Source organism: Triturus cristatus, chromosome 10, assembly GCF_964204655.1.
Source record: "Triturus cristatus chromosome 10, aTriCri1.1, whole genome shotgun sequence".
Classification (NCBI taxonomy): Eukaryota; Metazoa; Chordata; class Amphibia; order Caudata; family Salamandridae; genus Triturus; species Triturus cristatus.
The window spans coordinates 387,472,162-387,760,519 of NC_140593.1; the positions used below are offsets into that span (position 1 = coordinate 387,472,162).

At 44.6% G+C, this 288,358-nt stretch overlaps 1 protein-coding gene and 1 long non-coding RNA gene across 3 annotated transcripts; both read left to right on the forward strand.

Moving 5' to 3' along the window:
- The first annotated feature begins 1,870 nt into the window (after positions 1 to 1,870).
- LOC146789492 (uncharacterized) lies at positions 1,871 to 114,412 on the forward strand. 2 transcript variants are annotated; one of them, XR_014969805.1, is made up of 5 exons: positions 1,871 to 1,990; positions 20,365 to 20,452; positions 24,896 to 24,976; positions 87,934 to 88,081; positions 111,365 to 114,412. XR_014969805.1 is itself a non-coding variant. In XM_085630096.1 (4 exons), the coding sequence occupies exons 3-4, from the start codon at positions 24,949 to 24,951 to the stop codon at positions 77,741 to 77,743; spliced, it is 1,227 nt and encodes a 408-aa protein (XP_085486222.1). In that variant the 5' UTR covers positions 1,882 to 1,990; positions 20,365 to 20,452; positions 24,896 to 24,948; the 3' UTR covers positions 77,744 to 77,890. The 2 variants fall into 2 exon arrangements, 1 of the variants encoding a protein (XP_085486222.1); XM_085630096.1 differs by lacking the exons at positions 87,934 to 88,081; positions 111,365 to 114,412 and adding an exon at positions 76,545 to 77,890 and having other exon boundaries at positions 1,882 to 1,990.
- Positions 114,413 to 237,246: 122,834 nt separating this feature from the next.
- Positions 237,247 to 238,807, forward strand: LOC146789493 (uncharacterized). The gene is made up of 2 exons (XR_014969806.1): positions 237,247 to 237,630; positions 238,459 to 238,807. It is a non-coding gene; the product is annotated as an uncharacterized LOC146789493 (long non-coding RNA).
- Positions 238,808 to 288,358: the final 49,551 nt, after the last annotated feature.

Sequence of the window (288,358 nt, forward strand, 5' to 3'; positions counted from 1 at the left end):
TCAAGTCCTTATAACTCCCACAATTCCTTCTGAAAATGTTCTGCATAAGTATCCAGCATATTGGTAACAGCTCCATTTCTACCTATGGAGTTTCCACCACATCACTTAGCCACAAAAAGTGTTGAGAACGGCATGGTTTCAAGATGTTACCTAAACATCCTTGATAATGTCATCCAAGAATTTCAGGCCATCCTACTGAGTACACCTTACCAAATACTGTTTTTCCCCTAAACTCAATTGTAGTTTCAAAAAAAGTTAGCCCTCTGAAATCAATAGTACTACTTAAAATGAAAGTAATTTTAGATCCAGAATCTGTCATCAATGGAACAATCAGTCTCCCAATATTGAAATCTTCAATGGGGTCCTTTGCAATGGGTACGTCTTTTTCATGAACATTTACACATAACACAAGATTGTTCATATTGTCAGATACATTTTGTGCATCCTGGCTATCATTCACAATATTAACCCTAGAAACAAATTTCTATGAGTGGAATACTTTTACAAAATGCCCAATTTTGCCACATTTCATACACTTTTCTTTTTTGGCTGGATACCATTTCAATGACGAAATATGCCCTTTTGACCCACATCTAATACAAATATTTTCAAATGCCACAATTCTTTTTTTTTAAAGTTATGGTCTTGTCCGCAAGAAAATTCCTAGAATATTTACCAACACATATTGGTTCTTCATGAGGATTAGTCAGATCTCTTGCAGATTCTTTAGATTCCTGAATTCTGTTAGCAATTTCAATTGCTTCTTTCAATGACGGATTTTTTAAAGATAAAAGCCTCTCTTGAATTTTCTTGTAGCACCTAGTAACTAACTGATTCCTGATAAGTTGCTCCATAAAATTAAAGAATTCACAGTTAGCTGCCAAAACTCTGAGGGAAGCTACATACATGCCAATTGACTCACCAGCTTTTTGTTCACGAGAAACAAAAGTTAACAGTAAGGTTAGGTGGTTTAAAGAATTGTTTTTCAAGCCTTTCAACTGCTTCTTCTTATTCATCCAATTGGTCATCGGTGTCATCAGAAATTAATACAGGAAGATGTTAAAAAATCTCTTGACCCTCTAATCCTAATGAATGTTCCAAAAGCTAGCGTTTCTAGTTGGGTGTGAATTTAAAACCATCAATGGCCCCTAGATAAACATCAAAGCTCTGAACCAGTCTTTCCAGCGAATAGGAGGTTCCCCTGGAGACTTAAGGGGGAGATGGTGTGGTGCAGTGGCCAGGGCAGCTGACTTCGTAGCACAGGGCTCACGGTTCAATCCCCTGCTCCGGCGGCAGCAATGGCCCCCAGCGCCCTGAGACCCATAAAGGATGAGTAGTTAGCGCTTTACAAATACGGTTTTATTTTATTTATTTATGGGGAGGTGGATTGATGGATTGCATCTTAACATGAAATACACTGCAACCAGAATGTAAGTGGATTGCCACCCACAAAAAGACCACCAAAACAACTGTTGCACACTTGGAAATACAAAGAATTCATATTGTTTCACACTGAGAACAACGAAAAACTTCCTTCAGTGTTTTTAATGTGAAGAAAAAAAATGTGCCTGTCACTGACCGACAGACTTGTATTACTATAGCATTGAGTCAGCACTGAGGCTTTAAATCTTGTAGAAAATGTTCCCCATTTCAAAATGGCCTCTCCCACAAGAATGTTTTATTTCTACAATAGATAGAAGTAGTATTGGGCCTTTCCCCAATCCAAAATTGCTGCCGAAAATAAATGTCCTGTTTCCTGTGTGCGATGAAAATAGCAGTTTCCCTGATAAGCATCTTTTCATGCAACGCTTGTATAAATAAATAATTAACTAAGTGCTGATACGAAAATGCACACACTCCAGCCCAATAAGGAACTACCTTGAGTGTTGCCCTCAGAACTGCAGCGCTGTGACTTACTCGGCCACAGTAATCAACAGAAGTCCAAACCCGCTCGTCGCCAGTCTAGCAATCGGAGAAAATAAAATAAAAGGTACGTGGGTAAGCACTTCAGTTTATTTCACAAGAGCATACATGCCAACCCTCCATATTCAGGCAGGACACTACTGATTTCAAGGCTAGTCTCCGGCCTCCCGATTTCTCATCCGGCAATGCAAGCAGAAACCCAATTCCTCTGCGGGCTTCAGCCAACCGGGACTGGTTGCCCTGCCAGGAATCTGCTCCTGCAGGCCAGTGCACCATGTTTTTGTCACACTCTCTCTGCCTGCCATAACGCATTCTCCATGCTACTGACAGGTAATGAAAAAACACGCATATCTGTATTTCTGATATCCGATCCTGCAGCAGCACACTTGCAAGCCCCAATACATTCTCCTGATTATTGTTTTAAGATCACCCACTTACCCCATTTAAAATGTTGGCATGTATACACAATAGAGATAAATAAAGGTGCAAAAGCTAAACAGATGAGCTGCCTCTTTAAACGACAACCTTCTCTACCAACTGTTGGCTCTCACTCTTCACTCTAGAATCCTCTTGTCCCACATCAGAGGGGCATTGTAGAATGACCAGCGTGAGCCAACAGGGCACAACAATCCGATATTTTATCCAGGTACTTATCTTCATTACACTGCAAAAGCTTATTCTTTAGCTACCACAGTGGGTGCCATATTTACAGTGTAACAACCCTGTACAGGTCAGGTCTGTTGGTGCCATACCATACATGGTGACTGGCTGCGTTTGAAATTAACTATACCATCTACAATAAAGAATTGCAAACTATTCCCAGTGTCTTATTTGTCATCTGGTGTCAATATCTCCTAAGGGCTCTTGGTGAGTGCCACTATTTTATGTTTTACATAGCATATACACTAATCTACATTACATATACACGTATACATATAATATGATTTCCACGTTGGGTTAGCCATAGTTAATGTAGGGCTCAGTTTGAGTAACTCATGTTAAACAAAATGTTCCGTGTTTGCTGTGTATTTTTCCTTTCTCTTGTTTCAGGAACCAAGCTGCTGTAGTTTAAATTAATTAGAATGTTATTCAATATTTTGGTTTCTGTGAGAATTGTTTATCTGCATGCATTCCTTAGGGGGTGGATAATGACGTGCTGGACCTGTGCCGAGGACAGGCCAACATCAATGCATCATCTTGCTAAGAGATATCTCTTGAAGATCATGCAGCAGGAAACATCCAGTGTGCGGGGAGGAGGATGAAACCTTCTTACCAGGGAACATTCAAACCCAAGAAATCCCTTCCTGCTCCATATTTTTAATTAGAAAATTAACTTGTGAAACCCAATGTGGGAAAGAGTCAACAGTAGGGAGGCCTTGGGGACCTCTAGCTAAACAAAACAAACTTTCCTCGAGAGACTGACTTGTGAGAGAACAAAGCTATCAGAGGGAGAGAGAGACTTTTGTCAAGGTGTTAAGAAACAAGGTTTGACACTCTTCTCGAGTTGGTGTGGCCTGGGCCTCTGTTGTACCATGCCAGATCTTGTGCTGCCAGTGTGACTGCCCTGATGATACTCCACTTGTTAATATCCTATGAAGGGTCTACCCAATGAAGAGTGTGGATGTGTTGTTAGAACATGGTAGAGGATACAAGATGCAGAACTTTAGCAGTTTTGTTTCCGGGTTTTAAGGGGAATGGTAGTTAGTAGCAACAAACTGCAAATCTCTAAAGATAAACGGAGTTTCAAGGACTGACTGCCATACACAACATCTGAGCTAATGTTACTTGTGTGGGAGAGTGTAACACTTGTTCCCACCTGCTTCCAGGGGATAAACAGTAGGGGTTTAGGACTAGTCAACATTCCAATATCTAATCCAAAAGAAACCTTACATCATGTTCCGTTCTTTTCTGCTACAATGTCTCTTATTTTGTAATATATGAAATCCAAGAGAAGCATTACTTCAAGTTCCACTCTTTTCTATCACATTGCTTCTTGTTTTGTTATTTGAATCTTGTTGTGATACCCATTCCCCTTCCCAATATGAGTGTGTCTGCGTGGGGTTAAGAAATATATCCTAAGGCTGATTTGTTCCAAGGTACCACTTGACCTAGGCTAGATAAGCATACTCCTGGTCTCCTCAGCAACTTCTTGACCAGACTGCAGCCTATATACAGACCAGGAGTTCCTAAATTCTAATCTAAGTTATGTGGGTCATTTCCAATGTAGTGAAATAATCCTTTCCCTGGATTGTTCACAGAGTGATCTGCTCTGGTATCATCCATATGAGTACATCACTTGTAAGTTGTGGTCCGTCATCCTTCCTCATGTGAATATTATGTATATTAGTCATGGGATCCCTTCTGGGAAGATAGACCTTTATTCTTTCTTTGGGCTGGATGTTTGAGCTTGCGATCACAGAGGAACCATGAGAGTCTGTTATGTCAGGAAGAAATGACTGGTCTTCACACACACACAAGATCGTTTCAGCTTCTCAGATGGTGATGGGTACATTATTTCCTGACTTTGTGTCTTTGCCACTTGATTCAAGCTAGCCTGGCTGAGGAGGGGTGTTACCCCGAAACCGGTCCCAGGATGCTTGTTTCTGGTCCAGGGAAGACCTGGCTTGGCAGTTCCGGCTGGACTGTTCCCATGAGGAACAGGATCAAGACCGATTTGCATATGACTGGGTCTCAACTGGGGTGACGAACTGAGCGAAAGAATGATGATGGATTCAACCCAGATCCAATAGTGACTGGGGGTGAGTGTCTGAAAAGTTTCAGTGCTCCGTCCATCATCTCATTGCATTTGCTGTGTCTTTGTCTATGCCAGATAGGCACGGGAAACTTTGAGTCAAGATTCAGCAGCTTTCTGAAGCGTCTTAGGTAGGGCAAGGAGGCCTGAATCAAAGCTCCTGCAGAGCTCCACCAGTATCAAAGGGAAAGAGAAGGACTGGGGCACATGGTGGAGCTTTGCTCTCTATAGCAACCGGGGGGGAGAGGAAACCAAAGCAGAGGCAACTGCACAGATCTTCTTGCATGGACCCTGAGTTGGATAGTTGGGGAGGGGGCTGTTAAAGAGTTTTCCCCTGTCTGTTCTGGTCTGAACAGGTGCTGACATCGACGTAATCCTTACTAAAGACAAAGTGCAAACGTACTTTAGTTGATTCCCTGCCACAGCCAGAATCAGTTTATTGCCTTTAAACAGTTTTGGATTTTGCACACTGAAAATGTCAGTCCCACAGACCGTTGCACCTCAAAATGACTGTGATTTATATGGATGCTGTCAGATTAAAGTTGTTCTGTAATTATAGGTGATATTGGCCCATACCCAATACTGCCACCACAGCTGACTCCCGTACACATCAGACTGTCCCAGTATGAACCAGACAAGCAGTGAATGCTTTTTGCGATTAAGATATCTAAGTATGTAGGCTGCAGGCACCGTAGATGGGATTCGGCCACTTCTGTAAACGTGACCAATTTTATCTGCTATGTGATTTCCTCCCTGGCACCAATGATGTGCACCACTCATTGATGAGCTGTGAGTATTAGGGAAGATGTTTGGAAGGTAAGAGGGCATGATATTTTTGTACTTCTCTAGTGCTGGACCAGTTAGTGGAACCAAGTAGTTTCCTTCACCTTTCTCAACGTGGGGTTGGACTCCTTTGGAAGGTACTAAGATTTCAGCATCAGAAACAAGAGTGAGAGGCATGCATGGAACTGTCACATGAGCCTTGAATAAAAGTGACTCCGGTATCAGATCATAGAAGGGAAATGAGCACCTGAACCAGAACTGTTGGCTTCACAGAAGAGAATCTTGATGAGCACGGAGACACCACTAGGGATGAGCCTCGGTCAGAAGAGTCCTATTAGTGCAATTTCATAAACAAGGTGATCCCTGTACTGCAGAAAAAGAAAGAGGACTAGGAGGCAATAGCTGTTGTCCAGATGTATATTCATCAGATGCAAATTTACATCTTCGTTCCTTGTGGTGTCGTGCCCCTCATGAAATGATTTAAAATACAGGAAGTTAATAATGAGCGGTAAAGGTCTCTTGAAGTTTGATCTCCAAACTACTTGATAAAGTCTCACGGTTGATTCTCAAAGTCCTCAAAAGGCAAAGCTTTTGACACTTGGAGCAACATCCTGGAAAATTATGAGGTAGTTTGTGTTTAAGAAAAATGCTTGAGATGCCATACATTTATCTTTGTACAATACAAGAGGATCTTAATAGCAATCCTGGATGAGACTAGCAACCACAGTAAAGTGTACAAAAGAGAGGTGCAGAGACTGCAGAATTTTCAACCACTTTCTGGCTTTTCAGCAAATACCAAGGAAGGGTAAAGTACCACAGTCCAGGCGTGAGCCTACTTAAGAAGTGACTACCAAGACAGTGCAAGTAAGCACCAAATATGGCATAATTCTCTGGAGGGTTTTATATCGATAGAAACAAGCCACAGCTACAGCACTACACTTTAAGATCTATATTTTTCACCACTGTAATACGCTGAGGCTGTTCCCCAAGCGCTTGCTCTTGAGACCCTAAGGAGAAGTCTCATAAATTCTCACCACTAGCAACTATCATAACCTCTATTTTTCTCACTCTTAAGTTTGAAGCATACAGTTAGAGAATTTGTCAGAACCTATTCTCAGGTCAATTCTCATATGGCCTCATGAACTGGTAAGGTATGCCAGATGCTCAACATAAAAACTGAAAAGGTTGTGTGCACTGAGGAACTGTGTGGAACACCACAGGAGGGCTGTTTAACCTAGTAGGCCAAAAGGCACACTGTCACTGCGTAGGACTGAGAAGTAAGGAATGACCAAAACCAGCTGAGCACCTTGACATATACCATAGCCTTCTGGAGCTGTTAGTAGGATAACACAATCAACAAAACAGAGGGTTTTAGCAGGGTGAGTGGATCCAGGGGACAGAAAAATTTTGGCCTGAATTAGGTAGGTGAGACATTATCAAGCCGAGGGAGATAGATCGGAAGGAAACTGGAGGGATGAGATTGGCGGCTCAGGTAAAGGAGAATGTTGCTAGGTATTTCAGGTTGGCAGAGCAATATATGAGGTGGGCAAGTGAAGTGGGAGAGCAGCAAAATGTGAATGTTCGAAGGGGTAAATCATTACTAGATTCAAGAACTCGATATTGAACAACATTCATCGCATGGTCCTGAAGAAGGCGGAATTCATACTAGGTTAATCCACCAAAACGTGCATTGGCAGTTTTAAGCACCAACTATTGTTGGCCTACAAACACAGAACTAAACTTGTGTCAGTTTCTCTTTTTGGAAGCACTTCTGCTAGCAGGGCATTTTGATTTTAATTTGAGATGGACTAATCAGACTTTGGGCACGGTTTTTCGTGATGGGGTTATTGCAATGTATTTTACCTATATATATGAAATACCTGTCAACATAATAATTAAAGTATTTTTGCATTGGTCACCTATGATTTATTTCAAGACATTTTTTCATCACAGTGATATTTTGATGATTGAGAGTTAATTAATTTGCACTCGGTTGTAATGATTTGTTCCTGTGGATATAGAAGAGTTCTGCTGTTGTTAGATTATCGGTAGGTACTCCTTTGTCCTGAATCTTTCCCATGCTCTATTTGAATTAGAGAGTTGATATCCAGTATTCAAAGATATATATAGGACAGACAGGTGTGGTGAAAATGAAGGTGGTTTGGTGAAAGGGAAAGATGCGGGGAGAGATATTAGTGGTGGAGATGATGGAGGCTACGGAACCTGGTGCCTTTTGCATTTGAAAAGGGAGAGGTGTAAATGGTTATGGCCTGAGAGACTAGATGGTTCACATAGTGGGATGTGGATATGGGATCAAATATGAAGAAGGGGCTGAGGGAAGGAAAGTGAGGTATTGTACCAGGAAGGGAGCAGGCAAGAATAACCAAGGAAGACACAGGAGGAGGGAGAGAAGGGGTGGAGAAGCAAGATCTAATGGGAGACTGATAGACATGTTTCCTCTGCTACTCTAACTTATTGACCATTAGTTTCACAGGGAGAGTCCACACATGTACAGGAAATGGATATTGTTGCACTCAAGCCCCCTAATTGAAAAATGAAATATTGACCTTATCTATGGATATAAGAGGGAGAAATTAGGAAGCAGCAATCTCTTTATACCACCCTGTGCTCACTGAATTAATGTACACAATTTAAGACATTTATCTGGCATATGCTGTTTCCTATCAAACTGCCACAATATTGCATTTAATTTCTCAAACAGCCCAACTGTTCTTACCTCGATGGTGGCCCATTCCTTTTAAGGAGATTCTGCTGGTAAAGTGGGGTGAGTGTATGTAGCAGTGTTCCCTCAGATCTTACAGGTCTTGGATTTGATAGCCTACTGGGTTCCGAGGATAGCACCAAGCTTCCCTCATTGGAATCTGTTGATTCACTGTGTCACCAAAAAAGTGGGTCTTCAAACAAGTCTGCTGGAGTAGGTATGGAGCATTTCGGCCACTACAACAATCATTAAAATTGAATGGTGGGCTTAAATCTTGTCTGGCTGCTACTCTATTCCAATCTGGCACTTGAGGATTTCTTCCACTCTGCAGAACAAACATAATGGAATGCATACTTGACTCTAGCATACCCAATGGACGACAGATAAAACCTATTGTGCACTGTGTACCACTTTACTGAAACTGTGCATGTTGTAATGTCAGTTGCTGGGAAGTCTGATAGCTATACACCATGATGTGGCAGTCGCATTTAAGACTGTTGGGATGGCACCTGGCAATGGGGTAAATAGTACATTTGTTGTGGAATAGACCTTGCACAATGTGGGTTTTATGTAGTGTGCATTGGTATTACTTGTGTGATATTGTAGGGTATGGTGTGGTGTTGTGGCATTCTGTGGTGTTGTATAGGGCATGATGTTGTGATGTGTCATTCTGAAATGGAGAAATGTGGTTACATGGGTTGTATTACGTGATATCAAGGCCAATAATATCCAGCGTCTAGCACAACCTCATCATAATGTATATACATTTATTATGTGTACATTTACATTGTCTACCTAACCCTATTAACAATTGTATTCACCTGTTATACTTACCTATAATAAACTTGTAATGTGCAGTTCACTCACCTAGTCTTAACCCCGGAGACAACACTGGAGTCGATTCTGGACCTGCTATCCTTCCCAAAGATAAGTCATGCCAAAGTTAGCGATACCCTCTAGCACAAGCTGTCCTCTAGATGGAAGCGGGATTGGGACAAAATAAGAAAAGAGAGACTGACGGTACTGGATTTGCTCAGCAGCTGGGCAACATTGTGCTACAGGAATTGTTGCTTCAGAGACCTTCTGTGTCTGTGAGGTAGATACGCACTGGACCAGAGTCTCTGGTTTGCGATAACGCAATGCACTGGAAATAACAAGAGGAGGCAATTACCATCTGTACACTAGCCGGCCTTCTTATACATTGCTATTGCAACAACTTTAGTAACATTCACTTACATGCTTTTTCTACATGTATGTAGGATAAGCAGGTTCACAAATAGGAATCTTGGTGACACTCGAGGATTAACTCCAAATACTGATTAGAGTCACTGACACTCCAGAGGTAAAACTCAAAACGTGGGATGGAGTTTCTGGCACTCCCACAGTTGCATTCGAAACATGAGTTAAGGTTTCTTGCACTTCCAAGGTTACACTAAAATCATGCATTGGAGTTACTGACGCTCCCAAGGTTTCACTCAAAACATGAGTTGGAGTTTCGGACACTCCCAAGGTTACACTTGAAACATGGGTTGGAGTTAATGGCACTCCAAAGGTTACACTCAAAACATAAGTTGGAGTTAGTGACTCTCCCAAGGTTACACTTGAAACATGGATTGGAGTTACTGGCAATCCTAAAGTATACCAGGAACACAGATTGAAGCATTACACTCCCAAGGTAAAACTAAGCACACATGTTGGAGTATGACACTCTCATGGTATACTAGGAACATGGGTTGGAGTATGACACTCCCAAGGTATACTAGGCACATTGAATGTGGTACTAGGATCACACATTAATCAAACGCTCTAAGAAGAATTCTCTAGGCACTACTGTTCATCAGAGAAACACAGAGTGAAGTCTCTAGTCCATGTATAAACACAGTTCAAAGGCCAAAATTGTGGTAAGTGTCCAGAGCAAGAACAATCAAGGTGAACTGGAGGGAAATCACTAAGAGGAAACTTGTAGACAAGTCAATAGTCTTGAAGGATGCTGATCCTCCAGCTTGCTTACGACTATAAAAGGATAGTGTGCACTAATCTGATATCAATTACTTAGCCTAGTACTTTAACTTGTCCTCAGTTAGAAGAAGGTCCTGAGGTCCTGATTCAGGAAGTATCGAGGAACTAGAGTAGCTGAGTAGGAGGTGGAGACAAAGGGTGTGATGAGGGAACTGGAGCCGAGGGAATCAACGGAAGACCTTGAACTGCAGCCGAGAAGAGCGCTGCCCTGGTCCGGTCGATTTTTCAGGTGAGTGGGTAGGCAGGAAGCTTATTACGCTGAAAGCGTAGGCCACGCAAGGGGCTCTGGTTTGGGTGTGGTTTATATACAAGCTCAGGGTCCAATGGATACAGTGGGATCACATATGGCACGCGGCAATCTGCAAGGTTCTCCAGGACTCCTGAAGGAAACACGTGTTAGTACACTGGCTTAACCGCACAGGAAGAGCAGATGGAAACTGATGGATGGAATCACTTAACAGGAAAGGAATGTTTCATTTTGTCTAAACGTGTGTAAGGGAAAACACTTCAAGACCCCAGCAACAGCTGGAGCAGGGCAAGCCATTGGTTTGCGTGTTCAGGGAATGCTTGCAAGCTCGGGCATAATGGAATCAGGGAGAAAGGGGAAACTGAGGCATGGAATCATAGCGAGCCATAAGACGCCACAGGGTTAATACTACGCAGAGTCAAGGATTAAGGACACCTGTGGTTTGGGAAATACCAGTACACTGAATCAAGGTTAATAGAATTAGTGGACTAGGAGGAACTCATTGCGTGCCATAATGTACCACAGGAGTAACGCGATATGAGCCCTGCGCGCTAGGCCAACTACATAGAGGGCGCATGAGATGGTCGCGACATAATGTAGTGCTATGACAATGTAGTGGGTGCCATATTATTGTCACATGATTTAAGGCATGCAAAACAAATGGGTATACGTGTTACATCTGGTGACATCTGGTGTGTTGTATGAAGCAGTAATGAAAATGATTAATTGCCATCTATATGTTATGGTGTGGTGTACCATGATGTCATACTCTGTGCTGGAATAGTCAGTAGTGCACAGGAAGGTGTGGTGGAGTAGAGTACAGTCTCCTATGGTTTTGTACAGTGTTGAGTTGCTTTCTGTTGTTGTGTGTTGTGATATGGCATGGTGTTGGGATTAGGTTTGGTACGATGGGCTGTGATGTGTTGAATTAGGTTATACTTTAATGTGGTGCAGTATGTGGTGCTATAATCTTTAATGTTAAGTGGTTTGCGATGTGTGAAAATGTGTTGTGTGATGATAAAGTATGGTTTGTGACAATAGTGTGTTCTTTAATGAGAGAGTTTGGGCACTGCTTAATTTGTAAAAGAATGAGTGACGGTGCCCAAAGCTTTGCTCAGAAGCCGCGGCTAGTGCAATTAAATGTTAGTGCAATGCTGCGGAGACTTTATTCCACTGCATACCTCTTTAATCCACTACTAGACACTCCCTGGCCCTATATCTCACTCTTGCAGGTTCTTGCTTTCTCCTTTTAAGGCGTTTTGTCAGTCTTTCTCTTCCTCCGTCTTGTTAGTTTTACTTTCTCTTGCTTTCGGGTAAATGTAGGAAAAATAAGTGCCAGTCCCCAAAAATTGGTGCCAGTGGTTTCCATCGGCTCAAATTATGCATTGATGTGTGGATATGATGGTGTGTGATGAGAGAGTGCGAGCGTCTGATGAACGTTTCGGTATTTTAAACCATTGGGCAACCTTGACCACCCGATTGGCATTGACTCTTTGATTCTAGTAAGTGATATGGGACAGTCAAAAACAACACAGATATACCTACTGCCTAGTCCTCAAATTTTCATGTATCTCTACATTTCATCATTTTGGGGCATGTCAGGCTGACGCCTTGTTTATTTGCTCTATTGCGAGTATGAATTAAGGAAGTTCAATGGAAATTTTAAGGGAAATGGCCATATTAGATCATCACTCTAAACATGGCATCCACGTCCCATCCACTGCCTTTATGTCCAGAGCTACCACTGGATTGTTCCTGAACTAAATACTTTGATGTGGATAAAATACTGCAACTCAGCCTGCTGACACAAAATGCACCACTACTTCTCGCTAGGGTAACACAGCTTAACACAAACTAGGGGGCATATTTAGAAAAAAATGTCAGAGCGCAGAGCTGCGCCAAATTCAGCAGTGCCACACTCCAACATTTTTAAAACGCAGGGTTGCGCCGTATTCACAAGAATACGGCACACTCGTGTTTCCCCTAATGCTGGTGCAAACAAAGCTGCATAGCACCATACCGCCATGTTGCAAGGATGCCTGTGCTGCAGGCGAGAGCATTTATGTGCAAGAAGGGACACCTTCCTGCACATAAACAATCATTCATGGCGATTTGCTCTTTCTATGTGTGCCGCAGATGGAAAGAGCATAAAACAAGGAGAAATTTATAATTTCACCTTGTATCGCTATTCTAAACCCTGGTAACCCATGGCACTGATTTTGACGCTGCCTTAGCCTTGTATATCTGAGGCAGCGTAAAAAAACAATGGGTGTTGTGGTGGAAAACACAGCAACACCCATTGCACTCCCCTTTGCCGAAGAGGATTGTGGCAGAGTGGGCATATTTACAAGGTGACATTAAGCCTTGTTAAGTGACTTGGTGCCACCTTGTGTATATGGGAAATGAAGTGATGCTCCAGTGGCGATAGGGTTGGTACATATGCCCCTAGATCTTCACACTCGAGTTTTGACTTCTGACTCTCTGACCCACACACTGAAATCATGCCATGGTGACATTCTTAATGATCGTACCTTCTCATTCATACAGGAATGTGCTATGAACTGGCTTTTTCTTAAGTACAGATGGCCATCTTGTGACTTGCTGACATCTTTTATAGCGGTCGGTGTTTTTGTGAATTGCTTTTGTCACCTGAATTTACTCTCACAAAAAAACCTGACACCATATAAGATGCTTTCAGGGATTCAACCCCAGATAATAATTATTACAAGGAAATAGCTGATACAAGGAAAATAAACAAACTCCAAAGGTGACCTGCATTATTATTTAGTAGTGTAATATTAACGTCTCTGATGCTGTAAATGCTAGACCTCCAAAGCAACATCGCTTCACTATCCTTTTCAGCACAGCTAGGTTTTCATTCCAACACAAGAAATCATTTTCTTGGTTCTTAGGCTGATACAGGTTAGTCAATCACCTTCTCAATTAACCCTTTACCTACCGAAACTTTAAAGAGAATTAACTACGTCTGACATCAAACGTTTGTTGTCAGAAACTGCTACAGATACAAATGACATGTTAAAATGCTCATTTATAAAACATCTTCGAATCATTTGGTAGTCCAACAAAAGTCCCTGATCATCTGTGCATCTGTTCTATCCCTGCCATTTTATGCCTTAAGGTTTCTTAGATTAAGAGCTCCTCTGGGACACCCCAGCCGTACGCTAAAAAAAGAGAGAACTCACAACTGCCCCCACCCTCTAGTCTCAAGGCGATGGCCCTCCATGGATTCATTCTGGCCAGGCCTTGGCTTGTGGCAGCATTAAGTATTTTTGAGTTGAATAGCTATAAAGAGGAGAGCTGCCTACTGGCATCCCCTTTTAAAATAAGAGTAGTGTGATTTGTGATTAATGGCGTCCCCTCCATGTTTTTATGAATTGGTATGTTTACAAACATTATTATCACAGACATTGGAATGGGTGAATATAGAAGATTGATCACGCGCTCCAGAACAACTGCCCTGATCATTGCAGTTATGCTTAGATGATCGGGAACACCCTTTTATTTGTACAAAAGGTATATATATATGTCAGAGGATGGCTGCTGCCATCAAAGGACAATAGGGAGGGAAAACACAAGCGGCCATATTTATGACCCGGTTTGCATCGCATTTGCACCACGCAACATGGTGCAAGAGCAACGCAAACCTTAAGTCATATTTTTGAAGCCACGCAAAACCACTTTGCGTGGCTCTAAAAATATAGAGGGAGGCAACACAGCGCAAAGCTCTGCTTTGTGTTACTCTTCAAAGTGTAGGCGATCCTTGGGCATTGCGTGGGTATTCCCACACAACTCCCATGGTTTTTGATGCGTTCACAGATTTTCAAGGACTGGTAAACCTGGGAATGCGCCACAGAGTTATGCCTCCCCAAGAAAGGCGAAAGGAGGAGAAATATCTTTATTTCTCCTCGTTTATTCCTCTTTCTATTTGTGCTGCATTCTGCAGCACACAGAAAATGTGTGCTGTATTCTGCAGCACACATAGAAATAGGAAAACACCTCTCATGATTGTTTTTGTGCAGGAAGGCATTCCTGCCCATAAACAATCCTTTCTACAACACAGGCACCACGGTGTAAGGGTACCTGCGTTCGTGCTAGGCTGTCAAAACGGTGCCAGTGCAAGGGGAAAGGACAGGAATGTGCTGTATTGGATAGATACAACGTATTCCTGCCCTTTTCCTGTGATGCAGGACGGCGCAGCAAGGTGACTAGCTGTGCTGCCCTGCGCCACTAAGGAGCAGATTTACAAGGAAATGGTGAAGCGCGGAGCTGCGGCAAATTGTGCAATGCCGGGCTCCACCGTTTCCAAAATGCAGGGATGCACCATATTTACAACAAAACGGCATGCCCCTGTGTTTTCCCTAGTGTTGACACTAAAAATAGCTGCCTGGCCCCAACACAGACACCCTTGCACCATCTGCTTTGCAGGGAATGATTCTTTATGTGCAGGAAGGGTCTTTATGTGCAGGACGGTGTCCCTTCCTGCCCATAAACAATCAATAATGGTGATTTGTTACTTCTATGTGTGCAGCACACATAGAATTATCAAATTGCCATTATTTAATGATTGTTTATATGCAGTAAGGGACACCTACCTGCACATAAACAATCATTAATGCCGTTTTGCGCCTTCTATGAGTGCTGCACAATGCAGCACACATAGAAAAAGCAGAAACTCTCCTTGAATGGCATTCGTTTTTGGCGCTACCTCAGATGTACAGATCCTTGTAATTCTGGGGCAGCGTCAAAAAGCAATAGGTGTTACAGTGGAACAACCTCAGCAACACCCATTGCACGCTCCTTTCATGCAGATACTTGTGTGAAAGAGTACCATATTTACAAAGCGGTGTTAAGCCACAAAAAGTGCTTTATGCCATTTTGTAAACATGGTGCAGGGCATTGCACCACTGGAACGTCAGTAAAAGTGACATTCCGGTGGCGCAGCCCCCTTGTAAATATGCCGCTAAATTCGTAAATATGGCCAAGGTTTCCAAATAAAGCAAGTGCCAAGAGAGTGTATCTGTATTCTAGAAGGAAGCCAAAACCTATCATTTACAGAAGCCCCTCGGAGGGGGAAAACTCGGGACTAACCTGGTTTGTTGGAATTGCAAACTGCAGTAATGCACTGACTCAAACTGGCAGAGGCTGCTGTTCCGGTGCCAAGGTTTGTACATATAAGGCGGAACTCCACCCCACCTTTATGAAAAAAACTTAAACCAACACATTCCTTCTCTTCTTGGTAGTATTTCTTCTCTGGGCTTGCCAGGCTGTGACTGGCATAAGCAACAACTTGCCATAGTATTTCCCGGCCCTGCCCAGGAATGAGCAGAGGGATGATGCATTGTTAGGAGCAGATGCTAAAGTGAGGGTTTTCACATTGTCAGGTTCTGGATGTATGACATCTTTAGAGAAAAAAATGTCCATAGGGTGTGAGCAAATGTTTGTAAAAGTCATATTTTTCCAGTCTTAGACCACTTGAAGGACTTGTCATGTCTGTCCGAGCCTCGGTAAAGACAATATTCATGAACCCGGCTCAGTTCCATAATTCTTGTAAGAAGTTCCCATGTTGTTTTAGCTCCACATGTTGTTTTAGCTCCACATAAGATATTCTGAACTTTTGGCATTCCAGCAGTCGACAAATCTGACAATGGACCACCTTTCATTGTTTGAGTATACAAGAAATTTGCACAGAGTACATGGGGTTTCTTCACCGCAAGATCAGGGCCGGGCTGGGGAACCAAATATAGCCCTGGTAAAAATGCTCATACCAGCCGCCCTGCTCCCTTCGAACCTTTCACAATCACTCTCTTTCCATTCATCCATCTATTCTCTCTCCCCTCTCTAGTCTTGCTCTCTGATCCTTTTTCTCTACCTTCTCCCTCCATCCCTCTCTCTCTCTTGATGCCCCCTGTACCTGCTGCAATTAACTTCAGGGCCCTGAGGGTACCAGGAGCTGCACTAACCAGGCTCCAAAGGCTGCAGCCCACTGGGGAATTGCCCAGTAGATTAAAAGGCCTGTCTCGTCCTGCGCAAGATCAAGCATCAGGACTTGAAGAAGAAAGCTATGCATGCCATGAAGGCCATTAAGTTCCACATCTCGAATATGCAGTGTCACTCCCTGAGGATTTATCAAAACACCCTACCACCACACATATGCAGTATCCAGAATGTATGCTGTCTTGGCTGGGCCTCCATGCATTTCAGGGGAAGACTTTTCTTATCTGAATGTCATTTGAGAATTACTGTTCCCAGAAAATTCCAGCCTGAAACTGAAGACTTCGATGTGTTGTCAGAAGTAAAGTTAATATCCCTGCATCCGCTGTCACATCCAGGACTCTACACATGTTAGTAACTCCCTAAAACAAGCACTGGCATAGCCAATAGGTCTCACCTTTGGGACCTTATAAGTGTTTAGTTATCGAGCACAATATCCTTGGTGCAACAACATCAACTGTTGCATGGCTAAACACTTATAAGGTCCCAAAGGCGAGACCTATTGGCTATGCAAATGCTTGTTTCATGTGCCTCGGGCAGCATCATTCACCCTGCGAGGCTCCTCTTCCTCCACTAGCAACTTGAACTTCAGCATTCCTAACCACTGTGCCCACCAAAAAAATTCCCTCCCACGATTAATCTACTACCCCAACCACCATCTCCCCGACGCCCCATCCAGCCCACCAGCGGTAACAACTAAAACTCCCAGCTAACTGCACTTTATCTTCATGCCTCACACCACCTCTTGCCACCCAGTGCCCCCACCAACTCCTACAGGGCCTAATATCCTGCCTGCTCCCCATAACTCCAACTCCCTGTAAATGCATTTCTTGGAAGACAGCATGGATCCTGGTCAGTTTAGCCTCCATCATCGGCACTAGGCAGAAACCCTCATCATCACTGTGCATGGCGAGCTTGCAGCCCAGGCAAGTCTAAAGCTCAGACTCTCAGGTGCCTCCTTAAGCGCTCACCGCCTTGGGCATGAGATCCCATAGCACGCTCACTGATAGACTTCAGCATGTCACCAACACTGACACGCTCACTGATAGACTTCAGCATGTCACCAACACTGACGGGCACATCCTTAAGTGGCCTTCATCCCTCTAGAGCAAGCACTGCAAGCAGTCAAACTAAGCCACTTTCTCTCCAATTTCTAAAGTGATAATATACAACTCCACATGAAAGTTTGTGGCCCCAGGGACTGTTTTTCTTGAGTCTCCAATAGCCTAGATACCATCAAAGGGTGTGCACAAGAGCAGCCTGAAATTCAATGAGCAAAGAAAATATATTACATCTTCTTACTCAAGCCCTGCCCCATGCAATACTCCCTCACCCACTGACTGCTCCTTCAGCAGCTCTGCCCCTTCGACCCCCATGAAAAGATCCCTGGGGGGCTAGCTTGACCGTACAGGTGCTCTCAGACTGAGTGTCAGGAGGTCAGGAGCCTTTCTTCAACAATTTCCCCAATTGACCAGAACATTCTGAAGCACCGACTCCAACATAAGATACCGGCACTATTCACAGGTACCACTGCAAGCTATACAATACACTGTGCCAAATACTACTGCAATATCAGTTTAACAAACTTCAGAAAGCTGAAAGCCCAACGCCTGCTTTTGGTCCAAGTAAACAAGACACAACATTTCTCTTGATTAAGCTGAGAGTGAAGAACATTCACGGTCCGAATGTCTGCAGATCTGTGCGAGTCCTGGGCTCTTTTTGAAACACAATTCTCACTTACACACCTAACAGTCTTTTGAACGGTGCCAACCACAAGCTGCTCTCCACACCCAAATCTTGCATCAAGTGGGAACAGCAAAAAAGATTCTAGGTGCATGAATCCAGAGACTAGAACAATCAGTCAGACTCGGTCCACAACCTGAGCAGCAGGACTGACTCAGCTGTCTTTAACAAGGGCACGGATCCTTCCTCTTTCAGAGTGTAAGGGATGAATGAAACTACCTCTTAACTACACTGAGTTTCCTTTGCTACGCTACCCGGCTGAGTGACTGTCACTTGTCTTGCACTGAACCATCGCTCATGTACAAGTCAGCGTCTGGCATTCAGGACTGTGCTTGACACATGAATTTAATCTGCAGGCAACAGAAATTAACAAGTGTTCCTGTGTATAATGGTGAGTTGCAGGCTGGTTGGTAATTTGCAAGGTTGGTATCGTAAATGAAAACTGCAGTAGTAAGGCTTGCATAGTGGGGACACGGATGGCACGCTGCAGATCCACCCTTCTCTGCCACCACCAACCGTTTTCCCTCAGAGCCCTTACAAGCCTTTTTGTTATCATTTTCCTTCTTTTTAGATCTCGCCTCACCTGCTACGACATGTTACACAGTAGGCACACTAGATAGATAGCATGTTCGTCAATGCGGCTGGCTTCGATGCGCTGGGTGCCTCATGACGGTGTCAGCTGGGGGGGGTTGCTGTGTTGTTGGAAAACGCAAAGCGCTGCTTATTCTCACAGCTTTGTGCAGTTATCACAGAACAGCGCGAAAGCAGTATGCGGCCCAGGCGAGCTGGTTATTTATAGTAAAGATTGAGGAATTTAGCAATGAGTCAGAGACAGGGAACGAGAGACGCAATACAAAAAAGAACAGGGGGGAGGAGGAGAAAGAGAATGGCGACTGGAGAAGAAGAAGATGGCGGAATGTGATAAGGTAGAATTCCTCGGAGCAGAGAGGAAGTAAAATAGGAGGAGGGGGAAGATGGGATAGGAAGCAGGGGAAGAGATTGGAGTGTGGGGTTAGGAGGGCAGATAAAAGCTGTCTCCCCGAGCTGTGGCCTGTAAGGCTCCACGCGAGTGGTGCGCGCGCGCACCACAGCGAGACATCTGTTTTGCAACAGATGTGGCCCGTGCGGGTAACCGCAAGCAATAGGCCGTGGGCGGAGCAAAGGCGGGACATGCTCCCGTCTTTGTCCAATTGCGTTCTTTCTTAGAAAGACGCACGCAATGCCCAATAGCCTATGACGAAAACAAAACCACACGCACGAGCGTGTGGTGAGCTTTTCAAAGCCCCTTACAAAAGTCTCGCCTGTAGCAGCGCATGCGCGCTGCTACAGGCTCGACCTAAAAATTACCTTTCTCTATAACACCCATGAAGCACTTCCCATCAAATCAAGAGAATTTGGCTGGAATTTGAGGTTAAATTCAGGTTGTCATTATTGTAAAAAAGGCATATAGGGAGTTTCAGATTACAGCAATCTGTATTTTGAAGTCTATGTTTTTGAAAAAGATGTTTTTAAAGTCTAGGGGACAGATTTACAAGTTCTGGCGCATCCCTGCAAATCAGCAGGGATGCGCCAGGAAACATGCAACACGCAATTCCCTCCCTGTGCCACCACAAATGCGTTGCATTTACAATGCGGTGCAAAGTGGCGCAAGGATAGAGCGATGCGTGTCGCATCCTGTGGTGTAAGGGCTGCGCATTGCTGGAGTCGTGTCGCAAGCGCGACGCAGCTCCAGCAATGCTCAGGGGCACCCTATGCCTAACATGCTGCGTCACTCCTTAAGCCTGCTTCAAGCAGGCGTAGGGTTTTGACGTAGCATGGACGTAAAAGTAACGCAGGTTTCACGTGGCGCAGGGCTTTACAACATGACGCATCTCCCTAGACGCGTCACATTGTAAATAAGGCGCAATGTGGCACATGGTTTACGCCGCAGCTGCATCACAGAAGTGACTCAACGGCGGCGTAAATGTGGCACGTGGGGCTTGTAAATCTGCCCCTAGGTTTTCTTTTGGAATCACTGTTGCTGTTATGCTTATGTTGCATTGAATCTTTGAGCTGCTCAAATGACAACAGAATTCAAGACGACGTAAAAAAATGCATTTTAAAGATGCATTGCCTGAATTACTCACCCATCAGCTCTTATTTTTCTCCTTTACAAATCTTTAGCAAACCAGATTACAGCAGACTGTGTCATCAACCAGAAACCTCCTAACTTGCGTCAGAGAAATCCAAAAAGATGGAATTGGTGTAACAGGTGAGATCACAATATGTAACTTCACAGACGTAAAGCAAGCTCCTGATCCCCTGAAATCCGTTTTAAGCAAGCTTCGGACTGTGCTAGTGCAATACTTAACAGTAAACAAATATGTTAGAAGACAGGTGCCATCACAGGTACTGATACTGCAAGAACGTCTTGACTCAACCACTAATAAATAGAAAAGATCTTTAATAGCAAGACCAATCATGGCTTTGCCAGATAATTTAATGATATTCCCATTTTACATATGTCACATTAAAATACCAATAAAAGCCAAACTCGATGAGAATGTGCAGTGTTTGATCTTAGACATGGACAAGATACTGAAAACTTCTGTCAGCAGAAGGTGGCACAGAGGGTGATTGCGATCCTCATGAATGTTAGAGAACTTAATTAACAAGAAGATGCACATAAGCTGCAAGAGTTGATGGATAAAAAAGTTTGCATTGATCTGAACCGTTGGTATTTACTCTGGGCACATTCTATTCCATTCCACCAATTCACAGCTCTTTGCGTCATCACAGTAAGATGCCAGTAACTAGTAGAATTTTTATTAACTGTGACCTAAAATAGAGAGTTTGTCTCAAACTGGAAAATATACCAATAGTTGGACCCCGTATATCGCTTTGTCATATTAAATCATATCACACCACGGTGATGATGCTCAACAAGGCTTAAAAATTGGTGGGGTTGCTCTTGTAAGCAGCACAGGCTGGACTATAATTTTTGGGGGTGGGTCAAGACTGATTTGGAAATGGTTGGTGCACATTTATAATGCCACAAATAACAAAAATAGAAAGGTATACTGCTCAAAGTAACCACCAGTTATTTGGAGTCTTGTCATGTACCATCGATGCAACTGGTCCCGCTTAGAGTACAGAATACGCAACCAATTCTTCAGAAACTAGGACTCCCAATTTCTCATTTTTGTTGTAACGACACAATCTGTATTCCAATGGAATGTTTTTTATCTGTTACACCAAAGTTCCTGGACGGTGAAATTTAAACCGATTTTAAAAGTTGTTGAGTCGTGTCACGCTGGCGCCGATATGACTGGCCCTGTGCGCTTTAATATCCACTAGTTGCCGCATACGTTCCCAGAAAATCACTCCCAATAATGGTGCCTTCTGTGGGATGCACATTTGTTACTTCAATCCAATTTTCCCAGTGGAGATATCACAGGAAGTCTGGGGGTGACCTGTTCCTCTTTCCATTGTGGAAAAGTAGCTACTCTAGCCCTTGACTGAAGTAATTACTTGACCATTTCAAAGTGGAAAGAGATCAGAGATGAGTTTCAGAATGCTCACAAATATTAAGGTTTGTGGGTGTTGCCAAACCTCCAAGACAAAACATGCCTTGGCATCTCCACTTCCTACCTCTGGAGTGCGACTTACTACTGCAGATTTCTCTGCACTCTTGGCGAGAAATCCTGACAATAATTTCATTTGTATCCACAGGGAATCCCTTTGTAGATTCCTGCGAGGCATAAAAAAGGTAATTTTGGTAGTGGGACTGAAATTACCTTTGTAAATAAGGGCAAAAACGTTTTGCCAGGGGAAGCTCATAAAATTTAAAGAGATGGTCAAAAATGCGAGCAGGCCGCATGAGACCAAGGACAAGGCAAGATGCTGTGTTTATAATGATGAGAGAGCAGAGAGGATTGCATTCTCTCTCTGTGCAGTACTGCTTTTAACCCGTTATTTAACCACTCTGATGACTATCGCCTTTTTTGTAGAGTAAATAACATTTACTTACTTTATTAGGGGCATATTATCAAGCACGGCGTTAACATTATCGCCGCTTTAGCGGCAGAAAACTGCTGCTAAAGCGGCGATAATGGGCTTGATAATATGCCGCAGAGAATTCACATAGAAGCCCATGTTGACACCAGAACATGGGCTTCTATGGGAATTCTCAAGGGCATATTATCAAGCCCATTATCGCCGCTTTAGCGGCAGTTTTCTGCCGCTAAAGCGGCGATAATGTTAACGCCGTTTTTTGCTAATATGCCCCTTAGTTGGTTGTTGAAACCTATTTTCAAATACTGGGGTATATCAGCAACAACCGGCGATAATTATCGCTAAGCGCACTTAGCGCTAGTATAATTATCGCCGGCTAGCGTGGATTTTTATCGCTGAGATAGCGTGCTATTAGCAACGCTTATCTCAAAAGCGATAAAAATCCTAGCGCTAACTGCCAAACGTGAGATTATCGCTGGAAACCCAGCGATAATGCCACGAAGTTTGGCGATAGCTTGTGATAGGGCCTCGCATACTTAGCCATGATATCCACCTTCCATAGGATATCATGGCTAAGTCAGTTTCAAAGCAGGCATAAGGAAAGTAGCGATAACAGAGGTTATCGCTATTTTTCTTGTCAATATGCTGCTTTGCGTGAGGCTTGATAATAGGAGAAATGTCGCTTAGCAACATTTCTCCCGTTATCCTAGGGAGGAACGCCCACTTTGCATCTCATTAGAGATGCAAAGATGGGCGTTAGGAATTCAGGCGCTAAGGCAAGGTTTCACGCGATAGCGTGACCTTGTTGATATAGTGATGAAATTATCGCCGCTTTTCGGCCGACAAGTGCCGCAAAAGCGGCGATAATTTTATATCGCCGGCTTGTAGATATGCCCCACTGTTATTTGCTGCTGCCTGGATCTTCAATAAAGGTTCTTTGAATAATACAAACTCTTATGATTTGAGCGGCACAGCACTGGTAGTACAGACCTGTGGCGTGTTCAGCATTGCCCTTGCAGATATTTTCAGATGTTCATCTGCTCTCTGCTGCTTGTTTTTTGGTTTCGTCTACTTCCGATTAGCCATTTCTAAAAATGTTTTTGATGCCAATTACACTGCAATTTCCGTGGGATTTTCTGCAAATACTGGCTATTCTTACCCAAATGTTGTTCTTACGAATAAATCCAGGCGCAAATATTTGTAATAAAAAAGGATGTCATTGGGGTTTTCCCGATTTGAATGCGGGCACTCTTTTATTGCAGCTTAGTTCAAAATTCTTGTTAATATTTTCCTTTGTTACTAACTCTTTTCTTTGTTTTATAGGCGTCACAGGCAGTCTTTAAGAGTAGAGCTCCTAGGCTAATTGCTCGTGTATGAGTTAAACTTTTACATGCTCTCAGCTGCATGCTCAGATGACTGTTACAAGAGGCATGGAATGTGTAAACGCCTTTGAACATCCTGCCCTTTGTACTTTCCTCTCACTTTGTCAGATAAAGGTGTACCCAAAGCGAAGTATTTTCTTGCTTGCCACTGAGCAAGGACGAAAAAATTTAGGTATTTAAACTTCTGACCCATAAAACACAGAAAACGTGTGATTTTATCAATGTTACAGTTGTGTCTTGGGCACAAACTCGAGTCATCATAAATGTACTGCAGAAAGTTTATCCTTTGCGCTTCAAGTTCGTAGCACACTTCTTACATTAAAATTTCTTGGTCTAACACCTAGCAATGAATATTTCAGAGGCGTGGACTATGGGCGACTCTCCTGCAATAGCAAACTAATAACCAACTGTAGTTTGGTTACTTCCTATGCATATCTACTTAACGAGCCTCGCCCTCTTTCACTTCCTTCACACGATTCCTAACTTACTTTTTGAATGTTATGCTTTTATAATGTAAACATATGGGATTTCAAAATGATACTATACCAAGGCCTTCGTTTACAGATTTTTGCACAATTTACAGTAACATTATAAATCTGAAATGTTGTTAATGCTATAGGTAATTATGCAATTGCTAATTACATGCATGCAGAAAAGAACGCAGAAACAGTGTTTCTACATTCTTTGCCACATGCAAAGCTCCAGCGTTTGCACCACCACCCCTTTTTTTGTCTAATGGCCATCGGTGTCCCATCCTGTCATATGATAGTGTGACGTTTGTTATAGCAGCGACACCAAATCCCTTTAAATAGCACAAAAGTTGTAAATGTGTGGTAAACTACTTACAGTATATTTGAAACTACTTTTGCATGGATCTGACCATCTAAATCTGCTATTAAATTTTATAATAGTCTCTTAGGTCCGGATCACAATCTAGTCTTTAATGCAAATTATGCCTACTGGATGGGGTTCGGTATTTAACAGGTGCAAAATTTGCACCAGATTTTTGAGTTTGGGACTTCAGAATGCTTGCCATTTGCTAACTAATTGTCCCAGAAAGTAGGAGCCCAAATGTAAAATGTCAAACTTTGCACGGTCTAGTAGCTCATTCTGTCTTAAAACGAGCAGATTGCTTACCAGTAATCTTCATTACTCCTGGGGAGATCTTCCTTGTCTCATTGCTTATATACAGAGGTATTCAAATCCGAACAACTATCTCATTTTTTAAAATGTATACATTCCCTTTAACTCCTCTCCTAAGGAAGATCTGTAAATGATCCCATATCTTGAAGTAATTAAATCAAACATTTTTTTTCCAGCAAAAGGCAAGATATCTCTGGGAACTGAGAACTGAAGGAACGGGACAAGGAAGATGGCTCCAGGAGTAATGAAGATAACCAGTAAGTAATCCGTTAATTTCCTCTTTACCTTCATTACATACTGAGGAAATCCCAAGCCGGTGCCCATGACCAGAAATTATTTTTTTTCATGACTACTACGTGATACCATGTATGCAAACAAATGTGAGCTTTAAACAGCAAATAACAAACTGGATCCAAAATCTATTTCTCTTTCATCTCCCATTTGGAGAGAATAATGAGGAATACAAGTAGAACAGCCCAGGACGCCCCATTGCAGATAACAACAATAGACACACTCTGAGCCTTTGACCAGGAAGGGGCCACACCTTTTAAGGACATGTCTTGAATGGTTGAAGGAAGGAAAATAAGAGCCTTCTAAAACATAAGCTATTGAAATGATAGATCTTAATTCATATAGTGAAGAACTGGCTATTTAGCAAGGCTTCCTAATAGTCCTTGCCGCTTATCTCCTTTCGAAAATATGACGGAAAAGGCAATGAATGGTATAGTTCAAATAATCCTAAACTACCAATTGATTTAGGTCCACACACAGCTCGGAAAAATAGAAATATTTTTATGTTATTAGAATTTTTGAAAACCACATATAGATAGATAGATAAATAAGCTTTATTCGATTTCCATGTCAGAAAAACATAAAAGCAATATAAGAACAATACCAAACAATTTACATATTCATCATCTCATTATTCAACACAGCTCTTTAAAAACATTTAAAATACGTTCTTCACCCCTTTATACTAGCAAAACTATTGAGCAATTTCTACATTTTACAATACTTTTCAAGAACATTGATAAAATCCATATCGTAAATTCATTTTTAAAAACTGTAATGCTAAGAATGCAGGTCGACATCTTCTAAAACCAAGCTTCTTTAAAAAAGGTAATAACCATTTTTTCCTTTGTACGTTATAAAATTTTCAGAAGCAAACTGCATGAAGTGTCGTTTGTTCTGATCTATCATCTCAGGGACATAATTGCATCACCCTGGTCCAATCATTCGTGCTTGGGAAACTAATTATTCTATGTAAAATCCCCAATCTGAATCTAGTCAACAGTAGTCTATCATAAGTACTATGTACTAAAATGAGATATGGTTGAATACTATAAGTGTTTTTTTTTTGATAAACAAGTTTTTATTATTTTAGGTAGTACAACAGAAGAAACTTTCGGGCCCTTCGAACCACCACCACACAGTAATACAGCATAAAACGCACCGCATTCCCACCCTCCCTCTAAACTCCCCCCCCCCGTCTTCTAAACCGCCCTATCATGGTACGTTGCCCAGCCATTTCCCCCAGACTTTTCGGTATTTCTTGGGGCAACCCCATGCCCGGTAAAGAGTTCGGTCCTGCGCTGCACACCAGTCCACCCCGGCGCCCCACTTGGCCAAGCTAGGCAGTTGCGGCTGCTTCCACGCCGCTGCAATGTCACGTTTGGCCACCATTAAGGCTGTCATGAAAAATAGCTGCTCCGGGCGTGTGCCATCCAGGCCGTCAGTGATGCCCAGTAGGGAGTGTCTAGGATCATGTGGCACCTCCCACCCCAGGACCTCCGTAAGTTCGGACTCTATGCCCCTCCAGTACCCCTCCAGTTCCGTGCAAGACCACACCATGTGAATGAAGTCGGCCGGCTCAGAGCCACAACGGGGGCAGGCCGCGTCAGCGGAGAGGCCCGCGCGGTGTAGGTGAGCCGGTGTGAGATAAGCGTTGTGCAGGTAGTAAATTTGGATAAGCCGCAATTTGGCGGAGGCCGTCATCAAGCGGGGGGCCATAAGGGCATCCCGCCAGTCGGCCTCATCCAGGAGACCCACCCACCCCTCCCATCGTTCCTTAAGGCCCTCCAGGGATGTAGGGGTGCAGTTGATGAGGGAGAGATAGATCCTGGAAATGCCCCCCCTCCCCAAATTACCCATCATGACGTGAGCCTCCGGGGGGCTGTGGTCCGGCAGCCGAACGTCCAGTGGGGGGTAGGTGCGTATGGCATGGCACAGCTGGAGGTATCTATAGAATTGGGAGGAGTGGAGGGAGAAACGCGCCTGCAGCTCCCAATAGGAACACATACGTCCTCCCCGCCAGACGTCCCCCAGCTGGGAAATGCCAAGTAGGTCCCATGATTTAAAGCCCTCCAGCTCCGCAACCTCCCGCAACCATGTCCCATGCCACAAAGGAGTGACGCGGGTCAGCCTCCCAGTCCATCGGGTGTGGCGGAGTGCCGCTCGCCAGGCCAGGAAGATTGCTTTGGTGATATCCGGGCAGGAGGCGGGGATGGAGGCGCCATACAGGCGGTCCTGAATACCGGAGAAACCCAGATCCCCAAGTTCCACCCTGTAGGCCGGATCGGACCATCCCCCCCCAAACCAGTCATGAATGACCAGGAGGCGGGTGGCCAGATAGTAGAGGTAGAGATTGGACATGCCCAAGCCCCCATCAAAGGTGAGCAGGCGGCATATCGATAGAGCCAACCGAGGCCTCCCACCACCCCAAAGAAATCTCGCCGCCATCCCGTCCAGCTCACGAACCCAAGGTCTTGGAAAGGAAAGGGGGGTGTTTTGCAGCACATACAAAAACCGGGGAAGAATCATCATTTTGTAGAGGGCCACCCTCCCCAGCGGATTGAGGGGTAGCTGTTGCCATCTAGCCAAGTCCGCCTTGGCTTTCTTAACCAGGGGGGTCACGTTAAGTGCCCAGCTCAGTTCCGGGAGAAGGAAGACCCAGATGCCCAGATATTTAAAGGACAACCGGCGGAGGGGAATGGTAGCTTGCCAATCGAAACATTCCCGGGAGGGGTGCAAAGGAACCAGGACCGATTTCCGCGAATTTAGAGATAGACCAGACGCCCGGCCAAAGCGGCCCAAGATATATAATGCACGGGGTCCGGAGCGCAGCGGATTTCCAAGATACAGCAGGACGTCGTCCGCGTAGAGGGCGATTTTGTCAGCCTCCAGGCCAGGCCATTCCCAGCCCTGAAGGAGAGGGTCAGTTCTGATCAGGGCAGCAAGGGGCTCCATCGCGAGCGCGAAGAGAAGGGGCGACAGCGGGCATCCCTGCCGCGTCCCCCGGCCGATCCGAAATGGCCTCGACAGTGCTCCGTTGACCAATACCCTGGCACGGGGGCGGGCATAGAGGACCCGTACCATCCCCAAGAACTTAGGGCCGAAACCCATGTGGGTCAGAACATCAAACAGGTAGGCCCACCCCACCGAGTCGAAAGCCTTTACGAAATCAGCAAGCAGGAGGGCGAGGTATGGAGTCAAACGGTGGCGGTGAGCCAGGGCCACGTGGAGGCGGCGAAGACAATGGCGGGTGCCCCGATCGGGCATAAAGCCACATTGATCCGGATGGAACAGGGTCGACAAAAAGGGCCGGAGCCGTTGGGCCAGGACCGCCGCATAGAGCTTCATGTCAGTATTGATAAGAGAGATCGGTCGGTAAGCCGCTCTGTCAGTGGACGGCGGCGTAGACTTAGGCAAAACCACAATCGTGGCCAAGTCGGCTTCCAGGGGGAAGGAGCCCTTCTTAATCACCTCCGCATAGTGATCCCGCAGCCGCGGAACCAGGCTATCCCTATAGGTGGCATAGAATTCTTGGGGGAAGCCGTCGGGTCCCGGGGTCTTCCCAGCGGACGTACGCCCTATCGCTTCCCCAATTTCCTCAAGGGAAATGGGGGCCTCCAGGCTCTCCCATTCACCCGGCCTAAGCTGGGTGAGTCGCACGCCACTAGGCGCGAGCAGAGTGGCCAGAGAAAGATCGGGTGCCCGGGCCTGGTAGAGCTGAGAATAGAACTGGGCGAAAGCTTCCGCTATCGCCACGGAAGAAGACTGGAGCACGCCGTCGGAGTCGGTGATCGCCGGAATGATGCGCGACGTCCTGGGATAGGTGGCCAGGCGATGTAACAGCACGCCGTTCTTATCGCCCCATCCATACACTCTCGCCAGCGAAGATTGCCAGAGAAGCTTGGCCGCCTCGAGGGATCGCTGACGAATCTCCTCGTGAAGGAGCCGCAGCTGCCGGTTCCCAGCTGGGTCGTCGAGCTCAGAGAGAGATTGCTCCAGCCGCAGCGCCCGGGCCTCACAGGCAGTGAGCTGCTGTAGCTGCGTCCGGCGGTGCCGCACCACATGCGCCTTGGCTGCGCCTCTAATGGTCGCCTTGCAGGCCTCCCACAGGGTGCCCGCCGAGGAGACCGAACCCTCATTGGTGCAGTAGTACTGGGTAAGCTCAGTGCCCACCGCCTTGTCTTGGAGGAACCAAGCGTTAAAGCGCCACATCGGCCGAGCCGCGTGAGGCGGAATGCCCAGACCCAGGATGACCGGAGAGTGATCCGAGATCCCCCTGGGGAGGATACGGACATCTTGGATGCCCCCGCAATCGGCGGGGGGGACGAAAATCGCGTCAATACGCGCGTGAGAGTGGTGAGCGGCTGAGGTGTGGGTGTACTGACGAGTGTGAGGATGCCAAATCCTCCAGGCGTCGCATAGGCCCTGGGCCTCGGCCCAACCCGCCAGTTGCCGCGCTCGCGCAGCGCGGGAGTCTGAAATTGGTCCCGACGAATCCAGCTGAGGGGCCGGGACGGCATTAAAGTCCCCTCCAAGCACAACAGTACCCAGCGGGAAGGTCTCCAACAGGGAGGCGGCGTGAGCTAAAGCCTGCGACAGTCCGGAGGGTGGCGCATAGAGCGACAGAAAACTGATCGGCCTACCGTCGAGTGTGCCGCAAATAGCAATCCCCGTTCCATGAGGGTCGTGGGTCGCCTGTGTTAGGACAAAGGGGAGGGAGCGGCGCAGCAGGACGGCCACCCCGCGGGAGCCACGGGAAAACCCAGAGTGCCACACCCGATCGTACCCGTAGCGTGCCAGAAAGGGACATCTCTCACCGAGAAGATGGGTTTCCTGAAGCAAGAGCACATCGACCCCTACGCGCTGGGCATACTTAAGGACTGCAGTGCGCTTGAGCCTATCCAGCAGGCCGTTCACGTTCCAGGACAGGATGCGCAGCTGGGCCTTGGGGGCTAGGTCTTCCATGGAGGCGGTGGACGTGAGTCGCAGCGGGGGCGGAACAGCCAGGGGGGCGCCGGGAGGACACCGAACGTGTGGGCGCGCGGGGAGGGGACAAGGAGCATGCAAGCACCAGGGGGATAACGAATGTCATACTGAAGGGAGCCAGGGAAGGCCGGCTGAGAGCGGGCTCTAGCGGAGCGCGTGTCAGTGTCAGTGTGGAGCCACACAGTGGCGCTCGCAGGCTGCTGCTGTGTGACAGGCCCAGTAAGAAACAAACCCAAACTAAAAAGAACCCCCTCCCTAGGAGGAACAACCAACTAACACCCACCCCCGACCCCCCACCCTACACTTCGAGAACGGAAGCATCTGTCGCCCTAACTTTAACTAACAACTACAAAGCCCCAAGCAGGAGCGCTCGGGTGTAAAGAGCGTGGTGGACCCCTCCTGAAGTACAGATGTAAGTGTTCTGTCCTAGGTTACTACGTAAGAGCGGGAAACCGGTGAGTCCAAGTCTGAGTCTGGTGCCCCCGCAGCGGGACCAGGCCGTCGAACCCCCTGCCAATACAGAGGATGAAGAAAAGTCACATGGCGGGGCTGCGGGAGAGGTCGGAGAGGTCTATGTGCGTGGGGAGGGGGGTCGGAGATGGATCCGGCAGCTGCGATGGGCAGCGTTGAGAACCCCCAGCCACTTGAGAGGACGTCCCGGATGAGGCGGATGAGTCCCTCAGTCTCCTCCCCGACACACTCGCGGATCGTGGCCCAGCCGCCACCACGCCTCGGGGCCGCCGGGATTGCGTGCGCCTCCTGCGTCGTGGCCGCGGGAGCCTGGCAGTGTCCTGGTCCGGAGGTCGCCTAACAGGTGACACCCGCCCGGGCTGGCGCAACGGTCGTTCCTCGGTGAGCCAGGTCCAGGCCGCCCGGGGAGTGTCAAAAAATAGAGTCTTGCCGTGGAAAACAACACGGAGGCGTGCCGGGATTGGAGTTGATAACTGAGGCCCAAGGAGCGCATCTTGTGTTTCACCTCCGTGTAAGAGCGTCGTTGCTCCTGGACCTCCCGGGTGTAATCTGGGAAGACCATGATGGTGTGGTTGTTAAAGGACAAGGGGGCTTGCACCCGCGCTTCCCTCAGAATAGCGTCTCTGTCTCTGAAGTTGAGGATCCGCAAAAGGAAGGGGCGCGGGGTGGCCCCCACCGGAGGCTTGGCTGCCAACGACCGGTGTGCCCTCTCCACCACAAACCAGGTTGACAAGCTGGCCGCCGGCATCCAAGACTTGAACCACTCTTCCAGGAAGTCGTCGGTGCGGCCAGACTCGACCCCCTCCGGAAAGCCCACCAGGCGGAGGTTGTTGCGGCGGGCCCGGTTTTCGGCATCCTCTGCCCGCCGATGCAGCTCCTTGGAATGGGTCGTAAGCTCCCGGACTTGGTCTTGGAGCTGTCGGATGTCATCCTCCACCGTCGAAATCCGCGACTCCGTCTCCGTGATGCGGGCCATGGCATTGCGGAGGTCCTGTCGCAAGAGCGTAAAGTCCACCTTCACCTCCCCAACCATCCCCTCCAGGGACGCGCGGGAGGCGTTGATAGCCTGCAGGATGGCGGCGAGGTCTTTGCTAGGAGTTGATGCCGCCTCTCTGCCCGCACCCGGCGGGTCTGGGTTCGTAAAGCGGTCAATTTTGGTCTGGTGGGACGCGGTCGTCGACTTGGCACCCCTGTCCTTGCCCATGATGGCGCCCGGGATGTGCGCGCTGGTTCCTAGGCTCGGTATGGCGGACCGCCTGCCAGTCGCTCCCTTCCGTCAAGCGACTGGCCGGTGCGGGGCCGGGGACCGGAGGGTCAAGAAGAGAGGAAGAACAAAGGCACTGCTGTCCCCCAGCGGCGAAGACCAGGAGTCCGCTGGAAACGCCGCTGCCCCACTCTGATCCGGGCCGTGCCGCCCTCTCACCTCACCACGGCTGCTCTGGCGCGACCCACTCCCGCAGACACTGTCAGATTAGGCGTAGTCCCTGGTCCGCCACACCGCCGTCCCCCGCGGTGGGCCCGCAGGTTCGCCCGGTTCAGTGGGGCCACCCCGCGATCGCCCCCGGGCCCGAGCGACAGCAGGACCCCTCCGGGGCAAGGACCTGGACGTCACCGCCCGGCCGGCAGCAGAATCAGCCCGGGTGAAACCCGGGGGGGGAAACAGGGCGCCCCCTTCTCGCCGGCGGCAGGGCCCAGCCGGTGGTGTAGGGTGGGGGTGGAGTCCAACGTCAGCAAAAACCAGGGATGAGCTCCCACGCCGGCCGCCTTCGTCTGTGCCCACAAGGCGCCGTCACCCCTCGTGGTGGATCCACTCTCGAGGCCCTCCAGGAGGCTGCCGCCCGGCCGTCGCCGGCGCAAGTCCCAACCAGTGACGTGAAGAAGAAACAGGAGCCAGTCTCAGCGAGGCCCGATGTGGCCGCCTGTGCAGGTCCACGCCGCTCGATCCAGGCCGTCACCGCTGCGGGGCCCCCGCAGGTCCCGGGGCACCCCACTGTGCCCGTTACAGCGCCCTGGTGGTCCGTGGAAGACAGGGGTTCGCCTCCCCGGGTCCCGCGATGGGCGGCAGGCCGCCACCAGCCACACGGCCTTTGCCCCTCACTGGCGCCGCGGGACTCGCGAAGCTCCCGACGCCGGCCGCAGAACCAGCCGGCCACGTCCTTCACGTCCTCGCGGCAAAGGGCACCAGAACTCGGCCCAGGGTGCTGGAAAGCGGCTGAAAGTTGCACCGAGTGTTGTGCAACGGTCCCGCTGCGGACGGTGACCTCCCGAGCGCTGCTAGGACAGCGAGGCACGGATGAAGATCGGATGCGAGGGGTCGAGCATCAGGAGCCTCACATCAGTGCGGCCATCTTGATTAGCGCCACCTAGCGCTCCCCACTATAAGTGGTTAAGATCAGTTGATTATGCAGTACAGAGGGTTTAGAAATTTTCCCCTGCTAGTTTGAGCGATTCAAGTAGAGACATACCTTTAGCTTTCAGCTCTTTTCTTGAAATGCTACTCATTGTACTTGGTTTGTTATATAAATTCTGGATGTCCTAGGTCATAAAAGAAATCCCGAACACATTTTAATCATTTCATTCTTAGAACACCAGTCATATTTAAAACGTCAGTTAAAATATCCCGATTAAAATCAGTTTCTGCAGACGTCCAGATCCTATACCAAAGCATAATTGGTTCCATCTGGATTAAGTCTGTAATAAATGGGACTCCCAATCCGAATGGCAAACATACGACGATACACTGCTCGGAAGTGCCAAAATATATCTGTAAAAACTAATTTTCAATGATTTGTAAAGACTGAGCATTGCAGTGTCCCCAAACTCCTGCCCCATACATTGCCGTCGTAACGCACTTAGTCCTAAAGATCTGGAGTAGGACTTTTGGGGGCCTCCTACCCAGTTTTTTGAAAAATTGTCTAAAGCTGTAGTTGATTTCATAAAAGCTAGTTTTCTTGCTTTCACTGCTTGAGCCCAAGTAGCTTTATGATCGAAAATAATTCCCAAGTAGCTAAAACTATTGATAAAATCTATTTTTTGTCCATCAATGTGCATGTCTCTACATTTGTTGCTACCTGAGCCGCACCTCATAACGAAGGTTTTTGTTGTGTTCACCCTTAATCCTAAGTCATGCATAAAAGCTGCAAAACAATCTAGTAGTCTTTGTAGACCCACTTGAGTGCGGCACATCAGGACTGCGTCTTCCGCATACATTAGTACCGGTGTGGCCCGCCCTTTTATCATAGGAAAGTCTTGGTCCACATTCCTCAATGCTTGGTCTTGTTGTAGGGATTCTGCGTATGCTCAGAACTATGCGCAGGAAACCAGAACCTTAGAGAATTGTGGTGTACCAGAAACTCCCCTCAGAACTAAGAACCCCTTATCCGACTAGCTTAGTGTCACATTCGTTATCCGAGATTTAGCTCGGCGGTCCCAATGTATAGACAACCCAGAACAAGCGACTTAGTTATTCTCAGGAATGGTGGGAACCCGAAATACCCGTTTGCACATATATATCAGTCCACAACAGAATAACTAAGACACAGTAAAGTTTAAAGAATTTATTCATAAACCTCGAGTCCTGTTAAACAATACTTTGGCTAACATAAGTAGATAAATGGTTAAGATCATTACCATTAACATTGTTACAATACCATAGAATATAAAAGGAGCGATCATATTATAATGACAGTGGAAAATAACCACCCTCCTTTCTCTAGTTACTAATAAAATATTATTAGACTATTAGAAGGTCTCATAGGCTTGCATAGGGGACCCCATACCGTATAGATCAGCTCAGATGTATCACATCACAGGATCAGCTCAGTGTTCTCTGCAACAGCTCTTCTATCGAATGCCCTAACAATATGCTGCGCTGTGATATTAAAGCACAAGACTTTCTGGTATTTGCAGCTACGTGCATGTTGTGACTAAACAGTGGTACGATCACCCTGAACACAATCAGCCGGCACCGTCTAGTGTCCTAGAACAGTTCTTTACTCGATGTACAGACCAAGGGCACTAGCAACTGTTAAGGATGTATAAATAACATTCCCTTGAGACAAGAGCGAGTCTGCATTTCTCAAATTAATAACATGTAACAACAGTGTCGGGTGCAAAGTCAGCAAAAGCAACAAGATGGCTTTCTAACAGCTAACGCGATTAAGCTAACTTAGCACTGTAAATAGGGAGTGGCCTTAATCCACGTGACATCCCCCTTTGATCGAACCACTGTTTAACCAGGGGCGAGTAAGTCTACAGAACGCAGAGTTCAAGATCAATGAAGCAGACTAAAGAGCTTGAAGTGTGAGTTCAGTAAATCAGAGAAAGAAGGAAAAAAATATAAAAACACAATCCATCGTTTGTGTGAAGGTAAAAAAAATTAACTCCATGCAGCTTGTCGTCAGGCAGTTAATTTTGGAAAGCATAAGCAGCATATGCGGCTGCAGCTTCCAGTAGCAGATCATTTGAGTCATCAGCAAAATTGGCTGACATCCAATCCAGCAAAGAAAAAGAACACACGTGTTCCACAGGGAATTGAGCATCCAGCACTCCACGTGGACAAGAAGCAGGCATCTCGATGTAACTGCGTGTCAGGAAGTCAATGGCTGCTTTCTCTATATCCCATAACCCAAGGACTCCTTGCGCCGCACCCAAGGCCATAAACCCGACTCCAGAACAGTCAAACTCATGTACCACTAAGGGATACATCAGTTGATCAAAATCCAGGTCCGGTGACACCAAGTTTGACGGACACATATTCAGAGCCCATTGGAACGGACATTCGAGGCAGTGAAAGACAGGCTGTACACAAGTGAAAAACGGGAATCTGAAGGATAATCCATAAGCGATGCTCAAGGTAGCCAGCGGTAAAGTCCCATAGGCTTCCCACATTCGGCTACGCAGATGGAACATGTTGAAGCCGTGGTCGAGAAGCGCAAGTCGTGCAGCCATAGCGTAGTGCGCAGACCAACAGCAGTATGCCAGCAATTAATGCGAGTATCAGAGGAAACCCTCCGAAAACCCCAGAAAAAATAGAATGAAAAATAGCTGGTATTATACCAAAAATAGACTGGAAAGACGTCACAAGGCCAGAGCCTACAATTTTAAAAAAGTGCACCAGACCAGTCGTAGAAGAAGCATTGAAGATAGTGTGTATTAGTGTGCCAAAATGTAGGGGGAGGTCAGTATTCAAAAGCGCTTGAACTTCCGTGCGAGTGTTCGCAACTTGAAGGAGAAATGTTTCTCGTGACAAAGTCAATGCTACCTCCTTTTGAGACAAAAGAGCCCTTATTCTGCTCATCCTATTGAACTCTGCTTTCAAGGTTGGAATCGTCGGCCAGATGGATATATCAAGCCGGCCTTGCGGGGGTGGGAAAAGCACGTTATTACAGCAAACTACTCTTCGTGAAACTGAAACAATATAAGGAATTCCAGCTAACATCCCACAGCAAGCCTCACTATTTAAAAGCAGATAACTACCATTAGCAAGCAACGTAAATGATGGCGTTATAACTTGTACAGGAATGCCCTTCAACACGCAAGCTAAATTAGGGGCATTCATGTTACATGATCCATGTAATTGGATATGTCTACACACTACCGAATGATCAGGAGCAGTCGTACACTCCTCACCCTTCAAATAAACTTCTTTGCCGTCTCTCTCACATCGATATGTAAATGGGAGAGACCAGACCTCATGCAAAAACGCAGAACCAAGTTTTTCAAATCTGCCTAATGCATAATGTTTCATGCAAGAACTAAACTTATACATAGAAATCGGTAAAGTTACCATTCCATGTACGAGCCAAACTTTATAATCCGACTCAGCAACAGAAAAAGGCAAAAGTTCTAACTTTTCTATACGTAATAGGGAATATGTAGCATCTTTCATGGACATGAATTGTTGTTTTGCTGACACATTAAATGGGCGGAATAAAGACGAAACATTCATGTAATCCCATGGTACTTTCCCCGCCTTTAACGTCTGCAAAGTCCAAGCAAATTGCATAATCGATCGTAATTGATTTTGACCATGATACAACACAGACACATCGTCCTGGACAATATCTACAACAGATGAAACAATGTTATCCAATGTATATATTCTTGAAGATAAGGTATTAATACTATTATCTATTACTGCCAAAACTTTTTCCATATTGGCTTGGTCAATAGCACGGAGCCTGGAGGCAGCCTCAATTTGTGACAACTTCCAAACCTCGTTGTAAACAGCATACACCCATCTTTTGGATCTTCCTAATGCGGGACCCTTAACAAAATCATTCAAATCAATGTTGTCATGCAAACGTGACAAGTGAAGTTTAACAGAATCTAATGTGGAATGTTGCAACCATGTCTGACATAATTTACCAACCGAGTAGGTAGTGACAGTATGTGATGACAGAAAACGTGGGTCTACTCTATCCTGTATGTACCCAGGATTTACTCCCAAAAATCTACGTTGACAGGTGTCCGAATTTTTCTGCCATATCAACCAACCAGTAGGGTCCAATGCACTAATATTGAAGGTGGAATTGGAAATAAAAGACTGCAACATAGTAAGGGACAGATCTGTGTGATTCTCCCAACCAGGATAAGCTCCCAGATCCGGGATCGAGGGGGACTTTAAGTTTTTAGAGATAGCCAATCCAAAACAGGTTGTTTGGAAAACAGTAGAATTTAAAAACAGCATGTGGTTAGGGATCAGGCAGGCACGATGTAAAGCTTCTGTACCCTGCACCTGCCAAGACTTAGTACCCCAAACTCATTTGAGATCAATAGCCTGTTTCCAAACGTCATACCCACCAATTGCCAAATCATCCATGAAGCATTTAGAAAACAACAATTTAGTGTGGGTCAAACGCACCTTTGAAACAGGGTCATTATTAAGCTTAAAATAAAAAGAAGCATTATTAGTTACACTAAAATCTGAAAAATATGAAAACTTTGCGATCAATGTTTTTGAACTTCCAATCTTTGGGGCCGGGCAATGTTCCCACTGTGTAAAGTTAACCAAACTACGAAATGAGTTTGCCCTATGGAGAAAATGTGTGCCATAATGTTGATAACAAAATTGCTCTGCATAGTTCTCATTATTCAAATACAAATCCTCAGCATCAAAAGCGGCATAGTATTTTAAATCAGAAAACAGTGTCTCTATAGTTTTAACATCCCAATCATCAGATCGAATGTCTTGCTTTACCACATCACCCATAGAGACACGATATACAGACGGCACATTAATCACTTCCGTGGGGCCATGAATTTGAAATTTAACAGCATCCCATGCTATTCCATCACGGACAGGCCAGGCGGTGATATTAACAAAGGTCTGGTCCCTCTTCATGATGTGCGATGATGAATGTGGGGCCAAAGTTCCATTAATTAATCCAAGCGTAGAACGTTCATGCAGGTAGTGTCCATTTATCAATCTAAAAAACACCACCACAAAACCAATGGACATGAACAAAAAAATGCAAATGAGCACCAACCAGATGTAAATCCAGGGGGGAACCAAAAATTGTCTCTTGAACCAGGCAAAAAATTTAGAAAATTTGGAAGGGGCAGTGGAAGTCAATGATTCAGTTCCAAAGGAAGAATTAGACTGGACAATGTCAGTTGAATGCAAAAGGGGCAATGGGACATCAGTAGGATATGAATATTCAGCATCATCAGGTAAAGCACTATCCGCAGGTGAAACAGCAGAATCAGAAAGTACTTGCATTTCAATGGCAACCTCAGGTACTACGTCAGATGGTCGCACCACAACAGCACTGCGCATCATTGAAGGGCAAGAAACTGAAGGTGTCAGACTATGAAGTATCGGCCACCCTGTGTAGCTTGACATTGTCAACCGAAATGTACCTGTTGTCTCTGTGACCAGGAAGGGGAGGCAAAACAATTGTGCGGGTACCCTCAACTCCAAGCACCGGCACTGGTGCACGATAAGAGGGTCCAAACCCCTTCTTCTTCTCCACCTTCTCACGGACCATATCACCAACTCGGGGTAGCCAGCCGACTACCGGAATCTGCAGTCCAGCCTCGGTCGCAGAAGACACGTGCTCTTTTGCTAGAGTATCTCTTGTTTCTTGAATATTCTGTAAAACAGTACAGTGGTCATCTAAGTCAAAAGGCGCGGCCGCCGCCGCCATGTCGAGACCCTCTAGGTCAGGGACAAACATTCGAACTCCGAAGAGCATCATGTACGGGGTCCTCCCACCCAGAGACCTTCTAGGGAGATTATTAAGTGCACGTTGGACGTCATACAAATGGGATAGCCAGTTTTTGCCAGTACCTAACACCCGGGCCGTCAATGATTGCTTTAGGTCACGGTTCATTCGTTCCACAACACTATTGCCCTCAGGCCGATATGGAGACGAAAATTTGACTTGTACCCCCAAACTTTTCATGGCTTCTTTGTAAGCCTTAGAGGCAAACGCAGGGCCCTGATCAGAGTGAAGGGTGCCACATGCAAAACTCCCTATAAAGACACGCAATGCTTTGATGACAGTCCTGGCGTCAGCACTCCTTTGTGGCCACACCCAAAGAAAACGTGTGCACGAATCTACTGCAACCAAGATATACTTGTACGCAGTGTCTGAGGAAAAAGGACCGCAGTGATCTAAATAAACACACGCAAGTGGTTGATTAGATATATGCAGCTGCGTTTGTGGTGGACATGCCACCGTTGATGGCTTAATTTGTTGGCAAATTCCACAATTTAGGACATAAGTCCGTGTATGTTTGTACAAACCGTACCACCAATAACGCTGTTGCAACAGTGACACAGTTGCGGACACTCCGGCGTGCGCTGACGCAACACCCTCATGCGCAGCTTGAACCAAAGCAGGTCTGCAGTCCGAATTGGGAATAACCCTATCCCCAACTTCATTAATCCTCACTAACGGGACGTTATCAGGACTTAAGTGATAATGGTATCGAGAAGGGAAACCTCTAGGGAAGTTTGTCCCAGTCTCTGTTGCAGCAATAGCTGCTAAGATGTCATCATCGATCTTAGTTTTGGATCTTGTAACTGCTGCTACTAAGTATGTTGCCACTGCTGTTTTAGCTGCCTTGTCAGCCAAACTGTTACCGACAGCATGGACACCAACTCGTTGGTGACCAAGAGTGTGAATAACACTCACAAGGGGTAGACTGCCTTTTAGTTCAGCCACCCTAGCCCAAAGCGTTTTATGCTTTACTGTGCTACCTTTTGAATCACGAAAACCATTCGTGATCCAAAACATCAGATTGTCGTTGTAAGATTGTACACAATAGTAAGAATCACTCACTATAAGAGTTGTGACTTTATAATCAGCAAACTCCAGTGCAAGCACCAGAGCTCTAAGCTCCGCCAATTGTGCGGTACAATCACCCAAAGTCTGCGTATGCACCGCATCCTGGACAAATTCTCCATTCACGAAAGTACCAACCACAATTGCGCAAGCCGCTGAATAAGCGTGCCTTGATCCAGTTGCGGGTTGCGCAGACCCGTCAGTGTAAATGACACAATGGAAGTCCTCCAACGGGCGCAATGTAAGTGGAGCCGGATGAACTAATTCATACTCCAAACTCTCCTGAGTCTGAAGTCCTGCGTCAAAAATGTATTCGACATCAGGTGAGGCTAAGGAGGTCGCCCATTGTATCCACCGTGGATGCAAAGCTTTAGAATTCGGCACACTTGCTTTAGTGACTGCCTCTAGGGCAGGAAATGGTGTTACCACCATCATGCGTTTTCCCTGTGATAGCGCCCGTTCTTTCAGGATTGCCATCTGAACTGCTGTCAAAACCTTTTCGACAGTGGAGAAACGCATTTCAGCCGAAGTATATAAATGAGACTTGTAAGCAATGGGGACTGTATCGCCTTCATTGTAAGTTAAGTACGTGAACCCCTCAGCACCCGGCACAATTCTAATGACCATGTTTTTGTTGTTATCACGAGTTTGTAAATATATCGCAGTAAGAAGGTCAGACTGCAAAGTGTGTAATGCAGCCGAATGTTCTGGCAGCCAGCAAGATTTGGTAAAAGTAGGTTGTACCAAGGCATATAGTGTCTTGATACGCTGGGCATATTCAGGAATGTAGGTACGACCGAAATTCAGAAAGCCCAGCAATGATTGAAGTTGTTTCAGTGTCGTAGGGATACGAAGGCGTGCGCATTTCTCAAGGAACTGCGGAGCCAAGCCTCGGCCCTCATTGTTGAGTTCGTACCCCAAGAATAAAACTGTGTACTCGGCAATGTGGGACTTCTTAAAGTTAAACTTGTAACCAAAGTCCGCAAACATACAAATTATGTTGTCCACGCGAGCAAGGTGAGGAAGCAACTCGTCATCTGTTAAGTAGATGTCATCAACGTACGAGTATGCCTCCGGGTCTACCATCTCTAAGAGAGAGACCACACGGGCAGCAAAAACTCCCGGACTATTTTTATAGCCCATTGGAAGCCTTTTGAATACTTTTTGTTTACCACCCGAAGTAAAAGCGGTCCACTCATAACTATGAGGGGATATGTTATGGCAATAAAAACCATTGGACAAGTCAAGTGTGGTTTTGAACCTTTTTCTCACAAGACTATCAACGAGAGCCGAACTATGGGTATTTTGCACCGCACAATTCCGGCAGTGCGAGTTTAAGTGCCGGTAATCCAAAACTAGGCGGTACGATCCGTCAGGCTTCGTTACAGTGAATAAAGGATTATTCATGGATGACACACACGTTTCAATTACACCCTGATATTCCAATTGTTCAAGGATAGCCGCGACGTGAGACCTAGCCTCACGTCGCATAGGGTATTGGGGTTGTGGCTGGGGGTCGGACCGCAATGGAAAATCGTGGAGTGTAGAACTTTTATCCCACCCCACCTGATTACGATACAACGCAGGTGCAAGCGCCCGCGCCCACTCCTCGGCTAACTTCTCAGACTCCTCCTTGGGCACTACGTGTCCAAAAGAAGGAAGAATAACTTCTTCCCCCCTTGGAGCGTTTAGAACGAAAGCCGGGGGCCAATCTTTCTCCGCCAAAAGTATATCATAGGTGGTCGTCAGATTATCCCAAAATACCGCGTTAATTTTTCGTTGTATGTCACCCTCAATATTTAGAACTACGTCAAATAATCTCTCAGGGGGGGCTACGCGAGTATCAGCAGTTTCTACTGTTACATAGATTTTAGTTGCTGTCGCCTCCAGAAATGGACGCAGTGCTCCCCGCACTACTGTAACTCCCGCCGCGCTGTCTAGCAGCGTCAAAGCCCATTTCATGTTCAGAAGTTGCGTCCGCACCATCTGAGGCATACTTCGCTGAGATAGCAGCAACTTTCTTTTTCTGAAACGGAGGACGCGGACGTGCAGAATCCTCCTGCTTGCTTTTTACGTCCGCTTGTCTGGGTTGCTCACGTCCTTGAGCACTCCGGCCTCTCCCACGGTCTCCTCCACCAAAGTGTGAAGCCGCTGTTTCCTGTGAAGAACGAGGAGAGCGCTGGTCAGGAACCTGAAACCTTTCAGGTGATTTAATACGAGAACGATCACGCAAATCATAAGTGCGTTCAACATACGCCTGAACTGGGGACGCGGAACGAGTCTCCTGTTTCTGTTGCTGTTTATCTTGTTTTTTATTTCTCCAATTTTGTTTTGGAAAGTTGGGTTTATCATCTTTTGTAGACGAACTCACTTTAGTATGCTGTACTACATCAGGAATCTTGATGACGGGTTTCACGCCTAGGGCACTACGTCCAACCATCCTATAGGCTTTTGCAATAACTTTTGCAAACTCCCTCGGCTTATCTTCATCCGCAATAAGCTCCATCATGTTTCCTACTTGAAACTGCATGGCATCTCCTTTGAGATTTCCCATGATCATGGAACATACTACATCGAAGCTGTCGATAAGCCGCATTCCCAACTCAATAGCTGCTTCCGCCCCATGGTCCTCCTGGACTTTCTTGATAACGGAAGGTAGTACCGACATAGACGTAGTGCCGAAGCACTTCGAATAGGTCGCTGCAAAGACCTTGCCCCAATTGTCACAGTCGACAATGTCTGGGACTAGTTCTTTTGGCAAAGTAATAGTGAGTATCCTGTGTTTATCCACAGGACTAGTGTTAGGAAACACGGCTTCTAGTTGATCGAATTTCTCTGCAAGCCAATAAGGATACTCATCCTTATTCTGGGGGCGCTTGCCAACAACCGCGTTTACCATTACAGGACTGATCACAACCGCATGATGGTGATCAGCCCCGTGTCCCGCCACTGTAGGTGCCCCCACCTGTACAGTGCGCGACACATACTGCACTAACGCCCTATGGACCGTAATCAGGGTCGTGTGCAGTACACGTAAGCTATCCACTCCTACCGTCAGGTAGCGTGGATGAGGTGTATGTCCGGCCAGTACCGGCCAAGTAGCTCCTTCAATAGACAAAGGACCCAGTCTCGCCGGGGCGACCGTGTGGGGGAGGGCGCCATTAAACCAAATAGTGTGTTGCCAGGTAGAAATAGGAATTTCTAATGCCATATATGGGGTATAATGTAGAGGCACCTGAGTAGCAGTGTATTTGTGGAACGTTTTATCAACGTCTTCCACAGCCTCAAAGGTAACCCAAGAGTAAAACAACTCATAAGGGTAAGTAGCACTTGCACTTACGACAAATACCACTGCCAGCCCGTCATCGGGTACCCCGTACGTCCTCAAATGAGCACGTAGAGACACCCTACTATGAGCGGGAATTTCTACCGCCATAAGGACATAAAATAAAAGATACAACGAGATCTTTAGTAGCACTTGGGCTTATATTAGTATAACCTTTTTTATTATCAAGCTTGAAAGAACCTATAGCCTAAAACCTAGGTAGGTTAAGCCGACACTCCCGTTATCCGGAAACCAGAGTGAGGGCGTTGTGGACTAATAAAAAGCACTACTAAGGCATCTCAGATATTAAGACCAAACGTTAGGTGCGCCATGTTGTAGGGATTCTGCGTATGCTCAGAACTATGCGCAGGAAACCAGAACCTTAGAGAATTGTGGTGTACCAGAAACTCCCCTCAGAACTAAGAACCCCTTATCCGACTAGCTTAGTGTCACATTCGTTATCCGAGATTTAGCTCGGCGGTCCCAATGTATAGACAACCCAGAACAAGCGACTTAGTTATTCTCAGGAATGGTGGGAACCCGAAATACCCGTTTGCACATATATATCAGTCCACAACAGAATAACTAAGACACAGTAAAGTTTAAAGAATTTATTCATAAACCTCGAGTCCTGTTAAACAATACTTTGGCTAACATAAGTAGACAAATGGTTAAGATCATTACCATTAACATTGTTACAATACCATAGAATATAAAAGGAGCGATCATATTATAATGACAGTGGAAAATAACCACCCTCCTTTCTCTAGTTACTAATAAAATATTATTAGACTATTAGAAGGTCTCATAGGCTTGCATAGGGGACCCCATACCGTATAGATCAGCTCAGATGTATCACATCACAGGATCAGCTCAGTGTTCTCTGCAACAGCTCTTCTATCGAATGCCCTAACAATATGCTGCGCTGTGATATTAAAGCACAAGACTTTCTGGTATTTGCAGCTACGTGCATGTTGTGACTAAACAGTGGTACGATCACCCTGAACACAATCAGCCGGCACCGTCTAGTGTCCTAGAACAGTTCTTTACTCGATGTACAGACCAAGGGCACTAGCAACTGTTAAGGATGTATAAATAACATTCCCTTGAGACAAGAGCGAGTCTGCATTTCTCAAATTAATAACATGTAACAACAGTGTCGGGTGCAAAGTCAGCAAAAGCAACAAGATGGCTTTCTAACAGCTAACGCGATTAAGCTAACTTAGCACTGTAAATAGGGAGTGGCCTTAATCCACGTGACATCCCCCTTTGATCGAACCACTGTTTAACCAGGGGCGAGTAAGTCTACAGAACGCAGAGTTCAAGATCAATGAAGCAGACTAAAGAGCTTGAAGTGTGAGTTCAGTAAATCAGAGAAAGAAGGAAAAAAATATAAAAACACAATCCATCGTTTGTGTGAAGGTAAAAAAAATTAACTCCATGCAGCTTGTCGTCAGGCAGTTAATTTTGGAAAGTATAAGCAGCATATGCGGCTGCAGCTTCCAGTAGCAGATCATTTGAGTCATCAGCAAAATTGGCTGACATCCAATCCAGCAAAGAAAAAGAACACACGTGTTCCACAGGGAATTGAGCATCCAGCACTCCACGTGGACAAGAAGCAGGCATCTCGATGTAACTGCGTGTCAGGAAGTCAATGGCTGCTTTCTCTATATCCCATAACCCAAGGACTCCTTGCGCCGCACCCAAGGCCATAAACCCGACTCCAGAACAGTCAAACTCATGTACCACTAAGGGATACATCAGTTGATCAAAATCCAGGTCCGGTGACACCAAGTTTGACGGACACATATTCAGAGCCCATTGGAACGGACATTCGAGGCAGTGAAAGACAGGCTGTACACAAGTGAAAAACGGGAATCTGAAGGATAATCCATAAGCGATGCTCAAGGTAGCCAGCGGTAAAGTCCCATAGGCTTCCCACATTCGGCTACGCAGATGGAACATGTTGAAGCCGTGGTCGAGAAGCGCAAGTCGTGCAGCCATAGCGTAGTGCGCAGACCAACAGCAGTATGCCAGCAATTAATGCGAGTATCAGAGGAAACCCTCCGAAAACCCCAGAAAAAATAGAATGAAAAATAGCTGGTATTATACCAAAAATAGACTGGAAAGACGTCACAAGGCCAGAGCCTACAATTTTAAAAAAGTGCACCAGACCAGTCGTAGAAGAAGCATTGAAGATAGTGTGTATTAGTGTGCCAAAATGTAGGGGGAGGTCAGTATTCAAAAGCGCTTGAACTTCCGTGCGAGTGTTCGCAACTTGAAGGAGAAATGTTTCTCGTGACAAAGTCAATGCTACCTCCTTTTGAGACAAAAGAGCCCTTATTCTGCTCATCCTATTGAACTCTGCTTTCAAGGTTGGAATCGTCGGCCAGATGGATATATCAAGCCGGCCTTGCGGGGGTGGGAAAAGCACGTTATTACAGCAAACTACTCTTCGTGAAACTGAAACAATATAAGGAATTCCAGCTAACATCCCACAGCAAGCCTCACTATTTAAAAGCAGATAACTACCATTAGCAAGCAACGTAAATGATGGCGTTATAACTTGTACAGGAATGCCCTTCAACACGCAAGCTAAATTAGGGGCATTCATGTTACATGATCCATGTAATTGGATATGTCTACACACTACCGAATGATCAGGAGCAGTCGTACACTCCTCACCCTTCAAATAAACTTCTTTGCCGTCTCTCTCACATCGATATGTAAATGGGAGAGACCAGACCTCATGCAAAAACGCAGAACCAAGTTTTTCAAATCTGCCTAATGCATAATGTTTCATGCAAGAACTAAACTTATACATAGAAATCGGTAAAGTTACCATTCCATGTACGAGCCAAACTTTATAATCCGACTCAGCAACAGAAAAAGGCAAAAGTTCTAACTTTTCTATACGTAATAGGGAATATGTAGCATCTTTCATGGACATGAATTGTTGTTTTGCTGACACATTAAATGGGCGGAATAAAGACGAAACATTCATGTAATCCCATGGTACTTTCCCCGCCTTTAACGTCTGCAAAGTCCAAGCAAATTGCATAATCGATCGTAATTGATTTTGACCATGATACAACACAGACACATCGTCCTGGACAATATCTACAACAGATGAAACAATGTTATCCAATGTATATATTCTTGAAGATAAGGTATTAATACTATTATCTATTACTGCCAAAACTTTTTCCATATTGGCTTGGTCAATAGCACGGAGCCTGGAGGCAGCCTCAATTTGTGACAACTTCCAAACCTCGTTGTAAACAGCATACACCCATCTTTTGGATCTTCCTAATGCGGGACCCTTAACAAAATCATTCAAATCAATGTTGTCATGCAAACGTGACAAGTGAAGTTTAACAGAATCTAATGTGGAATGTTGCAACCATGTCTGACATAATTTACCAACCGAGTAGGTAGTGACAGTATGTGATGACAGAAAACGTGGGTCTACTCTATCCTGTATGTACCCAGGATTTACTCCCAAAAATCTACGTTGACAGGTGTCCGAATTTTTCTGCCATATCAACCAACCAGTAGGGTCCAATGCACTAATATTGAAGGTGGAATTGGAAATAAAAGACTGCAACATAGTAAGGGACAGATCTGTGTGATTCTCCCAACCAGGATAAGCTCCCAGATCCGGGATCGAGGGGGACTTTAAGTTTTTAGAGATAGCCAATCCAAAACAGGTTGTTTGGAAAACAGTAGAATTTAAAAACAGCATGTGGTTAGGGATCAGGCAGGCACGATGTAAAGCTTCTGTACCCTGCACCTGCCAAGACTTAGTACCCCAAACTCATTTGAGATCAATAGCCTGTTTCCAAACGTCATACCCACCAATTGCCAAATCATCCATGAAGCATTTAGAAAACAACAATTTAGTGTGGGTCAAACGCACCTTTGAAACAGGGTCATTATTAAGCTTAAAATAAAAAGAAGCATTATTAGTTACACTAAAATCTGAAAAATATGAAAACTTTGCGATCAATGTTTTTGAACTTCCAATCTTTGGGGCCGGGCAATGTTCCCACTGTGTAAAGTTAACCAAACTACGAAATGAGTTTGCCCTATGGAGAAAATGTGTGCCATAATGTTGATAACAAAATTGCTCTGCATAGTTCTCATTATTCAAATACAAATCCTCAGCATCAAAAGCGGCATAGTATTTTAAATCAGAAAACAGTGTCTCTATAGTTTTAACATCCCAATCATCAGATCGAATGTCTTGCTTTACCACATCACCCATAGAGACACGATATACAGACGGCACATTAATCACTTCCGTGGGGCCATGAATTTGAAATTTAACAGCATCCCATGCTATTCGATCACGGACAGGCCAGGCGGTGATATTAACAAAGGTCTGGTCCCTCTTCATGATGTGCGATGATGAATGTGGGGCCAAAGTTCCATTAATTAATCCAAGCGTAGAACGTTCATGCAGGTAGTGTCCATTTATCAATCTAAAAAACACCACCACAAAACCAATGGACATGAACAAAAAAATGCAAATGAGCACCAACCAGATGTAAATCCAGGGGGGAACCAAAAATTGTCTCTTGAACCAGGCAAAAAATTTAGAAAATTTGGAAGGGGCAGTGGAAGTCAATGATTCAGTTCCAAAGGAAGAATTAGACTGGACAATGTCAGTTGAATGCAAAAGGGGCAATGGGACATCAGTAGGATATGAATATTCAGCATCATCAGGTAAAGCACTATCCGCAGGTGAAACAGCAGAATCAGAAAGTACTTGCATTTCAATGGCAACCTCAGGTACTACGTCAGATGGTCGCACCACAACAGCACTGCGCATCATTGAAGGGCAAGAAACTGAAGGTGTCAGACTATGAAGTATCGGCCACCCTGTGTAGCTTGACATTGTCAACCGAAATGTACCTGTTGTCTCTGTGACCAGGAAGGGGAGGCAAAACAATTGTGCGGGTACCCTCAACTCCAAGCACCGGCACTGGTGCACGATAAGAGGGTCCAAACCCCTTCTTCTTCTCCACCTTCTCACGGACCATATCACCAACTCGGGGTAGCCAGCCGACTACCGGAATCTGCAGTCCAGCCTCGGTCGCAGAAGACACGTGCTCTTTTGCTAGAGTATCTCTTGTTTCTTGAATATTCTGTAAAACAGTACAGTGGTCATCTAAGTCAAAAGGCGCGGCCGCCGCCGCCATGTCGAGACCCTCTAGGTCAGGGACAAACATTCGAACTCCGAAGAGCATCATGTACGGGGTCCTCCCACCCAGAGACCTTCTAGGGAGATTATTAAGTGCACGTTGGACGTCATACAAATGGGATAGCCAGTTTTTGCCAGTACCTAACACCCGGGCCGTCAATGATTGCTTTAGGTCACGGTTCATTCGTTCCACAACACTATTGCCCTCAGGCCGATATGGAGACGAAAATTTGACTTGTACCCCCAAACTTTTCATGGCTTCTTTGTAAGCCTTAGAGGCAAACGCAGGGCCCTGATCAGAGTGAAGGGTGCCACATGCAAAACTCCCTATAAAGACACGCAATGCTTTGATGACAGTCCTGGCGTCAGCACTCCTTTGTGGCCACACCCAAAGAAAACGTGTGCACGAATCTACTGCAACCAAGATATACTTGTACGCAGTGTCTGAGGAAAAAGGACCGCAGTGATCTAAATAAACACACGCAAGTGGTTGATTAGATATATGCAGCTGCGTTTGTGGTGGACATGCCACCGTTGATGGCTTAATTTGTTGGCAAATTCCACAATTTAGGACATAAGTCCGTGTATGTTTGTACAAACCGTACCACCAATAACGCTGTTGCAACAGTGACACAGTTGCGGACACTCCGGCGTGCGCTGACGCAACACCCTCATGCGCAGCTTGAACCAAAGCAGGTCTGCAGTCCGAATTGGGAATAACCCTATCCCCAACTTCATTAATCCTCACTAACGGGACGTTATCAGGACTTAAGTGATAATGGTATCGAGAAGGGAAACCTCTAGGGAAGTTTGTCCCAGTCTCTGTTGCAGCAATAGCTGCTAAGATGTCATCATCGATCTTAGTTTTGGATCTTGTAACTGCTGCTACTAAGTATGTTGCCACTGCTGTTTTAGCTGCCTTGTCAGCCAAACTGTTACCGACAGCATGGACACCAACTCGTTGGTGACCAAGAGTGTGAATAACACTCACAAGGGGTAGACTGCCTTTTAGTTCAGCCACCCTAGCCCAAAGCGTTTTATGCTTTACTGTGCTACCTTTTGAATCACGAAAACCATTCGTGATCCAAAACATCAGATTGTCGTTGTAAGATTGTACACAATAGTAAGAATCACTCACTATAAGAGTTGTGACTTTATAATCAGCAAACTCCAGTGCAAGCACCAGAGCTCTAAGCTCCGCCAATTGTGCGGTACAATCACCCAAAGTCTGCGTATGCACCGCATCCTGGACAAATTCTCCATTCACGAAAGTACCAACCACAATTGCGCAAGCCGCTGAATAAGCGTGCCTTGATCCAGTTGCGGGTTGCGCAGACCCGTCAGTGTAAATGACACAATGGAAGTCCTCCAACGGGCGCAATGTAAGTGGAGCCGGATGAACTAATTCATACTCCAAACTCTCCTGAGTCTGAAGTCCTGCGTCAAAAATGTATTCGACATCAGGTGAGGCTAAGGAGGTCGCCCATTGTATCCACCGTGGATGCAAAGCTTTAGAATTCGGCACACTTGCTTTAGTGACTGCCTCTAGGGCAGGAAATGGTGTTACCACCATCATGCGTTTTCCCTGTGATAGCGCCCGTTCTTTCAGGATTGCCATCTGAACTGCTGTCAAAACCTTTTCGACAGTGGAGAAACGCATTTCAGCCGAAGTATATAAATGAGACTTGTAAGCAATGGGGACTGTATCGCCTTCATTGTAAGTTAAGTACGTGAACCCCTCAGCACCCGGCACAATTCTAATGACCATGTTTTTGTTGTTATCACGAGTTTGTAAATATATCGCAGTAAGAAGGTCAGACTGCAAAGTGTGTAATGCAGCCGAATGTTCTGGCAGCCAGCAAGATTTGGTAAAAGTAGGTTGTACCAAGGCATATAGTGTCTTGATACGCTGGGCATATTCAGGAATGTAGGTACGACCGAAATTCAGAAAGCCCAGCAATGATTGAAGTTGTTTCAGTGTCGTAGGGATACGAAGGCGTGCGCATTTCTCAAGGAACTGCGGAGCCAAGCCTCGGCCCTCATTGTTGAGTTCGTACCCCAAGAATAAAACTGTGTACTCGGCAATGTGGGACTTCTTAAAGTTAAACTTGTAACCAAAGTCCGCAAACATACAAATTATGTTGTCCACGCGAGCAAGGTGAGGAAGCAACTCGTCATCTGTTAAGTAGATGTCATCAACGTACGAGTATGCCTCCGGGTCTACCATCTCTAAGAGAGAGACCACACGGGCAGCAAAAACTCCCGGACTATTTTTATAGCCCATTGGAAGCCTTTTGAATACTTTTTGTTTACCACCCGAAGTAAAAGCGGTCCACTCATAACTATGAGGGGATATGTTATGGCAATAAAAACCATTGGACAAGTCAAGTGTGGTTTTGAACCTTTTTCTCACAAGACTATCAACGAGAGCCGAACTATGGGTATTTTGCACCGCACAATTCCGGCAGTGCGAGTTTAAGTGCCGGTAATCCAAAACTAGGCGGTACGATCCGTCAGGCTTCGTTACAGTGAATAAAGGATTATTCATGGATGACACACACGTTTCAATTACACCCTGATATTCCAATTGTTCAAGGATAGCCGCGACGTGAGACCTAGCCTCACGTCGCATAGGGTATTGGGGTTGTGGCTGGGGGTCGGACCGCAATGGAAAATCGTGGAGTGTAGAACTTTTATCCCACCCCACCTGATTACGATACAACGCAGGTGCAAGCACCCGCGCCCACTCCTCGGCTAACTTCTCAGACTCCTCCTTGGGCACTACGTGTCCAAAAGAAGGAAGAATAACTTCTTCCCCCCTTGGAGCGTTTAGAACGAAAGCCGGGGGCCAATCTTTCTCCGCCAAAAGTATATCATAGGTGGTCGTCAGATTATCCCAAAATACCGCGTTAATTTTTCGTTGTATGTCACCCTCAATATTTAGAACTACGTCAAATAATCTCTCAGGGGGGGCTACGCGAGTATCAGCAGTTTCTACTGTTACATAGATTTTAGTTGCTGTCGCCTCCAGAAATGGACGCAGTGCTCCCCGCACTACTGTAACTTCCGCCGCGCTGTCTAGCAGCGTCAAAGCCCATTTCATGTTCAGAAGTTGCGTCCGCACCATCTGAGGCATACTTCGCTGAGATAGCAGCAACTTTCTTTTTCTGAAACGGAGGACGCGGACGTGCAGAATCCTCCTGCTTGCTTTTTACGTCCGCTTGTCTGGGTTGCTCACGTCCTTGAGCACTCCGGCCTCTCCCACGGTCTCCTCCACCAAAGTGTGAAGCCGCTGTTTCCTGTGAAGAACGAGGAGAGCGCTGGTCAGGAACCTGAAACCTTTCAGGTGATTTAATACGAGAACGATCACGCAAATCATAAGTGCGTTCAACATACGCCTGAACTGGGGACGCGGAACGAGTCTCCTGTTTCTGTTGCTGTTTATCTTGTTTTTTATTTCTCCAATTTTGTTTTGGAAAGTTGGGTTTATCATCTTTTGTAGACGAACTCACTTTAGTATGCTGTACTACATCAGGAATCTTGATGACGGGTTTCACGCCTAGGGCACTACGTCCAACCATCCTATAGGCTTTTGCAATAACTTTTGCAAACTCCCTCGGCTTATCTTCATCCGCAATAAGCTCCATCATGTTTCCTACTTGAAACTGCATGGCATCTCCTTTGAGATTTCCCATGATCATGGAACATACTACATCGAAGCTGTCGATAAGCCGCATTCCCAACTCAATAGCTGCTTCCGCCCCATGGTCCTCCTGGACTTTCTTGATAACGGAAGGTAGTACCGACATAGACGTAGTGCCGAAGCACTTCGAATAGGTCGCTGCAAAGACCTTGCCCCAATTGTCACAGTCGACAATGTCTGGGACTAGTTCTTTTGGCAAAGTAATAGTGAGTATCCTGTGTTTATCCACAGGACTAGTGTTAGGAAACACGGCTTCTAGTTGATCGAATTTCTCTGCAAGCCAATAAGGATACTCATCCTTATTCTGGGGGCGCTTGCCAACAACCGCGTTTACCATTACAGGACTGATCACAACCGCATGATGGTGATCAGCCCCGTGTCCCGCCACTGTAGGTGCCCCCACCTGTACAGTGCGCGACACATACTGCACTAACGCCCTATGGACCGTAATCAGGGTCGTGTGCAGTACACGTAAGCTATCCACTCCTACCGTCAGGTAGCGTGGATGAGGTGTATGTCCGGCCAGTACCGGCCAAGTAGCTCCTTCAATAGACAAAGGACCCAGTCTCGCCGGGGCGACCGTGTGGGGGAGGGCGCCATTAAACCAAATAGTGTGTTGCCAGGTAGAAATAGGAATTTCTAATGCCATATATGGGGTATAATGTAGAGGCACCTGAGTAGCAGTGTATTTGTGGAACGTTTTATCAACGTCTTCCACAGCCTCAAAGGTAACCCAAGAGTAAAACAACTCATAAGGGTAAGTAGCACTTGCACTTACGACAAATACCACTGCCAGCCCGTCATCGGGTACCCCGTACGTCCTCAAATGAGCACGTAGAGACACCCTACTATGAGCGGGAATTTCTACCGCCATAAGGACATAAAATAAAAGATACAACGAGATCTTTAGTAGCACTTGGGCGTATATTAGTATAACCTTTTTTATTATCAAGCTTGAAAGAACCTATAGCCTAAAACCTAGGTAGGTTAAGCCGACACTCCCGTTATCCGGAAACCAGAGTGAGGGCGTTGTGGACTAATAAAAAGCACTACTAAGGCATCTCAGATATTAAGACCAAACGTTAGGTGCGCCATGTTGTAGGGATTCTGCGTATGCTCAGAACTATGCGCAGGAAACCAGAACCTTAGAGAATTGTGGTGTACCAGAAACTCCCCTCAGAACTAAGAACCCCTTATCCGACTAGCTTAGTGTCACATTCGTTATCCGAGATTTAGCTCGGCGGTCCCAATGTATAGACAACCCAGAACAAGCGACTTAGTTATTCTCAGGAATGGTGGGAACCCGAAATACCCGTTTGCACATATATATCAGTCCACAACAGAATAACTAAGACACAGTAAAGTTTAAAGAATTTATTCATAAACCTCGAGTCCTGTTAAACAATACTTTGGCTAACATAAGTAGACAAATGGTTAAGATCATTACCATTAACATTGTTACAATACCATAGAATATAAAAGGAGCGATCATATTATAATGACAGTGGAAAATAACCACCCTCCTTTCTCTAGTTACTAATAAAATATTATTAGACTATTAGAAGGTCTCATAGGCTTGCATAGGGGACCCCATACCGTATAGATCAGCTCAGATGTATCACATCACAGGATCAGCTCAGTGTTCTCTGCAACAGCTCTTCTATCGAATGCCCTAACAATATGCTGCGCTGTGATATTAAAGCACAAGACTTTCTGGTATTTGCAGCTACGTGCATGTTGTGACTAAACAGTGGTACGATCACCCTGAACACAATCAGCCGGCACCGTCTAGTGTCCTAGAACAGTTCTTTACTCGATGTACAGACCAAGGGCACTAGCAACTGTTAAGGATGTATAAATAACATTCCCTTGAGACAAGAGCGAGTCTGCATTTCTCAAATTAATAACATGTAACAACAGTGTCGGGTGCAAAGTCAGCAAAAGCAACAAGATGGCTTTCTAACAGCTAACGCGATTAAGCTAACTTAGCACTGTAAATAGGGAGTGGCCTTAATCCACGTGACAGTCTAACTCATTTATGTAAAGATTAAAAAGGAAGGGGGACAACACAATCCTTGCCTGACCCCTCTATTTATTTTAAAGAGGGCTGTGCATTCTCCATTTAGATCATAACATACTCTGGCCTGAGCATTCTGGTAGAGTTATTTCAAAAAGTGGATAATGGTACGATCTACCCCTTGATCCTGGAGCACTCTCCACAGTCTATCATGCCGTACGCAGTCAAAGGCTGCGGTGAGATCGACAAATGCTAAAAACATTCTGCCTTGTTTTAAAAGAGTGTATTTATCAATAAAAAGGCTCAGAGTTAAACTTTGTTCGATGGTTCCCAAACCCTTTTGAAATCCAAATTACAAATCTGAGAGAAGCTTGCTCTCCTCCGCCCATTCCTGCAGTCTCTCAAGTACAATTCGTCTGACTATTTTAGCCAAGGAGTCTAACAAGGATATTGGGCGATAGCAGGCGGGATCTTGTCTATTACCTTTTTTATAAATAGGAACTAAAATAGATTCCGACCATGTCTCAATAAGCTTGGAAGAGCAGCTAGCCGTGATTACTTGAGTAAGGAGGGCACCCCATAGCGCTAAATAATTTTTAAATAAACCTAAGGGAATCCCATGTGGTCCGAGAGCCTTCCCTCCTTTACTGGCCATAATCGCTCTGTTTACTTCGTCCAGAGTTACCTGGAGGTCAGTTATTTGTATTGGGCATGACGGTGTCATTTCCTTGCCATCCTCCGAAGTGGTTACTAGAGCATCAACATTATCTGCGTTGCTAAATATTTTCGAGAAGTGCTGTACCCATTGCCCCTGTGATCGGAATTTCAATGGAGGGAGTATCCTCCGACTCCAAGAAGGGGGCCTTTACTACCCTCCAGAAGGCCACACCATCCTTAGACGCAGAGGACTCCTGTAGGGTTCCAGACCTCATCTCTTATTTCCTTCTGACGTACTCTGGTCACATTTTTATAATCCCTCCTTGACTCTCTTAGCACTACCGGACATATACAAATATAGATGAAAAATAGTGAATTCATGAAAAACATATTTATTGTTGACTCATTAAAGTGTCTAGTTGACCTATTATTGTATAACAAAAATCTGTCTGTGGGCTAATGTATTGTCTAGAGTGCTCTTACTCGCACAATGTTTTCCCTATTACTAAATAATTTCAGAGAAAGCATATATCCTTTAAGTATTATTTCAGGCCCATAATAAACCAAATCACCAGTGATTCGGGACCGTTCGGTATTTTGTCTCTTTCACCAGGACCATCATCTTGCAAAATACAAATCATATCTATCTGCTCACTGAAGGAACAGGTTTCAGACCCTTCTTAGCAGCACGCAAACTAACAAATAAAGATGCACAGAGTCAAAAATCTTCTGTCTGGGCCATTTAGTGAGGACGGGCTCTGTGAACCTCAAGTGTGTGAAGAGCTTTTTCTTCTTCTGAAACAGGATTGGGAAAAACAGAAAGGTGGAGAAATTACCTGTTCCAGATTCTGTCTAGAAAAAAACATTAGGAACAAAATGAAGGCCCAAAGAACTATCCTGTCTGGAAAAATTCTTAGAAAGGGATGGATATGAACCAAATTCTCCCATACGTTTTACAGACACGATAGCAGTAGGGACAGAAGCTCAAGAGACAAAAAGTTCAAGAAGGCTTCATTAAAAGATTCAAATGGAAAACGTTGAACAGCCCTATGCACTGGCGTAAGATCTCAAGGGAGGAATACTTCCAAGTATTTGTCAAAACCTTTTAAGAAACTGAAAAAACAGACCTTCCTCTTAATCCAAAGGATGAACTCTTTACGCTGAACACACAGAGAGATGAGTGGACCAATGTTGAACAAAGGATCTTAAGGTAGAGTGCCAGCAAGATTTCTGAACCAAAAGGCTACTTTACAAGCGAAATCAAGAAGCTATAAACCTGTCCTTTTAAGAGCCAGGCCATCAACTTCATTATCTGGAGCAAAGGGAACAGGAGAAGAGAGCTCTTAGAGGATTAGAGGAAACTAATGTAAAAATCTATTCCTCTAGATCTAGAAACCAGGAACAATAAGGAGGTAACAAGGCACAGTGATGGGAGGGAAGAAGATCCAAGACAAGATAATCAAACTTTTTACATAATCTTTTTTTTTCTAAACAGATTTTATTGAGTTTACATAATCAGTCAAAATATAAATTATAATTGCTTCTTAGTGCGCCACCAGAATACGATTCGTCAGAATGAGCAACACAATCTGCCAGTGTTAATCAAGAAATAACCAAACAACAATCAAACCGTTCCCTCCCTCCTCCCCCTTAGGTCATTACGTTACTTCCCCTTGCTGATTCCAGGGTGGCATATGAAAAAGGAGGGATGATAAGCCATAGCAATGAGTCCTAGGCAGGGGGACAACCCACCCCATGAGCAGTTGGTGTTGCATCATGCAAGGAAGGGTAAATAGCACACAGCAGGCCCCTGGTTACAACTCATCTAAATCACCTGGGTGATTCCATCGGGGAGTCGGTCGACAAAGCCTGTTCCAGATTGGTCAAGCTTTCCACTAATATACCCCAGGCTCTGGACCCGTCTATATTCCCCATGCCTCTCTGTGCCTCCCTCAGGAGTATTCTCCTTTCACAGTTCGCCCACTTTACAATCTCACTCTTCCAAGTTTTCAGCCTCGGGCCCCCGTTGCCTTCCAATTCCGTGCTATTTCACACTTAGCAATAATACATGTTAGATCTTGAAACCTCCCCGTTATCTTAGACTTTGCAGGGTGGGGAAACCAACTGAGGAGACAGTGACTCGGGGTTCGAGGGATCTCCTTCTCATTGCACTCTTCTACCATACATATAACTCCCTCCCAGAAACCTTGCAATTCTGGGCACGACCAGAACATATGGAGGATGTTGGCTCCCGCGCCTCCACATCGGGGGCATGCTGTGTCAGGTACCTGGAAGTATCTTTCCTATGCGCACAGGTGACAAATACGCCCTTTGAAGTATGTAATAATTAATACGTTTGAAGCATGCATTTCTAGGGACTTTCGGTGTGCGTTCTAAAATGTTATCCCAGTCTTTTAGGGCAATAGAAGTGCCAAGGTCTTCCTCACGTTTAGCTCTAAGAGTGTCTACAGGTAGTTATTGGTCTGTTTGTAATGCCCTATACAGACAGGAAATTGTTTGTACGACACCCACTGAAAGCGCCATGAACTGACAGCTCGGGATGTTGTGGATTCGGTGAATCCCCCACCCAAATGTTTCTCAATCACTGTTATGAGGGCCTGTCCATGTGGATAGTCAAATTCCGCTCTAAAGTCCTCAAACTGGAGCAACTCCAAATCTCTGTATAGGTCACCCACCTTCGTTACTCTCGCCTACGCCCACTGGGTCAAGCCCCGGCCGTACCCTCCATGTGGTAATACATGTAGGAAATCAATGGGTAATTCCGATGTATAAGAAGTCTTAACACGTAGTCTATGTAGCTCCCTATTCCTACACTTTGCCATAATGTGAAAGTCATGCGAGTTACTCACATTAGGTCGCCGTACAGGGAGGAGAACCCCAAGCAGATCTTGAAGTGGCGGCACAATGGGGCAAGGGGTTTGGTCTGGATCGCGCCACTGGACAATTCCTTGGATCAGCACCTGCAGCTGGGCTGTGATGTAATAAAACTAAGTCAGGGACCGCTAGGCCCCCTCTCCCATCGGGCGCAGCATAGTGGTTAATGCTATTCGTCGCCAACTTGATCCACAGATGAACTTGGTGCTAAGGGTCTTTAGCTCTCTAATCTGGGACCCCGAGATCCATAATGAGAGAGTAGGAAAAAGATCAAAAAAGCCTCAGCAAGGCCACCATTTTCAGAAGAGCAATCCTCCTCATCACTGATAACGGTAGCGTTCCCCAGAACTTCATAGAGGACCTCAGAGATCCAATCACATGATCAATATTACCCTCTAACAGGTCATCATAATCGTGGTATATCCTAACTCCCAGGTAGGTCAGGCAGTGGGATTTCCACTGTTTCATGGATACACATGCTAGGGGGGCCTCCCTCCGTGTCATGGGAAACAATTTTGATTTCTGCCAACTAAACCGCAGTCCAGATAAGAGTCCAAATTCCTCCAGCATGGTCCTTGCCCTACTCAGGTCATCCTCTACATTGCACAAAAAGAGTAACAGATTGTGTGCATATAGCGCTATTCTAGGGCAATGTCTCCGTATGGTCAGACCCTGGAACGCCATTCCAGTTCTTACATAGGTCGCTAAGGGTTCCATTGCAATCTCAAAGAGCAGAGGAAACTGGGGGCATCCCTAGCACATTCCCCGCTCCACTGGGCAGCTTGCCAATATCGTCTTACCCGTACGCACCCTGGTGGTCGGTCTCGTATATAGCAGCCGCGGCCAGGCTATAAAGCGCTCTCCCAGTCTCAGGCGCCGCATCAGTTTGTACAGATAATCCCATTCAAGACTATCGAAAGATTTTTCGATATTGAGGGTGTAGACGGCAGCTTCCTCTTTGGGATAGTCATTAGCTTCCATAATCGCCAGGAGGCGTCTGAAATTAGTCGCCGTGTTTCGGCCTGGGATGAACCCCGTCTTGGAGTGTATCAAGAGCGTCATATAGGAGAGCCGGCGGTTGCTAAAATTTTACTGAGAATCTTTTAATCGATGTCTAACATGGATAAAAGTCTGTATGCTGAACGGTTGTGCTCCGGCTTCCCGGGTTTTAGTATGGGAACGATAATTGCCTCTCTGGTAGTGTATGGCAGGATCGTAGTAAAAGCCACATTATACAACGCCTTTTATTTGGATGACAGCTCTAAGGAGTAGGTAGCCTAAAATTCCACCAGATAGATGTCAGTTCCTGGGATCTTGTTCAACGCCATATATTTGATGGCACACAATATTTCCTGCGGGGAAATATCCTTGCCCAGGACCCTCGCCTCCTCCTCCCCCAGGCACGGCAACAGGCGCTCTTCTAGGAAAGTCTGAGTCCCTCCTCTCTTGCTTCTAGATTCAGGTGTTGCAACTCTATGTCCCTGAGATCGGTTTCAGCCGATTGAACCTCTTATATCGTTCGCCGCAGTTAGGCAATGACTATGCAGTTCCTCCTTAAAGGCGTTCCATTCCAATTGCAAGGAGGACGCCGTGCCAGCATTATTATTAAAATATTGGACTATTTTCTCCAGTGTTGTCTCCCGAAAGGCTTAGTCTTCTAGTGCTTCGGGCTTGAGTTTCCACGTGGGTATCGCCGGGAGAGGCTGGGTCCAGCGTAAGCGCAAAAGAACTGGGTTGCGGTCCGATATGGTACGGGCCAAGCATTCAATAGTCTGAACTAAGTCATGGACTCCCGTGGTACACAAGAAAGTATCCAATCGGACATGTACTTTATGGCTTCCAGAAAAGAAAGAGTAATCCCTCCCATTCTGACTCATCTGCCTCCATGAATCCATCAGACCCCAGTGGTGTGGCCACTCTTGGAAGGCGTGCTCCATGCATACAGTCTGGGAGTCCCTCGGGGGGATGTGAGCGGTCTATAAGAACATTTGCTACGCAATTGAAGTCGCACCCTAGGATCATCGGGGAGGTCAAATGAGGAGCCAGCCTTCGGGATAGGGTCACTAAAAGTGTCTCCTGGTCAGTATTCGGTACATATATATTCACCATGGACATGTCTTGCCCTCCCAGCCAGCCACGTACCATTACAAATCGACCCTTGGGGTCTACTATGTGTTCCACCAGTTGGAAGGGCACCACTGCCCTAATCCACATAAGAACCCAGCATGCATATGCTGAGAATATAGTGAACTAAGCTAGCCCTCGTCATCTACGCTGCAGTGCAGTGTCCTCTTTAGCTGTGAGATGTGTCTCCTGCAAGGAGGCAATGTGAATACCTTGTCTCTTTAAGTGCGAAAACACCTTGTACTTTTTAGCCATGGATTGCATTCTCTGGATATTCCAGGTCATAAAATTATACATTGGGGTGCCCGCCATAGTCCAAACATTATCGCCCAGTAGCGAATGAGTCCTCCCCTGCCTTCGCCCCATGCTCGGCCCGGACATACCCAGAAAAATAGAGCAGCAACAGTGACCCATGTTCTCAATAGCCCCAACTGTCAAACTTACAAACACTGAACCAATACATCAACTTCCCCACTCCAGGACCCCCCCATTAAACATTAACAAAAGACAAATACAAATGAGGGGGATGCCCAAGCAGTGACCAGCAGGGATGTATGGATCCTGGATCCTCCTGCACAGCCTGCCAGCCACCAACCTTTTACATAATCTTGAGAAGATCTGGCAGGATAAACAAAATTCCAGTGATGAGGGAAAGAAATGTCTGAGGGAGTCAACCTGACATTTGTCCAGACTGCTCATATGGGCAGCTGAAAAGGACATTATATGACACTCTACTCAAGGACCGATCTTGAAAGTAAAATGGAGCAAGCTCCTAGAAATATTGCTACGTAGCTCATTTAGATCGGCCTTGGTTGTCATGTAATCTGTCTGGTTCACCACTGGTGTGTTCCTGAAAAAAGACTGAAACACCAGCTGAGCCTGCAGTAAAGCTGGCAACTCCCTCCAGTAGATGAATGATGAGCTTTCCGGCAACCCTTTGCTGAAAGAGTCCAGCATGTCAGCCTGAGTGGACATACTACACTGACAGCGAACTTGATCCATTCTTTTATATTTTGGAGGAGCACAGAGCCGTGCCTACAGAGCCTTCATGATTAAGGCCACCACAGTGAAATTCTAAGTTCCTAAAAATAAATCACAATAATTGTGACAAACTGTGTTTATTAACTGAACTCTATTGAATGTTGCTTTATTCTGAATTCTGAAAAACTCCCTAGGTCCAGGGTTCCAGTGGAAGAGTAGGGTTGTCATTTAGAAGAAGACACAGTAGGGCTAGGGATGTCTCACAAAGATAATTGTACATTTTTGCGATTTTGCAGAAGTAGAAACATTTCAGAATGTATAAGTTTGCGTGCTGCTATTCTACTCTTAAGGTCTGACTATAGAGAAACTGTGGGTATCATTACCCAGAACTAATGTAAAGTAGTGGTAGTTGTAACACTGATTATTATTTCCATCATTTTTGTGGCTGCTTTGCTGATAAGATTAGGTTCTCCTGTTGACACTGGTTCCATTAGTTCTACACCTAGGCCTGCTACACATGCCCATTTAGTAAAAGGATTCTACCTAAGGATGTTTCTGAGGGAGATTTCTAAAAAAACACATTCTTTAAGTTGGTTTATGAGTACTCACATATAATGGACACTAAGGAATGCATATCTGCTCCCATTTGCCCATGTCAGTAGCTGAGTGCATTACTTATCATCACATTCCCCTTACAAAGGTCTCAGAGCGGCCCGGTCGCCCTCCCGACAGCCACCGTGAGTCTGGCAGACTCATAATGAGGCTCTTATGCATTTTTCTAGCAAAAGAGGACTGAGTGTTCAAGATGTTGAAGGTTCAACAATGTTACTGGATAAGAACAGGAGATAAGAGGATATGTAAAGAACATAACTGGGCTAGAAGCTGAGTTGAAGGAATTAGAACCAACATGTGCTTGGGAAGGAGTTGGAAAAGGTTTTTCAGCCCTATGGCAATTTTGGTAGTGGCGTATGATTGATTAGTTTATTTGCTATGATCAAAGGGTTTAAATGTATGAGATCGAAGAAAGTGGTGGTTGAAAGAAAGAAACAAGAGGAAAAGGGATGAAATGGAACTAGATGAGAAGTAGTGCAAGGCTTATGATGAGATGAAGGAATTGGAGAAGTCAAGACGTAAGATGTTGAAGACAACAACATTCGGAAATAGTCTCAGAAGATTGATTTGTTTCATGTAATGCTATTCTAGCCATCAGTGGGGGGATTGGAGCCACCTACTTTGGTGCTCTACTAATCTACATGCAATTTAGAAATTAATGCATATTCACTTATAAATCTGTGTGTATTTGATTAATCAAATGTAGTAGGTGGTTATATTTATACTTAAGAAGAACCACATTTATATTATTGAAATATATTCCATGCATTTACTCATGTTTACTCCACTTGTTTGGAAGCCCACAGTTTTGCTGGGTTATTTAGGGCTGTCGGTAGAATACATGACCATTCCTCAGCACATCCATATGCTGCAGTTAAGGCATTCCTTGAAATGAAGAAATTCAATCATAGGTCATGTTAATTGCACCAACTTCATTGGTTGCCAATTTACGAGAGAATTAAATTGAGTTTATAAAAATGCTTTGCTAGGAGAACAGTGTGTTCTGCATCCGAGTGCCTCCTAGCTACTCAGAAATGGACAGACACCTATTTTAGAGTCTAAAGTGCAATTGTGTGGAACTAAAGTTTAATTTGTACAAGAATAAGTACCAGGGCCTAAACTATTGCTCAGATGCCTGCAGCTGGGGCTACTGAATGTCTGGGAAGCAGAATACCACTGCTATTTACTCTTCATTCCACTTCATGCCTTTTTCATCCACCACCAGACACTCTCTGACATTTTATCTGACTGGCAGGATCTTTTTCAGCCCTGCTTTCCTCCTTTGTCATTGTCTTTCTCTTCCTCCTTCATTCCCCCTTTTGTGTTTTTCTCTCTTGCTCTGGGTCAAAGTCTGGTTACAAAAAAATGCTGGTTACCAAAAATGTGTGCCGGTAGGCAGCACCTACAAACACCGGCTCAAATTAATCACTGTAGGGAACAGTCTGAATATATGGCTTTAAACTTTGTCTACGGACTTTCCTTGCTTTAAATTCGTATGGCTAGTCATATTTTGGGAAGTGCATACCTGTCAATCCTCTCTATAGCACCTAGATACAGATCACTGACACAATATCAAAAATAATTTTGTGTTACAAAAATGTAATTTCACACTAATATCATTTAGAAATACCAAAAATATTGTTTTTTAATATATAGTGCTTAAAATAGTAAATCCTAAATATTTTAATATATAACAATAATATAATGTAAATTAAATAAATGTAAATAACATTTAATATGATATGTAAATATATACTTATTTAAACAAACACACACACATAGATATGTGTGTATGTTTATATATACATATCTATGTAACGTAACATTATTATTAAAAATAAATATTTACTACTGTAAAAGCATATACAGATATATATATATATATATATATTGGTTACAGAGACATTATAGTTAAGAAGTTATATATGTGTATATATATATATATATATATATATATATATATATATATATATATATATATATTGGTTACAGAGACATTGTAGTTAGGTAGTTAGGCTCAGGTTTCAGTCGTACAAAACAAGTGAAAATCAGCAGTTATAGTTAGCTGACCTAACTATAACTCACATCCCGTAATGCACTGCTTATGACATGAGTGATGTCACTGACCATGTCATGAATGATGTAATATGTGAGGTCATAAGCAGTGCATTGCTGGGGCGCTAGATACAGTTAGCTCAGCTAACTATAACTGCAGAATTTAACTGATTTTGTACGAGTGAAATCTGAGCTTAACTATAATGCTTCTGTAACCTTTGTTTTTTTCAATGAATTCCTAAGTTTTTTAAAATGCTAATTCCTAACTATGACGTCGCTGTAACCTTTGTTTTTTTCAGTGAATTTCTATGTTTTTTTTTTAAGTAGTAGTCACATTTGCAGAGTGGTAATGAAAGAAGGCAGGGCTATTCTGCTTTGTAGGACTTACAGGTGGTACCAAGAGGGCTTCTTGGCCCCAAAGGTCCCTCAATAGCCAAGGGGATTTCATCCCCCTACTAATAGTGCACCAGGAGGTGTGTTTGCAGAGTGGTGGAGAAAGGGGGCATAGCCTCAAAGATCTCTTAGCAATCCTTTTGTGTGCGACTTACTGGAGGTAACAGGAGGGGTAGTTGACCTGATAGCAGTGTCAGGATTTGCCTGAGGGCCCTCAATTTGTGCTCCCATGGATACTAGGAGCCTGTGCCTGCTGTCTCCAACCCAGCAACGCAGTTCGGGTTACAGACAGCTTTAGTGCGCATGACGGTTTGGCCGGCCTGAGACTACCAGCCAAAACATTCATGTGCCCACCACTCCCCCTGTGACTGCCCACCCCCATGATGGCTGCGCCCTCAAGTCTCAGCTCCGAGAGCAAAAGCAAAACGATAAGAAACATGTTTTAATATTGTTTTTTTTTTTACCTTTTTGAGTCTGCTGACGGGGGCGATGTTCCTCCACCATAGCAGAGGAGCTGCCGCTGGTAAGATTTACTATTCCCACTTCAGTCTGTGCAACAGTAGGGAAAGCGTTGGACTTCAGAGTGGTAAGATTTACTATTCCCACTCCAGTCTGTGCAACAGTAGCGAAAGCTTTGGACTTCGAAAGGGTTAAATACACTATTGATTAAATAATAATATAAAATAATTTTATAAGTAATTATTAATTAATTAACTTCCCATCCTATATCCCTACAAACCCAAGAGCCCACATCTAAAATATAACTAATATACAAAATTATTTAACATTTTACATAATTCATAATATATTTAATAATTAATAATTAACGAATAAATACTTGTTAATTAATTATTACTTAAATAATTTCCAAACCAACACCCTTAGAGACCCAGCAGCCCGCACCTAAAAAATAACTAACATGACGTTATTACACAATTTACATAATGAATAATCAATTTAATAATTATTACTTAATTAATGTTCCACCCATACATCTACAAACCCAGCAGCCTGCACATAAAATATTACAAAAAAATGTAATTATTCCATAACTTACAGACATATTAATCAATTAAATAATTAATAATTCATTGTTAATTAATTACTACTTAATTAACGTCCCACCCTATAGATCTACAAACCTAGCAACCCGCTTCAACACTATAAATTACTATTAGCAATTTAATAAAACATTATAAATCACTTAAAATTACAAACTATATTAAAAAGTAGTATTGACTATTATACAAACAATAATGACACATAAAATCAATATATGAACTAAAACACATTAAGATAATTAAAAAACGATATCTTTCACAACCATGGGGCATATTATCAAGGGCCGGCGATAAATATCACAAATCGCACTTAGCGCTTGCATATTTATCGCCGGCTATCTCTGGAGTTTATCGTCCGGTTAGCGCGTTATCTACAACGTGCATCGCCGAGGCGATAAAAATTCCAGAGATAGTTGGGATATCGCCGTTTTCCATGGTGGATATACTTGATGATAGGGCCTGTGGTCTTAGCCACACAATCCACCCCCCATGTTAGGTATGCCTTAGTCAGGAATTTAACAGACGTTAAATTCCTGCGTTAAGGCATACTTAACGCGATTTTATATATCGCTAACCCTCCTTGATAATATCGCGAAGCTGCCTTCGCGATATTATCCCATGTTGTTTTCACAGCCACGCCTCTTTTGCATCTCATTATCGATGCGAGGCGTGTGAAAAAGGGGCGTCAAGGAATCACGCGCTAGCGTGCCCTTGATGATAATGCGATAAAATTATCGCCGCTTTTCGCCTGAAAACGGGCTCTAAAGCGGCGATAATATTATCATCGCCCCTTGATGATATGCCCCTTAATTATTAAAGCTATGTTAAAACAATGACAGTCTTAGCAACAATATTAATTACCATGAAAACTATATTTCTGCATCAAATATTTTTGAATTACGATATTTTTTTCCGATGTTCCAAAAAAACTCAACATTTTGTCCGAACACCCCAAATAATAATAATAATACTGATATTTGTAAAGCGCGAACAGCTACCTCACGAGGAGGTGTCCCGGCGCTATAGACCGCTGGGGAACCCGTCCTGGCTATCCCTGTGAGATGGTCCCTTTCTGGGTATCTCCAAGGTGAAACCAGGCATCCCCAGCGTCTGTGGGGGGCCGTTGTAGAGATGAGGCAAGCTTAATGCCCAGAGTTGCCAAGTGTGTTCCTGGTTAGAGTAGGTACCGAGGCGAGAATTATCGAGTCCGTTTTGACCCTGGTCCACAACCCTGCCGCGTCGGGAATTGAACCCTGGTCCCTGGCCAATTCTCTGCTTACGGGTCTGCCGCCTCTAACCAGTGAACCACACCTCTCTACGAGGTACAGCTTTGGGGCAGTAGCGGCTCGTGGAGGGAGTGCCCCGGGGCGGTGGGGCGGGGGAGGCGCAGGGTGGGGGGTAGTAAACTCCGGCTCATGGCCGACCAGAGTAATGTAAACAAATAAATCAAAAAAAAGAATTTCATTGCCAAATGCGTTTCAGCGCGCGCAATGAGATTCGTTTTATTTATTTATTTGTTTACATTACTCCGGTTGGCACTCCCTCCACGAGCCGCTACTGCTTTGGGGTGATTGTTGTGCTGTATAAAAGGCCACATGGAATAGAATTTATGTTTCAGTTCCTCTCTACCAACTCAAACCATCAAAAAATATAGACTGTCTAGATTGTAAAGTAGTTCTAACAATATTTTTAGCAAGACTGAAAACTCCTATTATGCTCCCATCTTGCCACTTAAATATAAAAGCAGGCAATTTCAAAGTAAGGCACTACAAGCTATATTTCCCTGTCCTTGGGAAAAAAATATTAGAATTGATAGACTTTTGATCAACCAATGAGGGCCCAAACCAGTCTATAGTTATCCCAAGTGGCCTTCTTTTTCTTAACTGCGAGGAAAACTTTAAAACTTATCATAGTGCAACGGATCACTAAGTATCAGAGCTGCCGAAACCAGGAAAAGAAGAACTACTCCTCAATCAAACAAGTGCAAGGACTTTTTAGTCTTCTCAAGACAAAGGCATCAAAGGAAGTGGATATGAGTGTTGAAGAAAAAAATGGGGGAGAAGAGGCTTATGGACATTGGCCCCATTCACGAAAAATAAATAAAAGTAAGGATGGAGATCTACATCTCCAGCTGAGCCTACTTTTACGTTTCTTTCTATTCACAAACAATCAAAACACCAAGGTGCCGATCATGATCCTGTAAAAAAATTCCCCGTACGACTCGTATCCGGTCTTTTTACCTTACGAATCGTACAAGTGCCGTACAAACTGGCAATCACGATTCGCATGGGAAAAAGTCCATACGAATCGCATTGGGAATCATTCCCCACACGTCCTCGGGTCGGAAAATGTGTCCAACACGTCCCCGGACGATTTACCGTACAAATGTGAAAAGTAAAGTCCGACCGCGGAATTACGATCCATCCCGTGCGTCCGATGTTACAACCGTATGGAAAAAACACCGTCCGCACCGAACTCCCATAGCAACCATGGAGACATGTGCCCGCATACGCGCCCAACACCCCCCAGCCCTCCTATGTACGAGTCGAATCCCCACCCGTGTATGTACACCCGTGTATGTACGAGACGTACCCCCACCAGTGAATGTATGGAGCGTACCCCCACCCCAACCGTGTAAGTACGACCCGTACCCTCATCCGCGTATGCATGGAGCGTACCCCCAGCCCAACCGTGTAAGTACGAGCCGTACCCTCACCCGCGTATGCATGGAGCGTACCCCCACCCCAACCGTGTATGTACGACACGTACCCCCACCTGCGTATGCATGGAGCGTACCCCCACCCCAACAGTGTAAGTACGACCCGTACCACCACCCCAACCGTGTATGTACGGCCCGTACCCACACCGGCGTATGTATGGAGCGTACCCCCACCCCAACAGTGTATGTACGACCCGTACCCTCACCCGCGTACGTATGGAGCGTACCCCCACCCCAACAGTGTATGTACGGACCGTACCCCCACCCCAACCGTGTATGTACGGCCCGTACCCACACCCGCGTATGCATGGAGCGTACCCCCACCCCAACAGTGTATGTACGACCCGTACCCTCAGCCGCGTATGCATGGAGCGTACCCCCACCCCAACCGTGTATGTACGACCCGTACCCTCACCCGCGTATGCATGGAGCGTACCCCCACCCCAACCGTGTATGTACGACCCGTACCCTCACCCGCGTACGTATGGAGCGTACCCCCACCCCAACAGTGTATGTAGGGACCGTACCCCCACCCCAACCGTGTATGTACGGCCCGTACCCACACCCGCGTATGCATGGAGCGTACCCCCACCCCAACAGTGTATGTACGACCTGTACCCTCAGCCGCGTATGCATGGAGCGTACCCCCACCCCAACCGTGTATGTACGACCCGTACCCTCACCCGCGTATGCATGGAGCGTACCCCCACCCCAACCGTGTATGTACGACCCGTACCCTCACCCACGTACGTATGGAGCGTACCCCCACCCCAACCGTGTATGTACGGACCGTACCCCCACCCCAACCGTGTATGTACGGACCGTACCCCCACCCCAACCGTGTATGTACGACACATACCCCCACCCACGTATGCATGGAGCGTACCCCCACCCCAACCGTGTATGTACGACCCGTACCCTCACCCGCGTACGTATGGAGCGTACCCCCACCCCAACCGTGTATGTACGGACCCTACCCCCACCCCAACCGTGTATGTACGACTCGTACCCTCACCCGCGTACGTATGGAGCGTACCCCCACCCCAACAGTGTATGTACGACCCGTTCCCTCACCCGCGTATGCATGGAGCGTACCCCCACCCCAACATTGTAAGTACGGAGCGCACCCCAGGCCCCAACACCAGCACCTTCACACAACATCGCGCATGTACGAGTCGTACCAAGCCAGACACAAGGACAGCACTGTACAACAAAATTGCCGAAGTACACACCGTACACACGCTGAAAACGCACGAACACAACCAGGACAAAGCAAAACAACACAAGAATACACCATTCGAATGGCACAAAGCCACAAAACATGTCCAACAAGCACAAAAACAACACATTCACTGACCTGCAACTGCCAAAATCCAAAACAGAGGCCCAAAACACAACCACTCCTTATAACACACCCACCCAAACTTCAAACACAGCCACACCCACCAATGGACCAATAAAAAGGGCCCACACACACAAACCATGAGCCTTTGCAACAGACCCACTGCTGCCAGACCCCACAGACAACCTACAGCACCATACTAGAACCTTTACTACACCTTACACCTGCACACCTTCACACACACACCTTCACAAACACCCCCTCATCACATTCACACACACACCTGCACAACCACACACACACACCCACAACCATCCACAACCCCCCCCCCACCATCCACACCCACACCCCTCACCATGCCCACTAACAAGAATCCAAAGTTCACTAGCCGAGAGTTGGAGGTCCTTGTCGACGAAATCCTCAGAGTCGAGCCACACCTCTTTGGAACATTGGTCAGACAGACCTGCATGACCGAAAAAACTGCCATGTGGCAGAGGATTGTTGATGCTGTTGCGGCCACCAGAAGGACCAGGCATGAATGCCAAGCCAGGTGGTACGATCTGCGGAGGAGGGTCCGAGCCAAAATGACCGACGACCACAACCAGGCCAACGTCACTGGAGGAGGGCCGCCCCGCAGACCCGTACAACACCATCCCTGGGAGGAGAGGGTGATGGCCATACTGCCGGTGGTGGCAGTGGACGGATTAGACGGACTCCGAGACCCGGGTGAGTACACAAACAACTCACCTCACATGGGGGGAACGTCATCCACAACCAAACTCACAAACAGGCACGCAACCACCCCAAGCTATCGCATGACTCAACCACACTCCATGAACACGCACATGCCACTGGCGCCACCATGCCCCATGCACCCAGCTGGACAATGCAAAGTCACAGGCCACAGAAAACACCAACACAAGACACGGTAAGCCGGATGGCGGGAGTGTGGGCCACAAAAATCACATAGTGCAACTCAGAAGCAGACAACAATGCCCCCTGCCCATATGGCCTAGGTCACATCCAGACAAACAGTGTGTCCCCACACAGGAAAGACTTGCCAGCAAATGGCGGACGCCTTGCATTAACACATGGGGGTGACGGCACGTTTGTGCACATGACAGCAGCTAATGAACAGCCAACACTGTGAAAGAGTGGCAGCACACACCACCACAGCAGCAGCGCAGACACAGACACTACACCCAATGGGTGCCTGCTGATCAGAAACAAACTCACATCAACAAACCAAGGGCCAGTCAAACATCTGCAAAAAGTGTGTGCCTAGGAAGCCGGGCTGAGGTGACAGAGGGTGACACACAGAGGGAGGGAGAGGGAGAGAGAGAGGGAGGGAGACACAGGGAGACGGACAGAGGGAGGAGGCTGACACACAGAGGGAGGGAGAGGGGGACAGAGAGGGAGTGAGAAAGGGACACACAGGGAGACCAATTCAGCCGTGGGAGTGTGGGAATGTCTGCTCGTCAGCAGGTGGACTGCGTGCATGTGGACAAGGGTGGCCAGTGCCTGAATCCCCCCTCTTCTCCATGGCAAAACACTGGGCCAAGTGTCAACCTGTGCACAAGCACAACACCAGCTACCTGCATTATCTAAGTGTGTGGAACAACTCCATGTGCAGGACACCACGGGCATGGCCCAGGTTGTGTCCATCCTCGAGGAGATCAAGACCCAGCAGGCCCAGCAACATGCGGAGCAACATGCCTGTCTACTGCGACACCAAGGGCGGATGGAGGACAGACAGGCTGAGCTTGTGACGGTGTTCAGGGGAATTCACAGTACACTCCGTCGGATAGCCGACAACATGGGCAACCCTCCCTGTGCCATCAGGCGTAGAACATCACCACCCACAGGGAGGGATCAGGAGGAGGAGGAGGAGACATCCGACGGAGCATCCCAAACATCGTCACGGCCTGCTTCTGAGGGTCCCCGCAGGAGGGCGGGTCGTCCACGGAAAAGACCGTGAGGGTCAGCGCAACAGCACCATCTCCCAGGACACCTGGCCTGGCACCTGGCCCACTGGACCAACAGCGGCACAGCAGCAAAAGACATTCTCTGCCACATGGACTTGCTGGTCACTGTCTGACCAATGTTGACAAAGACTGTGACATGGACTCTGAGGATTTCAAATGGCAAGGACACCAACTCCCCTAGTGAACTTTGGATTCCACACACCCGGAAAGCCCCTCATGTCAGACCCCCCCTCCCCCCGTACCCCAACCAAAATAAAAAGTTACACCATAAAGAGAAGATTCCTACATATTGCATTATTACCTTACATGTGTCTTGTAAAGTCTAACCATGCCTGAGTTCTCATTTGACTTCAACCATCCACACCCTGGGGCCTGAGTCTGGCACAGGACACACATGGGTCACATTGTATTAGGCAAGACAGACATGGAGCACCATACACACCCGTGATGGGCCCAACCAGCTGAGGGGGTGGCCGCACAACCGTGCCGACAGACACATTGAGTACAGCGACAGCCATGCGCAGAGGTCAGGGATCATGTGGAGTGTCCTGTGGGGCACCCAGGTATGTGTGGACAGGTGGCAGAACCATGTCCTGCAAGCTTGAGTTAGGTGGATGCAGAGAATGGTGGCCTGGCCAACGTTGGATGCATGGGGATGGCACATGTCACAATACCCACACAGTCATGGACTACATGCACAATACACAGTCTAATCCCACACAAACAGCTTGCATCTTGCTACTCTACACATAGACACATAGCCACTATCACGGAAAACCATGCCAGACATGCCGGATGCACCGTGGCAACACACCAGCATTGACTGAGAAGAGGCACCTTTGAGGCATTGGGACACCTTTATTAGTCATGTATTCGGGATTGCAGAGGCAACTCGGAGTACACATGAACGGGTCATGTGGAGTAACATGTGGGTCCAACACTGGAACCCCCCTTCTGCAGCACAAATGCGTGATAGCCATGGAACTGGCACACAAGTATCGGCTAACAGCTAAACACCCCCTGCTGCTCACGGAGAGGCTGCCATACACCATTGATCCGCTGATGTGGAAGTCCCACACCATGTCAAGCCAATGCAAACCGTATGTGTCCGAGGGCAGTGTAACACACATTGATGCCATCATCACAATCCACAATCCCATCACTGATGACTGTCAACAAGTCTGACCATCTATTCAGGTGTACCCAGCTGCATGTCATGTGTCCCATGGTGATGCGACATGTCTGCAGAGGAACCAAACATCGACAGGGGCAGTGTGCACACATCGGAAACAACTGCCACACCCAATACACCCCTGATGCATCCCTTACCCTAAGGAGACTTCCAAACTTGTCCGTGCGTGTAACGCTGAGTCAGCACACGATGACGTGTCCATGAGGAATAGCAGTGCCACAACAATGCAACCAGCAGACGGCATGCGCAAGTACCTGGGGATGAGAGACACACAAGAAGTCAGCCACAAAAAGCACAGCCACTTGCATGTGCATGTACTCGACACATGTAAGGATGACAACATGCTAGGTCACAATTATGACTGGGGAAATACACTCATCACTGGCACCATCACTCCAGTGACACATCCACACACACCTCTGACTCACGTGCCATACATGCAGATGGACACACACATGGCAACACATGCCACACGGGGACCAATGCATGCACACACAGACACTGGTACTCACCACTAAGCAAAGAAGTCGCTATGAGCCGACTCCGGATGTCCTCTTGCGGAACCACATCCTCCACATCACTAGCCCCATTGCCAAGACCTTGGTCCTCCACGGGTGGATGGTCCTGATCATCTTGATCCAGGATGAGTGGCACAGCTTTCTCAACTGCCATGTTGTGCAGCATGCAGCACACCATGAAGATTTTGCAGACCTTCGCCGGGGCATATGGGAGGGCGCCGCCGGTCTTGTGGAGGCACCTGAATCGGCTCTTCAGGAGGCCAAATGTCCTCTCTATCACTCGCCTTGTCCGGCCATGGGCGGTGTTGTAGCGGAGCTGGGCCGGCGTGATGGGGTTGCGGAGAGGTGTGATCAGCCATGGCATGTTGGGATAGCCAGCGTCCCCTACATGGAAAGCACATGCACATAAGTAGGACAGGAGAAGCGGTCGTGCTGGAAGTCTACGCAAAATACAGGACAGACAGAGTGTACCCACCAACAACACATGCTCGTTCGTTGCGCAGCTGCGTCATCATCTCAGGCACCCTGCTAGGCCTCATGATGTAGGCATCGTGTGCTGATCCTGGAAAACGAGCACAGACATGTGAAATCACCATGTTGGACAGACACACCACAAGGGCATTGATGGAGTGGTAGTGCTTGCGATTCCTGTACGCTACCTCCTGTGCCTGTGGTGGTACCAAAGCCACATGTGTCCCATCTATGGACCCAATGACATGGGGCATCCCTCCCAGGGCATAGAATCCACGCTTGACCCCAGTCAACATTTCAGGGGTTGGGAAATGGATGAACTCATCCAGGTGAAGCAACATGGCCTCTAAGAAATCATGCAGCACACGGCAGAACATGCTCTGGGACATGCCACCAACATGAGCTATGGTATTTTGAAAGGTACCCGTGGCAAGAAAATGTAGGGCTGCCATTACCTTCAGCTTGGGTGTCAGTGCCGTAGGATACCTGTGCAGCGGTTGCAGGTGTGGTGCCAGCCTCGCCATCAACTCCTCAATCAACGGTTGGGGGAAGCGGTAGCACCGGATACAGTCATTCTCCCGCATGTCAGCCAAGTTCGGAATTGCTCGGGGAAGAGGCGGCGCTCTGCAGTAATTTGGAAGTGACAAGGAAGGGTGAGTGCACTACAACAACAATTTTTTGGTGCTGAGCACATGTTAATCTGTCAATACACATATGCGACATACGGAGTCAGGTATGTGCCACATGCCCTGGACACGTATGGCTGCCAGGTGACACTCCTACCAAGACCCAGCTACACATGGAGATTGTAAACCTCCACATGCCATGGCAAGGGATTAGCTGTGTCCCAGTGTAAGTGAACAGCCAGACCCAACACAGGAGTGACATACATCAACACATCAGCAGAAGTAGGCTGTCGATTTCAGAGACTGGTAGCGGAACACTAGAGCCACAGGTCACATGACATTACACTAGGACAGCCCACACACCTTGCCAATAAGGTGTACATGTAATGACTCACCACACATTCATAGAGAGGATGCAGACATGTCCTTGTTACGCTACTCCGTGTCCCATGCATACATACGCACCTCACATCCGATACCACATGTGGCCTGGTGTGCGTAACAGTGTGCCATGTCCATCTACACACAGACACATGTTGGTTGCTGCAACAGCTGATGCATTTGAGGGAGCACCAACATCAAGCTAATGGGGACACCCCACACATACATGACATAGTCACATCGTGCACCGTGGGTAGTGACATGTCTGGTGTGGTAACCCCTGTAGCGGGCATCAGGGGACACTTGCGTGTGTTGTTGACTGTGCCATGCCAGTGACGCTCATCCCAAGTGTGCAGTACCACATGCACACATGTCAAAGGAGTTAAGGGCATGCCTGGCACACATTGCACCATCACACATAACATCTGTACACATCTCATCATACATCTGGTGCCTTCTCGACTCAGGAGTAATGTGCCACATCACAGCCTTTCACACCTGTGCCCCACACATGTAGTACTGCCCAGACAATGCCTTGATGTCCATCCATGGACAAGTATGTCAGCCCTATTCCTTCCGGTGTGATGCCTGTCACCACTGTGATGTGTGAAAGGCACCGTACATTCGCTCAGAGGGCCTGTGTACGTTCCCTATCACTATGGGAGTGCTGCCGTATGTGTACCCATAGTGAAAGTGAGCGTACGCACGCGTGTATGGTCCGTACCACTATGGGTACACATACGCGTGAACACCCATAGTGATAGTGAGCGTACAGGCGTGTGTACGGTCCGTATCACTATGGGTGTTCTCGTGTATGTGTACCCATAGTGGTACGGACCGTACACACGCCTGTACGCTCACTATCACTATGGGTGTTCACGCGTATGTGTACCCATAGTGGTACGGACCGTACACACGCCTGTACGCTCACTTTCACTATGGGTGTTCTCGCGCATGTGTACCCATGGTGATATGGACCGTACACACGCCTGTACGCTCACTATCACTATGGGTGTTCACGCGTATGCGTACTCATAGTGGTACGGACCGTACACACGCCTGTACGCTCACTATCACTATGGGTGTGAACACTATGGGTGTTCACATCCACAAGCGTGTGCTGGCGGTGGTATTTCCAGACTTGGACAGGCGCTTACAGGAGAAGCAGCAGCAGGAAGGGGGTAGGTACATGTGTGTTTGTTGTGTGTCACCAGCATTTGTAAGTACACAGTTGCATGGATACACTGCCAGGGTTTAAAGGTGCTGTGCAGATCCAATTACCCACAGTATAGCGGTGCTCTCCTGCCTCCCTTCCCCTCCTTGCAATGTGTTCCCTGGTCTGTGTGTAGTCACTCCTTCACAAGGTAATGTAGGCTGGCGCTTTCTTCATGTGAACTATGCCTGTAGCATCATGTGTGGGGGTGGTGTGTAACAGGTTTTGGGACCTTGCCTGTGCCCTGTCCAGTTCAGTACATGTGGGTTCCATGTCAGTTGGCACTGATGCTGAGTCCAGACATGGGAGTTAGTCTCTCAAGTGTCATGCCTTACAGCACGCATGTCCTATGTTGTGGCCTGTGACATGATGTGCATGAGTGTGCGATACGCATAGTGCAGGGATGGTGGCGTGTGTTGCAGTCATTCCCATTCAGGACCATGGAGTTGTGTGGCCACTACTGTCCCCTGGGGCATATTTTCATAGGTGTCATGTGTGTCATCACAAAACGTGGACACTCTCAGTGTCTACAGCATAGGTTGTGCTCTGTGCCATTGTCCCCTGGCACCATGTATATTGACGTAAAATGTAGTACAAGTGTCCACTGTACAGCCTGACCTGATTTTCCTTGTTCATACTCACGGTGGCCAGTGCCTGTGTGTCTTGTTACAATCATCTGATGATGGCCATTTGTACATGATTATTTGGACAGGCGCACCTTGGGTATTTGACGTCCAATCTTGCATTTATGCAGCCCCTGTGTATTTCACCCAGACTAAGAGATGTAAGTGCCACCTGTGTCTCAACAAATTGTCTCATGTAGGGGGTGGTTGGTGCGGGCCAAGCCTACATGTCAAAACCAGAATTCTCCTTTTTAGGTCTGGCCAGTGTGTGATGTTTGTCTGGACATACACTCAAGGTGCAGTGAGCCAGTCATGGTGGGCATGTTTTCAGTATTACCTATGCACCTATGCAGCATGTGCCTCAAGTTCATGGATATGGTCCCTACTCATCCCTATTTTCGGCAACGCTGTGTGGTGCAGATGCAGTGCTGGATTGTCCCCAGGGCCTGGCTCCTATGTCAAACTCCATTTCATGTCATTTGCTATTGTGTCATGCTCTCCATGGATTTTCAGTGGCATGGTGGGTGAACCAACTGTGTGTTGCATGCCCTACATCTGTACCTTGTTTTGTAGATGTTACTGATCTTTCTTTTCAGGCTATGCACTGTAACCTATGTAGATTGGACTCATGTGACATATGTATACAGGTGTGTGATTAATTGCTGTCTCTTCACCTTGCCCACAGCATCGTCGGGGGACATGGAGGGAGACATGAGCACAGACGGAGCGGAGGGACCGAGCACCAGTGCCAGCGTTGACATCGTGGCTGGCACATTGAGTGGAACTGAGGCGGAGGAGAGTGAGGCCGAGGACCTGTCCACTGGCACGACAGAATATGAAGCTGACGGGTCCGAGGATGATCTCTCCGAGTGGGCGGAGGCTGCACCAGCAGCTGACAGCGGCACAACATCTCACCCCGCCCCCTCCATTGCCACCAGCCGCCTCCCACTTGCTCGTGTCCCTTCCCAGCGTGCCCGGTCACCACATGTCTCCTTCCTGCCAGGCACCGCACCCCCTGCCCCTGTCTCCACTGCTGCCGCCAATGCCGAGTCTGTGGACATCCAGCGGCAGTTGCAGGTTGGTCAGGCTGCGATGCTTAATGTCCTCCATGGCCACAGCCAAGTGCTGAACAACATGGAGGCATACTTGGAGGGCATTTTTTCATCGCAGGCTGACCAACGCAACTTGCTGAGGTCCATTGACTCGACACTGACTGCAGCAGTGGGTCACCTGCAGCGCTACGTCCAACCCCCTACCCCTGACCCATCCACACTTCCCACTCCCATGCCTGTCCCACGTACACCCAGACGTCAGCATGCACCCACCACAACAGACACAGGCACCACACCAGCAGGGAAGGTCATACGCACACCTCCTGGCACGCACACACAGGGTGAAGTAGGCACACCCACTGGGTCGGGGGGCAAACGTAAGTCACGCAGCCAGAGTGGGAGTCCGCATTCCACCAAATCCACTCCCTCCAAATCTCCTCCCCTCAGCTCTCTTGGCCACATATCCGGCAAGGACTCCTTCATGGCCACTCTGTCCCTGAGCCCCACTGTGACACCACCCCGCAAGTGGTCAAGGGAGTCCCCGGTCAGGGTGGTTGAGTCCCCCCCCCTGTCCACACCCTCCCCCAGTGGCGCTGCAACCCATCCCTCTGACCCCCCCCCCCCTCCTTGGGGCCTGTGGTTCCTTCGGGTGCAGGGGAGACGCTGGAGGACCTTGCTAAGGTGTGCAGCGACATCCTGGCCTCCGCCTTTGGCCCTGCCCCACCCCCTGTGGTGGAGTCCTCCATCCCTGCACCCACGACGCCTACCCTTCGCCCTCATGCCTGGTCCTTCCCCCCCACATGATGCCCTCCCCGCTGTGGAAGACAAATGAGTCTGTGCATGCAAGCTAGGGGACACGCGTCCCACTGTGTCTCCCATCCAGCTGTGACTCATGGACTGCCCTATGGGCTTTGTAAATATTGAACTTTATCCACACACACTTTATTTGGAAATGCTGAATAAAGCCTTTTTTTTTCCTTAGAACACTACTGCTTTTGTGGTATTGCTGTTGGTGGGGCTGCTACATGATTTTGGGTGGTGATCATGTGTTGGGTGTGTGGGAAATGTAGTAGTGTGCTGGTCATAGGGGGTACCCTGGTATCTGTGTGCCATCACAAGGTGTTAGCTAGGTTTCTCTGTTCATGTAAGCAGTTACTGCATGGTGAAATAGTCCCAAGGTGTGTTCCTTCCTCTGTGTACCCTGACATCTTCCCTGCAGGGTGTTCCCAATATTTAGCGCTGAGCTGTGTCTACATTAGCTGGGTGTGTGACGGACCCCTTCAACTTTGGCCATGCATGCAGAGCGATGTCTCCACCTGCATCATTCGTGGCATCCTTGGTGATCACTGTACTTGTGTATGTAGTCTGTTGACATGACTTCATGTGGACATGTTCCCTTTTAGGCTGTATGCATGTGTGTACTCCCAGCCTCGCACACATGTGTTACATGTACTGCAGGGTCTTTGTGCACCTGACTGACAATTGTGGCAATTGGATCTGTGGGTACTCCACCCTATTTTTTTCCATGGGCACTGCTGGGGGCCTCTGCACCCACCCCTCCTGTCTCTGGGCACTGCTGGGGGCCTCTGCACCCACCCCTCCTGTCTATGGGCACTGCTGGGAGGACTCTGCACCCACCCCTCCTGTCTCTGGGCACTGCTGGGAGGACTCTGCACACACCCCTCCTGTGTCTGGGCACTGCTGGGAGGACTCTGCACACACCCCTCCTGTCTCTGGGCACTGCTGGGAGGACTCTGCACCCACCCCTCCTGTGTCTGGGCACTGCTGGGAGGACTGTACACCCACCCCTCCTGTCTCTGGGCACTGCTGGGATGACTCTACACCCACCCCTCCTGTCTCTGGGCACGGCTGGGAGGACTCTGCACCCACCCCTCCTGTCTCTGGGCACTGCCGGGAGGACTCTGCACACACCCCTCCTGTGTCTGGGCACTGCTGGGAGGACTCTGCACCCACCCCTCCTGTCTCTGGGCACTGCTGGGAGGACTCTGCACACACCCCTCCTGTGTCTGGGCACTGCTGGGAGGACTCTGCACACACCCCTCCTGTCTCTGGGCACTGCTGGGAGGACTCTACACCCACCCACCCCTCCTGTCTCTGGGCACTGCTGGGAGGACTCTGCACCCACCCCTCCTGTCTCTGGGCACTGCTGGGAGGACTCTGCACACACCCCTCCAGTGTCTGGGCACTGCTGGGAGGACTCTGCACACACCCCTCCTGTCTCTGGCACTGCTGGGAGGACTCTGCACCCACCCCTCCTGTCTCTGGGCACTGCTGGGAGGAATCTGCACACACCCCTCCTGTGTCTGGGCACTGCTGGGAGAACTCTGCACACACCCCTCCTGTCTCTGGGCACTGCTGGGAGGACTCTGCACACACCCCTCCTGTCTCTGGGCACTGCTGGGAGTGATAGGCACACACCCCTCCTGTCTCTGGGCACTGCTGGGAGGACTCTGCACCCACCCCTCCTGTCTCTGGGCACTGCTGGGAGGACTCTGCACCCACCCCTCCTGTGTCTGGGCACTGCTGGGAGGACTCTGCACCCACCCCTCCTGTCTCTGGGCACTGCTGGGAGGACTCTGCACACACCCCTCCTGTGTCTGGGCACTGCTGGGAGGACTCTGCACACACCCCTCCTGTCTCTGGGCACTGCTGGGAGGACTCTGCACACACCCCTCCTGTCTCTGGGCACTGCTGGGAGTGATAGGCACACACCCCTCCTGTCTCTGGGCACTGCTGGGAGGACTCTGCACCCACCCCTCCTGTGTCTGGCCACTGCTGGGAGGACTCTGCACACACCCCTCCTGTGTCTGGGCACTGCTGGGAGGACTCTACACCCACCCCTCCTGTCTCTGGGCACTGCTGGGAGTGATAGGCACCCACCCCTCCTGTCTCTGGGCACTGCTGGGAGGACTCTGCACACACCCCTCCTGTGTCTGGGCACTGCTGGGAGGACTCTACACCCACCCCTCCTGTCTCTGGGCACTGCTGGGAGTGATAGGCACCCACCCCTCCTGTCTCTGGGCACTGCTGGGAGGACTCTGCACACACCCCTCCTGTGTCTGGGCACTGCTGGGAGGACTCTGCACCCACCCCTCCTATTTCAGGATATGTACACTTAGAACATACACGGGTGTGGGTTCGCTCCATGCATACGAGGTGGGGGTAGGGTCCGTACATACACTGTTGGGGTGGGGGTACGCTCCATACATCCGCGGGTGAGGGTACGGGTCGTACTTACACTGTTGGGGTGGGGGTACGCTCCATACGTCCGCGGGTAAGGGTACGGGTCGTGCTTACACTGTTGGGGTGGGGGTACGCTCCATACGTACGCGGGTGAGGGTACGGGTCGTACTTACACTGTTGGGGTGGGGGTACGCTCCATGCGTACGCGGGTGAGGGTACGGGTCGTACTTACACTGTTGGGGTGGGGGTACGCTCCATACGTCCGTGGGTGAGGGTACGGGTCGTACTTACACTGTTGGGGTGGGGGTGGGGGTACGCTCCATACATACGCGGGTGTGGGTACGGGCCGTACACACACGGTTGGGGTGGGGGTACGGGCCGTACATACACTGTTGGGGTGGGGGTACGCTCCATACGTCTGCGGGTGAGGGTACGGGTCGTACTTACACTGTTGGGGTGGGGGTACGCTCCATACGTACGCGGGTGAGGGTACGGGTCGTACTTACACTGTTGGGGTGGGGGTACGCTCCATACGTACGCGGGTGAGGGTACGGGTCGTACTTACACTGTTGGGGTGGGGGTAAGCTCCATACATCCGCGGGTGAGGGTACGGGTCGTACTTACACTGTTGGGGTGGGGGTACGCTCCATACGTACGCGGGTGAGGGTACAGGTCGTACTTACACTGTTGGGGTGGGGGTACGCTCCATACGTACGCGGGTGAGGGTACGGGTCGTACTTACACTGTTGGGGTGGGGGTACGCTCCATACATACGCGGGTGTGGGTACGGGCCGTACATACACTGTTGGGGTGGGGGTACGCTCCATACGTACTCGGGTGAGGGTACGGGTCGTACTTACACTGTTGGGGTGGGGGTACGCTCCATACATACGCGGGTGTGGGTACGGGCCGTACATACACGGTTGGGGTGGGGGTGCGGGCCGTACATACACTGTTGGGGTGGGGGTACGCTCCATACGTCCGCGGGTGAGGGTACGGGTCGTACTTACACTGTTGGGGTGGGGGTACGCTCCATACGTACGCGGGTGAGGGTACGGGTCGTACTTACACTGTTGGGGTGGGGGTACGCTCCATACGTACGCGGGTGAGGGTACGGGTCGTACTTACACTTTTGGGGTGGGGGTACGCTCCATACGTACGCGGGTGAGGGTACGGGTCGTACTTACACTGTTGGGGTGGGGGTACGCTCCATACGTACGCGGGTGAGGGTACGGGTCGTACTTACACTGTTGGGGTGGGGGTACGCTCCATACGTACGTGGGTGAGGGTACGGGTCGTACTTACACTGTTGGGGTGGGGGTACGCTCCATACGTCCGCGAGTGAGGGTACGGGTCGTACTTACACTGTTGGGGTGGGGGTACGCTCCATACGTACGCGGGTGAGGGTACGGGTCGTACTTACACTGTTGGGGTGGGGGTACGCTCCATACATACGCGGGTGAGGGTACGGGTCGTACATACACTGTTGGGGTGGGGGTACGGGTCATACTTACACTGTTGCAGTTGGGGGTACGCTCAATGCATACAGGGGTGGGGGTACGGTCCGTACATATGCGTCCCCACGCTATGTGATGCTTGTGCGGGCCGTACCCAGGCCTTTGCCACGTGGGTACAGCCGTCCCGCCATTGTTGGGGTGACGTAGGTGTGGGCGTGGTACGACTCGTACCCACGCTCTTAAGGCGTGGGTACGGGACGTACCTGTATTGTTGTGTTGCCGGTTCGCGTCGTCAAGCACTTCCGTTGTGGCGGACGCTGGCTTTGCTGGACACGCCCCCACCCCCTCGTAGTGACCAGGGCCTGGGGGTCAGGTATGTCCAGTACATGTGTGCTGTGTGACTTTGGTGGGGGTTTTGTGGCCTGCCCCTGGTCCTGCCCCCCCCTTTCCCCCCTCCCTTTGTTGTTCTGACCTTCTGCGGCGTCTGCGTCGTAACCTGTAGAGGAGGTCGACTGTTATGAGGGCCGTGATGACACGTAGGTTCGGGTCCATGTCTGTCCGTCGCGTACAGGTACTCCTTGTTCGCGTCGTCCTGATTTCCCGGCAGTTTTTGGCTGCCGGAAAATATTCACCGTGCGGGATGACGTCGGTGCGAATCGTGAGTCCTGGTTCGTGAATGGCAGGCTGCGTGCGTCCCGACGTCACGTCGGCGCTTTCCCGGATCACATTTGTATGTTTATTTTCGTCGGTCGGGGTTTTGTACGATTCGTACGGAAATGGTGTTTCCGTGCGAATCGTAATTCCATGTTTGTATATTTTTAAGACCGGGTACGCGTCGGACGGAGAATATGCTCCGTCCGACGGTTCGTACCCGGTTTTTACCGGATCGTGATCGGCACCTAAGCCTTGAAAGCTGTTCCAAGTGTACGTTCCCAGGTGTAGTTTTGGGAATGTCATGTAACATCTCCTGTGGGGTTTTATTCCCCCACTAAAGAAAGAATTGTACATAGCGGTAAAGTTCTGCAAAGGGTGCATGGAGCTCCCCCATCATACAAATGCACACTTTATTCATTTTTGCCTGCAGGGAAAATATGTTTTCCCTTGTACAAAGCCTTCTTCTAAATTCCTATCAAATCTGGTGATGATCTGTCCCCTTTCCATTTTGGAAGGGGAGAAACCAAAGGCTTTATTATAGTTGGGAAAATCCTCCTTGAGTTATCATGCAGGCCTTTGGTAATTAAACAAACACAAAATAAAATGGCTTCACCCTCTTAGAAATACATTAAAATAACACGTTAGGTCTGTGCAGCTCATGTGTACTTTAAGCGCCTTAACATCCTTGGAGAAGTAAAACTAAACTAACAATTGTTTTAGTGATTGAAGTGTTGGCAGCGGAACAAAGTCATTCAAACCTTGGCGATCCTTTGAGCTGTAAAATACCTTGCCCAGGTAAATGCATAGGTGAATGAAGAATTATCTGCTAGAATCCTGTGACATGATCCCAGCATTGTTCACATGTGTTCATTGGGTCAGCACAGATCGGGTAAAATGTGCATTCTTGGTACATTCTCACACTGCAGCACATAGCTGATCTCTGTTCACATCCAATGTATCCATTGTGCACAAAACTAGCTTCAGTACCTTAATCTATATTTACTCTGTCTTGTTTTACTAATGGCGTGTCATGCTTGAGCTACTGCGTTGGAGTTATTTTTAAAACTTACATCTAATATCTTAAGAACATTAGAGCAGAAAGATCAACTGCCCTAATAAAAGTGCCATTGAGAACAGGATCTTTTTTGAAAAGTATTCTATAGTTGTCTTTCCATTTCATGTCTTAGTGCCTCTTTTCGAGTGCTTCGATGTGTGGGAGCTAATTCTGAGTTGCACCCCGAGACTGCAATGACAAATTACCATGAGAATAAATAAGTACTCATCTGATTCCCATGGCAAGTCTTCATTCTCTCAAAGGTTTCCCCCAGAGCCTGTTGCCTGCCTTCAGCAGCCACATTCTCATGCGGAAAGCAGGCAGATCTGCGGTGTTCATGTGGCTGTCATAATTGCAACAAGGACTTAAGTGGCTACTTCCAATCAGGGTCTTAGTAGGCAGGCTAATTAAATCTTATAGTATCAGATTGAGCAAATTCTGGTAAAATAGCCTGCAATTAAATATATTTTAAATATTGTAAGAAAATATTTTCAATAAAATGAAAAAACGCTCATGTCATGTCGTCTCTCTCACTTTCAAATTCACCTGTTTTGAGCACAGATCCAAATTTAATAATATTTAATAAAAACTGGAATTAAATCTCCTGGTAAGAACATATGGCACCCTCAGAAATCTATCATAGGCAAACAAAGAATGATATTATGGTAATCACTGTGAATGGTGTGATTCATGTGCCTAAGGAGTGCAGTGAATTTTAGTACATTTAGGCCCTAATTAGGTTGTCGGTTGGAGTTGCTTCTGACCGACATCCCTGTGGTTTCGGAACCGACCGACCTCTGGTCGGTAGTCCGAAACCGCAATTACGATGCGAACGCACATAGTGCAGTCACCTACTCCCTTTTCCCTATGGGAGCTTGTGCGGCGGTCAGAAACCGGCCACAGCACAAGCTCCCATAGAGAAATGAGAGTGACTGTAAATCCTTGCACCGTGTGGCAGGCGCCACACGGTGCAGAAATTTACAGGGGGCTCCATATGTGCCCCCTCTGCCCCCAACAGGGGCACAATGACGCCACTTTCCGACAAGCTTTCCGTGTTGGAAAGCCGAACATGAAAAACTGACCTCATAATCCCGACGACGGAAACGCTGTCTGTAACAGATTATGTTCAGTTTCCGACTGGCCGACGGGCTCCTTGAGCCCATCGAAGTCCAGCCGGATTGACAAGCCGGTTTGAATTCCAACCACGTAATCATATTACGGTGGTCGGAATTGAAACCAAGGATGTTGGTCCGTAAGCTTCTGATGAGCGTTTGGAGGCTTACTGACTGACATCCTAATTAGAGCCTTATTGTTTGTTGTACCTATCAAATTAAGAAAATCAAAACAAATCCAGGCATATATACATTTTAAGTACCTAATGAAATAGGACTGACTTCCAATTATAAACCAAAGGGCACAAAATGTGACAAAATGAAAGGATACTACCTTATTTGTTTCCTATGATATCTCTTCCAATATGTACTTCTCTAACGCTGGCTCACTTATTTGTTGATGCCTAACCATACCATATCCATATGAGCACCTACCAAAAACGTCTATCCCAAAGATGTGGCCTCTTCCCATTTGCAGTCAGGTTTATACTTTTTCCCACCTTAGGCATCAGCAACATGCTGAACTGCCCCATTTGTTCATGCCACTGTGTTGACTGCCTCTTTGCTCATGGGAATCGATGATAGAGATTCAATAAAATGTAGCTTGCTTCTGGGAAAAACATCCCTGAGAGAAATATTAATTCAGATTCTGCATGAGAGGAATCAGCCAGAGAAGGAACACTGATGGTGAAGAAATAGCATTACCAACTACACCACTGACTGCCCATCTGTGCGACTGAAAGATTAGGGCCACCATTACATGGACCGCTTAACATACAAGATATACGAGAAAACGACATCCCTTAGTTTTCTCTCCCAGGCTTTTCTCCTGCTAAAAGCAGGCAAATTATTACAAGGGAAACACAGGCTGGAAATGAGTGAGAAGATGCCGCAGTTGGTGCAGAAACACTGATCCTCACTGTTATTCTCCAGTTCCCAAGACCAAACTCAGAATAGGTCAGTATTCCCACAGCTCGGAAGTACTGGAGTATGGAGGAGTGAACTATTTAATAGATAGTCCCACACGCAGCAGATATTCTCTATTTGGATACTGCTTTGCTGGTATCCATCTGTGCTAATTGCACTGTGTGTTCTTGTATGCCCCAAATCCACCGCATAGCAAGCAGCTTCTATCTATGCTTTGTGTATACATGCATGTGTGTGGAGGGTTGGGGTGCCTTATGTGATGTTAGAACATCCATGTGTGATTATGTCTTATCTTTATGAAACTTTTAGCATACAAGATTTGTATGCTAAAAATGTGGCAGTTAACTCCAGTTTTTTGTAATTGATGTCATGTTTACATATTCTACACAGTTTCTTTAACTCAGCACTATTGTGAGTGATTCATAGTGCTCACCCCATTATCCGAATCATCCTTCAGGAGGAGATGTGGACAAATTCCTCACTTTGGAATCTGGAGGCTAGTACAATTTCAATGAAATTTGCTTGATTCAGTTAAATCACTTTCAGAGTGATTTATATGTTGGCGGTATGTATAATGCCTTTCATTATACATATTGCCAACTTGAAGGTCCACCCACTCAAATGAAATAGGGGCAGACCTTCAGTTTGGCCATGGTGGAGTCTACTAAGTCTCCACCGAGGATAAGCTTCTCCGACGAGTAAAACCTGACAGTAAGGGACACTTAAAACATGAAACCGGGGGGGCGTGGCTTTGACACCAATCAAGATGGCGGTGTGATTCCGGGGCTCCGCGCGGGTACTCTGTAGGAAGCTTGACTTAAATGGGAGAGCGCCTTTCATCTACACCAAAAATGTAGGTTTGTGACTGCTCTTTCTAGCGAGAAGCACTTGGACTGCTTCTTCTGCCATTTTTTTCTACTTTCGGCACTTTTGCAGCAGCGCACAGTTTTCCTTCATAACGGCCGCCATCTTTGCTCGGCTGCATCACGTTAAATTCCTTTCTGAAATGCCTAATTCCCACGTGCTAATAGCGTTTTATACCCATCACTCAAGCTACATAAGTGATCTACTTTTTATCTATTTGCCTGCTTGGACGCTCTTCTGGCACTAAAAGGAAAACAATGTTGTTTCTCTGTTAAATGGGCACCATTTTGTGACTCCTCTTCACCTCCTGACCTTGGAAGAAATGTTGTGCCCTTTTTGAGAGTCTCCTCATTACCTCTCACAGCTTTTCAGCATGATATGACTCTCTATCTGTGACTCCAACTTGATTTCTGCTGTTTGGGAGTCCACCTACTGCCCTTTTGATAGAGGTCCAAAATTATATATTTCAGCTTTTATTGAACAATTGTCATTGCAGAGACCATTCGTTCTGAAGCCCTTTTTTACGTTTCAACCTCTTTTTGCCAGCACACATTTGATCTATAATAAGGAGCTAAGGTACTAAGAGGGTGCCTCTTGAGGTTTACTTTCAGACCTGAATCTCTTTTTTCCCCATCAATCTCTTTTTTATGGGGAAACTAAGGAACCTTAAGCTGAGCACCCCCTCTAAACCTACTGCGCAATCAGACTCTGATTCTAATCTCAACAACAAGGAGGACATTTCTTCTCAGAAGTCTGATCATCTGACAAGCACCATTCCAAAATCACACCTTGTTAGCAAACTTCCTGCGAGTTCTACCAAAAGACCGAAAAAAGATCCTCCTTCTCCAGTGAACTCTTCTTCATCGTCCATGGACATAATCCTTGAAGAAATTCGCGCCTTGAAACCCTTCATAGAAGACACTAAAAACTTTGCAACTTCTGGATGATAAATGGTCTTCGTTGGATTCATGTATGCTTGTTGTAGAACAAAAAACTGACTCTCTTCCGGTCTCTTGTTCTCGTATTTCAACTCTGGAGTCTGAAATGTCGGAGGATTTAGAAAACCGAAATCGTAGAAACAATCTCCGAATATATGGTCTTCCAAAACAAATTGAAGGATCCAACCCAACTGTTTTCTTTTCAACTTTTTTGCCTAAGCTCCTGGAATTACCCTCTACGCCTTCTCTTAATATTCAAAGGGCCAACAGACCAGGTCCCAAGATCTCTGCAAAACCTTGTGGAGTCATCATGTTTTTCTTGCAGTATACTGACCTATTGCAAGTCCTGTCTGTAGTCAAATCTAGAAAAAAGGTTTTTTGGGGAGGGACACTGCCTATTTTTCTCTCAAGATGTGGCTAAAGTTACAGCTGATCATGGTAAAAAGTTATTGATCTTCGACCTCAACTGCGTGCTATAAATGCCAGATTTGGACTGATCCATCCCTGCATTTTCAAAGTCACTTATAAAGAAAAGACTACCACATTCGAGGATCCAGCCATTCTGCAGGAATTTCTTCATCAATTTGGAGCTGTGGCTATGGACACTTCAAAATCTACTTGATTTGTTATTTTGCTTCCTCTTCTCTGACTGTTTCTTGTTTATACTTCTTGTTTATGTAATTCTTTGATGGTTGTTCTGCTTGTATTTTTGTACTGTGACTACTTTAGGGTGTTTTACCTGTTCTTCTCGTTTTTATATTCCTTAAATGTTCTTTCTTATCCATATTGCTTTTTGTTTCCTTCTTATACAGATATGATTCATTTCCGTCATTTGCTTCCCCTGTGGTCTCTCCTACATGTTGTTGTCTTATCCGTGGTCCTTTTGGAGTTCGGTGGAGTTCCGGTGATGTCGACGTCATCTTCTGGTGTCGCCATCCCTCACCTCGTCTTGTGTTATAGGTATGTTTTTCAATCGTCATTTGTATGTCTTAGATTGTCTTTTGGTTCTATTTTACGATTTGTACTGTCTTCTTGTTTTCTATTTTGTTCTCCCCTCATCCCAGCCTCTTGATATCATTTCTCTATCTCTCTTTTTTCTTTCTAATATTTTTTCTGTTTCTTACCTTTTCCCTTCTTTCCTGATCAAACAATTTTCTTCTTTCTATACTCTTTCCCTTCCTCTTTATTTTAACTCAATGATTGATTCGTTCACTGTTTGCTTCGAGAATGTTCATGTTAATGCTTTGTGCTCACATTCCGAGTTACTACATGGAATATTAAGGGTTTAAGCAATCCCATTAAAATACTACGGGTGCTAACCCACTTAGCTAATTTAAAAACTGACATTGCACTACTTCAAGAATCCCATCTATCCGAGACTGAAGCCTCTAAACTATAGAATTGCTCGGTGGGGAAGGTTTTTTCTTCCCAGCCATACGAAAGAAGAATGGTGTCTTTGTCGTAAACAACTCAATGTTTCTGTTGTTCACCAAGAATCTGATTCCGATGGTCGTTGGGTTATTGTTAAACTTCTTATTGATAAAATACTCTCAGTTATTTTTAATGTATATGGCTCTGTTTCCATTGATAAGGTTTTATGGACACAGATTTCTGATAAATTAATGTTATACATTGATGATTATCTTATTTTTGGCGGTGATTGTAATCAAATTCATGACCCCTTATTTGATAGACATTCACCTGTTAAATTTGTAAATACTAAAATGCACTCACAATTTACTTCCACCATATGCTGTAGATCTCTTGTCGATATCTGGAGACTTTGTCATACAGATCTCAGAGAATACACTTACTTTTCACCGCCACATCAATCACAGTCCGTATTATCTTTTTCTCAGTAAACCCTTAGCTCATCATGTCCTTCATTCTGAGATAGGATCTATTTTGATTTCTGATCATGCCCCGGTTTTTGTTGATTTTGATCTAATACCTTTAACTCCACATGCTGGAAGGTGGCGTTTTAATTCATTACTTGTGGATCCTAATTTCTCCAGCCAATTTAACTCTTTTGCCTCTGAGTGTTTTGCTATTACCTCAACTCCAGACTCCTCTCCTGTTATGATTTGGGTTCCTTTAAGGCAGCCGCCAGAGGTTTTATAATGAATTTTGTCTCACAAAAGAAAAAAGCTTTTGAGGTACAATCTACCCAATTACTTTATAAAATTAAGCAATCAGAATACATCTATTACCATTCCAATTCTGAATCTTCTCTAAAAAATCTTATTGATGCCAACCTCACTTTTAACAGGTTATCTGCGGAAACTGCTTCTTCCTATCTTTTAAAAAGTAGCGCTCGCTACTACGGTGGCCAAAATAAAATGGGGAAAATATTGTCCAACTACTTAAAAATAAGGAAAGAAAGAACTAGAATAGAGTCTCTCCAAAGTACTACCAGATCTCCTCGATTTAAAGCTGATGATATCTTAAATGAATTTGTTTCTTTTTATAAAAATCTATGGGGCATATCAGCAACACCCGGCGATAATTATCGCTCAGCGCTTTTAGTGTGAGGATAATTATCGCCGGGTAACGTGGATTTTTATCGCTGAGATAGCATGCTATTAGCAACGCTTATCTCCTCAGCGATAAAAATCCTCACGCTAACTGCCTAACGTGAGATTATCGCTGGAAACCCAGCGATAATCTCACGTAGTGTAGCGTTAGCTTGCTGATAGGGACTCATAAACTTAGCCATGATATTCACCTTCCATAGGATATCATGGCTAAGTCAGTCCTGAAGCAGGCGTAAGGAAAGTAGCGATAACAGGGGTTATCGCTACTTTTCCTGCCGCTATGCTTCATAGCGTGGGGCTTGATGATAGGAGAAATGTCGCTTAGCGACATTTCTCCTGTCATGTTAGGTCAGGAACGCCCACTTTGCATCTCATTAGAGATGCAAAGCTGGGCGTTAGGAATCCCCACGCTAAAGCAAGGTTTCACGCGTGAGCGTGGCCTTGCTAATTAGGCGATAAAATTATCGCCGCTTTTCGGCCGAAAACGGCCGCAAAAGCTGCGATAATTTTTTATCGCCAGCTTGTAAATATGCCCCTATATAGTCCAGAGGCTCAACCAACTCAAACAGATTTATCCTCTTATTTTCAATCTATTAATTCTCCTCCCTCCCAACTTCTTGATTTTGATTCTCTGGAACTTGATATTACTTTAGCTGAAATCACTCAAGCTATATCGGTTTTGCAATGAGGGAAGGCCTCTGGACACGATGGATTTACTGTTGAGTTTTACGAACATTTTGCTAAGCTTCTTCTTCCAAATCTTTTACTTTTATTTAACTATTTTATTACAAATGGTTCGTCCCAAGGCACTTTTCAAGAAGCCATGAAATGTCTAATCCCAAAGGACAACAAAGACACTTCTCTTTGTAAAAATTATCACCCCATTTCCCTAGTCAATACTGATTATAAGATTTTTGCAAACATTTTAGCACTACGCATTTATCCTATTTTACCTGAACTTATTGGACCTGAACAATCTGGTTTTGTAAAAGGTTGCTTATCCTCCGATAATTCCAGAGTCTTCTTTAACGTCCTTAGTAAGGCTTCCTCCTTGAATTTCCCTATTGCGGCCATAGCTTTAGATGCTGAAAAAGCATTTGACAGGATTGGTATAGATTTCATGTTTCATGCTCTAAAATGGATAGGTTTCCCTCCCAAATTGATCTCCTTAATTTCTTTCTTTTATTCGGGTCCTAGAGCTTCTATTTTCATTAATGGTAAAACCTCAGATTATTTTTCTCTTCTTAGAGGAGTACGACAAGGGTGTCCTTTGTCTCCATTATTATTTGTTATAGCGTTGGAACCCTTTTAACTAAAATTAGACAAGATGCTCAGATCTCTAGCTTTCAACTTGGTTCACATCAGATTAAAATGACTGTTTACACAGATAATATCCTTTTATATTGTTCTAATCCGACTACTTCCCTTCCTCCTTTCTTACATCAGGTCAATATTTTTTCTCAGTTATCAGGGTACCGTCTTAATCCTGATAAATGTGAAGTTTTACAGCTAAATGTTTTATGCCATAAACACTATTTCACCCATACCTGTTTTTCTTGGCAAACCTCTAAAAACTATACCTGACACATTAAAATTAAATTTTGATCATATTATAAAATCGCTAAATGATACTATTACTCGTTGGCACCCTCTTTTTCTATCTTGATGGGGTCGACTGGATTCGATTAAGATGGTGCTTACCCCATTGATTTTATATACTCTCTCTATGACTCCCGTGCGTATTCCCAGACATTATTTCAAGAAAATTGATTCCCTTTTAACTAAATTTCTATGGAAGAATACACCTGAAAAAAGAACAAGTCTTGTGGAGACCTTAGATTTCCAGACTTCAAATCCTATCACTTGGCCTTTTCTCTAAAACAAGCTCCCCGTTGGCTTTCTTCAGAACTTCCCACTCATCACCCTGTTTGGATTTCCATAGAGAAATCTATACTTTCTCCTTTTGCCTTTCAGGAGTTTCTTGCTTTCACTAACAATATCTCATTTATACGCTCTCCCATTATCGCAAGATTCTAAACCCCCTTTCTACCTTTTTCTTATCCTTCTAATGCCTCTCTTTCTCAACAACCCATTTGGTACAATAAATTATTACGCATCAAGAATCACACAATTTATTGGAAAACCTGGAGATCCAAGGGTTTGCTTTGGATTTCCAAACCTTTGAATAATAATCTTCCCCTTATTCTTCTCTGATCTACAAACAAAATTCTCATTACCTAATTTTTTTCGTAAGCAATATAATTCTCTACTTCCTTCTCTTAATCAATACCTTCTTACATTACCAATTATCCCCACATTTCCTCTAACATGTTCCTCTCTTTTTCCCATATTGGATACATTCCCTTCGGCCTCTTCCATTTATAAATGTCTATTTACACCCTGAGAGAGGCTCAAGTCAAAAACTGAATTCGCATGGGAAAGGGATCTACAACAATGCTGGCCAACCTCCTTATGGGATAAACTGTGGCTCAAAATCCACAAAATCTCTAGCGCTGCCAATTCTTCTCAAACTCTTTATTTTATTTATCAACGAATATTTATTTCCCCTGCAACATTAGCTTCCTTTTCACATACTACTTCATCTACCTGTTGGTCCTGTTCTTGTTCCAATGCTGATTTAAAACATATGTTATTTGAATGTCCCTATATCGTTCTTTTTGGCAATTAGTTTGGTCCCAGATTAAAAAGATTTTTAAAGTCAATATCTCCTTTTCTTTATCCAATATTTTCTTAGGTCCCCTGTCTTCCCTTTGGCCTCAATCACCATCTAATTTTAAGTTGTTAGATTTGTTATTGGCTGTAGCTTTACATCTAATAACTTCCATTCGGAAACAAGCAGACAAAGTTACTTTCAGAGCCTGGTGGAATGCTGTATGTTTTAATCATAGGCTCAATACCAATTATGTTAACCCCATCCCATTTCTTTAGCAATTAAGAGAGATGTTTTATTGCTCCCTCTTACTACATATTTATCCTGGCCCGCTTCTAATGTTGTAAATGCTTCCAATGATGTCCGAAAACTGCCATAATTTCACCTTGTTGTCTTTTTCTTAAAAATTAAGATATTGTTATTCATGCTTATGTATTTATATTAATCTATTTGTGATTTCTTTTAATCACTAAATATTATTATGCTTACAGTGTTTTTAATCTTATATATTGTATTTTCTCTAAAATTTCAATAGAGTTGGAATAAGTTGTACCCTCTTTTTCCCTCCTCCTTTCGCCCCCTTTTCTTACCCTTTTGGTTTTAATACTTTCCTATATACAGCTTGATTGTTATAATAGTTATTATTTCATATGCTTTAATATTTCTTATGTTAATTGCGATTCTCTAAGTTTAAATATATATGCTGTTCATTCTCTCTCAATTCTTAATAAACTCAAACTTTAAAAAAAAACATGAAACAGGATTTTCTTTTTCTAAAGAAAAAAATGGAATGCTCCCCTCGTCATGGGAGTCTTCTCCCATGGAGATGGGAGCATTATATTTTTTCTTCAGAAAAAGAAAACCCCATTTCAGGAGTTTCTTTATGTAAAAAAAAACAATTACTCTGTACTGCAAGGCTGCATCCTGCTGATGCAGCCCTGTAGCACATAGTTGCATTGTCAGGAACCGTCATGCGGGCGGTTCCTGCCAATGCTTTTACAAATGACCAACTGCTTGGTGGTCATTCATGAATTGGGCAGACTTCCTCGCCACTGTGCGGACAAAGTAATTTACTCCATCCCAATGGCGGAACGGAAGGCAGTCCGCCCAGAAATAAATCAGGCTTTTTATCTACCTGTGCCTCAAAGTGTAAATATGTAAAAAAAAAAATAGCACAGTGTGTCTAGTACTATCTCAAGAATTAAATGGTGCCTCCATACTGTGATCTCTGTATTCCGATCTGAACCAGATCACAAGCATGCATCTTCTTCTACAATGAAAACGTTCTGTGTAAAAACGCTCTTCTACTTCTTGGAGCAAGGCTCCCACAAAACATAATGAAATGCCCAGGTGAGTTTCTCCTGTAATGTCTGGGTTTCTTTCAGCCATCTGTCAGCCACACTACTGGACAATTCTGCAGTTTCTGAAGTAAGCAATAAATCTGCTGGGGACTGCACTGTCTGAATGTCCTTAAACCTAGCAAAAGTATAGTGTAAAAAATTAACAGGGGAGTTCTCTTCCAAATTTGCATAGACCTCCACAAATAGAAGAATTTTTCATTTCTATGAAATTCGAAATCAGGCCCATTGTAGACTGGTGGACCTTGCTACTGTAAGTAAGCATATAATACAGCACAGGGTATACCACCATACACCTTTTGGGTAGCAAGACCTCGGTTCCGGTAAATACATTCACAGGGCACTGAGTTATCAGAAACCACTCAAAAAAGATGTTTAACATTTAAGTTCAATTCAAACTGTGTCTGAAATGGGAAGCACATTTGTGAATTGTGAAATCATCGAGGGGAGAGCTAAATGCCATCTTTAAATTATCTTGTCCAAAAAAGAGAGACAGTAGGTGATCGGAAAGGGAGGAAAACCTAATTGAGACAGAGTGCAATGGAAAGAAAGCAATTTCAAGATAGCACATGATATATTATAGAAATCCAGAGAAAGAGAATTACCATTTCCATCAATTCAAAGTCATCTCTTTTAGTTTCTTCACCAGTGTAATGCATTCTCATTTTGCTCACAAATGAAACATTTCTATACACATGAAAGTGATCTATTTATGTCGTTGGGTTTATTCAGGTTATTCACAGAATACAAAATTTGAATGGGGAGAGTGGCTTGCATGATATGCGTCAATGAATCCTTGGCTTTCAGTAGTCAAGTGTTTTCTTAGCAAAGCAGGAAAAAGCAACATTACTCTCTGCCTGCTGAAGCATGAAAAATTACCTGAATTAACAATATTACTGAATGTTTCAAAAGGCATTGTGCTGTTAAAATAAATGAAATAATATATATGTGCATAAATGTAAATATATATATATATGGGAAAAGGAGGTGGCATGGTGTGCAAGTAATGACAGAATGGTGAACAAGGTCGTCAGTTGGAGACGATTTATTGACGACCTTTTCATCATTTGGGATGGAACAAAAATGGAATTCCAAGAATACTTTGAGCTGTTAAATAACAGCAAAACAAATCTAAAATTCACATACGAAATCAGCAAGGAAAAAGTGGTATTCTTGGACACAGAAATTTACATAAAAAATGGCCATATACAAACAACATTACACAGAAAAAGCACGGCAACCAATGCCACCTTGGAAGCAACAAGCTTTCATCAAAAAACCCTAATCTCAAGCATTCCTTATGGTGAATTCTTGAGGATTCGGCGAATCTGCAGTGAAGAAGATGAATGGCGAGTACATGGAAAGAACACTATGGAGACGTTCAAGAAAAGAAAATACAACGCTAATATAGTCAAAAAATGCTGGGAAAAAACAAACAGCAAAACAAGAGAAGAGTGTTTATCCCGAAAACAAAAGACAACAGAACAGGAGACCATTCAACTCATAACAGACTACTCACTAGAAAGTAAACAAGTAGTGGGCATCTTAAGAAGAAACTGGAAGATATTACAGCTTGATGCCACTGTGAAGGAATTAGTAGGGAAGCACCCAACGGTGACATACAGGAGAGCAAAAAACTTGATGGATCACCTAATTCACAGTCATTTTAAAGGTAAAAGCATAGAAACCACATGGTTGAAGATAAAAGGCTTTATAAAATGCCATATGTGTAAAGCCTGCCAAATTGCCCAACAGACAAAAGAAATAAAAATGGCAAACAACAAAACCTGGGAGATTCGCCAATTAATAACATGCAAGACGCAATATGTAATTTACGGATTGGAATGTCCTTGCCCACTGAAATATGTAGGAAGTACTATCTTTGAATTGAAAAAGAGAATATTAGAACATATAAGAGCAACAATACACAAAGATAAATCCAATGCAGTGGCCAAGCATATGGAGCAATGTCATCAAGGGGACTGGAAACAACTAAAATTCTATGGAATTGAAACCATTCCAAGAAAAGAACGTGGGGGAGATCGAGAAAAACAATTGCGACAGAAAGAGTCCCGTTACATCTTGAAATTACGAACATTACAGCCGCACGGCCTCAATCAGTCAGAAGAGCTCTACATACATTTATAATCAATCACAGCTTCCCCCTAAAAAACAAGGGATGAACATAAAAACATAAAAAGACAAACAAAATGATGAAATTAAAAAATGGCAACAAACTAAAATGAACGGATGAAAACAACAAAGAACAACATACAAAATTAAGAAGTAGGTATTGAAAAAGATGGGAAATTAATTGTAAAGAAGAATTTGTAATTTATCGCATTATACATTAATAAGATTAATCCCCACCAGAGGGGTAACAATGAAGAAAATGCTAATAATGGAAATACGAAGGAATTTTCTACCCCAAAGAATGGCGCCAGACATAGGATAAAAATGATAGGTCCCATTGGAGGGATGAAAATGAAGGAACACCAACACACAATGAACTTGCTATTCGGACATGTGAAATAGAGAAACTGAACTCTTTCCCGTCTTGCTTTATATTACTTTTATATAATTTCCATTAACCTTTTATTGTTAAGATTCCGATGCTAAAAAAAGAAATGCATGGTATGAAAAGTAAAAATACTTTTGTTTAAGACTACATTCTCCAGAATGCAAAGGGAACTTGGGACATTGCCAGGAAATGATGTAACACCCAGTAAACTTAAAGGGGGCGGTGCCAAGCAAACAGTTGATCGTGAGCAAGGTATCTGGGATACCGAAACGCGTAGATCGTTCATGCCTGTATCCCATGCAGTAAAGGTATTAAGAAAATAAAAAAGCGCAAAAAGGTTGCAGAGAGTGCGTCCTGTTTGTCCTTCCTGCTGGAGGGATTACTTGAGGATTTAAAGCGGCGTGGTTCAGCCGCAGGGATAAGCACCCACGAAGAGCGCTGCACTTTCCCGGTGACTGGGAACCGGAGGAGTGGATTTATTGGACCGGGCGTAGTGACCGCTGGGCGAGAAAACAGAAGTGGAATGCACACACCGCTCGGAGATGAAGACCGAGGTAAGCGTGTGTTGAATAACTGAGAAAGTGGCAACATTGATTCACATTTGTGATTAGCCAGCTAAGTGTCGGAGGAAAAGTAACTACACAAGAAAGAATCCGCATTAAAAGTTTCAACGAAGAAACGCGCGGGGAATTGTTGTATCTTAAAGTTACAGTAACCTCCGGTCGCAACCGCGCACAAACCTTGAATGAAAATAAAAATATCGGGAAATAAACAAACAGGCATGAAAAATGGAGAAACGGGAAGCCAAAAGAAATGAATTGTTGAGCTCTATGTTTGAAAAGGGCAATGCAGATAAAGACCTGGGAACATCCAGCACGACAGGAAAAACGGACATTAAAAGCAAAATACGTGTATGGGAAAAATTGAGCCGCAAAGAGATAAATAAGTCCTGGGAGCTGATTACTCTAAAGAAATATTTGGAGGTACAACGAATCCTGAGAGGGCTGAGGATAATGTTGATGCCCAACCATCAGGACGCTTCAAATGAGCTACTACAGGAATGGGGTGACTTTGTATTGAAATCATCGTTAGGCCTAATTGAAATTCTGGTGAAACACATTGAAATTGGCCTTGCAAGAATAAAAGAACAACTATGTGAAACGGAAAAGGAATAGTCTTTATTGAAAATGACAACGGAAATGACTAAGTTTAAAGAAGAGCTGGAAGTACAAATCGATAAACATGAGGATATAGTAAGGGAATGTAAGCACTCCAAATTTATCAGAGATTCGAATGATTACGCTGAGGGGCGCATTTTTACGTTCTCTTGAAAATTCGATGCAATGAAAGAACAAGCGACCTGGAACAGCGCAATAAGTTTCTTAAGTAGCGCCTCTTCCTTAATCTCCAATGGTCCCAGTGATGGAGAACAACCAAGTGAAGCAAACAGGAGCAAGCTGTCTTTTTTAGGGGACATGCGCCTAGTATTGCAACAGAGGCAATGGGAGCAAAATCGACCCACATTCCAGCAACAAAGGGGAAGAGGAAGAGGACGGCAATGGCAACAAAGAAACCCAAAAGAAGGGGCAAAAGATGCAAATGCAACAGTGGAAAAGATGGGAACGGAAACGAGGAGCATGCGCTGGAAGAACAAGTAAAGGAGGAGTTACAAGTAGTGAACCTATCCAAAAGATCCATCTCGGAAACAGAAACATCGTTACTAAAAAGGGGCATACATTTTTGCCCAACAAGAAGAATGGATCTAGCACAAGTAAGGATAGATCTATACCTATATATCCGGAAAATAAAGCTAGCTAAATTCTTTGCAGAGAAAAAGAACAAAGAAAAAATTAAAATATCGGAAGAAAAAACAGCAAGCGTACAAGTGAAAGATTCTGAGGGCTTCTTGACACTTTTAAACTTAGATGCCATAGAGGGAGAGGAAATCCCATTGAGCATGGCAATCACGCAAGGGGGAGCAGGCCTAAGCGGGATGAAACCAAAGTCCAAGTTTTACCCTCAATTGGCATCAGGAAACAAAATAGATCTGTTTCAAGAAGCGGTCATCCAAGATCTATACAAATTTAAGGGTCCGGAATTCACAGATAATTTGACTAAACAAGAAAGGGATGCCCTACTGAACCTAACAACGGATGATCAGATTGAAATTAAAATGGCAGACAAGAGGGGAAACATAGTGATTCTGGAAAAAGGAGCGTATGCCGTGGAAGCACATCGCCAATTATGGAACATGGATTACTATGAAAGATTGAAAAAGAATCCCACCTTGGAAATAAAAGAAAGAGTTGACAACAGGCTCCAAGAATGGGCAGGACGGGAACTTATAAATGAGGATGAACGAAAATATCTAACAGTGCCTCATCCAATTACAGCTACAATTTATTTTCTGCCTAAACTTCACAAGGATAAAAAAAAACACCAGGCAGACCAATCTTGTCAGCAAAGGGATCGTTGTTGGAACCCATGGCCAATTATATTGACTACTTTCTAAACCCCTACGTGACTCAACTTAGCTCCTACATACAGGACACAACGGACCTGTTAAGGCTACTGCAAAATACTCCCTGGCAGGATACATATCAACTGGTAACAATGGATGTCATATCCCTTTATACTAACATAGGGAATGACATGGGCCTGGAAGCATGTGATTTCTTTTTGAAAGAACGTAACATCAAATACTGTGAACATAACAAGATGCTCCTTGAAATGATATCAATATGTCTAAACAAAAATATCTTTGTATTTGGAAAGGAAGTGTATCGCCAGAAGAACGGGACTGCAATGGGATTTTCATTTAGTCTCAGTTATGCCTGCCTAGCGATGGGATACTGGGAAAAGGAGGTGGCATGGTGTGCAAGTAATGACAGAATGGTGAACAAGGTCATCAGTTGGAGACAATTTATTGACGACCTTTTCATCATTTGGGATGGAACAAAAATGGAATTCCAAGAATACTTTGAGCTGTTAAATAACAGCAAAACAAATCTAAAATTCACATACGAAATCAGCAAGGAAAAAGTGGTATTCTTGGACACAGAAATTTACATAACAAATGGCCATATACAAACAACATTACACAGAAAAAGCACGGCAACCAATGCCACCTTGGAAGCAACAAGCTTTCATCAAAAAACCCTAATCTCAAGCATTCCTTATGGCGAATTCTTGAGGATTCGGCGAATCTGCAGTGAAGAAGATGAATGGCGAATACATGGAAAGAACACTATGGAGAGGTTCAAGAAAAGAAAATACAACGCTAATATAGTCAAAAAATGCTGGGAAAAAACAAACAGCAAAACAAGAGAAGAGTGTTTATCCCGAAAACAAAAGACAACAGAACAGGATACCATTCGTCTCATAACAGACTACTCACTAGAAAGTAAACAAGTAGTGGGCATATTAACCCCTTCCATGCTGCGCAAATTCCGCCGCTGTGCTGACGGTTTCTTGCGCGGGCGTGGTCATGACGGAACGGTTCCGTCATGAGCACAGCTCAACCGTGGCTCATGACGGAACCGTTCCGTCATGAGCACCGAAGGGGTTAAGAAGAAACTGGAAGATATTACAGCTTGATGCCACTGTGAAGGAATTAGTAGGGAAGCACCCAACGGTGACATACAGGAGAGCAAAAAACTTGAAGGATCACCTAATTCACAGTCATTTTAAAGGAAAAAGCAAAGAAACCACATGGTTGAAGATAAAAGGCTTTATAAAATGCCATATGTGTAAAGCCTGCCAAATTGCCCAACAGACAAAAGAAATAAAAATGGCAAACAACAAATCCTGGGAGATTCACCAATTAATAACATGCAAGACGCAATATGTAATTTACGTATTGGAATGTCCTTGCCCACTGAAATATGTAGGAAGAACTATCTTTGAATTGAAAAAGAGAATATTAGAACTTATAAGAGCAACAATACACAAAGATAAATCCAATGCAGTGGCCAAGCATATGGAGCAATGTCATCAAGGGGACTGGAAACAACTAAAATTCTGTGGAATTGAAACCATTCCAAGAAAAGAACGTGGGGGAGATCGAGAAAAACAATTGCGACAGAAAGAGTCCCGTTACATCTTGAAATTATGAACATTACAGCCGCACGGCCTCAATCAGTCAGAAGAGCTCTACATACATTTATAATCAATCACAGCTTCCCCCTAAAAAACAAGGGATGAACATAAAAACATAAAAAGACAAACAAAATGATGAAATTAAGAAATGGCAACAAACTAAAATGAACGGATGAAAACAACAAAGAACAACATACAAAATTAAGAAGTAGGTTTTGAAAAAGATGGGAAACTAATTGTAAAGAAGAATTTGTAATTTATCGCATTATACATTAATAAGATTAATCCCCACCAGAGGGGTAACAATGAAGAAAATGCAAATAAGGGAAATACGAAGGAATTTTCTACCCCAAAGAATGGCGCCAGACATAGGATAAAAATGATAGGTCCCATTGGAGGGATGAAAATGAAGGAACACCAACACACAATGAACTTGCTATTCGGACATGTGAAATAGAGAAACTGAACTCTTTCCCGTCTTGCTTTATATTACTTTTATATAATTTCCATTAATCCTTTATTGTTAAGATTACGATGCTAAAAAAAGAAATGCATGGTATGAAAAGTAAAAATACTTTTGTTTAAGACTACATTCTCCAGAATGCAAAGGGAACTTGGGGCACTGCCAGGAAATGATGTAACACCCAGTAAACTTAAAGGGGGCGGTGCCAAGCAAACAGTTGATCGTGAGCAAGGTATCTGGGATACCGAAACGCGTAGATCTGTTCATGCCTGTATCCCATGCAGTAAAGGTATTAAGAAAATAAAAAAGCGCAAAAAGGTTGCAGAGAGTGCGTCCCGTTTGTCCTTCCTGCTGGAGGGATTACTTGAGGAATATATAAATATATATATATATATATATATATATACACATATATATATATATGTATAGAGAGAGAGAGGGAGAGAGAGAGAGAGACAGAGAGAGACAGAGAGAGACAGAGAAAGCACATGTGGAGTTTCTTTTCATAAGAAGAACATTTTATGTTTCACTAATAGCTTTGCTGCCATTTGATGAATGTTCACAAAACTGTAGGAAAAACAGTTCATCCACCTCAGCTCCTTCTCGAACGTTTTGGGGTGATCCATCAAGTGACTGTAGAGAAAAAGGGGGGCCAAAACCGACTTATTCCCATGCATGCAAATCAAAATAAAAGCCAGTTGATCATTTGGTGCTTCTCTTATAATGCATTTACATATAATCCCCACTCATTAGTTATTACAATGTCATTTCAAGTTCTCTAACTTCAATGTTTCCGTATTTACAGACCAAATCACTGGCTAAATGTCCCAAAAAATCATTCCACATTTCAAATAGTTTTTTTTAACATTGTTATGTTCCCTTTCCACTATATTCCTTTTCCATTAGTCATTGCTTTCCAATGTTTCTGATGACTCATTCCTTCTTTTAAAACACATATCACAATCTTACCTCCAGAAATCAGTTTCATATTGGGCATGGTGTTGGTATCTAATACGTCGAATAAGGCACAGCAAAAATCCTGCCATCCCTTGCTTCACAAATTGTTCAAAAGGCTTCCCGCTTCTCACAAATGGGCCTCCGCTTTTATCAACATCATTGCAGATAATATCAGTATATATATATATATATATATATATATATATATAATATATATACTCGTCAACAAGAAACTGACCGCCACAAATTCCATTTTGCATGCAAATAGTGGCCATCCTTATGCACTGAAGTGGAGCATTCCCTACAGTTAGATGTTGAGAGTAAAAAGAATCTGCTCCACAGAGGATCTTTATGAAGAAGAATTGGAAAGACTGTACAATATGTTTATGAACAGAGGATACCCATCAATGGTATTAGATAATGCCAAACGTAGGGCAAAAGAGAAGACGAGAAAAGAGTCCCTCTATCCAGATAGTACCCCAAAAGAGACCAGTACAACGGTCAAGAGGCTATTCATGGAGTATAATTTAGCCCAACAAAACATTAAGGAGATCCTAGATGAACATTTGACGGAGATCTTTGAGAGGGGCCCACAGATCACCTGTAAAAGAGTACGATCATTAGGAGATATTCTAACAGCTAGCTGCTACATAAATAAAACTAACTTACAAGGAACAGGATCCTGGCTAACAACTATACAGAGAGGATTCGTAAAGTGTAATTCATGCAAGGCATGTAAATACGGCTCGAACAGTAGGAGCTATCAAACACAGATGGTTGCAGGATGCCGATCAATGAAAGAATCACATGAAATACTGAATTTTCTATCTATGTTTTACGATGTGGGTGCGATAAACGTTACACTAGCTGCACCAAAAATAAATTGAAGCTATGAATCCTTATCATATCAGAGCAATAAAGAATGGAGATAAAACCTATCCAGTGGCTCTCCACTTCGATGAAGTACACAATCGATCTCTATCCACTTTCTCCTATTGCGGGATAAAACATGTTAAGGCCCACCCAAGAGGGGGAGGCCGGGAAAAAGAATTACGAAAACAAGAATCACGACCCCTCCTGTTAATTGGAACAGAAGTACCGTGGGGCCACAACAGGGACGCTGAACTTTTTGTACTCTTGTGAGACATTTATCCTCTGTACATAGAAACTGAACCTTTTTACTGTCTCGGAACCTAGTGATATTTTGAAACAAGCATTTCCAGTTACGAATTAGAACACTGGGTAAAACTACATATATTGAGGCACTTTGCACTTTCCCTATTATTTATTTACAAGCACTGTTAACTTTATATTAAGATCAATGTAAATTATGATGACAGAAGCACATTGCACATTGTGAAAGAATTAACACTCTATGTGGATAAGTAATTTTAAAAAATGAGGAAGAGCGGATCATTTCACATATACGAGTTCTATTTGGTTCAGGGATAAAAATGATCCCAATAATGTTCTCTCTTATTTCTATAAAAGAAAAATCCCCCTTTTTTCATAAAAATAACGAGGTCAATATAGCATTTCTTAACAAAATAGATTTCCCCCCCACCAGACACCGCTAAGGAGTTGAAACTCCCAAAGCCCTCCAAACATATGGCACCGTTCTACATTTGTATTTCTCTTAAAGGGAGATGGTCTTTTTAAATTACTAACATGCATGAACTGGTTAAATCTGTTGTTATTTGCATTAGCACTTTAGAGGTTACAAGTGCAAATTGTCATTACATACAGTCTGCTATTAATGCACTAGCACTTTAAGACCCATTCATTGATATAATGGAATTAAATTCCATGTGAAGGCTGCTATAATGCATTGGCACTTTCTAGACTTAGTTTAATCGACTTACATCAAGCTGCTGTTTATGCACTAGCACTTTATAACCTATTGGCTGTAATGCACTAGCACTTTAAGATCTAATTCTGCCTTAGAATGAGCTGCTATTTTGCACTAGCACTTTGAGATCTATCAAGAACATGACCCTCTCATTTTTAATAACTTGCTAACAGGAGGTAATGTAGACAAATGGGAGTAAGACACAATTTAACGGATTCCGCCCATAACAAATATGACATGTCGAGAATAGTGTAAAAAAAAGGGGAAGGGGGGAGTCCTTAAAAATAGTTATAATGTGGAGAGAACGAGTTAATATGTCAATTACTGGCTGACAACAATTAGACATCACATGGGGGAAGAAAAAGAAGAGAAAAGGAAAAAAGTGTAAGAAAAATATAGAAAGGGGAATAAAAATCAAATAATATATGAATCAACAAAAATAACAAGTCATAGATAAAGTGGTGCGAAAGAACAAAATAGTGATATCATCATTTTTTTTTTAAATCAAAAATACAAACATGCAAGACATCATTAACATTTAGAAAAATTGAAAAAATGTGTGCTTTGAGGAAATTGAACCTGTTGATTTCACTTCTTGAGATATAATGTATCATGTACAGATTTGATGTAAATATGAATAATTGTTTTAAAAAACTTGAGGGATGGGCCAAGGGTTAACGATAATGAAGAAGGACTAAGAACATTTAAAAACACACAATGCTGAGCCCAAAGTGACCCAGTGGAAGGTAACTCGCCGAAACGCGTAGGTCCTTATATCAGAGGCTAATGAGGACTGTGAAACTTTGAGACCGTATGTGTGGTTCCGTGAATTCTGAACCCATTCAATGAAGGTTGTCGTATCGTGATGGTTTTGATATCAGCGAACCGCGACTGACAAGTGCGGTATGCGTAAGCGTTTTCGTCATGCTACACCAATGGATTCACTGTGTATTTGACGATCTAGTCCGCACCCTTGGGTTTCATTTTGTGCATAACCGCCATTTTGTGGTTGCCCTCACATAGGCTAATGACTACAGGATGACTGTGGCCAAGCGAGCCTCTAAAGACGCGTACACTTCAGCTTGAGTTCGTGTTGACTCCTGTTTGACCTGAGTCAACTGACCCTGTTGCCCGAGGCTAAACTTGTTGAGCCAGTACCTTGTTAAGCAGCTGGTCAGATAGAGATCAAAGAGCAGGACATTATTGATTCTATGGCACACGCACACACCCCTCTATCTTTCTCCGCATCTGTTTCTGCTCCTTCCTTTTATGGCCTTATGGCCTAATTATTGATTTGGGTTGAGGTCTTTTATGATGGGCCCGTCCGGCCTGTTCGAGCAAGAATGCTGGATTTTTGCCTTGTCATTGGCGATGGGTTGGATAACTGAAAGTGGGTTTGTCGTTATGTGATGCCTCTGTAAATATCATCCTCTGATTGGTCAGATTTGTGAGTAATTGATGCTAGCCAGGAACGTGGTTTTTGGCATAAAAGACGATGCTCCGCTCTATTATGTTGAGCAGTCTCCTGAGAACATACACCGTGTTGTACTTCTAGGACCTCTGTTACTGGCTGCAGCTAATAAATTTGATCTTTGATATCAACAGAAGAATCCCGTGTCTCTGTACTCTAAGACAGGTGAACCCGAAGACTTCGGGCGTCTCCCCTGCGCCGCTGGGTTTGAATCACTGTTCTTCAGTTGGCGCCCAACTCTGGGGCGACTTCAGCGGTACCGGTCCAAGCCTGAAGATCGTGAGGAGCTTCGTGTGAAAATTCTGGAGGGAGGCCTACCACTTCATTGACCCCTGTATGTCGTTGTGGTCCGAAAGTCTTTGCTGCGAAGTTCCCCGCATTCCGACGGCTACGAAGGACTGCTGCCCTGACTGTCGCCCTGTCTTGGAGCCTTTGATGACTTGTAAAGCGAGACGATAGACGGGTCTTCTGGTGACGTCATCGATATTTCAGTTAAGTATGAGTGGAGCGTCTCCCAGTCCTTAGTTTGTTTTGGTATCCTTCGGGATCGCTTTGATTTGGTACCTGCAGGCCCCAAAGCCGAGGGACTCGTGTATTCACGAGGCTATCGTTTTGATATTCCCTTGAAGTTTGAAGCTAGACTAGTGAGCGAAGATGCCTGGTCTTAGCAGACTTGGAAAGATATTTTGTTATGGTTGTAATAGGGATTCCCGATTGGAGGACTCATGTCCGGTGCCTCCGATTGGAACTCCGACCTATGAGCTCTATTTAAAACACGGCGTGGGCCCCATCACGTATAATGATGTATGGATTAGGTATACTAGGAAGGATGGTGTCCTAAAGTGGCCCCAATATGGTAGTTACGACACGGAGATTTTGGATAATTTAGAGGTTAGACTCTTCAAAAAGAAAGCCCGGCCGGCAATGTTTGACTCTTACCGCCTTTGGCGAAAGGAAGCCAAACAAAAGGAAATTAAGTTAGCGAAACTAAATAAGGATAATGAGGAAGAGCAAGAAAGCGAACAGATGTTTAGGCAACGTAAATTAGCGGTAGACAAATGTTATCCAGCTTTGTCGCCTCAACAGCAAGAAGAAAAGAAAGATCTTGCGAAAGATCCTTTAATGTCGCATCTATTAAGTTCACCACCCCCTTATGCTCAGAGTGCTACCGCACCTCCGCAACTTGAAGTTGCGCAACCTCCGGTTGTTTTACCTCCAGTGGTTCCTCAACAGCCAGCTCTCCCTCTACTGGCTACTACTGCCTCGGCGCAGCCTTCTCAAGAGCCGCCGTCTTTGCTACCTCCTTCGTCTGCTACTCCTATACCTGTGTTGTCTGTTCCCTCTGTCACTGTTCCGACTTCGGTTCCTTCTCATTCTGCTTTGTCTCCTGTTCTTTTGTCACATTCTCCTTCTGCTCGACGGAGGATGACTGATGCGGTTGCTAGTCTTTTTTCTCCTCTAATGGGTTCATTGGGTATGTCTCCTGTTGTAGAGCGTAATCAATTGCGTAGTCAATTGCCTGGTCCTGATGAACGGACAGTGTTAGATCACTTGGCGCGTAAATGGGTTACCTTTCCTTCGCACTATGATCTTGAGGGTGTTATGGATGTTTTCCATTAATGGGAAGCACCGAAACAGAGATACGTATTTGATGTGATGTGTTCTTTCCTTCGTGAACAGTGGGAAGATAGCGAGGTAGGGCAGACTCCGCATGAGTTGTTCCGTGTGCGGTCCGAGTTTGCGAAAGGAACTATAGTGGGTCTTGATGTTGAAAGAGCAGTCGCGACATTGTTGTCGTTTAGGAGTGAGTTTCCTTCTAGGTCATTATTTGAGCCTGATTCTTCAGTTAGGAGAAAGGCACGTCAATACCCGATGCGTGAGGTTCCTCCCGTTTGGAGACCTGGTGATGCGAATGCTAATCCACCTGTTCTGGCACATTCCCAGCGTGTTTGGTTACATATTCCATGGAAGCGTGCCGAAGTCCTAGCTCTAAAGCAGACTCTGCCTGATCCACGTAAAAATCCTGCGGGGTTTTATAAGGAGCTATCTCAAACTGCGGGTTCATGTATTATGAATTTGGCTGATATAGATATGTTATTTGGGAATGTTGTTCCACAGCCTATATGGAGTAAGATTTGTCATACAGATCATGCGCAGCAATTAGGTGATACATGGAATAACCTTAGAACTGCAGATGAAAGACAAATAGGTGGTGCTAAACACAAGAATGTGATTGCTGATCTCCCTGGTAGAATTATTGATTATATGAAGACTTTGATGCCTGCTATGCGTGTCAATTGGGACAAGTTGTCTGCATGCAAGCAGAAGAAAGACGAAACTGTGTCCGACTTTTTCACTCGATTTGAAGAGACATTTGCAGACCACAGTGGTCAAGATATGAGTACAGAAGGTGGTCAAAGGTTGTTCGTTGACAAGTTTGTGCATAATTTGCTTCCCGAGTTGTGCAATAGGTTGAAGGATTCTGAAAGTGCCTGGGCTGTTTCTTCGTCAGCACAGATATTGGCTACTGCCCAGTACTATGAGAATAGAAATAAGGATGAGATAGAGAAAGCGGATAAAAAGACTAAAGAACTGAAGACTAAGGTTCTTTTGCAGCAAGCATACCCGCCTCGCAACACCCAGCGTGATTATCAGCAACTCCAACAATATCAGAGAAACTCGCAAAGGCTCGAGTCTTCTCAACAGCGTTTTCCTGTAGGTCCTAATCAGTGTGCGTATTGCAAAGAAGAGGGTCACTTCAAGAATAGTTGCCCGACTTTATTACAGCGCACGAATGGTGTTTCTGGTATGAGAGGTCGAGGTGTTCGACAAGCTCCACGAGGTCGAGGACATGGTATGTCTCAGATTGCGCGTTCCTTGCCTCTGCAGAACTCGATGAATTGTTTTGATCAACAGAATGGTGCGTCTGGTAGGACGGCTCAGTACTATGCGGATGATTATTACGTTGAAGGTGAGAATATGGAAGGTAACGATTGCTAGGACAGCCACAGACAAAGAGAGGGAGTCGTTTCAGTTCCAGTAGATCAGAGTGGACCTTATGTTGAAGTGATTGCATCAGGTGTGTCAGAGCCTTTTCTGTTGGATACTGGTGCTGCGAAGAGTTCTATCATGCACTCTAAACTCCCTGGCGCACCTTTGTCTGGCTCAACGAATGTTTCAGTAGGTTTTTCTGGCGCCCCGGTTAGAAATCCGATTTCTAGTCCTTTGTCTCTTTCTGTCGGACCTTGTGAATTCGAAGCACCCCTCATTCTGACGACAGGTTGTGGTGAGAACTTGTTGGGATTGGACTTGTTGAAGAGATTGTATGCGACGCTTTATTGTTCTCCTTCAGGAGTACAGCTTACATTGGGAAAGAGAGTGATCTCTCCGATGTATTTGGCTAAAGACCAACTTCCAGCTGAATTGTCTTCTCTTCCTGATTCTCTTTGGGCTACTGGTCCTAATGATGTGGGTCTTTGGGAGATTCCGCCATATGTTGTGACATTGAAGGCGAATGCTAGATTGCCACGCATTCCACAGTATCGTATCTCAAGTGATGGTGAAAGAGCACTCTTGGCGATCATCTCTGATCTGATTGAGAAAGGTGTGATTGAGGAAACGAGAGGTAATGTGTTCAATAGTCCGGTTTTGCCTGTTCTGAAGAGAACCGATTCTTCTCAGCCTCCTGTATATAGGTTTGTGATCGATCTTCGCGAGGTGAATATGATCGTTGTTCCACAATTCCCTGTCGTGCCTGATATCACCGTTTTACTGACTTTGATTCCGGCCACAGCCACGTGGTTTTCGGTGATTGATCTGAAGAATGCTTTCTTCAGCATCCCAATTGCCGTGGAGAGTAGAGATATTTTTGGCTTCTCCTTAGGAGGCCGAAGTTTCCGGTTTAAACGCGCTCCTCAAGGCTATTGTGAGAGTCCATCGATCTATAGTCAAGCCTTGAAGACGCAACTTGATTTGTTGGTTTTACCTGATGGTGCTGCCCTTATTCAGTATGTTGATGATCTTTTAGTTGCTGCTGACAATGAAGAGACTTGTAGAGAGGCTACTCTGTCGTTGTTACGTCACTTGTCTGATTTCCATCATAAGGTTTCGAAGTTGCAGTATTGTCGACAAGAAGTTACCTACTTAGGCCACCTCTTATCGAAGGAGGGAAGAAGATTGACCCCAGAAAGAATTCAAGCGATTGCGAAAATGAGTGTGCCTACGACACAGAGAGAAGTGCGTGCGTTTCTAGGTATTACATCGTACTGTAGACAGTGGATTCCTAATTTTTCGTTGCTTGCAAAACCTTTGATAGCTCTTACTGTTAAGGATACTCCGAATCCTATTCCTTGGACTGACGAATGTCAGAAGAGTTTTTCAGAATTGCGTGATGCGCTGTGTTCGGCTCCTGTGTTGGGTACTCCCGATTACAGTAAACCCTTCACATTGTATGTCCACGAGAGAGAGGGATGTGCATTGTCAGTTTTGACTCAACAGTTTGGCGATAAGCAACGTCCATGTGCTAATTTTTCGTCGACTTTGGATCCGGTAGCTAGAGCGTTGCCGAGTTGCTTGAGAGCTACAGCGGCAGCGGCTGTTTCAATCCAACAGTCTGCTGGTTTGGTGATGGACAATACACTGATCGTGATGGTTCCACATGCAGTGGATACCTTGTTGAACCGTACCAAGACACAGCACTTAACTAGTGCTCGGTTGTCAGGTTACAAATTGACCTTGTTAGCAAGTCATGTACATATAAAGAGATGCAACACGTTGAATCCAGCCACGTTGTTGCCGATCTCAACTGAGACAGATGATACCGAACAGCATGATTGTTTTCTTAGGACTGAGGAAGAAACGAAAGGGAGGATAGACCTTAGGGACACTCCTCTTGCGGAATGTGATGGTACTTTATGGGTTGATGGTTCGTGCTTCAAGCTTCCGAATGGTGATACGACTGCGGCATATGCGGTTACGACTTTGCATACGATTGTTGAAGCTGCTCGTATCCCACATAATTCAGCACAAGCGGCAGAGTTGATTGCATTGACAAGAGCGTGTGTGTTGTCGAAAGGGAAAAGAGTGACTGTGTACACTGACAGCCAGTATGCATTCAGTGTTGCTCTTAGCTTTGGACAATTGTGGAGAGAATGTGGGTTTCTGACTTCGCATGGGACCAAGATCCAACATGGTCAATTGGTGAATGAACTTCTTGAATCTCGTACTCTGCCGTTGCAAGTTGCGATCGTGAAATGCAGTGTGCATAAGAAAGTCACGGATGATGTTGGTCGTGGTAATGCGTTTGCAGATGAAGTCGCGAAAGAGACTGCGAGAGATGTGATGAGTCGAATGTATGTTGCGGGTTCGGCGAGATGGGTTCCAGATAGAAGTATGTGTGAAGATACGATTGAGAGTGTGAAATCCATCCAAGCTGAAGCTACAGAAAAAGAGTTGAATGAATGGAGAGAAAGCAAGGGTAAATTGGACTCGAATGGTTGTTGGGTTGAGTTGTCAGAGCATCAGCGATGGTTGTTGCCTGATGCGTATGTACTTCCAGTGGTTACGATGGCACATGGAATGGCCCACATCAGTGTGAAAGGGATTTGTAAGTTGTTGGCCCCAGTATGGCAAAATGCTGGAATTCCTAAGTGTGCAGAGAATTTGGTCAAGAACTGTATGGTTTGTTTGATGTACAATCCTGGTAAGGGAACTCCAACTCCAGCTGGTCATTTTGCTCCTCCCACATATCCGTTTGAGGCTTTGCAGCTAGATTTCATCCACATGGAGAGGTGCAACAACCTGAAGTATGTCTTAGTGGTTGTTTGCTCTTTTTCTAGATGGGTGGAAGCCTACCCTTTGAAGGACAATACTGCCTTGTCCACAGCTAAAGCCCTTATTAAGGAATTTTTCCCTAGGTATGGGTTGCCGAGAATGGTCTGGAGTGACAATGGGAGCGAATTTGTGGGTCAAGTGATGAAGAGAGTGTGTGATGGGTTAGGAATCCGGCAGAAGTTCCACGCTGCCAATCATCCCCAGTCAGCTGGTCTAGTTGAGTGCTACAATGGCACGTTAAAATTGAAATTGGCCAAAATTCAAGCGAGCTCTGGTCTACGATGGCCTGATGCTTTGCCGTTAGACCTTCTGTCCACAAGAATGACTGTACATTCGCGAATGGGTCTGAGTCCTTATGAGGTTGTGTTTGGTCGCCCGGCAAATATTTGGGGAGTGCCGCGGCCGACAAAATTTTGTGAGATAGAACACCCTGTATTGCTTGACTACCTGTACGAATTGACGGCTAAATTGCGTGTTCTGCATCAACAGGTTCATGATACTTTGCCACAGGTTTCTGAAGATCCAGGGCACACCATTGAACCTGGCGCGTGGGTGCTCGTGAAGAATTTTCAGCGAACCAAGAACGAGCAGCCCCGCTGGACAGGACCGTACCTAGTGTTATTGTCTACCCGTTCTGCGGTACGAGTGCACGGTAAAAAGAACTGGATTCACGGCGTACATTGTAAGAGGGCCCCTTTGCCTCTGCCGTACGACCGGTGGGTCCAAAAAGGACTTCCTGATTCTGAGACTGAGACCGTGCCTCGTTTTCTGCCTTTCAGCGATGCCCGTTTGATTGGAACAAACACTGAGCCAGAAAGTGATAATCTTCTTCAAGAAGCTGTGCCTCCATCGAACCGTTTGAACACTGTTAAACCTGAGCTACTTTTCCGAGAACAGACATTGCCTGGCAAAGAGCGTTATAATTTGCGACCAAGAGTCGCAGGACAAATAACAAATTAAGTTCCTTCTTTGCTATTTTTTTAAGGTCAGCTCCCCTCCGAGAAACTATTTAGATTTTTGTTTTTCGAACCACCATCCGGGTTCAGCTGAAGGGTCGCGGTGCCAAGTCCTTGGAGTGCAAGCCGAAGACGTTAGGTCGACGGTTCTGGTTGGTCTAAGGGCGTTCCCTGGACCAACAGGTGCATTCCTTAGCACGGAACACCCATCCGCCGCGAGCAGCACGGTTAGAGGATGGAGTTTTTTGGGATGGAGAGACCTACTAAAAGAATGAGCTTCAAGAACGAAATGTGTATAATAATGAGTAGAAAACGTTTTTTAATATTATGTCTGTTTATACTGTTTAGTTTAATGATGTTTTTAATCGGATATGTGACATTCTCTATTCAAGTAACATTTATGCCCACTGCACAACCCATGCCTCCTCCTACTGTTTCTTCGCATTCTTTTCACCCTCTGCCCGAACATGAGTCCATTAGGAGAATGGAATTCGCTAATAATTCCTTTGTTCAGCTTCTGCACCAACACCAGCTAGTAGTGAACACAACAAATTGTTGGGTGTGTGGCCTTATGCCCCATACTACAGATAAAGGTATTCCTTATCTGGTCCTGCCATTTAGCTACAATGGTTCTGTGTGGGCATACAGAACAATGTTCATTTATGCCCGTGAAGTCAACCCCCTACGTTCTGTGAAGGATAATCCGAAGAATAGTGCTCTGGTCAAGGGAATAGTCGACATGATTAGATGAATAGGCTCTTATGAGACTATCCCGAGAGATGAGACGCTAGCGTATATTGGATGGAACGTTACTGGATATGGAGCTAGTCTGAGTGGGAACCAGCGAGCGAAGAGATCCTCCCCGATTTGGATAGTACCCCATCAGGGTCATTACTGTCTGCAAGGTAATGGCAAGAATCGTAGAGCTCAGTTAGTGAAGAGTGTCTGCATTGAGACATATGTTTTTGCATCCGAGACTTCCCCACCGTTTCTAGCAGCTAAGGGTACCTACTTCATTTGCCATGACAGAGCGTATACATGGTTGCCCCCTGATTTCTCGGGCACATGTTTTGTCTCGTTCTTGTTACCCCCTACATTTACAGCTGCGGCAGATTACCACAAGATGAGAGTCGTTACAGGTGTCTTCAGAAAGGAAGATACCGCAGGACAAGAATTGGGAGATTTCTCGAAGGGTTTTCTGCCATTTTGGGGACCTATGGTTAACAGCAGGAGCATACGGCAATTGACTAGAGTAGTTGAGTCCACCATAGTGGAGACTGCCGGCGCCCTTAGTAACTTGACTGCTGAGCTTCAGTCGGATCGCCTTATGACTCTTCAGAACAGAGTTGCGTTAGATTAGATGTCATACTTGCAGATAGAGGAGGGGTCTGTAAATTGATCCAATCAAGCTGTTGTGTTTTCATTCCAGACAATGCTCCGACAGTTTTCCAAGCCATCTCCAAGCTACATAAGCTCTCCGAGTCCGTACATGTGGACGAAGGAGATTGGTCGTTAATGGGATGGTTCTGGAGATTGTTATCCACCTGGGGATGGAAGATTCTGATGGTCATTGGGATGGTATTAGCTATCCTTTTCCTGTTCTGTCTTTGTATACAGTGTGCTCCTGCGATCTGTGGCCTTTTTGCTACCTCGTGTTCGAGGAGACCTGTCCAGAGAGAGTTACTAAGTACCAGGATGATGCTACAGCAACATCTCAATGATCTGATGAATATAGACCTGGACTCAGATTGACGTGAGTTTAGGTTATTGCCTATGTAAGGGCAAAAGGAGGGTCTGTAGTTCCGTCAATTCTGAACCCATTCAATGAAGGTTGTCGTATCGTGATGGTTTTGATATCAGCGAACCGCGACTGACAAGTGCGGTATGCGTAAGCGTTTTCGTCATGCTACACCGATGGATTCACTGTGTATTTGACGATCTAGTCCGCACCCTTGGGTTTCATTTTGTGCATAACCGCCATTTTGTGGTTGCCCTCACATAGGCTAATGACTACAGGATGACTGTGGCCAAGCGAGCCTCTAAGGACGCGTACACTTTAGCTTGAGTTCGTGTTGACTCCTGTTTGACCTGAGTCAACTGACCCTGTTGCCCGAGCCTAAACTTGTTGAGCCAGTACCTTGTTAAGCAGCTGGTCAGATAGAGATCAAAGAGCAGGACATTATTGATTCTATGGCACACGCACACACCCCTCTATCTTTCTCCGCATCTGTTTCTGCTCCTTCCTTTTATGGCCTTATGGCCTAATTATTGATTTGGGTTGAGGTCTTTTATGATGGGCCCGTCCGGCCTGTTCGAGCAAGAATGCTGGATTTTTACCTTGTCATTGGCGATGGGTTGGATAACTGAAAGTGGGTTTGTCGTTATGTGATGCCTCTGTAAATATCATCCTCTGATTGGTCAGATTTGTGAGTAATTGATGCTAGCCAGGAACGTGGTTTTTGGCATAAAAGACGATGCTCCGCTCTATTATGTTGAGCAGTCTCCTGAGAACATACACCGTGTTGTACTTCTAGGACCTCTGTTACTTGCTGCAGCTAATAAATTTGATCTTTGATATCAACAGAAGAATCCCGTGTCTCTGTACTCTAAGACAGGTGAACCCAAAGACTTTGGGCGTCTCCCCTGTGCCGCTGGGTTTAAATCACGGTTCTTCATATGCTTTGAAATAAAGTAAGAACTTTGTCTCATCAAAGCTGTGTCTGATGATGAGAGCCGTGTACTGCTGCAGATGACATACATGAAGAGGAAGCCAGAAGTGAAACATATATATATATATATATATATATATATATATATATATATATATATATATCTACTGGCAGTCGCCAGTAGATAGTTATAGTTAGGACCGAGTTTCCATAGGAAATCTCAAAATTCTATTTTGAATAACTTTGGTGCCGGTTGACGAATCCTTGTGAAATTTTCAAAACTAATGGGGCGCTCCGCTCAGCTCCTACCCTGAAAGTCTCGGGGTGATTCCTCAAGTGGGGGCTGAGAAAAAAGGGGGGTCCCAAAACGCGTTTTCCCCATGCATTTTCCCATAGGACCTTTAGTCGAAGGTACAGCCCGAACGGCTGAACAGAATTAGTTGAAATTTGGCAAAGAGGTAGTCCTCAGGTCAGGCATGTGCCTTTTGCATATATGGTGTCAATCTGTTCAGTAGTTCCTGAGAAAATTGCAGTTAAAAGTACATAAATATCTATAGCCGCGCACCGTGCGCACACGGTGCGCGCACCTGACGTGCGCGAGCGTAATTCTGATTGGTGGTTACATGTCAGTCAACATTCGAATCGGTCGAAATCAGGAAGTGTCGGCCGCCATTTTGTGTGTTGTGTGTGTGACAGGGAAAAAGAAAGGTGGAGAACGTGAAAAGGGGGCAGGGTAGAGAGTTCCTGACCTCCTAGCCTTTGTCAGGGGGTCCCTGAAGGACCCCGAAGGGTGAAAAAAACATTTTAATTTTTTTTTTTTAAATCGCGGGGTGCGCGCACAGCAGAAAAAAATCATTAAAAAAAATAGAATTAAAAATCAAGTGTAAGTGTTTAGATGTTGGTTGGCTCTAAAAAGAGCCTTTGTGTTAATTGAGGAACAGAGGAACAAAAAAAAAAAAAAAATTATGGGGTGGGCATGTGTGCTGCTGTATCTTGGTCTCTATTAGGTTAATGCTGGTGTCACCATAAGAGAGAACAGCATTGCACATATTGCACCGTAAATGAACCCTCTGGAACAGAGGGTGGATATCCAGAGGTCGAGAAGAAGGTGAAGCTGCGGCCGCAGATGAAGTGCTCGGCTGAGCTGCTGGCTGTGCTGCTGGAGGGTTGTCTCTTGCAGCTCGAGTACACTCCCGAGCATAAGCCACAGGATGTACTCCACTAAAGTGCCTTAACATAGAGTAGATACTAAAAGAGTAATTTTTTTTAGGATCTCCTCTTGATAAGACCACTCCACAAATAGTGCAGGTGACTTTAGGAGCATTCACCTTCTTCTGGCCCTCTGGAAAAGTAAAATATTTCCAAATAAATGAGTCTTTTTGTTTCCTCTGTCTTGGTGGCACAAAGCTCTCCTCCTCACTCCCAGAAGATGACTGCTGCTCTGCCATTTTCAAGTACTGGAGTACTGGAAAAGCTGCTCAGCTCCTTCTCCCAGGGAATCAGAAGAAATAATGAGGGGGGTGGGTGTGGTGTTGGAAGATTCTGGAACTGAAACTACTATGAACCAATGAAAAGTGTTGTTTCGTAATCACATGACTTGCTGTGCGCGCACCGTGCGCGCACGGAGCACACGTGCATGCGTGTACGGAGCACGCACGCGCGTACGGAGCACGCGCGCATGCACGTACGGAGCATGCGTGCATGCGCGTACGGAGCACGCACGACGTACGCATGCGCACACAGAGCACGTACGCATGCGCACACAGAGCACATACTTGTGCGCGCACGGTGCGCGCACCGTCAAAATCCCTAAAAAAAAAAATTCAACTGTTTATAAGTTTATAGAAGATATTAACTATGCTGTTCAACTTTATCCAAATTCAAACAAAAAAAGAGCTGAGCCATTCCATATTACAGGATACAGTCAATCTATAACTATATACATAGGTAGCTTATTGTAAAATAAATATTTACAAAATATAATAATACATTCATAAATTAGCATTTAAAAAACCTTTGAAATTCACTGAAAAAACCATAGGTTTCACACATGTTATAGTTAGAAATTAGCATTTAAAAAACCTTGCAAATTCACTTAAAATACCATAGGTTTCACACACGTTATAGTTAGGAATTAGCATTTAAAAAACCTTGCAAATTCACTGAAAAAACCATAGGTTTCACACACGTTATAGTTAGGAATTAGCATTTAAAAAACCTTGCAAATTCACTGAAAAAACTATAGGTTTCACACACGTTATAGTTAGGAAATAGCATTTAAAAAACCTTGCAAATTCACTGAAAAAACCATAGGTTTCACACATGTTATAGTTAGCTGGACATTTCACTCGTACAAAACCATTGAAATTCCCTCATTATAGTTAGTTCAGCTAACTATAACTCGCGCGACCGCAATCCACTGCTGATGACGTCACATATTACATCACTCATGACATGCTCAGTGACATCACTCATGACATCACTGATGACATCTCAAATGACATCACTGATGACATCACTGATGACATCATCCTTGTGTAAGAGTGGCAGACCTCTTCTTATCCTAATATAAACTTTGATACACACATTGAAAAATACAAACTAAAGTTTTGAAAACTATAGAGATACCAATACCAGTTAGAGCAACCTATTCAGTAATTCCAACATCTACATACGCATCCACTCATTCATCAACACTTCTATATAGTCACTCATACATGTACTCAGTCATCATATGTACTCATACACCTATACATCCTGTTACACACCTACACTCATACATAGAGTTACTCACACACATACTCACACATGCAAATACACATCCATTTACCTGCATATACAGCTATACACACACCACTACACTTACTTCTACAGAAACGTACACATACTTACTCTCTTAAACAATCACGTATAGAAACACATACTTATTTATACAGGAAGTATTCCAATCTCTCACTCTCACATATCCTCACTTATATACATCAATACTCACATATACTAGTTTAAAACATATGGACTTACTCATAAAGACACTATTGAGACAGTCATTCACTCTCTTACTCACCCATACACACACTCATCCACCCATACTGTCCTGCTCACATACTGTCTTCAAAACACATACAAACAGTGAGTCACTCATTCATGCATCTATACGCTAAGTAACATCCCCCACTGAACCATACAGACACTCATACTGATACTCTAAAAACGAACTAATAACCCATATACACACTCATGTAGCTACTCACCAACCCATGCAGCCACTTATACACAAAGTGAGACACTGATACAGATATTTAAATATTTAAACATTACTCACTAATACTTGTATTCACTAAGATACTGTTAATAAGTCAGTTATACAATTAATTTTACAAAAAAAAACATCCATTTAGACACTTATTTACCCATTTATTCTTCCATTAACCTTTAGATATACATATATAAAAAATATTTATTTTTCAGAAAGACACTGGATGTCTTCAGTGATGTCATCAGTGATGTTAGAGATGTCATCAGTGATGTCATGAGTGATGTCACTGAGCATGTCATGAGTGATGTAATATGTGACGTCATCAGCAGTGGATTGCGGTCGCGCGAGTTATAGTTAGCTGAACTAACTATAACGGGTGAATTTCAATGGTTTTGTACGAGTGAAATGTCCAGCTAACTATAACATATGGTTTTTTCAGCGAATATATATATATATATATATATATATATATATATATATATATATATACATATATATTACCTACTGGCGGTCGCCAGTAGGTAGTTATAGTTAGGACCCTGTTTCCATAGGAAAACCGCAACATTCTATTTTGAATAACTTTGGCGCCGGTTGATGAATCCTCGCGAAATTTTCAAAACTAATGGGACGCTACGCTCCGCTCCTACCCTGAAAGTCTCGGGGGGATTCGTCAAGCGGGGGCTGAGAAAAAAGGGGGGTCCCAAAACGCGTTTTCCCCATGCATTTTTCCATAGGACCTTTAGACACAGCTACAGCCCGAACGGCTGAACAGAGTTATTTGAAATTTGGCAGAGAGGTAGTCTACAGGTCAAGGAAGTGCCTTTTGTAGGTCTGGTATAAATCTGTTCAGTAGTTCCTGAGAAAATAGCCTTTAAATCAATATATATATCTGTGGCAGCTTACGGTGCGCTTACCGTGCGCTTACGGTAAGCTTACCGTACGCGTACGGTGCCGTGCGCGAGCGCGATTCTGATTGGCTGTTAGATCTTAGTAAACATTCGAATCGGTCGAAACCAGGAAGTGTCGGCCGCCATTTTCTCTCTCGCACTCTGAGGGGGGGGGAGGAAAATCAAAGTCGGAAAACATTAAAAGAGGCTTGCTAGACAGCTCCCAACCACCTAGTCATGGTTATGGTGTCCCAAAAGAACCAACAAGGCCAAAAATTTAATTTTTTTTATTGTTGAAAAATCGTCGATTACGCTTACCGTATGCGTACGGTAAAATATAAATAAAAATAAAAACAATATCCACGTTTTCCCCACCCCGTGTGCAAAAGGGGCCCGAAGGGGACCTTTTGTGCCTGGCATATTTAGTAACAGAAAAATCAATAGATAACCTTTAACAACGATGCGCCTAATACGGCCTCCGTGTGCGGACGGTACGCGAAGCGCATCGTGCGTACATGGCCCATCTAGCGTAACGTGGGCACGCGGTGCGCGTAGCGCACCGCGTGCCCACCGTGCGTGCACGGCACTAACTGCGTAAAGTGGGCGCGCGGTGCGCGAAGCGCACCGCGTGCTCACGGTGCGCGAAGCGCACCGTGCGCGCAAGGAACGAACTGCGTAAAGTGGGCACGCACGCCACGAACGGCGTAAAGTAACTTAGCATTTTAAAAAACGTACAAATTCACTGAAAAAACCTTAGGTTTCACACACGTTATAGTTAGGAATTAGCATTTAAAAAACCTTGCAAATTCACTGAAAAAACCATAGGTTTCACACAAGTTATAGTTAGCGGACATTTTACTGATAAAAAACCATTGAAATTCCCCCGTTATAGTTAGTGCAGGCAACTATAACTCACGCGATCGCAATCCTCTGCTGATGACATATGTGTCTTTATGAAAAAAAATTTTTGTAATATATGTATAGCTAAAAATTTATGGAAGAAGACATGGGTAAATAAGTGTCTAAATACAGTATTAGCATCAGCAGAGGATTGCGGTCGCGTGAGTTATAGTTGCCTGCACTAACTATAACGGGGGAATTTCAATGGTTTTTTATCAGTAAAATGTCCGCTAACTATAACTTGTGTGAAACCTATGGTTTTTTCAGTGAATATATATATATATATATATATATATATATATATATATATATATATATATATATATATTACGAGTATTCCTCCGCTGACTTTCGTCCAACGGCTCTCCCAAAGGATGGACACAGACCCGAAAATATGTGCAAGATTTTCTTTTTATTCCATTGTCGCCATAACGCGTTTCGGCTCGCCTGAGCCTTGATCACATGACAGTGGCATATGGAGATAGCTCCCTTTTTAAAGTGACAGTGCAACAGTAATCACGATCACGTGACAAGCATGGCGCGTAGATTATCCATGAACATAGACAAAAGCTTAACCAAAACAGAATATGATTAGAACATTTGATGCAGTTCGTGTGTCACAATTACAAAAAAATGTCCATTTGTTTTTCACATAGTCGAATAAACATTGCTTGATACATCTCGGTAAAATACCGTCATTCGGTTCATGATAATAATCATTCGCCTGTGCTTGCCAAGGTATAAGAGTCTGATATACATGTACATATTTTTTCTTTTGTTCTGATACATGAATCGTGATACGTTATTTTAAAAGGAAAAATAATAAAAGTATAAATATTATTTATGTACAAGTGCAAAGTGTAAATAAAACCCATATGTGTGCAAATACAACCTAAAAACAATATATTTGTATAAATCTTGTTTCAGCAATTTGTGGGACCATATTTGAGAATTAAAACTGATGTTTGTGGAAAGTACATGTAGATTGTGTTTCAATGTACTGTTATGAGAGCTAATGTGTCCTCTGTATAGGTGGCGGGATTCAAACAATGCCTCGGGTTTATAGTTAGAATAATCATCGAATTATGCTGGTGAAATACCTGGACCTCTATTGATGTATAATAACATTCATTTTAAATATTCAGGTAGTTTTAAATCATGGTCATCATTTTTATATATGGTATCTCAGTCTTCAATAAATGAACGAACAAACGAACAAACCAACCGCACCTGTAAAGTGCATAAATGCCAGTGCAATATAGTGTGTGCAAAAAATGCCAATAAATAAATTAAAAGGTACTTGGACCTTCAAAAATGTATCTATCGACCTATCTATATAATCTTTCATCTAGATAGGCACCACTGAAGACGAATGTGTTCTAACCACTTTAAATACCTTAAAATTTAATTTACTAGGTGTCGATAAGAACATATTATAAAAATGAATAAATAGTAAGATATCATATTTATAAAATTACCTAAAAGAATCTTTAGTAAAACATAATGTAACCAATGATTAAAATTCAATGATTTAAAATTCTACAAGGCATTGTGGTAAACGTTCGAGAGCTAAACATTGCATGTGGTTGATTTCTACTCTCTCTAAGGACAATCAGGTCTGTTGTGTCAAATCAAACATGTGTAAAGGTCTTCTGTAGCGTTGAGACCCGCAGGATATATATATATATGTAGGGATTCTTGTAAATTGTCTCGCATGACAGGAAATCAAGATGCGGCACACCAGAAGACAGTACAATCATTTTATTGTGCACCAAGTTAAGGCTGATGTGTTTCGGTGTAAGCCTTTGTCAAGTGATTTCCTGTATGCCAATCTCCCTTAGAAATAACCTCAAAAGTTCATAGACATAGAAGATTGATTCCCAATTTTCCGCTATGCAAATTACTTTAACCATACCATATTTCCTCATACAGTTACGGCTGAGATTTCAATATTGTGTGTTACTTTTTTGCACGTCTGGCGGGCAGTCCCAGCACCACTATGATGCCGGGCGGACCCCCCGCCATCATAATGAGCCCCTTAGTTTATACACCATTGGAGAATCAGACTCTTTTTGACATCCCTCCTAGAGACTACCTGTCCTTTGGACTCTGAGAGATTTAGACCTCAATGCTTACTTTTGATTCTTTCCTCAGAGTGGCTTAGGCTAACACTTACTCTCTGACCCATAGAAGACTCTTGACGAGCTTCTAAAATGCTGACATCTTCTTACTTGATTTCCCCTTGCCTTGTTCTAATTTCCTTTATGGAAACTCCCTGATATTTTAGATTCTTTAGGGTATAGAACTATCCCTTTAGCTGGAACTTTACTTTAGGTGATGTAAATGCATCTATGTATAGACAACACAACTTGCAACTCTTTTCTGAGCATCAAATAGTTCTCCTGGTCTTTTTATTCCTATGACTGAATTACTTGTTTGTTTATTATTGGTTCAACTCAATGTCTTCCATAATTGGGCCTGCCAGCTGCTATTTTGTACTTCTATACCGTGGTGTTCAGTCGTGTATCTTAACTTGATTTTGAATTTGTAATACACCTTCTTAACTCTAGTTACTGATTCCTGGTCCTCATTGTGTAACCAAATGGGTTACACTGTTAATTGAATTTGATTGATGTCAATGTTAACTCCCATCACCTCTCAGTCAGACAAAAAGGTCCATCAGAGAACTAATGGTAAATAAGTGGGCCCAGAAAACGCTGTATCAGGATCCACATCTACACTATAAGGGTGACAATCAAAACCTTATGAACTTTGAGAAACAGGTTACGTAAATCATAAGACTGTAAAACCTGGCATTGTCTTCATTATAGAAAACTGTCACTCAGTTGGTTGCCTTCCAATTTTGGACAAAGTGGTCCGAACAGTGTTTAAAATCCTCAAGCAAAACTGGGTAGGCAACTGTGGTGGGGGGGGGGGGTCATAATTTTTACCCAACGTCTCAAAAGGAAACTGGCTAAGTGCAAATAATATTCTGGTACAGATACATTCCTAGTTGTAAGCAGACTACCAGAGAAATTAACATTTATTTTGTTCCTACCTCTGAACATCTCCCCATTGGCAGTGTTTCCTACTTAATCGATTTTGCTGAACGTTTTCATCTATGCCCATTACAATTGCCTGGAAGCATGGATTTATGGCACTAAGAGCATTCGGACAATGCTGCAGGTAATACTCAAAATGATATGTGCTCTCTGAATTTCCAGTAAAAAAATCTTAATGCTACTCTCTCCATAGGCAACCTTTTAGACCCTGCCTTCTACCACACTGACCTTTTTCTAGTTAACTCCCTTGTATCCTTTTCACATGTACATCATCCAGATTAGCCTGTAAATGGAATAAAGTGACTCTTCTGTACCTATACCCCAGTATTCAAAAGCTCTTTGCACCTTTATCAGAGTGACATGGTTGCTTGCATATTACCGAACCACTGGCTTTGCTAAGCCACTGGCTTCTAGAATAACGGGATACAATCACACACTTGGCAACTGTACTCCATGGAATAAAGATCTTTACTGATCTTTTCCCCAGACCACAACACAACAAAATGCTCTTTCTTTGGTCAACCAGTTTCGAACTCAAGATTGCTCTTTAGCGCAAATTCCTCCTCTGAATTTGAATCTTTTGCAAAATCTTCTCAACCATTTGAAATCTGGGTCCCCTAGAGATGTGGCCCATCCCACTATTCTTAACCAAATTACAGACACGGTATCCCCTATCATTCTGGACCTGATTAATACTACATTCTCAATCGGGCTTGTCCCCCCTTTGTGTAAATGAGCTATGGTTAAAGCTCTTTTAAAAAAAACAAATCTGGATCCAGAAGTATTAGCGAACTACTGTCCCATCTCTCTATTGCCAGGAATTACCAAAATTGCTGAGAAATATGTTCATTCTGTTCTTTCTGCATTTTTGGAGGATAACGATTGTCTCCACCCTTCACAAACTGGTTTTAGACCTCATCAAGGTACGGAGACTGCTCTTCTGGTAGTAGTGCATGAGGCGAGAAAAATCCTGGATGCCGGAGGCTGTGCTGTGATTGTTCTCTTAGATCTAAGCGCAGCCTTCGACACGGTCAACCATCAACTGCTCATCCAGAGACTTAGGGAGGTAGGAGTGACAGGGACAGCTCTTAAATGGCTGAAGTCCTTTTTGGAGGATAGGTCATTCCATGTATTTGAGGATGAATTTATTTCTGTATGTATGCCACTTAGATGTGGGGTCCCTCAGGGTTCCTCCCTGAGCCCCACTCTTTTTAACGTTTACATGAGCCCTCTGGCTGAGGTAGTGGAACCGTTTGGCATCCAGATTGTCACCTATGCTGATGCCACCCAGCTGATTATCTCTTTAAAACAGCTTGATAAAGCTTGGTCTGACCTAGCTGGCTGCCTCGAAAGAATGTCAGTCTGGATGGAAGGCTCTTACCTGAAACTTAATGGGGCAAAAACAGAGCTGATGGTCTTTGGTAATACTCCTTCACTGAATGTAAGCTCATTCAGGCCTGGTTGTTTTGGTCCAATGCCCCCCCCCCCTAAAGATCAGATCAAGAGCCTTGGTGTATGGCTGGACCACAATTTAAACTTCAAGGAGCAAGCACGGAAGGTGGCAGGCAGTTGTTACGGGATCCTTACGGTGATACGTAATAACCTCCCTCTTGTTGCCTTTTCAGGCTAGGAGACTATTGGTCCAAGCATTGATTCTCTCCCGGCTTGATTACGCCAACGCTCTTTATTTGGGAGTCCCCTGTAAACTATTAAAAAACTGCAGACTGTGCAAAATTGCGCAGCACGCCTGCTCATGGATTGTTTCTAATCGTGAATCTGCAAAGCCTTCTATTGCCACTCTTCATTGGAAAAATAACAATTGGCTCCCAATTGCGGAAAGAGTCCAGTTTAAAGCTTTGTGTATTGCACATAAGGCAATGTCAGCTAAGGGTCCGCCCATTATACAGTCTATTATCTCTCCCTATTGTCCTAATAGGTCCCTGCGCTCAGGTAACAAGTACTTGGCGTCAGTTCCTATAATAAAAAGATCCCGGAGTGGAGGCCGTCTGCACTCATACAATATAGCGAAGTTGTGGAACCAGCTTCCCACTCACATTCATCTGGAAGCTAATCGTCTGACCTTTCGAAAACGTAGAAAAACGTTTTTGTTTCTTTGAAGACCGTCTCGGAGTTCTATGAGTGGACCGCTTTAAGCGCTGGGATGCCTCAGTGTAGCCATGCGCTCTAGAAATGCCAATTCATTCATTCATTAAAAGCGATGTATATATAGTTTTTCCCAAAAGTACTGCAGCTAAACCCAAAGATTAATAAATGGAAAGAAACTGTGGGTCAAATCATGTTATAAAGTCAAATTAAAAATGGCCATTTGTATATTAGCCAGTAAATAAGGAGTATGCATGGAAACAAAGTCCATGGTTTTCAAGGACTGGAGGCAGTGAAGGCCTCTCTAGTTTCTTTGCTAATTGCCGAGGAAAGGGTGACTCCTCCCAGTAGCCACAGGGACACTTTTGACCCTTGTATGCATGCAAAAGTTGTCAAGATTCTCATTCAGAGTCCCAGTCAGGAGGAAAAGCCAAAAGTTCTTAAAATACCTCCTTGGAAATATTGGCAATCCTTTATTGTAGTTGATAGTTCATGAAGAGGCCGGATCTCAAATCCCTTAAACCACTGAGTCAAAGTATAGAAATAGCGCAGCAGGTCTTCTAGAAGAAAAATCTAAAAGGAATACGGCAGGAGAAAAAGAGAGCAATGTATCAGAATGAGTGAAGAACAAGACAGAATACGGAAATAGATATGCTTTGTAAGAAATCGTTCGATGCCAAAAGTCTCTTTAAATGCTCCAGGCAGGAGATTACTTAACAGGAAATATGTTACTTCCATTTTGGATTAGGAATTTCAGGAATTAAACACTAGGGAGAATACCACCTTAGAAAGACATAAATATAAGGCTAAACACGCCAACTCTTTCAAGAAAATGATGTTTCCATGAAATGGCAGTCATAGGAAGAAGAGCCGCATGTTTGACATCCCTCACCAGGGGTAATGAATCATATAGTAATGATATACCCAGGAAGCTGGAATGGGGAGTAATGTTCTTTCAGTACAATGTGAGGGAGTGTTTTTGGTAATGCACCCTCTTTCAGCACGTATACACTTCTTAAATGTGCTACCTGATCCAGAATGCACTGCTTCTGTTAATCTGTATCCCCAGCAGCAACTACAGAACAAATTTGATAAAGCCCTTTGGAGAATGATTGTAAGCTAGCTCAGGTGCCGGTCAGTGTAATCACTCAGAGGAATCCCCTGAGGATAGCTTTAATGAATCAGTAGTGCAGTTGCATCAAAATAATAGGGGCAGAGGAGAAGTCCAAATCAGGGAGGAGTCAATGCCATGTCTAAATAACTAAACAGTCAGAAAAGCAGGATCAGATCTAGTTAACAGGTGCGATCCTAGTTGGTCATTTCTCGTACTGAGGATGGTGCTCAGATACTGCCCTTCTTTGACTGCGCCTAGTCACAGGCCTTTCCTTAATAATTAGTTTGAGGTATGGTGGGTGGGTGTGAGAGAGGGTGGGACCTCGTCAAAGTGAGCTGCACTATAAGAGTAGAGCTTGCCTGTCAGTGGTGTCCAGCTACCTGAATGGTGTATCCTAGAGCATCTTACTGTGTGAACTTCCACTTTTCTTAATGGCCACAGTCGCCATTTAGTTTTCTGCAGTTTCTAGATGCCACTTGTTCCCTTGTTCTTTTTTTTTTTTTAAACAATTTTATTGATTTTTTTAAATATAGCATCACATGAATAAGACATATGCGTGCAGATCCAAGTTCTCAAATAACATGGCAATTCATGGACCCCGTCACAGTATGACATTGTGCTTAGTCTGACATGAGCACTTGGTTCTTCGCTACAAACAGGTTAGTGAATAGTGAGAACTATTAGATCATAACAGCCACTTATTCAAGGATGAGAAATTAAGAAATAGTGCATTTGCTCATTTTCCCTTGGAGTAAACCTACCCCTCCCTGTGCCTGTGGGATCCTATTGGGGCAGTTTCATGTGTGTGATAGTCCTAAACTGCTCGGCTAAGGTCTGAACAGTGAGCATGTGCTCCCCCAGGAGGGAGGGCGATCCAATTAATTGTCCAGGTTTTTGTTTTTAGTCTAAAATAGTTTTGTTCTCCATGATCAGGTCCTCTCAGTTGGAAGGTCCTCTTTGAGTTCTTGTAACTCATGTAGTAGTGTATCCCAATACACAGCTATGGGGGCCCTGCGCAGGCCTCTAACCTCTTCTTGCCGGAGGGTCACAGATTCAGCCCTACCCCACTTAAGTGTCGCTGCGCACCAGTGCTTTTGTTATAATCTTAGAATACTTGGTATGTTCCAAACCCCCCTACCCTTTCTATTATATGGTATATCCCCAGGGAGCTCACCTTGGAATGTTCAGGTGAATTCCATCAGTGCTGTGAGAGCGGATGGTCAGAGAATAAAGACTACTCAACTTACCTTTGTGTGGGACTTCTATCCTTGAATATAACACTGGCGACGAACTGTGAAGGGGGCAGCTGACCATCTCCCCTCTGTGTATTCTCTCTTACCTGCAACTACGAGCGGCTTTGGATCCTTGTGAGTCCAGTGTCAGGAAGACGATCTGTGGGACACTCTCATCCCAGCCTTGCATTTGAAAACTGTCTTTTGGAAGGGCGTCATTGGAGTGTGTTACCGTCGTACTATTGAGCCTTGGTACAGGACACCCGTGTACACCGCTTCTGGAGCACCTACAAGACGTTTCAGCAGCAGCATCCGTGTTCTACACTTGTGGTATTCTCCAAGTTGGGGATCTGTCAGGATTCCGGTTGCGGTTGTGAAGTTTTACCTCGGCTCGTAATTCTCCTCAGCTTATCGATCGACGTCCAGCCGTTTAACCTGAGGATTAAGAGGTGAACGCAGCTCCAGTCCGTGGCGGAAGACTCCCTGTTGTATTTCGAGAGGATAGTGTGTGTGGCATTTCTCTTCTGAACCGGCCGCAGCATCGGGTTTCCTTCTCTGCGGATGTCCTGTGTGGTAAGCTCCTCCCAGAGGAACCGGCGCATCAGCCACTGCGGACCGCCACTGCGGACCTTCCCAGTCCGAGGAAGCGTCCGCCTCGTCCGGCGCTCCAGCTGCTAGTGAGCCTTGCCTTTTGACGGAAGATTCCTTGTTGTGATCCTGACCCGGACTCCTCCTCATTGTGACTGGGGCCAGTTCGGTTGGTAATCGTACCTGAGGGGGATAGCCGGACAGTGTTTTCTGTTGAGGTAAATTCATTCTTGTAGGGGGAGCAGTGTGCATTGCGGGAGCCACACAATGGAGGGCCAGTAGTGTTACCGGGTTTCTCCGTCATCGTGTCTGGGGTTCCATAAACGTGATCTCAGCAGCAGGGGACTAGACCCAGGCAGGGTGTTAGCATGTGATTTTTAAGCGGGTTACTATGAAGGAAGCTACTGCACTCGTTCTAGCCTCCATAAGGCCACCCACTTCCTCCCTGAGAGGCATATCCCTGCTTGTGACGTGGTCATCCGCATCTCGGCTGTAGTAGTCAGTCACCCACCATGGGCACACCAGGCATGAGTCAGCCACCATCCTTCCTAAATGACTGTGGGGATCCGGAGATCCACTGGAAAGACTGGGCAAAACTGTTTGAGTCTTATTTAATTGCCATGGGAGGGGAAAGGTTTTCAGCATTAAGAAAGCAGCACATTCTCCTGCATAACTTGGGCGTGCACGGGCGCAAAGTTTACGAGACTCTTCCTGAGCCAGACTTGGAGGATGAGGATGACAATGACGTTTTTGATGTGACATTGATGAAGCTGGAGGCACACTTTGGGGATAAGGTCAATGTAGTGTTGGAGAGACACAAATTTTTCAGTAGAGTTCAAGGGAAATGTGAATCTATCTCTAATTACATTGCAGCTCTAAGGGGGCTTACCCAATTGTGTGAATTTGGAGAGTTAAATGACTCACTTATACGTGACCAGTTAGTCAGGTGCACAAATAATAGCAGGATCCAAGAGAAACTGTTGGCAAAGAATCCTACCTTAAAAGATGCTGTAGCGATTGCTCAGTCTGTGGAACATACTGCTAAGTGTGTGAAAGAAATGAAAGTTAGAGAGGAAGTGGTAGCATCTGTGCAGGTCGAGGAGCAAAGTAAAGAGGTGTTTAAAGTATCGGAGAAATGGAGCACGAAAGAGGCTCAAACCCCTAAAGTTAGCAAAGATGTACATAATTTAAAATGCTATAGATGTGGGAGCAGTAACCATCTTGCTAATAACCCAGTGTGTACAGCCAGAAGTATCTTGTGCAAGAAATGCAACAGGAGGGGACATCTAGCAAGGGTGTGCAGAGAGGGGATAAGTAACACTGTGAGTGTGGTGAGTAGTGGTGAAGAATCTCATGCAAAATATATTTTCCAAGTGAAAAGCACGGCTGTGGGAGGAAGACAGAACTATCCCAAGTGTATTGTGTTGTTCAATAACAAACCACTGGAAGTGTTTGCAGATTCCTGTTCCCCTTTCACGTTAATAAATGTACAAGATTATGAAGAATTGCTAGGTGGTTCAAGAGGAGTGTTACAGACTCCAGATATCACACCTGAAGGGTACACAAGAGACCCCATTCCTCTGGTAGGCATGCTAAACAGCCACATAGATTTCAATGGGAGAACCACAAAGGGTAATGTGTATATTGTAGAACGTGGAGCAAACCTCCTGGGGTGGCAACACCAAAGGGAATTAGGTATTATACTGGATCCCAGCAAAGAGAATCAAGTGATTATGATTGACAGAGTTAACAAGGAGGAAGGTCTACAGTTGATGTTCCCAAGACTTTTTAATGAGGAATTGGGTAAACTACGGGATTTCCAACACAAAATTAAAATTAGATTGGGAGCCAAACCTGTAGTCCACAAAACAAGGTCAGTACCTTTTCACCTGAGGGAGACGCTTAAGACGGAGCTTGATAAGCTATGTGAAATAGGGGTCATACAGCCTATTGAGGCTACGGAGTGGCTAGCCCCCTTGGTTTTAGCAGCTAAGGGCAATGGGAAGGGCATTCGCCTATGTGTGGACTTACGCTCTTTAAATGAGAACATTTGGGTAGAGAGGTTTCCTCTCCCCAACATCAATGAGATGATAAGCACTATGGGCGAGGCTTGTTATTTTTCAGTAATTTATTTATACAGGGCGTACCACCAAGTGGAGCTGCATCCCGAGTCGAGACCGCTGACAGCATTCACCTCACCTTTTGGGGCGTTTATGTTTGTGAGAATGCCATTTGGTCTCGCCTCAGCAGCCTCAGTCTTCCAGAAAATAATGCAGCAGATATTAAAAGGTGTCAAAAACACTCTCTGCTTCCAAGACGACATCCTGATGTATGGGAGAACGGAGGATGAACATGATACCACCCTCCACACAGTATGTCGCAGACTAGCAGATGCAGGGCTGACGGTACAACTGGACAAGTGTAGAATTAAGGTAACGTCTGTGGACTATTTAGGGCACACCATCACCAAAGATGGATTCAGACCCAAGCACAGTTTAGTCCAGGCCGTAAGTGAGGCCCCACACCCAACGAGTAAGGAGGAGCTGAAGTCATTTTTGGGGTTAGTGGAGTACATGGCAAAATTCGTAAGGAATTTTGCGGATTTGTGTGTAGGATTATGTGAACTTCTAAAGAAGAATTCTACTTTTGAATGGAAGGAGGAACACAGTGAAATGGTTGAAATGATAAAGAAGCGTATACTAGATTCCCCAGCACTGGGATCTTTTGATCCCAAAAAGAGAACCATTTTAACCACTGATGCCTCTAGCAAGGGATTGGGTGCCATGCTGTCCCAAAAAGGGGAAGGGGGAGAAAGAGTGATAGCGTTTGCATCACGCACGCTGAGTGAGGCAGAACGCAATTACTCAGTCATTGAGAGGGAGGCATTGGCGTGTTTTTGGGCGGTACACCATTTTAAATTCTTTTTGTGGGGAAGCAAGTTCACCATACACACGGACCACAAGCCTCTTACTTTCATATTTTCATCGAAGCAAGCACAGAACTTGTCCCCAAGAATAAGTAAGTGGGTGCTAGGTTTGGAAAACTTTTGTTTCAGGGTTGAATACCTACCTGGACCAGAGAATGTGATTGCAGATTGCTTGTCGAGATTACCGATCAAGGGCAAACTAAGTGAGGAAGTTCTCGATGTACCCATTTGTGCGGTGCATTTACCCTCGCTGACCGATGCGGAATGGGACAAGTGCATGAAGGAAGATAAGACTATGGACATGTTGAAAGAACTCATGGTCAAGGGGTGGCCGGAGAAGATTTCGGAAGTCCCTGACAAAGTTAAAGACTTCTGGGAAGTAAGATTTGAACTCTCAGTTATAGCTGGACGCTTACAAAGGGGGGAGAAAATTGTTCCTCCTGAAGGGTTGAGGAAAAGAATCATAAATTTGGCCCATGAAGGGCATTTAGGCAGAAGGCTCACTAAGAACAAAGTACGGAGCTGTTTTTGGTTCCCCAGAATGGATTCTGAAGTGGAATGCACAGTAAAAGAGTGTGTCAGCTGTGCGAGGAGCAACAAGAGCAAAAGCATTCATAGAGCTCCTTTGGCCCCTGTCAACGTGCCAAAGACTCCGTGGACCAAACTGGCCATGGACATAGTGGGTCCCATGGACATCCTTGGGCCACAGAAGAGATTCATGTTTGTGTTGGTGGATTACACCTCCCATTGGGTGAATTTTAAATTCACAGCGTCCACCACAACTAACAATCTCATAGCGTTTCTGAAAAACATATTTGTGTATGAAGGAATCCCAGCCACTTTGGTAACGGACATTGGAGTGCAGTTCGTCTCAGAGACTATGAGAGAGTTTTTGGAGGAACACAATATAAAACATGAGAGGACTGCTCTCTATTGCCCAAAAGCAAATGGGTTGGTAGAAAGGGCAAATCGTATGATCAAGGAGCACATACAACTAGCCATTGCCAATGGTTTGAATGTGGAGGAAGCTTTGAGAGAGGCTATGTGGGCATACCACCCCACGCCCAACGTAGTCACAGGGTTATCCCCGTTTGTATATCTTAGAGGGAGGGAACCCAGCACCAAAATGAACCCAAGTTGGTTGGGTGGGGGAAGAGGTGTTGTACCTGACTTAGAGCGTGCTGAGGAACGGGTAGAGTCTCATCAACAGAAGTATAAGTCATGGTATGATGTAAAACATGGAGCAAAAGAAGTGGAGATAAAACCTCAAGCACAAGTGTGTGTTAAAAAACCTGGTAGGGTACAACCTAGAACGAGCAAATTTGGTGCACCTCAAAGGGTAGAGGAAACAGGTAAAAGTGTAGTTCGTTTGGAGAACGGACAAACATGGAGCAAAGACAGAGTTGTAAATACTGCATGAATTTAAGTGTTGTTGTATTCCCATCAAGGGGAGATGTGTTATAATCTTAGAATACTTGGTATGTTCCAAACCCCCCTACCCTTTCTATTATATGGTATATCCCCAGGGAGCTCACCTTGGAATGTTCAGGTGAATTCCATCAGTGCTGTGAGAGCGGATGGTCAGAGAATAAAGACTACTCAACTTACCTTTGTGTGGGACTTCTATCCTTGAATATAACAGCTTTAAACCAGGTAGTGTGTTGGCCTTCCAGTGCATAGATATGGATCTTTGAACTATGAGCAGCGCCATATTGAGAAAGTTGTTGGTAGCACTCCCAAGCCTTTATATGTCTAAACAAGCCCAGGACTCCACTATGCATAGTGTATAGGTCTGTGCATCCCATGATTTCAGCCAGTGCTTCTGTGACTTCCCACCATATTGAAGATGTAATTGGACAGTTCCAGAACGTGTGGGCTATGTTTACATCTGGTGCATGGCATCTAGGGCCGTTTGAGGCAGATCCTTAGACTGTGCAAGCCTGCTGGAGTGAAATAGGCCCTATGAAGTATATTGTTTTTGATGTATTGGAACTTAGCATTACGAGAACGTTTGTGGGGATCCGCCAAAGTCCTATCCCACTCTTTTTGGGACAGTTCTCGGCCTATGTCCCATTCCCATTTCTGTCCAGTTGACAGTAAGGGGTCCTGCAGTGTGTATGCTAATGATCAGGTGAACAAGGTGATCAGTCGATGGCTGCCACCAATAGTATGGAGCGTGGGCACCAAGTGGTGCACCGGTGGTTCTGTGTTGGTTTTCAGCAAGAAGCATTGTATTTCAGCTACCAACCTGTTGTATGCTAAGAAATGGCCAGCTGGCAACTCAGAATCTGCCTGTAGCTAAGCAAATGGGATCAGTACACTATTACAGAACAGGGTGCCTAGAGTGTACACACCTGTGGCTTTCCAGTCTCTCCCTCCCTCCCAGGCCCCGGAAGGGTCATATGGAGCAAATGTGAATCTCTGATATGTATGGTGTTAGGGCTGGCATCAGGTGCAAACTCCTGCGAAAACTATTTGCGCTACTTGCAGGAGGGTGTTGGACCCACGGGCCACTCTGACCCGTGATAGGAAGATCTTGCATACCAAGCGCTGCACTCAGTCAGCTGTGGGCAGTCTCAGTACTTCCAGCAAGTGTCTTGCTAACCAGCGAGAAGTCCATTGTGATTGCGCAGCTAGATAATACTGTTCACAATTGGGGGCTCGAAGGCCCCCTTTTTTCACTGGGAGGTGCACTTTGTGTAATGCAACACTGCACCTGCCTTTATTCCAGAGGATGGCCTCTAGCATGCCATGCACGGCATGGAATGCACTGTGGGAAAAGGGAACTGGAAAGTAGTGAAAAACATATAGCATACCCAGGAGCATCACCATTGTAGACCAGTGACGCTCTGCCCTGGACGGTGGAGGGAGAGTGCTTGAGGATGCCAGTTGGGGGCAGAGGGAGGCAATAGAGCTAGTAAGGTTGCCATCAATTAAGTTGTGTGTGGAGTGGTAGATCCGAATGCATAAGTATAGGAAGGTGCGTAGTTCCCGCGAAGAAGGTGCGTGTCCACCGTCAAGTGTTGCAGTAGGCAATGTGAGCAAAGTGGGAACAGACATGGACAATTCACCACTAAGCCTGATGCAGCCGGAACTCCATAAGGATGTCTCTGACCTCCATTATCTCATTATGTATGTTTCTGATATAGATGAGTATGCATAGAGGGAGATGATGGCCCGCATGTACTAAGATTTCCATTTGCGATTTCCTAATAGCACATTTTTGCAATTTCTATTAGGAAATCACAAACACTTATGTACTAATGTGTCTTTGACACATTTAGCGATTCCTAATGGGGTCATATTTGACCTACCTCATTAATATTCATGAGGATGGTCACAATTTGCGACTCATTGGGAACCCCTAAAAACACAGCGATGGTGGCCTGTTGGGGACAGCAGACCACCATGTCTGTGTTTGCTTTTGAATAAAGCGACATTTTTTTTTAAATGCAGCTGGTTTTCCATAAAGGAAAACAGGATATGTTTCAAAAAGATAAAATGAAAAGTTTTCTTTTCATTTTTTAACAGTAGGCAGTGGTCTGTAAGTGAGCGTCCCCCCCAGCTATGTGCATTTCTGGGAGGAATGCAATCTGTGGTTCACGCAGTCTAATGTATTGCTGTATAGCATGGTGCTTATGTGTTGACACCATGCAGCGGACATTCCATGTTATTATCCGCAGTCTAGTCATGACACATTATGCTTGGAAGGGGGGATGAAGAATACAAGGAGGAGGAATGTGGTGTAGGTTCCTGCTTTGTAGTGGCAGTGTAGAGTGCAAATGAAACCCGGAGATAACTTATGTCGGGCTGATTGACCTTTTGAAAATGTGAAACAGAACCCCCAACTCCCTTACCGGGGTAGCCATGAAAACTTAAACTGCCCAAATAAGTAACAAACAGTCTCATAGGTGGGGAACTCTGAGATGTGTAGTTCCACACAGAACTCCAGCCAGAGAGAGTTTCCGGGGGTGGCCAGAAGTTCTCGGCTTAGTAGCATCCTGCTACCGGGTGTGTCGACTATAGCTAGTCCAAGGGTGAGCTCAGCAACTTGTTAAATCTCAATGAAATACAGTAGCAGAAAGGATGCTATGACAGGCCTCTTAAAAGGCAGGTGTGAAGTGGTATGGCGGACTATGGGCAGACCAGTCACAAGCTTGGCCTTACTTGGCTTACCAGGGGTCCCTTCATACTAGCGTGTCTGTGGTTTGTGGCATGACAGTGGGTAGTATAACTGAGGGGACACTACTTGTCGTGGTACTGGAGCCGGACTAAGAAATTGGGTCATCACCTGAGGAGGTGACAAACACCGTTCTGTCTCTAGACATGTTGCAGCTGATAATGGTTGGATTGGTTCTTCAGGGGCTTGGGTCAGAGTGGGAGTGCACTCCACTCTGGACCCCACAGAGCCGCAACTCCTGCCTCTGTTCCGCTGACTGTATCTATCCAGTCCAGGCCATTGCGTTAGTGTGGTCGGAATCAAAGACTCGTAACGAGGCTACTCCACCCAGTCTCAAGCACCTGCCGGCTTGGTGAAGAAATAACTGGATCGGTTTGCAATAACCTTCAGCTTAGCTGGGAATAATAGTGAATAGGCTAGTCCTGCCTGACGCAGTCATTTCTTCACACCTAAGAAGGAAGTTCTGTGCATTGCACCACCAAAGTGTAATCCAGAAATAAGAAGACTTGTGCATTATCGAACAATATTGGTTCTGCTGCGCGAACCATGCTTAAGATGGTTTCTTTCTCCCTGTAGTTCATTAGTCTGGCCACCACCATCCTAGTAGGCGACCCGGCAGCTGCGCCAGCACTCATGAGCTCGTTCCACAAGGAAAGGAGCTGACAGTTTCATGGGCACAACTAGCTGTGCCAGCCCTGTTTCATAGAAGGAGACCAGGTCTGTGCACGCCGTCCTGTCAGGAAAGTCAACAATTCAGATGTAATTGCTGCAATATCGCCCTTCAGAATTCTCAGCTTTGTTCTCAAGTTATTGAACCTTACCTGTTAGGGACTGTACTTGGCCCTCCAAGTCAGACACCTTAAGCCGGATCTCATCCAGCATGCATTCTGCTTGTGTGACAAAGGCAGTGAGTTTTTTGTGATCGTCATGCAACAGTTCTACTTCCACTGCCACAGCATCAACTCTTTGGCATAAATCTTGTCGGGTGTCAGCTATGGCCTCTAGGATTTTGTTTAGTTTAGCATCTGCCAGGGATGCAGGCATATCCCCCATCGTTGACATTTGTTCAGTCCATTCTGTCGGCTCGAGTACTGGGCATCCCAACGAATGAGCTCTCCCAGCTCCTCACCACCCCATCATTGGTGGACGGTCACTGTTTGTCGGGTAGGTTGTAGCTGCATTAGCAGGGTGATGAACTCCAGGGGGGGAAGAAGAAAAAGAGGTGCTCCTCTGTGCGATGGGTGCCCTGTAGCCTCAGACCTGCCTGTTCACTGGCCCACATCTGAATGGGCCCTTGCCAGGGTGGCCCAAGCAGTCTTGACAACATGGGGTTCACCTTACCGTTATTCCCTGGTTCATGTTCCTGCCACGGCACTGCATTACTTTAGTCAGCCAGAAAACAGAATGGGTGGCAAATAATGTCCAGGATAGAGTGGACGCTACCCGTCACAGCTGAAGGCAACGAGAGACAAATCTCCATGTTAATTCTGGTCTACCACAATAGTAGGACCCGCCAATCACCCCCGACGCAGTACAGGCACGACTGGGGGGGGGGGCACGAGCAGTCCAAACTCCTCACAGGCACACGATAAGGCCGATATTGTGGAGACAAGGAGAATGTCTAAAGTCTCCAAGAGCGGAGGAAGAGGTGACCAGGGTCCTCTACCTTATCCCATTCCCCAGGCTCGTCTTGGGCTGCCTGCGCCACCTCCGGTGGTGATTTCTTGTTTATCCGTAGGCTACAAATTGGCACAGACCTGGTGCGGTATGCAGGTCCCTGACAGTGGGGCAGCCGTGGGGGGGATGGGTCATGGTCCATAACAGAAGGCCCCAGTGTTGTCATAGACCATCTGGTGAGAGACAGTTGAGTTCACAGCCGGGGGCCAAAAGCACAAGGTGAGGAGGAGCATTTGTTCCTCCCCAGTTATGTGCTAAATCCTGCATATTGTAAGCTCTGTGCTGAGGCACTAGGTGCACCCTTGGTCGCTCAGCTGTCTTAAAAGCCTCTGTTGCCTGTTGTTTAGGAGGCCCACTAGCGTAGTCAAGGCACCACCCTAGACAGGGTGCTCCTTTTAAGGATAGGTCTATGTTGAGTTGGAGACAGGCTTCCTCTCGTGCGCTAGAGACACTGGTGTGGTGGTGGCATATATTTATAACTTGAGGCCCAGTCCAGGTTCCCCCCGCCCCCCAACAATTCTAAGACCTCTCCAATCAGTGATTCACAATCCTTTAACATCTGTTGCACCAGTCGCTGCAGTGACTCCGGCGGTGACAGCCTGTAGTGCATGCTTCTGTGTTTTCAGAATGTCTTGAAAAGGAGGTAAAGGATACTGATCCTTCATTGCAATTTGATTTACCCTGTGTAGTTTATACAGGGTCTAAGATCTCAACCTTTATTTGGGACAAAAACAAAGGTGAACTAACGACAGAAGATGAAGTACAATCAATTAATTTTTCAAATTCTCCTGTAAAGAGGCTGTTGTGTCTCCTTCTCATTTTCTGACATGGAGTAAACATGCCAAATTTTACCACTCAACAGGTTTAATTACTTTACCACAATCAAAAATATTTATTAGGGGAATGCAAGCATGGTACAGAGGAGGCACAGAAAATAAACTATCCACAATTAGATTTGAAATCATACTGGAGACTTTAGTCTCTTCAGTATGTATATAATCAGTAACTTCCACAAGCATAACAGTGGTCCTGACAAAATTGTGACAATAGTGATATGGTTCTGGTAGCTAATTGATGTATTGATTGTGCCTCTTTAACCTAGGAATTTCAAAATCCACAGCATAATCAGGAGAGGCTATTATATCTAAAGAAATTACTTATGAATGTCTCCAAAAGAGACCAATAAATGTAACGAAGCTTCTTTTACTGGTTCTGAAGCCAACGGTGAACCGTGAGCTGGTTGGACTATGTCAGGCATTTCTTTTGCTCTCTTAGCAATACTGTTTTTAAAGCCCAATGATGATTTATGTACATTGTACAGGTGAAGCTATCCAACACCTGTGGAACATCAATGAACCTCCCATCTTCAACTTTGAAAGCCATTAATAAAAGAAACAATTGACTAACAGAACCACTCATAGAAGGTCCAATAGAAGGAAGTTATTTCACATATGCTCTCTTTTTTGTGCCCAATGTTGAGTGTTTACTTAATTATTTTTGCGAACACATGGGACAGTATGGATCATGTGCCCAAAATCACCACCATTTTAATACAGTTCTACCTTTCACTGCATTCCTTTTCCTCCTCTGTTAACAGGCCTCTGCTGGCTCCTGTTTGCCTAGGTAACTCTTGGTAAGAGGAATCCACATGATTTTCTGTATAAGAAACAATTGAGTTCTGATAAAACGAGAAAACTTTAATCAAGACTTTTTTTTCCTTACCTCTTTCCAGAAGTTTACATTCATTTTGTAAGGCTGTAGCGATAAGTTCAGATAATAAAGTTGGACGATGAGTGCAAAATAGCTCATCCTTTATTTCCTCTTTCATTTAATGATAAAATAATGACATTTGGATGCTCTCTGCTGCCAATTGGAGAGAACAAGTCGCATAAGTCAATACATCCATTCCCCCTTGCTGGATATACCTCAAAGAGCTTCTTCAACAGAACATTTCAAATGAGGATGGTTAAACATTTTTTTAAATATAAGTACGAAGACACAACAATCCAAGTATAAATCTGATGTTGTAGCCAAAGGTTAAATCCAAACTAATATAGTGACAGTAAGACAAACTCATTAGGACGCCCATCCTCTCTTAATCTTGAGTAAACTGTGCAGGGATAAAAGCAAATTACACTGCTGGAGAATCTAAATAAAAAGTCTGCTCACTTAAGTGGATCTTGGGCCAACTGAAGGGATTTCTTTGATGTCAGTATGCCTTATGACTAAGGTCTATTTTAGAACCAAATTCTCAAGATTAAGTTGTTTTAGTGCTGAGCTATATCATGAGAAGGATCTCAACAAGGCCAGTAAAAACTTTGCCATCGTAATCTGTCAAGGCCTGGTCGTAATGAAGGTCTGTCTAATTTCCTTTGTGACTCCCAGAGGAAAGGACAACTCTTCCCAGTAGTCACAGTGTCACCTTGCAACTAATATACATGTGAAAGGTATCAAGCCCCAAAGTTCAGACAAAAACCTCCTTGGGCAATTGGGTTTTTCTTGATTATGGTTGATGGTAAATATTGAGGTCAAAAAGCAAGGAACAAAAACCACAGTGAATTGGGGTTAAAAAGAGCCTATCATATGGTCTTCAGAAGAAGAACCCAAAAGGATTCCTGCTGAAGACAAAAAGAGTAAACAAATTCAGGGACAAAGGATATCAGAAAGGGCAATAAACATGAGAGAAAATAGAGGAACAAATGTGTTGTGATGCAGACTGCTCTCGTAAAAGCCCTGATAAATTTGCCTTAAAAAGGAAATTACTTTACAGGAAAGATGGTAACATTATCTTGGATTATGACTTTCAGGGGGGAAGAAAGAGGTAGAGATATATGGTCCTGGTACGAGGAAAATACTTTTTTCAAGAAATGGTAGGCGGAGGAAAGTGAACTGCATGTTTGCGATCCTTCATGTCTTTGCTTCCTGCCAGCTGCTTTTCCCCCCAGAGCTCCATATCTCACACACGCGCCCTGTTGAGCAATTGTGGCTGCTGCCAGTTCGGAGGTGCAGCAGAAAATTCTTCTCGGCATGCCAAACACATGCATCAAAGAACCAATATCTTCCTCTTGAAAGGCACAATGCCAACAAAACATGTCTCAGTCTCTGGTGAGTGTTGTTCCGAGACATAACAATGACACAAATACGATCTTTACACCCCTCAATTAGTGTTCTTCAAAGTAATTGATGGGTTTAAGTGTGCAGCACACTTGGCACATGTGTTACTTTTCCAGTCACACTCTGCAAACGATCGGCCTGATTAATTTTTGCAGTAAAATTAAATCTGGGCAAATTGTGTACTCAAAGATTTCACAAAATGATTTGAAGTACCACAGATTAATAAGAGTTTGGAAGAAATCACCTCTAGTTACTACTTCAAACACTTCACCAAAGCTGACTGTGGCTGCCTATTAACTAGGCAATGGTCCGCTTCACCCTAATATCGGTCTCACCATCTCCAGCTTTTACAAGTATCACCTGTTTCTGTTTTAGCTTTTCACATTCTAAATTCGATTAATTGATCATAATTCTATTAATAGCTCTCTGAATAGTGGTCCTCTGTCTGAAAACGTCAGTTCTCAGTGTTGTCCCTGCCACTGCCACTATTGCTTCTGTTTCCAGGTAAATTGCTAAGACTGACTGTAACAGGTAAACTTTAAACTCAGACTGAAGACTCCGATATTTCGAGTCAATTCTTTCACTACCTGTAACTCACAACAACACTTTACTGTGTAATAGCTGATATTTTAGATATGAATCAATGACACACAATTCCTCTTGCATCTGAAGGTGCGTATCGAAAGGCATCAAGTAACATTTGCCATATAGGTGAGGTTATCGCATGGCGGATGTCCGATAATTTTCTAATGTTCACCTCTGTACAAGCCATAATTCTTCTCATCAACTCTGATGCCCTACTCTAGGACCACTCTATCTGCCCCTTAGCATTGGGCCATAGTCCATCGAGGTGATCAAGAAACATGGCCCCCGACCACTGTGGGATTGACATCAAAGTCCAGAAAAATACAGTCTTCGGCAGCTGTTTCTACCACGTGTGCATGGGTAAATGCATTCCCAAACCTTACCCCTTTCCCCAGATGGTCAACAAAGTGAACCCCAGGGTGTCTTCCCGGTTTGTATTGAAGGACCACAGACCATTGGTCCCAAAGTTTAAATGGTCATGAGTTGGTGATTGTGCTCCCAGGGTACAAGCAGCAGTGGTTTAGAACAGAAATGTTTATCTCTGGGTCCACAAATCCCTTAGGTTCCACAACATCTAATTAAAATTTTGATTTTTGTATATTTTTAGTTTGTGAATTGATAAAATATTTTATTTTCTAATTCATTTTTTTTAAAAAAATTCAGAGGATTGTAGAAAATAGAATGGATATATGTATAAATTAATACCTTAGACAATTGATTCATAAAATTCCTCAATGCATCATTAAGAACATAATAGTAAGTTTGGATGACATAATGCATTACAATACATATTCATTATGCAAACATCTGTTATTTTAACAGATTGAACCATACAATTAATGACATATGCTATTGCATACCAGATTTCAGAATCCATCAATTATCTAATTCAATTTTGCCTGATAGCATTTAATCAACAATTTAAGTTGGATAGCTAATTGGAGAGTGAGGTCCAGGCTCCCTTCTCCTAGCTCTTCTACCCTTGCATATTTAAAGGCTGTCCTCCATAGAATAGTTGGATAAGTAGGGGGATAGCCATTGCAGATACAATGGTGGGTTTGACCTTAGACAGTCTGTAACAGTACAGATTATTTGCACAATTACAGTCACAAATAAGGGAGAACAAATAGGTGTAATTATTAAGGTCCAGTTGTTAATCCTAAGTAGAGTGAGTATTTGGGTCAATGTTCTGTGTGTGCCAGTGGTGGTCCACAAAAAATCCACAATCTTCGCCCAAAACCGAGACAGTTTTGTACGTATATCAAACATATGAACAATCCCACAGTGTCGGCAATGTGGGTTTGGTCACCTCCTCCGAATGGACTATTTGGTTTGGGTGAAATAGAGGTTTTGTATTAAAGGGCTCTCCTTGTCCTTCTAAATTGCTAAAGGAAGTTATTGCAAACAAGTTGAGTTTATGGAGCCATTTTGTGCCAACTTCTAGTGGAATTTTCTTGAACAAGCATAGTACTTTAGGTAATATAGTCATTTTAATTATATTACAGCACCCTATGAATGTTAAATGCAGGTTGCTCATCCACTGCAGATCTTTTGTAATCCTACTAAGTAATGGATCATAATTTGATGAAGGGATGTGTCCTACTGAAGCAGTTCTTTTTATCCCCAAGACATATGGCGCTGTCGGTCTTTATCTGGTCTTCAAAATGGAGGGTATTATTGGAGAATATCACTGTCTTCCCACAATTCAAAAGGTATCTGAAGACTTTCCCAAAATAGGTGGTTTCCATTCAATAATATTTCTATGTCTGTAGTCATTATTGCAACATCACCAGCATATGCCAACAGTTTAGTTGTTTATCCAATGAACACAGGTGGTCTAATCCTATTATTCCTTAGCTTTCTTTGTATATAGGGTTCAATATATAGAGCAAATAAAAGAGTGGAATAAGGGTATCCCTGTCATGTACCCCACGTTATTATGATGCTGTCAGATCCCAACTGCCTTTATGAATGTGGCCCAGAATCCCATCCTCACCATGGTCCCTTATAAATATGCCCATGTTACTCTATCAAATGCTTTCCCAGTGTCAAACAGGGCCATCACCAATGGTGTGCCACATATCTCTGCGATGTCAAATAAAGTGACTGCTTGACTGATATGATCCACTCTTCCTCTGCTTGGTACAAAACCATGTTGCCACAGAGAGACCTATTCGGCAATGATCTTGCTGAAATGCGTTGCCATCATTTTAGAATAAATGTTTGCGTCACTATTTATTAATTTGACTAGTCTATATGATCTTGGATTTGTTGGAGATTTATTCTTTATTTTAAAAAAAAGAACTATATTTTGGGATGTTCAGGAATCTGGTAAAACCTTGCTTTGTTGCACTGCCTGAAGATTGCTACCATTTGAGCTTATAATAAAGAAAAGTACTGGGTATGGAACCCCAAAGGGATGCCGTTGGACATGACCACGTTTCCTACAGTAAGAGTTTTTATAGATCTCTTAATTTCTACCAATGACACAGGGAGGTCTAGCACTTCCCTATCTTCATCAGAAAGTTGAAATCTCAAATCCCAAATTGATCTCATAAAGGAACGTGGTCATGTTCTGAGGAAGTGTGTTATGTTCTTGATATAGCAGCTGGTAATAATACTTGAAAACTTTGATAATTTTACCATGTCCATGCACTAGGTGCCCTTTTTGTCTTGTATTGCGGCCATAGTATGCTAGACCTCTTCTTGACGGGTTTTTAAGGCTTGTGTTTTCCCCATGCTATCACTATACTAATTTTTTTCTGGCTCTATATAGCTGGAATCTCCTAGCAGACCTCTCTGATTGGAAACTGTAGATTTTTGCTTTAGTAGCTGCTATATTTTGCTAGACAGCCTCACCCTCTTGATTCAGTTTTGCAATTAAAATTCCTTTTCTACTGAGGTCAGCTCCTCATAAAATTCCCCACTTAAATGACCCTGATGTTTCTCTCTTTTGAGAGTCTCCCAGATTTCCCCCCATAATACCAGAAGCCTTAAGCGTGTCCCACACAACCTCAAGTGAGAAACTACCTCTATTCCTATGAAAAAACTCTGGGATCCATTTTCGTTACACTTGATTAGGGGTCTAACAAAAGAGCGCTCTCAAAGGTCAAAGATGCTAAAAAACGGTGGTCACAACTTTGATTCTATCAAAAATAGACTATTGTAACAGTCTGTATCTAATTATGCAGCACCAATACACTAATAAATTGCTAATTCTCCAGAATGCTCCGGCTAGATTACTTGCAGGGATCCCCAAATTTGAATCTGCTTGGGGTGGTAGTCATTTTGTGCTTTGCACTGACAAAGCTTTGAATGAACCCCCCTCATCCCCCATCCCCACCCTATATTAGAGCCATGCCTAATTAACTATATTTCAGGAAGGTTCTTAAAACACAACTTTTTGTTTGAATAGGTGTTGCTTTCCTAATCCACTTAACAGAGCTAGCGCTAAGACACCTCTGGGTAATCGTGCGCTCAGAAAGTTCCATCAACATAACATAACATAAAAAAACATAACATAAGGTCCATTTGGGTCTAGGCCTCTTTATTTGCTGTATATCAAATTCAAACACTGGAGGATTATGACCTGGTGATACCCTATGATATTTCTCCAGACGTGCATTACATAGAGAAGTAGCAAACATAAAAAGTAATCCAGTCTGGTGTACTTTTTATGAAGATAGGAAAAACAACATAAGGCAAGGTTCTGAACTGTTTAATTGTGGGCATACATCTATTAAACCATGTAATTTCATCAGATTACACAGGGGGCCGTAGACCTTTGGCTTTCGCCCTTTGAAGTGGGAGGTTTCTTCTATATTGATATGGCAGTCAGGTCACCACAGATTGCCACTGGTGCAGGTGATTGTGCCAGTTCTACAGCCAGAAATCCAGAAACAGCTGCTTAATCTATATCATAATTGTATACCGAAGTAACTGTAAACGTCAGCTTTAAGATTTGAGACTACACGATGGCCCAGCTCCCCAAACTATTGGAGGCCCTTCCCCTAGCCTCACTGTGATTTCCCTTTGACAAAATAGCCATTCCCCTAGTTATAGAGCTCTGTGTAGTGCATACTGTAAGAAATTGGGTTATTAGTTGAGAGGGGTGGAAGCCTCACTCAAATGTTAAACACAATCCTTGTCACTAAATAAAGCTGTGCATGACATTCTGGTAGCCTGGCACAAAAGCAGTCAAGCATAAGTTAGAGGAAATGTGAAAAGCATTTCTGCAGCACTCAAGCTGTAATAAAGTTAAAACGCAATACAAAAAATAAAATAAATCAATTAAAAAAATAGAGTACAATTTTATGAATAATATGACACCAAAACAACAAAAATGCAATCAGTAGAACCGGAGATATGAGTTTTTCAAATTTTAGATGAAAATAGTGTGAAAAAACACAAAGTGTCACATTTGCTAACACAAAGTGTCTGGTTGTGCTAGACCAGGGGAAAAGTCACAAGTTCAGGCCGTCCGTGATGGAGGGCTGGTTGAATACAGTGACCAGTTTCCTCCCGCTGAAAAGCTTCTCAGGTTCAGGGGAGTAGCTGCGATTCGCTTTGGTGTGGGCCATGAGGAGGTTGATGTTGGTGTGAGGAGCAGGTAGGGTGTGGTGTACAGTTGCTGCAGTGGCAAGAAGAGAGTCTTCACTGGAGCTTCGCGTTGGTGGTCAACATGGGCTGTCTGCAAAATGTGCAGGTCTTGCTGGGAGCTCACGCTGGTGGTCGTCGTGGATAGTATTTTCGGCACGAAGAGCAAGTATTGCTGAAGCTTCATGTTGGCAATCGTTTCTCGGTGCGAAGAGGTCACTTTGCAGTTGCAATGAGTCCAAAATGCCTGTATCTTCACCTTCAGGTCAGAAGGAGCACATTCTGATGCCAGCCAAGGATACAGGAACTAAGGGGTATCCCTTGGGGATCAGGTCTCACTCTACCAGAGGCCAGCAGCAGAATGGTGCAGGTCAGCTGCAGGGAGGCCTCTGGAAGCTCAAACACGAGGTCAGCCAACTGACGCTTGGAGTCACTTCTGGGGAGCCTGGGTGAAAGGCAAGCAGCTTCAATGTTCCTCCTTCAGGCAGTAGGGCAGACCTTCTTCTGACTCTTCCAGAGGTCCAGGAGTGTTGTGATGAGAGGTTCTGAAGGTGGCATGTACATTGTATAAGTCAGGTCTTGCTAAACAACAGTGAAAGAAAAGCAATTGCAGAAAATGCAAGCTGTGATATATGGAGACTGGCAATATTATCTTTTATTATGTTACTTTAATTGTAGGGTGTACCTATACTCAATGGTATATCTTCTGCTCTGTGCAAAGAACTGACTAATTAACAAAAGAATTGTGTATTGCATCATTAAAAGTTAAAGGGCTAAATTATAAAGCAAATAGATCTAACGTGAGTGAGATCTACAAAATATCCAAGCCAGCAGAGGGTAAAATGGTTACATTGAGCTGAACAGTGCAGTCATGACACTGTTAACTCCTGGGGGTGTAAACAAAAATTATTGCTTTCATTTGACAAGTTTTCACTAATATTTCATACAACCTGGTATCTTGCATAACAGTCTAGAATACCTTGCCTCTCAATACATTAAGCAACTTAGTGGCCAGCCGCCCTTAGACTCCTGCCTGTACAAGAGGCCAGCTCGTGGTGAGAGGCAACTTGATATGTTAACCTGTTATCTATGACAGATAGATATTTAAGAAGATAACGGGAGGTAGGAGAGCAAACAAAACAGTGTTATGTTCTCACTGGTAGAATAATGCTTAAGGACAGATAGGTGGATATCATTTACTTTAGGAGACAGATAGGATTGAAAGAAGGTGTGGGGCTGGTACTCATATATGGATTAAAAGAAAACCGAAAAATGTACAACCATGCAAAATGTATTGGATGCTAATGATTTCTGGACTATAGACTGCTTGGAAGCTCTAAAACTGTTGGAGGCATATGTTTGAGTATGGGTAAAGGGTATTTTCCTTGTGAAGCTGTAGTTTCATTTTACTACAGCTAGACTCTCGTATCAGTGCCAGAATTTAGGATTGACGAGAGTAGGGATCAAGGATCAAGGATCTTTACAGAACATAAATGCGGAATAGAGTTCCAAATCCTAAACCTACTAATGGCTTCCTTAACCTGTGAGTAGTTTGCTAACCTGAGGAAGTCTCCAGCGAACTATCTTCTCAGTTGGCACCAGCACTGCGCTTAGGTTAGAGACTCCAAAGAGTGTGGGGGCATATTAGCAACAACCGGCGATAATTATCGCTAAGTGCACTTAGCGCTAGGATAATCATCGCCAGCTAACGCTGAATTTTATCGCTGAGATAGCGTGCTATCAGCAACGCTTATCTCAAAAGCGATACAATTCCAGGCGCAAGCTGCCAAATGTGCGATTATCGCTGGAAATCCAGCGATAATCGCACAACGTTTGGCGATAGCTTGCTGATAGGGCAGGGCAGACTCAGCCATGATATCCACCTTCCATTGGATATCATGGCTAAGTCAAACTAAAAGCAGGCGTAAGGGAAGTAGCGATAACCGCGGTTAGCGCTACTTTTCTTATCGCTATGCTTGTTAGCGTGCCCATTGATAATTGGAGAAATGTCGGTTAGCGACATTTCTCCAGTTATTTTGGGAAGGAACGCCCACTTTGCATCTCATTAGCGATGCAAAGCTGGGCGATGATGTGACGGGCGCTAAGTCAGCAAAACACGCGATAGCGTGTCTTTGCTGATACGGCGATGAAATTATCGCCGGTTTTCGCCCGAAAACGGACGCAAAAGCTGCGATAATTTCATAGCGCCGCCTTGATGATATGCCCTGTGGTTATTTGTCGATTATGTTGAAGAGAACATATACATGTTGATGCTTTGTAGTGTGCATAGCTCCCATGTGCAGCAAGAGTGATACATAAGTCGGGGAAGAATGGAAAGCACAAGATTGGCTGGATCACACAGATTGTCTCAGTCATCTGATTTTGACATTCGCAAATAATTGGGTTCTGAAAAACAAAAATGGCAGGAGCATAGCTCACATTTCATTAAAATGCGTCACTGTGTAAGGACTTTGGCTGCTTCTTCTCGGCCCCAGTACCATTAGCCCTGCTTCAGGTTGTGGGACTTTTGAAATCAGATTCTGTGCCAAACACTCCTTATGGAAGCAACCCTGCACACTCATTTCTGAGCCCAGTAATTAGACTTCAGGAAGTCGTTCATACCCCAACAACCAAAATAAAATAAAATGGAGGTGCCAGCTCGAAAGGAAGAGTAATCAATTGTTCTTTCTATAAGTTATAAAAGCTGGAGACGTTGAGATCGTTTAATGGTTTCCTAACTCCAAGCATCGGCATGCATTCATTTATCTTGATGTAGGTGGAACAGAAAGCAAAACATGAAACGTTTGATTACTTAATTGTCAAAGAAATGAAAACTGCTGAGGCACAAATCTCACGTTTGTGATTGAATGGCCACATATTTAAGCAGATGTCCTGCATCTAATAAAACTTAAATGTCAAGTATATAATTCTCTTTAGATACCGTCATCTTGCAGACTCTCCACATTCATTCACATACATAAAAACAGATCCAACAGGAGCACAGATACGCAGGATACCGAAACACTTATCAAATCTATTTAATAAGAGCATTCAATCAAGTATGCATCATATTATATATTAAAAAATCTTACTAACATGAATCAAAACGGGTTTAGTAATATCAAAAATTAGAAAAGACTCTAAAAAGACAATTACATTTGTCATCAGAGTGTTAATTCGAAAGAATACATAAAAACAACACACAGCAAAAATACAAGTTCTTTGTCAGAATGTGGTTCTGTACTACACAAATTTAACAACAAATAAAGCGTTGAGGCTTTTCAGTGGGTTAAGATGAATGAGTCCACCTTCTTCAGGAAAAAAGCATATATCTCTCCTCTCATACGTTTCATAGGTCCTATTTAATTAAAACATGTCTATAATCCATATTTTCATTACATCCATAAAACATGCATATATCAAAACAATAAATGTTTTCATCTAAATCGAAGCGATAATCACAATAAGCGTTGCTGTATCCTCACCCCCACGTGCTTCCCTGATATTCAGGACGTCACCACAGCATTCATACTACTGTAATGCACTCAACCCTTCATCCGCAGCACCTCCCATTCAGTCAGGTTTCACAAAATATAGAATAAGAAGTGTTCTTCAATACTAGTTGGTTGCAAGCCATTGTATGCTTTTCAACTCCCGGCCGGCAAATCAGGCTCAGCAGGTAGCCAGGGCAAGGAATTACCTAGGTGTGATCTTTTTTTCTTTCTTTGGACAAAAAATTCATCTGATGGCTTTGATCCACCTGAAGTTTGAGCACGAGTAAATTAGGCAGGCCTCTATATTCCGCATTAGAACAGTCAAGGAAAGAATTTACCTTGGTCCTCAATTGTTGGAAGACACATTTCTGTACAGTAGTGTTAATATGGGCTTCAAAGGCCATATTAGCGTAAAAAATAAAGCCTAGGTATTTTTTTTACTCTGGTGGCTAGCGGTAGGTTCAGACTGAGAATGGGGACTGGGGGTAACTGCTATCCACGACGTAGATAGGATCTTTTTTTCTGATCAAGCGGATCACCTCAGTTTTGTCACAAGCCAATGAAAGTAATTTTGTCCCATTCAGACCTTGACCTAAAGTAAGCATTTCTGCAATGAAAGAAATCTTCATCAGGTTCGTTCAACCTGAGGCAAAGCTGGGTGTAGTTCTCATGGGACTCACATCCTTTCAGGCTGTGATTGATAATGTTAATGAAGTGGGCACGGTATAGATCAAATAGCACAATAGACAAAGAGGAAACCTGGGAAACGTCACAGATGATGGCAGAAGGATCTGAGATACAGGAGCCCAATTTAACTCTTAGGGACCAATTGGTTAAGAAGGAGGTAAACAATTTAAAGGTGATAGGGTTGTACTTCATTACCGTGGACATCTGAGAAAGAATGATGCTATGTTCCATGGTGTCAAAGGCAGCAGAGGGACCCTGATTAACAAGGAGCGCAGGATGGCCTTCATCTGCAAAATATAGGTTGTTGCCTCGGAAGCCCAGAAAGGCAGTTTCTTGGCCACACCTGGGCCTGAAACCTGAGTGAATTAGAGAAAGGCAATTAAGTTGAAGCAGCATGTTTTGGAGTTGGCTAACTATTACTTTTTGCACCATCTTAGCTAACACTAGGTCATTGGTGATAAGGTGATAGTTACATTTTTAGTGATAATTTTATTAAAGCTTCCTTTTATGAGATGGGATCTGAACATGTAGATATGGTCCTGGTCATTTTGGCCCTCCTTTTCTTCTGGTGGGCCTTGTCCCCAGAATTCTCCTGGCCCTCCTTTTCAACTCTAACACAGATCCTTCACCTGGCGCTCTTCCTGGTCTCCCCTTCGCCACCTGGTGTTCCTGGTCCTTGTCATCTGGGTCCTGGTCCTCTGGTCCAGGCTTGGTGTTCCATTATCAATTTTTCCTGGAGACTGGAATACAGGACACAATTTTACTGGCTGGTAATTCCATTTGGTAATATTGCATGCAGAGTTAGCTGTAACAACAGACAAGCCTTGTCTCTAGCTTTTTTCTCTGGCAAGGGAGAACCATTCAGTGCTACCTCCACCAGACAAATATTCCTCTATCCTCTCCTTACTTCACCACCACCTCCTTCCACCACCGCCTCACACAGAAGCCCCCAAACATATTTGCCACCTATTCAGAGCAGGGGGTAAATGTGTGCACTGAACGTTTTGGATAAGAGAATAATGTGTGGAATTCCGCAAGTAATTTCCTTGTTGCACTGTTATTCCCCATGCCCGGGCGATGAACTCATAATTGCCCAATACTAGAGGGGTGCTACTACAGGGTAACTGTAATCAAATGTGTGGAGCTTGCACTCAGGGAGTACGTGCAACTCATAATCAGGGTCTTGATCTTCATCCTCCTTCTGGAAGAGGCGTGGCGCCGCGGCCAGGGCGACTGACTCTGGAATCTGGGGATCACGGTTCGATCCCCGGCAGCAGATTAGCCCAGCACCATGTGACTCTGGGCAATAGCTTGCTTAATCTTCCCGACGACCCCCAGCGCCTAGAGACCCTTACGGGTGATTGTTTGCGCTTTACAAATGTGGATTATTATTATTCCCCTCACCCATTTCTTGCTCCTTCCTCCCCTTCACCCTCCCTACTGGGGTCAGCCCGACCCCATCTCTAATCAGGAATGGACTTGGAGACCTTAAATGGCATATGTGGGTGGGTCATGCAACACACAACCCATACTCTCCCTCTCGGACAAAACCCCCCAACACAAGAAACAAGTTTACCGCCTGCATGAATGAGGTCGCTAACTGGATGAAAGCCAACTGTCTCACGCGCAACACCGACAAGACATAAGTAGTGACCTTCGGCAAGAACAAGTCACCATGGCCTCCAATCATATCCTCCGACCATTGACTCCAACTGGTGGGCGGCTGAACTTGGACCAACACCCACATCCAAAACCCATGCTAGGAAGCTAGAAATAATCACTGACAGCAAACTGAGCATGACTGTGTCAACACCGTCACTGCATTATCTAATTGTTTTTGTAATTGTTAAATGTTGTATGCAGGTTTCTTGTATCCACTTGTAGACAGCTGAATGTCAGAGGCTGTAGTGTGAGGATGTTTTAAAAAGCATTATTGCTTAGAGTAGGAAGTAGCCCATCGACTACGTCTACAGCCCTCTAGATGTAGTAAAACCACTGTGATTTGCTACAGAGTTCATAGCAGATGAAATACTATTAATTCTGCCTACAGCGTTGCAGGCATAGCAAAAAGACCAAAGTCTGCTACGTTGCCTACAGCACATTGTAGTAATTTTACATTGTTTACATCCCTATAGGTAGTAAAAAAAGGATTCGTTTCTGCTACAAATGATACATTTTAAAAGTCTGCAGTGACCCTGCTCGATATTCCTATTTATTTTTGAAGCACCACTGCACTCAGAGGGCGATCCGCACACCAGACAGCCTTGCAATCCTTTTAAATGGCTCACTGCTTTGCAGTGGGGTTTCCCTCTAGAACAAGGCCAGCACTCAGTTGGAGAGCCCAACAAAGGCCACAACCTAAAGGCAAAATTCAGGAAGCTCGATAAGTCCATGGATATTCATAGGTACCTGAATATTTAAGTGCGAACCTGCACAATTTCTTAGGTGGTAAACATAAAAGTCTGCCACTATTTAAGTATGATTGGCAATCTATGGAAAAAGGCAGGGTGGAAAAGAAGCGCAGATCTCCGAATGTTATGCCACAGATAGGGGTTGTGGAATACATAGATATTATAGAGTCAACCCTCAGGTAGCTGCTGTATTTAGAGATAACGAGGTGATAAGGAGAGTTCATTGTAGGCAATGAAATGCCCCCATGTGTGTCATGAAAGAGCCAGCACTGGGGCACGACGTGTACCTTCTTTGGCCAATGAATTACTCCACCTCATCGGCAATAAGTGTAGTCAATTCAATTCCATTCAATAAGCTGTATTCGGTTTCAAAACAAACCATAAAAGCGCATCATAAAATATAAACAGATAAAAAGCAAACTACATACAATATTCACAGTCAAATAGGCAAGCTGCCAATAATCACATAATTGTGCAACAGTATACATAAAATGTTGACATTAAATAGAAAATAAATCATTTAAACCAATTTAAAAATGTATTTAATTGCAATCAATTTAAAGTGCTTTACAGGGTGAAAGGAAACCTGCCACCAAATTGTATGTATGTATGTATTTAATATTTATAATGCGCACAGTGATCAGAAATTGTATCCTGGGGCTAGCTAAACCACTATGTAAGGGAGTCAACAGGAATAGGACTGAAGGAGCAGAACCTGGTTATTAGTGAGGAAAGAGACCCATTTTCAGAGACTTTCTAAACATAAGCAGATCAGTATGGGATCTCAGTGGGGCTGGCAGTGTATTCCAAATCTGAACCGCGTTTGCAGCAAAGGCAAGACCTACTTGTTGGACTTTTTAAAATCTATGGTCCATATGTATGAACACATTTTTCCATAGACACAGAATGGGTAAAACCCTTATACATCTGGCCCTATATTCTTGGACATAGTTACCTGAAGCTGTTCGGAGAGGTCTGCCAGGGGTGTACTTTCTAAGTTTGGCTTGTAGAGGTTTACGTTTACTCTGCAGTGCTATGTGTACAATACATAGTGATTTGAATATAATTCTCTGTTTAATAGGCAACCAATGAAGATCTTTAAGGGCGTTTGTAGCAGAAGAGTATTGGGGTCTATTTAATGTCCTCTGCCTTAGTTTGCCCTCTTGCCTACTATTAACCTCATCAATTGAGCAATACCAGATTTGTAAATATTTAAATTCTATTGATGACTTGCAGCTCATTTTTAATATATGCCAGCCGTTTAATTTTGTTTATTCCTGCAAAATTCGTACAGTTAGTATTGACTGCTTGTGTTAGCATTGCTTCTGGTCTAGACCACACTAAAAACCATAACACAGTCAGTGCCAACCTTATAGTGACCCCAATTCCTCGTGTGCTATCAGGAAGTGAAAATTGGACGGGAGTGATAATATTCTGTGCAGAAATGTATTTTAACCATTTGGAGCGAGGTGTTATCAGTGTATCCCCACACCCCAGCTCTATAAGTGGCTATTGGTTCAGGTCTAGGTTTGTATATGGTAGTAACAGGGTCTAAAGGCATCGATCTTAACTTTGCAGAAAAAGTAAACACAGATGCTACATCTTGTTCAAATGGAGTAGCTCTCACCATTCTCAGATGTTTCCAAGTACTTGATCTGTCAAATGGGACCCCTAAATAAGTGAATGTTGGTACACATTTAAGGGCTGTATCATCAATGTAAAACAGAGTTACCCTGCTCCGTGGGCGACCACAGATCATGGCAGAGGACTTAGTTTTATTTGTGGAGAGGCCTAAACCAGACATAATAGCTACTAAAGTGTTCAAAAGCTTCTGAAGACCCCTCCCCGTTCTTGCCATGAGCACACAGTCATCTGCTTACATTAGGACAGGTAACTGCTGAGACCCCATCCTAGGTGGGTCAGCGGTTGCACCCATCAAGGCACCACCTAAGTCGTTAATGTAAAGACTGAAAAGGAATGGGCCCAGCACACATCCCTGTCTGACCTCCTTCCCAATTTTTATACAGGGGGTACACTCCCCATTAGTGCCATACCTAATGCTACCTTCTACGTCTACATGCAACTGGGAGAAAAGATGGAAATGTTTTGGATTGGCACCTGTGATGGTACAGCAAGCGAAACACCGGGCGGCGATGACCAACCCAACATGGCCGCTGCTCTTGACCAGCCCGGAAGCAGAGGAGGCGGTATAGATGACGCGGTACGTCGGGGGGACGTGCCCTGTAAAGAGGACTGGTGGATCGCGAGAACGCGTTCACAGGTGGACAAGGAAAGGAGCCGAGGAGCGGAGAGAGAAACGCGACAAATCCATCAAGAGGAGTGGGGAGTGAGGGGCGACATTCGGGCAGAAGAGGACGGTGTCTGGACCGGGGACCGGAAGAAGACGCAGGACGACCTCGACAGCAGGGGAGGAGAAGGTGGAGACCGTAACCACTCAAGGAGCACTGTGCACGAGACCGAAGCTTTCCCAGGAGACGCGGAGGCGGGGTCTTCCCTCACTACGGCCCAGGAGGGTCGTGGAGTCATGCATGTTTGTTTTCTGTTAAAGGGCTGTGGGCATGACTGAAGGGCACTAGGAAGTGCGCACACCTATCTCTGCACTAGTCACCCACAACGTTAGGACACTGGTGGCTGAGCGCTTTTCCCTCCCCCTTATTTCATTTGTATCCCAGCAGTAGCCTGAGCCTCTCTGTTGTTTTCTTTGTTTTGGGTCACCGCTCGCCTGATTCTCCGGGGGAAGAAGACCAGGAGCAAAGACAGAAGAAGAGCCTTGATATTCTCCATCACATGGTAGTCAACACAAAGATTCATCCACCTCCAACGTGTCATGCATGCAATGCCTTAATATGCCTGAGTATTACACCATCATATGACATCATTGCCATGACATGCGCAGATAATCATTCACCTTGTGTCCAGGAACAAATACTATGTCAATCTATTCTATTTTGTGCTAAAATGGCTCCCTTATGCAAGACAAAGAAACCATGTGCATACTTATTATCCTTCATTTACCCGGGGCCAGCGCGAGGCATGAGCAATGTGGGCAGATGCCCAGGGCCCAGCACGCAGCACTTTAACATGTGGCCTGCACCACTGCATTACAGCCAGGCTATGGCACACCAGTCTTCTTGTGGCCCCTGCCCATCCAACTGAGAAAAAGGTGGTGCGATTGGGCCCCCAGGAGGGGCCTCATTCCCTGGGTCTCGCAGCCATGGTGTAGGAAGGCGAGGCCTAGGAAAGGGGAACCCCTGATGTGGGGCCAATTACAAGGAGATATATTCTGCCGAATTGTCCTGCAATCAAGCCTCCTATCCTGCTGCCCACACACAGGCACTACAAGACACCCATTATCCAGCATTTAAGCTCGCCAGCACTTGTAGCCCTCTCAGCCTACAAGCAACTCTCGCACTTTCAACCCTTTATGAGCTGTAAAGAGGTGCTTGTAGGTGGCAGAAGGGCAGGGGGGCAGCACTGGAGATCTGCACACAGCTGCAGTGTCGCACCGGTGATGCAAATGGTGCAACATGGAATAGACCACCAGTGCGGCAGGTCAGAGGGGCTTTACTATTAAGCTCCCTCTACTTTGCTTTCTAGTGTACCCATCCAGTTCCCCACGTGACCTGGTTGATAAATATGAGCGCAGGCGGAGGTGACGTCAGGGACGACACACGCTGGAGCTCCGTTAGCACCAACATGGACTCAGCGTATTATTTCACTGCGTCACGGGATCCCTGGCTCCTGCCGCCCGCAGATCCCGGCATTGATTATCTGGCGCTGCTGCGCACAGAGAACACAACATTGGCGACGAGGGGCGTGATACGATCACCACCTCGCCGGCTCCGTGGTGGCCACGAGTGCGATCCACACGCTCGCGGTGCTTGTGCCACGGAGCGCACCCGGGACACAGAAACCTTTGAGCAGACCAGAAGTCCCTAACCAGGCGCAGCCCTGGTAACCATCTCCAAGGGAGCCTCGGTGCATCACGGGACGAAGTACCCTCAGCGTGGCCCAGCCTTGGGTGTTACATCATCCCAGAAGGGTGGCAGGACGCCTACCCATCAGTGGGGTCTCACATCCAGTGTCTCATCAGGAACACCATCAGAAAGGTGATACAGGACATGGAGTGAACGGCAGTATATCTCCATACAAGCATTAAGATGGGCCCACAGTTGATGATCACGTCAGTGGCTGCCAGACTACGGCAAGGGGTGTTGTGCACGGCGTGTGGTGGTGTGAGGATCTGATTGGGGGCGTGCTACGGTACGAGTCACAGACCACCCTGCTACTGCCTTGTGGAGTCCTAGAAATGCAGCATGGCCACAATACAGCCCATCGAGCCGTCCCTAGTAAAAGGACCGCCTTCAGCCCAAGCCCCCAGATGGAAGGAATGGGTGGAGCGGATTCTCTTGTTTTTCAAGGCCACCGAGGTAGATGATGACCAAAGGAGGGCCATGCTCCTGCATCTTGGGGGGAAAGACATTTACAGTATTGCCAAGTAGATCAATGAGGCGGCCCCCAAGACACATCTCACACTGATCACTGTCCTTTCAGCACACTTTGAGCCCATGGTGAACCAGGATTTTATTTATTATTTATTTATTTAAGGATTTGTAAAGCACCTGGTGACCCGGAGGCATCCCCGTGCTGTAAGTGCTTGAATTGGCCGAGAAGGGAAGGGAAGACTTATTTCGGGAAAAGCAAAGTTTTAAGCTGCTTGCGAAAGCGCAAGTAGCAGGATTCCAACCGCAAGCTGCGGGGAAGCGAATTCCAGCGAGTGGCTGCCCTTACGGAGAAACGACGGCCTCTAGCACGCACCCTCCTAAACTTGGGAACAATTGCCAGTCGTTCGTTGTCCGAGCGCAGAGATCTTGGGGCTTTATACGGGGTAACCATATCTCCTAGGATCGAAGGGCCTTGTCCATTGAGGAGCTTGTAAGCGATGCACATTGCCTTAAACTCAATCCTCTCTCGCACTGGCAACCAGTGTAGAGCCTTAAGCGCAGGTTTGGCAGAGGTTCTGGAAGGGAGGCCCATCAGAATCCGGGCAGCCGCATTTTGGGTTCGTTGTAGCTTGCCCAGCATAGCTTCAGGGGCTCCTAGGTAGACAGCATTGCAGTAGTCCAATCGTGCAAGAACCAATCCTTGAACCAGGAGTTTCCTGGATTGAGGGGGAAGCAAAGGAAGGATCTTGCGGACTGATCGCATAAGTCCAAAGCAAGTTCCAGCTGTTTTAGTTGCCTGGGTTTTCATTGATAATTCCGGTTCGAGCCAGACCCCAAGACTCTTGATTTCTTTCTTAGGGGCGGGAACCTCACCCATAATATCGGGCCAGACAGATGATGGAATTGCTGACCACTTCTTGCCCATCAGCATGACTTCTGTTTTGGACCCATTAAGTTTGAGTGAGGACTCGCACATCCAGAGATGAATTTTCTGGAGGCAGTGCAGGAGATTATCTGGGCATTAGTCCAGATGTGAGAGAGAGACTACCAATTGTGTGTCGTCCGCATAACTCACAATCTTGATGCCGAAAAGAGCAACTACATCCTCCAGAGGGGCCATATATGCGTTAAAAAGAGTGGGACTAAGTGAGGAACCCTGAGGAACCCCACTGGTCAAAGGAAAAGAGTCATTAAACACACAACGGTCGAGGCAGATATAGGTATCCGTTACACATGTATTCACAGAGTCAAAGTGAATATAAATTCAAAAGTCCACAAACAGATCCAGGATGTAATTCGGTTTTCATTATTTATTTTTCTTTTCCTTGTATTTTCCAAATGACATTACATAGACATAACAGCCGACACGTGTTTCGTCCATCCGGACTTTTTCAAGGCTGTGAACAAATAGATACAGACATACCAATTACAAAATACATACATATACTATTTTATATAATTTTAATGATTAAAACTAAAAGAACAGCATTAAAAAATCTCATATTAAAAAGACTGATCAACATGAACTTATATTTTATCAATTTATCAAGTCTTGACACTCGATTGGCATAAGGGGCTAGTGTCATCCTATTCATCTAAAAAGGTTAAATAACTGATGCCAAGATTTGGTATTAGAAGGTACAGAGCCACCACCAAATGAAACATCCTGGTCTTATTGGGGTTCAAGTCTAGTGCATATTCACATAGGGCCACCAAGTGTTCATATGGTGGTGGCTCTGTACCTTCTAATGCCAAATCTTGGCATTAGTTATTTAACCTTTTTAGATGAATAGGATGACACTAGCCCCTTATGCCAATCGAGTGTCAAGACTTGATAAATTGATAAAATATAAGTTCATGTTGATCAGTCTTTTTAATATGAGATTTTTTAATGCTGTTCTTTCAGTTTTAATCATTAAAATTATATAAAATAGTATATGTATGTATTTTGTAATTGGTATGTCTGTATCTATTTGTTCACAGCCTTGAAAAAGTCCGGATGGACGAAACACGTGTCGGCTGTTATGTCTATGTAATGTCATTTGGAAAATACAAGGAAAAGAAAAATAAATAATGAAAACCGAATTACATCCTGGATCTGTTTGTGGACTTTTGAATTTATATTCACTTTGACTCTGTGAATACATGTGTAACGGATACCTATATCTGCCTCGACCGTTGTGTGTTTAATGGTGTGACCTTGGTTGAATACCTTTTGGTTTTCTCGACGGGTCAATTGTTCCTCCTAAAAGCAGAGGGGGTATCTGGTTTGAGAGCACTTTAGGGTCCTTTTTCAAGAAATTGTTAAGTTGTGGATGTGCATGTAATTTCTAGCCTACTGCTGCTTAGGTGCATGTGAGTAAAAAAAAGGAAAAGAGTCAGAACGGGAGTTGCCATCCCAGACCTGGAACGAACGGCCCGACAGGAATGACTCTATCCAGGCCAACGCAGTGCCCCCGAGTCCTGCCCTGGCCAGCCGGTGGAGCAAGACACGGTGATTCACCGTGTCAAAGGCTGCACTAAGGTCCAGGAGGATCACTGCCACTGACCCCCCTGAGTCCAAAATGCACCTTGCCTCCTCGATGACGGCGAGGAGGGCAGGGTCCGTACCTTGGCCAGGGCGAAACCCCGTTTGGGAATGTCGCAGCAGATTGTTAGATTCCAGAAATTGGGACAGCTGGACGTTAACCAATTTTTCAGCAATTTTGCTGATGCCCGGGAGGAGCGAGATCGGCCTATAGTTGGCCAGGTCAGCGGGGTCCAATTGGGGTTTTTTAAGAAGGGCTTTAACTACCGCCCCCTTCCAGCTAGGAGGGATGGAGCCTTGGGACAGTGAGGCATTGATCAACTCCAGAACTGGAGGAACAATCGCTGAAGCGACTGCTTTCAGAAACCTCATGGGAGCAGGGTCACGGGGAGAGCCACTTTTCATCTTGGCCAGAATCTTTTCAACTTCGTCCGATGAGACCGCCCTAAAAGCATTAAGCTGCGGGCGTGGGTCGCTTGCTGGACAAGTGTCAGGCGTCACGTTGTCCCAGCAGGGTGGCTGGTTAAGCTGTGGAAGTGAGGTTAAAATGGGGGAGATTTTAGAGTCAAAGTATTTTGCAAGTTCATTACTCCTGTCCGGTAGGGCCCTGGTCAATGAAGGGGGTTGTGGTATCTTTAGGAGTTCCTTAACGATGAGATAGGATTCTCTCGCGGAGTTTGTGGCATTTTTTATCCTATCGTCATAGTAAGAGGCTTTAGAAAGTTTCAAAGCAGAATTGTATGCTCTCACAGTTCTCCGGTAGGAGTCTTTACTAGAGTGAAGCCAATCCTTTCTCCACAGTCGCTCCGATTTTTTACATTCCTTACGGAGGGCTCTGAGTTCCAGGCTAAACCAGGGGGCCGAGCCTGTCTTTCCGCTCTTGTCTTCACGGGTTTTTATAGGTAAAATAGAGTCGAGTGAGTCGGAAATCCATTTCCTAAGATTATTATCAGCTATGACAAGATCCCCCGAGGGAGCGGGGGTCGTCGATTCCAGAGCTCTGGCCCAGTCCTCAGTTGAGAGTCTGGACCATGCCCTGTCCTGGGTATATGTGACGGGCTTATGGGGCTTCTTGAATTCTCCTGGCCAGAAAAGAGGAACCAAAAAGTGGTCTGTCCAAGGGAGGGGGCAAGAAGGTTTGGCCTGGAGGGTGCGAACATTTGTAAAAACTGGGTCTAGCAGGTGGCCCTTGATATGAGTGGCTCCGGTATTGGCCAGTTGGAGGCCGTAAGCAGCCAAGTCTAGTATCAGATCAGCAGCCCCTGTGTCTAGGGGATCATCAAAGTGAATATTAAGGTCCCCTAGTACAGTAAAATTGGGTGTAGAATGGGCGAGTGCTGCAATAGATTCTAGTAGGGCGCTAGCAAAGGGACCAGGGTGGCCGGGGGGGCGATATACCAGGAGACCTGCCAGAGAGGTTGTCGGGGTCAGATGGATAGTAAAATGGCAGCTCTCTGAATCTGTGATATGGGCATTGCTAATTCTGCAAGAGAAATAATCTCTATGCAAAATGGCCAGTCCGCCCCCTCTACCAGAGGGACGTATTAGGGACTGGATAAGGAAACCCGGGGCCAGAGCCAAGACCACATCCGAGTCCGAGTGTGTTGTGAGCCAAGTTTCCGTGAGAAACAGGATGTCTAGCTCATGGTCCACGAGCAGGTGGTTAATAAGCAGAGCGTGCATGGGAAGCGACCTACAGTTCAATTCTGCTAATTTCAGGCCAGAGTGTAAAATTGGTGTCTGTGACAGTTGTAAGTTGACCGGGTGGCAGAGTACACAATTTATAAAATGTCCATCTAATTCATGTACATAATTACACTGTGCGTTCTTTGTAGGTCTAAGGCTTAATAAGGCGCGACGCGAATAGCTCACCCTGTTGGTATCCACGTCCGGCATAGGTTCAGGCCCTAAGCCCGTTCGTGCGCGGACGGGCGCAGACGGGCTTGCCTTTGGCGCGCCTTTGGCGCGCCCGCTGCGCGCGGCCGAGGAAACCGTCCCATTTGAGGAAGTGGGAGGGGGGTGTGGCCCAGCGTCAGGGGGCGTGGCCAGGCTCGAGGGCTTCTCTGTAATGGCGGCAATCACCGTAACAGCACTTCAGTCGGCTGTGCGGTGGAGAAGTATCCAGGTAGGAGAAGTGACACAGTATAACAGTAACGTTTAAAACAATGTTAAAAACAATTTTAAAAACCAAACTCCCGGCTTCCGCCTCAGGAGCGCTGATCCAGCACAAAGACGCGTTAGGGGGTTAGCGCGCTTTATATAGTGTGGCGGGGGGCGTGGCCAAGCGTCAGGGGGCATGGCCAGGCTCGAGGGCTTCTCTGTAATGGCGGCAATCACCGTAACAGCGCTTCAGTCGGCTGTGCGGTGGAGAAGTATCCAGGTAGGAGAAGTGACACAGTATAACAGTAATGTTTAAAACAATGTTAAAAACTATTTTAAAAACCAAACTCCCGGCTTCCACCTCAGGAGCGCTGATCCAGCACAAAGACGCGTTAGGGGGTTAGCGCGCTTTATATAGTGTGGCGGGGGGGCGTGGCCGAGCGTCAGGGGGCGTGGCCTGGCTCGAGGGCTTCTCTGTAATGGCGGCAATCACCGTAACAGCGCTTCAGTCGGCTGTGCGGTGGAGAAGTATCCAGGTAGGAGAAGTGACACAGTATAACAGTAATGTTTAAAACAATGTTAAAAACAATCTTAAAAACCAAACTCCCGGCTTCCGCCTCAGGAGCGCTGATCCAGCACAAAGACGCGTTAGGGGGTTAGCGCGCTTTATATAGTGTGGCGGGGGACGTGGCCGAGCGTCAGGGGGGCGTGGCCAGGCTCGAGGGCTTCTCTGTAATGGCGGCAATCACCGTAACAGCGCTTCAGTCGGCTGTGCGGTGGAGAAGTATCCAGGTAGGAGAAGTGACACAGTATAACAGTAATGTTTAAAACAATGTTAAAAACAATTTTAAAAACCAAACTCCCGGCTTCCGCCTCAGGAGCGCTGATCCAGCACAAGGATTACGAGCGGTTTGTTTTCCGCCAGGCGCGCCAACAAAAAGATGAATCCATTGACAAGTTCCACGCACGCCTGAAGGACTTAGAAAGTACGTGCAGGTTCCATGATGAAGTAGAAGAAATAATTCATACAAGGATGTGACTCTGCCAAATTCAGGGAGAGAATACTAGAGGAGTCATGAAAACCGCTGGCCGACATCCTAACTTTAGGGCGGACCAAAGAACTGTCATGGGCCAAGGCAGCATACATGGAGGCGGCTCTACAAACCCCAATAAAAGTGGAACCAGCCAATGCGGTTGTGACCCGCCCAGCATACAAGCCAAGCAGGAAGGAGTATGTAAACAGTTGGAGATGTGGGTACTGCGGAGGAAAGCCTCATGGGTCGACTGAAAGAGGTGCACGGGATGCAAAAGATTAACCACTTTGTGAGGGCGTGTCGATCCCGGAAGAACCGAGCGCCCAGGCCCACTGTCAACCTAATCCCCGAAACACAGGGCGGAAACAGTGATATGGATGAAGATGAAGGAGAACACACTGTTCACACAGCATACATGATAGGCACAGCCACTCAGAAGAATGTATGACGTTACTACGCATACATTTACAACATGGTACTTTACATTGCGTTTGTTACAACGCAAGTAGTTACAACGACTTGTGCTGGAGGGCGCTGGACTTAGGAATAGTATGATTTATTATTCCAACTCCAGTCTACATACAGTAGGAAAGGTGTTGGAATGGTAAATCATACTATTCGTTAGGTTAGAGCACCATCCAGCGCAAGTCGTTGTAATAACTTGCGTTGTAATGCCCGCAATGTAAAGGCATTGTGATGCAATGCCCGGGTTGTGAAGGATGTTTCCTCACTCAGACATCACGTCGTCTCCGACAATGTCAGGTGCCAGTCGGAGATAAAGACATCATGGCTGTTGTAGACACCAGGCGACTATCAATATTATGTCGGCGGAAGCATCCGAGGCGTTAAAGCAAATGCCATCTCTGATGCCCACAACCATCAATGTCTTTGCGTATGGGCAAGATAAGCCGCTGGCAATGAAGGAAAAATTCAAGACGATCATCTCATATGGCTCCCACTCCATAAGCTCACAAATATACGTTGCAGAAGATGGGCATGGCATGCTGCTAGGATGTTGGGCGGTGGAAGACCTGGGAATCATGACGTTTGTCTTCGGAATCCACCAGGAGACAGTTCAGCACATCCTAGCCGAGATTCCGGCAGTCTTTGAGGGGATCCGACAACTAAAAGGGAAAGAAGTACATCTGCATATAGATCCCACAGTATTGCCCGTGGCCTTACGCCAACGACGCATTGTCTTCCATTTGAGGCCTCTGGTCGAGAAGGAACTGGCGAAGTTGGAATCAGCCGTAATCATCGAAAAGGTGACGGGCCCACACTGTGGGTGTCACCTATTGCCGTTCCACGCAAGCCGAAACAGCCAGGAGAGGTGCAGATCTGTGTCGATATGAGACTGCCCAATGCTGCCATAAAGAGGGAAAGACACATCACTTCCACAATAGACGATCTCATATGGGAACTGAGCGGAGCGTGCTGGTTCTCAAAATTAGACCTCCGCTCAGGGTACCATCAGTTAGTGCTGGGTGAAGAATCAAGATACATTGCCACTTTTTCCACCCATGTGGGCCTGAGAAGATACACCCGTCTGAGTTTTGGGGTATCAAGCACGGCCGAGGTGTTTCAGAATGTAATCCACGAACTGCTGATGGACCTTCCTGGAGTGATGAATGTCAGTGATGACATTCTTATATACGCCAAAACCATTGCGGAGCACAACACCAGGTTGACTCAGGTGCTGCAGCGAATCCAAGAATTTGCCCTTACCTTTCATCGCAACAAGTGCAAGTTCATTAAACGGCAGCTACAGTTCTTTGAGTAAGTCTTCTCGGCCTTGGGTGTCACCCCGGTTCCTGACAAGGTACAAGACATAAAAACGGTACCTGCTCCCTCCAACGTCAATGAGGTCAGGAGTTTCCTCGGCATGGTCAACTATTGTGGCCAGTTTATCCGAGATTTCACTACCCTCACTCAGCCACTCAGGCAGCTAACCAAGGGTTCGATCCTCTGGACCTGGGGTTCGGAACAGGACACGGCGTTCCAGGCAATCAAAGATGCCCTATCCTCCAACACAACATTAGCCTTCTTTGACACACACAAACTGATGATGGTTGCTGTCGATGCTGGTCCTCAAGGACTGGGAGCGGTCCTGCTGCAATGGAGCCGGGCCGAGGAAGATTGGGCCCCTGTGGCATTTTCAAGCCGCTCGTTAGCAGACACGGAGCAGAGATATTTCCAAATTAAAAAGGAGGCAATAGCTATTCATTGGGGGGTGTCGCCACTTCCACTTATATGTATATGCGCATCCATTTGTCATGGCAATGGACCACAAGCCTCTTCTTGCCCTGTTCTCCGGTACTGCCTCCAAACCACTTCCTCGAATTGAAAAATGGATGCTCCAATTGCAGGAATACAACTGTCGAGTGGAATACCAACCCGGGGCTTTCAATCCGGTAGACTACCTCTCGCGTCACCCCCAGGTGGCTACCCCGGAGGAGGAAGCTAATGCTGAGGACACAGAGGAATATGTTCGATGTGTAACTGCAAGGTTCTGCCCATCCTGTTGTCCATGGAGGTGCTATGGGAAGAGACACGCCAGGATGAATGCATCCAACGAGCCATCTGAATCATGAAGCATGGTCGGTGGCGGAATGCCAAGAATGAATGGAAAACGCTCACCCCAGAAGCAAAAAGGGTTATGGAAAGTTTGTACCATGTCCGAAATTAGCTGAATGAGGATTCAACGGTGTGCTTCCTCTGAGGCCATCACCTAGTCATCCCTATAGCCCTGATAAAGCAAGTCATTCAACTGGCCCATGTGGGGCATCAAGGGATGGAAAAGACTAAGATCCGGTTGTGAACCAAGGTGTGGTTCCCTCTAATGGATGAGAAGGTAGATGAAGCGGTGAGGTCTTGTCAGTGGTGCCAGGTCACCAGCGAAGTCAGTCCAATGGCTCCAATAATCAAGGAAGCCCGACCGTGCCGCCTGTGGTCCTGTGTCAGTTTGGATTTTGGGAGTCTCCCAGATGGGAGGCACACATTCGTACTGATCGATAATCATACGAAATATACAGAAGTAGAGGTAATCCCGTCCTTGAGAGCTAGTGAGGTCATTCCCAAACTGGAGAAAGTGATGACCACTCATGGACTCATTCAGGAGCTGAGAACTGATAATAGTCCTCCCTTTCTGGGATATGAGATGGCCCACTATATTTCCTCTTTCGGCATTGCCCACAAGAAGATAACACCAAGTTGGCCTCAGGCTAACGGAGAGGCAGAGAGGTTCATGCGCGCATTAAACAAAGTTATCAGATTCGCTCATGAGCGTCACCAGTCCTTGGAGCTGGCGATTTTCTCATTTCTTCTGGTGTACCGGCAAACGCAACACTCCACGACAGAAATAGCTCCAGGTCATCTGTCCATGGGACGTGTATTTGCGTACTCCATCCCGCATCACCCTCTGTGGTGTCCGGAAACCCTAAACGAGGGCCAAGTTCCAGCTCGCCGTCAACTGCGGAATGATCAAGCCAGCCGACGACGAAGAGCTCAGCCGTCTGACCTCAACGTCAGTGCGTTCGTCTTCCTACAGAACCGTGCCATGGGTGGCAAGTTCAGACTGCCTTACCAGGAAGAGCCGTGGATTATCACCTGCCAGAGAGGCACATGGATTACTGCACAATGAGGAACTGAGACGGTTATGAGGAATGTGTAATTTTTCACAAAGTTTCACTCCTCCAAGGATGGACCTCTGGACTTATTGGGGCCGAGGCCCGCTCTGGCAACCAGCCCCAACCAGGAAGAGTGGGGAGGCTCTGAGCTGGACTTGCCGGCTCCTGCTATACCCTCTCCGTAATACCCGATGAACAGGTCCGGTGCTTCAGAAAGTTCCCCAATGGTGCCTCCTGTTAGTGTGCCCGGGCATCTTGGGTGCACCTGGTACAACCTGAGAAGAAACCCTGAGCCATCCTGTTGACTGAAGGACCATTTCATGTACGACTGTTCCATTTCATATTTCATATGTGTATGTGTATAATTCTTGCATTTGCCACCTTTGGACAGTTGGACAGTAGTAGTTGTTGTTGGGGTTATTCAGAGTGGCTTGTATGTTGGTGTAATCTGTTTTGGGGAGGAATGTAGTGTCGCACCGGTGATGCAACAGGTGCGAAGTGGAATAGACCACCAGTACAGCAGGTCAGAGGGGCATTAATGTTAAACCCCCGCTACTACGCTTTCTAGTGTACCGGTCCAGGTCCCCATGTGACGGGGTTAATAAATATGAGTGAAGGCGGAGGTGACGTCAGGGACGACACGCACTGGAGCTCTGTTAGCACCAATGTGGACTCCGAGTATTATTTCACTGCATCACGGGATCCCTGGCTCCTGCCACCCACGGACATGGCTAGGCAGTTCGGGCTGGACTGTTCCCATGAGGCACAGGGTCAAGACTGATTAGCATCTGGCCAGGTCTAAACTGGGGTGGCATGGTGAGCAAAAGAATGATGGATTTAACCCAGATCTCTTGACTGGGGGTGAATGTTTTGATTTGTTCTGCATTCCGTCCATCAATTGTGTGTCTTTTGCTTTCTCGCCCTAAGTGCGCCAGGTATGCCCAGACGTGGATCCTGGGCTCACTGTGCCACTGGAATCAAGCTATCCTGGCTGAAGAGGGGTGAAACCCCGAAACCGGTCCTAGGATGCTTGTTTCCGGTCCAGGGAGGACCTGGCTTGGCAGTTCGGGCTGGACTGTTCCCATGAGGCACAGGGTCAAGACTGATTTCCATATGGCCAGGTCTAAACTGGGGTGGCATGGTGAGCAAACGAATGATGGATTTAACCCAGATCTCTTGACTGAAGGTGAATGTTTTGATTTGTTCTGCATTCTGTCCATCAATTGTGTGTCTTTTGCTTTCTCACCCTAAGTGTGCCAGGTATGCCCAGACGTGGGTCCTGGGCTTACTGTGCCACTGAATCAAGCTATCCTGGCTGAAAAGGGGAGAAACCCCAAAACCGGTCCTAGGATGCTTGTTTCCGGTCCAGGGAGGACCTGGCTTGGCAGTTCGGGCTGGACTGTTCCCATGAGGCACAGGGTCAAGACTGATTTGCATATGGCCAGGTCTAAACTGGGGTGGCATGGTGAGCAAAAGAATGATGGATTTAACCCAGATATCTTGACTGGGGGTGAATGTTTTGATTTGTTCTGCATTCCGTCCATCAATTGTGTGTCTTTTACCCACGGATCCCGGCATTGATTATCTGGTGCTGCTGTGCACAGAGAACACAACAGCAGCTTCAGCAGATGAGTCATCTATTGAGATGCAAACAGCCCTGAATGTGTCAAGTTGTATGCAAATTAGAGGGAACTCGCACATTCTCTTTCTGCCCGGGGCCCCAAAAATCCTACAACCATCACTGCATATGCCAGCCAAAGAAAGCCTGTGCATTGGTACCCAGGATAGTCTAACTAATGCTATGTCCATGTATCTCCCATACGAGAATAAATGACAATCTCCCATATATCCCCCATCGTACTTCAGCGCTATTGTGTGCTCAGGCAGACCCATATGTCAGTAAAAGAAACAATATGATCAAATTCCCACCAGGTCAGTTAATGCTCTCATAATCCAGGGAACACCACTCAAAACCAGGGAACCCTGTCATATGATTGTACAACTTACAAACACACATGCACACACATGTAAAAAAAGACAGCAGGCCTTTTCCATTTTGGCACCCAGAATCTAGACCATCATCCCAGTATCTATCAAGACTGCCCCAACGCTACTCCAATTTAAGAAAGAGTTGAAGACCCAATTGTTTAAAGAACACTACATCTCATTGCATCAACCATCCTCCGCTCCATCTCCTCTTACTCGCTGTCTTCATGCTTGTCTTTGACTGTGTACAGTTCTCTGTTGCCTTATGGCGAGGGTCGATCTCTAGAATTACCATCTACATATCTACATACATACATGCACACAAGTTCCTATTCCTATAGTTTTTAAATATAATCATGGAATTTCTCAATGCTATTTGTCTACTTTCATGACACTTTTTATTCCTTCCCTCCCCTTGCCTTAAAAAATATTTCCCTAGGAAAATGTGTTAAATCTTGTTTCAGCTGTTTTCCAGAAATTCCACACATTTTTGCAATCCACTCTTTCTCAAAAAACTATTCCCGCTGACACCTACCCTTTCAGTTGCACCTCATAAATTAATCATAAAAATGTGCTGCATAAAAGGGAATACATCTGGTGATGTTCCTTAACGTGCCAGGCCAAAAGTGGTCAAACTTAAGCAGACCTTCCTGAGCCAAAACGCATATGCCTGTGTATTTTCAGACCTGGGTTTCTATCAGGTGAAGATCACTTTAGCAACTGCTGGATGGTTAGGAACACAACCTTTGGAAAATTTGGGCCTACTTCCCCAAATTCCCCAGAAAAATACTTTAAAATATAATATCATTAACATTTTAGAATAATACAAAGGCTTCCACGTCACACAACATTTTACCGTCAAATGTCATAGTTAAGTATCACAAAGGCTACAATCACACAGAGAAAGCATTTCCTTAGCACCTTAAGACTGAGGAATTGAAAAACAGTAAAACAATGCTAAGTGTTTATTATAAGCAAAGAGAAAGATATCCGGGCCATATGTGCAGCATTTCAAAGACAGAGAGAAAGGCTTCCCCCACTTGTAAACCTTGAACCGGTTAATTAAATAAATTAAGATATTCCACGCCCACAACTAAAAACAGATAGGAGGTTGAACCTCCGTTGGTTTGACTCCACTGCTAACCAATTTAAAATCGTATTGGTGATGAAATTATGAGAATATGGGTGAACGCTTGTCCCAGACTGGCTTACCTAAGACTTTTATCAAACTTCTAGCAGTGATTGTACCCCAAACATGTTCACAGCTCCACTTTCCTAACAGTAGTAGAGAGGAAAGGACATTCGGAATAGCGAAACTACTTCCACATCCAAGCAGAAGAAGGATCAAACGCAAAGGAAAAACGCTTTTGACGGATAGACTCTTGGAGTTGTATTTGGAGTTTTACCAAGTCGGCCCCTTCCGGTCACCAAGAAGAAAGCCATGATAGTCGATACCCGAAGCAGATAGGGACCCTGAAGAACTGGCCTGTTACAGGCCCCTGTCAATGCGGATTGTAGATATGAAGGTGCTCTACCTGGGACAGGATGTGGCGTAACGGCCAGAGTTGCCAACTTTGGAGGTGGGGAACCAGATTCGAGTCTCGGTGCCAGCTCACCAACCTGAAATTCTGGACAAATCACTTAATCTCCCATGCCTTCAAAAAAGAATGCGTCCTTGTGTAACATAACTGGTGCTCATGTAAAGCGCTCCAATACCCTCCGGTCGAATTTGCCCTATGTAAGACAGAAAAAAAATTAAAAAGGCTATTGCTTGGGGTGGGGACATTGGGACATGAGGAAACATTGTGGCTTCATTCCCGGTCCTAATAACATGATGAAGATGGTTTTCTCTGCTACTGTTCGATGCCCGGGTATCAGTGCTGCTAGTAAACCCTCTCTCCAAGTGCAAGCTAGACATTTTGCTACCCCAGCTGTCTTTCCCTCTTTGCTGTTGGCTGCAATACTCCCCTCACAAATACTTTGATGCTGGTCATTTTTCCCTCACCTGTCTTTGGTGATGGGCATTTTGTCTGCGTCTCTGTCCACACCCACCCCGCTATTTGCTGTTGATCACTTCGCCTCCCCCTCTGCGGCTGGTTGCCCCCTGTCCTTCTGGCCACTTGAACACCCACTCTTTCTTCCAGGCACTCCGCATCCGGTTAGTTTTTTTGGATGATTGTCCACAGCAGGGGTCTCCAACAAGTAGCTCGGGAGCTACTGGTAGCTCGCCAGTACCTTCAAAGTAGCACTCTGAGGTGAAGTCAAGCCCAGTATCAATTTTAGAGTAGGTGTCTATTAAAGAAGGCAGCACAGATCATCCAAAGACCCTAAGAGTGACAGCTAGCCAAACTTATCACAGTAACTCATTCTAACACTCAAACACACACTGTGCCAGCTTATAGGACCTGCTACATGACAGTCTGTATCCAATCTCAATATAATTAAGCCACAAGGAGATTGACCATGTGGCAGTCCCTCCTTTATCAGTCACAACATGTGTGTGAACAGTGCACCATCAAAAAAAATATGGCAGCAGTAGCCTGAGCTGTAATCAGTGCTGACCCACCAAAGTGCAGAAGTCAGAGTGAAAATGTGTCAGTTAGATGCATGATCAGCTCAAGTCCTGAGGAGAACAGGTATGATCTAGACCAGAGAAAATTAAGAGATTCATCAACATTTATGGGTGTGCCCATAATAAAAACTATTGCTTCCTGAAACTATGCCCGGTGCCAAGAACCACCAAATATATATGCTAGCACCAACATAAGAGTTTTATATTTGGCATAATTGTGTCCATTCCTGACATAATAGTGCCAATGGCATAATTATGGTCATCCTTGACTATTTTAGTATTTTTGGTCTAGTTGTGGTATGCTGGCAGCCATCATAGACCTACTCTGAGCATGACTGACCTACATGTACCTATTCCTGGCATATTAATGGTCATGACTGATATGTGGTCTTATCCCTGATCCTTCTGGTTTCCAGCCTTGGCACAACTGTGGTCCTAGTATAATGGTGGGCATTACTGGGATAATTCAGATATCCGTGGTGCTATGGTGAGCATCCATTATGATATAAAGGGGTAACCCACAATTGTCCATGGACCTGGGTAACGAACGGTCCTAGACCTCTTTAAAGCTACAATTCAATTATGAAAAACATTCATTGGTCAAAGGGCATTTGCAGTTTTTACCTCTACTCATAGCTGATTGCCTGCACGTCACAAGGAGCCTCAAAAACCTGCACTGTAAACACATCCCAACCACATTTAATGCTCCCCCATCCCTGTGCATTGAATGCAGCCCTCCTGCAGGTTCAGTAAGAAAATGTTTTGTGGTTAGTTGCAGCCTTTCAAGAGATGAAAGCTGCCTATTGTTTTCTTCTGCAATCACATCAGCCCACGGAAGGGCTTACAATGAGTATAGTCGAATGTTTACCCAGTGTCATCTGGTGGAATTAGCAATGCAGTTTAAGTGCAGGTAAATGGAAAGATGTGATCGTATAGTTTAAATTTTTTTAAATACAAATCTACCCTAATTGTTGATGAAACAGTTGCATGTGTAACTTAGAATAAGTAAGCTTTTTTTGGCTGTAACTTTTAACACTTACAATCTTTCTTAGGGCAGCACAGCTAGCACATGGGCACGTCTGGGTGATGTGGCAGCACGCGGTGATTAATGAGCCAAACCCTCTTCCCATGGCATAGATGTACTGCAAACCAAGGTGAAAGAATTTGGGTGGGTTGTACACATTCATGGGTTGGGGGAGTGGGAGTGAAGCACATTTCTTTGCTGTTCTGAGTTGTGATGAAACAGGAATTTAAAAAGGATAAAGACAAGAGGAGTTGGTAGGAGAACTGGTTACACGTGGTCTCTTTTTAAAGTACTTTTCTAAGCAGTTCTGAGGATACAGCCTTTGTTTGTGGTGATACTTCTCACAGCAGGGTAATCTCCATCTTGAAGCAGCCACAGTAAAAGTACAAATAGGTGTGAACTATTTGCACCTGGCTATGACAGTGATAGAGTGGAATGGGGCTTTGCCAAATTTTACCATCAGTAACCAATTAAACACCTTGCTATCCCTTTTACGCTGTGTGAGTTTAAAACATGCTACCAATTTTTATTATCTATCTGGTCCTTTCGCTCCAATGAATTTTGTAGTGTTGACAGGGATTGGCAATGATTGACAGAATCCTAACCTTATGAGGACCTTAGCAAAAGAAAATATTTTATACACTATAACCAATGATAATAATAATGACAGACTCTGGTTACTTATCAACTTGCTTTTATCTAATTTTTAAGAAAATGTGAATACTCATCAGGCACAATACAGCTTGAATCATAGATCATCACACAAGTGAAACAAAAATATAGTAATTCAGAAACATCCCACAACGAGCATTGAGTGAGTGGATAGGCGAAGAGACAAAAGTATAAGAACATTTGCAAATAAGATATACGCAATTCAGAATATCATATGAACCGAGAAACAACTATAGCACAGGAATGCTAATATTTAGAAGAGCTACTCTCTGCCGGAAGAGTAAGCTGGGGCTTCCTCACGAAGGTATGAGGAGCAAAGTTAAGGAGTCAGGATCAGCCGAACAACAGCCAGTCAGTTTAAGTAGGAAAACAGCAACACACTCTTTCCTCTAGCAAAGTCACCCTCCTCAGCCTAAAATTTGAACACTAGTAATTATACCCCGACTCACTACAGATCCCGATGTATCAAAACACAAATATCCACGCTTTCGATTGGACTAGGTCAGTGGGTGTCTGATCACTCCACTTCCAGTGCACCTGACTCTCAACAGTTCCTTTCTCTTTAGGAAAGTTTCGTCATGGTCCTTCAACCGAGAAATCCCAATAATCTCTTCCGCAGCTTGCACATGTCTCTGACTCGCTTTGTTGCAAAACCTTTCAGCATGACTATCCACAAGAACACTTTCTCCTGTGGGCATGGAAATTCCTTTAATAACATTTATCACTTCCTCCACACAGCCATGGCCATCGTCAGGAACTCTTGAAGGACAAAAAAAAATTCTTTGCAGCCTACGTTTTAGAGAGCAAATTAAACCTGAAAAGACTCTTGAGGCCTCCTCTGCAGAACAGTAAAAGATGCTCTTTCTCTAGGAAAAACAAATACACAAATGATTACCATATCACAACAAAACATCATTATTAATGCTCTATTAATGCTTTGCCTTTCTTCTTCACGTTATGTACATATTTTCAAACAGTTAGTGAAAAGGAAAATATCATGTCTCTTTTTTTTTTTTAAACTAATGGCTTCTATCATTATTTTCTTTGCCTGTTATTTCTGCATTAATCATTCACGTTTGCGGCCTAACATACTTAGATTACACTGGAAATACTGATCTCTTCCCAGCACGCATCAGTGCAGTTTCATCTACCCATTTTAATTCTTCACTGTTAATTTCACACAACTCTTGTTAATAATTCATACATTGGGAAGTTTGATCCAAGCAGGTTTTTTTCCGCAAAACCCTGCGCTATCAACAGCCACAAACACAGTGATCAGGAAAGAGAAAAATGCCTGGTCTCACCTAAAGTACCTGTCTCACCCTGAACAAGACTGCAGGCCCCTTCACAACCACCATCTATCAAGTGGCAGTGCTACAGGAAGGGAATAATCAAATTTCTATAGGAGCCTTTTCTCTTTTGTCTCCACTTCAATGTCAAAAGTATTGTGCCAAATCCACAGCCTCCTTCTCCTATTTGTCACTCTGATGACATTATGAGAAACTATTCCAACATTTTCTATCTAGTAATAAATCTCATCTGTTTACAAGCATGGAACACACTTCAGTCAACTTCATGCCTCCCAGAGCCAGTCACACTTATTGTGTCTTTAGAGAAAATAAAGGCAATCACCTTATATAACTTGTCCTCTATGATATATTTATCATTTGATGACAATCCAGTTGCAGCAACACTGATAAAATACTGTTCTATAGCTGAATGCCCACTCACTTTCGAAATCTCCTTTGCCTCTCTTTCTTAAGGTCAGTTCCTATCACAACTCACTAAATATGAACATGAACGTCATTTATACAACAAATTAATTTTTAGCCCCCTTTTAAATTTGCACTTATTTGAAAAAAAATATTAAGAAAGGCATAAATGTCTGTCCTGGATTCAGCTAACATGGTACCAGAGACTGTGCCATTCTGATTCTGGGTGATGCCCTACACCAGCGTCCTGAACTTTCACAGCTTTTTGAAGCAGTCAACCCTTAGATCCATCTTAATAGTGGCAACTGCCACAAACAAAGGGTGGTGGGGCGGGTGAAGGGAGCTGAGGAGGGGGAGTACAGGGGGATATAATAATAATTTTTTTTAAAATGGAACTTACCTTAAGCTGCCGGCTGCCTCCAGTGTTGCATCGCACATCCGTGTGCTCTTCCTGGTCCCAGGCCCCCAGCATACACTGGAACAGACTCCCTGTGCAATCCCCATGCTGTTCTCATTCTATGAGAGCAGCATGGGGATTGGCCTGAGCAGGCTGAAAAGATGCTCCGCTCAGGACAGGTAGTCTGTGCAGTTTCTCCAGCCCGGCTGTACAATACAGCTGATTTGGAGAAACCGTGCGCATGTGTGTTTGGCCAGCCTGGGATGGCTGGCCAAAACACACATGCTCAGTTAGAAGTGCACATAGCACTCCTCCATCCCTCTCCCATGTCCCGGCCCGCCCCTTTCTGTGCATGCTGGCTCAGAGCCGACAAATGAAAAATACGATACTAGAACATTGTTTTATTTTTCACCTTCTGGCTCTGAACCAGTGGGGCGATGCTCCTTCGCCATTGCAGAGAAGCCGCTGCCCCTGCTTCTTAAGTCTCTCTCCGCAAGTTGTATGATCAATAGATCTGCACCACTGATGCTGGAATCCCAACCACCCGAAATGTCAATGCTTCTCCAACAATTTTCAGGTTTTTATGTTGAACTGGAAACACTGATTCCAGGAGACTGTGGTATAGCTGCAGCATTTTCTCTAGGTAATTTACAGACTTTGCTCACCAACAAAGCAAATAACCTGAATGCTTTTTTGCTGGAAACAAGACACCATAAAAACAGAATTTCTACTGAGACACACGGAAAGCCCTTCCAAATACTGAATTAAAGCAGCAACAATATAAACATGCAGGCATATTACATAAGTACTCCTAATATCTGCCTAAAAATTCAACTTTGCGCTCGACTCATCGGCATATAAAATTACATGTTGCCAAAATCACTCAAACAACATGAAACAAATACCACCTACTTAGGAAAATCAAACTGGCATTGCCTATGAATCAGACTTCGTTCACTGCTTGGTGTATCCATTAATTGTTGTTTTGTTCCACCCTTATCTCTGTGTTTCCCTACTGTTGAGAGTTGTAATCCTGCAGATCACTCCCCACCTGGATCTAAACACCTTCTTTATATGCACGTCTTCTGGTGCACCCAAACTCACGGAAGGTTTCTAGTTACTTTCTGAGGTTGTAACCCTTCTTATTTCTGGAGCATTAGGTAAAGTGGAAGGGGATTAGGACTGTATTTTGGTAAAGGTTGCACCATTTCTGGTGTTTGTACATATGTCTCATTTGTGCAATCAGGCAAAAAGTAATTATGGTGTGGGTGTCTCTTTAACATATTTATAGGCGAGAACCTTAAACCAAGAACATACCATTGACCTGCTGAGAGATGTACCATCTGCTTCAGGAAGTTTCCCTCTTCTCTGTCCTTTCTCCATTTTCTCCTATTAGGAGCTAGCAGAAGTGAGAGTACCTAGTCTCGCCTTGAGGGTCTTATTGGATGGAATTTGTTGGATTTGCATCCAACGTCTGTTCCTCCACACAGTCCTCCTCAGAGTTGTGATATTACAGGAGTAGCAGGTTTTACCTTCGAGACGTGAAAGACTGCAGGCAGTGTGCTTCTTCAATCTGTGTGGTGAAGTATTCTTTTTCTGCTGCTTAATCTGAGCGTGATAGACTTTTTGTGTGGTTTTAAAATTAGCCAGATTCTTAGGATAATAGGCGCACTGCCATTTGCGTTCAGCTTGTTTACAGATCATCCGTTGTTCAGCTCCTGTTTTGGGTGATCCATGGGGCTGAGGAACGTGATCTGTGATTCTTAACATGCAACAGGGGCTAAATCAGTGGCTGTGTTCCTAATCCAGTTATTAAAAGAAGAGAGATCTTCAACTAAATTCCCCATGAGAGTAGGAGTTGAGGAGGCAAGACGTGGGATTAAAGTAATCAATCAGCATCTTGCCCCATTTATGACACGTGATCAAATCTGTAGTTGAAGTGGATGAAGGGGGATTTTCTGGATCACCAGGAACTATAAAGGGGATCAAAAAGTGGCCGGACCAGGGCTGGCGAATAGGAATTCCAACTGTCAGCTTAGGGTGATTAGATCAGATCCCATCTAAGGTGTGACCAGTGGTATGTGTTGAGGATGTGACTAATTGATTAAGACCAATTGGCCTGTAAGTATCATATCATGAAGCGGATTTTCCAGCAGAAGCAGACCACTGGGGCTCTGATTAGAGAGCATAGGACATCCCAGGCCGAAAGAGTAGCAGCCCCACTCCAGATTTATGATCATAAGGTAGTGGGCTCAGCATTGTATGGTGTCGAACTTTGGGGATTTGAAGGTCTCTATGTTACAGTGAATACATTCTTGAGAGCCTTGTGCTCACTTCCCCAGAGCACCCCCGTCCTTCCATTAAGGCTAGATTAGACCCTCAATCATGGACAAAGCGAGGCTACGTCCCCTGATTTTCTGGCTGCACCTGGAAATCAACCCCTGAGCTCTCCCCATATGCTGTAGCTCTTGATGAAGTTTGTACACTTGACCGCTTCAAGAAAATTGGATGGTTTACTAAGGTCAGGTCCTTGTTCTCAGCAGACAGGATTGGGAAGCTCGTGGGACACCAAAGATCTTACACTGCTGCCTAGTAAAGAACTGGTTAAGACCCAATATTAGAACTGGGTGGCACAGACTACTGTTTCTTACCTGTCTGGGGGCTGTCTTACATTAGAATTTATGCAATTCAAATTCCTAAGCGCTTATGAACAATACTTGGAGACCATCATGATTCCACAGGATAGGAAGCTTTATATCCAATTTAGATTTAGCTCTCTCCCTGTGAACTCCTTTACAGCTGCTTGGCGACGGTCCTCTTTCGCAACACAGTACTGTTCAGGTTGCCCCCTTAGCCATATTTTCTTTGTTTGCCCCATGCACCACTCCCGAGAATTAAATGGCTAGCTCCTGTTTGCAGGTTGCTTGGAACTTGATGCCACCAAGAAGCGTTGTTCATTCTAAAATCTGACTCTAGGCCCTTAGTCGCTTGTGCAGTTGCCAAGTTCCTTGGTAAAATGTGGATCATTAGAAGGTCCGCATCGAAGACGTGATTGCGCACATTTTTTTTTTTTAACCAATTCCTCTAGCCAATGTTTAAAAAATATTTATTTGTCTTTTACCCCTGTCTATAGATCTATTTTTAGCATTGTGACTGCATGGCGGGCAATGCCGTGCAATTTTATTGGGGCATAAGCTTTCGTTCTCACATTTTTTATTTCCTTGATTGTCATTTTAGTTGCCATACAATTGTCCGGGATAACCAAATCAGTTGGACCTCGATGGGTTGTATCAAATGAACCTTTGTTATGCATTTATTCTGGATTCATGTACTGTATGCATTTGCACTTTTATGGTCGTAATGACTGAAATAAAGTTTTCTAATGATGTTGACTAATTGATTAAGACCAATAATGTTTAAAGTATCAATAAAATTTGATATATCAGAATTATTGCTGCTTTCAAGATGGTAATTGAAATCACCAAGAATGGCAAAGCTAGCGAAGCGCAGTAAAAAAGGTGTCAGTCTCTCTCCCAGGGAGGCTAAAAAGGTAGATCCCGGGGCTGGAGGTTGATATATTAGTCCGCTTGCAAAAGATTGAGAAGATCTGATTCTAGAACTAAAGACAAGACTTTCAGCCCCTTTCAAAGAATCTCAATGGAAGGTGCGATATTGAAAAATATCTGGGAAGATGATAGCAAGACCATTCCAGCAAGTATCTTTCCTATTTTGCCTAAGTAAGGTGCAGCCAGTAGGAAGTGCAGAGATAATGTCTGGTTTGCACCATTTTTTAGGCAAATTACTCTGATCTTACATCTTTTATGGAAGTGTATGATGTTAATTGGTAGAGGCTAACAGTTATATCAATTTCCTTGTTAGATTACTTAGGGAGGGAAGTGGAGCACTTTTATTCAGTTAGTTGGACTGTAAGTCTGGTAATCTATATTTTTTCAGTGTGTGCAATTCTTATAAAGATTTCTGGGATTCCTTTCGACATCTAAGAACTCTCTGAAATCATTTGATGTTTGAATTTTGACTGCATTATTGTTGTTGATTAGCACACTATTTACAGTACCTTAAACTTTGTTTATTATTTCCTTTGGGAAAGATCCAACTCAGGTCTGGGATAGGCAAGGATGCTGTAGACAAATTTTCAACAACAAACATATAGTGTACTAAAATATTGATAAAACCTGTTTCAAAAAATGAAATACACACACACGTATCCCCCAAAAGATTATAAAACAAAGTTACAAAACACATTATTGAGCATATATCCATTATAAAGTAATGTTTATCTAATGACACAGATACAAAAAATCAAATCAAATCAAATCATGGGGTATTTATTTAGCGCACATATCACTCGAAAGTCTCATGGTGCTAGCGGACAGCTCAAAAGATCAACTTGGTTAGATGCAATTAGATGTCAAACAGGCATGTCTTTAACTTCCTGCGAAAACAGTTATGATCATTGATGATGCGTAGGTATGGGGGTAGTTTGTTCCAAAAAGCCGGAGCAAGGAAGGAGAAGGATCTTCTTCCATTTGTGGTAGTGCAAATTCTGAGAGATGCGAGAAGTGATTGGTTACTGGATCTCAGAGTTCTGCCGGGTTGGTAACAACTTAACTTTTTGGCCCAGTAGCCCGGGCCTCTTCCGTACATATTTTTGTGCGTTAAGCATAGAATCTTAAAACGTATTTGTTTTCTGACAGGCAACCAATATAAGAGTCTCAGGTTGGGTGCCGACGGGGATCTTGGCGGAAGATTGAGTACTAACCTGGCTGCGGTGTTCTGCAGAACCTGCAGGCTTGAAAGAAGGTGTTCATTTATTAACGCCCACAGGGCATTTCCATAGTCCATACGGTTGATGATCAGTCCCTGGACTAAAGGTTTTCTGGCCTCCATCGGAATCCATTTAAAAACTTTGAGTAAATTACGCATGATGCCAAAGCAGGAGCTAATTATCTTATTGATCTGATTTTTCATTGATAATTTATTGCCCATGTGGAATCCTAAGTTCTGTACCGTCTGTGTTTGAGTTGGGAAGGGGCCGAGATTTGGGGGCCACCAATCATGTGACCAATGCTCATGAGCCTTGCCGTAGAGCATGATCTCAGTTTTACCTCCATTTAATTGAAGGTGATTTGTGCTCATCCATCTGTCAATGTGGGACATGCAATATTTGAAATGTGACTTTGTTTCCATTGGATCTGGGACAAGAGTGATCAAGATCTGAGTGTCATCGGCATACGACACAACATCAAAGCCGTAGGATCTGATCACCTTGGCCAATGGAATCACGTATAGATTAAAGAGTGTCGGTCTCAAAATAGAGCCCTGCGGCACTCCCATCCTAACTGGTCTACTACACGAGACGGTGTTTCCCACCTGTACTGTCGTAGCTCGGTTAGTTAAATAGCTCCTAAGCCACTGTAGGGCCTTTCCCCTGACACCAATCTCACAGAGCCGACGTTCAAGAATGCTGTCGGAGATGGTGTCAAATGCTGCTGATAGATCTAGCAGGATGAGAATAGATGACTGCCCTCTGTCCAATGCCAATCTGATGTTATCAGTTACTTCTAGCAGAGCTATTTCGGTACTATGGGAGGCCCTGAAACCCGTTTGTGAGGGGTCTAGTAATCCCTGGCTCTCAAGATGGACAACAAGCTGTTGATTAACCAGCAACTCGAGCATCTTCCCAAAATAAGGGAGCAGTGAGATTGGACGATTATTAGAAATGAGTTTAGGGTCTGCAGTGGATTTCTTTAGTATTGGCCTGACTCTGGCGGTTTCCCATATCTTTGGGACTTCAGATTGTGACAGTGACTTATTAAATAGGTCGGTGAGGCTATCTAACAACGCCAGAGCTATGATTGAAAGAAATCTCGCTGGTACGGGGTCTGTAGGTGAACCAGATTTTATTTTTAGCATGACTTTGGTCACTTCTTCTGAGTTACACTGGAAAAATTCGTCCAGAATATGAGGGGGGCCTGAAGCTGTCATGGGAGGATTTCCTGAGACATTAATGATGTCTTGGGGGGGGGAAAGGAGTTATGGATTGTGACGATTTTGTCGTCAAAGAATTTAGAGAGGGAGTCAATCCAATCTTGTGAAGTGGAGACTTGTGTCTGAACAGGTGGTGTTGTAAATTCTTTTAAGATTTGATAAAGCTCCTTATTGGAGTTTGCTGCCTTCTCAATCCGATTTAGGAGAAATATTTTTTTTGTTTGTCTAACATTTTCCATATAATTGTGGTGGATACATTTATATGTTTCACGGTCTATCTTTACTTTTTCTCCATTTGCGCTCCGCTGTCCTGCAGGAGAGCTTGCTGACTTCAGTTGCTCCGTGAACCAAGGAGCGGCTCTAGATTTAATTTTTACCCTTGTGAGAGGGGCAATTTTATCTAGGCCATTGGTTATAGTTCTCTCAAAGGAAATTGCTACCTGATCAATGTTGAAATTTTGGCTAAATTGGGTGGGGCTGAAATGGGTTGTAAAAAGAGGTAGGGTAACTTGACGCCATGACATTCGCCAGATTGATTCTTTCTTGTGGTCGGTTTTGATGGTATGAACTGGGATAACAGATTTTAGTAGGTAATGGTCAGACCATAATAATGGTGATGGTGGCTCAACTTTAACCTCTGTGGAATTTGTAAACAGTAGGTCAAGCATGTGACCAGTGGTGTGCGTGGGCCCTATTACCAATTGGGCTAGTCCCAAGGTGCTCATACTTGTAATTAGCTGGTCTGTGTCCGGGTCCTGTAGTAATTCAGCATGATAGTTAAAATCTCCTATTAAAAGGAAGAGAACGGAGGCCAATACTTGTGGAGCGATTCTCTCAAGTATTTTGTGTGGAAAATCGTTTTTGGGGCCAGGAGGTCTGTATACTAATGCTCCTCTCCATACACCTCCAAACGGACCCTCCATTTTAAAGATACATAATTCCAATTTGTCAATACTCATGGTTTCTAAAGAAGTGATACTCACGCCATGGATAGTGGCTATGAGTAGGCCACCTCCTCTATTCTTTTTTCTGTCCACTCTTCGTATGTTGTATTGCAGTGGAAAGGCAGTGCCCACATCTGTGGAGGCATACTCATGTAACCAGGTTTCCGTGATGAAACAGATGTCTGGTAATTCAGTATCCATGAGGCTCCATATTTCAACTGCGTGTTTAGGAATATAGCGCGCGTTAAAATATATTGCTTTTAATGATTTTGGTGAGATTCAGGTTACAGGATGTTTGAGTTTTGCTTCGTGGAGCTAATTTGTTAGAACATGACATCCTTTGCACCCTGCTGGTAGTTGTGTCTCCTAGTGTAGCTGAGTGTCTAAGATAGGGATCATTTAGATCTTTCAAATCCTGACTTGAATATTTGAACAGAGTCATTATGGTAACTCACCGAGTTGAAGGGAGGAACGCAGGGAAATATGGGAACAAGCAGAGGTCCTGGCAGCTGGCAGCGGTCTGGCGCGGACGGGACAGACGGGCTTGCCTTTGGCACGCCGCTGCGCACGCCCGCTGCCCTGCCCTGCTTTTTGTAGGGCTGGAGGCTGGTTGCAAGAGGTAGTGTGCTGACTGCACTTCCGGTCGGCAAAGCGGCAGACCAGAAGTGATACTGATGCCTTCTCGTTCCTCCACTCAACCGGCACAAGCTGTGACGGACCGAGGACTCAGGCAGCTGCTTTAAAAGGTAGGCAATTTTCTGAGTGTTAGAAAACACATGCGGCGCAATTAAAACATGAGGGTGATAGCAACACTATTCTTAAAAAGGCAAAAGTGAAGCTTTTGGTTTTGTCTGGTGGCCTGTTTTGTATTCGCAACAGTTAAAAGGATGGGCGTATTGCCTGGGATAAGCCTGTACTTACAGAGTGTCCGCTGCGCGCGTCTGCTGCCCTGCCCCTCCTTTTGTAGGGCTGGAGGCCGGTTGCGAGAGGTAGTGTGCTGACTGCACTTCCGGTCCGCAAACCGGCAGCCTATTCTTACAGAGTGTCCGCTATACTTACTAAACCAATCACATTCAAAAGCAGAGCAATTACCAAGTATAATTTATACCCTTCAAATAATTTTTGAGGGGTTTGAATAGAATTGTTGCTACACAGTCAAACTTGTTCCACAATGCCTGAGGAGAGAGGAGAACGTTAGAGTGCCTCACAGAAGCCCTGCTAAGTGCATGCATATTTATTTATTGACTGTTAAAGTATACTTTTGATTTTAAAACTAAAATCAAACACCTGAAATTATTGCAACACACACATATATTTAATGCTCTTATTATTTCCCCAATACAGATAATACAAGAAACACATTCAAACTACTTAAAGAACCAAAACTATCCTGAGATTTCCATTCAAGAGTTAAACAAAAACAACTTAAGCAGAAAGGATATGTAAGTTAAAATATTCTTTTCAAAATTAAATTAAAATAACTGTAAAATCTCCACAAAACGATGTGAACCTGTACAATACATTTTTTTAAATATAATTATACCATCTAGACACCCCAAAACATCAAACAACCAAGCTACGCAAAATTTGGAACCCCTGTTAACCTATCTGGGATATACATACTCAAAGGAAAGCAATAGAAATGAGTGCACCCATTAGGGATGCAATATTTTTTTATTCTAATGGGATACTGTGGCCAATACAATTAATGTCAACACTGAAAATGTAAGCGAGCAGAAGCTTTTGCTTTCAATTACTAAAACTGAAGTTAAACACATAGTACAGGAGTTCAAAGAAGCATCTACCAGCAATACAGCTACTGTAATATTTTATTAAACCTATGATGATATGTAGAATACTACACTTGAGATGTAAACAACCGTGCTTTCATATCACCACACCTTCACTTTCTGATATAGATCTATCAAGCATACTAAAATTCTAAAACATCTTACTAAGGGGATTTGACTTATGTCACACCTACAGCGTAATCTGGGGTTTGATTCTGCTCCCATTTTTACTGTTAATTTTACAGTGAAAATTTGATATCGACCTGAACTTTCAATTAAACACTGGGGAGGAGAAACTAGGCAATACAAACGGAACACTACGCTCCAAGCTTGCACCACTTATCATCATGCTACCTTATCATAAGAAATACGTAGGAGGCACTGCTTTATCAGCACAACCTGCCAAGTTCTGTAACTCACTACCAGCCAGAATTAGAAGCACCCAGGAGCATATACACTTCCAAAGCAGTTGAAAACTTGGCTCTTTCATAAATAAATGCACCACTTGCAGCCGGGCAACAGAGCCCAGAAAACAGTCATACCCTCAAGCACAATCCTCAACTTACAACCCACGAATTGGAAATAACGCACCTAGCAATCTGCTTTCATTATGCAGATAAGAAAAAAAAGCCTGGCATATGGGTCACCATGACATTACATGGTTATGAACTTCCATATATAACTGTTATGGCCCACAAAAATACTAAAACCTTATTACACAGCAGTCAGCAACAAACTGCAATTTATACCTATTAAATTCACATAATACATATCTGCTGTGAGTGTTGTCCATCACCAGCAACGTACAGCTAAAAAAACAAAAGTAACCATATGAACAGGCATGGACTTTAATAAAGTCCATTGACTGCAGATCCCAAATATCTATACAATTTGACCACTTTTTTATATCTCTCACAGACACTCAGATATAGGATGATAATAAAAATGCTAATTCTCACAGATCTCTCCACTTTTCTCTCCTTCCAACCATGCAAGCTCAGGACCACAACTATACACAAAATCTCAGATTGGATAATCCAATTTAGTTATCATCTAAGCGCACTATATCATATGAAATACCATAAAGGAGCCTGCAAAGCTGTTCAAAGCTATCAGCATACTGAAAACCAAAAAAACTGCACATCTCTCTCTTCTCTCTCACTGGTATGTGCTGTGTCCCCTGACAGGATAGCCGCACCTGTGTTCATCACGCACAACATGGAAACACGTTCCACATAGGATCAAAACATAAACAACATCCTTCCAACCACACACCAGTCTTCTAATGTAGGCATGCGTCTCAACCCCACCTGCCCCCCAGGGGTAGTAAGCTCTATATGAATGCTGCAATGCAATACAATACAATACAACGGTATGAAAGAACAAGCAATCCTTTCACAATCCAATTGTCGCGTTGAATAACTGGTTGTAGCTACGGTTGCAAAAATGCAGGGTAACGTGCTTTTTCTCAAAAGTTACATGGACATCAGGGGATTGGAGAATACGATTTCCTTATAAAATAGTATGACCCTAGAGCCGCTGAAATCTCTGATCCGGCCTGCACGCAGAGCCACAGAAATGCACCATTTGACACTCTGCGTAATCTATTTTCGTTTCTATTTTTAAAGCACACAGAAAAAACACAGCACTACATTTCTCACAGTGTCATGCTCCATTTTAGGAACTGACGTGTGGTCAGAAAATTGAAAACCGACTCTTAATGTCAGAAATGAAAAACGAAAACAATCTGAGTCGATTTTCTTGTGCAGTATATGCACTGAGGTATACAGAAACAGTCAAATGCAGCACATAACAATGATTCATAAAGTTGCTTCTATTTCCTCAATGCCTGCTTTAAGAGGATTCGCTACATTTTACAATCTAATCATTCTTGGGCAGATGTGAAAATGTTGGGAGTCAAGTCTGCAATGCTACTGAATTGTATGGGTCTCATTTAAGCAAATACAGTACACAGCGAAGTTACGCTGTGCAACAAATTCTTATTCATACATTAGGATCAACACAACTCTTGCTTGCAAAATCCTCAGAAATTGCAATAATTCCTGCAGGGATAAATCCAGCTGAAAACTAGAGCACAAATCAGGAACAAACAGATGCATATATGGGTGATGAATGCAATGAAATAGGGAAAGGAATGTGTTGCAATATCCACCTCAGGGATAAGCCTACTTATACGTGTTCAAAGTAGGAGATAACATCAAATGAAATTGGTCAGTACCACCTCGGTTTGGTAACAGCCAAAATTACTGGCAAAGCAACCGTCTTGCAAAAGAGTAGCTGTACCCACTCCTTCCAAGGAATGGTGCCTTTCAAGCAGGTGAAGAAGAACCCCATGTTTGACATCCTTTTTTTACTCCACGTTTCCATGCTTTGCCTGTCACCCTCCTGGGCTGACGCTCCATGCAAGCTCGTGAGCATCGCTCTGGCTGCACATGACCAAGGAAATGATGACCCTACAGGAGGGGCATGGGGAACAAAGTCTCACCGTGCCCCAAAGTATGACAAACAGAATTAGTTTTTGCAGATGCGAGACAACTTAAAATGAAATCAACTTTTGAGTTTGAAAGCAATTTCCTTTGCATATGCCCGCCATATACCTCTGTATATTTCACTTGGGATGTTACGCTCTTTCTTAAACCAATGTGGGTCCAATTCTAGGTTTCCTTGGAATACACTGCTATTCATGCCTTCAAAATCACTTATACATCATATAGGGGTAATTTGGGAAACTGGAATACCATGGTATTTTGAGTTTCCCCCTGAGGTTCCCCTGAAAAAAATGGCAATAACAACAGGAATCTGGCATAATGCACCTGATTCCTGCAGTGACTTCACAATTACCAGCCTATTTGCATCTCGAAATTCAGTAGCTGAAGTCGTGGGGAGGTTACTGGGAAAACTGTATTTCCACATTCCTTATAATTTCCATTTCAACCACATCATCGTTTCTGGCTGAATCTGAAATTACACAAGGCAACTGGTGGGGGACTAAACATATACTAAAGTTGTGATGCTTATTACTAAGCATGTTGCATATTTAGTGCCACAAGTTATACCTCCACTCTGTTATTCCTAACTTACTTCAGACATCTTTCAGGCCCTGCAGCCACGGTCCATGCAGGTAACAGCGGTGGGGCCAGATAAGGGGGGAATTCGAGGGACGATGCAGACGGGGAATTAATTATTTATTTAATTGTCCCTCGGCATCGTCCCTTGAAATCCCCCCTTTCTTGGCCCTACCGCTGTTACCTGCACGGACCGCGGCTGAGGCCCTGAATGGCCACATTAGTGCTTATATCTTGTTTTAGGTGGCTGTGCCTAGGCATTTAATGAAATTAAGTGATGTGAGAGCAAAAGTACCTGCATTTTAGATGAATTTATTGTTGATTCCAACTATACGAGTATCTATAGATTGACCCACGAATGAGAGATATGCACTAAATACAATCAGTCACTGTAGGGGCTATTTAGCCCTATGGGGTGAGAAGATTGAACTGCAGACGTTCAACGAATACAATCAGTCATAACAGATGATTCCAGGCAGTCCACGCCATGATGGGGGGTCTTGTTAATCTCCATGGGACAAAAGGATAGTGACCCGCTGGCAATGGCTGCGTAAAGGCAACCCTGATATCTGATCTCAAGAGTCCATCTAGAGATGACTAGGGGCAACATCTCAGGCAGGCACAGGAAAGATACAGCTATGGTAAGTGCCTACATAGGGACAATGTATGAGCGGCAGAAGAGTGACCCACAGGAGTGCACCAGGTTACAAGCAGCTCAAGTATATCTCTAAAGGATCACATCCAGAACAAGAGGAGTTCATTGGCATGCACTTGTTTCAGGGGGTCAGGATAGAAGACCTAGGAATGATGCAAGAGGAATTCCTGCCCTGCACTGGATGCAGTCATCAAGGGAAATACATTAAGGAGTCAGTCATTTCCCGGATGTACCCACTTACTATACACAGGGAAGACACAGTTGTTGTTTGTGTTATTCAGCTTCTACATAGAAATCTTAGAAGGTAAAACACTGGTATGTGCTGGTTACAGGCACAAATGGTCACATAGACTGAATATAAATGGAGCAAAACACACGTCGTATGTCGCAAATCGCTAGGACATGGCTGCGAGCTCAGTGTATACAATAATATTCACTGCATTGCCATGAAGGTTCTGCCGGGCCAGACAAATTTGGATGTTACTTTCCACGGTTCCTCTATGGCTACAGGAACAAACCGACTTTGCTTGCTAGATCCTTACAGAAAAAGCTGTGGTACAGCCAGAGTATATTCAAAGTACAGGCCACCTAGATAGGGGTTGAATAGTTGCAATAGTGGGAAAACCTGCAGGCAAAAGATTGTCTAAAGAGTCCAACCAGGATGAAGATGTAGATCAGAGAAGGCCATGGATTAGTTATCAGCTGTCAGGTTACATACTTTATGGGTCCATCTGGGATTGAGAGAGAGGAGCAAGACGAGGGCAGGGAAGTACTTTGCATGGTCCAGTCTGATGGGATACACAGTCTAGGCATCCAGCTGGGATTAAGAGAAGGGAGGGTCCAGGGTGCATAAGATTTGATTTATCGGCCACCAGGATCAACCCATGATGACATAGGATGCACTATTACTGTTGGCCTATTTAGATGTTTCCTGAGGACAATTCAAAGAACTGAGGGGCTCTAATGAAATTCTAGGTACAGCTGAAAGTTACAGGGCAAGTGGTTCAAGCTCTAGACCATTTTCAGCACCTGGGTGCCGGTTTGGGACTTATGGAAGGATAAGGCAGAAGGATTAGGTGGCAGGGGAAGGACACAAGGGTTTATGTGATCACCGTCTCAGTTGTGTTATCCCATCCAGTGAGATGTGTGGCACAGTGGTAGGTCACTTGGCCAGTGAGGTGGCCACTGAATGGCTACTGGTCCAGCCCTTACAGCACTAGTGTTGCCCTGATGTCTCCCTGTTACGAGGCACTCACCTGTGCTCCAGATTGTTTCACCTTGATGACGATGTGAGGACAGGTCCCCAACCCCTCTAGAAACTAGCAGCGTGATACCAAGATATAACTTAGGATCAGTCCGGTAGTCTCAGGGGGGGAAAGGGGTTGGGATGACAAGAGAAGAGAAACAAGAAGATTCCAGCGGTCTTCTTTTAGGGGGACCAGGGCTTCAGGGGGCTCGAGTATTCACAGGATACAATAAACAGGAATGTAACTGGATAGTGGCTTGAGTTTTCTACTAGACTCCTAAGTACAAAACACAGAAGATAAACAATGTGTATATCTGTGAGGCAGTATCTTCTTACAGTTATCATAAATTTGTAACCAAAAGTCTCCAATAATTCTTACCTACAGACTACGTAGGTTTCAACAGAATTTTGGGTTGATCTAACAATCTACTTGTCGATTTATGCAATCTGCAATAAAGAATACAATCATTAACATACTGTCAAATAAGTTTAACAATCATGATAGCATTTAGTTATGTTCATCAGCATAGGTACCTGAATCCTTATATGCCCAGCTTAGGATCAGATGCCTTGAGTGCACAGAAGTTCAAATGCTGCCAAAACAACCTTCTGCCATAAATGAACAAAACACTGCATACAAAATAATATTAGTCAAAACCACATCTGTGCTGTTAAGATTCTTAAGGCTAACTTTGCTTTGCGATAACTATTTTCAAACTTTTAAAAAGGCACAATCTTCTTTGTTTTATAAATGTCATTAGTTTCTGGGTACTACGGGAAAACTCGCCGTAACAGTTGAGATGAAGTGTTTTCCTTCTGTCCAAGAAATTTAGTTCAGATAATTTGCGCAGTTCAAAGAGCAATGTTCCAAGTTCTAAAAACAATGTTCCAAGTTCTAATGTAAGCAGACTCACCGTGGGATAGTTGTCTTCCAAAAAATACCTTAAAGCATGTTTTCTCTGTGCGCTTCTTTTCAGGGAACACGACACGGAAGAAGACGTCGGACCGGAGACTCAGCCCGGAACCAGGAAGCCAGGAAATTGCTGATGCAAGGCTGTCAAGCAGGAGATGCCGATCGGAAAAGCTGGAGCCAGGTAAGTGTGTTGAAGCAACGAGGCCAAGCACTGAATAGTGAAGAGGAGTGGTTTAAATAGGCTCCTAAGCAGGTGCTGGGTGTGGTCCTGGGTGTGGCCCAACTGTCTTTCAGGCCCAGGGTTTGTGGCAAACTGGGTGTGGCTTTCAACTGTCTTTCAGGCCCAGGGATTACTGGGTGTGGTCCACGGGTGTGGCCCAACTGTCTTTCAGGCCCAAGGTTTGCACAGAATAACTACACATTATTCTATTACTTATGGCATGATAGAGCCACAGTTTAAGAACATGACATAATACATGAACATAATTTACAGTAAACACATATATGAACAGGATGGTCTTCCATGATTTGAAATGGAAGAAATCCATACATTAACAGGATGCCTTCTACAAGATACCAGTGTTATATTACCATTTACTCTGTTTCTGCTGATATGTGTTCAAATCAAGGTGGACAGGGAAGGAGACGTGTATGGGACAATACACCTGTAACAGTTCCCCCCCGCAAAGGCCGCCTAACTGGACTTGGTTTATCAGGATGGAGGGCATGAAACCGTCTGATTAATCTCTCAGCATGTACATGAGAAGCGGGTTCCCATGATCGTTCAGAGGCATCATAACCCTTCCAATCAATAAGATAATGTAACTTTCCCTGTATACTTTTTGAATCAAGGATACACCGAATCTCAAATTCTGGATGATTATTTATGATAATTGGAGGTGGAGGGGTATCTTTCCTTGTTAAGGGATGGTGTTGTTTCACTAGGGACACATGAAAAGTGGGATGAATTGTGAGATCATCTGGTAACTGTAATTGTATGGTGACTGGGTTTATAACCTGCTCCACTGGGAATGGTCCAATAAATCTGGGCTGTAATTTTCTAGCACCTTCTAACTGTATATTTCGCGTGGACAACCAGACTAGGTCTCCTACTTTGTACACAGGCTCGGGTGACCTATGTTTATCTGCTTGGACTTTGGACTGTATTTTATGCTTAGCAAGACATAATTTAGCTTTCTCCTGCATGGTATGTAGTTGAGCGAGACGCTCTGAGACTGATGGTAGAGTTATCGTGGATGGCAGAGATAAGGTAGGAAGGGACCGTGGATGCTGACCAGTTAAAAAATAAAATGGTGAACACCCTAGTGCAGAATGAATACTAATAATGTATACAAACTCTGCTAACGGGAGGGCTTCTTCCCAACTTGACATCAGAATAGATGTTAAACAACGTAAACTTTGCTCCAAGTACTGATTAACTTTTTCAGTCTGTCCATCGGTTTGTGGATGGAAAGCAGAACTTAATGCCACATCAATTCCTAATTGAGAACACAGGGTTTTCCCGAATTTGGAGTTAAACTGGGTCTCGATCGGATATCATTTTACTGGGCAGACCATGCAACCTTACCACGTGATTTAGGAAAATAGTACTAAATTCCATGGCTGTGGGTAATTTAGCGAGTGGAACAAAATGACTCATTTTGGATAGTAAGTCTACAATTACCAGGATGGTTGTGCATTTATTTACTTTGGGTAGGTCAGTGACAAAATCCACGCTAATAGTGTGCCAGGGTACCGGTGGAATGGGTAAGGGATGTAGCAAACCCACAGGTGCAATATGTTGGGTTTTATTTCGTGCACAGGTTGGACATGATTTGACAAATTCGCGGACATCATCTTGAATGTTTTCCCACCAAAAGTTTCTTGTGCATAACTCCAACGTCTTGTGTGAACCTGGATGTCCTGCTAAACCTGAATCATGGTGCCAGGCAATGATTTGTTGTCTCAATTCTTTTAATGGAAAAAACTACTTATTATTATGAAATAGATAGCCATTTGTTTTGGAATTCCTGGTGTTTTGTAACCATTTTTGTGTATCAATTGTTTGAGATGCTGTCCTAATGTCTTGAAAGAACGAATCAACCTGAGTCAGGGCAACTATCTTGTTTTTGGGTATGATGCTAGGTGCCGTGGTGGAATTTCCTTTATTTTCTTTTTCACTAATTCTGGACAGCGTGTCAGATAGCAATTGTTGTTTACCAGGACGATAGATCATAATAAAATCAAACTCACTAAAGAATATTAACCATCTCATCTGTCTGGGAGTTAGGGCCTTAACAGACGTAAAAAATTGGAGATTTTTATGATCTGTGAAGATGGTTATTGTATGTTTGGCCCCTAGGAGATGATGTCTCCATTCAGTGAAAACAGCCTTAATAGCTAACAGTTCGCGCTCTGCTATTGTATAATTTTGTTCTGCCTGTAATAATTGTCTGGAGTAGTATGCTATTGGATGTAGGTGTCCTGTGTTAGGATTCTTTTGTAACAGAACTCCTCCCAAAGCAGTCTGGGAAGCATCCGCTTCCACAAAGAATGGATGATCAGGATCTGGATGACACAGAATAGGGGCTGAGGTGAATGCTTGTTTTAATTTTTTGAAAGCAGTTTTAGCATTGTCAGTCCAGCAAATCGTTTTTCCTTTTTTCAATAACTGGGTTATAGGTGAGACAATTTCAGAAAATTGGGCAATAAACCGTCTGTAAAAGTTTGCGAAACCCAACACTCGTTGAATATCTTTTATTGATTTAGGGGATGGCCAATTAAGAATTGCGTCTACCTTTTTTGGATCCACAGTGATCCCTTCAGGGGACAAGAAATAACCCAAAAATTCTACTGTGTTGGTGTGAAATATGCATTTTTCTAATTTAGCATATAGAGAATGTTCATGCAGTCTTTGTAGGATGGCGCGCACATGTTGGATGTGTTCTTCTTCATTCTTAGAGTAAATTAAAATATCATCTATATAGACGATGGCGCAGACATCCAGAAAATCATGTAGCACTTCGTTAATAAAATATTGGAATGCCGCCGGAGCATTACACAATCCGAACGGCATTACAGTGTATTCGAAAAGTCAAAATTTTGTGCGGAAGATAGTTTTCCACTCGTCGCCTTGTTTGACGCGGATGAGGTGATAGGTTCCCCGCAAGTCCAATTTAGTATAAATGGTGGACCCCTTGACTTGGTTTAACAATACAGGGATCAGGGGCAAAGGATAGCGATTTTTTATCGTAGCCTTATTTACTGCGCGGTAATCAATACATGCGCGGAGATCTCCAGATTTTTTTGCCACGAAAAAGAGTGGTGATGAGACAGGTGATGTGGAGTGTCTAATAAAACCTAGTTGCAACAATTCATCTAAATATTTTTTAAGATATTGCGTCTCAGGGTCAGTTAGGGCGTATATCCGACTACAAGGCAAAACTGCCCCTGGCACTAGATCTATTCTACAATCATACACCCTGTGGGGTGGCAATTGCGTAGAGTAGTAATTTGTTCCTGCGTGGAAGCACAATATAATGGATGGATGGGGTCTTGTGTCTCTTTATAACAATGTGTTCTACAGAAAGCAGAATCCAAAGTAACAGTCCTTTGGACCCAATCAATCTTTGGATTGTGCAATTCTAACTAAGGAATTCCTAGAATGACTCCAAATGTAGGGGTGTCAATAAGGTCAAACATGGCTTGCTCAGAATGACCATTTTCTCCAACAAGTATCAAAGGCGGGGTATGGAAACGAATCAAACCAGAGGACAAGGCAGAGCCATCAACTGCCCTTACAGGCTCTGGTTCTGCTTTTGGAATGGATTGGATGCCAATTTTTTTGGCCAGGGCTATGTCAAAAAAGTTCCCTGTAGCACCAGAATCAATTAAAACAGACAAACTATACCTTTGTGGGTCAGAAATAATAACAGTAAGTCGTATAGTCATATGGCGTGGGACACGATTAATGGTGTTTGTAGCATATTGAGAGATCTTGATGTCATCACTTCCCAAAGGAGCGATCTCTACATCCTTTGAGACATTTAGTTTTCCGACTCAATGGAATTTGGAAGTGAACTAGCTATCGCTTTTCTCTTTTGGGGTTTTATTGGGCACTCTCGAGCAAAGTGCCCTGCTTTGCCACAATAAAGACAAAGATTTCCTTTTCTTCGTCTATCTTTCTCTTCTGCAGTCAATGGGCCTTTAAGACCTCCTACTTGCATGGGTTCTGATTTGTCGTCAGCATCTTTTTCTCAGGCTTGATTGAAATCATTCTTGTGTCAAATCGGGGTTTGTCGTGTTTTCTTTCTCCAAGTCTGTGATCTAGCTTTACCACCAAATCCAAGAATTCAGAGTAATCATCAGGTAAGTTTACAATATGGGCTAAAGAGTCTTTTAGATCGTCTCTTAAACCTCTATAAAAAATAGAAATACGTTTCTCTTCAGGCCAATGACTTTCAGATAAGTGGCGATTAAAGGTGGTCATGTAAGTAATGAGGTCTTTAGAACCCTGTCTCAGATTTAAAAGTTCGTTGTCACTAACTTGAATGAACGTATGATGTGCAAAGAGGCGGGACATGGCATCTTTAAACCGAGTGTAGTTGTGTAAAAGGGGATCATCATTTTCTATTAAGGGTATTGTCCAATTTGCGGCTACACCACCTAGGTATGAAATAATGAATGCTATTTTCTCAGTATCAGACGGGAAAACCTGCGACTTACATAAGAAATGCAACTGACACTGACTCATGAATGAAGCAAACTGGGAAGTATCACCTAAAAAACGCTCAGGGTTAGCCAGGGGAACTGGACTTGGTGTAACCACTGTTACCTGGATATTTTGATCAGGACGTTGAGGACTAAAACCTGTTGCTGCTACAGGACTTTGACCAAATCTAGTTGGCGCTATGAATGGGCGAGGGTCGGTCTCTTCGGGTTCTCTCCATTGTGTGAAGCTTGCTCTACTCTTTAATAATTCCTCTCTCAGTGTATGATTTTCCTGTTTTATTTGCTGCATTTCTTCTTGTAATTTTCTAATGATGGCTGCTAACTGTGCTGTTTGATCTGGGACTTCCATACTGAATCGTTATCAAGATGAAACAATTGGTGGGCTTGGCCTTCTGTTACGAGGCACTCACCTGTGCTCCAGATTGTTTCACCTTGATGACGATGTGAGGACAGGTCCCCAACCCCTCTAGAAACTAGCAGCGTGATACCAAGATATAACTTAGGATCAGTCCGGTAGTCTCAGGGGGGGAAAGGGGTTGGGATGACAAGAGAAGAGAAACAAGAAGATTCCAGCGGTCTTCTTTTAGGGGGACCAGGGCTTCAGGGGGCTTGAGTTTTCACAGGATACAATAAACAGGAATGTAACTGGATAGTGGCTTGAGTTTTCTACTAGACTCCTACGTACAAAACCCGGACCCGGTGGACAGGGAAGGTCGTCAAGCAGCATAACGAGCAAACTTTCCTCATTACTATAGGAACCTTGCGTTATGCATCAACCGGTAAATAGACATAATATCGAAAAAAAAATATCGAGTGGACAGAATATCGAGTTTTAAATATAGAATGGACAGAATATCGAATTACCAAAATATAGTGGTGAAGAATATCGAAAAACAGGTAAGAAATATCGATTGCAATAATATAGAAGTAAATAATATCGACAGTCATAATATAGTTGTTAAAAATATCGAATTTTTTATAGTGTTTTAAGTGTTAGTATATGTGTTAAAAGTATGTATTAATATTGTAATGTATTAGAATATTTTTTAAGTAATGAATTTTATGTTATTTTATTTTTGTGTAATTTAATTCCGTAGCGGGTTGTGGGTTTATAGGGGAGTAGGGTGGGAAGTAATTTAATTATAAAACATTAAATAATAATTTATTGGAATTAATAATAATTGTTAATTTCATTTTGCGTTTTACTTCTGTAGCGGGTTGTGGGTTTATAGGGGAATAGGGTGGGAAGTAATTTAATTGTTATTAGATAATTATTAATTGGTATTGAAAATTAATTGGTTGTTGATTAATTATTAATTGGTAAATAATTAGTATTAATTGGTAATTAATTTGTATTAATTGTTTAATTGATAATTATGTTAATTGTATTTATTTAATAATTGTAGTGGGTAGTGTGTTTATAGGGGAATATGGTGGGAAGTAATATAATTGTAAATAATTAATTATTTAATTGATGTGTGTATATTGTTAATTAATATATCATTAATTTAATTTAGCGTTTTACTTCTGTAGCGGGTTGTGGGTTTATAGGGGAATAGGGTGGGAAGTAATTTAATTGTTATTAGTTAATTATTAATTGGTATTGCAAATTAATTGGTGGTTGATTAATTATTAATTGGTAAATAATTTGTATTAATTGGTAATTAATTTGTATTAATTGTTTAATTGATAATTATATTAATTGTATTTATTTAATATTTGTAGTGGGTAGTGTGTTTATAGGGGAATATGGTGGGAAGTAATATAATTGTAAAAAAATAATTATTTAAATAATTTGTGTATATCGTTAATCAATATATTATTAATTATTAGCATTTATTAATGTTTGTTATTGAAAAACAATTGGTTGTTAATTAATTATTAATAGGTAATTAATTAAACAAAAATATATTGGTATTTATAAATAATCAATTATTAAATCTTGTGTGATTGGTAGTTAATTGTAATACTTGTTTTGGTATTAATAATTAATTAATTGTTAAGAAAATATTAATTTATTATTTTCCCTACTTTTGCACTTACTTGAGTGGGAATAGTAATTTTTACCCTACTGCTTTGCAACGCTTTCCCTACTGTTGCACTCTCTGGAGTGGGAATAGTAATTTGTATCCCTACGCTATCCAATGCTTTCCCTACTGTTGCACTCTCTGGAGTGGGAATAGTAATTTGTACCCCTACGCTATCCAACGCTTTCCCTACTGTTGCACTCGCTGGAGTGGGAATAGTAAATTTTACCCTCCCGCTATCCAACGCTTTCCCTACTGTTGCACTCTCTGGAGTGGGAATAGTAATTTTTACCCCTACGCTATCCAATGCTTTCCCTACTGTTGCACTCACTGGAGTGGGAATAGTAATTTTTACCCCTACACTATCCAACGCTTTCCCTACTGTTGCACTCGCTGGAGTGGGAATAGTAAATTTTACCCTCCCGCTATCCAACGCTTTCCCTACTGTTGCACTCTCTGGAGTGGGAATAGTAATTTTTATCCCTACGCTATCCAATGCTTTCCCTACTGTTGCACTCTCTGGAGTGGGAATAGTAATTTTTACCCTCCCGCTATCCAACGCTTTCCCTACTGTTGCACTCTCTGGAGTGGGAATAGTAATTTTTATCCCTACGCTATCCAACGCTTTCTCTACTGTTGCACTCTCTGGAGTGGGAATAGTAATTTTTACCCCTACGCTATCCAATGCTTTCCCTACTGTTGCACTCACTGGAGTGGGAATAGTAATTTTTACCCCTACGCTATCCAACGCTTTCCCTACTGTTGCACTCACTGGAGTGGGAATAGTAAATTTTACCCTCCCGCTATCCAACGCTTTCCCTACTGTTGCACTCTCTGGAGTGGGAATAGTAATTTTTACCCCTACGCTATCCAACGCTTTCCCTACTGTTGCACTTACTGGAGTGGGAATAGTAAATGTTATCCTCCCGCTATCCAATGCTTTCCCTACGTTTGCACTCTCTGGAGTGGGAATAGTAATTTTTGCCCCTACGCTATCCAACGCTTTCCCTACTGTTGCACTCTTTGGAGTGGGAATAGTAATTTTTACTCTCCCGCTATCCAACGCTTTCTCTACTGTTGCATTCTCTGGAGTGGGAATAGTAATTTTTACCCTCCCGCTATCCAACGCTTTCCCTACTATTGCACTTACTGGAGTGGTAATAGTAAATTTTACCCGCCCGCTATCCTACGCAGAAAATATTGAATCTTTTTAATAAATATTACATTAATATATATGTATTAAATTTTTTTTTTACTTACATTAATTATTTATTAATTTTAATGTTATTTAAGTATTTTTAAGTATGTGTCAGTTAATTATATGTATTATTTCATTAATTTTACATTACTTTTAAAACATTTAAAAAATTCGATATTTTGACTAACTATATTATTTACAACGATATTTTGGATTCTATATTTTTGTATTTTCCTGTTTGGAGATAGGGAGTCGATATTTTGGTATTCTATATTTTGGCATCGATATTTTTGTAAGTCTATATTTTTGTAGTCGATATTATGTCAGTGATCCGCATCAACCACCGGGTACTGATGGTGCCTGGGGTTTCTACTGAGTAGGGTAGATCCAGACACATTAGCCTAGAAGGTTTTTTCACTGTGAGTAAATACATTACCACGCTAATTATGTGTAGATAAACCTCTATTTTGGTCCTGAAGAATCGCTCGGATATTTTCCATTAGCGAGAAACATGTCGACCCACACGCAATAGAACAAGGCAATACACTATATGAGACATCACACTCAGATTAGTGCCTTGCTCTTTATTTTTAATTAGGGTAGGAGACCCCCAGAATAAAACACTTGCTTACTCCGGCACTCCCAACCCTATTTTATCTCACTCCATCTACACAATACTGGCCCCATACCCGCACATCATCATACGGCTATTGGATAAAAAGATCTCCGTCAAAGAGCCCCTAATTTTAGGGAGCCCATCGGGTATTGCACCGCCGACCCGACGAGGAGCAGCCCAGATGATGAAGCATGACACCCGCAAGGGTGTGTGAGGGCATTACTATCCAAAATTTTGGATTCCCAATAATTTCCCATATTATTGGAAGTATGGGATCCTTGTCTGCTGTGACTCTTTAAATCCCACCCTATAAGGAACAGCATACTCTCCTTTTGATTTAACGTTGACGTGGGCATATCTTTATGCTGGACCTTTATTATTATTATTAGGGAGGTTTATAAAGCGCTTGGTAACGCTCGAAAGCGTGTCCCCGCGCTACAGCTGAGAGACTCAGAGCAGAAGTGAGGAGTAGGCACGACTATCTTGAAAAGAGGAGAGTTTTTAAATTCTTCCGGAAGCTGGATTCCGAGGGGTCTAGGCGGAGATTAAGAGGCAGGGCGTTCCAGCGCTTCGCTGCCAAATGGCGAAAAGAGCGTCCACCCATACGAGCCTTTCTGACCCTAGGGACCACAAGTAGACCTCCGTGAGAAGAGCGCAGAGCGCGAGAAGGTTCATACCTGATAGCAAGGTTCTGGAGTGGTCTGGGAGCTTTCCGAGCAAGGATGCGATGGCAGGTACAGAGGGCTTTAAATTCCACTCTGCTTCTCACTGGCAGCCAGTGGAGAGTGTGAAGGGCAGCTTTCGAATCCGATCTATTAGGAATTTTAAGGATGAGTCGGGCTGCCGCGTTCTGCAATACCTGGAGGCGGTTTATTGCCTTACAGGTGGCTCCTAAGTACAAAAGGTTGCCATAGTCTAGGCGCGATGTCACGAGGGCATGTACCAACGTTCTCCGGGCGGACATAGGAAGGAGAGCAAGGACCTTGCGTAAGATTTTTAAAACGCTAAAGCAGACACCCGCCACTCGGTTTATTTGGGGTCCAAAAGACAGGTCAGCATCGAGCCATACGCCCAGGTTTTTTACTTCCTGACGGGGCATAGGTGCTTGCCCTAGGCATGGGGGCCACCATGCCGACGACCAGACGGAAGGACTCCCCCCCACCACGAGTACCTCGGTCTTGTTGCCATTTAATTTCAGGTAATTAGTGGACATCCAGGTTGCAAGATCTTGCATGCAAGCTCTGAAGCTGTCCATAACAAGTCCGGGCGCTCGAGAGAGGGAGATAACCAACTGCGTGTCATCGGCATATGACACGATTTCCAATCCATGACTCGCGGCAATTGAAGCCACTGGAGAGACATAAAGATTAAATAAAGTTGGGCTCAGGGACGATCCCTGGGGAACGCCCTGTCCCAAACCTATGTCTCTAGAGTAGTGATCACCCAGGCGGACTTGGAAGCTTCTCCCAGTTAGGAACGATTGGATCCATTGAAGTGCAGCCTCAGATATTCCTCCGTTATTCAGACACTGTAGCAAGTTGGCATGAGCAACAGTGTCAAATGCTGCACTCAGGTCCAATAGGATGAGGGCCATGGTGTGACCCTCATCCGCCCCCTGACGTAGGGATTCCACCGCCGTCAGTAATGCAGATTCTGTAGAGTGACGGGGACGAAAACCGAATTGAGTATCGTGTAATAAGGTGGCTTTATCAACAAAGTCCATCAGTTGTAGATTGACCGTTTTGTCGGCTACTTTGGCTAAGTATGGTAGGAGAGAAATTGGCCGCAGGTTCTCAAGTTTCTCAAAACTAATGGTAGGTTTCTTCCTTAAAGGTAGGACCACCGCCCTTTTCCAGTCTTTAGGTACTGTCATGGTACTAAAAGACACGTCTAGTAGATGTCTGATGTAAGGTTCTAATACCACCAGACAATCCACTAGACGTTTAGGTGTGGTAGGATCCCGTGGAGAACCCGACCTCACTGATCTACAAATTTTTAGGAAGTCTTCTGGGGGCGGGACGAAAAAGTGGGTCAGTCTGCGTCTATCACCCCATTCCCTGGGGCTTTCGACAAATTCTGTCCCAGTTATAGGCTGCGTTGGGAACGCTGAATAGATTTTGGCTATTTTTTCTGAAAAGAAATCTGCAATTTTATTGCATGATTCGGGGGAACAATCAACTGGGGTATTGATTGATTTTCCGCTCGAAAGAGTTTTATAGAGTGAAAACAGCTCTTTCGTTGAGTTACCAGCTTCACTGATTCTGGACGCATAGTATGCTGCTTTAGATTTTCTGATTTGACCATGGTAAAGTCGTCTGTTAGTCAAGTAGGTGGCTCTTGATTCTTTGGAGAAGGTCCTACGCCAATCTCTTTCGGCTCTTTTCAGTGTGGTTTTCATGGTTCTTAGTTCCACGTTGAACCATGGGGCAGTTTGTTGAACACGGCCCCCAGATTTGGTTTTTTGAAGAGGAGCTGTAACGTCCAGTGCCTCAGAGATGCGATTGCAAAGATTAGTGTTAGCTGTGTCGGCGTCCTCCCCCCCCGGGCTCCCCCCCTTGGTCAGTGCCTCGCAGAATTTAGGCTGGGAGAAAGTAGCCCAATTCCGCCTAAGATGATACAATAATGTTGGCTGCGGGGGTGTGCTTCCAGGAATACGAATGGAGAAAGGGACTAGATAGTGATCCGACCAGGGGATGGGAATAGGGGTTATAGCTTCTATTTCCCCCCAGTTTACAAATATGGGATCCAGCAGGTGACCTAACTGATGTGTCGGACTGCTAACAATTTGATTCAGTTGGAGGGCACCTAAAGCCTGACTGAAATTCTTACTGGCGCGATCTAAGGGGTTATTGAGGTGTAAGTTAAGGTCTCCGAGTACCAAAAATTTGTCATTACGTAAAGCAGTCTCCATAATGCCTTCAACCAGGCTTTCCTCAAACTTGGCTATAGGGCCTGGGGGTCTGTAGATTAGCATGCCCTTTATCGTATGGCTATTAGTCACTTTAATAGTGAAACTCCCTGCCTCACAATCCAAGGTGGGAGAACTGTCCAATTGGCATTGCAAGCTTTCTCGAGTTACAATTGCAATGCCCCCTCCTCTGCCTATGGGTCGGTCCTGTCTGTGTATTGTATATCCTACTGGAAGTGCCTCCAGGGCATCGGATGTAGACTCATTGTCTAACCACGTTTCTGTTAGGAATACAAGGTCCCAGTTTTTCTCAGTAAGTAGGTCATATAGATCTAACTTGTGTTTCCTTAATGAGCGTACATTGAGCAGTCCGCAGTGCATGATGTAGTCCTTACTGTTCGTATTCCTACCAAGGTCATAGGAGAAGTGGCAGTGTTCGCAGCCTATGTTGTCTTCTACTCGAAGTTTATGCTTGCAAGAAACATTCACATTTCGGCGTAAGGCAAGTAATTCCTGCTTACTCCACCGTGTGTGATTGTCCCGAGGGGCATGGGGTAAGGCCCTGGACCGTGTACGATCGCGGACGGGCGCAGACGGGCTGGACTTAGGCGCGACTTCGGCGCGATGCCGGCGCGCCCGCTGCGCTCGCCCGCTGCGCGTCCGGGGAAGGCGCATTGAAATAGGGGCGGGAGGCGTGGCCTCGAGAATGGGCGTGTCTGGGGGGTCAAGCGCGCGAAGGCCGCAGCGCGATTCTCCACCTCCAACAACGCTCGAATCAGCTGCGCTAGTGCTATCCCAGCTGCAACTAGGTCCGTGGAGTGCAAGTAAGTGCAAAGTACTTTTTTAAAACACAGAGTAAAATCACAATGTTAAAAATAATCGGCCAGAGTTCTCCCGGCTTTCCGCCTCAGGAGGATTTCAACTGTTGGCGCGTTAGAGTTACGTTGCGCTTATATAGGTCGGGGAAGTGGGCGTCGCCTCGGAATGGGCGTGGCCTCGAGAATGGGCGTGTCTGGGGGGTCAAGCGCGCGAAGGCCGCAGCGCGATTCTCCACCTCCAACAACGCTCGAATCAGCTGCGCTAGTGCTATCCCAGCTGCAACTAGGTCCGTGGAGTGCAAGTAAGTGCAAAGTACTTTTTTAAAACACAGAGTAAAATCACAATGTTAAAAATAATCGGCCAGAGTTCTCCCGGCTTTCCGCCTCAGGAGGATTTCAACTGTTGGCGCGTTAGAGTTACGTTGCGCTTATATAGGTCGGGGAAGTGGGCGTCGCCTCGGAATGGGCGTGGCCTCGAGAATGGGCGTGTCTGGGGGGTCAAGCACGCGAAGGCCGCAGCGCGATTCTCCACCTCCAACAACGCTCGAATCAGCTGCGCTAGTGCTATCCCAGCTGCAACTAGGTCCGTGGAGTGCAAGTAAGTGCAAAGTACTTTTTTAAAACACAGAGTAAAATCACAATGTTAAAAATAATCGGCCAGAGTTCTCCCGGCTTTCCGCCTCAGGAGGATTTCAACCTTCTGCTCTTTGACAGAGCAGTAAAAGCCCCTCTTGTCCCCCCCCTTCTATTGTTCGCAATCCTACGTACAAAACACAGAAGATAAACAATGTGTATATCTGTGAGGCAGTATCTTCTTACAGTTATCATAAACTTGTTACCAAAAGTCTCCAATAATTCTTACCTACAGACTACGTAGGTTTCAACAGAATTTTGGGTTGATCTAACAATCTACTTGTCGATTTATGCAATCTGCAATAAACAATACAATCATTAACATACTGTCAAATAAGTTTAACAATCATGATAGCATTTAGTTATGCTCATCAGCATAGGTACCTGAATCCTTATATGCCCAGCTTAGGATCAGATGCCTTGAGTGCACAGAAGTTCAAATGCTGCCAAAACAACCTTCTGCCATAAAGGAACGAAATACTGCATACAAAATAATAGTAGTCAAAACCACATCTGTGCTGTTGTGATTCTTAAGGCTAACTGTGCTTTGCGATAACTATTTTCACACTTTTAAAAAGGCACAATCTTCTTTGTTTTATAAATGTCAATAGTTTCTGGGTACTACGGGAAAACTCGCCGTAACACTTGAGATGAAGTGTTTTCCTTCTGTCCAAGAAATATAGTTCGGATAATTTGCGCAGTTCAAAGAGCAATGTTCCAAGTTCTAAAAACAATGTTCCAAGTTCTAATGTAAGCAGACTCACCGTGGGATAGTTGTCTTCCAAAAAATACCTTAAAGCATGTTTTCTCTGTGTGCTTCTTTTCAGGGAACACAACACGGAAGAAGACGTCGGACCGGAGACTCAGCCCGGAACCAGGAAGCCAGGAAATTGCTGATGCAAGGCTGTCAAGCAGGAGATGCCGATTGGAAAAGCTGGAGCCAGGTAAGTGGGTTTGCAGCAACGAGGCCAAGCACTGAATAGTGAAGAGGAGTGGTTTAAATAGGCTCCTAAGCAGGTGCTGGGTGTGGTCCTGGGTGTGGCCCAACTGCCTTTTTTGCCCAGGGTTTGTGGCAAACTGGGTGTGGCTTTCAACTGTCTTTCAGGCCCAGGGATTACTGGGTGTGGTCCTGGGTGTGGCCCAACTGTCTTTCAGGCCCAAGGTTTGCACAGAATAACTACACATTATTCTATTACTTATGGCATGATAGAGCCACAGTTTAAGAACATGACATAATACATGAACATAATTTACAGTAAACACATATATGAACAGGATGGTATTCCATGATTTGAAATGGAAGAAATCCATACATTAACAGGATGCCTTCTACGAGATACCAGTGTTATATTACCATTTACTCTGTTTCTGCTGATATGTGTTCAAATCAAGGTGGACAGGGATGAGACGTGAATGGGACAATGCACCTGTAACATTCCCACTGTCAACTTTCTCATCCAAGAAAGTGATAACCAAATGCAAAATTGAGCAGGAAGTGAGTTATCTGAGAGCAGCAAGGAGAACTTTTATGCTTCAAGCTCTAGACAGCGGTTCCTGTCAATGTGAAGTGTTGTCCGCTGGGCTAGTGGACAACTCTAGATTTGGCGGGCAGAGGTTCTTCTAGTTGGTGGGGACAGTGTTTTCTGCAATCATTGACAGAGTACCCTCCAACTGCCAAACCTTAAATCAGCCCTGCAATTTGGTTGGACAAAGTTTTTTTGTTGGTGATGACCCTATGGACGATGTTGAAGAGTACCCTTATGTTTCCACTCCTAGTTATAGGGAACCAGTGTAATATCTTGAGCACTGGCAGTATGTGTACCCATGGGTGATGGTGAGTAGATGCCTTACTACACTCTTCTGGATCCTGAGCAGTTAATGGAAAGACATGTTACTAGATACAGATCAACTGTGTAGACTACACGTAAGATGACTAGGGCGACTCTGCCCTGTAGTTTCTTGGGATATCTTAGTAAGGATTTGACCATTTGACTTTTATAGAAGGCCCTTCTGGTGACCTGATTCACTTGAAGAATCAATGAGAGGTTAGAATCCATAATCAATCCCATATTTCATACTTCCCTTGATGTCAATGGTGAGCAGTCTAGTCACTTGGGACAGTTGTTTATAGAAGTCTAGCTTCTGCATTGTCCATGCGTGAGGATATCAGTTTTGGAACAGTTAAGTTTAAAGTGGTTAGTCAGCATGCAGTCCTTAACGGCATGGAAACAGTGGTCCAGTCTGAAACTTCTAGTTCCTCCAGGTTTTCTAATTTCGGATAATTTATGTCTCATCAATCAATCAATCAATCAATCAATCATGGAATTTATATCGCGCACTACTCACCCGGAAGGGTCTCAAGGCGCTTGGGGGAGGGGGTCTGCTACTGCTCGAACAGCCAGGTCTTGAGCTGTTTCCTGAAGGCGAGGTGGTCCTGGGTCAGCCGCAGGTGGACGGGCAGGGAGTTCCATGTCTTAGCCACCAGGTAGGAGAAGGATCTTCCTCCGGCGGTGGCTCTCTGGATGCGAGGGACGACGGCGAGGGCGAGGTTCGCGGATCGTAGCTGTCGGGTGGGCGTGTAGAAGGTCAGGCGGTCGTTGAGGTACCTTGGGCCCAGGTCGTGGAGGGATTTGTGTGCGTGGGTGAGGAGTCTGAACGTGATCCTATTGTTGACAGGGAGCCAGTGCAGGTCTCTCAGGTGGCTCGAGATGTGGCTGCATCGGGGGGCGTCCAGGATGAGACGGGCGGAGGCGTTCTGGATACGCTGAAGTCTTTTCTGAAGCTTGGCTGTTGTACCGGCGTAGAGGGTGTTTCCGTAGTCTAGTCTGCTGGTGACGAGGGCCTGGGTGACAGTCTTCCTGGTCTCGGTTGGGATCCATCTGAAGATCTTGCGGAGCATGCGGAGGTTGTGGAAGCAAGATGAGGAGACGGCGTTGACTTGTCTGGTCATCGATAGGGAGGAGTCCAGGATGACGCCCAAGTTGCGTGCGTGGTCCGTTGGCTTGGGTGCGGTGCCCAGGGCCGGGGGCCACCAGGAGTCGTCCCATGCGGAGGGCGACGGTCCCAGGATGAGGACTTCTGTCTTGTCTGTGTTCAACTTCAGGCGGCTGATGTTCATCCATTCGGCGACATCTTTCATCCCTTCGTGTAGGTCGGCTTTGGCGGTGTCGGGGTCTCTGGTGAGGGAGAGAATCAGCTGGGTGTCATCGGCGTAGGAAAGGATGTTGAGGTTGTGTTGGCGTGCGATGGCAGCGAGGGGTTTCATGTAGATGTTGAAGAGAGTGGGGCTGAGCGATGATCCTTGCGGGACGCCGCAGATGACTTCGGTGGCCTCAGAGCGGAACGGAGGGAGGCGTACTTTCTGTGTTCTGCCGGAGAGGTATGAGATGATCCATTCCAGAGCAATCCCCTGGATGCCGGTGTCGTTGAGGCATTGGACTAGGGTGCGGTAGCAGACAGTGTCAAATGCTGCGGAGAGGTCAAGGAGGATGAGTGCCGCTGTTTCACCTTTGTCAAGCAGGGCTCGGATGTCGTCGGTGGCTGCGATGAGGGCGGTCTCGGTGCTGTGGTTGGCTCTGAATCCGGATTGCGATGGGTCGAGGGATCCGTTCGTCTCGCGGAAGGCGGCCAGCTGCTTGTTGACGACCTTCTCGATGACTTTGGCAGGGAATGGAAGGAGCGAGATAGGGCGGAAGTTCTTGAGGTCGGTTGGGTCCGCTGTTGGTTTCTTCAGTAGTGCGCTGAGCTCGGCGTGCTTCCAGCTCTCCGGGAAGGTGCCTGTGTCGAAGGAGGCGTTGATGATGTCTCGGAGGTGGGGTGCGATGGTAGAGGCGGCCTTGTTGAAGACATGGTGGGGGCATGGGCCGGTCGGAGATCCGGAGTGGATGGTGTTCATCATGCGTGTCATGTCTTCGGGGGTCACTTTGGTCCATGTCTGGAGGATAGCGGCGAGGTGCGTAGGTTCGGTCGATGGGTGCGGGGGTGGAGCGCCGAAACTGTTGTGGATGTCGGCGATCTTGCGGTGGAAGTACGAGGCGAGGGAGTCGCAGAGGTCCTGCGAGGGAGTGATGTCGTTGTTGCCGGTGCTGGGGTTGGAGAACTCCTTGACGATGTTGAAGAGCTCCTTGCTGTCATGGGCGTTCTTGTCCAGTCGTTCCTTCAAAGATTTCTTCTTGGTGGTGCGGATGAGCTGGTGATGTCTGCGGGTGGCGAGTTTGAGGGCGGTCATGTTGTCGGTGGTCTTGTCGAGGAGCCAGGCCTTCTCGAGGGTGCGGCAGGCCTTCTTGGAGTCCTTCAGTTCGTCGGTGAACCAGGGGGCCTTCTTGCTTCTGGGCCTGGTGAGTGGGTTCTTCAGTGGGACGAGGTCGTTGGCACAGGAGGTCAGCCATTGCGTGAGGTCGAGGGCTGCTGTGTTAGGGTCCATTGTCCTGACCGGTGGGTTCTGGCTGAGGGAGGTGGTGAGCTGGTCGACGGTGATCTTGCTCCAGTTTCTGTGGGGAACCTGCTTCGGGTGGTGGTGGACCGTGTCCTTCTTGAAGCTGAAGTGGACGCAGCTGTGGTCAGTCCAGTGGAGTCCGGTGCAGTGGCTGAAGGTGACGTGCTTGCTGGATGAGAAGAGGGGGTCGAGCGTGTGGCCGGCGTAGTGGGTGGGGGTGTTGACCAGTTGCTGGAGTCCGAGGTTGGCGAGGTTGTCCAGCAGGGTGGTCTTGTTGCGGTTGTTGTTGTTCTCCAGGTGGAAGTTGAGGTCCCCGAGGAGGATGTAGTCGGTGGAGGGGAGGGCGTGAGGGCTGATGAAGTCTGTGATGTCTTCGCAGAACTGTGCGCGTGGTCCAAGGGCTTTTTCAGCATCTAGCAGGATCATGGCCATCTCGCCACCCCCTGCAACCTGAGCGTCAAATAACGCTATAGCTCTTCTTATATGATCTGTAGTGCTGCGGCCCGGGATAAATCCATGCTGCCAAGGGGAGACGAGACCGCCAATGATCCTACCGAGCCTTTTAGCCCAAACTTTTGAATAAAGCTTAGCATCCGCGTTGATGAGCGAAATTGGGCGATAGGAGCCAAGTTTCTCCAGGGGTTTCCCCTTCTTATGAAAAACCACAATGTTGGTTTCCTGCCAAGAGGTTGGGACCACTCCTGTAAAGATTATTCCATTAAATAAATCGACTAATAATGGTATGACCACTGGTTCCAGACATTTATAAACCTCCAAAGGAATCCCATCGGGGCCAGCAGCCTTACCGGAGGCTAACTCATGCAAGGCCTCTATAATCTCTTCCCCACTAATATCTCTGTCCAGTTCCTCCTTTTCCAGGGAGTTAAGACGTGGGCCAATATCCACCACCTCACCCCCCTGATTACCATCCCGTGTTTCCCCATCATATAGGTGTTGGTAGAAGTTTTTAAAAGCCTGTAAAATCTCCTCCGTCTGCGTGAGTTCCTGACCATTTTCTTCGATCCGAGAGATAATGTTCCTAGCCCTCCCCTGCCTTATTTGTAAAGCTAAAACTCTGCCCGCTAGCTCACCTGTTTCATAGCGTTTGGCCTTGGTAGTCAGGTACTCACCTGAGGCTTTCTGGGACATCAACTTCTGTAATTCTGCTCTAATTTTTAATAGTTCACACTGACTCTTCCTGCTATCCCCTCCCCTAATTATCTCTCTCATATGCTGTTCTTCTATGTCAGACAAAGTGCCCATTAATCTTTCTTCTTCCCTCTTATCCTCCTTCCTTATCCTCGCCCCAAAACTTATAGTTTCCCCCCTTAAAGCTGCTTTAAATGACTCCCAGACAATAATCCTAGATGCGCTAAATCTATTGGCAGCAAAAAACCCATCTGCCCAGTTCAAAATGTGCCCTGTGTATCTCGAGTCTCCCAGTAATTGTCTCTCAAAGGTCCATCTGGTCCTAACCCGTTCCACACCGGACATTTCATATGACAGTATCAGCGGATTATGATCTGACAATAATTTCGGTAATTTTGTTATTCCGACCCTACTAATTTCATTAGATGAAATAAAGAAATAATCTAACTTGGTGTACTTCTGATAAGGGTTTGAGAAATAAGTATAGCCCGGTTTTAGGGGTTCCTTTGTACCCCAGACATCTATCAGGCCATGAGAATTAATCAGGGCTTTTATTGCCCTAAAAACTTTAGGTTTTCGACCCTGGTACATCCCTGAATCACTCCAGTCAGCTGAGATATTAAAATCGCCACACATGATTATGGGGGTAGGCCAGGAAGCTAATTCTAATTCTAATAGGTCAAAAAGATCCGGATCATCTTCGTTTGACCCATACACTACACAGAGAGTTGGACCACTTACTAATTCAGCCAAGACCCATCTACCACAGCCATCCAACTTAGTCCTTCTGACCCCTCCCAGATGTCTTTTTGTTAAGATCGCAACCCCTCTATTTGTGGAAGTTTGAGTAGAACAGGCTATTAACTCGAATCCACTGAGAGACAGCAGCTTCCTCTTCGACCATGGAAGGTGGGTCTCCTGAAGACAGAGGATATCAATTCTATTACTCTTTATAAAATGAGCCAGCTTTATACGCTTCCTCCAGTCATTCAGCCCACCTATATTTAGAGAGCAGACTCTAACACAAACCATCTTGACCCCATATTAGAACAACACAATGATCCTGCCTTTCGGACTGCTTCTGTTTCTGTAATATTGAAGCCGAAGACTGACCGCAAAAATAAACAAGATGAAACAAACTGCAATTTAAACCCTTATTTTCCCCCTCATTAACCACCAAACCCCCCACCCCCCTCCTCCCTCCCAAATCACCCTCCCTTTTACTGTGGATCCCACCCCTTCTGTTGACCCTCCCCTGAACCCTTCTAAGTGAAGCGCTCAGAATTGTCTGAGCATGTGATGGTGCTGCAGTATGGGTATGTGAGGACATTCACTGAAGAACAAGGTCAAAAAAAGCTAATCCCCTTATATGTCCTTACTTTGATTGTAGCTTCCTATATTTGTTAAATCAAAACAGACAAAGACCCAAACTTCCCCCTGAATATTTATCCCCCGAGCGCAGTCCGGCGCCTAATCAACCTTTTTGTCCAAGGAAAGCAAAAACTCTTTTGCTTTGATTTCTGATGAGAAGAAAAAGGTTCTCCCATCAATTGTCACCTTTAACTGAGCCGGGTTAATGAGATAGGCTTGAATCTTCTTCTCCTGAAATGATTTAATCCTTTCCCTCAAGCGCCATCTTCTTTCCACAGTCGTGTGACAATAATCCGGACGAACAAAGAAGGAAAATCCATTGCCATTCCGTCTAGCATCCGGTCTGGCCTTTTCTGCAATAGATTGCCTCAATATGAAGTTACCAAAAAAAATTAACACTGCTCTGGGTTTGTCGCCTACTTTAGCGTTGGTCCTAGGCTTGAAGGGGGTACGATGAACTCTTTGTATCTCATTAGTCCAGTTCCAGCTTGAAAGTTCTGGGAATGCTTGTTCAAAAAGCTTGATGATGAAAGCCTTTATATCTGACCCTTCCAGACCCTCAGGAACCCCCAGGACCCTCAGGTTATTCCTACGGAGCCTGTTCTCCATCTCCTCAACTTTCCACTGAAGATCCGTAACCTGAGAACATTGGGCATTGACTTTACTCGTTGCCTCAGCTACCTCAGCCTCTGTAGATACCACCCTCTCCTCCAGATTCGAGACTCTGTCCGCCGTGTTAGTGCATGTCTTTGATAATTTCCTTACTACACCCTGGATCTTCCTCATGACGGCCTGTGCCTTACGATTGTCCTGGCGTGTTTCCTCCCTATGGGCCAGAATCTCCTGGTGGATAGTTTCCAAGAGGGAGCGCTGAGAGCTAACCCCCGAGGGACCTCCCTGTAAGGCTAAGTCAGGCGTATGATCCCAAGACAGTTCTCTGGAAGAGTGACCTGTTTTTGAGGGCTGACCCTTAGCCAAAGGTGGCCGCACACTAGTTGACGGGATGCCATCCTCGAGTTCCTCAAGTTCGGATTCTGAGCCTGAATGGGAGCTGTGCTCTTCTTCTTCGGCCCCATCCGAAACAGAGAAATAATATTCACTTGGCACTTTTTCCCTATCAGTAGAGGGAACAATTGGCGGAGGCTCAGTGTTCTCGGTTATTCCTGAACCTGGCTGATTTTGCATAGAGCCAGAACATTCCCCCCCTGAACCCGGGGAGGCTGAGATGACCTCCAGAGACGCTAATACCTCAGGAGTTGCTTCAATATCGGTAGGTGGTTGGCTTAAGATATTTACTGCCGGTAGAACAGTGGGAATGGTAGGGATAGAATGCTCTTCTGGGATAGAGCACGAGAGGGTATCAGCCGTTGGGCTTACATCTGCCCCCGCCGCCTTAGAGCCCCGCTCCTTTTCCTTCCCCACCTTAGGAAAAATATCTGCGATTGATGCCGCTGCAAGCTGGGTCCTACCTGCCACTTGTTGCTTTTTTTTTGTATGACCAGCAGATACTTGGATTCCTTGTAGATCGTCAACCACCTCAGACTCCGGATCCTCTCTTTGTGATTTCTTCCTTTGAGGCACCGATTTCGCGCCAGCTGCTTTAGGGGGCCGCGAGAGCTCTCAGACCACACGCTGCGCGCCGTCTCTCCCCGAAGCCTCGGTAGTCTCGGCAGCCGACTCCACCCCCTCTCGACTCCGCGAAACTCTCGGATCCCACAAGCGGAAGAGAAAGCAGCAAATGCGGCCAGGGCAAGACGAAGAACGCGCCCAGAGAGCCGACACCCGGTGAGTGCCGTCGGCATTAGAGGCTTCAGGAGGTGTTGCACTGGTGAGGCCAAGAGGGACCGCCACTGCGCTACAGGTTAGAACCCCGGGGGGCTAGAACATTGCCCTCACTGCCCTGCTGCATCGGCCTCCGTTACAGGGCCGCCATCTTGCTTCTGGTCCCGGGGGTCTGTAGATGAGGGTGCCTCTGAGGGTAGTCTTGGGGTCGGTGTGGATCTGGAAGTGCAGGTATTCGGCGGTGTTGAATGCATCGGTGGAGTCAGTCGAGATGCGAATGGTGCTTTTGTGAGCGATGGCGATGCCCCCTCCGGTCTGGTTGTTGCGATCCCTCCTGATGATCTTGTAGCCGTCCGGGATGGCTATGGCGATGTCGGGGGCTGAGGAGTCGTTCATCCAGGTTTCCGTGAGGAAGGCGACGTCTGGAGATGCGGTGTCGAGGAGGTTCCAGAGTTCCACGGCGTGTCTGTGGATGGAGCGGGTGTTGATCAGGATGCACTTGAGGTGGTTGCTGTTGTCCGTCTTGGTGGGCATGGTGCTTGTTCGGAGGCAGGAGAAGTTGCAGGATCGGCAGACGAAGGGTCCATGGGTGCGTCGCGGGGACGCTCGGTAGCATCCGGGGGCTCGGGCGGTTTTGAGTGCGATGAGCGTAGCGAAGTTGTAGGTCCTGCGGGGGGGCTGGCGGGCGCAGGGGGCAGGGGGTCTGGCGCTGGGCGCGGTCCAGGCGCGGACGGGCGCAGACGGGCTTACCTTTGGCGCACCTTCGGCGCTCAGTCGGCACTCTCGCTGCGCGCGTCCGCTGCGCGGTCGCTGGGGGGGCGTCATAAGTAAAGAGCCGGGAGGGAGGGTCCGCTGGGAGGCGGGAGGCTGGGTGGCCAATGGGCAGGGAGGAGAGGCGGGACTGCGGGGTCAGCGGCGGGAAACCAGGAAGGCGAGTGACTGGGGCAGCGGCGGCGGAGAGGAGGCGAGGAGAGTGGCCAGCAGCAGCAGGAGGAGAGCGGCGAGAAGCAGAGGTCAGCATAGTTTTAGCAGGTTAGGCTAAAAGGAGCTTATCAGTTCCAGCAGGGGTGTCCTATGGAGGTATTACAGTAGGGGAGGGATAACTAAGCCTTTAGAAACTCCTGAGGGAGTGATGACAGCGGTTGATGTGAACTAAGATAGTTAGTCAATGGTGTGCCTGCCTAATGAATATATTTAAGGACACATTTTTTAAGTACAATCAAAGATGAACAATGCAAATGAACACAGTAGTCAGTGTGTCAAACCTTTGACCAACAATCATCTTTGCCCTGGATGTCACTTTGCTTGCCCTTTCAAACAAATGTCCAGCAGAGTTTTATCCTCATCACATAAAAATGTGGCTTAACATTTCATAAAATAAAATGCAATGATATACTTACACTCATGTGAAGAAGTGGTCAATGAGATATTGATGTACACCAATTCCTTCCCTTTCACCACACTATCAACTTCATTTGGTATTTCAACATCCTCACATTGTGGCTGTTCATGGTCTCCATCCTCTGCAATATATGGGATGTTCCATTTCAGGGCAATGTTGTGTAACATGCAGCATGCCATGGTGATTTTGCACACCTTATCAGGTGAGTAGAGGAGGGCTCCACTAGTCTTGTCCAGACATTGAAATCTGGCATTTAGGAGCCTAAAGGCCAGCTTCATTGTCCTCCGTGTTCTTCCATAGGTCTCATTGAAGCGGACTTCCCATGGTGTTGTTGGATTCCTCAGTGGTGCTAACAACCATGGTCGGTTAGGATAAACTGAGTCTCCCTTATGGGATGAAAAACAAATTAGCAAAAAACTGTATCACAATTTTAGATCTTTACACTTTACAAAAACCAAGCAATATAATGGCAGATAGTACTTACAACAAACCAGGCCCTCTAAGGTTCAAGTTGTGACATTTGCAGGGGTATGCTTCTGTTCCATAGTACAAAGGAATCTTAGGTTGATCCAGGAAAATGCACACATAAGCTTGTGAAGCACAAATCTGGTAAGCAGACAACTTGTGCATTTTTGGAAAAGAAGTTATTTCAACTGCGGTACACTTTTTCTCTGTCGTGTGGTGGCACTAAGGCAATATGTGTGCCATCAATTGCTTCGACCATATGTGATAGGCGGCTCAAGGCGTAAAAATCCCCCTTGACATTGGCAAAATCCTGGTTTGCAGGAAACTGAATGAGGTTGTTGATGTGTCTCATCATTGAAGAAATAACTTCTTGTAGCACACCACTGAAAGTTGGTTGTGACAGTCCACTAGATAATGCCACGGTGTATTGGGATGATCCTGTGGCTACACCATTATTTGGCTATTGGTGGCACTGATGTGGTGCTTATATTGTGAGGCAGAAGATCTGGTTGCAGCTGATGATATAAATTAAGAATTGTTTGCCTATTCAATCTGAATTTTTTGATATCTCATTCTTCCACAGTGGCAAGGTCTGGAAATGTTCGGAACACTTGAGGCTGTCGTCTCCTCACTCTCCTTGGTGCATATATCTGCATTGGAAAAAATACATCTGCAGTAAATCTTTGCTAACATATTTTCTATTTAAACCATACTTTACATCTAGTTTTCAATACATATACATTTTTCATACATAATTAGACAGAACCTTATTGTGTTTAGTATAAATTGTTTTAAAACTTAACATTCATTATATGTTTAAGTTTTTCACTTTTTAAATGTGTAAATAATACATTGTCAATGTATTATTTACACATTCTTATTTTTTTATTTAAAATTTTAATATAAAAATACCGTCAACTGTGTTATAAACACCACCACGTAAATCTTGCTGCAACCCATATTAAGGCACTCATTACACTTTTTTATAAAAAACAAATGAAGAACATTAGAGTTTACGACAGGTGAACAAAGTAGCCACCATTTGAAGTGGTGGTGATGCACTTAACAGTAACAAACACATTATTCCACAATGTAAAATGGTAGGCGCATGACCTCGCCGTCAGGTCTTTTGGCATTATTTGGGCGTGGCAAAAATTGACCAACTAGTGGGTGTGAAACTGCACGATGGACACAGCCACAGGTTAAGGTGTGTAAAAGAAATGTAGGATAGCCAATGGATTTATCCGTCGCTATTGATGATCACGTATGTCGTGTACATGTACGTGGCATTTGAAAAAAAAAGCTCATTTGCCTCCTAACACTGCAGCTAACAAGACCTCCTCAACATCTGGTTCTGTTTCCGACCTCTGGGAACCACGATGTCAGGGAGAGCTGGTGACAAGGTCCCAGCCTTTTCGCCAGAGGAGATGGAGTCACTTGCAACTGAAACTCTGTCCGTGTACAACCAGCTCAATGACTCACCAGAGGAACAGGTACATGTTTAAGTATTTGTTAAATTTTTCTTAATTTTAATACACAGGTTAGATTGACCCTTTGAGCTCCCGAATGAAGTGCTGTGATTGAACTGAAGTGTCATTTATGTTTTACATAAAACAATGATAGTGTGAGTTTTTAAGCACATTATGATTAGAGAACACTACAACTAGTATGTGTTGTGTGTTTGGAGCCCTACATTTAATTTGGTGTGTATTTTGAGATATATCTATGTATATGTATGATTTTCATGTGAAATGTAGAAATTTCACATCTTGTAAAAAGAGAAGACACATTTTATGTGTGTGAATGTTTGATTTGTTCAGCATTCCATCCATCATTTGTTCTTTTTGCTTTTGTTGCCCTAAGTGGGAAGGGTATGCCCAGACGTGGGTCCAGTGCTCACTGCGCCACTGGATTCAATCTAGCCTGCCTGATGAGGGGTGATACCCCGAAACCAGTTCCAGAATGCTTGTTTATGGCTTGGCAGTTCGGGCTCAATTGTTTCCATGGGGAGCATGGTCAAGACTGATTTGCTTATGGCTGGGTCTAAACTGGAATGGTGTGGCGAGCAAAAAAACTATGGATTTAACCTAGATCTGTGAATGGGGGTGAACGTTTGATTTGTTCCGCATTCTGTCCATCATTTGTTTGATGTAATTTTCGCCCTAAGTGGGATGGGTATGCTCAGACGTGGGTCCCATGCTCGCTACGCCACCGGATTCAAGCTAGCCTGGCTGATGAGGGGTGATAACCTGAAACAAGTCCTAAGATGCTTGTTTCTGGTCCAAGAAGGCCCTGACCTGACAGTTGGGGCTGGACTGTTCCCATGGGGAGCAGGGTCAAGACTGCGTTGCAAATACTTGGGTCTGAAATGGAATTGCGCGGTGAGGAAAAAAATGATGGATTTAACCCAGATCTGTGACTGGGGGTGAATGTTTGATTTGTTCAGCATTCCATCCATCATTTGTTTGCAGTCACTTTCTAAAAGTGACATTTCTAAAATATTCCAATGAGCAGGATTCACCACCACTATCCCAAACATACTAAACATGGCCACGCTACTCCTTTCAGATCAGGAATGACCACTTAAGTACTTATAACGGAATTCCCCATGCTAGCCTATGAGAGGAGTCGACTTCATAACAGTGAGAAACCAGTTAGGCTGTTTATCTCTACCAGGACATGCCACACAATAAAGGCACATGCCCTACCTGCCCATAGGATTATTTAGGGCCTACTTTATGGGTGACCTATATGTAGTAAAGGGCGAGCATCAGCCTTAGCAAGTAACTTTAAATGTAAAGTCAATGTGGCAGTAAATTATGCACGCTGGCTATGCGGTGGCAGACCTGAGACAGGTTTGGAAGACTAGTTCTGTGTGTGGCGCAAGCAGACCTGCAGGCCCACTAGTAGCATTTAATTTACCGGCCCTAGGTATATATGGAATACCAATATTCAAGGGTCTTACATGTAAATTATATATGTCAACCAAGTGTAAACCAATCATATCATGTTTAAGGTAGAGAGCACATGCACTTTAGCGCTGATTAGCAGTGGTAAATTGCTCAGAGTCCTAAGCCAGGTAAAAAAGGTAAGAAAAATACAGGAGGAAGGCAAAACATTTGGGGATAACCATGCACAAAGGACAAGGTCCAACAATCTGAAATAGCATAATATGCAATTATGAAACAGTGGATTTTCCAAACGCCACATTGGTAAATTGGGATTGTACACAAACAAGAGCCAGCATGAGTGCCAAACTCACTAGTCACATCAGAATTAATGGCTATTTTGGATTCAAAACTTATCCCAAATGTGTTGGGAATCCAAAATACTGTTTCATACATGTAAAAAGTGACAGATTAGCATGATGTCTTACTCCTTCAAAAATATGTATGTAAGCCAGTCTGTTTTTGGACAAAAGATTGTGATAGGCATATGAGAAACACAGGCAGGAATGTATACATATTGGTGACGGAGTAACACATACCTAAAACCATTGTTGAATGTCCTTTGTTATGTTCAGATGATAAATCAATGATAGAGAAAAATGGGATACTTAAAGGAATGAGCCATCACATATATGTTGGAGTAGCCCATCTGGAAAACACAAACTCAGGCCCAAATCATGACTCATTATGCAAATGAAGGAATACATCAGGGTGTAATACGTTGCATATTGTGAATTACATTTGAATCATTGATGTAAAAGTTATATATAAATCAGTGTATGTAATATTTACTGTGATGCATGAATTTATGGTTAAAGTGAAAGCAAGCATATTTTATTAAACAATTTCACAATGATAAACAAAGTTCAAATAACTACAGATATTTAGGAGTAAAATGTGTAAATGTTTATGCTCTCTACGGAAGTGGATTAAAAATATATCAAGGCTTATGTATTTACTTATGTTGTAGAAGTCCTTTGTTAATCCATTAAACATTTTTTTCTTAATTATTTCAACAGCATAGGTATTTACATAGTGCGTGCTATACTGATGAGCTACTTCAGTACAGAATCCATATAATATTTTTTATAATTATACTTTAGTTACTTGAAGTAAGTGTCACCATTGTGAAATGCCCAAACAAAGGAAACTGCCTTTCATTTTATACAAATATTGGTACAACATTGCAGTATTTGTTGACACACAATGATTCATATTTTACTTTTTGTGACAGAAAATAATGCATATTTCTGGGCCTTGTAAACACACTGTACAAAGGTATTTTTGGTTTATATCCTTTTTGGTTACATAAGTTCACTATTCTGAACAACAAAGCCCAACCATTCAGAGGTGTTAAACAGTTCCTGTAGATATATAAAAATGGCCTAGAGACAAGTTCATACATGATATTGGAGCTATCATGGAGAACTACAAAACTGTGGCCAAATGGTTTCTGAAAATGTTGCCTACATGTATGAGCTTATCCTAATGTAGAACCAAAGTGTGAGAGCCTTGAAGCAGGTGAAATATGAAAACTTGGAAACTGTTTTGTTATCAAAGCTCATGATCAGTTCTGTTTACACTCGGTGACGAGTACATTTATGGACTTGGGGCTGGTTTTGGCTAAAAGTGACATCACTAGCCATTGGAAATCGAGGGGTGGCCCTAACATGCACAGATGGAAAAAATAATTTGTTAAATGGGCAGAGTTCCAAATAGCCTAAAAAACAGGGAGTGAGAAGGCAGTGGAAACTGGCAGGGCATGGGCAGCGTTAGTGGAATTGCTATAAAACCCGGAGGATGAGAGGGGCAAAGACCCAGTGGGAGAAGCCCCTGATGGCGAAGGTTGAACCCCACACTCTAGATCCTGGTGTACACCAAATGCTGGAGCAGATTGGCAGGGACAGTTACTCCTCTACCGTTGGGGTAGCGGTATAGACCTATACTGGTAGCTAGCAGAGCATAGAGCAGGACATCCCCAGATCAGACCGATAAGTGTCTGGTCATATGTGACACACCTAGGGGGTCGAGAGCGTGGGGGGTTAGTTGGGAATGGCTCATCATGTTGAGCAGTGACGCTACGGACTACTAGCAGAGGCCCTGATGGACTAACTGAGATGTACACTGTACTATCTGTATTAAGTAGGAAGCGGGGGAGAGGCCCTAGCCCACTGCTGTGGCACTCCAGCCCATCTCGATATGTAACTGAAGTTCATGGATGAATACACCTGAATGTATGAAACTTGCAATATTGATGTGCCCTATTGAATGTCTGTTTAAAACCCAATAAAATCTGTTTCCAAAAAGAAACTGTTCTGTTCTGTTTACACAAATTCAATAAAACTATTATATATGTCATTTCAGCATCATGAGGAGCAGGCGGAGGAGAAATTTCCATGTAGGCAGGGAAGCAGCTGGCCACTGTGGTTCGGGTGCTGAGACCACCGACACCGAGGGATCCAGTGGCACTGAGGGTGAGGGTAGTGCAACGGAGGCTGCCAGTTCCGCAACATCATCTTCTGAGGCCTCAACAAGCGAGCACTCTCTAGTGATGGTGGACCCGACAGGAACTCTACCAATTACATATTTGTGTGCCACCCAGAGAACTATCTCCACCCTCCCTTCTGTTCCCCCCTAGTTGGCCAAACTTGCCCCCTAAAAGGAGTGGTAACATATAACAATGTCTCAACCGGAATAAATAAGGGAATAAACCTAAAGAGATAACTTAATTATAATATACATTGAATGACAACAAGAATAGTCCCAAAAACATAATTTAATGTAGTATTATTGTCAAGAAAGGACAACCAGATCAGATTCACATAAATCAAATTGCAGCCTCAACCATACTTTTAAGGTTGTGTATTAAAATGAAATAGTGAACACTTTGTGCTTGTGATGACATATAAAAGCGCAAGTTAAACAAGTGAAGAAATATAAAGAAAAATGCTAAGCGTATTGGACCAGAATTCAAACTCAAGCTTTGCATGAATCAGTACAACTGAAAAGATATATAAACTCATGTCATAATTTAAAGCCCAAATTTTCACTTGTGCAACTCAACGGCATTTCTACCTTCATGACTTGAGGCCATCATCAGGACATAGATAACACAACATTGCGTGATAGCTGCCTGGAAATATCGTGGGTATGTGGACATATTCAGACCAAATTTACGAATCCAGACATCTAGGGGCCGATTCCAATCCTGGGAAAACGCTTTACAAATCGTGGTATGGAGCGTTTTCCCCATCCAACTCGTACTTGTAAGGATTCCCCTACAACCTAGGAAATACGATCCGTACAAATAGACGCTTTCCATACAAATTGTAAAAAAGACCATACAACTCGTATATACAAGCGATTCCGATTCGGATTGCCCTGTACATGACATTCACATGTATTCCCGGCAGCAGTTTACAACCCTTCAAGTACGATTCGTACAAACGGCACTCCGTACGGCTCTTTTTTTACAGGAGCCAAAAAGTGCTGGGAAAACATTGTACGCCCCGAAAACAGTACGAGACGGACCCCCCATGTACGCGTCGTACACCCCATGAATACAGGGGTATGGCGCGTATGTACGGTGCGTACCGATGACACGGAAAGTGGGGTACGGTGCGTATATACGCGCTGAAGGGGTACTGGTCGTGTACGCACCGTAGAAGTACCGTGTATGCGCGATGTTGGGGTACGCTCCATACACACGCCTCGCATGTGGGGGGACCCCGTACGCCTCATACCCCTATATGACCCATACCCCAGTATGAGTCGTACCCCCAGAATGAGTCATACCAGGGTACGAGGCGTATAGGGGTTCACTTCATAGCCCGGTACGAGTCGTTCCCCGTATACAGGCCATTTTCCATACAAATCGCATGCTGACAACCCGGTACGAATCGTACTTGACGGGTTGCACAGCCTTTTTACAAATTGTATGGTCTTTTTTACAAGTCCGTGTCGTACAGCTTTTCCCGATCTGATTTGTAAGGATCGGGCCGATCTGTATGTATTTTTCCCGTTACGAATCGTACTACACGGGTTGGAAGGGACTTGAACGATTTGTATGGAAAAAAATACAGATCCGATTTGTATGGAAAATGAAAATCCAGGATCAGAATCGGCCCCCTAGTCGTCAGTCATTGGCTCACGTCCTCAAGGGAACGGATATCCGTTGTCGGATAGTGTTACGGAATCACCACCCATGTGTTGGACAGTTTGGGCATAACCCCAGGAGGGGGTCACGATGGGAAAGTATAAAGTAAGGGTCCTACTGAGGTACCCTGGAGTAGGCAAATACATCTGCTCAGTCAGCCGACATGCCATGAGTGAATCTGCCCCTAAATGGGGTGGCATCTCCTTTGCTGCAAGCACCTCACCCCTGGCCCCTGGCCCCTGGCCCCAAGGCTGTGGAGTGAGGAGGCTATTGACCTCCTAAGGAACATCTCTGTTGGCCAGACTGCACTACTGAATGCCATCCAGGGGCTTAGCTGCCATATGCAACAAATGGTAGCATACCTGGAAGGCATTCACAGTGCTATGTCTGGCCTACAGAGGTCTTTCCAAGGTCTAGCCTCCTCACTGACCGCAGCCTCCCAACCATCCCAACCTTGTGCCCCATATCCCACCTTTCCCCATCCAAATTCCATATTCCCAGCCCTGTCCCAAGCACACTCACACCTTTGCACACACCCACTCCAACAGACACAAGTAGCACACCCACACATAAACACAAACATCACAAATAACACAGACACACATTCAAAGAACCTACATATGCCACACCCACCAGCATACACACACACACCACTACACCAACAACCACCACCACCACATCCACATGCACCACCACATCCACAAGCACCACAACCATGTCCAGCACTTTAACAGCATACTCATCTACACACACATACATTAGAAACAACACCCACAAAACACAAATGCCCACACTGACCCAAACAACATTCACCTAGGAAGAAACACACATCTAAACCTAAATGACATACACCTGATCCACATGCACCTGCAACCTCAACAGACTCACGCACATGAAAATGTTTGCAGATCTGTCAAGGGGAGTGTTGAGTTAGTAGCAAAGCAAAAATCCCTATTCATATTACATTGATGTATTAACTGTATGCTTTTAGAAAATTACTTTAGACCTATCCAATATATCTGATCAACAGTGTCATGCTTGGCTCATGCACATCTACTTCTGCCTTTCACATTTGGTCAGGATTGGCTTGTATATATCTAATTCTGCTTTCCAAAATTGAATCACATTGGTCCAGAGGGTCACAGGTTATAAGCAGGAATTACTTTCTGAGAGGCGCATACAAAATTCCCATGCACATGATTGCTCTCTGATACAGCAATAACATCTTGCCAGATTACACCAAACTAGGCATTAGATATCGATTTATTTATTAATTTATATTACGCTGGAGGAGGCCCTGTTCCAGGATTTGAGGTCTAGGTTGGCCATGATTAAGCATGGGTGGGCTATAAAGATGAATGGGGGTGTCCGAAGACTCCCAGCTGAGAGCTGGGTCTAGGCATGCTGGATGGTCTTGTACGGGTGCGTGCTGCATACGGTACCTACTGCTGTGTACTAGTTTAGACTGTATATTTCTAGAGGTTAAACCTATGGATTTGATCTTTTCTGCTCTTGCCACCTCACCCTCCTTTCTCTCTGTCTCATCTTATTGTCTTCTGACTTCACCCTCCTTTCTCTCCACTTCACCTTGCTGTCCCACTCACCCCAGCCTCTACTTCCTTCCACCTCCCTTTCTACTTCCTTCCACCTCTTTCAGTTGGAATCATCCTACTCTCTCTCCACCTTATCCACCTGTTTATGTGCTGTGCCCTTCTCTTTCTCCACTTCACCCTCATATTTCTCTCACCTCACCCTCCTCTTCTTCCACCTTATCCTACTTTCTCTCTTCTGACCTTGCCATCCTCTCACTGTGTCAACCTTCTCTCGCTCCACTTCACCCTTCTATTTCCAATGATTAATTCTCTCGCCATCTTGTTGTCTCTCCATCTCACCATTCTCTCTCTCCACCTCACCCTTCTCGCTGTTCCTCACTTTCTCTCTTCCTCCCCCTCTTCTCCGTCCCTCATCCTCCTCTCTCCTATGCTCATCCTCCTGTCATTCTGACTTGCCCTTCCTCTCCCCCTCACCATTCTCCTTTTTTCTCACTAGCCTCCCTCCTGCCTCTGCCTCGTCCCTATTACCCTTCCGTCACTCTGCTTAACCTTCCCCTATCTCCACCTCACCCTACTCTCTCTTATCAGTTTAGGACTCGAGGAGTAATAGTAGCACTATAATCAGGGCCACTGGACTTACACAACATGGAAGGATCACATTAGGGGCAGGGTTGACAAAATATTTCAGTGTAAAGCAAGGTAGTATTTTGACATTTTTTACACGTCAACATTGTCTGGAAAAAGATCTTACTTCATTAATACCATTTTAAAATGCAAGGACAGCAGTAATCAGTGGAAAGGTAACGAGTAAACCTTTGCAAAGGGACTTTTACTGTGCAGCAATGCGTGACCACATTTCCAGTAACTTTTGATATGTTTAAAAGCCTGATTACGAGTTCCGTGGTCCGACCTCCGAAAGTCTGAGGCCACGAAAAGACCAAAGCACTGGCGGTCTTCCACAGTCCGTATTACGAGTTGACCGTGGGGTCCGTGGTGTGGCTGCAGCAGTCTTGTGGCGGTGAGCAATGTATTTTCATTTCTATCGATGCCTGTGTGTACAATTCAACTGTATGTTTGTCGAAAGCACACATATGCATGATAAATATGGAAAAATACCACCTACCCAGTGCAGGAATCCGACCCATATGTGGGCAGTCCTGGCAATGGGTATATGGTATAAAGAGCACTTACCTGTATATCGCCACAGACAGGGTTGTGTTCCTCGGGGTGAAGATGCTGCTGTGTAGGGGGGAACTGGAGAAAGAGATCCACATAGAAATCTGCTGGGAAGAACAGGAAAGGGGTGGGTGTGCACCCCAAATCCTTTGTTTCCACTGACCTTTAGACGGCAGTCCAACCGCCACAGTTGGCTCATTGGAAAGTCAACTCATAATACGGATAGCGGTGTTGCGCCTCCATACTGCCCTATAGAAGCTGCCTTACCCCGACTCCAGCCCCCGCGGTCAGTGGTGTGTTGCGGTGCCGGAGGTCCAGCCGAGGTCTTTGCAAAGACAATACTCGCATCTGGTAATACGGCAGTCAGACCGCAGAGTTATGGCGGTTGGCGCGCGGCCGCAGGTACGACGGTCCACGGACCGCGGAACTCGTAATAAGCCACTAAAATAGCTTTTGTTAAAATTGGCAGATTATGCACCAGATGATGGATAATGGGGCAAATGTGATAAATCCATAATTCTATGTTACGCTGTGGCTGTAAAATCGCATAATTTCAGTGGCCCACACTATAATACATTTCTTTCTGTTCATGTGACTAAATGAGTTAATTTGTTGAGAGATAATAAATGCACAGTCACCAGCGCCCCAAAACGGGTTGTCTGTTCTTCAAGTTCCTTCTAATTATATTAGCGAGCTCTGCCTTGGGATAATGGGAGTTGGCAGGACCGCAGCAGCACATGTTGCCAGTGCTGACATGGAATTGTTGCCAGTGCTTTTCTTTCCATAATGGACACTAGCATTGCTCCTTCCAATTCTGTATCAGTATTGTGCTAGTGAAACTTGACAAGTCTTTTCACTTAAGAAGAGCCTATACTTTGCCATAGTCAATGGTTTTTTGCTTTACGTAGTACCAGAAGCGGGCCACTGGAAATATGCAATTCAGCGGCTACAGGTATTGCGCATGATTACAGATTTGCCACATTTGTTGCATAATCCATCATCTGATGCATAATTTTCAGATTTTAACAACGTTTATTGTTTCTAGCTCAAACCAATCAAAAGAACCTAAAAATGCAGTGACACGTTTTGCTGCACAGTGAAAGGCCCTTTGCAAAGGTTGACCAATCACCTTTCAGTTGCCTATTGCTGTATTTTCGTGTTAAACTGGTACTATCAAAGTGTAACCATTGCCAAAACAGTTCCAATGTATAAACATGCAAAACTAATGAAGTAACACCATCACAAAATATGCCACATTACGCAGCATAATTTGCCCTTTCTTGCCACGCAGTTTAGTCAATCCTGCAGCATAATTTGGTTTTACATGGCCGCATAATTCCAGTGGCGCAGGCCATATGTTAGGAATACTGTCATAGTAGAAAGAAAAGAAAATAAACCACTACTGAGATGTATATCCTAATACATCCTGACATATATCCTGATTGCATGCACATTTTCACTCAATTTTCTTGAAATGGCAAAATCCTTCACACTTTTTCTGACAGAAAACTGTTTTCATCTCTTAATTACTGTGTCAGCTTGTGGTCTTATTATAGTGGGGCATCTCAGGTACTCCTTCAATTTACACTTGGACAGTAATAGCAGCCATCCCCCATGACCTCACCCCTGTCCCCTGGCACTTATGGTATCCCAAGCGATTAGGCTTTGATAGAGAGGCTACAGTCCTGTCTTATTTTGTTCATTAACTATAAGAACTAAGGATTGTTTCCTACTTGTGAATGGGTCTTGAATGGGCCAGAGGGCTGTTTTAAGAGGGCGTGGCCCACCCTCTACAACCAGGCCTGCACTGGAGCAGGAAACAGAAGAAAAAAAGAAAGAATACTGTCAGACCAGCACTCTATGGCTGATCAGCAGGGTAGCCAGCCCCAACTTCAGAGTTTCTCCAAGAGCTGTCCAAGATTGCTCTTGCCTAATAATCAATGTACTAAGATATTATTCCCAATCTTCCCCAATTACCTCACTCAAGAATACAAAGATTGGATTCCTGGGATTATATTGGATGGGGAACAGATGGCATAGAGAAGCAAAAAGAGAAACAACTGCTCCGTAGTATGTCAACAGGCCTAGACATGTTACTGATTGCCGAAATATAATCGGGTATAACAAGGATGGTAATGGTGCAGTTTGAAACCAGTGGTAACTGTTTGTGATGGCAAAAACTGTGTAAGGAAAATCGATTATAATTACACATTCCATACACCTTAACTATCCAAATAGGAATTACCATTAATACTTTTACAAAAGCTTACAGGCTTTTCCACAGAAAAGGTAATTATAAGCGTGAGGTTTACCAAGCTATTGGCATCTTTTTACAGTGGTGGCTCCTCTGCTAAGGTGGCGGAGCGTCGCCCCACTGCAGTGAAAAAAGGGAGAAATAAAATGATAATAACTCAATGTTATTATCATTTTATTTGTTCCTGCGTCTTGGCGGCACTATGTAAGTGCGCATGAATGTTTGGCACCCTGCCTTAGGGCTGTAAGGCCTACAATAGGAGTGAGGTACCTATACCTCATGTAGAGTATGGGGGCATAGCACATAGGTATGTGTGCCATGTTGACTGTTCAGTTTTCTCTACACCCCGACATGCTGCCTGTAAAGGCAGTGTGCGTGATCTTGGTGAGGGGTCCATAAGGTGGCACCCTCTTCAATCCCAATGACCTGGGCACCAGGTGTACCATTTACTAGGGACTTACAGGGGTTGCTGAAGTTGTATCAATCGTGATACAGTTTTAATAAAGAGATCTGGGACTGGGAACCTGGTTAGCAGGGACCCAGTGCACTTTCAATTCGAAATCACATCATGCACCTGGCAAAACTGGGGGCTAACCATGTCAATAGAGGCATTTTCCTACAGCAACCATGAGCAGTATTGTCTCCAGGGGGCTGAACTCAAGAGCCTCCCCTGTTGACTCCCAGTGAGAGGCCAGGGCATGACAGATTTGCATGGACCTGTAAAATTTGGATTGGTGTAGGCTGAAGTCTGCCTAGAGGTCCTGCAAGGACCGCATATGTGTTCCCTGCCAAACATCACCTAGTCTGGAGATGTCCATAAAGTCTCATGAGCCAAACCCCGCTAATTTAGCCACCTGGCGCAGCCAGGTGCCGCTCCAAGGGGGGTCTGCAGCATGATCTTGCTCACCCACCCGGTTCAGTGCAGTGCTGATCTCCACACCAGGAATATGCTTCTAGTGAGGTCAGGGAGGGCGTAGGGTATGGGAGTGCCATAAAGCCTGTCGCCTATGGTATCCCAGCTGAAAGACTTAAGTTCAACCTTGTAGGCCGGATTGACCCAGCCTCCATGATGTCAGTCGTTTTGGACCACCAGCTAAGAGGCACATTAGTATAAGTGAAAGTTTGACCCAACAAGCCCCCGTTGAAGGTAAATTGTAAACATTTCCCGAACATGATGCGTGGTACCTGACTAGCCCAAAGAAAGGAGCGTACTCTGGAATGTATCCCTGTAAGCCCGTGTTTGAGAAGGGGTTGTGGAAAGTTCTGCAAAACATATAAACTGCAGTAGGACCATCATCTTGATGAGAGCTACCCTCCCTAATATATTAAGAGGCACGTGGTTCCACCTATTCAGGACTTTCCGCATCTTACGAACCGGAGCTGTCAGGTTAAGTGACCAAGTGAGCGTTGGATGCAGGAATATATAAATGTCTAAGTAGAGGAAACTAAGTCTACAGAACAGTATATGAGTGTGCCATATCATACCCATTGGGGTTCCAGTCAAGGGAACCAGAAGTAATTTGGACCAATTAACAAGCAGGCTCGAGCCCCGCCCATATTGGGCTAACATATGAAGTAGTCTTGGTCCTGTGGTCTCTGGGATGAAGATCAAGAGAAGGATGTTGTCTGCATATAACGTTATATGATCTTCTATGTCTGTCCCCCACCGGAATCCTTGGACTTGTGCATCACACTTCACCCATGACTCCAGTAGCTTCAGGCGAAAAGAAGGGGCGACAGGGAGCACCTTGTTTGGTACCACATTGTGTCGAAATAGTCTGCAACATTACCCCATTGACCTGCACTTGTGCATTCGAGCCAGCATATAGCGCTCAAACATACAACAGAAAAGAAGGCCCAAAGCCGAAGCGCATCAAGGCATCCCACATAAAGTTCCAGTCAAGGGAATCAAAAGTTTTTTAAAATCAATAATTAAGAAGGCGTTAGACCCTGTGAGCTGCTGCTAAGTTAGTAGGGTATGCTCGGACGTGGGTCCCTTGCTCACTTTGCCACTGTATTCAAGCTTGCCTGGCTGATGAGGGGTGTTATGCCGAAACCGGTCCCAGGATGCTTGTTTCTGGTCCAGGGAAGACCTGGCTTGGCAGTTCGGGCTAAACTGTTCCCATGAGGAACAAGGTCAAGACTGATTTACATGTGGCTGGGTGTGAACTGGGGTGGCGAAGTGAGCTAAAGAACTATGATGGAGTCAACCCAGATCTGTGACTGGGGGTGAGTGTCTGAAAAGTTTCAGCGCTCCGTCCATCATCTCCTTGTGTATCCATCTGAGAGCGCATGGGTTGGTGGGTGCTCCCGAGTGGATGGAGTTAAGACAGTAGTGTTCGGTGTGCTGAGTTGTTGCCATGAGGTGAGCAGGTGTTCGTTGTCTGATTTCATGGGATTGAGGGTGTTGAGGTCAGTGGATTGGGGATCGAAGTTTCTGTATATGATGGCAATCTTGTTGTGGAAGTGGTCTGGCAGAGCGTTGCAGAGTTCCTGTGTTGTGGGGATCGAGCTTTCGGTGGCTGGGGGGCAGGTGAACTCTGACGATGGTGAAGAGTTCCTCAGTCTGGTTGGCACTGGCCTCGATGTGGTGTTTCAGGGCCTCCTTTTTGTGACTTTGAGTTGGTGATGGTAGCTGTTAAGGGTGGACTTGACATCTTCTTTGCATCTTTATTTTGCTGCACTGAGTGCCATGGTGTACCAGCTAGCTCATTTAGTGGGTCTGTGTGTTCCGGCTTGTTTGATTGGGGCGACATGGTCTGCCACTCTGGTGATCCAGGTGTTGAAGTTCTCTACTGCTCGATTCAGGCTACTGCTTGATCCAGGCTGGTGGAGCGGTCTGGCTGGGATGCTGCAGAGGGTGTCGGTTCATTGGTGCTGAGAGATCTTGGACCAGCTGCATAAGGGGGTGCTGGGGGTGGTGCGTGGGGCTCTGGCGATGGTAACGTGTACAATGGAGTGATCGGACCAGGTGAGGTCTGAGATGTGGCTATATCTGACTGTCGCTGAATGTAAACATGGGGTCCAGTGTGTGTCCAGCTATGTGCGTGGAGTCCGAGATTAGCAAGGTGAGGCAGATGTTGCTCATTTGTTCCTTGGGTCGGTGGAGTTGGTGTCAGTGGGTCATCCAGGTGGAAATTGAGGTCTCCCAGGAAAAAGTAGTGTTTGAATTCAGTGGCGAGCATGGTGAAGAATTCTGTGCTGGAGTCGCTGAGGCCGGTGCGTTGCCATGGGGGTCTGTATGCGAGGATGCCTTTGAAGGAGGTTTTGTTGTCGATGCGAAGTTGGAAGTTCAGGTGTTTATGATAAGCATGGTTTTGTATTCCGTGGTCATGCAGATTATAGATTCCTTGTGAACATTGGCAATGCCACCTACGTGTTTGTCGGTGTGGTTGTGGTGCTTCATCTTGTAGCCGTTGGGTGCTGTGGTGACGTCAGGGGCAGATGCGGGGTTGAGGCAGGTCTCAGTGATGAAGGTCACGTCGGGGTGGAGATAGTGTCCCAGACTTCAGTGGTGTGTATGCAGAGCGATCTAGTGTTAACCAGGGGGCATATGAGTTGCTCTGCGAGGTTCTGGTGTGTGGGTCGGTGTGTCAAGGGCTTTTGTGGGGGCGGTCAGTCTTGTGGCGGAGGTGAACCAGCAATGGAGGCAGGTGAAAGTTCCTGCTAGGGAGCGAGGTGATGCAAGGCCACAGTTGTTGCAAACAGTGTCCAGGCAGTGGAGATCTATTGCGGAGTACCTGAGGGAATTTGGTGGTCCAGGGTTCCTGGCACTAGGCACGGTGCAGGCACAGAACGGCTTGCCTTTAGCACACCTGTGGTGCACCTACTGCGTGCTTCTAGCGCAGTGGCCTCATAAGAAGTCCTGGTAGGTGGGAGGGGCTGGCCCTATGGCGGGAGGGTGGCAAGCGGGGAAAAAGCCTGCGGGAACTGGAGCCTATGGGATAGTGGCGGGAGGGGGCGGCGCTACGGGGCGATTGAGTTACGTGCAGCAACGAAGTGAACAGAAATGGGGAAGTGCACCCAACCATAGTGAAAGGATTAGCCCAGTATCAGGTGCTCAAAAACAACAATCAGGACCACAAATTAAACAGAACACACCTCAATACACCCAAAATTAAACCATGCAATTGGATGAGGAGATGCTAAAGCCCAGAGAGAAGGGTTAGCTAGGGGCAGCGATCTGAGCATTGCCCCTGGCAGTGGGGGTGAACTGGTGGCTGCAGGGAGAAGAAGAGCAGACGCTCTGCTCTGGAAGCCAAGGCGACTGCAGCAGCGGTGGAGAGGGGAGCGGCTGGCACATCTGAGAGGTCAAAATCTGGAAGAACCTGATGCTTGCTATAGTGTTTGACTGGACCACAATGAGACATGGCAACTTCGGAATGAAGAGCAATTGACAACTGAGTCACTTACTGTGTCTTGCCATGGCCTAACCCAACTAGTCGATTTCTTTCTTCCGTTTAGCTGTTAGGTCCATGAACCCCATTCCTTCCCAACTTCCACTGAAGTGTTTTCTATTCTATTGACTCACTCTGCATCTATCTATTTATGAATTTTCTTTTCATAACACGCAATATAATCAAGTGTGCCCCACATTGTACTGTATCTATATCGTACACCCCATTGCGTGAGTATTTTAATCTTCATCTTCATCAGAAATTGAAAATATACTCTGGACAACTGGAGCTGTGCATAGGAGTCCCCGATATTCATTCCATTTGTTTCATACCTTTCCCCACTTCTGGGGGCAGCCTCTGTTTACATAGATTGTCTTTTCGGTCACCATACACCAATCCACATCTTTTTCCCAGTCTTTTAGGGCTGGTATCAGCCCTGCTCCCCAATATTGTGCTATATTTTTTTTTAGCTCTCATAAATCCCAATGTTACTGGTAACTGTTCCCCCCTCCCGAGGTCCATCGCATCCCATATATTGAGTAGGCACCATTTGGCCGAAAGATGCCATTTTTTTCCATACACTATATTCAATTTTTGTAGTATTCCCTCCCAATAGTATTGAATTTTCGGACCATTCCATATTATGTGGAGAAAGGTTCCCTCTTGCCCGCAACCTCTGTGACACAATGGGTCTGATCGCTTCCCCATTTCAACCAGTGTGGTACATGGTATATATACATATATATATCCTGTGCAATATTTTCAGCTGAATTAGGCGGAAGCGGGACCTAATAGCTACCTCTCTTGGGGAGACTAGGGCTTCTGGACATTCCTCCTCTTGTATATCCGGGATATCTCGTTCCCAGTTTTCACACAATTACGTTAACCTATCAGGTGTGTTATTCACTAGTTTCTTGTATGTTAGTGATATCATTTTCTGGGGCATGTGTTCCTCAAGTAGCCTGTTTTCTAGTGGTGATGATTCTGGTAAGTTCTGCCCCTTGGGAATCTTTGCCTTCAGGGCATGTCGGAGTTGTATATAACAGAATTCCTCGGTGGGGGCTAAGCTAAATGTTTTCTGTAGATCTGCGAATGGAATTATCCCCTTTCCTGAGTATGTCACCCACCCGTGAGATACCCAACAGGTTCCATTTATCAAATCCCTGTCTCTTGCCCATATCTCTCAACAAGTCTGAATCACATAAGGGTGTTGCTAGGGTTATCTTGTTTTTCCAGCCCAGCTATTTGAGCATGGAGTACCATGTTTGAATCGTTAGGGCCGTAGGTCCCTCTAATTGGTCAGTTCTGGGTTTAGTGTACAGTGTTCAAAGGTGTCCCCATGGTTGTAAGACTAAGCAATCCATTCGGAAGGCTGGTTCCCTCATAGGTTGGTGTTCCCATTGGTTGAAGACAGTCAATTGCACCGCCCGGAAGTAAGTTTGGATATCCGGAAGTGCAATCCCACCATCGTACCATCCCAGGCTGAATTTGTTTAGGGCAAATCGAGGTGCCCCCCCCCATCCCACAGTAGTGTTCTGATCTCACCCTCTATGGCTCTAAAGTAATTATCAGGGACTGGGAATGGCGTGTTCTGTAAAATATATTGGAAACGTGGCAAAGCCATCATTTTAAAGAGTGCTGCTCTGCCCAGTAGGGAGAGGGAGAAGGGGGGTGAGCGCCAATGCCGCACATCTTCCTTCAATCGGTTCAGTGGTGCATGTAAATTTTTGATGGTGAATAGGTCTTGGTGAGGCGTAACAAAGACACCCAAATAACAGAATCCTTCTGTCACAACCTGTACCTCATAGTCTTGGGGCAGATGTGGCATTGGTCCATATAGCACAAAGATTACTGATTTTGACCAATTGATCGCGAATCCAGATTATCTCCTGAAAGTGGCAAAGATATTTAGAATTCTGGCAATAGAGGACGGGGCTGAAGCAACATAAAGAAGGATGTCATCGGCTTATAGTGATATTTTATCCTCCCAGTCCCCTGTCCAGCGGAGGCCTTGGATCAGCGGGTCCCCTCGTATCCAGGCTGCCAACGGCTCCAGGACCAGTGCGAACAATAGGGGGGAGAGGGGACAGCCCTGCCTAGTTCCCCGATGAAGCGGAAATACCTTCGATATTCTCCCATTCACCACCACCTGCGCCAAGGGCACTGTATAAAGAAGTATAACCCAGGATAGGAATCAGGGACCCAGACCTTGGTGTTCAAGCACTGCCATTAGGTATGGCCACTCGATGGTATCGAAGGCCATGTGGGCATCAAGCGAGAGAACCATCGCATCCTCCTGGATCCTATTTATACACCCTAGCACCCCATGCAGCCGGCGCAGATTGAGGGCTGTATTTCTTCCTAGCATGAACCCAGATTGGTCAGGGTGTACTAGTTGGGCAATGATCAGAATAAGTCTGAGAGCTAATAGTTTGGCCAGAATTTTCACCACAGCGTTAAGTAAGGTCATTGATCTGGTGGCTTCCCTTCCTTGTGTATTATTGCAATTGAGGCAAGTCTTGGGTCTCTAGGTAAAACACCCTTTACCACACTCTCTTTGTACATTTCCAGCAGATGGGGCGCTGTGTATTTGGTAGCATGTTTATATAGTTCAATTGGTAGTCCATTGGGACCCAATGCCTTTCCCTACGCAAGTGCCACAATGGCCTGTGCTACTTCCTCGGAAGTCAAATCCTCATCAAGATGTTTTTTATCTGCAATTGTGAGTACCGGCATGGGTCTGTCCCTAAGGTGGTCTAGGGCATCTTGTGTGGTAGTTGTCATCTTGGAAGTGTAGATATGTTCATAGTGGGCAGCAAATGTCTCTGCTATTACCTGCGGATCAGTGCAGTATTCACCCATTGATGATTGAGTAGAAGCAACCCAACGGCTTGCTTTTTCCCGCTTCTCTAGCCAAGCAAGCAATCTACCCGCCTTATTCCCCTGTTCATATATTCAGTGTTGCACTAGTTTGATTGTGGCTACAGCCTCTCCTGTAGTCAGGTCCTTATCTTCCTGTTGTTTGAGGGTCAGTAAGTGTTTTGTGTCATCATCATTTACTCTGGTTAATTGTATTTCTAATTTTAGGAGGTCACGTTCTAACTCCTCTACCTCTTTTCTTGTGTCTCTCTTGTGTCCTACCATCAGGGAGAGGGCTTTGCCTCTTATTACCGTTTTGTACGCCGCCCATAGAGTCACTGCTGAGGCTACTGAGTTTAGATTTTCACCAAAATATTGGTTCATTGTTTTTGTAAGCTCTTTCTTAAAACATGCCCTGAGAAAGTGAATGGGGTTGATGGCGATAGTGTTACTAGTTCTCTCCCGTCTCGTACTATATCTCATCCAGATTGGGGAGTGGTCAGAAATCCCTCGAGGTAAGGGCCGTATATCAATAAAGCCTGGTAGTTGTGGTGCTAGGGAGATTAGCCGATCAATACCTGAGAGGCTGCCGTGTACACCTGAGTAAAAGGTAAATTCTTGACGGGTTGGATTGATCGTTCTCCAAACATCCACCACTCTTAGGGCATTGAAATACTCGGCCAATGGTGTTTGTGTTATATGTGTTTTCCTTACTGGAAGTCGGTCCAGCGAATCGTTTAATGTCATGTTGAAATCTCCGCCCATGATCAAGTGCACTTTGGGTAAGTCCAACATGAATTTCCCTAGGTTCAGGAGTGTCGTGGCATGTAGTGATGTAGGGGTGTACACTGAAAGGCTATTAATCTTTTAGCCCTCCCATTTTCCAGAGATTGCTGCGTATCTACCCACCTTGTCTACCCACATATTCTCTATGATAAATGGGAAACGTTTCTTAAGTAGTATACCCACTCCTCTGGTCCCAGATGTGAATCCCGCATGCACCACTATTTTATATACCCAGTGGTGTCTAATGCTTTGCACGCATTGCCGAGCAGGTGTGTTTCCTGCTAGAGAGTGACATCTGGGGAGTGTCTTTTCAGATACTGGAGTACTACCCCACATTTAACTTTGTCTCCTAAGCCATTTACATTCCATGACATTAACTTAATTTCAGGGATTACACTAGTAGCTGTGTTTGAGAATGAATATGCTGTCAACACATTGGATCTTAGGTAAGTCTACTTTACTTTTTGGCCCACGTGTTGCTTTTGATGCTGGCTCCAAACATGTCTTTTGCTGTGCTATGGCTTGCAAAATTGTGTTGTTGTCGTGTTGCGTATCCAAAAATGCAATGTGCCCATATAACAATTTACCTAACCCCCCCCAACAAGTTTACCCCCCCAAATTAACCCCCTCCCTGCATCCCTGCTTGACAAGACCATTGTGACCCGCCAACCCCAATTTAGCAGAGCGCTTGTCGACCCCCCCAACTTGATAACCTTTTGTTGAGGAACATTGACCACCGCAAGCTCGACCCTCCTGCTTAGAGGCAACTCATCTCTTCTCCCCAGACTCAAGAGATGGGGCAATGAATATTGCGTCCCTCATTGCGCTCACCCAGCCCTCGGTTATGTCTCTTCCCAGTCTTCATCCCGGTGGCCTCGTAGAAACTTCTAATTCACTCCTGGGCCCTGTTCTTTGTATACATACATTGGTTTACATATTACAACTTGCAGACGTTCAGGTCTGTATAACCATTAAGTCCTCTTGGCGTGTTGGGGATAATTCCTCCCCTCAGTTGCCCTCCGTGGCAGCATGTATTGCAGAGGTTGTTGATTCTCCATGACGTCTTCCACGCCGCTGTGTGGCTGGGGGCTCCCAATAGCGCGCTATCCTTCAAACCATGACCACGCCGATTCCGGTGTGTCAAAGTACCATGCTTTGCCTTCATCTTCAATACGTAACTTTGCTGGAAAGAGCATAGAGTATTTGACACCTTTGTCCCTTAATTTTTGTTTCACAGAGTGGAAGCTGCGTTTCTGTCTCTGCACCTTCAGGGTGAAGTCCGGAAAGAAGGTTATTCGTGCATTTTCGATAAGCACCGGCGGGACTATTCGAGCCGCCTGCAGTATTACATCTCGATCTCTGAAGTTGAAGAGTCTAGCCAGGATAGGTCTAGGAGGTGCGCCCGGTTGGCTTTTACCTCCTGGCACTCTGTGGCCTCGCTCAACTGAAAAGAATTTCGATAAGCCATGGGGCTGCAGGTGTTTGAGGATTAGTTTCTCCACAAATAGGTCTGCATTTGGCCCTTCTGCTCGCTCCGTGATCCCTTATATACGCACATTATTACGTCGCGACCTGCCCTCATAATCATCTAGTCTTGCTTCCAGATTCGCTGTGGCTGCCTGTAGGTCTCCAACCCGGTCTTTGAGCATTTTAGAGTCTTGCTGCAGGGCCACCGTGGTGTCTTCAGCTTCCTTAACTCTGACTCCCATGTACCGGAAGTCTTCCCGAAAGAGGGATATTTCCGTTGCGATGTTGGCCATGCGTCCCTCTAGGGTTGTCTGCACTCCCTGAACCGCTGCCCTATATCACTAAGCGACACTGGATTCCCGGTTGGCGTATGAGATGGTACACCGGATGTCTGATCCACGGGGGCTACTGCTATGTCTGTCCTTTGGGGAGGGCAAATTTGTCCAGTTTTGTTTGGTGAGTTTCTTTCATATTTTTGCCACTGGGCATTTCTACTGGGTCTGTTTTTAAATGAGTGCCAAGGGTAAAGGTCACCAGGTTCCTACCTGCCGCCTGCCACCAGGCTTAGCTGTATGTGGGCGGCCTATCAGGTTTCTCCTGGTGTACTGATGCCTCCTGAATACTGTGAGTAGCCCTGCTGTCGTGTTGCTGGGTTTTCAGTCACTGTTGCTGTCCCAGAGTTGTGATGTTGCTTGTGTTACTTATGGGGCAGTCGGGCTAGAGTCTCGTTGGCCACTCTGGTTTTTATTCCTTTCACACGTTCCGTTTCACGTTCTCCCCCTCTGGGCAGCACCTCTGAGTTAAAACAATGGGAGGGAGAGGAACGCGCCGAGTTCCCACCACCAGACAGCCGCACGGTGGCACCAGCCCTCAGATCTCACCCTGGCCAGGGTCGTCCGACGATGCAGTGCACGCCCGTCACGCCGATCGGGCATCCACACAAGTCCGCTATGTTTAGTCGCTTTTGTGTCTCCGCAATGAAGCTGCGACCTCCTCTACCACGCCCTCGCTGTCTTGCCGGCTGGTGCGTCACGGCCCAGTGGTCCTAATTTAGACCGGTGTCGCCTCGCCGCAGCCAGGCTGCATCGTGTTTCTCTCAGAGGGCCGATGTTGCCTGTTTCGGGAACGAGCTAATCAGGTGCCCGCTTTGCTCACCAGCCTCCGATCACCCAGGCCGGGGCATCGGATTCAGATTGTTACAGATATTGGTGGGGGAAGGTGTCGGGTCTCGGAGCCGCTTTAGAAAGCGGCCATCTACTCTGGCGGTTGGCCACGCCCCCCACTCTGCATCTATTTTGACTGGTGGGGAATGTTCCCTACAACAGACTAGTGCTGTTGTGATGCAACTGCTGTCGTGCTTGCCCTCTTATTGGCCAATCCATTTGGAGTAGTACCACGAATAGAACAATCATAGGCTCTAAGATAGGGCTGCACACTTGCCATCCTAGTACAGTGAGGGTTAGTCACAAACTCTAGTGAGGATGATCGGTAGGTGTATCAGAGGGTGAGACACCTTGATGAAAGTGTGAGGACAGGGTCCACCCCCTCGGAGAATCCCATGTTGAGATCAACCATCTTAATTTGAGAATTTTTGCAAGCTGTGACTTTCCCCATGACTGAAGGTTCTGTAAGTACAAACCCTTATTTCGCATGCCGTAGTGTATACTTGGTCCTGACGAAAACCATATTGACCCATAGGGGCACATAGGTAGATGGCTGAAACATGTTGACCACATTGAGGATATTTGGGATCAATTAATATATCAAAAAGATCCACCAGTTTTTAAAGTTTGACCAGGACCCCTATTATTAAAACCACTATACGTGGAAGGAGTTCCTGAGCCAATTTTAAAATCACATATCACCACCGCATTCACTGTCACAATCGCGAAAAAAGAGCTCTGCTGTAATTAGCCCATTCTTATATTCCTTTTTGTGAGGGACCACTGTTTGTATAAAAAATATGTACCCAAGGTCCCTGACCAATCCAAATTGGGTTCCCTTATCTACATATAACGTAATCAGGCATTGTAGCACACCCTGGAAGCATTCGGCGACCAAAGTGGGAACCCAATGATGAAGCATGTCACCAACTAGGTTAGTGAGTGAGGGTTCTTTTAAAACACCCTGCGTGTTGCAAGGCTCACACTTGCCACAGGGATTATGAGAATTTCTACTTCCTAATATCTAGCTGAGTAGGTAGCAAACTCGTTTTTGTCTGTTGTATTATTGACTGCTTGTGAAGGCGGACAATTTCCCCTTTATCCGCGTCTCTCTCCTTTTTGTTTGAGAATAGTCACCACCATGGACATTTGGGTGGCCAATGTACTGCAGAGACTCCAATTCTAAAAGCACGTTTTTTAAAGCACATGAAGTGGATAAGAACGCTAATGAAAAATCACTGACAGGGAAGTGGGCAGGTGCACAATCCTTAGCTGCGATCTACTAAGGAGACTATAGGAACATTGTAAAGTACTACCTGACACTGTACTAAAGACTTACAGTATTCAAAAGCTCACTAAAAGATTGACAATGTCCTACCTCAATGATGTAAAACAAAACATACTGATGACGGATGTATGAATCAATTGCCAAGGACTCATCATGGGTCACGTGCCCCACCGAGGGTTGCCACCTGCTCAATTTATTCCTGGCCTGGCATGTATACTTAAGTCTAGGCCAGTAGACGTATTAGGAAAAGGAATGAAAACAGTATATTTTTCACTCTGACACAAACCTAAAACAGCAAACACATTAAGAAATCAGTTAAAAGGTGAGAATTATCTAAATAGTTTCAAAATAATTATGGATAATTGCCAAGTTACAACAAAAAAAACTGACAATTCTACAAAAAATATTTTTCAGATATCGGCTCTAGGTTGTTCCAAAGTAGAAAAACATACACAAACGGCCAGCATTTTTTTCCAAGAAAGGTTGCAACCCTAGCACCAGCTCATTCCTCCTGTGCCACATCACCATGACTTGGTGTTAGTAAATGGGATATTATCACACAGATCTTTGAATTTGATTGGGGTGGGGCAGTTTAAAACACTGAATATTTTTTTATCTCTGAAAAAGCACAAGGCATGTGCACCCACCATCAACTCCCATACTCTAAATACTTAGCTATTGACAGTAGGGAGGGTTCTCTGACATTGAAATGTAAGTTTAACTTGATTTTTCTACTGAAATGCTTTGAACTGCATGAATCCGTGGGGTCAACTTAAGCAAAATGACATTTTTATTGCTAGGGAACGTCACACAGGTGGACGACCGAGGAGCACAGGAGACACACTAGAACCAATGCTTTAGATTGAAATATAGACGTTCGGGTACCTTCTACCCATAATGCCTCTTTGCTACCGAGACGTGCCAGCACTCTCCTATTTAAACTATTGCATCATTGTTCACGTTCAGAAGTGCAGGTGCTCTCCCTTTCAAATTCAAGAAGCGGATAATCAGTACCTGCTGATCAGAAGAACTGAGGAACAATATTACGTTGGAGAGCAGTGATCTAAATAGGAATATGCAGATGAACACCACAGAAGGGTTTCCGACACTGAAATACGAAGGAGTTCCTGCAATAAGTCAGTCCAATGACTACAGCTGCAAGAACTACTCATGTTCCAGAATGACGGTAGGAAGCACCATACTGAAGGTGCAAATCTATTTTGCGAACGCTCGTTAGACGTAGCATACGCTAAGGGATAGATGAAAATAGACCATATGGGAAGAGTAGTGCAGATAGGAAGGGACTTCATATGTTGAACTGTCGGTGAGTTTTTATTTTTTATTAGGCAAAGTCTTTCGTTTTAAACAGAAGGACGGGGAATACATTGGCAAGTATGTTTCGCTTTTAAAGATGATGCAATGTGTGGGTGGGAGGAACAGAATATACATATGCACCAAAAATGGCAATTTCCACTTCCCAAATGAGGGACAGCTTGTCTAAGGAGGGGCCGTCGGGGAGGAGCCGTCGGCCCGTGCACGTTTCCAGCCAGAGGTGTAGACCCAACCCCGAGTGTTCAGTTTGGCGAGGGGGCACTTTCGCAAGGGCGACGCCCCCATCCCATCTCCTCCTGCTCACTTCAAAGCGAGGTATGCCCCCGGTGGCGGTGCCACCTCCCTCGCCCTGAGCGCCGAACCTGAAGCCGCCAGCCGAGCAAGCGCACGAGCCTGGGAAAAAACCTGCTGACTGCACAGCTGCCACTCTCCGGCGCGCAGCAGCCGTGACCTCCCACCCCGGCCACCCGGCAGCCAATAAGAGCGCGGCTCGTCTCACAGACCCAAAATTTCCACGTCGGCAAAAGTCAAGATGGAAGGGAAGAGGAGCGGCAGGGAGAGCTGTGCGGCCCGGCCGGTACAAAGCTACAAGGCGGCGGTTTTTCAACCCAAGACTGCTGCAGTGCGGCCTCCCTGCTCCCCGAGGTACCTGCGGCAGCGGGCACCGCCCCGGGAAGGCAGCCTTCTCCCGTGTTTTTTGCAGCGGCAGCATTCCGCTTGCAGACCTGTTGCTCTGCAAACTGGGCTGTCTATCAGGTGGTCTCTCTTTAGAACCTTTGGACGGCAGAGCGGGGAGGTGGTTGGGCTGGGGCAGTGCTGTTAGGGTGTCGTGGAGGATGCAGAACCAGGGCGACCCTCCGTTCAGTCGGTGACCCGTTTACTTTTATCTATAGGTAGGAAGCAGCTCCCAACAGCCTCAATGCTTGCACTGGCTTGCCGGGGTGGAGGTAAGGAGAGTTGGTAAAGATTCATGAGTGGTCACCCCCATTGGTATGTGACAATGCAGTGTAAGCCTTGTGGCATCGTCTCTCTGCCAAAAATAGGGGCACGTGTTACAAGTTTTGCCATATGCTGAAGTCGGGCAAAGTAATTATCTCGATGGTTTGAGTTGAGATCAAAAACTCTCCAGTAATGCCTTTATTAAAAAACTTTTGCTTTTATTCAGAATATTGAAAAGGTTTCACGCGAAATGTGTATTTAATCATTTTCTTCCTTTTACATTGCAAACGGAGGGTTGGGAGACTTAATTGCTGCCAGGTCTAGACAGACCTGGAATGTGCATGAATTCCTCAGTTGTACCGCAATACTTAAGTAAAGTTATTATTTTAGCATAACGCTTTCTTTGCAAACTCAGTTGCTTCTTATCTAAAAATATATATTTTGAATGTTGTATCCTGCGTGCCAATGAATGCAGCAAGTTACATTGGTAACTTTCTTTACTCATTGTTTTTTTTTTCTCTCTCTCTTTTTTAGCTTCTGCTAGTCTGGAGGAAAAAAGAATGGCGTGGAGTAAGATTCCCCTTATCTGGTCTTTCGCGGCAAAGTTCTGTGACACTTAGACTCGAGTATTAAAGAAGTCAGTGCACTACAGAACTTTGTCTCGGAAGTCTGCAGCGGCATAGCAGAAGAGGAGGGGTGCCTGGGCCAGGTGGACACGTCACTGCACACACGGTCTAAGCATGACTCTCTTCTGGCAGAGAGAGAGGTGGGGCAACGGACCAGAACTTCTACTCCAGGCCAGCACTTGCAATACCTTTTACCGAATGAGTTATTTCTGCTGTGCAAAGTAACTGGCTGATTAAAACAAATGTTAATTCCCACATATCTGCTCTCAATTACGACTCCTTTTTATGTAAAATTATACGTTTTTCAATTACTCATAACGTCGGATAGCACCTTACTACTTCAAAATGCCTGTACACTTATTGACGTTCATTTTTGACCCTGAAAACCCATGCCCCTATACAAGTTATCACTTCTTGCATATATTTTTCAATTTTAATAGAGCTTATTACAATTTTTCTTAGTGTTTGTCTATTGCATATGGTGCCTAACAAATTCGAATTGCAGGTGTATAATATTGACCTTTTATGTTTTTCTTCCATTCACTCTGTGGTACTGGCGTTCCTAAAATGATACCCGGTCGTGTTATAAATACTCCAGTTTGCCCTCGTTAATGCTTAATTTTTTACAGATTTGATCTAAACCAGTCTTGGAGTTTGTTTATTGTAACCTGAATTTGAAATATTAATAGGTTTTGGGGGATATAGTTCACTATATATAATATATGCGATTCAGTGTACTGTAATAAATCGGTAAGTTCTGTAATTAGTGGTATTATAACTTGAAATGTGGCATCAAGTCAACACCATATAGGAGTTATCCTATACCTTGAGTGTTATAAGTCAGCCCATTCTCTACCTTTGAAACTATGCCATTCCTAAACTGCGCCTTCATAACTCCTCTTACTTAGTACACACACAAACGTTGATTCGTGTAACACACATATTCTGACAGCAGTACCACAAATGCCTCTCCCGAGTCATTAACCCACTCTCCCTTCTGCCAAATTTCTCTTCCCTCTAGTTGCGTAAGATGGCTAATTTCAATGTTTGTAAAGTATTCATTTTTTTGGGGGGGTGGGGTGAACTTCAGACAGTTCAAAACATTGCATCACTTTACGTCATTTTATGTATGAGGAAACTGCATCTGACATTTTTTTGTGAACTGTTGGCTTCTTTTGGGACACATTCTGTCCTTTACTGTGAGGAACTAAAGTTCTAATACTTTAATTGTCTGAACAGAAATTGTATCTGAGGGCTAGTTCACAAAGCATTTTGTGCTCCTAAGTTGAATATAAGTGGTCACATTGTCCACTTTCGTGCTTGTAAACTCTCAGTCCAGATTTAAAGAATCATGATGATAGACTTGCGCAGCAGCTTTTCCAAGTTCGGAAATTTCCCCAGTTTGTTGGTATTTCGTCTCTGCAAATTGAGGATTGGAGGACGCTGGTGGCTTGGGTCTACCTGCAAAAGTAGCTGAACGCATGTTTGATCCTAACTTTGGAGAAATATATATAATATTTTCCAGCTTACAATGCCATACTAGGCACTCACTTTCATTGGTGGAGGTGCCTGGACTGTGAGGTATGCATTATACAGAGTTTTAATGATAATTGTTTTGTGCACTTTTTTCTTAGCTTGCTACTTTTCTTTATTACCTTTTCCAAAAATGCTACTTGATTGCAAATTCTTAACCTGGTAAATTATTTTTTTCCTTAGACCAAAATATCAAAGTGCATGCATGTACCTTTGTCTTGACACCTTGTTTTATTTGTGCTTGACTTTCCGCATTAACAGAAATCCAGGGCCTTTTTGTATAGCAAAATGTCTGCAATGGTTTTCACAGGTGACGGTGTATTAAAGCTAATCAATCAAGCTGTAGTTTCAAACTGTTCAATATCTTTTTATGCCACCCAAAGCGAGTTTAAAATAACTGTGTAGAATGCCTTTTGATTTGCTCGAATACTTTTTTCTTACCGTTGCTAGAGGCAAGTGAAGTCAACAGGCAAACAACTGTGAAATACGGGCTATTTTCTTCCGCTTGTTGTACAGGCTTTGCTGTCGGAATTATGTAATCCATGTGTGAAGAATCTTTTATTAGGGGAGTAATTAATGTTGTGGTGGCTTCGTAATGTGATATTTATGATTAATGTGAAAGCGTAGGTAATTAAAAGGGGTAACTAGTTAGCCAACCGTGTTGCTGTGGCGATGTATTCAGTCAGACCTTATGTCAAGATTAAATACAAAATTATTGCATGTTTTGATTAATTAAGAAAAATTGCCAATCTCAATTTACAAACCAACGTCCTAAAGTCTAGGTGAATAAAGTTACAGTTTGAGTTTGTTTTCTTTTAGCGAATAATCCAGTTAAATCGCCCATCTTTCAGATACAAGCTGAAGTTGAAATGTGGAATTCTTTGGAAAGGGTGTGTGTGATTTATTTTAAAGAAACGCAAGTCTAAATTTTTGAATGAACAAAAGTTGGCTTTGCACCTGTAAAAGGATTTAATTTTACTAAGGGCCTTCACACTAGTTTGGCGGTCCTCCTGCTGCTCCCCCACCGCTATGCTTGCAGGATTACTGCCAAGCCTGTGGTGCACCCATTTTCCAGATTCTGAGTTGAATTCAGGGGAGGCGAGTCGTTGGTGCAGCTGTGGGATCATGGTGGCTGTGTTCGACTCATAGGAGAGCCTTAACGGCAGACCGCCGCCATGACCGTGCCTGCAGCACGTTCCTCCGCGGTGTGGCATGCACCATGTCGTCCATACCACACCGTGCAGGACAAAGGTGAGATTCAAGGGATGCCAAACATGTGCCTCCCGCATGCACCCCCAGGCCCAGAAACGGAAGGGGGACCACTTAGTTGCATCTCTGCCACCTTTTTCGCGGCTGGCACACTGCCATGAAATTGTTGGTGGAAATGCAACTCGGAATATGCGTGGGTGTGCTGCTGCGGCACCGCCAGGAAATTCCTACCCCTTCCCACTGCAAGATCCTGGATCCCGGCGGAGGAAGCGGTCCTATGGTGGTCTGACTGCTGCACATGAAAAATGGCGGGCAGTGGTGGTGGTGATCGGGCTGCCATCGCAAGTATGGCTGTCCCAGGGCCATAGTACCTGTACTAAGGCCCTAAGACCTTTGTTCTAGTCTACTCCCGAGGGTGGGGAAGTGGGTGTTACAGGGATGGTATGTTTTGCAATTTTTCTACATGCCTACAAATGCATGTTTGTCAATCTTTATACATTTCACCTTTTATGTTCTTCTGACCTCGGAACCGGTTGGAAAATTGCTCCTGACGGGAGTAAATACTTTCCCAGGTTGCTAAGGGGAATTGAACACCCTTGAAATTGTCAGAGTTTTACGGGGAAGGAGTTTTCTCCAATGGGAAAATATTTTCTCCTGTTGGAGGAAAACCCAACAAGTGCTTGGCAGATTTTTGCTTGAACAAATCTACAACTGTGTATTTGCTAATTTAAAAATAGAAGTACATTTTTATTTTTTTTAAAGACGTATCCTAGGAAACCTTTTGTGTGATTTAAAACATGAGCAAATCTATACCCACACAAAGTCGTACACTTCATAATATAGGTTTATATCGGAACATTTTTTGGGGGGGAGAATTTGGCAAAGGATTCTTATTTCTTGTAGGTGAATTCAAAATTGCAAGGTGGTGGAAGGAAAAATTGTTTCCCGTCTAGGACATGTTCTGGAAGTTCTGTCCATGTTGTCGTATAACCTTTAAATGGTTTGTATTCTCAGCTTGGCATCCTTAAGGATTTATTGCTTTGTGGATTTAGTTCAAATTTCCTGTTTTATATGTGTTTGGGTATGGTACTTTTATCCAGGCAACCTATTCTTAGGCCATAAACTAATGGCTGGTGCTTCCGTGAGCATCCTAGAATGTTTACTTTGGTTCTTGGAGAAACTGGTTGAGGAACACTGGCATTTGCCGTTTGGACCTACATTTATATTGCACTTATTATTTAGACATTTGTGAAGTGCCAATTGGCATTTTACTTTCGAGCACTGACTTATCTAGAAGTAAAAAATGAAAAATAGTCACCCCTCTGCCTAGTCCTATTGCCTTTCCTTTAGAAGTCCTTACGTTTTCTCATCCTCTTCCAGAACAATCTGGGTTCCCCTTAAACCCACCTGTGCTTATGGAATTGTTTATCACTGCCAAATACTATGTATAAGAAAAGTATACACAAGTATCTGATTTACGTGCCAAGGCATACATTAATTCACCTTTCCTTATGAAGAATGATTATAGTAACAGTTTGTTTGTAGGTCTTGTGTCCTGTCCATTCTACCCATTGAACAAAGGTCTCATCTTCGCCACCAGGTGCTAAATTCAACCTTCTCAGGCATTCACTCTCCATTCTCTTTTGTCATGAAGTTGGGTGTCTCTGTACTAGAAATGGAGCATGCTGCAGATTGCTTACTGTTGTATAGAAAGTGTTCCACTTTAAGCCCCATCCCTAAACTACCTTGAAAAGATACTGTCCTGCTACCACCGTCCAGAAATGTGAATTTGCTAGTCACACTTATCCCCCTTATGCATCATCCACATTTGTCTCTCTAACTTTGAGGCCCCGTTCATTGGAATGTTTTGTTCCCAGAGATCCAAGTCTGGTCCACATTTTTTAATCCAAAGCCACCAATAAGTGCAATCTTTTGAACCGGGAATTAAAGAAGAGATCGTGGTGCCCAAGGGACTAAACTATTAAGACGTACACTATTTCAATATAAAATACACATCTATAAAGTTGGCCAATTGAATGTCCTTCCTTTTATGTTTCTGGTAATTAAATGTAGTTCTCACTCAATAGCTTTACGTGCTGTGAGTTGCAAGGTTTATTCATTGCTTTACAAACTCTGTCCTTGTGAATGGTATACCTATTGAGTGAGTAATGTCCTATTTGTTACGTCTCTGGTACAGATATCTTTAGCTGTTTGTTGATTACCTATTGTTTCCGATATACACATTGTGGGATTTGTGTCAGCCTCATGATTGGGAAGGCTTTGTTGTTTCTCTCGCTTCACTTAATAGCTTTCCTCCACATTATTGTTTGTCTTGCCCAGGAGCATTTTTGTCATACATTGTTGAGATTGGTTGACTTTTATCCTTTTACTTCTGAAGTGGTTTGCATTTAGGGAACTACTTTGTTTCTTTTCATCATTCTATGGGAATGCTTATATTTGTTGCTCTCTCCCCATATGCTGTATCCCCTGGCTGCTTTTTTTTTTAAATTACATTTTTAAATAAATATTGCTCCTTAGTTTACCCTTCCTTTTCTCTTGCTGCTCTTAAGTGTTCTTTAACACTCCCACCCAAGACTGGTTTACCATTCCTACCCTACCTCTCCAATTTGCATTCATTTTTAAAAAACTTTAATTTGTTACCAGGTTGCTCCTTTCTCAAAATATGCTTTTGCAGTGATTTATTATTTAATCCAGTGCTTCAAGATAGGCATCTGCTGTGGTGGAATGGTAAATAAAAAAAACAAATGGCAGCTACGTTGTGATGTATCGTGTAAAGGGGAAAAGGGAATCCCTACTCACAAAGAACCAGGGTAAGTATTATATTAACAGAAAAAATGGTTCCTGTGGATAATGTAGTTAATAAATGAAAGTGAGCACGATAGCAGTGAAACTGAGTTAGATGGATGTCCAAAGGAGAATTAAACCATATACCACTCAAAGTTTAGTAATTGCAGTTATTTATATATATAGATATATTCCTCAAATATAGGTACAAAAACAGTGCAAAGTGTCCCCAGTGAACATGGAACCTATTAAAATAGTGACGTGAAATAAACAATTTGTTTCTAACAATAGAAAAGTCTACCATCAAGAACAATGTACAATGAACACAGCTTCCTTATTTAATCCTAGGGGCTGGTGATTGGTTCACTTTCAGTTATGTCGACGGCAATCATTTTTCCATTGTTGTTTTAGATGTCTCTACATTATTGGTTTCTGAAGAGACCCCTTGCTGTAAAGGGGGTAGAAACGCCATAGACATAACTGAAAGCGATCCAATTGTACCTATATTTGGAGGTCATCTATATAAATAACTGCAAATACCAAACATTGATTGGTATTATTCTCCTTTGGACATCCATCTATCCCCCTGTTTCACTGACATTGTGCTCACTTTCATTTATTATTAACTAAATTATCCACAGAGACAATTGTTCACATTGTGATTTATGGCGGTCATCCTGGAGTGTTTTCCCTTTAACTAGAAACTCAATCCAAGATTGTTGAACATGGGTGTGCATGTGTCTCGACTCCTGTTTTTCCATGAAGGTATAAACCAGCATTAATGGCTCTGCCAATTTAAAGCATATTGGCTTTGCCAATGCTTGTTAATTTTAGTTATTTTGTTGATAGTGCCACGGAAGACTAACCATTGGCCAGTGTGTTCACCAATGTTCCTGTTGTGTTGGTTACTGACATGACCAACCCTGGTGTGTCCTGTACATTAGTCTTGCATGTTCCTGCTCCCAGGCTAGTCTGTTTTTTCCTTCTCATGCTCTTCTGTGCTCTCTTTCACTTGCTCTGTTATGCATGCTTAACCACTCTTTCCAGCTACTTTGTTTTATCCACTCCCTTTAGATTGACGGGCATAAAAGATGAGTGTTGTTCCCGCCCTAATCAGTGCTTTATTGAATAGACCTGCTATAGTTCGATGTAAGAGAAACAGCAAAAAATTGTGCCCAGATTATCATCATGCTACGGAAACAAACAATTGATGGAATGCTGAATAAAGCAAACGTTCACTCCCACTCCAGAGATCTGGGTTAAATATATTGTTCTTTTGCTCACTACGCCACCCCAGTTTGGACCCAGCCATATGCAAATACGTTTTGAGCCTGCCCTCATGGGAACAGTCCACCCTGAACTGCCAAGCCGGGTCCTCCCTGGACTGGAAACAAGCATTGGGGTGGGGAAGGGGGAAAGAGGGCATTAGGACTCTTCTGTCTTGCACCTGTAAGGAGCAGCTGTGTTCATGAACGGTGCTTCTGCGCCTTGCTGACTTCAGTAGTGTATTGGAGCTCCCAATGGGTAAGCTTTTAGATGGCTTGGTGTAAGATATGAGCACTGTGATGTTAATGTCTTTTGAGTGCTCTGTATGTGCCATTTGATTTCAAGGAGTTTGTATGTTGTTTTGGTTACCCGTCGAGCAGTAAAAGGCTACCAAATGGATTATTTTCAATTTTACACTGATGCAGTGTCTTACGTAAATGAGAAGAGCAACTTCCATGTATGTAGCCACTTTACCTCTGTGTAATTACCTTGCTGCCTGACGTTTTACTTTTTATTAAAAAAAAAAAGTCTGCACAGGATGAACTGAAGGAAATTCTTAATTTGCAGATCCCTCAAAGATATGATTAATGATCTCAACTTCACTATTAATACACTTCAAAGAGATTAAACTTAATCTTAGTACTTCTTTCACATAGTCTCCACTGAGCATGTACCTGTTAACCTCTCCTTCTAGGAAGGTATTATGAGTGGCAATTTCACTCTCTGGTGAGTTTTACTAAGCCAGTACGGTTCTCCTGGTACATGCCGAGCAGGAACCTTTGATCTAGCTCCTCATGAACCATCAAAATTCCAAGATTAATCAAAGCTAGATGGATAGGCAGAGCTTTTTCCATCTGTGCTGGGAAATGGTGGAACTCTGCCTACTACTGTGTCGTGTACCATCCCTGATGCAATTTAGGAAGCAGCCGAAGACATGGCTGTTTACTGCAGCCCTTGAATAAGCTGCTCTTAGGAGCATCTGAAATTACTGACTGGTTTTGTTTGTCCTCCCTTTAGCTCTAAGACACCTTAGGATAATTGTGCGCTTTATCAAACCATTTCATTCATTAATCATACTGGAGACAAAGTAACACACTTTCCCTTATCTACACCCAGGATCTGCTACTCATGCATCCAATTTAGTAAATCGTAGAAGGCTCCCCTTGAAAGAACACTATTGCATCATAATGCATTAACGGGCTGCAAACCATCTGCCTTCCAAATTACTTAGTGACCGTATCCTTGCCTTTCATCCTGTACAGCCCTTCACTACTTTTGGCTGGATTTGTAATAATCAAATTCCACATACGTACATAATCTCCTGACCTTCAAAAAGATGTGTGTTGAAACTGCTGTAAAAAGGCCTTCCCTTGACACACTGCACCAAGCAAAATATAGACTATATTACAAAATGCTTTTCTAAATATTTTGGAAGGAATTGTTGCCAAATTATTAGACGAGGATTGGCAACGTCCATATGGGTGCCGTTTTGGTAGTTGAAGTGTTTAGTTATAGATGGTTGACTTTTGTGGGAGTTCTCCAGCTGTCCTAGACAGAAAACCACCTAATGAGGCGGCTCCATAGGCTGAAACAAAATTAAAGAAGTGTGTTATGAAAATAAATGTCAGTCAATGAGGTTTGTATTATAAGTGATGTACTTAAACTCTTCAGTGCCCATGACGAGATAGTCTCGTCATGGAGCACGGTTGTGCTGTGCCCATGACGAGACTATCTCGTCATTAACCCCACCCACTAGTGCAACGCCCGGCACAGGAGGGGGAAAGGGCGTGGCACTGAAGGGGTTAAAAGGGGCCAGTATTTTCATTGAAAAAACCTGTGTGTACGTTTCCTTGTGAACAAAGAAAAACTACGAATACAACGGGTTATCATGACAGCAAATTGAAGCAAATGAATGTGCAATTAATGAGGAATTATTACAGGTTAAGGCATTTGAACAGCAGCACTTCCCAAACAAGCTGCAAAACACCATTTAAAATGTTATCAGCAAAGTAAATCACCAAAGAACACACACTGGCTCTAGTTATTATATATTGAACGTTTGATACCGCGTAAATGTGGGCATTGAGACCAACCATTATTGATGGATAGCCCACACAAGCATTGGCAAGTTAGGAAAAACAATTGAAATCCAAAGGCTAAAGAGGCCGATCCAAAGCCTAAGCTCTCCTGTGCCTCTTTAGTATATTATTTATTTAAAACCTTTGATAACGGCTGTCTAGCAAGACAAAAAAGCCTTCACAACAAATCCCTGTTCTCTTGAGTTTAGAAGATAAGCACATAGATCCATGGAGAACAGAGGTCATTGAGGGATTTATCTCAGTTTTTCTCCCCAGTGTTTAAAAAAAGTCAGAGTTTAATCTTTTTGATGAGTTGAAGATGATTTTGACTTTGGTAAGAGGAGGGAAGTATGTTAGCACCAGCTACAATTTGCAATCAGAGCCAGCAGATGAAAGAAGAGGCAAAATTACTCCAATGAAGAACAAGATATAGTGCTACAGGGCTTGAGGGAGACAGTGGTGCTCCCCTTTCATTGCTTCTAATCCAGGATGAGCTTGCAACAACCTTCTAAGCCCACCCCCAACTCCTGTGATATACTGTTGACCTCATAGTGGTCTTTTTGTGCATCAACTAATGCAGTAGATTCCACGGGGTGGTCTGTGAAAATTTTGTTCAAACTCTAAATACTGCAACTTTTGAAGCAACTCTCATTTTCAGTCTAGGAAAAAATGAGGCATTCATGTCTATACTGACTGCTCCAATGGCTGCCATTTAAGCAGATGGTGGAATTCAAAACCATGAGTCTTAAAACCCGTGCAGTGCACGCTTAACGAATCTGGCACGCTTAGGCTGCCATTGACATCTAGCCAGCAGGACCAGTGGTTCCATATCTGGAGGCAAGGCAACATACTGATTAATACGTTTCCTACACAAAGCTGAAATATGGCTTTTTTTATTATTCTTTGGGGCAAGTACTCCAGCAGGCAAAATTATATACTGCTAGTACAACGGCCTCCTGTTCCAAGATGAATACAGTATGGGTGAAGGTTTCTGTAATCCCCAAACTTTCCGCCGGAACTTCCTCCCTGACGCTTAATTCAATACTCTCTATAGAAGGGTAGATCTTTTTGACAATCCAAAGATTACGTCAGACCATTGTTAGCCAAAATATTGAAGTGCATGTGTAGCAGGCCTCTCCAATTCATGGACCTCTAACATTCTGAAGGGACCTACTACTTGGTTTGTCCGCTTCATTTCAGTGAGGGGGTAAGCTCATATCTTGCAGCTCAACAGTGACTACAGGTGCAGGAATTTAGAGATCTCTCTTTAAGTTTTGGAGTGGTCATTTTTGGTCCGATTCAAGTATTTTAGATGTCCGAATTTAAATTTGGCACACGCTAAAAAGTACTTGCAAGTGTAAATTTTCCTCTTGGTTCTTTGACTTGGGATTTGTGGGGTTTTACATTTGCCAAACATATGTTGATGTCAACATTTTGTCCGTATTGTGACATTTCCACAATTGCAGATTTAGGATTGGGCATTGGTTTATGTTCTTTCCTTGATGAATCTATCTGCAAGAAGTAAAACCCCCTTCAGTAAGTGTTCTAACCCAATATATGTGTTTGCAGGCTGAAAACGGGGAACGGGTGTTCCCAACATTTACTGGTGGTGCAGCAGAATGGTTGACTTCATCCTGAAAAGTATTTCCCCTGCAGAGAAGCATACAGATATGATAGCTTTAAATAGATGTTGTTTGTGCATGCATAATTTCCACTTGGTGGTAATTAGTCATTTGGAAATGTTACACTTTGGAAGATTCAGTTTAAAGTTTGACTCTTGTTTCCCATAATCCTACAGAAGCATACTTGAGAAATGGTCAGTATTTGTTACACCCCACGCTTTCTGCACATAATTGTCTCTAAAAAGCTGGTTTGAAGTTATATTATGCATAGGTAGTGGTGGTAATCTCAGATGCAATAGGTTACTCGTATCCTGCACAGGTTTAGCTGGTTCCTAGAGCCAAACCGTAAGATTCATACTGTTGTTTGTGTGGTTTTGCACCATCTTAAATTGAGATTCACTCACACATATGTATAAATATGTACAATTCAATGCAAACTAATGCTTATTGAGGCAAGAGTAAACCATACAAGAGCAAATTAAATGCTATTTGCCTGTAGCTGTGCTTTCCGGGACCCACCAAATAATGTTGTGTCTTCAGTTCAAAAGGGGATACACTGCCTTTGATATTAATATTTTTAATTATCTGACCTATTGCGGATTCTAAAATGGCTTTCACACATGCTCACTGATTGGGGCCTTGCTCACCAGTTGGGTGCCCAGGGTAAGTAAGCGCTGCCCTCAGATGGTGCGTGTGAATGTCAGCCATTGGAAGGCCGTATTGGTGTACAGACATCGCAGATGACTTTGCTTCATCCGTGGCCCTCAGACCATGGAGCTGACACATGGGCTACAGGGAGGCAGGCTTGATAAAGGAGGTGGTCCCTGGAGCAGAACTTCCAGTAGCAGGTAGTCTAGCGAGTGTGGGCGGTAATTGTAGGCAGTTGGCATAGGTGGCCTCAGTAATAGACGGATCTCTGCTGCCACAGCTCCTCTGTGCCCTCAGGCTGATGAAACCTTAGCCAAGGGTGCTGTAGGTTGGTTGAAGAGGGCGCACCAAGGCAAAGCGGCCACAGCCTATTCCTGCATGCAGACCACCTTATCTTGACTTTGCAGGTAAGTGTCTGTTGGTTGGGCAGGATGTTTGAGGGCCTTTCACTCTTTCCCTTCGGTCTGTAGAATGCTCAACAGGCATGGTGCAGCAAAGCGAAAAAGTACAGAACCATTCTGGATATTTACCAGGAGGTCTGTAGCAAGCTACACGCAAGTGAAGTAGTAGTTGGAGACTAAGCACAGAAATGTGAGCGTCTAATAGAACTAAAGCTAAAGGAAGCACATTAACAGGATAAGGATTTGAATTAATACAGCAGGCAGAGATAGTCTAGCTGTGTAATGTTTCCGAAGTTCTTGGCAAACTGGATGGCGAGGAAAAACCGTGTATGACGTGTTGCAGGAAGAAACCAGAGTGTACTCGTGAGGCAGGCTGTGTTGATCAGCCGGTTTTCATCAGGCCAAGGAGAGACAGATGCTGAAGTGATCTGCAGGGCCAAGTAAGGGTGGGTAATATGCAAAGATTAGCAGAGGCTCGCAGTCCAGGAACTAGCAGTCTTCTGGTTGACCAAGTTGAAGTCTGCTTCAGGGAACAGGCTAAGTTGCAGGGTGTGAGAGGGTGTAATGTGTTAAAGCATGACCAAGGAGAAGGCAAGGGCTGACAGGAGTGAGAGAGATATGATTGGTAGGGGGGGAGGGGCAGGGGCAGGCAAAGGCTTTTGGACTGAGCTAAGTCCAAGGATCGTGTATTGCCGAATGGATCCATGGTTCACAGTGGTAATTACAAAAACAGCATCCTTTATCGCCTCAGGAAGGAGGTGATGTAAAACACCCCCCTTCCTTTCCTTGCACACCTCTAGAAACTCGCAAATTTGACACTGATGATATTAAGGGTAACTCTTAATATGAAAAGAAGTAATTTACTTAATTTTTATAGCCCAAATGTCAAAACAACAAGCTGCAAAGTGCTAAAATAAACCTCATACGACAAGTTAAACAATACAAAATATTAAGTTGCAACATAAAATGTAAAAGCAGGTTTTCCACTTAATATCAGGTTAAAAAAAACGTTATAAGTTGAAGCAACGTAACAGCGTCCAGAGGACCGAAATTTCCATACTGCATTAAAATGTCTGTGGGCAGAGAGAACAAATTATGTAATTGCATCAGAACATTCCTGCAGCCTAAGAAAGCTGTTACCTCATATTTTCTGGCCAGATAGTTACAGTGAGCAAATTACTTGAGTGGACATGGGGCAAAAAAAACAAACCGAAAGCGGTTCCAAGATGCCGAAAAACTGCAAAATAAGGACCTCTGCTCTTCAGAGTTTTTGTAGAAACACAACAAATAATCCCTGTAACACACCAAAAAACGCTGAAAACAGAAAACCCTTCCTATAAGACTTTAAGAAAACAAATGTTTGAGAATATTGTTGGAGAAGGAAACGCTGTTAATTTAGTTTGTCTGGTAAATGCTTGGTTCTCACCATGCCGCTGATTTGAGGTGACGAGAACTCTCTTATCAGTTGTAATCCTGGGGCTCTTATTTTGGCCTATAGTTTAGTCTCATCAGGTTCATGGGGATAAACATTGCTCCTACACATCTTGGCTTCCTTAAAATAAGAATCCTTCCCGCCACCCCCCCATCCACACACAAGTTTTATGTTTTGAGCTATTCTACCTCTGGGCTAAGGTCCATATAAATTGAACGTGGGAGGGGGTTTATTTGAAACATTGTCTCAGATTGTTGAATCCATTGTAGAAGTGACGATCCGAGCTCGAAATTCATGGTTACATTAATTGTGTTCTTAATGTGATCTACGTAAGTGACAACTGCAGGTGTTGCCGAAAGCTGCATTTTCTGGCATTGCAAAGAACCATCACTGGCCCACGTCCTCTAAATTAAAATGTTGACATTTAAATTTAAATGTTGCCCTCATTGCCCTCTAGATATCTTCAGTGGATGATCCAGAGAGAAAACCCTACAAGACTCTGATGCAGCATGAGTTTCTCTCCATCAAGAAATGAGCCGCCTTCAAGCTATGCACCATGGGCTAGGAGGCAGGATGGGAAGTGAGATTTTGGGCATTTTCAAGTTTCATAGAAGCTTACTCCTGGTAGCATTTCAGTTTATTGTTTGAGGTGCAATACCTTTGTGCTACATGGTAGAAATTTGCAGAGCTCTTCACACTTAATTTTACTTGTTCAATAAAAATGTTGCATAACCTTGTTCCCAAGTCTTTGAACGGTTTATCCACCCTTTATCCTTAAAACCCTTTTTCTCGCTTGGCTGCCCTAATAGACATTTTCAAATTCACAATCTTTTTTGTAGCCTCTACGTCTTTCTGCTATGTTTCGATAAGTAGGAAGTGTGGCCGGTTCTAGCTTTGTTATAACATGTGTTTTGTGCATTTGGGAGGAAAGGGGGTCTAGCACTCCTCCCGCTGGTTGATGTTATACTGCATGTTGAATAGCAGACTACCATTTGTTCACAGCTTTCTGGCTTCCATTACTTCCAGGGAGTTAATTTAGGGGTGGACATGAAAAGCCAAACACAGCTTACAAAGTACTACTTTTTGTACCCTGTCAAAATACTCTGCAGTGCCCTGGTACGGAATAGGCGTCTAGTACATCCTCTGGTCAACTGTGCCAAGGAATTTATCACCCCTATCCAGGAGCTCACACACAAAGCATGCTAGCCTTTAACTTCTATTAAGCGGTACAGCCATTTTAAATTTTCGCTCCAGAGGGAGTGTGGGAACATAGACTGATTCATCTGATACACGTCTGTGCTTGGTGTCAATCTTTCTGTGTCTAAAAATGAAGAGTGAGGCTACTCGCAGATCTCCAGGGCCTTTGTCCTTACATTAGACGACAGTGATACCACAGATGTCTGAAGAACTTGAGGGGAACCTTCAGCACCCAGAACTCCATATTTTACTCTGAGCAGGGTATTTATCCATAACCCTGTTCAGATCACCATAACCTCCAGGATAACTAGGAAGAAGGTGGCCTTTCTAATTTCCTGTGTGTCCTCGCCCTCTTTGCCAAGCACCAGCAGCTCTCTGAGGAGGTGGGGGGGGGGAAGGAGTGACACAGATGTGTAAGCCTATAAAACCTCTATATACTGCATGAGAATCTCCAGAAGCTAAGTGTTAGACCTGCCATCTCTGGCGTGGCTGTCCTCTTAACGTTTTGCCTTCAACCCTCCTGTTTTGCTGACTTCGTTTTTGCTGGTTTAGGACGCTGCACACTTTACCACTGCTAAAACGTTGCTTGTGCTCGCTCCCTAAAACATGGTAAGATTGGCTTGTACCCAATTGACACATTTAATTTACTTGTAAGTCATTATTAAAGTGGCACTACCTATGCCCAGGGCATGTAAATTAAATGCTACTAGTGGGCCTTCAGCACTGATTGTGCCACCCATGGACTTTAAACATGTCTCAGGCCTGCAATTGCAGCCTCTGTGCAGTTTTAAACTGCCATGTCGATCTGGAAAAATAAACCTTTTGCCAGGCTCAAAACTTCGTTTTTAGGTCGAGCCTAGACAGCTCAGCTGTCACGTGATTTGTTGTTTGTTCTTTGTGGGGTCTGACCCATCCTACCGGTTCGGATTGGCTTATGTCTGTGTCATTCCAAAGTCATAACCTGCAATTGGTGAATGCTTGGTCCATACCCCACCTTTTCTTGCAAGTTAACTCGCATGGAGTATTGCCTCGGGAACGAGCAGCGCCAAGCACGCTTCTTGCGCGCTTGTATCTTTTTGTTTGATTCTGCCTGAATGTACTTTCTGTGCGCTGACATCAATGAAACTCCGCATCAGACGCACACCGCCTGCCCACACCCCATAGAGTATTAGCACAGGAACAAGCAGCGACGTGCAGGCTGCTTGTGCCTTTATCTTGTTTTGTAGTTGTTCTCAGCGCATGGAATTTATTTACATGCCTCATCTGTGACAGAAATGGTGTTAATTAAATAGCGGGGCTCTTTGCCTTGCTATGGAGTGCTCCTCTCTGGTTCTGCCTCGCTCCCTGTGGTGTTCGAGCCTGGCTGCCTCGGCGAATTAAGTGGATGGCTCCCACACACAGACTCGCGCAGGCCTTGTTACAACGAATCAGCTGGTAAGTGATGATCTCGTGATGATTTGGACAACACCATTTTGTCTTAATGACAATAAACCACTGGCCTCTCCTGCCAGGCTCAATAAATACAAACCTCACAGGTATCTCCTGTCTCCATGTGAGGCTGTAGATGGGGAGATAGTAGAAAGGGAACGGACAAAAGTAGGAGAAACAATCTGGGCCATTTACTTTTTTGCACTTCTACTCGGGTGATGCTCAGCATCGCTACACAACGCAAAGTGCTCAACTTTACTTTCCCACACCTCTTTGCTTGTGCTGAAGAGTTGACACGAGCATTCCATAAACGTACTTTGCATCACATAGTGCCAAACTCCTGATAGTGTATGCAATGAGGTCGTAACAGGGTGAATCCTGCACAGCCAGCCCTATGAATGATTCCGCCAAAGATAGTAAGTGCATCCTGCCTGTACGTGAAATCCTAACTCCAGATTGAAAGTAGAACAAGCTTGATTTTCCTACGCTGTAAATTTCACACATAATTATGTAATTTCCCTACGGATGGTGGCCCTCGAGTACAAATCTCATGCTCACGTAAAGCTTTGTGCAAAACCTACTTTTTTGCGTGAACACTGCTGTTGATGTAATCACCTTGTGACTATTTGTGGATATGTTGTTGCACAATGTTTACCCTTTGCCCAGCAAAGCGTGCCAGATTTTCACAGAGTGCAGCAAGAACTTTAGTAACTCTGAGCCCCAGGCAAAGCATGAACACTCCCAGTAGCCTCTTTTTTTAATTGAAGAAGATAACGCTCTGTCAAAAGGCTGGCATGGCTATATAAAACTGCACATCCTCTAAAAATGGCAGGTGTTTTTTTTTTCTTTTCTAAGGTAACATGTCTGCTCCTCAAGGCCCCCGATCTGAATCCCCAGTGTACCTAATCCATGCGTGCAAACATTATTTTATAGAGTTTTGGAGATACTCCCCATTACACCAGATTGTAATCATTCTATGAGACAAACCCACTCATCAGAGCACCTCAAGATCCTGAATATTCTTGGTGCAGTACAATCTTGCCCGTCCTTTACATGTCACAGTTTCCCAACATATATATGACAGGAACATGCACTTAGCTCATGATTCGTGTATGGTCTAACGATATTAAACTTAAGTGTTGAATTTGATGTTTATAACTAAAGTACATTTACCTTAACTTCATGATTAACTCTACCAAATAAGAAGGTTATAAACCATCCTTACTTAGTAGACGTATTCAATATAAAGATGAAATTTGACTTTCATGATGTGTGCCGAATACCAATAATAATATTTATGGTTTAGATAACTGGATAGAAACCATTATCACATATGTAGAATGTGATTACTTTATAAACGATAAAAGTTTATGTAATGTGTGCCTTAATATTTTATATATTTCATTTAAATGTAGTTCTTAGCCATACTTATGATTATTCAAAGGATGTACTATATGCCCTATGTAATATGAACCGAATGCACTGGTTTTTCCTTATTCATTTGTGTTTTAATGTGCATACGCATATTAAATGTGCTTACTTGTTCAGAACGCCCAGTTGTCTTCAGTAGGCCTATAATTCTTCATGCTTTTACTAACATGACGTTTCTTGCAGGTATTCACAAGTATTGTTAGTTGTAGAATAGATACATTAGTGTACTAGAGATAGAGAGAGGGCGCTCTTGTCGCTGACCTTTGAACTAGGCTCCATCAGGTGCCGTTCTAGGGAACAGCGGGCAGAGAGAAATTCAGACAGTGCTAATTGCACGGATGTTTTGATCTAATTAATCTCTTGAACACCGTTTATTTATGCCTAAGCATCTCACCCATGCCAATGTTAGTAATTCAGAGTTGCACACTGGCTCAGGAGTGATTTTAGGCCTGACGTTCTGCAGCTCTGTGATCAGCCCCGGCCAGCTCCTTGGATGGTGTACAAGCAGTGAATGTTCACGCCTGCCTGAGACACTCGTTGCCGTCACCGTAGCCATGAAATGCAATTGGTACAGCTACTGTATTCATTACATTCCCATACCACAACAGAAAATAACTGCTTGTAAGCAAGGCCACTACTGTCTATTTTTTCATCACTGAGCTTTGTGGTTATATGCGAATATGCCTGATTGGTCCTCTTCTGTGTGAGTCGTGTTGGAGCTTTGGCAACACTTTTACTGCCCGTTGACTGCCTTTCTGTTGCTTCAACGATCCAAAGTGCCACAGAAGACAGAAGGATAATGTGCTGCATGGCTAAATACTTATAAGGTCCTTTAAAATCCCAAAGGCAAGATCAATTGCATTGCAAATGCTTGTTAATACATGTGAGACACTCCTAGGGTAGGCCCTGGGCAGCCCAGAGGACAGGGTGCAGTGTATTTAAAAGGTGAGGCATGTACGTTTTGATTTTGCATGTCCTTGTAGTGAAAAGCTCTTAAATCCATTTTTTACTACTGCAAAGCCTACCTTTCCCATAGGCTAACATTAGTTACCTTATTACATCTAATACTTGTTAATTACCAAATGGGAACAAGTAACTAGTTCATGTTTGAAGTCTTTGTGTATTCCTTCTAGACAGCCACACACAATAGAGAGCTTAGGTGTGCCTGGATGCGTCACCACTGGCAGGTTGGGAGGGCTGAGCTAGGCACAGCTCTACTTACACTTGCATAGGCTGTGTCTTGCCTCCATACGCCCTGTAGTTAGTCTGGAGCCAGGGCAGGGAAGGCAGGAAACCTGTGCACTTCAAAATGAATCCTTACTTCTCCCACTTCAAAGGAAGGGCCAGGTATAAATATTGGACCCCAGGCACTAACTCTTCAGTACACCTCTGGACATGTGGATGCTGTGCCAGGAAGAAGGACTGCTGTGCTGCTGAAAGGACTGCCACTCTTCTGCTGTGCTGACCTGCTGCCCTATTGGTTGGGTGAGAAGGACTTGACCGGCATCTGTTGAACCCAGGACCCCAGAGTGACTCCAAGGGCTAGTTGACTGGCCTCCTGACTAGAGCATTAGGGACAGCAGGCCCCAACCCTCCTTGAACCCAGCCCCTGGACTCTGCCATCTGTGAGTCCAACCCTGCTAAGTGATGCCACTCCAGTCCTGAATCCTTGGGCTGGCAGAGCACCTTCTGGCCTGCTTCTATCTGTGGACCCAGCAGAATTGGCACATTGTTTCTTCTGTGCTGCACATTCCTGAGCAGAACCGCTCTGCTGTGAGGTTTCTCCCAGCACAAGGACACTCAGCAACCAGGATTTAAGGGGCTTTGTTCAGCGGCCTAACTAGGTCCCTGTAGCCGGCCTGCAGTCCATCACAATTGTCCTGGACTTGTGACTTTGTCCCAGTTCGGTGCAACCAGATAGCCACAGTTGGTGCATTGTGTTTTTTGGCGCTATTTGTACTGATCTTTAACCTTGCACATCTTCAGTTCTACTGATTGAATTTTTGTAATTTTGGCCTTGTTTTCTTTATTACAAAGTGCTCTATTTTTATAAATTAATGTGGGAATTTTCTTGTGATGTTTTCACTTTATTACTGTTTGAAATGCTGCAGAAATACTTTACACATTGCTGCCAACACGAAGCTCCAGTGAGACCTGCTTTGCTGGCTACATCAACGCCAGAGCCGTACTTTGCGCTACAGCAACGACAGTCCGCGATGACCGTCAACGGAAAGCTACAGTAATGATTGTCTGCAACGGCCAGTTTCCTCTTCACGCTACAGCTTCGACCATCCGCAATGCTCTACCTTCTCCTCGCAGCCTCCTTCACCGTGAACGGAACTCTTAGTGCTAGACTCAGAAGGTAACTCTTCTTTCGGGGCAAACTTGGTCCCTGTAGTCAACCCGCACTCCATTGTGGTCTGTCTGAATTAGTGACTTTCCCCTGGTCTAGCATCTTTAACATTGCATATCTCTGGTTCTACTGATAGGATTATTTCAGGAATGAATGAAGCCAACCAATTATCTATGCTTTGATTTGGAGTACAAGAAAAGCATTTAACTACGTTTGGTTAGAGTCCTGGAATTCCTTTAATTTTCCAAAGCATGGTATTTACAGCGTACATTGAATAAGTTGTACAAGAGCATGTACATCCTGCACATCAAGACTGAAAAAATGTATCAATTAATGCGTTCAGCCTCAAAGGCCCAGCATGATACTATCCAAACTTTCTCTGGTACTTCCTTTACTTTGGGCCTTGGTACATGAATTGCAAAGCATTTTAGGTTTCAGAATGATTATATATGAAATAATATGTGTATTACACGAAAGCTGAGACTTTGTAAAGAATATCGTACCAGTTCAGAATAAGCCACTGTATAAATGGAGTGCTGAAAGACATTGTGGTTCAAATGTAGCAAAATTACCATTATCCCTGAAAGAAACAATTACAGGTTATGTCATTGGTTTGTGTTAAGGGGTTGACTTCTACCTCCCGGACAAAAGAATTATTCAATACAAAGCACTTAAAAGAAATACAGGTGTACCTGTGGATCAGCATGCTTTCGGAATCTGGCAGGGTGTATTCAGTTGCAAAAAGAACAATTGATGGACAGAATGCAGACCAATGCCATACATTCACCCCAGTACAGAGATCGGGGCCTAAAGCCATCATTTTTTTGCTCCCCATGCCATTCCAGTTTGAACCCACCCATATGCAAATCAGTCTTGACCCTGCGCCAAATGGGAACAGTCCAGCCCGAACTGCCAGGCCAGGTCCTCCCTGGACTGGAAACAAACATCCTAGGACCGGTTTTGGGGTTTCACCCCTCATCACCCAGGATTGCTTGACTCCAGTGGCATGGAGAGCATGGGACCCAGGTCTGGGCAGACCCGTCCCACTCGGGGGTGACATACAGTGTCATACATTTACCCCAGTACAGAGATCTGGGCCTAAATCCATCGTTTTTTTGCTCCCCATGCCATTACAGTTTATTCACTAGTTTAAAGACTTCAGGGCGGACCCATAATCAGAACTAGTGAGTGTTGTCTTTGGACTACTGCTGTGCAGACACATTTTGCCGTGATTTACATTATGTAATCAGACCACTCGTGAGGGCTCAATGGTGATTTTCATTTTCTCGGATGCAGAGGTCTGGTCAGTTGACCATAAAGCACAAGCAGACCCGTTCTGTGTTGCATTCAATTTATTTCTGCAACACTCATTTCCCAATTGAGCAATGCCGACCTTGTTAGGGAGGGATGCATAAATTGCATTTTTTCCCTTATAAAATAAGTTTCATTTTTGCATGTAGCTTGACTTAACAAACACTGCTTATATGGCATGGCCCTTCACTTGTAGAGTACCTGCAGGCACCTTTGATATACATTTTAATGCTGCCAACTGCAACGTAGATTATTTGAGCGATAAATGAAAACGTTAAAAAACACACTATTATACAGCAGTTTTGGGTAAACTCATTTGTGTATTTGAAGACGCAGTAAATGCACAACATTCCCAACATGACGTCTATCAGCTACTTCTTGAATTAAACAGGTGGACTTTGAAACGTTAGCATCCAAGCACTGAAAGAGATAATGTAGGCATACAAACATGGAGAAAGGAAATAAAAGTGTGCCTAAATAAGTCAGTGAGTCGGTAGGACTTAGACGCACTTTACCGTTACACTTGGAATGATCTGCCAAAAAAAAAATCTAACAATCTGTTAAGATTACTAAAATCAGTACTGCAGATAACACATTAGCAAGCATTTATACCCAATTCACACAAAGCAGCAAGAAAGAGTGTGTTTCCTAGGTAACATGTTGATGCAGCCGTTCATATTATTACGCCATTGTTCTGCTTAAAATCTGCGACTAGTCACTCAGGCTTTCTTTCCAGAGACCCTTTAATGTATAGAATATATCATTTTGAAGCATGCAGAGAAAGTGTGAGGTTGTCAGCTGGAGTCTAGCCTTTAATGTATAGAATATATCATTTTGAAGCATGCAGAGAAAGTGTGAGGTTGTCAGCTGGAGTCTAGCCTTTAATGTATAGAATATATCATCTTGAAGCATGCAGAGAAAGTGTGATGTTGTCAGCTGGAGTCTAGAAAACAATGGGAGGGGGAGATTAACCAATTTCTACAGGGGAGACGGTCACACAAAGAGGTGCACTTCTGATGCAAAAACAATGCAATTTTGAAGCATTCATAAAAAAAAATAATAACAAAAGCGGCAACCTCGAGTGTTTCATTAGAGGTAGCAGTTGAAATCCATCGAAGAGTTTAACCCTGAGACACCTTTTGTCGTACTTTTTTCTTGGCACAGAAAAGAGTCTCACAACAAAACACTTGAAAGGTGTCTTCCTGGAGAGCAAGTCATCTACTCAAGTTACTGTCTTACCCTAGGAGATGCTTACTGTGGATTGACATACAGCACCAACCCAGTCACTTTCCTGTGTGTTAGAGGATGTACTCTTCTTTGTTTTCCATCTGGCTAAGTCAGAGATGATTCCTGCATATCTTACTTGGCCACTGTTAGAACCTCCAGGAACCCCTAATTCACAAGGTCTCCCATTTCAAAATGTTCTCGTTTGCACCACTCTGTTATGTCTGTTCTAGAGAGTGCAGATGCTGCCTCTCTGATTGTAGGGGTGGTGGTTGGCTTTAATTTGAACCATTCTGACTCTCTAAACTTTCAGCAGTGTATTACAGCTAGGGACTTGGAATGTTATGTTGTTTTTTGCAGTTTCCCTGCTTGCAGAGTAAGTGAGTTGCAGATTCTTTGTTGTTCTAAACCTGCACTAGTATTCAAAAGAGAGGTATCCTTTGTATGCATCTGCCTTTGTTTACCAAGTTCCTCTTTTAGTTCCATTTAACGTGGAAATTATTCCTTCCTTTTCTATGATCAGTACTCAGATGATGCTGAGAGTAGTATTCCCACTCTAGATTTAATTAAGGCCTTGTCTTACATTTTACACACACAGCACTATGTGCATTATGTACACTGATAGGTTGTTTAGAACCTATAGTGGCTTCTCTCTCTGGGAAGAATGCCACAAAGAAATTGATTGCTATTTGGGTAGCCTTTTGCTGGTCCTCATGCAGGTGCGGGGAGAGCCAAGATGACACCTGTAGCATTTTACTAGGTGTACTATTGGAAGCGCTCTGCGAGGCTGTGCTAGCTTTACCACTTGCATTCTCAAAGTATAATAATTTTGGGTGGATTACTTGTGATAAAGCCGGATTCTTATCTGTTTTACCATCACCAAGAATCGTCTCAGGTCGCAAGGATCTTTCTATCTGCTAAATAGTGTAAAGGGGAGAAAATCCAATTTTAGCACATAATGAAACAAATCGAATTTGAACTCTAAAGGACCACTGACTCCGAATCTCAAATTTTAGGGATTTATTACAAAGCCAAAAATAACTGCACATACAAACACCTCATCACGAGGTTAAGAAAATAAATGGGAACTAATACAAAAAAGATTCTACGCAGGAGTCTCATCCGCAAATCTACACGTGCAGACTTTAATATGGTGCACGTTTAAACCTAATGCATCACATTATACGGATACCAATTCATTATGCGTTGTCTAAAATACATTTTCGATTAAGCATTACATTAAACTTCATAAATGACATAATTACATTTCTACTCGCACTATTATATGCTGATTTTAGTACTACATTTCTAGGCCACACATTAATAAAATGCCACTAAATATATGGGTGCTGACTATCAGTGATTATGGTGCACCCCTACAATTTCAGAACAACATGGCGCTCTATCAGTTCCCCCCCTTTGATGACTAATGTCATCACACCATCTCACAATTCCCTTGGAGAAAGAACCGACCTAAACTGTACTTGTTGCCATTCTCCCCCGTCGGAGTCGCTCCATATTCTTAAGATTCTGATATTGACTGTCCTGCAGTCTGGCCATTCTCATTTTACTCGCCGTAAGAGCTCTCTCAACTCTGTTTCGTTTATACCATTTATAGGCTCTGATGACTCCCCACAGGCAAACCACAACAATGATGAGGGGTCGCAATACAAAGCCAAGGAATCCTTTTCCCAGTTTGGCAAACCAACTTCCCACTTGGCTAAATCCGTTACCAACCTTCTCCCAAACACCCTCTTCAGTCAAATCCTCTATCTCATGATGGATCGTAGTAATGTTACTTATATATTTCTCCAGATCCTTGCTGTTGTCTGGAATATAGGTACAACATTCCTGGACCTTCAGTAATTAACAGACTCCGCCCTCTTTTGCTAATAAAAGATCTAAAGCAAGGCGGTTTTGCAAAACCATTGTCCTTATCGACAACATCTCTCCATCCACTAATAACAGTGACTTTGCTGTATTCATTGACAACTCGTCAACCACAGTCGCCAATCGCCTGATCTTCACATCATTCAAAATGACTCCCAAACTCGGTATCATTGCTCCAAAAACATCTCCAATCACCGCTCCTGCACTCTCAGCTCTCTTCACTCTTGAATTCTGTCCACCTTCTAAAAGCTCCAAAGCCTCGGTATGGTAAATCTTCGGAAAAATAATCCCCACGTAACACATACCATACCAATTCGCAGGTAATCTGACATAGGCATTCTTCCCACACACATAATAAACAGTTGGAATCACTTGTACAGTGCCTTGCAAAAAGTTCTTAGAAGAATCTTCCATGGTGAAAACATGATCACACGTACTCCGCCCCACGGGACCTTTTCATAGTAGGTCTGATAACGTCTCACACACAACTTTCCCCTCTGCTCCTTGTCCAATGCTATGGGACCATAACTCCCTCTAGCTCTGTGAGATCTTTCCTCTTCAGTCCAATCTACTGGACTATCTCCGGTGTCTCGTGTTTGTGTTAGATTTCTATATCTATCTTCTACCTGATCTACGAACTTCTTCTCTACATCTGACAATGAGCATGTCAAATTATGTCGATGTGCGTATACCGTATATCTCGTTCCAAAGACGGTATGAAGTACTTCCTAAGCCTATCTTCTGACTTATAATAGTCGTACCTGTTCCAGTGCATGTAAGCTGGAACCTCAGGAAGCATTGCATCGTAATTGGAAAAGAAATACTCAAACTGGCCTCTTTCGTAATATATGCTAAGCAATAAACTACATGAAATCCCATACATCAGTGGAAGATGGTGATATCTAATACCCTCATCCACTGAAGCTGGTAACTGCATACACACATAGCAGTCCTTCACATCTATCGCATCCACATACTCATAAAGCAGCCTTGCATACGCATTAAGCTTAAAATCACCTTTAGACAAATCTATGTGAAATCTACGACTCTCTTCAATTAGTAAAGCTCTTTCAGCTCCTATGGTGACCTCCTTTTGACTAGGAGTGGTAGGTGTAGGTGTTCCCTGTACCTCCGCTACCTGCTCATGTGGGACAATATACAAAACCACAACTACTATGATTATAAAAACTATCACTCCACCTACAAGTGTACCTACTACTAGTCTAGATCTATGATTGGTATGTCCAACATCCATGATCTCGTAAAGTTCTCAAAGGTTCTTGGTTTCAGCAGCAACCAATTAAGAGTCTCTTTTCTCTTCCACCTGTCGCTTGCTAACCAGTTTGAACAATCCTCCGAGAAGCTGGAAATCCCCTCTGCAATTTCAGTTCCTTATTTACACAGTCCACAAAAAGACTTCCATAGCCCTCTTTTCGCCTTCACTGCGCAAAGTCCCTAAATTTATTCTTCTTCCACTCGGACCTAGGTTATCTTCTTTATAGACCTTTATATACAACAAAGTTCTCTTTCAGTCCAGAATAAGATCAGCTCCCAAAATCTCTAAAACATGTTGCAACAGTTCAAGGCGAAGAATTATCACTTCATGGGTCGGTGTGTCAAACCCAAACGTTGGAAAAATCAATCTTTGTAATATCAGTTCACTGACTCTACTCAGAAGTGGGTGATTCGGAACCATCAGAGTCAGCACTCCTTGGATTTCAAGTCCTGGGACCAACAATCCCACGTCAATTTTCACGTTCGGAATCTTGCTGACCACAGTCACGAACCTCAGCCTCCCCGAACTCACCACTCCTGGCATCAGTCACAACGCATGTCCACTCCGGGGTGGCGTATCTCTGACACGGCACTCTTGCCCTCCGGGATCTTCTCAGGCCTCCTCGAGCTTGTTCTTCGTCACTCTGCTCGGATTCAGACGTTTCAGAAACTGGAGCAAGGTCTCTCTCGGGTGCCAACCTCCGGTTCGGTCGCCTCTGACTCGCGAGCCAAACCTCTTGTGCTCTGGGTGCACTTCTGCTCTCTCTCTCTGGATATCCTGTGCACCACTTCCTTCTTCGGCTGAATTTGACTCTACTCCACCCACAGCAACACCTTCTCCATCTGAGTCAAAGTCGGGGTTCCGATTGACGCGACCCCCTTCGGCCTGCCCTAGTGCACAACCAGCTGCATCAGCAACCCCCACAGCTTGACTTGCCCTCTCAGGTGGCCCTGCCACATCAGCTGGATTTTCATTCACGAGAGGGGCTGTTTCTTCCAAGGGTGCTGGAACTCTGCGGGTATGGGAGGCATGCACCCAGTTTGGAAACCCTCCACACTTCACTGCTGTGTTCGTGACCAGTATCACCTGGTATGGGCCACGCCACCGAACATCCAGGCAACTCTACCTCACGTGCTTACGAATAAGCACCCAGTACCCTGGACACAGGTCATGGCACAGGTCACTCGAGGCTGGAACAGTTGCTGCTTGCACGTGCTGAGACACAGAACGGACCACATCAGCCAGTCCTTTGCAGTAATCGAGAATCAAATAATCAGTGATGTTATTTAAAGCGGTAGCTGGTACTGCTGGCAATCGCATCGCCCTCCTCATCAGGATCTCATGTGGGACAACCCAGTTCTCCTGTCTAGAGCACTCTGAATACTCATAAGGACTAGAGGCAAAGCATCAGGCCTCTTCAGGGACGTCGATGCGCACACTTATGCCATCCGTGCTTTCAAAGTTCCATTAACCTGCTCCACAATCCCAGAACCTCTGGCCGATAGCTGCAATGTAACATCTGATCCACATTCAATGCAGCACAAAGCAGTTTCATGATTTCACTGTGGAAATGTGTCCCCCTATCTGATTCCAAAGAGGTCGGAAAACCGAACCTCGGGATAAGCTCCCTCAACAACAGCTTAGCTACAGTGAGAGTGTCACATCTGCGTGTTGGGTAAGCCTCCACCCATCGTGAGAAAACACACACCACAACTAGAATGTACATCAACCCATTGCACTTTGGCATCTCAATGAAATCCAACTGCATCCTATTGAAAGGTCCTCCTGACCTCCCAATGTGACTCAAAGCAACCACAGTCTTCTTTCCTGCATTAATCTGTTGGCAAGTAACACATCTCTGGCATACAGCTTTAGCAACCACACGAAACTTCGGATTGTACCATGTCTGTCTAAACATTGCATCCCTGCCAAGATGTACTGCACCATGTATCAATCTTGCTATTGGGCTCAACAAACCTTCCGGTAACACAGCTCGACCATCGCTTGAGACCCACACATCCACATCTCCTTTCTCACAGCCTGACCTTATCCAACCATCACGTTCCTGTTCGGTAACCTCATTTTGCAATCGTTATAGTTCCTCCCAAGTGTCTGCCATGGCTAACATCATGCTAAGCTCAGTTCTTTCTTGGCTCTCTCCAGTCTAACCTCCTGTAAATATACATCCTTGTTCCGCACAGAAGCGGGCAACTTCGTCCGGATAGATGTTACCCAAAGAAACAAAATAAGTCCCCTTTCCATGAGCTGAACATTTAACAACAGCAATTTCCTTGGGACACTGTAATGCTTCTGACAACTGTCTCACGTATTCCCCATTCGTGATGGGCGAACCCGAAGATGTCATAAAACCCCTCTGTGACCATAACTGTCCGAAATCATGAACCACACCAAACGCATACTGACTGTCAGTGTAGATCGTTATCCGAATCTGATCAGCTGCCAAACAGGCACGAGTCAAGGCAATGATTTTGGCTACCTGTGCGGAGTGTACTCCCTCTAGACAAGCAGCTTCAACAACTCCTGTGATGGTACATACAGCAAACGCTGCTCTCAATCGACCAACTCTGTCTCTTAAGCATGAACCGTCCACAAAGAAAATTTCATCAGGGTCAGGGAGTGGTTCATCGACAATGTCAGGTCTAGGTTTGGTGCATAGTTCAGTCACATTGAGACAATCATGGTCCTCATAATCTTCATCATCTGCATTTGGAATAGGCATCAATGTCGCAGGATTCAAAACAGAACACCTCTTCAGAGTCACATTCTCTGCGGCAAGTATAACTTGCTCATAGTGTGTCAATCTGTTGTTCGTAAGGTGCTGTGTTTTGGTCCTTGTCATTAACAATTCAACAGATTGTGGTACATAGAGTGTCAAGGGGTGACCCCTCACAATACTCTCACATCCTTCAATGCTGACACCTGTTGCAGCAACGGATTTAAGACATTCGGGCTACGCAGAAGCTACTGAATCTAAAGTAGCTGAAAAGTAGGCAACTGGTCTACGGACACCTCCATGACAGTAAGAACTGCCAATGCGCAACCTTCTCTCTCACAACAGAACAACGAGAAAGACTTGTTGTAATCAGGCATTCCCAAAGCACTCTTAGCTTTAAGAACGACATCAGACAGTCATTGTCCCATGGTACCGGATCACTCACATCCTTGTGCGTCAGCCGCAGTAAAGGCTTCGCCTCGAAAGAGAAGTTGGGAATTCATTGGCGACAGTAGCCAACCATCCCCAAGAACATTCTGACTTCCCTCTGTGTGGTAGACACAGGCATGTTCATTATTGCCTCAATGCGATCTGGTGACACCTTCCGATTGCTCTTCTCAGTTCGGTGACCCAAATACTGTACTTCACTCAAACAGTATTGCAATTTGTTCAGAGACACCTTGTGTCCATTTTCTGCCAAATGATGCAGTAGAGCAATAGTATCGATCCTGCAAGCGTCTTCTGTTTCTGACGCAATAAGCAAGTCGTCGATATATTGCACGAGAACGAAGTTCTGCGGCAACACGAGACTCTCAATATTCTTCTTCAAGATCTGATTAAAGATCTATGGACTCTCTGTATACCCCTGAGGGATACGACACCGTGTTAACACACGATCTTCCAGACGGAAAGCAAAAAGAAATTGGCTTTCCTCATGGAGTGTAATTGAGAAGAAAGCTTGCCATAAATCAATCACTGTAAACCACTTGGCTTCACATGGTATCTGAAACAGGATCACAGATCACAGATGGATTCGATACCACTGGAACACCTATTGTGTTAACCTTTCGCAGGTCTTGCACGATCCTGAATTTCCCACTCAGTTTCTGTAGTCCCATGATAGGTGAATTACATGGGATACCCATGATCTCCTTCAGAATTCCCTGCTTGATCATAGACTCAATTACAGGTTTGATCCCTGCAATAGTCTCGGGTGACAAATTGTACTGAGGCATCCTAGGGAATCCTACATTCTGTTGGACCTGAATCTTCACTGGTTCTACACCTTTGATCAACCCAATCTCTTCCTAGGTGAAGTCCCACACCTCCTGCGATACTGAATCTCTCAGATCAAGTGGAAGCTCCTCCACTGTCAGCCCTGGGTACATTTCTATACACAAATGCTGATTGGTAACCTTAAAGGTCGCATCGTTGTCTTTCGTCTGTACTTCAACTCCCTTAGGTGTGCAATAGAATTTGCAATTTAACTTGCACAGTAGATCCCTTCAGGCAAACTAGACTTGAGATGCACACCACAAATTGATGTTGGTCTCGGAAATTTCCTATTCTCACAGGAATCGGCTCTGTCAAAGAATTCATAATTTTCATGTTTGCTACTCCAACAACTCGGATCTATTGTCCAGAGAGGGGTAGGTTAGGAACTACTGCTGATGTTACAGTAGAACGGGTAGCACCAGTGTCAACCAAAAAGGTGGTAGGGTGACCGTCAACATCTGCTTCCACAAACGGTCCTCTCTGGTCTACCTCTAAGACTGCTCCAAGTGTGCAGTCTTCCTCCCTCCTCAGGCACCGTGATGCCAACGGGTCTGGGCTGTACTCATCATACCCTTCAAACAGAGGCATCTGTTGGTAAGTCCGACTTTCCTGCTGAACCTTTGGTGGCTGGGGAACTTGTATCTGCGGACTTAACGTCCCCCCCTTTCATCAACCTTGGCCTTGTCACCGTAGTGACCGCTTCAGGTACAGGTGCCTGAACTGTCTCTACCTCCTGCTGCACCTGATTAGCTGGGTTCAAGGGACACTTGCGTTTCCAATGTCCAATCTGGTGACAAAGATGATACGCGGTGGTCTTCTTCAATGTTGCCACATCCATTCCTGTCCTGGGATCCACAGACTTTACCCTTCCCTTCCCTGCCCTTGCACATTCTGGTATCCTCCTTGGTTATTTCCCTGTCTTCTTCCTAACGTCCCTCCGCTAGGCTGAACTTGAGCTGTTTGCATTTGGACAAGCATCAGTTTATCTTTCAACTTCCTGTGTTTCGAATCTATCTCATCACTGCAGTATCTGGCATACCGCAAGATTTCATCCACTGGCTTGTTTTGCCAACAGATCAAATGTTGCTGTATCATGAGACTAACCTCTGGCCTCAACCCCAAGACAAACTTTGAAACAAACTGTCCCAAGTCCTTAGAATCTAAGGTGTCTATCCCACTGTACTGTTTGAAGGCTTGTAAAAGACGTTTGTAATACTCATGCACGTCTCCTTCAGTTCTTGAACAGTCTGGTCTATCTTAACCCAATCAATATCTTGAGGTGAGATCTTCAATTTTAACCATGTAATCACTTGCTCAAACTTTTTCATAACTATGGGTGCCGGACAATTCGTAACAGCATCCCTTTATGACTCAGAAGTCGGCCATTCAACAGCAACCTTGCATGCAGACCACAAATGCCCTGGAACTACAACGTCAAACAATGTGTTCAAATCAATCCACAATACTTTCGAGATTTTGACAAAGCGGTCAACCTGCTTGTACCATTCTACAGGCTTTTCTCTCAGCCGAGTAAAATCATTCGTAAATGCAGCCAGATCACCCCACTCCAAGGCACATGCACATACCCTTCATTTTGTACCTCTCGTAAAGGGTAATTCCCTACGCCTAGCATCCTTCCACCTGGAGGCGGCGTCTCTCCTACAGTCCTTTCAGAACTCTTCTTCGTAGACCACCTTTCCTCCCATTTGTCAAGCATGATCCATGCACGCATCCCTACAATCATAGGACTGATGTGTGTCCTCAGTCCTATGACCCTCTTTTCTTCCAGTTCTTGGTCACTATACTGCAACCTATGGCTCCCTTGCAGGGACTTCGTTTTAGACAGATCTACCTCATATTTCTTGGCCAAATCAGTCAGTTTCTCATGTGCAGTTCTTGCCTTGCGAGTCACATCATTCGCTACAAAAAGCAACTCATCTTGTTCATAAATTTCTATCCTGTCCAGGGGCAAATTTCCATTTATTATTTCATCTACTTCTGCTTTCAATCTCACTACATCTAACATTCTTGCCCTTACAGCACCTCTCAATGGCTCCCGACAAGCTGTTCCATTGCGTTCATCACTCTCGCAACTCTGATCTCGAGACCTACTCTCTTCTGTCATGTTTCCAGAAACTGGTCTGTTTCCTGACTCATCCAGTTCACCATTCCCCGTTATTCTACCATTCTGATTCCTCGCAGGTGGTACCCACATTCTCAGATCTGATCTCGACTCGGCCAACGACCTTGGTCTCACCGGTCTCACATCCACCTGTCCTCTAGAGGAGTCTGCAGTGGCTGGCAATGGCATGCTCCATTCTTTAGTTCTTGGAGCCTGTTCCATTCCATTCACTGTGCCATTTCCTTCGACAGTGATTCTTTCTCCTGCAATTGGCTGTGCTAGGCTGCCAATTTTCGCCTGATCTGGGTCATAGACCGATACAATGGGTCCAATGATAACCGGTACTGTTAAAGCATCCGGTAGCCTCACACCCCCACTGCTTCTGTACCTGCTGGGGACTGCGTCCTCAAGTCCTCTGTTCCTGTCGAGATTTTCCCTTCTACTTTCACATTTAACTGAGGTTGCAACCCACTAGTCCCTTCTGCTGGGGTCGACTTTCCTTCGTAAGAATCTGGATTAATGGTCTTTCCGACAACAACCTCTCTACCAAGCTGTCATCCGTATCACTATCATCCTCTTCTACACGCTTTGCCTTCGCACTTTCTGTTTTTTCTAGAAGCAGGTACAATCTATCCCCCTCAATCGTTTCCACTCTCCACCTTTTCTCTAGTGCATCCCACCTCGCATCTTGGAATGCCCTGATCGACTTCTTCACTCTTTCTTGACTTTTGTCTCTCTTCCTGTCAAACTGAGTCGGTCTGGGCAGGGGTCGTAAAGAAGACATCACAGATTTCAGCTGATACAACACATCCAACCTGAAAGTACCATACCATGGGAAGGTCAATTCTCCCTCCCCTTGAGTCATTTTATGCCAATTTGAATGCCAAAATATAGTATGCAATCCCACATTCTTTGCCATATAATGTGCCGGGATATCCTCGGCAGGGGCTTCTTCTACTCCCCGAGTAACCACATGTCTGTCACCTCTACACAATTCTCGTAAAACTTTAAAACATTTCATGATGAACACATTTTTGTTCGCGCACAATATTTTGGTTCACTTCCTGATGTCAATCCACTAATACCAGCGCGACTCACACCAACCAACCTATCTTGTTGTAAGCAGAGCTCTTGAGGCGGAAAGCCGAGAGCAGAACTTTTTTAAAGACTACTTTAAAATTGTAATTGTGATACTGTGTTTTTTAAAAACTGTGATACTGTGTTTTTAAATAACAACTAGAGTCGATCTCTTGGCTCCCCACGTGACTCCCTCCCCGCGCAGCCGAGTCAGGTGCTGCAGCGGGTCGCAGGTGAATCACCGGGACACCAGGGCCACGCCCATTGGAACAGGCCACGCCCCCCTTTACTACAAAAGCGCGCCATTCCTCGCTTGCGCTTGTTGTAAGCAGAGCTCTTGAGGCGGAAAGCCGAGAGCAGAACTTTTTTAAAGACTACTTTAAAATTGTAATTGTGATACTGTGTTTTTTTTAAACTGTGATACTGTGTTTTTAAATAACAACTAGAGTCGATCTCTTGGCTCCCCACGTGACTCCCTCCCCGCGCAGCCGAGTCAGGTGCTGCAGCGGGTCGCAGGTGAATCACCGGGACACCAGGGCCACGCCCATTGGAACAGGCCACGCCCCCCTTTACTACAAAAGCGCGCCATTCCTCGCTTGCGCTTGTTGTAAGCAGAGCTCTTGAGGCGGAAAGCCGAGAGCAGAACTTTTTTAAAGACTACTTTAAAATTGGAATTGTGATACTGTGTTTTTTTTAAACTGTGATACTGTGTTTTTAAATAACAACTAGAGTCGATCTCTTGGCTCCCCACGTGACTCCCTCCCCGCGCAGCCGAGTCAGGTGCTGCAGCGGGTCGCAGGTGAATCACCGGGACACCAGGGCCACGCCCATTGGAACAGGCCACGCCCCCCTTTACTACAAAAGCGCGCCATTCCTCGCTTGCGCTTGTTGTAAGCAGAGCTCTTGAGGCGGAAAGCCGAGAGCAGAACTTTTTTAAAGACTACTTTAAAATTGTAATTGTGATACTGTGTTTTTTAAAAACTGTGATACTGTGTTTTTAAATAACAACTAGAGTCGATCTCTTGGCTCCCCACGTGACTCCCTCCCCGCGCAGCCGAGTCAGGTGCTGCAGCGGGTCGCAGGTGAATCACCGGGACACCAGGGCCACGCCCATTGGAACAGGCCACGCCCCCCTTTACTACAAAAGCGCGCCATTCCTCGCTTGCGCTTGTTGTAAGCAGAGCTCTTGAGGCGGAAAGCCGAGAGCAGAACTTTTTTAAAGACTACTTTAAAATTGTAATTGTGATACTGTGTTTTTTAAAAACTGTGATACTGTGTTTTTAAATAACTAGAGTCGTTCTCTTGGCTCCCCACGTGACTTCCTCCCCGCGCAGCCGAGTCAGGTGCTGCAGCGGGTCGCAGGTGAATCACCGGGACACCAGGGCCACGCCCATTGGAACAGGCCACGCCCCCCTTTACTACAAAAGCGCGCCATTCCTCGCTTGCGCTTGTTGTAAGCAGAGCTCTTGAGGCGGAAAGCCGAGAGCAGAACTTTTTTAAAGACTACTTTAAAATTGTAATTGTGATACTGTGTTTTTTAAAAACTGTGATACTGTGTTTTTAAATAACAACTAGAGTCGATCTCTTGGCTCCCCACGTGACTCCCTCCCCGCGCAGCCGAGTCAGGTGCTGCAGCGGGTCGCAGGTAAATCACCGGGACACCAGGGCCACGCCCATTGGAACAGGCCACACCCCCCATTTCCGTCATTTAAGGATGTGCTGGTTCCGGAGGCGCAGTGGACGGGCGCAGCGGGCACGCCGGCGGGGCGCCGAAGGCGCGCCAAAGGCAAGCCCGTCTGCGCCCGTCCGCGACCAGCCGGGGCCCGGGGCCACAAACCCTGGCTCCCACCCTACCCAGAGCAGGACCTACAGCTCGGCGGCCATATACAGCATAGGTAGGACTGCCGCTCCCCAGTGCACCCATATCTATGCTCCCACAGAGCTTCCCGCCCGCTGTTCGGGGTGCAAACATTCCTTCCGCAAATCCCCGTCGGCCTCGGCACAAACTTACCGCATGTATGCGCTAAACTGCCGCTCTTTATCAAAACATAGCACACAGATTGCCATGCTGCTCGAGGAGAAAAAGCCAGACGCGGTTTTCCTGACAGAAACATGGCTCACTGCTCACTCTGAGGCAGACGTGGTTCTAGCCTTACCCGTAGGTTACTATATCCTTAGACTGGATAGACCGGTAGGGAGAGGCGGAGGTCTGGCGATCATATTGAAAAACCAGTACCGATGCCGTGCTACAGCAGAAACTATCCCTGAGTGCGAGAGTGTAGCATTCTGCATAGAGTTCAACGCAAATAGCTCTTTTTCCGGCACCCTGATCTACCGCCCCCCTGAGCCTGTAAAAGTGTTCCATAGGTCTCTTCCAGAAATCATAGCGGAAAGAATTCTATCTTCTGCCAACCACACGGTCCTAGGGGACCTTAATCTCCATTTCAATTCCCCCTCAGACCACATTGCTAAGGAGTTACTAGATGATCTGGAAGCTCTTCTATTGTCCCAACTGGTATCAGCCCCGACCCATGAAAAAGGCAATTTACTTGACCCTATATTTAGTAACTGCCTGGATCTAACTGTTGATCAACCCATCCCCCTTCCATGGTCAGACCATTTTTTGGTCCCGCTTACCTGGGTTACACACAAAACCCCCCAGTTATCTCCCCAAGTCACCACTAGGAGGAACTGGACAAAGCTCCCATTGGAGCCCTGGCTGCATAACCTGGACTCCACCCGCCCGCCACCCTGCCTAGACCCCAATGTGGCAAACGGCAACTATGTAGGTTGGATCACTCACTCGCTAGATTCGATCCTCCCGCTTCGCAGATCCTCCTCGAAGAGATTACAGAAATCAGCCCCCTGGTTCTCCGACTCTCTAAGAGAGCTAAAACGCCTTTGCAGGCAACGAGAGAGAGCCTGGCGTTTAGACTATCTCCCAGATAAAAATGCTTCCTACAAAGAGGCGATCAAAGCCTACAGAGAAGGGATCAGAACGGCCCAGGCAACCCACTACTCTGAGAAAATACTAGAAGCGAAATCAAAGCCTAAGGAAATTTTCCATATAATAAAGCAATGTACCAGTGCCAACACGGCACCCCCTCCTAACAAAACCCAGGGCCAATGCAATGAGCTTGCGGATTTCTTTCACAATACAGTTTTAAAAATTTACTCTACCTTCCCAACAGCAGCCACAACCCCGGATATGATTAATCCATTCCCCCCTAGACCGCCTCTTCACCCAGAACAGCCTTCCCTCGAGCACTTCCCTCCTTTGGACCTCGACACCTTAAGCAAAGTGGCACGACAAGTCAAGTCGGGCTCTCCTTGTGATCCTGCTCCTCCAGAAGTCCTGATGCAGGCAAGCAAAGCCACCCTGCCTGTAATCCTGGAACTTCTAAACACGTCCATATCCGCATGCTCTGTCCCCACAGCTTGGAAGCAAGCCATGGTGCGGGCGCTGTTGAAGAAACCCAGCCTAGACCTAGATGACCACTCCAGCTACCGCCCCATCTCACTTCTCCCTTGGGCTAGCAAGGTGTTAGAGAAGTATATAAACGCGCAGCTGGTTCAGTTCCTAGAGGACCACTCTCTATTACACACATCCCAGACAGGCTTCAGACCGAAGCATGGCACGGAAACCGCCTTATTAGCGGTCACCGAAGAAACTCAAAGGGTACTGGACCAGGGAGGATCAGTGGCAGTGATCCTCCTTGATCTAAGTGCCGCTTCCAATACGGTCAGCTATACCACCTTGCTGGACCGTCTCTATGACATCGGAGTTTCAGGTGACGCATTAAGGTGGTTTGACTCTTTTCTGTCTGAGAGATCCTTTCAGATCTTCGACGGAGAGATAGTGTCCTCTAGCAAACCTCTGAGCTGCGGAGTACCGCAGGGCTCCTCCTTGAGCCCTGTATTGTTCAACGTGTACATGAGGCCGCTGGCGGGTGTTGTCGAACCGTACGGCATTAAAATCGTGTCGTACGCCGACGACACCCAGCTTGTGGTCTCGCTGGCCACTGAGAACAACAGGCAATCCCCGGCAGATCTGCTAAAATGCTTAGAGGACGTCAAGGGATGGATGACCAACTCCTCCCTAAAGCTAAACGGAGAAAAGACGGAGCTCATGCTCCTAGGCCCAGCCTCTCCTGTGCCTTTCACCTCCTTGTGGCCCTGTGCACTGGGCCCTCCCCCCACCCCTAAGGAGAGTGTTAAGAGCCTGGGAGTGTGGCTGGACAACAAACTCTCCTTCTCCACCCAGGCCACTAAACTGTCCGCCACATGCTTTGGCCTACTCAGAATCCTGAGGAAAGTCCTCCCGCTACTTCCTCTAGAGGCCAAAAAGGTGGCGGTACAAGGTCTCATCCAGTCTCGCCTGGACTCGAACAATGCCCTATACGTGGGGGCACCTGAGATGACCCTCCGGAAACTGCAGGTTGTACAAACCTGTGCAGCACGTACCCTGTTACAGATCCTGCGCACCCAGTCAGCCAGACCTGCTCTAAAAAGTCTCCACTGGTTACCAGTGAGGCAGAGAGTGGCTTTCAAGGCGCTGTGCATGGCGCACCGCGCCTTCTGGAAAACGGGCCCAGCCATTAACAACGACCTTGTCATCCCCTACCACCCTAACAGGAACCTTCGGTCGACGGAGGCTTTCCTTGCTGTTGTTCCCAGAGTGAAGCGAGCCAGGTCTGGGGGTAGGCTGTTCTCTTTGAATACCGCCAGGCTCTGGAATGCTCTCCCCCTCTCACTCCGGTCCAACCCAAACCTGCTCTCATTCCGGAAAAGCTTAAAGACACTTCTGTTTGCCAAATCCTATGTTCCCTAACTCCTCTTCCCGTCACCTCTCTGCTTCAACTCAGCGCTTGGACGCCTACGGGCAGCAACCGCGCTCAACAAATATTTTTACAATTTTACAATTACAATTACAATTATCTCAGGGCGACACCTTCTGACGTCACGCTTCCTCCGCTCGAAACAGTTCCCCTCCTTCACAGTTAGCTTCTCACTCTCGCATTCGTCTCATTCACACTCTGAAGTAATTATCTGTCCACGAAACGACTGGACAATCACTTCTCTGACTGCCTGTCTACCAAACGACCGAACAGTCTCTTGAAATTGTTGACCTCAACTGGCAACTGTCTGTCCACGAAACAACCAGACAATCGCCTCAACTGATAGGTTTCAAATGCTCGATGTTCCACATACAGCAACCCACGACCAGCGTCGGTTACTCACGCATTCACACATTCGCTCCCCCTATCTCGGTCTGGGTAATCGATGACGTCTCACGACTCCCCTCTCAATGGTCAACAAATTCTACCTTGGGTGTCTTCTACACCACAACTTCTCAGACTACTCGTCAAGCCTAAGAATCCCTGGGCTGCGTGCGCTCACAGCCTGATCTCACAATCACTCAACTCTCATTCCAACTCCGCAAGACATCACACAATCAAATCAACACTGCAGTCTACAAAACACATCACCTTATTCATACTCACTCTATCACGAACTACTGCTTTCACCGCACCGCTACTCTCCATCAGTTTCCATCAGCTGCCGTCGTCTGCCGCTTTCAATCCAATAGCTCACCATCGCTTGAATTCTATGGGCCTCGGTGATCTCTTATCTTGATCTAGATCTCCCCTTACAATCAGAGATAACCATCCTACTCTGCTACCAACTGATAAAGCTGGATTCTCATCAGTCTGACCATCTCCAAGAATCCTCTCAGGTCGCCAGGATCTTTCTATCTGCTAAATAGTGTAAAGGGGAGAAAATTCAATTTTAGCACATAATCAAACGAATCGAATTTGAACTCTAAAGGACCACTGACTCTGAATCTCAAATTTTAGGGATTTATTACAAAGCCAAAAATAATTGCACATACAAACACCTCATCAAGAGGTTAAAAAAATAAATAGGAACTAATACAAAAAAGATTCTACGCAGGAGTCTCATCCGACTCAGAATAAAAAAAATAGTCAGTTCCAGAAGCATTAGGCAACCAATAACTGTTCCGATCTCTATATTAGAGGTCATTAACCTAAAAGAAAAATCAGATAGTCTATCCCTACTCTATCTCTAAGGTGACATCCCTACTTAGCATTTTCCCTCAGGTAAGAGAATAGAAAAAGGTGTCGGAAGTGAAGACTTCCTTAGAAGTACACTCACTTTGCTCAGTACAGAGCTCGTTCTAAGATGCTACTTCTAGCTTCCGATCCAATTATCAACTGCCCAACCCACGGGGCACTGTCCCTAATTCAAAATCCCAAAATCGTAGAACACGCCTTCCGTCACACCGCTCCAGCCAGGTCTTCCTCTGGTACTTTTCCAGTGAAACCTTTATTCCAACCAAAGACGGTTAGCTTGACCTTGGGTCCCAGGCACCTTCTCCGCCGAAAGTATCATCCCTGCATTCCAGTATACTCCCATGTTGGCTTCTCATGCCATCCTAACTCCTAAAACAAAAGGGTTAGTCTCCTAACAAGCTAGGTGTCCATGCACCTGCAACAGAAACATGGGAACAAGAAACCTTCCACTTCACTGAGATTTTCTAACATCTCTGAAACCCAGAGCCTTTCCAAGGGAAACAATGTTCGGCCTACAATATTCAGCTAACATAAGAAATTAATATGCCTTTCTCTTAAACGTAGATGCGATCAGGCCTTTACACATTTTAAACACACGTTTCTAAAATCATACTATAAGCATTGATATTCGTTAAATTGCATACATGAATAAGCAAATCTACACGTGCAGACTTTAATATGGTGCACGTTTAAACCTAATGCATCACATTATACGGGAACCAATTCATTACACTTTCAGAATAACATGGCGCTCTATCACTTGGAAATAGACTATCACTATTAGGTTTTGATTACCAGTTGGAGAACAGGCAGTTTGAATGTTAAATGCTTCACAAGTTCACAAGGCATATGCTGGCACAGAGAAGTGTTCGCTCTCTTTACTTCTTTATAAGTATGCCTCACCCCATTACTTGCATTCTGCAAACTAATCAATCTTTGTTGTTCCTTGGGTTACATGATGGGAATGTTTGTTTTGTTACCTTACACCTAACCTGCCCTGCAGCTCTGTACAATTGAGAACCATTTCAGTTTACTCATGGCCCCCAAAGCCTTTTTATTTTTGTAATTCTTTGTTAGATTCTTCTTTGTAGCTCTTCTTTATCTTAACTGTTTTCTTATTGAGCACCAGGAACCCTTTCTATGTAGCAGTGCACTGTCAAGGGCTGGACAAGAGAGACTGATCCAGGGCTTGTCTCTGGCTTTCCTGAGGTTATGGCAACTCCTTCCAGTAGCCATGGCCCCATCACTCGATACAATGATGTGTGAAGAGTTTGTGACTGCTACAGAAATGTCACAGTTCTTGGAGGAAAAATCCCAGATGGCATAAAAACTTCCCAGAAGCAGAAAAGTAGAATCCTCCTTTTGTTAGAATGCTACACCCGAAGTCCTTGACCAGAGACTGAGGCAACACAGCTATCCTCCCACAGGTGAGTAGTCCACACCATCAGAAAACTGCTGCTGCTACCTGCCTTCGCCTGTGGAGCGTGAAACCTCTCTGCCTCATTTCGGCAGAGCGGGATTGTAAACTGGTGTGGCAATCTCACTGCTTGCTTTGGCACAACATGCACTTCATCAAATAAAAATGAGCCAATCTGCACTTCATCAATTAATAATAATAAGCCAGTCCTGCACTGCTGACCCACTCCTTTTTATTGCTCTTTTGGCCTCCTTGCAGTCATCATTGTATGTAATGCCAGTTTGAGTGGCAGCAGCTCTTCCGCAAGAAGGATGTCTATCTGTTGGCCGCTATTTTTATCCAACAGACAAAATAGGCTGGGTGTAATATCGAACCACTCCCTGGATTAATCAGGTCCATATTAACATATGATTGAAAACAGATTTGGGGTGCTCTTCCTTAAATAGAAATTAAGATGACATAATTTAAATTTGTATCCCTTTATTACACAGTTTCTTCCATTTCTGGTATGGATAACAATATTCCACTTGGTAAATTTCTAGATAAAAGCTGGGCAGCCGACACGTGTTTCACCCCCTATTGCTGTCAAGTCTGGGGCTTTCTCAAGGCTGCGAGAAACAAAATGAAGAACAATTGTGATCAGAAATGAGAGTTCTGTAATCCCAGGTATCTTTACCACTGAGTGAGGTAAAGAAAGGGCACCCTTCTCTCCATGTGCGGACACTTAAATGTACTTTTTAAGAGAATCTTATTAGTGTGTGATGGCATTCATGATCACAATGTGATTATTTGTATTACCCAGATAAGTGAAATAGTAAAGGGGATAGCCTCAAGAGGTTCTACCAAGTAGTGAGTGCTGGCAAGGCAAGGTGTATGTTGGATAATACATACCGTGAGGTTAATAATTTCAAGGTGTATTACCAGGGAGATGGAAAACAGAAGAGAGGAAAAACAAAAGGGAGAAGGACCTGAGGGAAGAAACCCAGAAGGGAGGATCAGCAGATGGGAGAAAGCACGAAAAGAAAGGAGAGGAAATGAGAGAAGAAAGGGGTGTAGCAAGAGAAGTGGGGAGGTTACCGGTGACAGGGAGAAGGGGGGCTGTAGAAGAGAAGACCAGGATATAGAGGAAAAAGGTAAAGAGGAGGAAAGAGGAAAGGGGTTAAAGGGGAGAAAATGGGAAAGAGAGGGTGGGGGAGGACAAAGGAGGTCACATAACCGTGATCAACTATTGTCAAAGTTTCGGTTAGTATTCTAAGTGCATTACTTTAGTGAAAATTTTTATAAGGAGATCGGTGCTTTACATTACTTATATAGGTTCATAGAGTCATATCTCGGCAGGAATCAACATTTTTTTAGGTTAGGCCTTCTTTAAGTGTGCTACTTGTAGAATCTAGACAAAATCTAGTTAACATGCAACAGACGTTTTACATTGTCTCGATGCTACATTAACATTGCTTGACATATTAACACACTGGGGAGTGATATGATTTGCGGTAGTTTGCCACTGTTATGGGCTGTCTAATTTGTATTTTATTTTGCCATGTATCTGGAATGTAATAAAAAATGCACGAATGGTGATATCTCTTGTATCCCTTCTATTTTGTTTTTATATTTGTCCATTGGAGTGCTCACCCACAACAAACAATTGGGAATCTAATCTACAGGAAGAGGGTGTCGGACTTTACATCATATTAATCTAATCCATATCAACATATGAGTAGGGTAGTGGACCAAGTAAGGTCTGATACCTGCATCCGGTATGTAAGCATAAAATACATTGAGTTGTGAATAGAGTTTCAAGCATCCACCTCACCATAACCAACACCGTCTATAAGTCTCTCACTAGAAACACTGTATGTTTGGTAAAGCAGACCCTCCCTGTTGACCATTGACAAGTAATGTTTAAAGTAGTATAAAAAAATTATGTATTTTCTGATGTTGCTCATCCTAAACAACTCGGTGACTACGGATTATTAACAGTTGTGTTATCAAACATAGAAATTCATCAATAATTAATTTTAATTCAAACAGATCATTGATGATAATGAATCAATGTGGCAGAAGACCAAAGAATACACGTTAGTTCAGTAGGTCTTGAAACAGGTAATTTAATTAGGGCAAGATACAAACTGAGAAAAATACTATACAAAGTGATAGATACTGTCTTCATTAGCTGGAAAGTATCAGAGTGCAGTCCATTTAATAATTCAGGTCATATGGAAAACTTCTGCTGGCTATTCTAGAAAATCCTGTTGTATCCAAATGATCGGTACTTTGATGTTATTAGAAAGAGCTGAATCTTTTTAAGTGTTTATTTAATAATGAGATTATGTTTGGTGTGTTGCTGCAGATATATGTAAATGGCAGCAAACACGCGTGTCACACCCTGTACCCTTTAGGACTATGACTTTCTCAAGCCTGTAATTCAGGTTTAAAGGTAAGACATAATTACAATCACACCAAATACCGATTTTGCTGTAAAGGGTAAACTATGCCGCTGTTAATAGTGCAAAAAAGAAATTGAATGGTGCATGAGTGATACCACGCCTGATGTCATTTGGCTATATCAGTATGTTCAGAATATCCTGCGGGAGATTTTTGAATTAACTGAATTATGAAATTGTCTTCTTTCTGATATTTTAAATCTAATGAAGAGTGTGCCTGTCACTTCAGATAGTATTTTTGTCAAACTATTTCTTGATCTAATTAATTTATCAGTCATCTGTCAGTTAAAGGTTTCTAGGAGGCGACACTTATTATGTAGCTAATTTATAGAGTGCAGCATATACCAGATGGTCTTGTCACTATGGGCCATATGTAGTTAGCATAACATTTACCGATTCATAAATACCGAATTTTACCGATTCGGTATTTATGAATCGGTAAATAGTATGTAGGTAATTAATCGGTAATCATTACCGATTCGGTAAATATCGGTATTTATGAATCGGTATTTACCGAATCGGTAATAATGCATCCCTTTCCATTGATTCCTATGGGCCTGGAGGCCCATAGGAATGAATGGGAAGCCAGTTACTATTACCGATTCGGTAAATACCGAATCGGTAATAGGGGAGGCAGGGTGTCACATTGACACCCTGTTGCACCCCTTATTCGTGCATGTGTGCACATGTGGTGCACATACATGCCCTAAGGGCATGTATGTCTGCCACATGGCACTTCACAAATTGCACAAAAATGCTTTTTTAAAGGTATTCGTCATTTACCATCAACTTGTAGTTGGTGGTAAATAACGAATCCAGACACCAATTATGCACTCACTTGAGTGTCCCCTACATAGCATTTCTGGATTCAGTATTTTACCGATTTCTTAAAATTCCGATTCGGTAAATACCGAATCCAGAAATCAGCCACCTACATCTCAAGTGCCTCAATACCGGTCGGTAACGGGATATTTACCGAATTTCGGCAGTTACCGACCGGTATTTGGCTTCCTACATATGGCCCTTAATGCCTCAAAGGGCAATGTATGAGTAAAGAAAGCCTATTGAGTGAAGAGAAACATTAGTAGCTTTTTTCTGCAAGGAAGGTAAGGAGGAAGACTGCTGCAGAGCTGTGGTGCAAACACATGTGGTGCAAGCACAGATATGTGAAATAGAATAACCAGGAGGTTAGCAGAAGATGAGCCTAGTACGTGCAGATAGATACTTAAAATAAATTTTATCTGAGGAATAGAAAGGTGGTTCCATTCAAGAATTTGTACACAAGATATAGGGCTAAAAAATTATTTCTTTTAGAAAAGGGAAACCAGTGCAATCTATGTTTGAATATACTTTGCTGAAGCAAACTGTAAAGCTAGGAAAACTGAACTGGTGGCTTGATTTTGGATTACTTGTAATGTATGAATTTGATAGTTTAACATTCCAAGTTAAAGTACATTGCAATAATTGAGTCTTGAGCCTGGGGACTACATAGTCATTAACATTCGATACCCAGAGGTGGTAAGTGTTATACTTAACAAGATCCAATCTAGACAACAGCATATGAACACTTGAGATCAACTAGTGACTGCCGTCCCGTTAGGTTTTTCTATAAGGCCCCCCTCTATCTGTTAATCCATTCACTTATAGAATGCCAAACCCGGTACACACATTTAGTGTGAGACCTACAGTAGCTTGCTTCAACCGCTATGCTCCACTCTCTGGTTTAGCTGAACAGGATTGACAAACTGATCAAGGGGGACAATAATAAACCGTAGGGAGATAATAGCTACCGAAAAAAGAACACAAATTAAGATTAGGTCATAAAATATAGCTGTGATCAAAAATAAGTTAAAGGACAAAAAATGGATAGATAGCATTAAACCACTCACATTATTATGCCTACAGGAGACCTGGCATACCCAAGAGCCATATTTTGATGACTTTGCTACGTCTCAAACCCAGCTATACCATCAGTCCCTGGCTGAGCAAAGGGAGGTCTGGCAACTTTTATTTCTAAAACAACGCCAATAGAACTCAGAAAGATGTATAATGGCTCCCCTTATTTCCAATTAGTTATATTAATATTGGGGAAAAATCAACCCTTTATTGTGGTGAACGTTTATAATAACATATTTGATGCGACCCGGTTTGAGGTTGTGAACGAATTGGAGAGAGTACTGGACACCTTTATAAAGGGGGTGGACCCCTCATACATATGTATCTGGATGGGGGATTTTAATACCAGTAAATGTAGTTTTTCAGGAATGAATGTATGTGGATTCTCAAATATAATGGGGATTCATTTACAACGTTTCCCTCATGATAGTTATGTGGAACCGGTAAATGAACTCCTATGTAAGCATAGCCTGGAAATATTAATAATAAATGGACAAGATGGAGAAACTATATATCCAGCGTTCCAAGGCAGTGTAAATTCAACATGTATCGACCACATCATCATGTCCACTTCTGACCTTGCATACTGTGGCTTACCAGACAGTGAATTCATTAGCTTTAGCGACCACTCTTCGCTGACTCTGCCCATATATGTTATAACTAACGGGCCTGAGGATAAATTAATGTTGCCTAACGTAGTGGCGGCCAAAAAGAATACTGTTAGTTTAAAATGGACAGGTATCAATGAAGACACTATGTTGCACTATGTTGCAAAAGGTTATTAATGCTAATAATGAAAGTTTTTCCATCTGCACTGACATTAATTCCTCCCCCGAAATGATTATGACCGCCTATGAGAGAATCACTGCGGCAATATCTAGCAATTTACCAAAAGGAAGTATAACGAAAAAGAGACAGGTTAACGGCTGGTTTAAATCATGATTGCACGCGGGCAAAACAAGACTTAAATAAGGCCCTACATACAATACCTAGAGATAGAACAGAAACTAAGCGACTTAGATTTCTATATAAGCTAACTTTAAAAAATAGGAAGAGGGAGGTGCAAGAAGAGGCCTTGTCGAAATTGAATCAAGCACGAAGACACTGGGGATTCTACCCTTTTCTGGAAAGTGATTATCTCACCTATGTGGAAGGATGATCAAGATCCCATCATTGAAACAGTTATCGCCCTAAATGACTGGCTTACCCATTTTAGTGGGATTTTTAATGCATACAGCCCCTTTTTATAGCTATGATAACACCTCCAACAAATTAGGCTGGAGGAGGTAACCATAGCAATAAATAAGAGGAAACGGGGCAAGGCTTCAGGATCCGACGGGGTGCCAGCCGATGCATATAAAAAATATACACAGAATATTTAGGGTGGCACCATAGGTTACTCCCTAAACCCATAATCAAGTGCAAGGGGGAAGGGAGCCCTGCTACGGGCCACCAATGTCCCTTTCCGCCAGCCTTTCCATGGCGGGTGAACTGCCATGAAACGGCTGGCAGGGAGAGACATCGTAATCCCTACAGCAGTGCCTGGTAGGCACCGCCAACATTGCAGGGATTGCAAGACCCTCCGTGGCACCGGCGGGCTCAAGGAGCCCATCGGATGCGTGGCGGTCAGTGTTTCAGAGCGCCATCACACCGCCTGCCATTGTAATTTGGCAGGCGGCAAACCTGTCTAGGATGGTGGTGAGACCACCACTGAAGGACTGTCGGTGGCTTTCTCACCATCATCATAATGATGCCCTAAGTCTTCTCCATATAGATATTTAGCCAGTTATGGTCAATGAATTTCTTAATGATACCCTGGCACTCCATTAAGGCAGCATGTTGAACATCTATGTCGTTTAGTTGGCAAATAAGCTGAGTAGCATTACATTTCCTAATAAACTGGGTAAGGGGAAGTAAATATATGTCAAATAGGTAAGGCAAAAGTATGGGCCCCTGAGGGACTCCTGTATAAGTAGGAGATATGACTATTAATCATAACTTTTTGGAATTTCTCTTTAGGAAGAAAAGAAACACATTCCAAGACTGTTCCTTTAATGCGACATTTATTCACCTTAATAATCAAAATATCATGTAGGGATGCTGTGGTGATAGATATTGCTACATAAAGTTATCGATTGCTGACCACAACCATACATTCTCAAGTTGTTTTGTGATTATTTGTTTTTGCCATGAAAAACCTCATCAGCATAGAAAGCCTCAAAATCCTGTGTCTCATCAAAAAATTATGATTAACTTCACTGAAAATAAATGTGGATCTACCAATTAAGAATATAATTTAAAAAAATGAATCAAATGCCTATGAGAATGCAACTATTTTGGTTATTTTGTATTTAGTCCGGGGTGCTTAGTTTCTAATGTAGTCACAGTTTTAAGCTTAAAACTGAATGGGAAAATCTGGGCATTTCTAAATATTTAGTCCTCTTGACTCTAGAATACTATTCAGACACCCAGTCATATTTCATTCTGCACAGCATAACTAGCCATCCATTTTTCTAGTTAGATAGGAGACAAATTATGACACATTTTTAAGATGTCGGTGATTGCTTTTATATCCTGTGACTACTGGGGATTATGCATAGATTCACCATCACAATAGACACATACCTTCAACATATATACAATCTTCCATCATTGCTCCTTTCCCACCCTTAATGTCTCTTTTCTTTCTTCCCTCCCGACATGGAGATGCTATACATCATTCTGGCATGGTCTGCAATAGACTTGACACCCCATTACAAATACTCACACTAACTTTGTCACACCTGGTAGACTATACTGAAATGTCATCTACACTACACTCCTGACTTTAATTCACCCCTTGTACATATTTCCCTACATCTCCTTACCATTACAATAATGCTTCCAATCCCTTATTAGAAACTACTCTACACATTTGATCCTTCACACAGCTTTAACCATGTGACACATTGAAGTAGATATATGGAAGTCTAGGACCCAAAGCTGTTTTTAACCAAATGTGGAGGGTTAAACCAGAAGAAGTGTGCTTCAGGATTTCACCTTGCACTTGAACAGTTTAGACTTTTTCACTTTGATATCCTTTCAGAATGGATGTTACGTATGCATTTATATTGTATATCCATAGCACAAACCTAGCCAAATGGCAGTGGAGTGCTATGAAGGGTCAAAGACAAAGGTCAAGTCCATGAATGACAGGAGAGGTGGCTGGGTTGTGGACAGTTAATACATTGTGATGTAGTGGTCTTTAAAGTGGTGAGTCTTGAACTTTTTACTAAATTGGAGCAACATTTTTGTGGTCCTGATAGGTACAGGGAAGTTGTTTAAGATACTAGGTGCTTTTTTGAGCTTCTGAACGATTGGCATTGGCCACTACAGAAACTATATAAAGCTTACTTTGCCCCAGCGGCTGTCTGTTGGAGACGTAGTTATCAGGACAGTGATATTGTGCATCTTGTCCACTCTTGGCTTATCAACAATAATACTGGCGCAGGGTCATTGACACAATGAATAACACCATGGCCTTGGACTTATGGCCTACGATTGACCTGCTCTTTCTCCATGATACCTTGTTCATCACAGACCTCACCAACGTCATCAAACACTGGGCAGATACAGCGTTGGCGGTGGCCAAGATGTCGATCCTTGGACAATGGAAAAAACACTCTCTGCCGACTTAAACTGACTGATGCTGGTTGTGTCTGTTGTGGCATCCCATGAGCAGATTATCTTTTGCCTGTTGGACATTGAAAGTGTTTGGTCTCCTTTCCTTTTACACATACCCAGATGTGGAACTAGTTCAAATTCTGATTATTACTGATTCCTCCAGCATATTTGTTGGGTGAATAGGAACTTCACTATCACATGAGATCTTTCCTTTTCTTTTTTCAGGAATTGGGAGGTCTCTTATCCTGTTATGGCTTACTGTTCTCTATTGTGTTTGTTTAGCTGACACTAATGGTGGGCAAATGATCATGCATCTTGAAAGTCCGCTTTCATATACGTATATGCTGATGTATTTTCCTGCTTCTCTGAATGATTGCAGTTGTTTATCCTATGTACTTTGTAGAATTACACAATTATGAAATGTTATTAAAAAATAAAGATCCTGCGGTGCAATGATGGAAATGTTTGCTGCCTTGTTTTTTTCTTTTTCTTTTTTACTTCTTAATCTGCATCCTAATGGTGTCCTGGCTCAACTCCATTCTGAGTATATGATCCAGGCCTTCATCTCCAGAGTGAACAGTGGGGGCAACATCCCTGGTGGGTGTCACGCACTAGCGTCTGTGGATCAGATACATGTGCTAGAGGTTTTGAAAAGAGAAAATGTATCCATTGTAGGATAAAGGGGCCAAAATTGAGCTTTTCAACCATCTGGAACAAGAACATTCACCCTAGTATATCAAACTCACTCTCGGTATCCAAAGACGTCACTGTATATATTTTCTCCGTCATTTCTAGAAAATACCATACATGTACCATACGCCACAGATTATATGTGGTATTGCATTTCAAAATAAACTCACTTTGATTTGGTTGCAACAGATCTGCTATTATTATAGCCTGTATCTGTCTTGCTTAGTCCCACTGAGGAGTTTACTATCTTTTGGAATCATTATCATGGTTTGTCAGTCTTGAAGTCATCCGGGTCTTTCCTAGGTTTGGAGATCACAGTAATTGAAGCCTCTGTTTTGGTATAAAAAGCACAGCCCCTTCCAAAAGATTATTGAAAGACTTCCAGGACCTTTGGGGCATAGCTATCAATAGTGCAGCTCGCGCAGTAGCATCTGGGCTCAAGAGGTGTAGGGGCCCACTGCCTCCCAATGGAAGCTACTGCAGAAGCTTATCCAGTATCACTCATCATATGCCTGGTAAAACTCCATTGTGAGCCCATCCAGGTCAACACCCCCTTCGTCCAGACTCAGGCCTTTAAATAGGAAAAGAACAGGAAAAGGAAATGGCATCAAGCCCCGCTTACAGGACACATAAAGTTTGGGCAAGTGAGGAAGAAACCTAGGGAGGAACAGCCATGATTGAAAAGGAAAATAAGAGCATGAAAACCTAAACTCGACTAGCTGCGGAGTTGCCTTAAAAGCTAGTTCTTTGATAAGGGGGCATCCATCACCTCTTTCTGTTCTGTAGTCAGATGTGGCAATTTACTGTCCCCAGGTGGTTATAGATCAGTTGCAGGACACTAATGTTATCCTTTGAGTCCATGATCTTCAACTGTTATAAAAGAGCATATTTATTTTTATTTGTGTGAACTGTAATTCCCCATTGTGATCAAATATCTGTAGGATACATTGTTTTCTGGTATCTTTTTCAAGGAGCCAGGCCAACAACCTTCCCAATGTATCTTTCTTTGTATTTTCTATCAGTAAATTCTGTATGAAAACGCATCATACAAGTTATTATAAATGTGTGTACTATCCAATGGCTTTTCTCTGCATTCCAGTGTGTGTGTACCACCTATTTATTTTTCCATGGCAGTTATAATTTCTTCAGTCAGCTGGCAGCTGTGGACTTGCTATTCCCATAAGACAGGTGAGACCAAAAGGATACCCACTAGGATATTTATCCTGGCTCTTACACGGAAACCTACCATCCTGTGCATTTCACTGTATGTATTGTCCAGATACTCTTCAAA

Excerpts from the sequence above, each read along its gene's own strand:
- LOC146789492 (XM_085630096.1), top strand. The coding sequence starts at position 24,949 with ATGGCTCCAGGAGTAATGAAGATAACCA. Across the intron at positions 24,977-76,544 it reads AGGAGTAATGAAGATAACCA|CATCGTCGGGGGACATGGAG; the intron begins GTAAGTAATCCG and ends CCTTGCCCACAG.